The sequence below is a fragment of the Symphalangus syndactylus genome, chromosome 12 (genome assembly GCF_028878055.3).
Source record: "Symphalangus syndactylus isolate Jambi chromosome 12, NHGRI_mSymSyn1-v2.1_pri, whole genome shotgun sequence".
In the NCBI taxonomy this organism is placed as follows: domain Eukaryota; kingdom Metazoa; phylum Chordata; class Mammalia; order Primates; family Hylobatidae; genus Symphalangus; species Symphalangus syndactylus.
Genome location: NC_072441.2, coordinates 47,596,884 through 47,885,241, shown reverse-complemented (window position 1 = coordinate 47,885,241; position 288,358 = coordinate 47,596,884). Strand labels below are relative to the sequence as shown.

Genomic DNA, 288,358 nt, shown 5'->3' with positions numbered 1-288,358 from the left:
TGAAAAAATGCAGAGGGTGGAGTAGTGTGGGAGGAAACACTGAAAATATCAAATGGTTTTTTGTATCAAGAAAGTTCTGAGTGATAAATAAGAGACCAAGCCAAGAATTTCCAAGGGTATCTTTTGCTTAACTTGCAACTTTGATTGCTGGAAAGCTTACTGACCACTTTTGTTAAAATAAATTGCTTATGCCCTTTAATCAGAAAAACGTCCTGCAGAGTACTGCAGAGTAGCTTGTGCAAAGGAGGAGAGCATTCTGACTCATTTGATATTTTATTTACTTATTTCTCATTCTGATCATGGAGCTTAAATGGAGTTACAGTTTTCCCTTTAGTATTCAGGATTTCCAAAGTCTTGGCATTGATCAAGACTCTGTCTTACAGGAATTGACAGCAGGAGGCAACTCCTACTTTCACTCCTTTAAGTACTCATCTATCCATCTGAGGAGTTACCTGCTTGGTCACAGTGTCCCACTGACCATAGCAACAAGAATTTACAGTGTTTGTTAATGTATAAATCTATTCTCCAAAAGTTACACTGCAGTCTGGATTTGTATAATTGGGACATTTACATGTTGAGTTAGAATCTATCTACATTGAAGATATTTTTTTCTGGAATTTTATCTTTGACACCAAGAAATAAGGTCCCTCTGCTCTGGGTCATTTCGTGTCCTCCAAGAAGCAGTCACCAAAAAGGAATTAGACATGCATGAGATCTACTGGGGACAAAGCCCATGAAGGATACGGGGGCAAGGGAGCAGGTGTAGGTGGGAAGAGCCTTCAGACTGTGATGCAGGTCTGACCTCCGTGGAAGGAGAGAAGGGGAAGGAGAATTGTGAAGAAGGAACCTCAGACTGCAATGCAACTTGCCACAAGTCTCAGCCAGGCCAGTGGAGAGCTCCAGAGCTGAGATTATTCATCAGAGGAGTGTCATGTTAGGCATAAATGACCCAGCTGTAGTACTTCCCATTTCAATCATTGGCTTGGACCAGCCTAGGTAGACTGTGACCTTGAAGTGAATGCTTGGATATATTCAAAGATGCAGCAGCTGGAGACTGTTGGCTGCCTACCTCCTTGCACCCGGTTCTCCAGAAGGGAGATCTGAGCAACACACTTTCATGGTCACCACAGTCTAGCCTTCACCTCACAGATCCCCTTCTCCACACAAGTTCAAGGAGCAGCTCCACCATGGTTCCCATAGTCCTGTCTTCCTGAAGAGAATCTTAGAAAAATGAGGTTAGTGGGACAAACTGTAGTCCCATCTCCACAGTTAGTCTTCGAGCCAAAGTGACACTCACCCTCTCCTTCCTCTACTATCCAGGCTAAGTCTCTCTTACCCTCAACCTTTACTTCAACAGGCATTGGTGGCTCTTCTGGTGGCTAACCCTAACCCTCTTCTCCAAGGGATCTGAGCTCTTGGTGTTCATAGCCTTCCTACACCAGGACTGCTGTCTGTGACCCTTCACAGTTACAATTGAGTGAGGGATTATCAAGAGGTCCCCAAGTGGATAACCTGGGCTCATCCCTGCCCCCATTGTCTAAAAGCAGCTCCATTTCTCTTGCTGATCAGGATTAATTACTCCTGCCAAGATGGGGGCACTTCTTGCCTACTTGCCTCTGGACACAAAGGTTCCAAAGTGTGCAGGTAGAAGCTGTACCTTGTACTTCAGTGGAAGTCTTTGCTCTGTCCCCTTACTTCAAAGGAAGTAAGACAGTACTTCCTTTGGGGACCAGAACTTCGAATCCTGAAGAGTCCAAAATTACCAGAATGAGTCATTCAGAGTAATGGTGAGTGAGACTACTCCTGTTCCACCTTTTGTATTCTTCATAGAGGGGATACAGTCTCATAAAGAGGTCCTGTGTCCTGAAGGATGGCACTCCATCTGTAGGATATTGCCACCAAATTGGCACTTGAGCTGTGTGTTCAGTAGGCCATTCCAATGTTTTAATGGGCTGCTGCTACTGGTCATTGCCCAGGAATCTGTTTTGTGGTAGACAGTTTCTAATCTGGCTCCTAATAACCTTCTCTTAATGTGGAGAAACAAAAATGAAGCAATAGAATATAAATGTGTCTATCAAATAATGAAAAAAATAATAATCGTCTCTTACTAATATTGGTGTCCTTATGTAATCACCTACCCTTGAGTGTGGACTGGACCTAGTGACTTACTTCTAACAAATAGAACAAAGCAAAGGTAATGGGACATCATTTCTGAGATTAGTTACAAAATGGCTTTGGTTCCATCTTGCTTATCCTCTCTTATTCTCTTACTTGCTACTGTCATAGAAACCAGCTGCCACATAGCAAGGTATCCTATAGAGACCCATGTTCTAAGCAATTGAAGGAGGCCTCTGGCCAACAGACAGCAAGGAACCAAGTCGCTCAGTCTAACATCATGTGAGACACTGAATCCCATTAACAATCACATGAGAGAGCTTGGTTGCAGATCCTCTCCCTCAGTTGAGCCTGGAGATGTCTCCAGCTCAGCCAACATCTTGGTTGCAGCCTTGTGAAAGCCCCTGAGCTGCGGGTCCAGCCAAGCCACACCTGGATTTCTAACCCACAGGAACAGTGAGTTATGTGTTATTTCATTTTAAAGTACATTTTAAAGTAATTTGTAATGCAGCAATAGATGACTAATATATATACCCATTTTGGGCATTTTCTGTCTTCACAAAGTGGGTATTCAAGTACACTGCTTGGCAGCTCTGCCCATTAGGAAAATTTACTTTCTTTGTTGTCTTTCAAGTTCGTCTCTGATGGTAGCAGTAAGGAAGCTGCTGTCCATTTTTTACTTGCTCCCACATGCCAAGCTCATCTGTTTATAACCTAAGCTTAGGCATTTTCCTTCTGTTTAAGCTGATCATGTAGGGATCCCTGCATGGCATAGGTGCCAACTGAGGGAGAGGTGCTGGTGTAGCTGTGGTCATGAGGTCCTGGGCCACCTGCTCATGAAGTTTACTTGGCCCTCTGGTGCTGCTTGGGCTGGATACTGGATGTACCAGTTTCATCTTTTAATGGACTATTGCTGGGAATGTCTGACTGTATGATATGGCAGCGCCAAAATAACCCAACTCAAAATGGGTAGTTCTGGGTATCTAGTATCCCATGGTCACACATTCCATGTCTGCCAGGGCACAGTTACACACATCAAGAGCTATTTCTCAAAAAGTGCATAATGTTTCACTGCAGATGGCATAGCAATGCTCTACAACTTCAGGGGCCTTCATTGTGATTCTCTTCCTGGGACTTACCATCAGCTCCACTTTCCCAGCACCAACATGTCCACCATTACAGCTCTGCCAGAAGTTATGGCCCAAGCAGTAGGGCTGCTTGTACTGGACCTGTTGCAGAGCATTTTTTTCTGCTCTGGACCCCAGTAAAAGCTGGCAGCCTTCTATGACACTGGTATATGGGTGGTGCAATATTCCTAGATGTGAAATATGTTACTTCCAGAACCCAAAAGGCTCATCAGACTCTTTGCTTCCTAAAGAGTAGAGAAGGTAAGATGTAATGCTATATTTCTTGCTTTGGAGGCAATCCCAGGACACCTATGACCACTGGACCCCAAAAAGTTTATTGAAGTGGCAGATCCCTGAATATTGATAGAGTTTATTTTCCACATTCTAGAGTGTATGTATCTGACCAAGGTCTCCAGCATGCTAACCACCTCTTGTTTTTTGCCTGATCAGCATGAAGTTATCAATGTCATAGTGTTTTGAGGGAAGTCTGGATTGTGCAGCTCTCTTTTTCAGAATATTTTATGACAAATGATTAGGATAGTTAACATAGCCTGGAGCAAAACTGTAATATTGTTGTCCATCTCATTGATTTTCTCCAATTTTCATGTATGTTGATCTCAATTTTATAACTGGGGACTACGAAAATGACCTCTATCTGGATTCATGGGCCCAGTGGCCCCCCCAGTAAACGGAGCTTCAACCAGGACTCTAATTATAAGCTCATGCACTTACCTATTATTTATTCATTTGTTGACTTTATGTCTCCCCAACTAGAATATAAGCTCTTTGAGAACCATGATTTCATCAGTTTTGGTCCCTACTATACCCCCAGCACCTTTAACAATGCCTGGCACACAGTAGATGCTCAATAATTGAATGAATCTATTGCATTATTATTTTAATTTGCATTATTGCAATGATGAGTAAGATTGAATGTCTTATTCTGTAAACTGCCTTTTCCTTACCATCATCGTTATTACAAATATATTAATAGTAATAATAATAATGATATATTTTGCTCCCTCTGTTTCTGACCACAAACAATCACCATCTCAGAGCAGACAAAATGGATGGTCCTATCCTGAAAACCTGACTGTCTCAAGGTGAACTTGGCAGTGGTCTAGATTACTTACAGACTATCCATATCTCCTAACTGCTTGTATTCCTTTAGCATCCTGTTGTCAGCTATGAGACACTTACACTGCATTATAATCGCGGTTTAAACTTGTCTGTTACTTCCCCTAGATTAGATTCTTTAAAGGAAGGAACTTTGTCCTTTCATCATATATAAGCAGAACCTAGCACAATGCCTGACAAATAATGGGACGTGAATTACATGAATGCTCACAAATCAATCAATCGAATGAATCCAGTCAGGTTTAAGCAGCAACTAACAAGTTTAATTTAGGTAAAAACAGAGAAATCCTAGGGCACTCATTACTCTGTGGAATATGTGATGAAATAGCTATTTCTTTAGAAATAAACATTCCCTCAAAATAGAAAAGAGGAAAAAATACTATACTGGTTGAGAGATTTAAAAGTTATGGCACCATTAAAAAATATAACCTTCTTACATATGCATATGGATGTGCCTTCATATGCATATTATATATGTATACATGTGTGTATATACATACATACATACACAAATAGTCATTACTAAAGTTTAGTTAGGCTTAGCAGGAAGACAAATAGAAGTTAATGGCTCAGGGATTTGTCTCTCTCCACATATATCATAAGTGTGTGTGTGTATATATATAGACAGAGCAAGACCCCGTTTCTAAAAAGAAGAAGAAGAAGATAGTCATTTGATAATTTAAGAAGATCTAGTTTAATAAATATGCCAGTGTATTCATTCAACAAACATTCAACCAATACTTATTTTACTTAGGGGTCTTACTATGTCCCTGGCACTATTCTAGTCACTTGAAAGTATTAATGAAGAGAAACAGAGAGAGACAAAAACCCTTACCCATGTGGAAACATACAATAAACAATAAAAATTATGCAGTATATTAGACAGTGGTAAGTGCTGTGGAAAAAAAAAATTGAGCAGAATAAAGCGGGTTCAGTGATGCCAATGTGTGTGTGTGCTGGGGGGATGTGGCAGGAGTAGGGGAGGGTGAAAGTTCCTGGAACTGGGGAGTGGTAGGTGTAGGAGAAGGTAGAAGCTTGCAGAATAGCATGATCAGATTAAGCTTTGTTAAGAAGGTAACATTTGAACAAACTTAAAGAAGAGAAGGGACTTAGTAAAGTGGATATCTTTGAAAACAATGTATTGAATATTGTCTATGGGTCTTGCCATGTAATACAAATATTTAAATTAAACTAAGAGTTTCAAGGGCTATATTCAAAATGAATATCTGAATTAAAACAGACACACTTAATTTTAAAAATAAATGTATTAAACAGAACCATAATGAAATTTACTAGCTTTTTTGTTTATCAGAAGAAGTTTATGTTTACCATGTGAAAATAATGAAGAGAGCTACAGAAAGGGGAAAAAAGTAACAGAGCAAATATTAGCACCACCAATATGCCAAAAATATATAGTTATTTCATCTAGCAGCTTGAGCATCCAAGGTCTCTTATTATGTAGTAAAGACTGGGGTAGTTCAAAGGAATGCAATAATGCAACTATTACCTGGGAGGCATTAGCTATTAGATATGCTCAGTGTTAAGCCTTTTTCCTGGATTATTTAATATAGTGATCTCAAGTAATACTCATTTTATGAATGAGAAAACTGAGTCTTGGAAAAGTTATGTAATTTACCTGTGATCACACAGTTAGCAAGTGGCCAGGTCAGGATATGATTCCAGATTTGTTTGGCACTGGAGCCCACTATTTCATTATTTATGTTATGCTACCTCTCCACAATGTTTTATTTTTACATTCATGTATACAATGGAAGATTAAACATAGGTGAGTTAAATTTTCACTCACAACTATTATTTGGGAGGCATTGACTATTAGATATGCTCAGTGTTAAGCCTTTTTCCTGGATTATTTCATACAGTGATCTCAAATAACACTCATTTTATGAATGAGAAAACTGAGTGAGAGAAAGAAAAATGAAAATAGGATTTGACAGTCACATTGCACTTTTACCTGATCCCAGTACTTAACATAGGTCACTGAAGGATATTCATGGCCACAATCCATATGCAAGACTTGTGACACTGCAGCCTTTGGAAACCAAAACTGTAGACCACATCTTAATTGAGAACACACCAGCAATGACTTTCCAGAATTTGGGATTACTAACACACCTGTTGAGGAGCTAAGATGGCCCCATAAGGTCCCAGTTTTCTACTTTAACAGTCCATAGTATTTTGAGACTCCTTTGTAGAAAGGCAGAAAGAAAATGCTAATGAGGCAAATGTCCTATTTCTAAGCTATGGGAGTAATTTCAACTTAAGATATAGTGTTGCATAAGCCAAAGATGAGCAAAATCCTGAGGAAGGCATGGTAGCATAATAGAAAGATCCCTGGATTGAGAGCAGATCTGACTTCTTGTCCTGGTTCTACCATTAACTCATGTGACCTTGGGCAAGTAAGTCACTTCACCTCATTGAGCCTTGGTTTCCTCACATGTAAGATGTCCAAAGTTGTAAAGCTTTAAGAATGTCAATGGGTGTGCCTCCTTTAGGAGATAATGATTGGTTTTCGCAAATAGTTGATTTGTGTATGTGTCTCTGGAACGTGAAGGCAATCAGAAAGTGTGATTCAAGACACTTAGGATGGAAAACTTCAGTGCTAGAGAGGCTATGAATACTAAGAGGTAAGTTACTATGAATTTAATAAGGATGGATTAACAGGTACTCCACCTGAATGGTTTTCTTTAGAACCAGAGTTATGGGAATGAGTTGGTTCTCCCAGCCTCTCTCTGTGTTCTACACCCTGAGCCCCACCATAATGCAGGTGAAAAGAAGCAAAGGCCATAGTATGAAGGGGCTCAGTTCATGAAGGGGGAAGGAGAGAAGGGATGGAAGAGGTAAGGAGTTAGCTCTTCAGTTAGCACAGTGAGCACACTATTCAGAAAAAATTAGTCCCTATCAGGAAGCGAGACTCAGAACTCCATTCAAAGCTCTGATAACTCCCCAACATAATTTGAAGGTGAGAGAATACTGATTTGTTGAGAGGAGTTTCTGGACTAGCACGGGCCCCAGGAGTTCCTAGTCTTTTTGTAATCAGGAGGAAACCAAGGAATAAGCATGCCATAGAAGGAGCAGAATGACAGTGACCAGTGTTCATTCAATGCCTGACTTTTGAGCCTGGCTGACTCACTGCTCTGGACATGCCAGTCCATTTGCCTGTCATTTTCTATTTTCCTGCTAGCATTGCTGTAGAAAGGCCAGCTCTTCGTTTTATTCCAATCGCCTGAACCCTAAGTAGGTTTCGGTTTCCTTTAATCAAATGCAGCTTGACCAGAAAGAACACCTACATGTGCCTTGCCCTGCTGGCTCATAAAATAGGCCAGAAACAAAAGCAATGTTTTTTCCCAGTCTCCCTGCATCCACATGCTTGTTCTATGCCAAGTCTATAGCAGCTGCTAGAGTGGAGGGGCACCAGACACTCATGGATTTTTGGACTTTGGCTCCTATGAACCAAGAAACATCTCCTCACTCTTTTGATTTTGGTGCTCCCCCATTCCCTCTGGTGAAATAGCCCCCACAGCCTCTCACCTTGTAGAACCCACTAAGGTGACCAGTCACCCCCACCCTTGAAGCAGGGTGATTCAGACATTCAGCAATAGGTCTAAGGAAAAAGTCACTGGAGTCTGGGGAGCAGAAGCAGTAGCAAGGTGGGAGACCCCTGCAACTGTTAGATAAAAGCACCTTGGTAGCTTTTCAAAATTGGTAACATAGAACTGGGTAAGAACACGCTATAGAGGGATGATCAGGGCATTCCAGGCAATAACTGCTGGTTTATTTCTTAGAGTTTCTTCAGTTCTGAGTGGCTGCCCCTATTATCCACTTTCCTTCCCAAGGCATATCCCTGGAAAGGATTTGCTGGAAAAAGGATGGTCTGAGTCTGGTCTGCCCATACTCACATATTAGGCCCCACATTCCCAGGAGAAAACTGAAATTGGAGGGGTTAAAATATCCTATCCACATAGCTTCTGGAGCAGGGCCAGAGCCAAGGAGGAAGCAGGCCTATCAGGAATGCAAGGTCATGCCTGCCAGGGCAGCTTTTAGATTCAGCTCACAGGGAAGCCAGACCCGGTCAGCAATGCCAAGGCAGAAGGGGAGCCAAACTGGGCACTGAGATATCATATGGTGGGCCAGAGGTCAGAAGGCAAGTCAAGATGCTGAAGCCAGAGATGGAGCTTCAACAAAATGAGTCAGGAAGGACCTAACAGAAGTAGGGAAGGGCTGGGATGTCTGGGGAGTGGAATAGAGTTCGTTAAGATGCAGCTGGCAAACTGCCATGGCCCTTCTATGCATAATTAATACACTCCTTGCATATTCTGAAGCAAAGTCTTGAGGTATCAGTTTCTCACTGGGCTTGTAACATACGGGTCAGGGCATGCTGGGAATAGTAAAGCCTTGAGCCAAAGTGAAGGGGAGTCACCAGAGTCAGGGGCAAAGCTAGGGCAGAAGTGGCAACCCAAAGGAGGGGGTGGCAATAAGAGACCAAGATTAAACAAATGCATAGAAAATATAGCCCCATTTCACAGGTGTAAAAGTCAAAGCAACAACTAATACAGGAGATCAGCATAAGGGAATGGCCTCAGTGGCCTTGGCAAAGACCGGGGATGGGGTGAGATGGAGGATTGTGACATGCAAAGCTAAATCATCCAGGGAAGTCTATCTAGTAGAAGGTGGAGAAGAGCAAGAGATGACCAGGTGACCCAGCCCCAAGTAATAAGGCAGGCTGAGATGATGCAGAAAAAGCAGGTATCAGCTTGATGGCAGAACATAGGATGGGACTCCCCTGAGTCAACTCAAGAGCCCAAAAGAAGCAAGTGGAAGGCAGCCACAGATGGGCATCCAGGGGCATTAGGGAGAACCACTGCCCAAACACACCAAAGCATCTGTGTCTTAGGTTTCAGCCTGTGAGCCAAAGACCATTTCTAGACCCCTACTGACTAGTAGGGGACGGCTGTTGATGTTCTTCCCAAATGGAGTCTTCTCAGTCTTGGGACAGAAGGTGCAGGCTTTGGATGATTGAGCACCAACCATGAACAATGGAGATGAGATGAGAATTAACACAGAATCTAATGCAGAAAGACTCACAGAGGAACCAAAGAACTCCTGAGGCTCAATGAGAATTGTGCTAAATCATGGAAGAAAGAAATCAAGGGCTGCCATAGTCAGATGGCCATTCTACCGCCATCTCACTACAGCTACTGCCAATATGCTACTGCCACGATTGTGAATAAGTTTGTTCTTTCTGGAGATCAATTTGGCATTACGTATGAAGAGTTATAAAAATATACCCAGCCTTTGACCCAAAACTTACACTTCTAGGGATCTCAACTAGGGAAATAGGATTGATGCAACTCGGTTTTATTACAAGGATGCTCACCACTGTGTTACTTATACCCAAAGAACATTGGGAACAATACAAGCACTCAATAGTAGAGAACTTTTAACTGGCTAAAATAAGGAACTTCTAGAAAATGAACTATTAAGTGGCCACGTTAAATCATGCTCTTGAATGGCATGGGAAAATGTTTATATTATAAAAAGCTAAGTGAAAAATGACAGAACAAACCAAAGTACATAGTGGCATATACGGAATAATTTCAATTTTGTGAAAAATTTACATATATCCACACAGGAGAAAACATTGACTGAAAGGAAAAATACTGAGGTATTAATAGTCACTATCACGGATAGTGATATTATATATTATTTTAGAATTCTAACCAATTTTCTAAAATGAATCTTGTATTATTATAAGCAGAAAACATAAACATATTATGTAAAACCCAAGGGGAAATAGGGAAGGGAATGGAATTCATTACACTGAAGGGTTCTGCCTCCTCATGTGATATTTCATAATTATGCATGAGTACATGGTCTGCATGATGTCTAACATCATTAGAGCACTGCATTTTCTGCATTTTCTAATTGCAGATGAAAACCAGATGCACAAGACCCCAAACCTTTTTTTTTACTTTTAAGTTCAGGAGTACATGTGCAGGTTTGCTATATAGGTAAATTTGTGTCACAGGGGTTTGTTTTACAGATTATTTCGTCACCCAGGTATTAAGTCTACTACCTATTTATTTTTCCTGATCTTCTCCCTCCTCTCAACCTCCACCTTCCAATAGGCCCCTGTATCTGTTGTTTTCCTCTATGTGTCCATGTGTTCTCATCATTTAGCTCCCACTTATAAGTGAGAACATGCAGGATTTGATTTTCTGTTCCTATGTTACTTTGCTAAGGATAATGGCCTTCAGCTCCATCCATGTTCCTGCAAAGGACATGATCTTGTTCTTTTTTATGGCTGCATAGTATTCTTGGTGTATATGTACCACATTTTCTTTATCCAGATTACCGTTGATGGGCATTTAGGTTGATTCCATGTCTTTGCTATTGTGACTAGTGCTGCACATGAACACGTGTGCATGTGTCTTTATGGTAGAACAATTTATATTCCTCTGGGTGTATACCCAGTAATGGAATTGCCGGGTTGAATGGTAGTTCTGTTTTTAGATCTTATAGAAATTGTCTTCCACAATGGCTGAACTAATTTACACTCCCACCAACAATGCACAAGTGTTTCTTTTTCTCTGCAACCTTGCCAGCAGCTGTCATTTTTTTGACTTTTTAGTAATAGCCATTCTGACTGGTGTGAGATGGTATCTCATTGTGGTTTTGATTTGCATTTCTCTAGTGATCAGTGATGTTAAGCTTTTTTTCATATACTTATTGGCTGCATGTATATCTTTTTCTGAAATGTCTGTTCATGTTCTTTGCCCACTTTTTAAGTGGGCTATTGTTTTTTTTGTTGTAAATTTCTTAAGTTCCTTATAGATGCTGGATATTAGACCTTTGTCAGATGCATAGTTTGCAAACATTTTCTTCCATTCTGTAGGTTCTGTTTACTCTATTGATAGTCTATTTTGCTGTATAGAAGCTCTTTAGTTTAATTTCCATTTGTCAAGTTTTGCTTTTGTTGCAATAGCTTTTGTCATCTTTGTCATGAAATCTTTTCCCTCTCCTATATCTAGAATGGTATTGCCTACATTGTCTTCCAGGGTTTTCATAGTTTTGGGTTTTACATTTAAGTCTTTAATCCATCCTTAGTTGATTTTTGTATACAGTGTAAGGAAGGGGTCCAGTTTCAATCTTCTGCATATGGCTAGCCAGTTATCCCAGAACCAGTTATTTACTAGGGAGTCCTTCCTCATTGCTTGTTTTTGTCAGCTTGCTTTGTCAAAGATCAGATGGTTGTAGGTGTGTGGCCTTTTTTCTCAGCAATCTGTCTGTTCCATTGGTCTATGTGTCTGTTTTTGTAACAGTTCCATGCTGTTTTGGTTTCTGCAGCCCGGTAGCATAGTTTGAAGTTGGCTAGTGTGATGCCTCCAGCATTCTTCTTTTTGCTTAGGATTGCCTTGCTTATTCAGGCTCTTTTTATGGTTCCATATGAAGTTTAAAATAGTTTTTTCTAGTTGTGAAGAACATTATCGGTAGTTTGATAAGAATAGCATTGAATCTATAAATCGCTTTAGGCAATATGGCCTTTTTAATGATTTTGATTCTTCTTATCCATGAGCATGAGATGTTTTTCCATTTGTTTGTGTCATCTCTGATTTCTTTGAGCAGTGTTTCGTAGTTCTCCTTGTAGAGACCTTTCACCTCCCTTGTTAGCTGTATTCTTAGGTATTTTATTATTTTTGTGGCAATTGTGAATGGAATTGCGTTCCTGATTTGGTTCTCAGCTTGACTGTTGTTGGCAAATAGAAATGCTAGTAATTTTTGTATGTTGATTTTGTATCCTGAGACTGCTGAAATTGTTTATCAGCTTAAGGAGCTTTCAGGTCAAGACTATGGAGTTTTCTAGGCATAGGATCACGTCAAGACCCCAAATCTTAACCTTACTTCTAAACTACAAAATTGTCTTAATTTTGTTGAGATGTAGCTGTACTTGACCTGCACGCATAACACAGTAAAGCCAAATGAGACCAAAACTTGTGATAGTAAACACAAATAAGTGTTTATTACTTCATTATGTTCAATTATGGAGATGAAATTACATTAAATGAGATCAGTGTTATAATAACCTATGTGCCTTGATTTATAAATCATGTCCGAGCTTCTGTAGCAGGCGAACTGGAAAAGGGGAAGCAACGGAGCTGAGGTAAGAAGGTCTGGCCAAGCAATAGTAAGGGACTTTCCAAGTGTTGATGTCTAAGAGGAGAGTGTACATTCAGAATCTCTGGATAGTTTCCAAGAAGTCCAATCTGATGGAATTCAGTAGCGGAGATGGTGGTTTCATGGCCTGGTTTTTCAATGTTTCAAGAACAGAGACACATTTACCTTAGTTAATGGGGGTGCAGAATTAGGAAGGTGGCATTGCAGGGATACACAGGAGGATGTAAGGAAGTCAGGAAACACTCAACAGCTGCACAGCTATGCCTCACAGAGACCAGAACATAATTTACAAGATAAAAGCTGCTTTAGAACACAATGCAGTTTGAGTTATCTTGTGGGCCCTCAGACACCAGCATCAGCTGCCTTAATGCTCTGCCACTTTTATGATGATGCAGCTGTTGCCACTACCAGCCAACTTCCTTCATTTTTCTTTGTCTCATGGCCTCAGCTCACTAATGGCGCCTGCTATCACATGGTTTCTTTCTCTGTGTGTCTTTCCAATTTCCCTACCTACTACCAACAGCAAGTCCCTCATACCTCCACAAAGGATTCTATTTAAACTCTCCAAGACAGAAGGTCCTATTGGTGCTATTGATTATTCTTTCCTTCATTAAGTAAAGCTTCCTTGCCAGATGACTCCATAGAACACTGACAGGCCTACAGATGAGATGCTCTAGGACCAGACACCCAAATTTGATTGAATGAGCTGAGGATGGGATATAGGAGCTTGTGACCAGATTTCTTCAGAGTTGCTATGGGCATTCCAAAACTGAAAGTGTAAGAAATCCCTCTGCAATGCAGACAGTCCATCAGATTTGAGGCAGGGCCCCTCTGGGGATAAGAGTAAGGAAGGGATCTGTCTTTAGAGAAACGAAAGCTGGTTTGGTTGTCAGAATCATAGTCTCAAAAGGGAAACTGAGCCAGAAGCCCCTCAGATAGACAGGGCAAACATGGCAGAGAATGGGAAAAGGCTACCATATAATGCACACTCGAATGTCCATGGCTCACCCCAGGCATAACAGATTTTAGGCTTGTGATGACATGGCAAATCGTGGTAGACATTGGTAGATGGACTTCCTAAACACAAGCAAGTCTTGCTCAAGATTAGATCAGAACTAAGCCATTTTGAATCAACACACGGAATGCCTCTGGTCCTCTACAGAAACTCCATAGAGACTTTTGCATTATGCAGGGAGGACACTTTTCCTCTCTGAAAAATTCATTCTTCGGCCAACAGTGAGTCAGAAAATGCTTTCTGAACTTTTGACTTGGGAGCTTTGAAATTCAAACTTCCAACACAGATTTCAGTTCCATCTTGAAAGGGCATTTTAGTATTTAATTTTTTTTCTTTATCATGTGTATTAGTTTCCTGTGACTGCTTTAACAAGCTACCACAAACTTGCATCACTTAAAACAACAGAAATGGATTCTCTCGCAGTTCTGGAGGCAAGGCAGGCCGATGCTCCCTCTGTAGTCCCTAGAGACAAATCCTTGGTTGCTTCTTCCTAGCTTCTGATGGTTGCCGGCAATCCTTGGTGTTCCTCGGCTTACAGGTACATTGCTCCAATTTCTACCTCTTCCTTTATACAGCTATCTTCCTCTTGTGTCTCTGTTTTCTCTTCTTGTACGGACAACAGTCACCGGATTTAGTCCCACCCTAATCCACTATGACCTCATTAGAACTAATTACATCTGCAAAGACCCTATTTCCAAACAAGCTCACATCCTAAAGTTCTGGGAAGACATGCATTTTATGGGGACATTATTTGATCCACTATAACATGTCCAATCTTTGGTCAAATTAATACTAGAACAAAAATTCTATGCTTTTCCTAGTCTCTGTTGGATGAGGTATATTCATTACTTGTATTTCTAAAATGGATACAGGTCACAGAGATGACTGGAATTGTGAAACCTCAAATCTTTGACCAGCTGCCCATCACTGGCAGAGTTCCAAGGAATCTAGGCAAAAGGGACAGACACCTAGTAAAAGAACACTGCTTATGACTACTTGGGAATTTGGCCCTAAACCCCACTGCCTGCCCCCACCCCCCCTCGTTCTAGAGATTTGGGCTGAACCACTTGGCCTGTGTTCTACATACCTGAATGAAAGCAAGAAAATATCTTCTTGCAGACTCAGAGTCAAGACTTTATGATTTTCCATGGTGACAAGAGCTCAAAAATGACTCACTCAAATTAAAAACACCACATTGAAGAAAAACTTGATCTCTCTACAGTGGGAAGCAGCAGACACAGAGGATAAAGATGTGGGTTTTTTGAGTCAAGTCTGACATGAGTTCAGATCCCTGGTTTTGCCACTTACTAGCTGGGTGACCTTGTTCAAATGAATTAGTCTCTTTAAGTCTCAGTTTCCTCATTAGAGCAATGGAGATCATAATATCTTCCTTATAGGCGATTGTGAAGAGTAAATAAGATAATCTATGTAAGACTTTACTACATGGGAAGCGCTAGCTATAATCATTACTAAGGCCTCGAACAACTGGCCTAAACTGCCCCTATCAGGCCTGTTGTCTCCTGGACCCTTCCCTGATTACCACTGGAACTGCCTAAAGCAGAAGGCTTTCCCCTGTGGGAGCCCCCTAAGACCCTCTCTCAACAGCCCATGAGAGCTAAGGTCTCCAAAGAGGGAAGGCAAAGAACCCTGTAGTATCAGCTAGAGTTTCTAACTTACAGGTGACAGACTGGCAGCTCTCAGGCCAGATTCCATCTCTCATGATTTTTATTTGGCCTGGAAGATTTTTAAAATTTGGAATTTATTGCCCACATTAAAACATTCAGAAATGTTCCATAAAAATCCAAATTTCTGGCTTAAAAAATTGAGGGACCAGGCAATACTGAGCATAAGTTCTCCTATGACCAGAGGGCACATTTACTGTAATGTACAAATTGGCACACTTTTGAGAGTGAGAGGAGGGTCTATTAATAATTTTACCTGAACAATTAGTGTTAAGTGAAACTGTCCAGGGCAAATTAGGAAAGGTCATGTTACCCATAACCCCAGTGGTCTGGAGCTAAGTAGGAATGGATACTTCCTGCAGGAGGTCTTGTCTCTCTGTTTGTCTAGGGTTTTGAGTTTTCAGCTTCTATTTTAATACTTTGTCATATCATACCTAATACTTGGTCCTCCAACACCAGAATCCAACATCCCTGATTGGGGCTTCTATCATCATCTTCCTTCTCTAAGAAGGAAAAGGTATGGAGTGAGTTATCAAATCAGTGCATATGCTGGACTTCATTCAGGTGCTCTCAGGGGTTCTGATAAGATTTCCAATAGGGCACAGACTACCTATACAATGTTGGCAACACTCTGTCATCATCCAGTGCCTATTAACCAGTCCTTGCTGCTCTTATAGGGCATATATCATTGGGATAATATCACATGTGTCATAGATACATTGCAAGCTTTTCTTCTCCTTCTCCTTCTTCTTGAGACAGGATCTCCCTCTGTCACCCAGGTTGGAGTGCAGTGGAACAATCACAGCTCACTGCATGCTTGACCTCCCAAGCCAAACAGTCCTCCTACTTCAGCTTCCCAAGTATCTAGGACCACAGGCATGTGCCACTATGCTCAGCTAATTTTTTTTTTACTTTTGTAGAGACAGGGTCTTCCTATGTTGCCCAGGCTGGTCTCAAAATCCTGGGTTCAGGCAGTCCTCCCATTTTAGCCTCCTGAAGTGCTGAGATTACAGGCATGAGCTACTGCACCTAGCCAAGATTCTTTTTTTTGTTTTTTGAGACAAAGTCTCACTTTGTTGCCAGGCTGGAGTGCAGTGGCGCGATCTCAGCTCACTGCAACCTCCGCCTCCAGGGTTCAAGTGATTCTCCTGCCTCAGCCTCCTGGGTAGCTGAGACTACAGGCACGCATCACCACGCCCAGCTGATTTTTGCATTTTTAGTAGAGACAGGGTTTCACCATGTTGGCCAGGATAATCTCCATCTCCTGACCTCATGATTTGCCTGCCTCAGCCTCCCAAAGTGCTAGGATTACAGGTGTGAGCCACCATGCCCAGCCCAGCCAAGATTCTTGAAGTGTCTTCTGAATCATAAAAGGATTGGTTTGAGAGGATCATAAATCAATTCTTTTAAAATTCTTAATTTTCAAACAGCTTCCATCCAATGAATGAATTATGTCTTAAAAGTTTGCTTCTAAGTCTAGCATAAAAAACCTGAAAAGTATATTCCTATAGGAGCAATGTTACTTCCCTATCCCACACACAAACATACACAAAGTAAAATAAAAAGTAAACCATAGAATATATAAAGATTAGTACTGTTGGCGGGGCGCAGTGGCTCACGCCTGTAATCCCAGCACTTTGAGAGGCCGAGGCAGGTGAATCACGAGGTCAGGAGATCGAGACCATCCTGGCTAACATGGTGAAACCCCGTCTCTACTAAAAATACAATAAATTAGCCAGGCATGGTGGCGGGCACCTGTAGACCCAGCTACTTGGGAGGCTGAGGCAGGAGAATGGCATGAACCTGGAAGGCAGAGCTTGCAGTGAGCCGAGAATCGTACCACTGCACTCCAGCCTGGGAGACAGAGAGAGACTCCGTCTCAGAAAAAAAAAAAAAAGAGATTAGTACTGTTAAATCTATTTCTGGTTTTGGTTAAATTGGAACTCTGTATTTATGTAAGAGAAAGTATCTTCTAAGCAATTATTCTTAAGAAATTCTGACCCAAGTTCAGTAGAAGGGAGGTAACTTATGAAGGGGTTCTGGGGGCATTTTCCTTCTCTGCCCATTTGTATGTGCAGTGTTTATTCATGTAATATTTGTAGGGTAGATACAATCTGTGTAATAAATATCAAAGCTCTTCATTATCAAGAATATTTGATGAATACAGAAAATGTCATTCCTTGATTAAAATGGATTATTTAAAACTTACAGAGAGGAATAGAACTAACTACCTAGAGCTGGTGGGTGTATTGGAGAGAGTCCTGCTTGAGGAGACAGGTGACCTTGCTTTGAGTTCATTCTCTTCTATTAACCTGTAGTGTAATTTTGAGTAAAAGTTCACCTTCCTTTAGATACAGGTTTCTTAGTAGCTGAATAAGGATGATAACAATAATTCATATTTCACAGACTTGTTTTGAAGACTGAGTTAATGTGTGTAGCAGAGCTTTGTATACTGTGAAATGCTATAGAACCAAAAAAGAATAGAAAAGTAAGCTAATGCTTATTGAGCTCATATTATAAACCAAGCACGGTGCCACTAATTCCACGGTGATGGAATTAGTATTATTAACTAACCACCAATACCAATTGCAATGGCAGCAACAGTATCCCTAAAACTGCCACACTAACTCTTCCTCTCTTAGATACCAGGGCATCCCTTCAACTCTGAGCAGAAATGAATCAATCTCCTCCCACTGAAAATTCTTTACTTACAGAACCCTAGGCTTGTAAACATCCTGCCTTCTCATTTTAATGACAGTATTACAATGGATGTGATGCCTTATCCTGGGCCACACCCCAGAGTAGGAGTGATATTGACTCATTGTGACTTGTGAATATTAGGAAGAAATGCCCCACTTAACGACTTGGATAATGGCAATTTTCAGCCACAGTTGGACTAACATTTCTACAGGGAAGCGAAGAGGATGGTCTTGAATCCAACTAGAACCCATCGGTGCTGTTATTATTTAATTCCTGTAATTTAAATGGTGTTGCCTTATGTGTTACTCTGCTAGGACTGCCATAACACAGTATTGCAGACTGGGAGGCTTAAACAACAGAAATTCATTTTCTTACAGTTCCGGAGGCTAGAAGTCTGACATCAAGGTGTCAGCATGGTTGGTTTCTTCTGAAGACTCTCTCAACTTGTAGATAGATGGCCATCTCTCCCTGTCTTCACATGGTCTTCCCTCTGTGTGTGTTGGCGTCCTAATCACCTCTTTTTGTAAAGAGACTAGTCATTGGCTAGGGGCTGCATACACTAATGACCTCATTTTAATTGAAGTACCCCATTTGAAGCCCCTATGTCCAATATAGTCACATTCTGAGGTACTGGGTGTTAGGACTTTAACATATGAATTTGGTGGCGTGGGGCTGGCAAACACAGTTCAACCTATAACACATTGTTAGATAAATCAGTAGTCTACTTTGTTCTCAAGAAATTTTCCCTAAGCTGTGATCTTTATGTCCTTTGTCTTTTCCTCTTCCCCAAAGTCCTGTCCCCACTACCAAAAACCACCTTCAGTTTTTATAGCACTTCAAATACTGATTCATGAATACAACATTGTTATTGGCATCTGGCAGCTCCATTTCACTGACTTGTTGGTGTTCAAGAAAAGCTGTGTAAATTAAAAAGCCAGCTCTCTGTGGAACATCTTCACAGGGTCCTTCTGGAATCCACTGTCCCTTGACCCACATCCTATGCTTCTATTTTTTGACTCACTAAGCAACTCCAAGGTCTGGATAAGACCACTTGCCTGCTGGTCTACGCATTTCCTTAGATTCTGGTTTTTTAGCAGGCTTGTTTTACCTTTTAGTCATTTTTCCTGAATGGAGCTCTTTTTCGCCTCCTCTTGGTCCTTAGTCATTACCCAGGAGGAAGTTACTAGAAGTCAGATTGCCAAGCAGTATTGTCTTCATGGACTCACAGAAGAGATCTAAAGCATTTCTCACCTTGCAGCCAATTCAGGCTAACTTCTAAGCAAGGCAACTTACTGTCTTCATGCCTTGTTTGCCATTCCATCTGTTCTCCACCCTGAATCTACTAAGCTGATGGTTTCAGTGATGTTATGTAACAGGTATTTCATCAGTTTTTTGGCTAGTAGGATATATGGTTATGTCTGTGACCTCATATATTCTAGTACCATGTAGCTCCCAGATAAAATTTAATTGCATTCATGAGTATCCTAAACTAAATATGTCATCAAGAAGAATAAGGTAAAGGGTGTCAATCCATCAGTGACAATCAATATTTTTGAAGGTCTTTGAAGTAAAAGCATCTATAGACATTTCTAGATACCAATATTACAGAATTATTAATTCATAGTACTACTTTGTCTTGTATTTGCCTTCTTCTAATTTAAGCCACACATTGTCAGCTATTGAGATAATTTCAGAATAAAATCATTTAAATCTGGGTATCTAAATGGTTGGATGATAATAGTTCTTCTAATGCTATAAAATGTAATCTTATCTTGAGTGAATTTAAAAACAGGTTTCTAAACCAAATATTTTCCAACTTTTACAAGCAGTCACTTCTCAATTCTCTGGCAAGCATGCCACAGGCAGCCACCCCTATATAAATATGTAGTTAGAAAGATAAACACTCACTGAAGTCACTAAGTCACTAGTGGTAGCATTGTTTCTCAGAGAGTTTAGCAGTACTTGCTCAGTGGGTAGATAAAGAAAGATTAGTAATGTTTCCATTGTGCTCTACTCCTTCCTAAAGCCAGCCAGCCTTCTCCCTTAGAGAAAAGCCTTAATGTGTGCATGTGCGTGCGTGTGTGTGTGTGTGTGTTCCAGATGCCTGCGGACAACTTTCTACTTCAAGAGCAACCCAAGCTCCTCACTGGTTCTATGTTAAGCCATCCATTGTTTAGGGCCATTAATTTTTAGTAACAATAAGTCAGACCTCCAAAATAATAGGAGTAAATTTGTAGAACAAATTTCATATTTAAACATGTTAGTATAACTCATTTACTCATTAAACTAAGAATGATCGAGGCAAGTGCTCTCATTTAATTTCATAGATTTACAGAGATTTTAAAACATTAGTGTAGAAAGGGCCCTGGTCTTGGTTCCAGTCTAGTCAGGCCAATGACTAACTGTAAGCCCTGGGAAAGCTGGGCTGGGATTTCCTTATAAAATAAAAGAATGGATCAGGCGCGGTGGCTCACACCTGTAATCCCAGCACTTTGGGGGGCCGAGGTGGGCGGATCACAAACTCAGGAGATCAAGACCATCCTGGCTAACACAGTGAAACCCTGTCTCTACTAAACATACAAAAAATTAGCTGGGTGTGGCGGCATGCACCTGTAGTCCCAGCTACTCAGGAGGCTGAGGCAGGAGAATCATTTGAACCCAGGAGGCAGAGATTGCAGTGAGCCGAGATCACGCCACTGCACTCCAGCCTGGGCAACAGACTGAGACTCCGTCTTAAAAAAAAAAAAAAAAAAAAGGGGAATGAAGTAAATAAGCTCTAAGATCCCTTTGATTCTGAAAATTATGAAATTTTATCAGAAAAACAGATCTTATTTTGTTATCTTATAGGTATTTTGTGAGGATCGTAGAATACACAGGTTAAAGGGAGCAGTATTTGCTTTCTTATCTAGTCAGCATTTGGTGAATCGATGAAAGAAAAAAAAAATCGCAGAAAATGTTTACCCCTCTACTTTAAAGAAGGAAGGAAATAATTTAAGATTCTTTGTTTTTTTTTTTTCATTAGAGAACTTTTATTAGAATACTTACGAGGCCATGGGGATTTGTTCCCTTTCCCTTACTCTAAAACTTTGGCTGATTGGGTTGTTTAGGCTGTTTGGTGTGATCCCAACTTTTATTACTGATGTAAGTATACCCTTGGTAGCATGGGCAGGGTCAGGCTGCTGTTATCTATTAACCCGCCCCTGAATGTCAGCAGGTTTGCCTGAGGACTCCCTGGACTACTTCTGCTGCCTCTACTGCCAGGGTGATCTTGGACAAACACCCAGCCAACACTGTAACTATCCTTTATTTGCCTGTTGAAAGCAGCAGAAGTAAATGACCAGAGGCTTCACTTGTACTTCTATGATAAAATTGTGTTCCTTGGAAGAAGCATTCTTCCTTAAGTTACTAAGGCCTCTAAACTAGCAGAGCCCAGAAACCCAAGAAAGGGAACCAAGCTATAAGTAGAACTTTATAATGTAAGATTCTTGAGTTACTTATGGCTCTTTCAGATAAAGATTTGGTGAAGTCATGAAACTTGTCATATGTTAGTATATTGGTTACAAGCAGCTAAAGTAAAATCATTCTCAAACAAAGTAATATAATTCTCTCATCTGATTAAAACTCTCAAAACGTTAACAAATTAATCTTTTCAAATGATAAGTCTAATGTTTGGGTATATCTATTGTTATTTTCTTTAAGTCTTTCATTTGTTGATGAATTCCAAGTACTGTTCCAGGGGCTGGAAACACAGTGGTGAACAAAGCAGGCAGAGGCCCTTCTTTCATAGAACTTAACATGCCCATACTAGTAAGGAGACATTTAAAAAATCTGTAAATAAACCAATAAACCTATATCAAGTCAGTAGAGGGATAAGTGCAAAAATTAAAGCAGAGTAAGGAAGAAAGGGAGTATCAAAAAGGGGGATGCTGTTTTTATGGAGGAGTCAAGGAACATGCCAATAATCTGGACCATTTGAGGAGAGACCAGAAAGGAGCAAGGAAAAGGGAGCAAGGAACAAGTCACGTAGATGCACGGGAAAAGCCAATTCTAGGCAGAGGAAACAGCAAAGGCAAAAGTCCTGAGGCAAGAGGGACTTTGGGGTACCTGGGGAAGAGCAAGAAGGACAGAGACGCAGAGGTAGAATAAGAGGAGTCATTTCCTAATATCTTTTTCTAAGAGAAGTATGGTCAAACTTAAGTTCGTGTTAATGTCCATTTCTATAAAGTCCAGCAGAAATTCTTCATTGAACTTCTTGTGTGTCTCAGCTTTTCATTTATAAAATGGGTATGACAGGCCAGGCACAGTGGCTCACGCCACCATAATCCCAGCACTTTGGGGGGCCGAGACCATCCTGGCTAACACAGGTGAAACCCCGCCTCTATTAAAAATACAATAAATTATTTTTTATTATTATACAAAAAATATTTATTTTTAATCAAATAAAATAATTTATTGATTAAATAATTTTTTATTATTTATCAAGCCTCTAATAAAAATACAATAAATTAGCCGGGCGTGGTGGCGGGCACCTGTAGTCCCAGCTACTCTGGAGGCTGAGGCAGGAGAATGGCGTGAACCCGGGAGGTGGAGCTTGCAGTAAGCCAAGATCGCACCACTGCACTCCAGCCTGGGTGACAGAGCGAGACTTCGTCTCAAAAAAAAAAAAAAAAAAAAAAGCACTTCATAGTTTATTGTGAGGACTGAATAATTTATGAAACGTAAAGTATAATTAAAAGTGTATCACTAGCACAATAGGTAGCCATTTATAGTTTACTAGCATGGAGTAAAGTATAAATGTCTAGTTATTATTACTACCACCATAATCTTTTTATTCACAGTAGTATCAATAATTGCATTTTTAAGGCTAATATTATTTTTGGCACTGACCATTAATTATTAGGGGAGTTACCTTATACATGTTACTAAGATATCAGGTAGGGTTATGGTATGTGATGGCTCAAGCACAGAGGTTTATATCATCAAAGTCTTATAAGAAAGTTTAAAACACATTAAAAATTGGAGTTCGAAATGTAGTAACTTAATCTGAACATAACATGAGTATACTATCTTTATCTATATACTCAAATATTTCTTTATTTTTGTCAATCTTAGTTTCCTGTCCTTATGACAGCACAGAATTCTTGGATGTTGGTAATGTCTTTCACATTCATTTCCAGCATGAGGTCTGAATTGATTCCTTGTTTCTCAATTACACCATCATGGAATCAAGATTAATAACCTGCTTGGTGAGTTTTGTCCACCTTGGAATCTGGAGGCTTTGTACTCACTGTGGCCTCTCAGGCTCTGAGTCGTTCCTTTTACATGCCCCAGCAGTGAGGTCAAGGACAGCCGCAGTCCAGGGAGTCCAGGGACTGCCTGCCTTGGGGCCACCCGTGCAGGTTTCCATTATTTCTTCCCCTCTTCCAGGCATTATTCATCATCGTGAGGATTTAAAATTCCCTGATATATCCCCTGTGCTCAGAACAATGTCTGGCACATTAGAGGTACTCAGTAAATATTTGTGGAATCAATAAAAATACAATAGACATGATGGACAATGTGGGTCCCTCCTAAACAGACTGCTGTTGAAGTGTGGCAGAGGGGAAAAGCACCTGTCCACTCTGCTCCCCTGTGGGGCTGGTCTCCCACCTCCACCACCCACATGGAACATGCACACTTGTGATCAGTCCCTTCACCTCAGGGAACAGGGTATTTGGGATAGGCTTTGCTTTAGACATGAGGTTTTTGTGACCATCATATTTGGTTCTACTAGATACAACCAAGTTGAGTGCAGTTTGTGATTTAAAAAATAGAAAATCACACTGGAAGAATTTTTACTTCTGGACCTACCGATCATGCCCTCCACATCCCTCCAGAAAATTCTTAGTGGGGGCCCATTCTGTATTAGATACAGACCTAACTAATGTAGTGCTGTGGAACTTTCAATCTAATTAGCATAAACACTGCCAAAAACCATGGCACCAAAACCATAAGTGCCACAAGAATAGTATCCTATGTTCAATATGATGTCAAATAGGATGACTAATTTTCTTTTTTTTTTTTTTTTTGAGATGGAGTTTCACTCTTGTTGCCCAGGCTGGAGTGCAATGGCCCAATCTTAGCTCACCACAACCTCTGCCTCCCGGGTTCAAGCGATTCTCTTGCCTCTGCCTCCCAAGAGCTGGGACTACAGGCATGCGCCACCGTGCCTGGCTAATTTTTTGTATTTTTACTAGAGATGGGGTGTCTCCATGCTGGTTAGGCTGGTCTCGAACTCCTGACCTCAAGTGATCCACCCACCTCGGCCTCCCAAAGTGCTGGAATTGCAGGCGTGAGCCACCGCACCCGGTGGATGACTAATTTTCACTGGAGCGAACAGAAAGGCTTCAGAGCAGAGGCAGGATTCTCTGTCATGGAAGGAATGAAAAATATTTCAATAAGCAGAATGGATATGTGTTAATATATACTGTAATCAATACCACATCATCTGTCATACATGCTTTATTATTAATGCACTATCCAGTTATGCCTTTGATTTCTTGTTTGTGTGTCTGTTAGTCCTCGTCCTCCAAAACCATGATCATGAGCCACTTTAATGAAGAAACATTTATAGGTAAAAAACCTAGTTGGCTTATAAGGATGATTCAGGGCACATGCTGAGTCAGTGTTAGAGGATTTGGCGGAGATATTGCCCTTTATTTTTTAGTTTCTTTGCCAAACACAGCCATTTGTCCCACATAGCAGATGTTTGACATTCACTCTTTCTCAGTTAATAATCATATTTACTTATAAAAATGACCCAGGTGTGGTAGCTCACGCCTCTAATCCCAGCACTTTGGGAGGATGAGGCAGGAGGATCCCTTGAGGCCAGGAGTTTGAGACAAGCCTGGGCAACATGGCGAAGACTCCATCTCTACAAAACATAAAAATAAACAACATAGCTGGGTGTGGTGACACGAGCCTGTAGTCCCAGCTACTCAGGAGGCTGAGATGGGAGTATTCCTTCAGTCCAGGAGTTCGAGGCTTCAGTGAGCTATGACTGTGCCACTGCACTCCAGCCTGAGCACAGAGCAAGGCCCTGTTTCTCTCTAAAACAAAACAAAACCAAAAACTACCATCTTTCTTTGAGAATGTTTTCAAATATATTTCTCCTAACGAAGAAGGGTGAAGAATATGACAGATATTTAATCTTTTTGAAAAATATTTAAAGGGAAGATGCCATTAAGTGATTTTTCCAAATTCCCTTTCCATAATTTTACCCATTAATCAGCTAATATTCATGGAGTGCTTATGTGTCAGCACAGGTGACAGGAAAGGTATTCTTAGTAGAGTTGGTAAGTGTTACTAATATATATTATATATAAATGCAGTGTTTTGTTTTCCTCCAAGCATGATATGATGTGTGATCCAACATCTAGATAAATGTTTTATTTTGGTTGCGGCTTCCCCCACCGTGTTGATCAGTCCCATGACTCAAGGAGCACTTAATGGTAAGCAGGTAGCCTGGTTAGGGGACATGCAATCAACTAGCATCTACTGAGCACCTGCCATGTGTCGGGGACTGTATAATAGCTGATGTTTTGAGTAATTTATTTAGTTTGCTGAAAGTGACAATCAGTTGAAGACAGAAAAGACTGGGAGGAGTTTTAAAGTTAAGCACAAAATGTACTTTTGTTTTGAATGGGAGAAGGATGGTGGAGGAAGACGGCCGACAAAACAAGTTGAACACCTGAGTCTTGACTGGAAGGAATTCAAAGAGTCCACCTGAGAAATGTCTAATTAAACAAGGACAGAGAACCTGCTCCCTGCAGGAGGGTACAAAAAATCACTTTTCCTCTAAGTCGCTCCGCCTGCCCGGCTGCAAGTCAAAAGGGCGGCCGACGCGGCCCGCGATGTCGGGAAAACTTCAGGCCGGGCGCAGCTGACCGCCGCGATCAGCGCGCGAACCAGCGGCCGCCCCCACCTGCCGCGGTCGCCGACCCCGCCCCCGGGAGCGCGGGCCAGGCCAATGGGCTGGGCTCCAAGAGGCGGGGCAGGCGGCCGGCGCAGCCGTGGCGGTAGCTGCAAGGGCGGCGGCCGCTGTGGTGGTGGTGGTGGTGTCTGTGGCTGCGGCTGCCGCTTGGCCGGAGGTCTGCGGGCCGTGGGGGATGGGGGCGGCGAGCTCCAGCCCTAGGCGGTGGCGGCGGCCGTAGGTGTGGGGCGGCCGTCCGCGTCCGGGACGCGGGATGGAGCGCCGTGGTGAGTGTGAGGAGGTGGCGCTCGCTTCGGCCGCGGCGGTGCTGGCTCCGGGCTGGGGTCGTCCGCGCGGGCGCTGGCGAGTTGCCGTCCAGGGTCCGGCTGGGGCTGGGGGCGCGCCCGGCGAGGCAGGCGCGGACAAGCGAGACGACGCGGGTGGGCGCTGCGGGTAGGCCGCGGACCCCGGGTACGCGCTCCGAGTTGTGTGGCGCCGGCGGGCAGCCGGGGAGAAGCTGGCCGGGTGGACTTTCCTCCCCTTACAGGACCCCCCGAGCGTGTCTCAGCCCCGCTCCCTTTGCTAGCCACCAGCCCTCATCGTCTCACTGCGGAATTCAGGGGCTCCTTTACCCTTACCCCATTGGTTTTCTTCACCGGGTCTCAAGTCCGTCTTTCTCACTGGGGATGCTTTTTGGAAGTTTGGTGACGTCTTCTGAAATTTCAGTCTGACACATGCAGAGGCTGAGTAAAACAGATGTCTCATGTTCCATATTTACTTTTTCTTATTGCACTCCACCTCACCTAGACCCTGGCTATTTATTACTTTGGGGGAGGGAGATCTAAGGTTGTAAAGCACCGTCTTGCGCATTCTCACCGTGTACCCCTTCTGGAGCGTCTCTGTCGTTCCCTCCCACCCTACTCCTCCTCTTCTCTCTCCCCACTCATTACTGCCCAGTCTCGCCCTTTCATCTTTTCCCAGCCATGGCTCTAGGGCAAGTCGTGTGCTCTGCAAAATAGGAAGGGACAAGCTGGGAGATTGCAGCTACCACCTAGAGAGCGGACCCCTGTGCGTTTGTTTCCCTAGGTGTCCCAGGACCCGGTCTGTGATAGAAACCTGGTGTTCCCAGGGGGGATCTTGCCTTGGTTTAAAAAGAGCAGCCAAGGACGTTCCTCCCTTGTCTTTCAGCCCTTCTAATATGTCCGAGTTTATCTCACCTTTTGACCACCACCACCCCTCTTTAAAGACCAAGGGTGGCGTTCCACATTGTGTTTTTTGGATCTTTGACATCCTCTGTTTTCTAAAGATGGATCTTTTTTGGGCGGGGGGGTGGAGGGGTTGGCGGGGGGAAGGGGAATGTTAGGAGACGTTTTATGAAAGTTCTAAGTAGCTTTTTGTTCTACATTTACCTTTTTCTTTATTAATCTTTGGGAATTAGCTTCGCTTCCTCCTCATTCAGTTTGGGAGAGGAGATTCCCCTTTCAAGAAAAATACTTCAAAATTAGATATGGAAGTGAATATTCCGAATGAGTGAATCACAACAAAATTTTGGGAGTCTTGGAGATTAGGTCCCTTTCTGTAGTGATTTCTTTACGCAGTTTACCAGAAAGGCCTATTTCAAAATGCCTCCTTGTTACAGGAACTGTGTAAGTGAGCAACCCTGATGCTTAAGCTTCATGAGCTTTACAGTATGTATACAGTTCTTGTCTGATGATTCTGAGAAGAGTTTAAGAGTGAACTTGAAGAGAATAGAATAGGCCTGAGTAGAAAATGTTTCAGTCCCCAATTTGGCAGGAAATAGAACTTTGGCTGAGATGTAGAAAAGCGCTGCCCAAGAATGTATAGTGGTTGGTCATTACTGCTCCCCTCACCTCCTTAAAATAGAATATCTACCTCAGTTGTAAGCACCTTCACTTCCTCACATGTAAAGGCTCTTGACCTAGGAACATAGGCTTTTATAGCCACTGCTCTTGGTCCCGGGGGTTAGTATAACCACATTGAACAAAGTTCATGCCCAGAAGTCACCCTAAAGAATTTTCATTCTCGTATCACTTATTCATTCAGCATTCACTAAGAAAATTTAGTCTGATCCCATTTTGTGGTAGACAGTCCTGTAGAACCTTTGCATCTTCGGTAGCAATAGACAATATTGATGGGGCCCAAGGTATAATATCATGAGTTTCCCAAGTATGTTGAATGTCCAATGGGAAAGTAGAGGGATGCTTTATTTTTAGTGGAGCAAACGAAAGGCTTATTGAAATTTCCCCCACACCTACAGCACCACTGCATTCCTAGGCAACCGTTGAAATTCTTTTGTCATTTAAGATTAGGTTCATATTCTCTAGAATTTTATGTAAATGGAATCATACCAAAGATATACAGTGTGTGTGTGCCTGGCTTTCTTTCATTTAGCTTAATGCTTTTGAGATTCATCTATGATTTTTTCCTATGTCATGGATATTTAATGTTAAATAGTATTCCATCGTAAGGCTGTACCACAGTTTATCTGTTGATGGAGTTTGGGTTGTTTTGTTTTTGACTATCATGAAAAAAATTGCTATGCATTTGTATACAAGTTTAGGGGTGAATATATGTTTTCATTTCTTTTGGATGCATACAAAAGGAGAATTACTGGGTTGTATGTTAAATGCACGTTTCCTGTGTAAGAAACTGCCAGGCTGTTTCACAAAGTGATTGTATACCTTGTATATAGAAGCATGTATTACAGTTACAGTTACCCTACATCCTCACCAACACTTAGTATTTCAGTCTAGCTGAAATTAAAATTTCTTGTGACTATTCAGTAGCATCTCATAGAAGTTGAAATTTGCATTTCCCTGATACTAACGGTATTGAGCAATATTTCATGTGCTTATTGCCCAGTTGTGTATCTTCTTTTGTGCAGCGTATGTTCACTTCATTACTCATTATTTTATTGGATTGTTGTTTTATTTTTATTGAATTGTAAGAGTTCCTGATATATTTGGTTACAAATCCTTTGTCAGATATTTTCTCTCAATTTGTGGCTTGCATTTTATTTCAACACTGTCTCTCAAAGAGCAGAAGTTTTAAATTTTTTTGTTCAATTGTTTGTTGTTAGTGTATAGAAATAAAATTGATTATAGTGTATTAACTTTGTATTCTGTGACCTTGCTATATTCATTTATTAGATGTAGTAGCTAAATTATAGGCTTAAGATTTTTTTTAGGTACACAAACACATCATCTCTGAGTATTTTACTTCTTTCATTTTAAATGTGAATGCATTTTATTTCTTTCTCTTGTCTTACTGTAGTGACTAAGACTCTCAGTAACAATATTAATCCTGCTCTTAAGGAGAAAACCTGTAGGTTTTTTTGTAGGTGCCTTTTATCAGATTGAAGAAATTATCTTCTATTCCTACGTTGTTGACTGTTTTAATCATGAATGGCCATGGAATTTTGTCAGATGATTTTTCTGCATCTTTTGAGATGATCACATGGTTTTTTTCTAGTGAATGTTAAACTAAGCTTGCATTCCTTGGACAGACCCTTCTTGGGCATTATGTATTATCCTTTCTATATATTGTTGGATTTGACTTGCTAATACTGTGTTAAGAAATTTGTTTTGTGTGTGTGTTTTTGTTTTGGTTAATGTCTTTGTCTGGTTTTGGTTTCAGGGTAATGCTGTCCTCATAGAATGAGTTGGGAAGCATTCTTGTCTCCTCTATTTTCCAAGAGTTTGTATAGGATTATTTTATCTGGTTCAGTGAATTTAATCAGTGAAGCTCATGTAGGTGTAGTTCTCTTTGTGGGAAATTTTAAATAATGAATTCAGTTATTTAATACATGTAGTGCTATTCACGTTTTCTGTTTCTTGTGTCAGGGTTAGTAATCTGTATCTTTCAAAGAATTTTTCCATTTCATCTGAGTTGTTAAGTTTATTGGCAAAGTTGTTTGTAACATTCCCTTGTATCCTTTTATCCTTGTGTCTGTAGGGTCTGTACTGATGTTCTTTCTTCCATTCATATTAGTGATTTGTGTTTTCTCTGTTTCTTGATCAGTCTAGCTAGATATTTATCAATTTAATTGATCTTTTCAAAGAACCAGCTTTTGGTTACATTGATTTTTTTCTGTTGTCTGTTTTCTAAATCATTGATTTCGGTTCTTATCATTATTTACTTCCTTCTGCTTACTCTGGGTATAATTTGCTCTTTGTTTTCTAGCTTCTTAAAGTGGAAGCTTAAATCATTGGCTTTAGACTCTTCTCTTTTACAATAAAGCATCTAAAATTGTGTATTTATCTACGACTTTTACTTTGTAATCTCCACATTTTAAAATGGGTTTTCATTTTCATTCAGTTCAAAATATATTAAAATTTTCCTTGTGGAAATTTGACCCATTGGTTATTTTAAAGTTATATTTTATAATTTACAAATATTTGTGGATTTCCTGGCTATCTTTCTGTTATTAGTTTCGAATTTAATTTTGTTTTGATCGGAGGACATACACTGTGTGATTTCAGTCCTCTTAAGTTCATTGGGACTTCTTTTTATCCCATATATGGCCTATCTTATGAATATTCCATATACATTTGAAACGAATGCATATTCTGCTGTTTTTTTGTGGAATTTTCTGTAAATGTCTATCAGGTCAAGTTGATTGATAGTGCTATTCAAGTAGTTTATGTCCTTAATGATCCTTAATGATTTTCTGTTATTCTGTCAATTACTGAGAGAAGAATGCTGAAATCTTAACTGTCATTAGGGATTTGTCTATTTTTTCCATACATTTCTCTCAGTTTTTTTCTCATACTCTGGACCTCTATTTTTAGGTACAGATGCCTTCAGGATTGTTGTCATTATGATGAAATGACTCACTTATCATTATGAAATGTTGCTTTTTATCCTTGGTAAAATTCTTTGATACCTATATTATAGAGCTACTTTGGCTTTCTTATGATTAGTATTTGCATGGTGTGTCTTTCTCTGTTGTTTTACTTTCCATATATCTGTGTCATTATATTTCAAGTCTGTGTTTTAATAGGAAAAATGTAGTTGGGTCTTACGTTTTTACTCATTCTGAGAATCTCTGCCTTTTTATTTGGCTGTTTAGATTATTTATATTTAATGTAATTATTGGTATGATTGGGTTTAAGTCTGTTACTTTGCTGTTTGTTTTTTTATTTGTTCCATTTGTTGTTTCCTTTTTCTTCTTGTCTTGCCTTTTTTTTTTTTGATTTTTTGAAATTCTATTTATGCCCACTATTGGCTTAATTAACTTTATCTCTGGAAATTTGAGTATATATTTTAAACTTACAGTATACCTTCAAACAGTATTACACTACTTTACCTATAATGTAAGGACCTTACTGTATACTTTCATTTCCTCCTCCTTCATGCTATTGTCATACATTTTGCTTCTGTATATGTTATAAATGCCACAACATATTGTTACTACTTTGTTTTAAACATCAGCTTTTAAGAAAATTATAAAATGTGCCTGTTTTGAAGCTTTGTTGGGGTGTGGCTAGAGTATAGTTTTCACTAAAGCTAGGTTAGATGTACTATGAGGCATGCCTTGGGATCTCCCTGGGGTGTTCAGTAGGTCTCTCTACTCTGGCTGATGAAAATATGGAGTTCTTCCAGCCCTGTGGGAAACCTGGGAATTGTCCATCTATAGCTTTCTGGAAATTCTTTGCCAATCCTTGTTATGTTTTGCTGTATACATGTGCATCTTGGTGTTCAGCAAGATAATTAAGAAATTCCCTATGCAAATTTCTGGAGCTCTTTCTTTTTCTACATCCTTAGTCTCTGGTACTCTGTCCTACAGATTCTGGCGACTCCAATCTCCTGGAACTATGATCTCTGTCTCTTCAACTTGTCAAGGGTGCCATGGTCAAGAATGTGACTTTAGGCAGAAAGTTGGGGTAATTGTGGGGCTCACCTCATTTGTTTATGATCCCATCTCTCAGAGATGACAGCCCTGAGCCCAGTGCTGTGTGTAGTTCAGTGTCTGAAAACAATATATATTTTGTCCATTTTTCTAGTTGTTTACTACAGTGGAAGAGTGTGTCTGTTTTTATTTATTCCTCCATTTGATTATATATATATGTTTATTTATTATTATTATTTTTTGAGACGGAGTTTGCTCTTGTTGCCCAAGCTAGAGTGCAGTGGTGTGATCTTGGCTCACTGCAACCTCCACCTCCCAGGTTCAAGCGGTTCTACTGCCTTAGCCTCCCGAGTAGCTAGGATTACATGTGCACGCCACCACGCCCAGCTAATTTTTTGTATTTTCAGTAGAAATGGGGTTTCACCATATTAGCCAGGCTGGTCTCAAACTCCTGACCTCAGGTGATCCACCCGCCTCGGCCTCCCAAAGTGCTGGGATTACAGACGTGAGCCACCGCACCTGGCTGCATTTGATATATCTTTTAAGGATAATCTAGAGATTTTTCTTTCCATCTTTTTTCCTGCAGTTTATTTGTTGAAGAAATCATGTTTATCCTATAAAATGGCCCACAGTCCAGATTTTTCTGGGTGTATACTGTGGCATAATTTAACATGTCCCTAGGTCTTACAGTTTTTTATAAAGTGGTAGTTGGATATAGAACAGGGTGTTTCACCTTGGCACTATTGACCTTTTGGGCTAGATAATTCTTTGTTGGGGATGAGAGCAGTCCTATGCGTGTAGGAAGTTTAGCAGTATCCCTGGCCTCTGCCCACTAGATGTCAGTAGAATCCCCCTCCCCAGTTATGACAACCAAAAATGTCTCCAGATATTGTCAAATTTTTTAGACCCATGTTCTGCTATGAAAAGTAGGCTACCTAAACTACAGAATTATCTTCAGGAAGATGAAGTAAAATTAACAATACTGGTAATGTCACCACTGCAGATAGAAAGAATACTAATCTGTGCAGTCTGGTACCACAAACATTTTGAAGAGAACACATGAGGAAGATTTGGGGAATATAAAAGTTAAGGCTGCACCGAATGGCTGACTTGAACAGTATCATAGAGGATGTGAATTTCTGTTTGAGAATGAAAAAATACTAGAGGCAATAGTAATATAAATGGTAAAAACACAAGTATTTTAAAAAAATTATATGTTGCTTCCTGAAATGTTTTTCTGCAACTTGTTGAAAAACTTAAGATATTGGACTGCTACGGTAGATATACTGATGGTTTTACTCTTTTTTTCTGAACACTACAATTTTATTATAGACCAAGAATTTTGGACTTGCAGAAAGGTATTATTGCATCTATTAATGTGCTTTTCATATTTAAAGTGTATTTGTGTGATAAATTACTTCAAACAAAATCAAGTCAGGGGAGATTAATAAAATAACCCTTTTAAATTAAAAGTAAACTACCATTTTTGCAAATATTTCCAAATGTCATCATCCTCTGGATGAAGGATGGCAGATAATGTATTTTTTTAAAGGTTTAAGAGGAGGATTGAGATTGAGAGACTTCTCAAAATTTCCCTTAGACAACTTTACTTATAGTTTATTTAACCATCTAAGTAACATTCCTTGATTCCCAAATAGCCAACTATTGTGACTCTGTGTCAGATCCTATGCACAGTAGTTGGTTGTTTTGGGATGGTTTAGAGGTAGTTCTGGTTTAGGGGGTGTTAGGAATAACCCAGAGCAGCTATGAGGGACAGACTTTACTTCCTTGAGCTCCCTGAGAGTTGTCCAACCCCACTCTCCTTGGCCTTCAGAATTCTTTCTTCATCCCCCACTGATGTCCTTCAGTTTTGAGTCATCAGTGGGTGAGTGTCCATGGTGCATCGTTCTCTAGTGGGGTTTGAAGGAGTCTTTGTTTTTTTAGGTGTCTTCAGTACTGCTCGTCATATTAGTACTGTTAGGTTTGAGGCCTAATGGAAAAATTTTAAAAATTAAGTCTGAAAAATAATTGTGGAAGCAGGTAATCAAGGAGCCTTGGATTCTTATATTTATATTTTTAAGGTAACAACCTCAGAGCCTAATTGGCTTCATTTCCCCCAGAACTGTTTGCATGTGAGAAATGACCCTCTTTCCTTTCTCTATCAGTGGGTAGTCTCTATCACCTCTGTTTGTCTCTTTTATCTTCCTTATCTCTCTCCATCTCATTTTCTTTCTCTGCTTCCCCTTGTCTCTGCATATTTCTTTCTTCTTTCCTTCTTGTCTTTCTTTCTCCTTTATAGTTGTCTCTCTTTCCTTCTCACACCTCCCTTTGTCTCTCTTTCCCTGCTTTTCTCTCCTCCTTGTGAGCTCCTTCCTCTTTGTCACACCCCCACCTCCATCCATACACCCTCTCTCTCCATCAGGAACTTGTTCATGATTTTGTCAGTGATGCTTCCAGTTCAATTTTAGTCAGTAACACAATCCTCTTTATTAAGGGAAATGGTGTATAAGTGCAAAATAATATATTTTAAAATAGACTTAAGAGGGTGTTTGAGGTTTAGGGACTTCCTCAAAAATTTCCTTCCAAAAACCTTACTTATGATTGAATCGTAGTTGCACTGTTCAGCCTCCTCTTGGCCTGGGGACTCCTTTGTCCCCTCTTATTAGTTTGCTTCAGTTCAGGCATCATTGGTTTCCATGGTGAGAGTCTTTGGTGCATTTTTCTTTTTCAGCACGATTAGAAGAATTTTGGTTTTTGAGGTTTCCTATTTGTGGCAGGACCTTGGTACTATTATTTTGGGGGTTTGAGGGGAAAATCTGTAAGTTGGGTCCAAAAAATCCAGTATGGTGCCAAAGTAACCAAGGAGCTGAGTGTTCTTATTTATCTTTTCTAAGTAGCACCTGAGGAGCCAAATTTGTTGTATTTTCTTAGCATTGTTTTTCCTGTAAGGGTTCAAAGATATGTCTATGTAAAATGTCCCTCTTTCTTTGTCAGTGAGTTTTTCTCTTGCCCCACTACCCTACTTTTGGTTCTGTCATGCTCACTTCTTTTTCTGTTTGTTAAGTGGGTAGTCTCTCCTTTTATTTTTCTTCCTTATTTTCTCTTTTTGCCTTCACTTATTTCTGCCTTCCTTGGTTTTCCTCCCTTTTCCTGTGTCTGCACCTCATTTTCTTTCCACTTTTCCTCAGCACATTCTCCTGTGTCTTTTTCTGTTTCTCCCCTGTGTGGTCATTTTTCTCTCAGACCCCAGCACTACCCACAGTCTCCCTCCCTGTGTTTTTTCCTCTGTTTCTCTATGAGTTCTTTCTGAATGTTCCAGCACTGAGGTAAGTGCCATCGCTTGTTCCAGTGAGTGGTGTGATATGGGGGCTATGTGCTTTCTAGCCCTGCTTGCTATAATTATTCCATCTTTTTCAGACTTTTTTTTTTTTCTCTCATTATGAAGTGAGTTTGAAAGTGCAACTAAGAAAGGACCGGGCACAGTGGCTCATGCTTGTTAATCCCAGCACTTTGGGAGGCTGAGGCGGGTGGATCACCTGAGGTCGGGAGGTCGGGAATTCGAGACCAGCTTGGCCAACATAGCGAAACCCTGCCTCTACTAAAAATACAAAAATTAGGTGGGCGTGGTAGTGGGTGCCTATAGTCCCAGCTACTCAGATGGCTGAGGTGGGAGAATCAATTGAGCCCGGGAGGCGGAGGTTGCAGTGAGCTGAGATCACGCCATTGGACTTGTCTGGGCGACAGAGCGAGACTCTGTCTCCAAAAAAAAAAAAAAAAAAATAGAATAGAGATAGGTCTAAGTGGAAAATATTACCCTCCACAGAGGGCAGAGGGGCAGAGTAGATGGCTGGTTTTGAGGTAGTTCATTCTTCATTCAGACGTGTGGCGCCCTTTCCCAGGCCCTAATCCCTGGAAGAGGGAGGAAAACGGCGATGCACAGAAGTGCCTCATAAGAAATGTAGCTGCTCATCTGGCCATTAGCCTCATCTAGTCCTTGGGTGACTTTTCTCTGAGTCGCTCTGCCTGCCTCCTGCAAGCCAAAAGGGCGGCCAACGCAGCCCGTGATGCTAGGACAGCGTCCGGCCGGGCGCAGCTGACCGCCGCGTTCTGCGAGCGAGCTAGTTGAGGTCCGGACCTGCCGCAGCCGCCGGCCCCGCCCCCGGGAGCGCGGGCCAATGGGCTGGGCGCCAGGGGGCGGGGCGGGCGGCCAGCGCGGCCGCGGCGGTAGCTGCAGGGGCGGCGGCGGCTGTAGTGGTGGTGGTGTCTGTGGCTGTGGCTGTGGCTGTGGCTGTGGCTGCGGCTGCGGCTTGGCCGGGCGTCCGCAGGCCGTGGGGGATGGGGGCGGCGAACTCCAGCCCTCGGCGGTGGCTGCGGCCGTAGGTGTGGGGCGGGCGTCCGCGTCCGGGACGCGAGATGGAGCGCCGTGGTGAGTGTGAGGAGGTGGCGCTCGCTCCGGCCGCGGCGGTCGTGGCTCCGGGCTGGGGTCGCCCGCGCGAGCGCCCGCGAATTGCCGTCCAGGGTCCGGGAGGCCCGCGGGGCGGCCCCGAGCGGAAGCGGCAGGCTGCGCTAGGGACGGGTGCCCTCGGGCCAGGACTGGCGACCTCGGGAAGGGTCCGGCCGGGGCTAGGGGCGCGCTCGGCGAGGGAGGCGCGGACGAGCTGGGGAGGACGCCAGCGGTGGCTGGGAGCTGACGGTGACGATCGTAATTAAAGTTAGCACACAGCGCGTACAACGGGTCCGCCTGCTGTTCTGAAGGCTTTGCACATTTTAACTCTTTTAATGTTCAGAACACTCCATGATTGTTCGACTCGGTTCACACGGGGAAACAGAGGTTAAAAACCTGCCCAAGCACACAGACTAGTGGTTGGCAGCGTCAGGACCTAAACCCAGGCGCTTTTGCTCCGGAATCTGTGCTCCTGACCAGTATGGGTCTGTGTTCCTGCCTGGATTCTAGTCCCGCTCCCACCTGCCCTGACTGCAGCCCTCACTCCAGTTGGGCTCTCATTCCTGAGATATTTTAGGATTTCCGTGGTGCATTTTCTCCTGGTCTGTGTCTTTCGTTGAGAGTTTTCCTCAGTCTCAGAGGTTTGTCCCAGTTCAGTTGTGGACGTGTTTTGGGGTTTGACGGTTTTAATTAAAGAAAAATTTTTTTGGACTGGTGAGCTGGAGTTGGACGTTTCAAGGTGGAGCCCTCGTGACTGACGAGCCTCTTGTCTCTCTCTATGTTGATCTTTTTAAAACTGTTTCTCAGAGGATATTGGCCCCAGATGTTTTCGGAGGGCAGGATATTACCTGCTAATGGCAGGAGCTGAGCTCTCCTTCCCTTTTCTCCATCTGTCTCTGTGACTGTATCTCTTGTCTATAGTTTATCTTTTGTCCGTCGTTACCAACGTCGGCTGTCCATTTTGGTTGCTCCATTCTTCCCTCTTTATTTAAATTCTTGGATGCGGAACTTGCTCTTTGGCAAAGGGTAGTTTTGGCTGGTCAAAGGAGAGCACTGCCTGCCAGGAATGCTAGACATTCTGGAGGCGTGGGATGCTGGGCAGCTTCCTCTTTTTAAAGCGTGCTAGGTTCAAACTGTACAGAAACGAAGTGCATGTGTATTGCATACCTTCCTTTAAAAATTGTTTGCATAGTATTGATAAAACTCTTTCTCACATGTCCCTATTCTGTTTTTGTGGAGAGTGCTTTTTAAAACCATGAAGATTTAATCATCGTTTCAGGATGAGCTCATCTAATCTTTTTAGCATCTTAAAGTAGATTCTTGCCAAATCTGAAATTGTGCTGAAATAGCAGATTTCTGAAATATCTGGCAATTTTTCCTCAAGAAGAAATGGTAAAATGGGAAATAGTAAGTATAGATATTTGGGGCAGTTTTACACTTCAATTAGAGAGCCTAAAATGAAACTACTGCCGTAATGTGCATTTGGCAGGGGGTATGCGTGGGGAAGCGGACATTTGATTGACACAGGCTCCTGAAGTCGTGGGGGACAGGAAGTTTGTGTCTACATTTCTAATGCACACAATACTTAGATTTACAACATACAATGAAAGTGGTTTTGCACAGTAATTTTCTACTTGCTACAGAATTCTTTGAGAAGTGGATAATACATGTTTTTAATGTTGTTGGTTTGAAGTTGAAAGAGATGCACCAGAATTAGTGTGTCACAAATATTTTGCACAACAGTCTATTTGCACAGTTCAGATTTCACTTGGAAGCTTTTAGTAGGTTTCCACAGAGTCAGTTGAGTTTCTACAATTGTTTCCAGTCCTGTATTTCTTGCTCACAATCCACCAATGTATTGTAGTGAAGCCACATCTTGTTCAAAAACAATTTCCCACAATAAAGCACTGCTAGTAATAATGACTTTTCTTTATGGTTCATCTTTATGATGAACCAAGCACTCTGCTAAGTACTTTGCATGCATCATTACCTAATTAAGTTGCCAGTTGCAGTCTGTTAGTAACTACGTTTTATGTTACTGCCAACAAGAGAATATTCATTTTAGCACATGAGAAAGTAGTGTATATGATCTTAGAAAGTGTATATTGTCTCAGCTTCTCATTATCGTAGTTGATTTATGAAAGCTTGGGTTAAGTTTGTTATTTTAAACGTTTTTTCAATTGTAATGTTTCCTTTTTTACTCTGGAATATGAAAAGTAGTAATATATAACAAAATCAGCACATTAATCATTATAATGCTGGCTAGAGGTAGGGTATAATCTTTTTTTATAAGAGGAGAAGAGTTCCTCTTCTCCTTGCCATGTGTTTGATGTTATTGTTGCTGTTGTTTGTTTTTTGCAGATTTTTCAAGTCTTGTCTAAAAATGTTCCAGCAGTTTTGAAACACTTTAAAAGTTTGGGTTGCTATTTTACATGTAGTTACTTAAAGTAAATTATTTCTGCTAAAATAGGTAAATTGTTTTAATGTCTTTAATTTTTGTAACCATCTTTACCAGTGACAGTGACGAATTCTCTAATTTACTAAGTTTAAAAGCTGTCATAACTAAACAGAATGACTTTATTAAGTAAACTGCAAGAGTGATGTTTTGTTAGGCTAATAGGCATTTTGGTTAGTGATTTGTAAAAGAGCTGCCCAAACAAGACACTTTGAATTTTTGTTTTGTTTTTGTTGATGGGAAGGAAGACTTAGATATAATAATAATGCTCAAAAATTGCCCTAGATTCATTTTAGAAATGATGTACACATATAAGGATTAATGTTAGATAGGTTTGAAACTAGTTTAAATGTAGGAGTTAGATTCTCAGAAATAGTTGGAGATTGACAAAAGGACAGTGAATAAACTTTAAAAATTATAAAGTGTGGGGTCCCTAGTTTAATAATCAGGAGGAGCAATAATAGAAATCCAACTTTGATTTCAGTTTTATGTAATCTTCCTTCAGCTTCATATGCTTTTCTTTTTGAAACATACCATTTTAGGGAGTTTTTAAAAAATTTATATTTTCACTTCAAAACATTGCAACAACCCAGTTATTTTTGTTTCTATAAAAATTAATTGAAACTTTATAAGTTTATAAGCCTATCTGCAGATAGTTCTAAGTGGTTCATTCCTCATATGCCAAGCATTGTGCTGTGATCAGAGAACACATGGTTAGCAAACAGACATACATGGTCTTGATTTCCATGAGATTATAGTCTAGCTAGGAAGACATGATCTATTTGAACTGTGATATGAGCAGTGATGAAAAGTAGAGGATACTATAGAACATCTCACAGGAGATTCTACTCTGGTTTGGTGGTAGTGGTTTTGCTGGGGGATGGGGGTGGTCCAGGAACGTTTCTTTGAGGAGGTAAGCTTTGAGCTGAGATCAGAATGAGTAAACAGAGGAGAAGGAATATTCCAGGCAGATAGAATTACATATAGACAGGACCCTGAGCTGAACAGTTGGTGTTTTTCAAACTGTAGGCCCATGACCTATTACGTGTATGAAACCAAGTTGGTGAGTTGCACCCAGCATTTTTAAAAATGAAATGGGATGGAATTTTTAAAAACTCACATACATCCCGTGGAGCCTTACCCAGAAGCCGTGCCACACACAAACATAATACACTTAACATGTATACTGGCTCATTATGTAAAATTATTTCCTGGTAAGAGTCATCGTAAACAAATACTGTTGGAAGAATGAGAAGGAGGTGTGTGTGTGGCAGGAGTGTTGAGAGCCAGCAGGTGTGTCTCCATATGACATTGCACAGGTAGGTAGGAGCCAGATCTCATGTTGAGTTTTATAGAGCATGATAGCTTCTCACTTGTCCTTTGGAAGTGTTTTCAGCAGAGAAATGACATTATGAGATTTATGTTTGAAACGTTCACTCACTACATTTGTGATGAGACAAGAATGGATGCAGATAGATCGTTAGGAAAGTAGTATAGTAGCTCAGAAAAGAAATGATGGTAATTCACTAGTGTGGTAGCAGTAGAGAGAAGTGGGTTGATTAGAGAACCCTGTAGATCAGAAAGGAAAGTGAACTATGGAGTTGGGTGAGATATAGGAAGGAGTAAATGATACAATAATATATCTTACATACGACTAGAAACGGATATTACATAAAACTTTCTAGTGGGCCAGGCGTGGTGGCTCATGCTTATAATCCCAGCATTTAGGTAGGCTGAGGTAGGTGGATCACTTGAGCCTAAGAGTTTGAGACCAACCTGGGCAACAGAGTGAAACTGTGTCTCTACAAAAAAAAAATTTTTTTTTTTTTTTTAGCTAGCTAGGTGTGGTGTTGTGCCCCTGGAGTCCCAGCTACATGGGTGGCTGGGGCGGGCACATGGCCCGAGCCCAGGAGTTTGAGGCTGCAGTGAGCTATTATAATCAGACCACTGCACTCCAACCTGGGTGACAGAGCGAGACCCAGACTCAACTCCTTCCCCCTTCAAAAAAAAAAAAAAAAAACCCAAAAAACTTTATACTGTAAATTTTATAGAAGTCCTTAGTCATCTACCACTTTTAAAGTAGCCAAATATTCAAGACCAAATACTTGAGAAAAAGTGTCAATAATAAAATGTGAGTTAATTTAATTCCTCCAGTTATTTCCTTTTTGATTTCCAGAGATACAAACAAGATTAGAACTTTGAACTCTGGAAAGGTAAAATGAGGGTGAAGAAGAAAATAACTATGATTTTCTTGAGTTCCAGCTATGTGCCAGTATTAGGTGTTTTAACATATGAAGTCTTCTAATTTTGTGATCCCTTTTAATCCTCACACAAGCCTGTAAATAAATGGTACTGGTCACATATCTAGAAAATATTAGAGCCAGGATTCAAATCTAAATTTTTCTCATACCAAAAGATTACCTTTTTACTACCATCCTGAGATTATCAGAAATATTGCTCTGATGATCATACATTTATTTATTTAACCAGTCAGAGTATGTCAGATTAGTGGGTACCCTTGTAAATTGTTTTCAACAAAGAAATATCCTTGATGAGACTTGGTAACCCAGGATATGTCATGTGTGTGTGTCTGTGTATGTGTATATATATATGCATTATTAGGAAAAACTAACTGTAATTGAACTTTTATGTTCTTGACACTTCTGTATCATCGTGTCATGTAATCCCTGCAATAATCTCCTGAGATAGGTGTTGTCAGGATGTTACTCCCATTTTATAAATGAGCATACTGAAGTAAAGAGATGAATAGATCATATAGTAAGTGACAGAAGAGGATTTTAAAAACAGGTATTTCTTTTTTCAAAGCCCATGTCTCATCTTTATTTTTGAAGGTGATGTCATGGAAGGAGAATATGACCTTCTACTAAGTGATGTTTCAGAACAACTTTTACAATTAAATAAAATTCTATACCTTAGGAATCAAGAGGAAGTTATTAAGAGCATGGATTTTGGCATCAAGGCAGATACAGGTTTAAGTCCTAGTTCATTATCAGTTGAGAGCTTAGACAAATTTTTAACCTTTAAACCTCAGGTTCCCCATTTGTGAAATGTAAAGAACAGTAGTTTGCATGTCAGAGTTGTCAGAATTACTGGCATTTAATAAGTGGAAACTGCCATTATCAATAATACAGTGATTGATTATTGATTTTTGATTTTTAAAAATTTAAAAATAGGATACCAAGGTGGGCTGTGGGCTGTTTGTGAAAATCTAGTGTAATATTTCCCTGGCTGATTTAGTGTTTGTGTTTCTTTCTCTCTCCCTGCTTGTTTTTGTTTTGTTTCTTGGCCCCTTAAGGATTTCAGTTTTTCTGACTGTTACATGAAAGGATGATTGCTCACAAACAGAAAAAGACAAAGAAAAAACGTGCTTGGGCATCAGGCCAACTCTCTACTGATGTTACATCTTCTGAAATGGGGCTCAAGTCCTTAAGTTCCAACTCTATTTTTGATCCGAATTACATCAAGGAGTTGGTGAATGATATCAGGAAGTTCTCCCACATGTTACTATATTTGAAAGAAGCCATATTTTCAGGTTTGTCACTTTTCTATTAGCATTCTTACTGGATAGTTTGTAAAATTTTAAATGCTGGCCTAGCAGATAAGTTCGTACACGGTGGTAGGAACAGGGTATTCTGCTTTAGTTATTTTAGTGCTTTTTTCCCCAAATCTTTGATGGTTACAGTGTAAACTATAATCAGATAATAGTGTAGTACCTAATAGAAACTTCGGTGTGAGGGAATAAAAATACAGAAAAGAAAAATATCTTTGATTCCTGTGGTTGGGTCCATTTGACGTAGGAAAATTTGAGATCATTGGGATTTTAACCTTTTTGTTAATGGTAACACAGTGCATTGATTGGTCTTAAATAAGCAGACTAATGCTTATAATTTACATTGTTGTTACCTAAATTCACCTTTCCACATTTCAGATGAAGTTTTGGTATCTGAAATGACTGCATTTAAGATTTTTTTTTCTTTTTAACAAAAATCAGACTTAATTCTGTTTTGCCGATCTGTAACATCTTGAATTAAGGGCTAATCACAGAATTCTCTGTCTAGTTAGAAATGGTTAATAGAGCATGAGACTCTGTTCCCCTAAAGTAAGATTGTATATCTCTGGCTTATTCTTAGTACCTGTCTTTCAATGTTTAGTGCCTCTTAGGTCTAAATTTGATGGCAAGGATAATAAATAGTTACAAAAACATCTCCTATTCTTTTGTGCTAAATGGCAGTTTCATTTCCATATTCATAATGGTATGTCTAGATATAAAAATGAAGATTCTCAGTGTTATTTATATGAGACCTCTTGGGACTTTATAGAAATTTGTAAGATTTCAATAAATATTTCTATATATGTATATAGGTTAAATACTTATTTTCTGATGGACATTTTGAAAAACTAAAATTGTATCTTGTGCTTGTACTAAATTTAAGAGTTTATTTGTAATCTGTTATTTTCAGGTTGAAATGCCCAAAATGACTGGAATTGAAGCCTCAAAATTGTAGTATTTGAGTTTTCCTTAAAACAACAATCACATAATTGATTCTTTTGAGAATGTATAAATATTAGAAAAGTTGTTCATATTCCCATTCATTTTAATAGCTTGATTTTGAAGTCTGATTGTGGATGATTAAATGGCAGTAAAGTTACCTAAAGTTATTGTTGAAAGATATCCTAAATACATTAAGTATTATAATGGTAGTAAATTTACCAAAATGATAAATTTGCCATTTATTTAAAGAAGCATAGCTTTGTAATAACAATTTGTTCTTAACTAGGTTAATTTTTTAAATTTATAAACAATAAAATGTATACTTCTTGATATACAATTCATTAACTGGGTTGATTTTTAAGGTGAAATTTAAAATGATGTTTTAGTTGACAAGTCATTTACCTTGATTTAAGGTGTAAAACCTGGTTTTATTTAATGCATCAATGTAAATGCATTTTTATTAGTATAAATAAGATTTCTAGTTGGGATTTCTATTTGTTTTTAGTTATTTTCCTTAAAAGATTTATATCTCTTAAAAATCTTCATTTTACATAATGAGGCAGTACATAAGAGGAAGATGCCATATTTTTGGCATTGTTTATTACCTTTTAATTCATGTTTGTTAATTGTTAAGCTAAAAAGGCAGCTCTTAAGAATAAAAAATGTAGATATACAATTAAATCATCTTTTGGTTTAATCAGAATACCATTTTCTCTGTAATAACTTTTATCTGTTAATACGTTTATTACTAACTGAAGCACTAATGTGCAGTCACTTGACTTTTGTCTCTGATGTTTAATCATAGGTTGAGGCTAGTCTTAGATAAACAGCTTCATGATTGGTTTATGGCCACATTTTACTTTCCCCAAATAGTTAGAAATGATATATAATTGTATATGGCACTTTTCATTTTACAGAGTACTTTGTCATACAGACAAGTTTAATCACCCAGTCCCCTCAAAGGCAGGTACCTTTAGCTCCGTTTCACAGATGAGATGTATGTATAACTCATGTGATTTCATCAACATCTTACTGCTGATAAATAATGGCCAGGTTATACGTTTTGGTTAAACTGGTAGTAAAGGATGGCAGTAAAAGCTCTGAAAAGAGAATCAGAATTCAGGTTCTAGGCCTAGTTCTACTGACGAGCTTTGGAATGTGGCTTAATTCATTTACTTTTTTGTTAAGAATGAGGCACTTGTGCCAGATGCTATCAGTTTTACAAATCTGCGATTCAAAATTTGATTAGAGTTGGAGATTATACATTGTTCTGAATGTTGGCAGTTTATTCCTAAGAAGACAGCAAGTATTTGTTTTCAAATTATATGAAAACAAATTAACGAAAATTTAATGAACATTTCCCAAGTGAGAATATGAAGCTCATATTGTAATCGTCATTGAGGAACTGATTAGAAAAAATATAAATGTCTGCCAAAGAGCTCTGTACTCCCAACAGGGTTAAGATATGTATACAGTTTATCTCTGATTTTCAAATTTACAAATTAAAATAGAGAGCTTAATGTGGAAGATTAGAGGACTGAAAATATTCTATTCTTGCTGGGGTAAGTTAAGTGACAGAGTTTGGTAATTCTCTTTCCACTACTTAACCTCCAGGAGGAGGTAACCTTGTAGTCTTATACAAGTAGCAGATGTGGAATTTGAAGTTTTAGATCTCTATCCAGTGTCATTAAGGTACATTAGGAGTAATTACAAAGTAAATGTTCTATCTTATATGAAAATGCTGAAGGCACTCAGTTATGCATATGCATGTTGTGTTTAATTATAACACTGTAGATTAATATATGTGCAGTGTAAGTACCAATTCAGGTTTATGGTTTCCTCCCCATGGAATAATGTGTTCTAAATTCTAAATAACAGATTCATAAGTGCTTTTCAAGTTTATATAATAATTTTTAAAGTCTGCCATTGTGACATACCTCCCCATTTTCATGTGGGATATCACTCAAGCTCAAAATCTGGGAATGTGGAAAATGTAAAGGCTTTTTAATTGGGCTAGAAAGAATAATATAAAATATCTAATTGTTCTGCTACTCAGTGCTTAGAAATATTAACTGCCATTTAAAAATATATTTGAGGGAAAATCAATAGTCTAATAATTTCTTATAGCTTTTTCATTGTATAGTACTATTTTAAAATGGATATTTTGGTTTGTGACTATGGTGCCTTGTTTTTCTTTTTTTTTTTGGTTTGGTTTTTAAATAGGTTGGAAAGGAAGATAAAAATGTATGACCAATTTCAGATGAACTAGTCAAGTTCTCTTATTTTTAAAAGATGCTTTCTAATTTAAGAGTGTATCACCTTTATATTATATATAAAGAAAATAATGCTGACCTCGTAAGTGATAGCTTCTGATGAATTGTTTTTACAGGACTATAGTCAGAAGTGGTATGTTAACTTTCTAAAACAAATTTTATTGAACAGTTAGGTTGAATAAAAAGTTTTTATTGAACTTTTCATTAAAATGAAAAGTTTAATATCATTAAATAATATATTCTGTTATGAGAGGTTCTGCATAAATTTGCAAAGTCTTCATTGAAATCCTGTCTTGTGGATTAACTCAGTTCTTTTCCCAGGGAGAATGTACAGGAGGATGTGTAAATTTCTTTTTCAGACAAATTGCATTGTTACTTTAACCATTGATGCCTCTTACTTAACTTTACAGTGTGCCAGAAATTTTGTGAAATATTAGAAACGTTAAGCTGCTAGCCTCATATGTGTACTGCTCTGTCTTATCCTAGAAATAAATCTTTTTAGAAGTGATTTCTAATGGATATCACTTAGAAGTTAATGTGAATGTTAATAGATTATGGTTTAGTGACTGGAAGGTATGAAATGAATCTTTGAGAAATGAAGTATGAAATACAAGTAGCTCATTTATTACACCTGTACCAGTTCTTGGTGTATTAGATTCTTTTTCTGCATTTGCTTAGAATGGTTTATATCATTTAACAATGTTTATAGTAGTAACTAGCATATTCATTGGAAGTTAAAGCCTGTTAAATTGCAGATCGCAGAGTACTTGTCATTAAGCTTAATTTCTTCAACCATGTGGCAATATATCATAGTGATTAGGAGCACAAATTCTAGACCCAGGATACCTGAGGTGGAATCCTCATTCTCCCACTTGCTAGTTGTTTGTAGCCCTGGGCAAATTATTTATCTTCTTCCTTTATACTTGTTTCTGTGTCTATTAAAAGGAGATAATGGGGTTTTTGTGATGCTTAAATGAGTTTATGTATGTAAAGCTCTTAGAATAAGCATTTTCAAATGTCAGTTGATATTATTTTCATAATCCCTGGTAGCTGAATAAAGTAAGTTGCTGTTTCTCAGGCTTCACTTTTATCCTGTAACTTCAAAAGTCATTACAGCAAAAATTAGGAGTTTCCTAGTGATAAGTTCTGAAACATTTTTTCTCCTTATTTTCATTGCTTTCCCTAAAGAGGTTAAGCTGAATTAACAAGATTGATTTTCAAATTATTGTCAGGTTTTTTTTTAAATGAAAGAAAACATCATGGTTTTTTCATTTATTTACTTAGGCATTTCCATGAAGTGTTGGCAATATAAACACTGTGGGATTTTGTTAATGCATGAGAACAAAAAGTGGAGCTGGCTAATCTGTCTTCACTTGATAAGTGGAATGAAGGAGAAAATAAATGGCTCAGATGGGTTAAACAATAAATTAAAATTGAGATTACTGTATTAGAGAGTAGATAAACAAGCAAACATTGGGATACAGGAGTTTTACTATTCTAGATAACTAGTATTAAGACTTTGGTTGAATTTTATTATATTCACATCTATAATAACTTTGTAGTATAAATTAAATTTCATTACATTTACAACATGGCCACTATGGTATTTAAAAATTATCTTGTATTTAGTTATATGACTAAATTAAGTACTATAACTTGAGAGGTATAGAAATTTTTAATAAAACATATCCTGAATGACTTTCATTTTCAGATAATTCACCAATTTAGATTTTACACAGCAAATGAAATTGAAACTTAAATGTCTTTTCTTCCTTAGTCAAAACATTGTGGGATCTAGCTATAAATGTATTTGTTATTGAACATGATTGTGAGGCAAATCTGTTTTCAAAGGTAGTTTGAATGGCTTACAGAATTACTAGTAATAATTGCCATTTATGTATATTAAGACTGTAAAGTAGCTTTATTTCTACTTATTTGATATTCACAATAACCTTTTAAGGTAGGTAAAACATGTATTATCAGTTGTGTTTTTACTGAGGATGAATCTGAGATCAGAGAAGCTAAGAGTTCTGTATGTGTTCATTTCAAGGAAGTAGCTGATCAAGGGTTGGAACCCAGGTTTCTCTATCTAAATCTATTGTTTTTTACTGCATCAAGCAGCCACTTAACTTTCTTCAGTTTTGGTAAAAATGGAACTTTTTTAAACCATTTATGACACAACTAGTTGAGGGCTTGCTAATTTATGAAGTTCCAACTGAAATATTATTAGAACATGCTCATGACCTAGTAGTTTACCCTTCTGCCCAAATATATAGGAAAGTTTATGAACCTTTGTGATTAGCATTTTCTTTATTTGGTCATCATGTTCATTTCTTTTGATTTGTGGGCTTCAGAAGTGTATTCAATTTCAGGAATTGGAATTCTTTATAGTGCAATTTAAGGAGCTTCTGAAACTTCTTACTAAAATAATTCTGATGCTATTTTTTTAGTATGTTAGTTGGGGACAACTTCAACATCTGTTTATTAGGGCTACCTTGTAGGAAAAAAAGGAATTGCAAGTTCGTAGACCACTTGAGCTGCCACCAGTTATTGGAGTGTTTTGCAGTTGCAGTGATTTTTTTTTCTTTTATTTTTCTTCAAATCCAGGGACAGATTGGATATAGTGATTCTTAAGAAAAACTATAGCAGGGACTCCCAGGACCTTTTCACCCTGTTAAAAAAAATTGCTGAGGATCCCAAAGAGTTTTTATGTGAGTTGTATCTATTAGAAATTAAAACTGAGAAAATTGAAAAGCATTTAATAATTTTAGAAATATATGGATTTCTACATGTTTAATTTCCTTGACTCTGAGAAGACCACAATATTACTTTGGTTTGTGTAGGCATTTAGGCCATTAGTATTTTGTAGTTTTTGCCCAACACTAATTTTGAATATTGATGGTTGTCATTGGCACTCTGAAAATCAAGCTCTTTTGGCCTGAGATTTAATGTTTCCTAAGTCTATCAATACCTGAAGATTTTATTGTAAAACATTAGAATAGGGGATAGAAATAACTTTCTTTTCTAAGACTAACGTTCATTAGGTTTCAAAAAGAGGGCAATGTAACTCTCTGTGATGATAATCACTCCACCTTGGTTTTGGTTAAGTCAGCAGAAGTACTAGCATATACCAGCTTTATTTAGTTATGTATGTGCCAAATAAGAGATATGACTGTACAAAACTGGGGAAAAAAATAGCACATCAGGAAGGTTTTATAGGCCGGGCACGGTGGCTCACACCTGTAATCCCAGCACTTTGGGTGGATCACCTGAGGTCAGGAGTTCGAGACCAGCCTGACCAACATAGTGAAACCTTGTCTCTACTAAATGAAAAAAAAAAAAAAACAGACGGGTGTGGTGGCGGGCACCTGTAATCCCAGCTACTTGGGAGGCTGAGGCAGAATTGCTTGAACCCGGGAGGCGGAGGTTGCATTGAGCCGAGATTGCACCGTGGCACTCTAGCCCAGGTGACAGAGCAAGACTCCAACTCAAAAAGGAAAAAAAAAAAAGGAAGGTTTTATAATTTTTTTACACTTATTCAAATTATATTATTTTCCCAGAAGTTTCCTTTATTTCATTTCTACTAGATTTCATTTCAGAGCTAACCTATATAATTAACCTATTTCTACTAGTGCATAAAGTATTATGTTGGTGCAAAAGTAATTGAGGTTTTGGCTATATACATACATATATATGTAAATATATGTATGTATATATATAATTTTTTTTAGTGGCCAAATCTGCAATTACTTACTTTTGCACCAACTAAAAATAGCTGCAAACATTTATGAAGGGCCTACTGTGTTCCAGCCACTGTTTTAAGTGCTTTATGTGTTTTAATTCATCTAATCTAACAACCCTGTGAACTAGCTACCTTATCTTCTTTTTATAGGTGAGGAAACTGAGGCACAGAGGGGCTAAGTAACTCACCCAAGGTTTCTCAGCCATGGAGTTAGAATTCAAAGTCAGGCAGTCTGGTTTCAGAGACTATTCTTTTCAACCACTATACTGTATTGCCTCAACTAAGTAAACCTACCAAACTAACATTACCAGTTATAAAAAAGATAAAATAGGCCGGGCGCGGTGGCTCATGCCTGTAATCCCAGCACTTTAGGAGGCCAAGGCGGGTGGTCTCCATGGTCAGGAGATCGAGACCATCCTGGCTAACACGGTGAAACCCCGTCTCTACTAAAAATACAAACAATTAGCCGGGCATGCTGGCGGGCGCCTGTAGTCCGGCTACTCGGGAGGCTGAGGCAGGAGAATGGCATGAACCCGGGAGGTGGAGCTTGCAGTGAGCGGAGAGATCGCGCCATTGCACTCCAGCCTGGGGGACAGAACCAGACTCCATCAAAAAAAAAAAAAAAAAAAAAAGTGATACTTACTAAATTAAGACAGGTATTTAAACTGCATATTCACATTTTCCCTAAGAATTATAAAAATTGTAAATGAAGTTTTAAAATTATGTTTATGGTCCGGGCGCGGTGGCTCATGCCTGTAATCCCGGCACTTTGGGAGGCCGAGGCGGGTGGATCACGAGTTCAGGAGATCGAGACCATCCTGGCTAACACAGTGAAACCCCGTCGCTACTAAAAATACAAAAAAATTAGCTGGGCATGGTAGTGGGCGCCTGTAGTCCCAGCTGCTCGGGAGGCTGAGGCAGGAGAATGGCGTGAACCCAGGAGGTGGAGCTTGTAGTGAGCCGAGATCGCGCCACTGCACTCCAGCCTGGACGACGGAGCGAGACGCTGTCTCAAAAAACAAACAAAAAAAAAATGTTTATGGGGAAAATTTCAACAGCACATAAAATTCCTAAAATCTTTTACCTACTTGTGTTTCATTTTAAAAATAGACTTTATTTTTTAGAACAGTTTTAGATTTACAGAAAAATTGAGATAATACAAAGTTCCCATATAGTGCTATACACTGTATTAACATCTTACATCTCTTAGAGTTAGTGAGCCAGTGTTTGATAACCAGTAATAATAATGCATTATTATTAACTAGTGTCTATATTCAGATTTCCATAGATTTCCTCTAATATTCTTTTATTATCTTGCAGGATCCTATCATATTACATTTAGTTTTTTCTCCTTAGGTCTTCCTTGGCTGTAAGCTTCTCAAACTTTCCTCATTCTTATTTTAAGGAATATTGATTAGGTATTCTGTAGGATGGCGCTTGATTAGAATTTGCCTGACGTTTTTCTCCTCATTAGACCGGGGTTATGGGATATTGGGAGGAAGATTACAGATGAAAATGTTGTTTTCATCACTTTATATCAAGGATATTTACCTTGAACATGATTTGTCACTGTTGATGTTGACCTTGGTCACCTGTCTTCAGTAGTGTTTGTCAAGTTTCTCCACTGTCAAGTTACTCTTTTTGTCCTCCCTTCCATACTACACTCTTTGGAAGAAGTTAGTCTGCATAGGTCATATGTAAGAGAGTTATGTTTCACCTTCTTGAGAGCAAAGTATTTGCACACATTTTTTACAGTTCTTTTACACAAGAGATTTGTTTCTTTTCCCCTGTTTACTAATGTATTCAATCATTTATGTCAGTATAGACTCATGGACATTTGTTGTATACTTTAGGTTATAATCCAATACTACTTTATTTGTTGCTCACATCGTTCCAGCTTTGGCCATTGGAAACTTTCAGTTGGTTCCTGTGCACCTTTGACATGCCCTCCTCACTGTGGGGTGTTTTTTGTTGTTTGTTTTAGTTTTATTTTATTTTTTTAAAGTTCTTCCTTCCTTTCTGGCATTACAAGATGCTTGTTACTTATCTTGAACATTTCTGCCCCAGTCCTAGAATCAGCTGTTTCTCTAAGGAGACCTGATTACTTTCATTGGAGGATAGTATTAGAAACCAAGATCTGGATGCTAGGTGTGCTTGTTGCTACTGTCTGTCATTTCTTTTAGGCCCTCTCAGCTAACAAAGCAAAGAAATACATATATATGTATGTATATTTTTACATATAGATATTTATATAGACATACATATTTTATGTGTACATTTTCATGAATATATTTATATATACATATATACATATGTGCACATACATTTGTATGTATATATACATATGTATATATATTTAAGTATATACACGAATATTTCTATATGTAGCCATACAGAAATGTGTATAAAATATATAAATGTGTATAAAAGTATATACTTATATAAATAATATAGATGACTGCATACAGAAATATGTGTATATACATACATGGGTCATACTGAATGAGTATGACCCATCACAGTATTCAGTATCACATTGAATGAAATAATATCCTTTTGTTTTTAATAGTGCCTAGCACATAGTAAGTGCTTAATAGATATTAACTCTTATTAAACACCAATGCTGTGTAAGTTTACAGAAAGGAAGATTATATAAGAGTACTGTACTTAAAGTGGTTGTCTTGTCAGACTTTTGAGGATTACTTCAGGGGTTTTAAAGGTAGGGTGATTATACTTTCTGATTTACTTGGAATGAAGATCCTAGAATGTGTTTGTTGTGCTAGCATGACTGTGAGTAGCATCCCCCTTTCCAATGGCAAAAGTATTTTGGTTTGAATGATAAATTATATAGTCATCTTATTTAAGGGGTAATAAAACTGCATCGCTCTGACCTAGGATGATGTAAATGAGTGGAGTAGGCTGGGAGAAAATGAATGAGCACTGAGAAGAAACTCATCTATCTAAGAGAGCAGCACTGCTCTGTTCCAGCTACTGTGGCCAAGGAGGAATGTGGCCCTGAGTGTAAAAGATTTTGATTTTTCAGGAGTAGGCAAAATCTAGACTATGTGTAATGATCCCTCAATTTTTCATCATTGACAACTAATTCAGTTTTTCTAAAAAGCACAACTCATTAAAGCTATGTACATTTTATCATAGGTAAATTATATCATAATTTTTAAAATGTATCGGTTAAATGATGATCTTTATATGCCTAAGAGTTACTGGATATGTTAAAAAATATATGATAGTAAAACTATAAGGCAAGAAAAACTTACCTATAAAGTTGGCTCAAGGGAAGTCTGGAGCACATATTAAGACTGAGAAAACTGAAAAATGAAGTACTTAAATTGACCATAACTGTGAGAGCCTTTGAAATCCTTAATGAATTAAAATGACTAAGGATTTTCTGAAGGCTTTTTAAATTGTATGTAATTGCAACAGTGAAGATAGAAATGAACGTGTAGTAGGCAAAAATTGTGTAACCAGTGCTTCGACTTGAAATGTGCTTCAGATGATGTTTTGTAGTTTAGATTTGTAGAACTTTGCTCTGGAAATAAATAATTTTTTTTTTCTTTTTAAAGACTGTTTTAAAGAAGTTATTCATATACGTCTAGAGGAACTGCTCTGTGTTTTAAAGTCTATAATGAATAAACATCAGAACCTCAATTCTATTGATCTTCAAAATGCTGCAGAAATGCTCACTGCAAAAGTGAAAGGTAAGGAAGATATAGTAAAAGTGGGTTGCTGTGGGCAAAAAGGAGCCAAGTGACATATTTTGGTCTATAGTGAATATATAGCCAATTCCTCTCATTGCATTTGTGTGATGTATGTTAATAAGGAGTTATATATACTTTGATATTGAAATATTCCCACTAAGTCACACCTAAAGCTTTCTTCCTTTTAAAAACTAACTTTATTTGGCAGCAAATACTTTAAAAAGACTTAACTTTAACCAAACAACTGATGTTTAAAATTTGAGTTTTTTTATGAATGAGTGCATGCTCTTTCGAGGTGATTGGTGTACAAGAAGTCTTTGTTATGTGAGGACAAATTGATGTTGGAGAGTGGTAATCTGTAGTGACTACTTAAAAGAGGGCATCAAATGGAGAAAAAGAAGGCTTAATTGGGACCTTACTTTAAAATGTGAAAATGAAATTAAAATTGTAAAATAAGTTTATCATATATATGTATGGGTGTGTGTGTGTATCTACAGCATATATGTGCTAAAACTTAGCATAAAGAATTGGACCATTATCCTCTGATGAAATGACTTGCCACTCAAAGTTGTGAAAATTATTCTGGGTTGCAGTATATAAAAGAAGGATTGAGAGCGAAGTGAGTATTTGAGAAGAAATGAGACAGGAGGCAGGGAAATTAGGAGATTGTTAGGAATAATGGGCTAGATGAGGGTTGAAGCTGAGGGCTTAAATGAGCAGAAGCTGGGGTGTGGTAGTGGTAGAATGCGATTTGTTATATAAGAAGGAATGGATGTCAGTTTGACAGAACGACACTGGTTGAATGTTAGTGGTTATGGAGAAGTTCAGTGTTGAAGATGTGTGGACTTGGGAATTGTTGATGTATAGGTAGTGGAAAAGGATGGCATCAACTGAGTGTGCAGAGTAAGTAGAGGACTGATGTGAGATCCCAGGGACAGAGAGAAGATACAGAGGAATTGGAGAAACACCTAACAGGTAGGGAGATGGACCTGCAAGGAGGTGACGTGGAATTTTAAAAGTGCAGGGTTTTAAGAAGTGATTATCAGTGTTAAATGCCACCGATAAGGTAAATGGATTCAAAGTAATAAAACTACAGTAAGTGACCTTTAGGGAGCAGTGATGTAGCAATCAGAGACAGACAAGGTAACATCAATACTGTGATCAATTCTGTGATAGAAGTATGCCTAGGCACCATGGGAGCACAGAGTGAGGAACTCACTCTAGGCTGAATGAGGAAAGGAAGCTCTTCTTTGGGGAGAGGGATTACCGGTCCTGAGTCGCAAAGGTCAAGTAGGCATTAACTGGGCTGGGTTGGGTGGGGGTGGGGCTGTGATACAAAAACTCTGGGTGAGAAGAACATGATGAGATTGGTGAACAGGATCATATTTGGAGAGGCTAAAGGGCATGTGTCAAGGGATGAAGCAGGAAAAGAAAATAAAAACCTTGTCTACAAAATATAGTTCATATACTTAAGGAAACCACCCCTGCCAGCACTTTTTGACATAGATTTATCATGTTTGTGTGGTTTCCTTTTTTCTGTATTTCAAACACTGAAAAAAATGTAGATGATTTTTAAATAGGAAACATAGATAGCTTCTTCTGTCCTGACTTTTAAAAATGTGCTTAGTAACCAAATTTGTTTCTAAATAGATTGTTTACAAGTACCATTTAACTTTACTTAGATAGGGAAATTTGTGTCTATAGATAGTAAAATTTCCATGCTTGGAAATAGCGACCTAGTTCAATTGTTGTCAGTAGCTATTGTGTGCAGTCAGGATGTCCTGGGGAAGGAGTGCGCCTGTGTATAGTTGGTGTCCACATTCCAGAAACAAACTTGAAGAGAGTGTTCTCTCAGATACCTTGAAGATCTTTTTGTCTTTGAGGAAAAGCAATCTTCTGAATATTATTTTCCACTATTACTATCTTTACACTTGGGATTATTGTTACTGTTTTACTTTTGTGCTGGATGACATTTAAAAGGGGAAGATTATTTTGTTGTTGGGAAACTTCCTCTGTTTCAGTAGAACTCCATGAGACTAGAACACTTTAAATATTGTGTTTTCTTTGTGTTAAGTTTATATGGTTTATAATAAAACCTCTTTCCCTGCCCCAACTCTCACTTTTGAGGCCATTTAAAAATATTGATACCTCAATTGAAAAATATTCAGCAACTTGAAAAATTGAGGTCAAATCAACTTAATTAATGATTTCATTTAATAGTAATTTAGTTTTCAAAACCTGGAAAGGCAGAGGGTAAGTAGAAACCATTTTGAGTATCTGTTCAGTGCCAGCCAGTCTAAGTGCTTTAAAACCTGTAAATGTACAGTAGTAGCTATTTCAGAAAGGAAAAGTTTCTGGGACAGAAAGATGTCTGGAATATGGAGATCCTTTATATTATTTAAGGTTTCAGTTTTTTTTTTTTTTTTGAGAGATGGGGTCTCACTCTATTGCCCAGGCTGCAGTGCAGTAGCATGTTCATAGCTCACTGTAATCTTAAACTCCTGAACACAAGCAGTCCTCCCACCTCAGCATCTCAAGTAGCTGGGGCTACAGATGTGAGCTGTCACTCTCCCAGCTGATTTTTAAATTTCTAAAATTTTTCATAGGGACAGGGTCTTGCTATGTTGCCCAGGCTGATCCTGAACTCCTGGCCTCAAGCAATCCTCCCACCTTGGCCTCTAAAATGCTGGGATTACAGGCATGAGCCACCACACCTAGTCCATCACTGAGTGTTTTTTTTTTGAGATGGTGTCTCTGTCACACAGGCTGGAGTGCAGTGGCATGATCTTGGCTCACTGCAGCCTCTACTTCCTGGGTTCAAGCAATTCTCCTGCCTCCACCTCCCGACTAGCTAGGATTATAGGTACGTGCCACCACGCCCAGCTAATTTTTGTATTTTTAGTAGAGATGAGATTTTACCATATTGGCCAGGCAAGTCTCAAACACCTTGACCTCAAGTGATCTGCCTGCCTCGGCCTTCCAAAGTGCTGGGATTACAGGCATGAGCCACCGCGCCCGGCCCCATCATTTAATTTTAACTCTGACTATGTTTAAAAAACAGCAGTGACCTAGGTATATGACTTACTTTGGAGACATTAAGTATGAAATGCATTTTTTCAAATCTACCAAACAGTAGAAAAAAAAACACAGAATGACTTTAGAATCAGGGATGTGTAATCTTATTTGTATTACCACAGGTTTGAATGCATGAAGCGTGTCTGCTTCCTCTGTATAAGTAGTGAGAAATTAGAATCTTTACCCATATTTTTTATTTTAAATGTGGAGTTTATCTTTTAAAAACTTTAAAAGAAAAATCTTTAGTTTTTTTCCTATTCATTCTAGTAGTGATTTGTATTTCCTGTGTGTTCTCCTGTTTCCAAGCAGGAAATTCAGTCTGACAAAATATTTGCAATATGGTAAGAGAGATACAGCCTATTTTTAAAGGAGATAAAGGTATCTTCAGAACTCAGTAATTTATTATGTACTATTTGTTTTCATTATTTTCAGTTATTTTGGTCAATCTTATTTCTAATATAAATGAAAATAACCCTTAATTTAAGTTTTTTATGTTCTGCATTTTACCCTATATTTAAAAATTGGTAAACAAAAAAGAAAAGTCTTAATTATGCCTCCAAGATTGTAGAAGCCTTGTATTTGTTTTGAAAACTTAAATTTTATTAATAGGCAGTTCACACAGAATCCAAATGGTATAAAAGTGTATTGAATGATGAAGTTTCTGTGTTGCTTTTACCATTAGTCACTCATTCCTTTACCTAGATAAGCAACAACCTTTATTGGCCTCTTGTGTGTTTTTTCAGAGATACACATATACAAGCAAATACATGGATGTGTTCTCTTTTTTAACCTCCTTTTTGCACAGATGGTAGCGTTCTGCTCCTTGCTCATTGTCCTGAGTTACCTGCACATAAAGGGTTTCCTCATTCTTTTGTTATTATTTGTTTTTTCAAAGCTGTATGATTATCACTTATATTGATGTACTATAATTTATTTAGTCAGTTAACTACTAATAGATGTTTGGATCATTTCCAGTTTTTTTCCTATTACAAACAATGCTTCAATAAATAGTCATGCAAATTCCTAGATGAATAATTGCTGAATCAGCAAGCATGTGTGTTTATATTTTTTGATATTACCAGATGCCCTCAGTATAGGTTCTGCCCTTCTGATAGCAGTGCTGAAGAGGCTGATTTCCTGCACCTTTGCCAACAGAACTGGTTACAAAGCTCTGTTATCCAGTGTGATAGTGAAAAGTGTTGTCAGTCTAGGTTTGATTTGCATTTCCCTCACTTTGAGTACAGTTGAATATCTTTTCATTTGTTTCAATACCGTTTTTACATCCTTTTATGTTAATTGACCTTTTATCTGTTTTTCTTTTGCTGGTAGCTCTTCTTTTAGTATCGATTTGTAGAAACTCTGTATAAGTAAAATTAGCCTTTAGTCTGATTAATGTTGAAAAATTTTTTTACTTCATTTTTTGTCTTTTATTTTTGCATTAACATTTTTCAGTCTTTTTTATGGTTTCTGGGTTTTTGAGTATTAGAAAAGGCTTCTCTGCTCTGAGATTATAATAGAATTCTTGAATGTTTTTTCTTCTGATGTTTCATGGTTTCATTTTTTGAATTTAAGTCTTCAGAAACATTGTAAAGTATCTAAGTGTCTAGTAAATTTATCAGGTAATTCATCTTTTTGCCACTAATTTGAGATGTCACCTTTATCATAAATACACTACATTCTCACATGTATCTATTTATGGACCTTATTCTGTTCCATTGATTTGTTTAGTTGTATGCCCAGACCACACTGTTTTTATTATAGTTTTTATGGCATTTTAGTATCTGGTAGGGATAGCTTGTTTAGAATTTTATTTTTTCCATGAAGATTTTTGAATTGGCTGTTTGGTTCTAAAAAATATCTACTGGTTTTTTTTTTTTTTTTTTTTTGATGATTTGAGTTGAATTTATAGATTAAATTAAGGAAAATATACATATTTAGTATTTCTATCCAAGAATATAATATGTACTTTGTTTCTTGAAGTTGTCTTTTGTGTTCCTCAGAAGCAACTGAAAGTTTTCATTAGGTAGGTCTTGTAGCTTTTTTGGTTTTTTTCCCTATGTATTTTATTCTTTTCTTTTTTTTTCTTTCCTTTTCATGCTTTTCTTCCATTGCATCTTTTAATTGAATGGTTTTTGAACTGTGAGCTCTGACTCATGACATCAAGTTGGTGGATTGTGACCAGCATTTTTAAAAAATGAAAGAGAATAGAAAAGAAAAATCAGAAGCAACACTCATTATATAAAACTCAAGTGTGTGTCAGAAATTTTATAGGTGTTATATAACTATTATGTGTGTATAGAATACTCAGTCATGATGCAATATGTATTTTTTCCCAAGGTTGTGGTCAAAAACATTTGAAAGTTACTGCTCTAATAGGTTGTATGAATGAAAGCTATTCAGGTGATTTCTTGAAGAGATACTAAACGTGTCTTAGGACTTGGTATTGTTATTTAATAGGGAACCCAAGGGAGGCAATTATTTAAACCTTAAGCAACATTTTAATGAGCTTTTGAAGAACTATTTTAGAGGGGATGGAGTGGAGACAGAAACACCAGTTAGGTTGTTAAATAGTTCAGACTAGAGGTAAAACGTGGGCTTTTGAATTAAATCAATGGCAATGGGGATGGAAAGGAAGAAAAAATATTTTAGAGGCATTTTTGAAAGTGAAGCCAATGAGCTAAGGATTGTATGGAAAATAGCAGGTGGAAAGTAGGAGAAGAAATATATCAGCCTATTAGAAATGTGAATCTGGAGCTCGGAGGTTAAAACTAGACAGGTAGTTTAGGAATTTGTTCCCTCAAAGGTATGGAAGTGGATGAGATTCTGTAGGGATACTGCATATAAAGAAAGCCAAGGTTGAGAGCTTTAGAGGCTAAGTGGAGAAAGCCCTATGAAGTACAGATTGTGTACAGATATTGAACAGAGGAACAGAGCTTGTGTTTACTGAATCCAAGCACTGTACTCTGGGTGCTTCACATTTGTTTTCTCAGTCATTCCTCTCAATAATATGCTGTTTTGCTTATGAGGAAATTGAAGTTAGGTAATGTGTCCAGACTAACACACAAAGTAGTAGAGACCAGATTTGAACTCAGGGCTGGAACTCCAAAGGCTTTTATCAGTATATATTACTGTTATATCACCTCTCATTTTGCAGATATGGAAACCGAGGCATAGAGAGAAGTTTGTCCAACATACGTATTAAGTGGTAGTGTTGAAACTTGCAAAAAGGTTTAGTAGTTTGAAGACTTAGAAGAAAAAAGACATCTAATTTTGACTGATAGGTTATTGTTGACAGTGTTTTGTGTTATTATATGATAATAATAGCTAACATTTTTGAACATCTTCTATGTAACAGGCTCTGTTCTAAGTTCATTTAATCTTCGCAACAGTTCTCAAAGTGCGTAATTATCCCTATTTTATAAATGAGGAAACTGAATTACAGAGGAGTGAAGTTATGTAACATTGTAAGAGAGAGAGTTAGGATTTAACTTAGGCAGAAGTCTGACTTCGGAACCCATCCTCTTTACCAGGGGTTGGCACACAGGCTGGTGGGCCAAATCTGGCCAGCTGCCTGTTTTTGTAAATAAAGGTTTATTGGAACACAGTCTTATTCATTTATGTATCATCTATGGCCCCTTTCAACAGAATTGAGTAGTTGCAACAGACTGTATGGCCTGAAAAGTGTAAAATATTTACTACCTGGTCCTTTATAGAAAGTTTTCCAGGCCGGGCGCGGTGGCTCACGCCTGTAATCCTAGCACTTTGGCAGGCCAAGGCAGGCAGATCACGAGGTCAGGAGATCAAGACCATCCTGGCTAACACGGTGAAACCCCGTCTCTACTAAAAAATACCAAAAAAATTGGCCGGGCGTGGTGGCGGGCGCCTGTAGTCCCAGCTACTCGGGAGGCTGAGGCAGGAGAATGGCGGGAACCCAGGAGGCGGAGCTTGCAGTGAGCCAAGATTGCGCCACTGCACTCCAGCCTGGGCGACAGAGCGAGACTCTGCCTCAAAAAAAAAAGAAAAGAAAAAGTTTTCCAGCCTCTGATAACCGTTAAAGTGGGTGAAAAGCCAAATCTTGAATTTATGGTTAACTTGGGAAGGAAGGCAATATAGGCCATGGCATGACCTATTTATAGAAGTTCAGTAGTGAAGAAATGGTAAATGGATTGAATGGTAGCTTTAAGGAGAAATATGGTAAAATGAACATTTTTTTCACATAGGAAAGATTTGAGTATGTTAGTAACATAAGAAAAAATGTCAATTGAATAGGAGATAATGAAGCTGTGAGGGAGGAGTAAAGTTGGTATAGGGTTTTGGACAATGTAGGAAAGAGTAGGTATATTTATTATTGGAAAGGAGCCAAAGACTTTGCTTTGAAACACTGAGCAGGAGCAAAAAAGAGAATTATATTAGATATTAGAAATATAGGGCTGTTTTGAAGTCAGGCAAAGGCATTAGGAATAGGAATTTTCATTAGATGGCTATAACTTCGCTCAAGTAGAGATGAAGATAAGATGGTTCAAATGTTGAATTGATTCAATAATTATTCTTTTCACTACTCAACAGTTGTTACAATTATTATTTTTTAATCTCCCAGTCATGTTTAGTGTGATAAAAAAATTAGTAAGAATAATTATACAATTTTGGATAGGGTTATAAACTATTTTTTAACAGCTTAAAGTTAGGAAATACAAGTAGGATTTACATTTTTGATGGTATTATATTATAAATTACTATTTAAAGTCTACTTTACAATGTATTTTTATAAACAGCTTTATTGAGGTATGATTGTATAATAAACAATGGTGCAATTTGAAAGTTATGACATATGCATCATACTCCCGTGAAATTGTCATCATTCTACCTGTATCTCTTGGTCCCCCCTTTCACAAATCTTGATATGTTGTTTTTTCATTTTCATTCTGCAAAATCCCTTTTTTAAATTTTTTGAGATGTAGTTTCTCTCTGTCACCCAGGCTGGTGTGCAGTGGTGTGATCTCAACCCACCGCAGTCTCCTGCCTCAGCCTCCTGAGTAGGTGGGATTGATTACAGGAGTGCGTCACTACCACCAGCTAATTTTTGTACTTTTACTAGAGACGGGGTTTCGCCATGTTGGCCAGGCTGGTCTCGAACTCCTGACCTCAGGTGATCTTCCCGCCTCGGTCTCCCAAAGTGCTGGGTCAGAATACTTTTTAATTTCCTTTTTTCTTCTTTGACACCTGGGTTATTTAAAAGTGTGTTATTTAGTTTCTAAATATTTGGAGATTTTCCAGAGATCCTTCTGTTGTTTCTAATTTAATTTCATGTTATCACAAAAATATTTTGCCTCATTTGAATCCTTTTAAACTCATCAAGACTTGTTTTATGGCCCATGATGTAGTCTATCTTGGTAACAATATTCAGTGTGCATTTGAAAAGAACATGTGTTTTGCTTTGTCGGGTAGGGTGTCATATAAATGTCTTGTCAAGGTGGTAGATAGTGTTGTTCTCATCTTCCCTATGCTTACTTATTTTCCATCTACGCGTTCTGTCAGTTATTGCGAAGGGTTATTGAAATCACCAGTTATAACTGTGAATTTATGTGTTTTTTTCTGTTGCAGTTTTTCAGTATTTTAAAGCTCTGTTCATTAGGTACATAAATATATGGAATTGTTGTGTCCTTTTTTTTTGGAGACAGAGCCTTGCTCTGTCGCCCAGGCTGGAGGGCTGGAGTGCAGTGGTATGATTTCAGCTTACTGCAACCTCTGCCTCCTGGGTTCAAGTGATTCTCATGCCTCAGCCTCCCCAGTAGCTGGGATTACAAGCACGCATCACCATTGCCTGGCTAATTTTTTGTATTTTTAGTAGAGATGGGGTTTTGCCATGTTGCCCAGGCTGGGCTTGAACTTCTGAGCTCAGACAATCTGCCCACCTCGGCCTCCCAAAGTGCTGGGATTACAGGCATGAGCCACCGCGCCTGGCTGTTATGTCCTTTTGATGAATCGACTCTTTCATAAGTATAAATGACTCTTTTTATCCCTGGTAATGTCCTTTGTATAGAAATCTTTTTTTTTCTTTTAAATAAGAAACAGAGTTTTGCTCCGTCAGGCTGGAGTGCAGTGGTGCAATTATAACTAACTGCAATCTTGAACTCTTGGCCACAAGTGATCCTCCTGCCTTGGCCTCCCAAAGCCCTGGAATTACAGGCATGAGCCACCACACCCAGCCTATTTCTTATATTTTATTTGAGTATCTTTTAGTTGTTTCAGGTAGAAGTATAATCTGTTTCTCCATCGTGGTCAGAGCAGAAGTCTGAGAATATTTTTTAAATGCCCATTATTTAAGAACCATATTCGCAATGGTAACTTTTTCTTTTTGTTTGTATCAGTGATATTTAGAAGAATCTGATGAAGGTTATGGATCTTAGCCTCCCGCCTGCCAATCTACAGAGGCTTATGCATATAAAATTTTGGTTGCAATTTCATGGGATTTATAGGCTTGAAGTTTAATTCACTCCTACCTAGGAATTCTTGCTTTCCAACTCTCGTTGTATATTAGAATCACATGAGAGAGCTTGCGACAAAATATATTCTTCACCACATACCTATGAAATCTGAATCTTTGATTAGTGGGACCCAGACTTTGTTTTTATTAATAAAACTCCCCAGGTAATTCTAATGTGCAGCCAAGATGAAAGACAAGTCTGTTTTAAAGTAGAGGATGACTTCTTCAAAAGGTTTCTCTACCATCCCTTTATTGGTAAGAATATTAGGGAGGGGTCATATAGGGAACCAGTTACTCTTTATACCCGGCCCAAGTAGCACCAGTTACTTTAAAAAAATTACCAGTTCCACTTTCAGACTTTGTCTTGGTAAACCGTGTTTGGACTTTTAACAAGAGTGCATACAGAAGTTAAAATAAATCTTTTTCAGTTTTGTTTCATAATTTGCTTTAACAAAATGCAAAATATTAGAATATCTCTATTGTAAACAAAAGGCAGCTAGCTGTATGTCAATTAACATGGACCTCAGAGCCCAAGAGCCTGTTATAAGAAATAAGGCTATAAGTAAATAGGAATTCTAATTTTCCAAATCACTGGGTGTTTTTTTTTTTTAATGTGATGTGCTTTGTTACAGGTTTTATGCTGTGTCAAATATATGTATATGTGTATATCTATATGACTTTAATTATTGGTAATTCATACTAAAAAATGTACCTCATATTGCCTTCAGTGAGCTACAGTGTGTTTAACTGTTTTTTAAAATGCCAGAAAGCAGTAAGGAAGAGAAAAATAGTACAGAACACTGTTAGTAATTGAGAGGTGTGGTGTAGCATGGACTCTATGACTCCAGCACTGATGGATTTCACATTGAGTCAGTTTTTAGATGTGTCAAATTATGTAATCCATGGAGTAGTCAGTTTGGAATGCTGACTGCTTTTATGCAAACTGATTCTTTTATATGAACTTCATAATGAAGAATTTGAACATCATGTCTATTTTGTATGTTAGACTTTTCAATTTCTGAATCTTCTAATGCTTCTTGAACTAATGATGAAGTTTTAAAGGATTAAATGATTCTGTATAAATCTAGTTTAAAGTATGTTTTTCCTTATTGTAACCAACTTTTCCTTACAGCTGTGAACTTCACAGAAGTTAATGAAGAAAACAAAAACGATCTCTTCCAGGAAGTATTTTCTTCTATTGAAACTTTGGCATTTACCTTTGGAAATATGTAAGCAGATAACTGTCATTTAAAGCAACTGGTCTTAGGTGTCTTAGTGAGAGTATGTTTCATTATCCAGTAAGATACATGGGAAATGAAGTATTAAATGGTATTAAATATCACAACTTTGGAAAAACTACCTTCTGTATGGCCTTATTACTATATTCGAAGATATTTTTATAGCTATTTAGAAGCAACATCCATTTGCAAGGGACTGTGGTTTACGTGAACAGATTCCTAGGGGTTTATTTCTAAGGTTCTTATTTTTTAAAAATTATTTTAGATAACATGTTGAATGTAAACCCTGTCACAAAGAAGTGTAATGACTTGTCTTTCTTTTTTTAACCTCTCCGGATAGCCTTACAAACTTCCTTATGGGAGATGTAGGCAATGATTCATTATTGCGACTGCCTGTTTCTCGAGAAACTAAGGTAAGCTAAGTTTGTGTGAAAGCAAAGTCTTTAATGTTTTTAACCTCATATTTCAACTATTGCCTAATCTTAGGCCGGGGGTGGTGGCTCATACCTGTAATCCCAGCACTTTGGGAGGCCGAGATGGGCGGATTGTCTGAGGTCAGGAGTTTGAGACCAGCCTGGCCAACATGGTGAAACCCCGTCTCTACTAATAATACAAAAATTAGCTGGGCATGGTGATGGGCACCTGTAATCCCAGCTACTCAGGAGGCTGAGGCAGGAGAATTGCTTGAACCTGGGAGGCAGAGGTTGCAGTGAGTCGAGATCACACCACTGCACTCCAGCCTAGGTGACAGAGTGAGACTCTGTCTCCAATAAAAAAGAAAAATTGCTATGAAATAACAGAATATGAGGAATGTATGGATAATATTTCTTTAAAGGTTTATGGTAACAATGTTTTTAATTGACTAAACATTTTTGCTGAATGCAAACAAAATACATTAAAAAAACTGCATCAGGGACCTATGTTGATCATTTTCTGTTAAGGATGATCAAATCTAAAAAGGATTTCAACAGATATTTGGGACCAGGTATAGTGACTCATGCCTATAGTCCCAGCACATTAAGAGGCCAAGGTGGGAGGATCACTTGAAGCTAGGAGTTCAAGACCATCCTGGTTAACATGATTGAGACCCTGTTCCTACAAAAAATTAGCCAGGTGTAGTAGCACACACCTATAGTCCCAGCACTTTAAGAGGTCATGGTGAGAGGATCACTTGAGGACAGGAGTTCAGGACCAGCCTGGTTAACATGATTGAGGCCCTGTCCCTACAAAAAATTAGCCAGACATGGTGGCACAAGTCTGTAGTCCCAGCTACTTGAAAGGAAAGCTGAGAGGGGGGGTTCACTTGAGCCCAGGAGTTCAAGGCTGCAGTGAGCTGTTATTGTGTCATTCCTCTCTAGCCAGTGCGACTCTGTCTCTAAAAAAACACAAAAAAACAAAAACAAAAACAAATCATAAATATTTGGAAATGTGCCAGGGACTTACATTATTATAAAAACTTCAGGTCCTTCTTAAAATTATATATAAAAAAAAAAGACTCTTTAAGGCATTTGGTATATGTATTACAATATTACCAAAAATTATGACTGTTACTGAAGCCATCTATTGACAGATGAAGGAGAATGATGAAAGGTTGTAAGATGTTTAAATATTTTGCTATTATTCATGATTATTCCTAAATTTTATCTTTTCAAACTGTTGCTACTACTTCAGAAGATAACACATTTTATCTGTGTGGCAAGACACTGAACAATTTAAATTTTAGGTATGAATCATATTTTCTGTTTCTGTACCTCTATTGTGCATACATATTATACTAATTCTTAACGGGAAAAAATACTTTTTTCTTTTTTTTTCTTTTGTACTTTTTTTTTGAAGGTTTTAATTTGTTTTAGAGATTGGAATTAAAAAGCTGTGATGATATATAATCCTAATAATAAAATTACTTTGATCAACGGTTTTGAAAAATGCCCTTTAAAAATCATAGCTGCAGCCTGGGCACGGTGGCTCATACCTGTAATCTCAGTACTTTGGGAGGGCAAAGTGGGCAGATCACCTGGGGCCAGGAGTTCAAGACCAGCCTGGCCAACGTGGCGAAACCCAGTCTCCACTAAAAATACAAATATTAGCCAGGAAGGGTGATGTGCATCTGTAGTCCCCGCTACTTGGGAGGCTGAGGTACGAGAATCACTTGAACCCTGAAGGTGGAGGTTGCAGTGAGCCAAGATCGTGGCACTGCACTCCACCCTGGGTGACAGAGTGAGACTCTGTCTCAAAAATACATAAATAAATAAATATATAAAAGTTGCTCTCTCTCTCTCTATATATATATATATATATTTGCCTCATTTGAATATATATATTGCAACTATATATATATAAAATATTAAATACGTATATATTTTTTGAGAGAGAGTGAGAACTCCTTCACCTGGGCTGGAGTGCAGTGGTGTGATCTCAGCTCACTGCAACCTCCATCTTCTGATTTCAAGCACTTCTTGTGCCGCAGCCTCCCAAGTAGCTGGGACCACAGACATGTGCTACCACACCTGGCTAATTTTTGTATTTTAGTAGAGATGGGGTTTCTCCATGTTGGCCAGGCTGGCCTCGAGCTCCTGACATCAGGTGATCCGTCCACCTCAGCCTCCCAAAGTTCTGGGATTACAGGTATAAGCCACCACACCTGGCCTGTTGCAATATGTTTAATAGTGGTTACTATGTACCATGCCCTGCGCTAGGCCTACATCATCTTAATTCTTAAAACAGTCTTTTGAAAGTAGTGTTCTTATCCCTCTTTTACAGAAGGACTTGCAAAGTTAGTGAACTTAAAATATGTAGCCCAGTGTCATACAGGTAATAATAGAGCTGGACTTCAGACCCAGGTCTCCTCGATCATTTTTGCATTGAATCCCTTTATACCCTGTATTGCCCAACTTAAATCAATTAAATTGTTTAAGATCTCAAAATTTTGGTAAATGATGTTTTCCAGCACAATGCAGTAAAGTAGCACGAGCCACATGTAGTTCTTTAAATTTAATTGTGATAGTTAAATAAAATTAAAAATTCACTTCCTAGTCGCACTGGCCACTTATTAAATGTTCAAGTAGCTACATGGAGCTATTAGCTACTTTATTGGACAGTACAGATATAAAACACTTCCATTATCATAGAAAGTTTTGCGCTAAGCTATCTAATAGACTTTCAGAGACATGCTTATCATATAGTAAAATGATGAAAGATGACTGGAAGAGACAGATCTATGTGTTCTGTTTAGGTAGCAATATGTTTGCATTGCTTCTCTAACTTCTTGACTAATATTTTTGTTATCTGCAAAACTTAAAGTTTTGAATGGATTCATTAATGTTAACTAATGCTGTTAGTAACAATAGTGAGGTTGTTCATTCTTGAATCTTGGGAACTCCTGTTGTAAAAAGCTATGAAATTCTGATGAAGTGTTCTGGCACTTAAACAGACTTCGAAGGCCCTTTAAGTTTTAAATACTTGAAATTCTTTAGCAGGAATTATGTCAGAGTAACAAATTGGGGCAAAAAAATTCTGAAGCAAAGATTTGTGTTGTTCTCTAATTTTAAATTTATCTTTTTCCATGTTGTAAGTCATTTGAAAATGTTTCTGTGGAATCAGTGGACTCATCCAGTGAAAAAGGTAATGCTCAAGGTATTTATAACTTTTCACAAACTTCTTGTAGTTACTTTCTATAAATGTCCTGGATTAATCTCTTCTTGCTTAGTAACCTAGTGTATTCATTTTTAATGCAAAATGATATATAAAGTTTTACATATAAAGCTTAAGGGAAATAACCTGCTAGAATAGATAGATAATATGAGATATAGACTGATCAAGAATTGTGTAAAGCTTTTAACTTGATGAATAATAGGAATATATTTTAAGATAAAAATACATTATGGTTTGAAACCATTTTAAGTTTAAACTCTGGCCTTTTAATTGTAAATTTGTCACTTGTATTTTTTTAAAAAACCAGTTTTTATTGACTAATATCTTAGGATCTGAGGGCTTCTTTGTTTAGAGTTATGATGTGATCACATTTAAGATATACTTGCCTTGATATTTTTGTTTTCAGGAAATTTTTCCCCTTTGGAACTAGACAACGTGCTGTTAAAGAACACTGACTCTATCGAGCTGGCTTTGTCATATGCTAAAACTTGGTCAAAATATACTAAGAACATAGTTTCATGGGTTGAAAAAAAGCTTAACTTGGGTGAGTTGCCTTTTAAAGCATCTGATTTAGAGTATAATAATTAAATTGTTTCTAACTCATTTTTTATAGATTATGAGTAATAGAATTCCAAATTAGTACCTGTTTCATTATAATGAATAAAACCATTATCCAGAAAAGACTCTTTTTACACTAGATGTAATTATTGAATATTTGCTGTGGACCAACTACTAGACCTAGGGACACAAAGACAAATAGAATACTGTCTCTGCCTTCAAAGAAGTCATACTCTAGTGGGTAAAAAGAAATGCAGTCAGATAATATGGTCAGGAGATAATAGCAACAGTAGATGTATGAGTAGAAAGCAATGGAAGCAGAGAAGAAACATTTTAATAGCTAATATTTCCCCAGTGTTTTACAGTTGTCAAAATGTTTTCATAGTCATTATCTTATTTACTTCTTATAAAAACTCTGAGAAGTAGGCAAGACAAGAATTGTTTTTCCTATTTTACAGCTGAGAGAGATAAGACAGGAGATTTCCTAAGGTCATATAGCAGATTTGCTTAAAGTCATATAGCATAACTGGAAAAATATAGAATCTACCCAAAGCCTGTGCTCTTTCTACTATATTATTTGCTTATAATAGAGAATGCTAATCAGAATCACCTGAATAGTCTTGTAGAGGGTCAGTACACAAGCCTAGGTCCTATCCTTCAGAGAGGTGAAATGGAGGCAAATACATTCCGAAAGAGTTTCCCAGTTGATTCTGATGAGCACTCACGATTAAGAAATGCTGCATTAAGAGCTGTACATGGTGGCTTACGCCTGTAATCCCAGCTATTCCTGCGGCTGAGCTGAAAGATCACTTGAGCCTGGGAGTTCGAGACCAGCCTGGGCAACATAGTGAGACCATGTCTCTTTTAAAAAAAAAAAAAAAAAGAAGAAGAAGAAAGAGGTATTGCTGTATTATATCTTGATACACACTAGTATTTGTGATCACTTCTTAATTGTGGAATTACTACAAGTAATTTTAGAGTATATAGGGGGAAAAATAAATTGATTTTACCTTCTCATACCCTCTTTGAATTTTTCAGAATTGGAGTCCACTAGAAATATGGTCAAGTTGGCAGAGGCAACTAGAACTAACATTGGAATTCAGGTAAGTGTTCTGTGAACGTCGGGGGTTCTATAATAAGAAACTACTCATGAACTCCCAATAATTTGCAAAATCAGAATATTTCAGTTAATATGGGAAAGCACTTAAATGCTGATCTTTTTATTGACAAAATTATTTTAAGTTTAGATGGATGTCCATTACGGAAAAAATCTAGGAAATATACTTTTTTTTTCATCTTAAGACAGGGTCTCACTCTAACCCAGGCTGGAATGCAGTGGCGTGATCTCGGCTCACTGCAACCTGTCTCCCCAGGTTCAAGCGATCCTCCCACCACAGCCTCCTGATGACCTGGGACTATAGGTGCCCACCATACCCTGGCTAATTTTTGCATGTTTTTGTAGAGATGGGGTTTCACCATGTTGCCTAGGCTGGTCTCAAACTCCTGAGCTCAAGTAATCCACCCACCTTGGCCTCCCAGAGTGTTGGGATTACAGGCATGAGTCACTATTCTCAGCCAGAAATTTACAATTTTATACAAATACTGATTGTCTTGATAGCTACTACTTTTGCTAACCAGTTTTATGATTAATTATAATTAATTTTCTTCTATATTTTTCTCATAGTCATGTTTATGACTAGTTATTTTTCTGGGGGCAAAGGTCTAAACTTAGTTTCCCTTTTTGAAGAAGGGTAGTGATGTGTTTGGAATTCTAGTGCCATTTCTATTGTAAAATTTACTTTTCAATTTTAAATTTTAGGAGTTCATGCCACTGCAGTCTCTGTTTACTAATGCTCTTCTTAATGATATAGAGAGCAGTCACCTTTTACAACAAACAATTGCAGCTCTCCAGGCTAACAAATTTGTGCAGGTAAAGATTAATTTATATGTATAATACATTTTTTTTTAAAACAATGGCATGCCATTAGAAAATTGCTTTTTTCTTTTTCCATTTTAAATACCCTTCACAGCCTCTACTTGGGAGGAAAAATGAAATGGAAAAACAAAGGAAAGAAATAAAAGAACTTTGGAAACAGGAGCAAAATAAAATGGTTAGTATTAAAATGGAGTTTCATGTACCTATTTGTGAACATTTAAAATAATCTGCAGTATATACTGACCTTCCTTGCTCTCATTTTTCTTAAATATATCTTAACTATCTTGCTGAATATGCTAAAGACACTTGTTCGTAGGATTTCTTTCATATTCTGTGTTTAATACTCTTTTCGGTGTAGCTTGAAGCAGAGAATGCTCTCAAAAAGGCAAAATTATTATGCATGCAACGTCAAGATGAATATGAGAAAGCAAAGTCTTCCATGTTTCGTGCAGAAGAGGAGCATCTGTCTTCAAGTGGCGGATTAGCAAAAAATCTCAACAAGCAACTAGAAAAAAAGCGAAGATTGGAAGAGGAGGCTCTCCAAAAAGTAACAATCTTTTTCTTTTTTATTTGCAAGTTGAATTAGCAGTAATCTGCCAGGAGTTTGATGTCAAAGTTCTGCGTCTGCCAAGACTGCCTAGAAAGGCGTGTTAAAACATGGCTAAGCCCATCCCCCAGAGTTTCTCATTCAGTAGGTCAACAGAGGGGCCGAGGCAGGTTACATTTTTTAACAGGCTCTCAGGTCGTGCTGATGCTGTTGGTGAGGATCCACATTTTGAGAACCACTATGCCGAGACCTGAATTTTGGAGTTTGTGAAAGAGTGTCTTAGAGAAGGCAGTAGTTTAATATATATTTTACTTGACAAGAAATTTCACCTTTTAGGCAAATGTGTGTGTATATGTGTACTAATTCAGGCACCTGATAGCAAAGATAGGCAAAAGCTTTGTATTATTGATGAAATGTAATTTTACGAACAAATTCTGTAAGATTATATGGAATATAGTAAATATAAATATAAAATTGCTATTTCAAATAGAAGCAAATATTTTATAGACAAGCAGTGTACTAATTATAAATTGTACATGGCTGTCCATTAAAATCAAGTGCCTTTGAATCACTGACCAGAACAGATTAACTCTAGAAGTATTATTTTGAAAACAGAATATTTCAGAATTTTCAGTTATTTCAACTTAGCTTTACTATAGTAAATATTTGTTTAAAATATAAATTCTAGTGTTTTTTTTTTTCTGTGATATTTGTGAAGGTAGAAGAAGCAAATGAACTTTACAAAGTTTGTGTGACAAATGTTGAAGAAAGAAGAAATGATCTAGAAAATACCAAAAGAGAAATTTTAACACAACTCCGGACACTTGTTTTCCAGTGTGATCTTACCCTTAAAGCTGTAAGTAATTTTTCTTCAATATTTTGAAGGCAAGAAGAAAAGACCATCAGGCAAGGCTTGGTGGCTCACACCTGTAATCCCAGCACTTTGGGAGGCTGAGGTGGGAGGATCACTTGAGCCCAAAAGTTTGAGGTTACAGTGAGCTATGATTATGATTACCCAGTCTAGAGTGGGTGATCAAGAAAGAGAGAAGGAAGGAAAGAAGGGAGGGAGGAAGGAAAGGAGGGATGGAAAACAAAGAAAGAGAAGTCTCTGTATCTGCAGAAGGGGAAGGTATGCCTGATAAGTTACAATTCTTATGGGATCTAGATTCTGAGATTAATGAAATGTGTTGAGTTTGCAAATTGATTTTCAGTTTTTCATAGTGATATACAGTTGAATTTCTTTTGATCTGCCTTTCCCCATGTTCTCTGGATTGATGATTTGTTTGGTTAAAATTGAAAGCTGAGTTTAAAATTGCCTCTAAGCCACCAGTTTTCTTGGCTTTGCTGACATAATTGATTTGACCCTTGAAACTTCTGCCAGTGCTCTGAGATATATTCTTTAGAATTGGAGTAAATTAAATATTAAAATTGAACCAAATTATTTGTTTGGAGACAAAGCATTCTGCCCTGAAGTATTTTTATTTACTCTTTAAAATGTTTTTCGTAAAATTAATCACATGCAAAACCTTTTTTTCATGTATAGTCCACAAGTTTTAACAGTTACAGATTTGTTTAAGTACCACCACAATCAGGATTCAGAACAATACTATCACTTAAAAATGATTCCTTCATGCTACTTATTTTGTAGTCCAACTCTGTGCCCACTCCTAACCCTTGGCAAGTACTGATCTGTTCTTATTAGTTTGGTCTTTTCCAGATTGTCATATAAATGAAATCATATAGTATATAACTTTTTGACTGGTTTATTTTACTCAGCATAATGCCTTTGAGATTCATCAGTGTTATGCATGTATCAATAGTTTGTTTCTTTTTATTGCAGAATTCCATTGTATGACTGTGCTACAGTATTTATCCATTCACTAGTTGGACATTTGTGTTGTTACCAGTTTGGGGTGATTATGAGTAGAGCTACAGAATATTTTCTTACACATTCTTGTTGAACATAAGTTTTCTTGTTTCTCAAGTCAATACCAGGAGTGGGATTACTGGTTGGTGTGCTAAATGTGTAGTTACCTTTATAAGAAACTGCCAAACTGTTTTCCAGAGTGGCTATAATATTTTTCATTCTAACCAGCAGTATATGAGAGTTTTAGTTGTTCTGTGTCCTTGACATGTATCAGTCATTGTTTTTAAATGTTAGCTGTTCCAATAGTTGTGTTATCTAATTGTGGTTTTAATTTGTGTTTCTAAAAATGATTAACAATATTAAGCATCTTTTCAAAGGCTTATTGACAATCTATGTTTTAGCTATTTTAAAAATTGAGTTGTTTATTTTCTTATTGTTGAGCTTGCATATATTTTCTCTCATTCTGGAGCTTCTCTTTTTATTCTTTTAGCAGTGTCTTTTGGGGAGCAAGAGGTTTTAATTTTGTTGGAATCCGATTTATCAGTTTTTTCTTTTATGGGTCATGCTTTTGGTTATATCTAAGAGTGCTTCACCTAACCCAAGATCATAAAGATTTATCCTATGATTTCTACTAAAATTTCAATAGTTTTACGTATAGATATATGATCCATTTGAGGTTAATTTTTGTGTAAGGTTTAAGGTACAGATTGAGGTTCATTTTTAGCTTATGCATGTTATAATAAAATTATACCCACAGGATTTTACTTTATCGGAGTGACACAAAGAGACAAAGAGGTCAGTGCCATTGAAAGAAAAACTTAGGATTTAAATTTCCCAAGAGAAGGGGACACGTCATTCCACACAGGGCCACAAGGCAAATACCAGGTTTGGCAAGCATAAGCAGGGATGAAAGAAAGCTGAGTAGAGTTTTTATTCGGGTTTCCTCAGGAAAGGCAAGGTAAACTGTTTAGGATTGGCTAGTATGAATTTCCATGGACTTTGGAGCGTAGGGATGGTCTCTAGTTGTTTGGTACCTGGCCCCGGGGTGATTTAGGACAGAGAAAATAATTGGCTTTGTGTGTAAGAGTTAGAGAAGGAGGTGGCTGGATCTATAGACTTGAGACTTGTTGCTTTGCACATGAAAGCTGTGATCCTAGCTGTGCCCTTGGCTATCTTTAGGAATTAGCTAGCCCAGGGAGAGTCAGCCTCTCACTGGCCAGCATGCTTTTTAAGATGTCGAAACTGCATAAAATAGAGAAAATAAAAGACATGTTAAATGCAGATATCCACTTGTCTTGATACCATTTGTTGAAAATACTATGCCATTTTCATTAAATTGCCTCTGCATCTTGGTAAAAATCAGTTGGCCATATTTGTAGCTATCTACTTCTGTATTTTCTGTTTTGTTGCACTGAAGTACTTGCTGTCTTTTTTTTTTTTTTTAATACTTCAAGTTCTAGGATACATGTGCACAACGTGCAGGTTTGTCACATAGGTATACATGTGCCATGTTGGTTTGCTGCACCCATCAACTCATCATTTACATTAGGTATTTCTCCTGATGCTATCCTTCCCCCAGTGCCCAGCGCCCCGACAGGCCCCAGTGTGTGATGTTCCCCGCCCTGTGTCCAAGTGATCTCGTTGTTCAGTTCCCATCTATGATTGAGAGCATGCAGTGTTTGATTCTCGCTGTCCTTTTTATAAAGCCCCAGTGTCTTGGTTATTTTTGCTTTACAGCAAGTCTTAAAATCAGGTGCATAGTGTGGGTCTTCCAGCTTTATTCTTTTATAGAATTGTTTGAGTATTTAAGGTCCTTTGACCTTCCATAAAAATGTTAGAATCAGCTTGTCCATATCTCCAAAAAACTCTTGCCAACATTTTGGTTGGAATTGATATTAAATTTTAGATCCGACTGGGGAGCATTGACTATATATGTAGCATCTTAGCAATATAAAGTTGCCAACACATGAACATATTATGTCTCTCCAACTACTTAGGTCTTTTATTAAAAAAAAAATCAGCATTTTGTAGTTTTCAACATACCTTTAATAAGTTGTGTTAGATTTAATCCTATATATGTGTGTGTTTATTTGGGGGGGGTATTGTGAATGGTCTATATGTACACATAAGTGCATATGTATAGATTTCCTTTATTTAAAATTCCCATCGTTATTTGGTTTGGGGGGTTTTTTGTTTGTTTTTGTTTTTTGAGACAGGGTTTTACTCTATCACTCAGGCTAGAGTGCAGTGGCGTGATCATAGCTCACTGCAGCCTCACCCTCCTGGGCTCAAGCAATCCTCAGCCTCCCAGGTAGCTAAGACTACACGTGCATGCCACCATGCCCAGCTAATTTTTGTATTTTTTGTAGAGACTGGGTTTTGCCATGTTTGCCCAGCCTGGTGTCGAATTCCTGGGCTCAAGGAATCCACCCACCTTGGCTGCCCAGAGTGCTGGGATTACAGGCGTGAGCCACCGTGGCTGTCTGTTTTAATTGTTAATACTTAGAAATATACTCGATATTTTGTATGTTGGTTTTATATTTTGCAGCCTTGCTAAACTCACTTACTTGTTTTGGGAGCTTTTTGTAAATCCTTTGGGATTCCGTACATAGAAAATTATGTTACCTGCAAATAGGGACAGTTTTATATCTTCCTTTCCAATCTGTATTCCTTTTATTTCTTTTTCTTATTGTCCTAACTAAGGCTTCTAGTACACTGTTAAATAGGGGTGGTGAGAGAAGACATCCTGGCCTAATTGTCCATCTTAAGGGAAAAGCACTCAGTCTTACATCATACAATATGGTGATAGCTGTAGGTTCTTTGAAGATGCCTTTTATCTGGTTAAGAAATTTCTTTTTTCTAGTTTGCTGAGAGTTTTATCATGAATAAAGGTTAGATTTTATCAAATGTTTTTCTGCATTATTTATTACATGTAGTTTTGTTTTAGCCTGTAAATATAGTGGATTACGTTAATATATGAGTGTGGACCTAGCTTTGCATCCCTGGAATAAGCCCCTCTTCGTCATGAGGAATTGTTTTCTTTTATATATTGCTGGATTCAGTTTGCTACTTTGTTGAGTATTTTTTCTTTTTCTCTCAGTGAAAGATTGATATGTCTAAAAAAACTGTTTTTGTTTGGTTTTGAAAGTGTCAGGGTGATTCTGGCTTCATAAAATGAATTGGGAAGTGCTTCCTCCTATTTTGTTTTCTGGAAAAGACTGTTTCAAATTTGTGTTATTTCTTCTTTAAAAGTTTGATGACATTCCTCCGGTGAAAGTATCTAGGCTTGGGATTTTCTCTTTTGGAAGATTTTTTTTTACTACATATTCAGTGTATTTTCATATAGGCCTATTCAAGTTAATTATTTCTTGTTAGGTGATTTTTGGTAGCTTGCGGCTTTCATGGAATTGGTCCTTTTTATCTAGGTTGTTGAATTTATGTGCATAGTGTGTCTTGTAGTATTCTCTTACCTTTTAATATCTCAGTGGGCTGTAGTAATAACCTCTCTTTCATCCCCGATACTGGTAATTTGCATCTTTTTTCTCTTTCTCTCTCTTTGGTCAATCTGGCAAGAGGTTTATAAGTCTTATTATCTTTTTAAAAAAGAAATAGCACTTAGTTTCATCAGTTTTTCTTTTTCTTCGTTTTACTGATTTCTGCATTTTATTCTTTATTTCTACTTTCTTTGGGTTTATTTTGCTTTTTTAAAAAAGTTTCTTAAAGCACAAGCTTATGTTGTTTATTGAGACCTTCCTGTGCTTTTCTGATACATTTAATTCTTTAAATTTTCCACTTTAAGCATTGCTTATGTATATCCCACAAATTTTGAAATTTGTATTTTCATTTATATTCATTTCAAAATATTTTCTAATTTCCCTTGAGACTTCATATTTGATCTGTGGATAATGTAGAAGTCTGTTGTTTAATTTCCAAGTATTTGAGGATTTTCTGGATATCTTCCTGATACTGATTTTTAGTTTAATTATATTATGGTGGGAGAAATACTGGTTATGATTACATTTCTCTTAAATTTGTTATGTAGGTATTTTATGACCCAGGATGTGAGTCATGAACAAGCAGAAATCAATAAAAAGAAATCAATAAAATTTAAAAAGAAAAATAGGGAAAAATCAAAACTAAAAGCTGTTTCTTTGAAAAGATCAGTGATGAATTTTCCATGTGTACACTTGAAAAGCATGTGTGTTCTGTTGACTGGAGTGTTTTATAAATATCAATTGGTTCCTGTTGTTTTAAGATGTAATTTGTTTCTTCTGTATTCTTGATGATTTACCTTTTGCTACTTTTATCAATTACTGAGAAAGGAGTTTTGAAGTCTCCAACATATTGTGTGTTTTTAGTTCTATCAGTTTTTGTTTTATGTATTTTGAAGCTCCATTGCTTACACAGTAACAATTATTATATGATCTTGGTATATTGATCCTTTTATCCCTAGAAATGTGTCTCTTTTTATACTGATAAATTCCCTTGCTTTTTATTCTACTTTATGTAATATTGATATGTTATTCCAGTTTTCTTTCGATTGAGTGTAGCATGTCTTTTATCATTCTTTTAATTTTATCATATTTAAAGTGAGTTTCTTATATAGCTTATAGAGAGCATATACTTCTATCTTGATTTTTTTTTTAAATCTATTTTGGCACTATCTTATAAGTGGAGTGTTTAGACCATTTATATTTAAGGTAAATATATGTTCAGATTTAGTTTTATCATTTTATTTCTTTTTTGTTTATGCCTTATGATATTTTCCTTAATCTATTTCCCTTTTGCTGCCTTCTTTTGGATGGATTGATAATTTTCTAGACATATATTTTAATTTGTCTACTGGGTTTTTTATTATGTATCTTCATATACCTTTTTTAAAAAATTGGTTGCACACATCTGTGTTATTAAGAAGCTGTAGTAGCTCAGGTTATATTCCTAACTTCTAAATGTTTTCTGAAGAAAACATTGTGAAGGAAAAAATAGTGTGGATACTCATAACACCTCCCCTGGCACCACTGTCATAAATTGAATATTGCTTGCAATGTCTTGGATTCACTGTCAATTGAATATTGGGTTGCCTGGCCCATGGGTCCAATCACCAGAATGGTTTTTTTCCCCTTTGTTCTTATAAAATGAGAAAAAAGTTTAATAAATGAGCCAAAACTGAGATTTTGTTTGGTAGAACTCTTTCCCTTCCCTTCTCTTGTTCTAATGACTACAGTGTCTTTTTCAAGAGAATATAGCAGTTACAAACCACTCCTGGCCAGCTTCCAGTTAGGAAATTGAATTTTTATCTTTTTATATAACCCGAGAAAATCTCCCTCTAATTATCATTTAGAAACTTGCATTGCCTTGATAACCACAATGGTTGCATGTAGACTTCTATTATTACTTTTTACTTTTGTCTGCATTTACTCTCAGTGAAGCTAAATGTAAAACTACATCGCTTGACCAGTGAAAAAATGTGTTTGGTTGTTTATGTCATATAGAGTCAACCAGTTAAGCAGCATGTATCAAAACATAATGGTTTTTGAGATCATTTAACATTGTAAATTCTCATTAGAACCTCACAATCTTGGTTGAATCTTTGGTTTTTATCTGTTTAAGACTTGATTGAACTGAGTTGCTATGGACTGTTTATCACCCCCTGCAAAATTAGCATGTTGAGTTCCTAATCCCCAGTGTGATGATGTGATGATATTTGAAGGGTGGGGCCTTTGGGAGGTGACTAGGTGGAGCCCTCATAACCCTTCCCCTTCTATCATGTGAGGACACAGAGAGAAAAGAACAGTCTACGCATCAGGAATTGAGGCCCACACCAGACCCTGAATCTGATAGTGCCTTGGTCTTGATCTCTCAATCTCTACAACTGTGAGAAATAGATCTTTGTTAAGTCACTCTGTCTATGGTATTTTTGTTGTAGCAGCCTGATGTGACTAAGAACATACAGATGTAGTAGTACATATATGGATTCTGTCATATATGAAAATGGATATTGTGTCATTAAGATACAAAATAAGCATTCTGGTAAAAAAAATTATCTCTTTCATGGAACAGAAATGGAAGTTCTAAGATTACTAGTTACCTGAAAAAGTAGTAATGAACTGTGAAAAACTGTTGAAGAAGCCGAGCATTTAATGTGGCTTCCAGAGTTATATGAAAATGCTAGATGCATTAAAACATGTACTAGGACAATTCGGCCTAAAATAGATTATTCTATAAATAGCCAAGTTTACAAAAATGGTTGCACACTTATCTATATTTATACATACACTTAATTTTTTTACAGTCTACTTAGAACTAGTTTTTTACCACTTCAAGTGGAACACAGAAGCATCACCACCATAGAAGTTCCTTTACCTAATCTGGGTTGTATTTGATATATGTAAATTACATCCATATACGTTGAAAACCTCACCAGACTCTCATAATTTTTGCTTTTAAAAGTCATGCATATTATAAAGAGGTTAAGAGGAAAAAGGTAGTCTATTATTTACTATTTCTATTCATTCTTCTTGTATTCTAGTGGTTCCATCTTTCCTCTGGTAACACTTTGTCTACAGAACTTCCTTTACCACTATTTTATAGCAGGTCTGCTGGTAATAGATTCACTTGGTTGTGTTTCATATGAGAATGTCTTTATTTCATCTTCATTTCTGAAGGACACTTTCACTGGATATAGAATTCTAAATACAGAAATCAGTTCTTTCACTGCTTTAAAAATATTGTTCCACTGCCTTATGGCATCCATAGTTTCTCATGAGATACCAGTAATCATTTGAATTATCATTCCCCAATTGTGGCATGTGTTTTTCTTTGGCTGTTTTTGTGAGATTTTTTTTGTCTTTGGTTTTTATCTGTTTAAGACGTATCTAGACTTGGTTTTTGCTGTTTTTCCTGTTTTGGATTGGTTGAACTTCTTGAATCTACAAGTTTGACTCTTGAAAAATTTGAGAAGTTTTCAACTATTGTTTCTTCAATTTTTTTTTTTTTTGGTAGTATTCTTTTTCCTCTTTCTCTGACACACAGTGACTCAAACACTAGAGCTTTTGTTAATTTTCCGCAGTTCTGGAGGTCCTCTATTTTTTCCCCAAAGCTTTTTCCTCTTGATTGTTTATAGTGTTCTGTTGATCTGTCTTCAAGTTCACAGTCTCTTTTCCTTTGGTTATCCCCATTCTCCCATACAGTTCGTCCAGTAAATTTTTTGTTCTGGATATTTTATTTTTCATCAATAAGTTTTCCTTTTGTTTCTTTATGTCTTACATTTCTTTGCTGAGACTTCTTCTGTTTTTCCATGTTTCAAGATTGTTTGCTCTACTTTTTTGAAACCTTTGTAATAGTTGTTTTAGACTTTTCATCTGATCATCCCAAATCTGAGCCATATCAGGGTTGGTGTCTTTTTATTGTCTTTTGTCTTGCAAGTTGTTGAGATTTTCCCGGTTCTTTGTATGACAAGTAATTTTGAATGATATCTTAGACATTTTCACTTTTACTTTATTGACTCTGGGTCCTGTTTGTAACCTATGTTGAACATTAATTTTTTATTTCAATTTTAGCATCCATTTGATACAGTTAGGTTCATTTTCCAGCTTCTGCATGACTCCGTTCCCAATCTTCTGTCTGGGGGCTTAGGTCTGCCTATTCTGCTCTTCTCCAGGGCCAAATGTGGGGAGGATAAAGAGAAAAAAGTAACAGAAATTTCAGACCCCTCTCACTCTAGGCTACAGTTCATCTGGTCATAAACGAGGATTTCCATCAGAGTTTTGGCATCTCTGCAGCTGCTACTACCATCATTCCTGCTCCCACAGGATTGTGTCTTAGGGATTTGGACTTGCTTGGGGTCTGGGGCAGGAGAGAAAATAAATATACAAAAGAAACCAGGGAGTTTTCTGCTACTGTTTTAGTTACATCTCCCATCACCCCTCCCCGCTTTTGTTCCTTGGGCCAGAAAGGACCTCTCTTGGAGCTCCTTCTGTCTGCACTCAGTTTATACTTTGGGAATTGGAGAATTGGGTAGGAGCTGAGCATGGGCTGGAAAAGAGGGCAGGGGTAGACCTATCACTGGATTGGTCATACCTTGAATTGTAGTTTATTTCCATTTACTTTTCAGAGTCTTGATTTGTGCATTCTGTTCAGATTTTTAGGTGAATTCAGTGGGAGACAGGGGAGTTAGCTTACTGCATCTGAACCAGAAAACTTCCTTAAAATGTTTTTGAGTATTTAAAATTGTATCTCATTTATTTTCCAAATTTTGATTAATTAATATATTATTTACTTAAAGAATCATGAAAGGATTTAAAAGAATTATAAAATCTGGCTGGGCGCGGTGGTTCACGCCTGTAATCCCAGCACTTTGGGAGGCCGAGGCGGGTGGATCACGAGGTCAGGAGATCGAGACCACGGTGAAACCCCGTCTCTACTAAAAATACAAAAAATTAGCCGGGCATGGTGGCAGGCGCCTGTAGTCCCAGCTACTCCGGAGGCTGAGGCAGGAGAATGGCATGAACCCGGGAGGCGGAGCTTGCAGTGAGCCGAGATCGCGCCACTGCACTCCAGCCTGGGCAACAGAGCGAGACTGTCAGAAAAAAAAAAAAAAAAAAAAAAAAGAATTATAAAATCCAGGATTTGAAATTACCTTAGAAGTCATTTAGGCCATTTACCTTTGACAAATTCTCTTCACCTCAAACAATAGCTAATGATAGCTAAGATTGACTGTGTACCTGCCAGTGTATTAAGCTCATGGTCTACATTAATTCATTTAATTCTCACAAAGATCCTATCAAGTTTGTAGCTCCATTTTACTGGTGAGAAAATTAAAGTTTAGAAAGCCTTCTCAAGACGCGGTCCTTTGACCAGTCATATTGCCATTACTTTGAGAGCCTATGAGGAATGCAGAATCTTGGATTTCAACACAGATCCTTAGAACCATAATCTGCATTTGGACAAGATCCCCAAGGTGATTCATTTGCACATTAACTTTTTCAATGCACTGGTTTAAATAAGTTATAAATAACTTGATGAAGGTCACCTAGCATGCAAGTTACCTTTAGGATCAAGAGATTAAGCAGTTTACCTTTAGCTGGAGAATGCTCTAATATACCAGTTGCTAGAATTAAACTGTACCTTATGCAGTTTGAATTTTCTTTGTTTCTTGAAGGAGTTAGGGCACAAATAAGCTATTTATTCTGTTATCTGTACTTTTCAAATACTATGTATGCAGAGTCAAGTATCCTTAGGGAAATGCCTGTCTACGTTGAAAAGGACTTAGAGGCTAATTATCCTATCATCTGGTATTTCAAGAGAGATGAAGAGGAAACATGGCAGTCTTTGAAATGACATTAAGCTAATCAAAATTTAGCATTTATTCAGATTGCTTCCCTTAAATACCTTCCCCACAAAGAAGCCAGAGTGTCATTTTAAAGAATAAATCAGATCGTGTTATAGCTTTGTGTAAAATGCTCCACCAGCTTCCTGTTGCACTTAAATTCAGACACCTTGCCATAGTTTAGACAACGACTTCTTTTTTTAGCTTTATCTTATATCAGAGCTCCAGCTCTTTCCATATGCTTCAACCATATTGACCTTTCATCTGTTTCTTGAGCATGACAAGCTCTTTCCCATTCACATTTGCACTACCTCCTCCTTTCGTTTGGATTGATCTCCATGAAGCTTTTCGTACGTCGGCCCACAGTTCAAATGTTACCTCCTCAGAGAGGTATGCCTTCCCTAATTTACTATGTTGGAAATACCTTTCACAAACACGTACCTGGTCATACTGCATATTTTGACATTCTTATGTAGTATTTATAGCATTTTTCAGTACCAGAAAGTATTTTATTTACATAATTTGTTGCTTCTCTCGCATACCACCCTCAGGAGAACGTAAAGGTCCATGGGGGTCAGTATCTCATCGGTTTGCTGTAATATACCCAAAGCCTAGGTTTTTGTGAACATCAGATTAGTGTATTCATGTAAGACTCTGAGAATGGGTATGACATATTGTACACACTTGTCAGCTGCTGCTATTGTTGTTAGTACAAGTGATGATAGTGATAATATATTTAGGCATTTGTGAAACTCAATGAAATAATGTATTTGAATAGATTCAAGGTAATATCTAAGAACTGAGTACTGTAGTTAAGCATTTCTATTTTTATAGGATTGAAAAACTGAAAACAGCCTAAATAACAGTTCTTTGATTGGAAGTGTTTTCCCCATGTTTTTCTCTGAAGAGTTTAGGCAGTTGTGATCAGACCATCAGGATATAGAGATGAGGATCCTCAGAAACACATCCATCTCCTAAAATTATGATCCAGTTGGGGCATGGAGTTTTGAAGTTACTTTTGAACTTTTCAGCTAAAAGCCAGTTTTGCTGGAAATGATTGCTCCTAGATATTAGATTCAAACTACTTTTCTCCCTAATCTAGACATTATGCAAAATCAGGCATCATAGTATGTTCAGAGTGATATTAAGTGTTGTATGCTTCACTGTATGGCATTTTTATTGGTGCAGTCATTGAAATAAATGTATGTTTGTATAGCATTCTGTATGTCATGAGTTACTCTGCCTTTTGTCTCTGTGTCCATAGGTAACAGTTAACCTCTTCCACATGCAGCATCTTCAGGCTGCTTCCCTTGCAGACAGTTTACAGTCTCTCTGTGATAGTGCCAAACTCTATGACCCAGGCCAAGAGTACAGTGAATTTGTCAAGGCCACAAATTCAACTGAAGAAGAAAAAGTTGATGGGTGAGAATTAATGTACAGGCAAAATTATTTCAAAATATAAAACACTTAATTGTTAAGCTTCTGTCTAGTACAAGGAGGTGTCTTTTCTAACAGACAAAATTAACTTAAAAAATTTCTGAGTTCTTTAAATATTGTTTTATGGTATCGAAGTAGATATATTTAAAGAATAGATGTAATTCACTAACAGCCTTTCCATTTTGACACAGACTTCTTTTATTTAAGAATTAAAAATCCTTTGGGAATGGCATATGATGGCCATACATGTTTTGAAGGTCCACAAAATTTAACCTATGTTTTTCACAGAGGTCATGCTAGAAAAGTTTAGCCATGACATGAATTATTAACTATGCTTTTGCTACTCACTTCCCATGTTTTCAGAGTAATAAGCACAAATAATTAAAAAGTATTTACATCTCCTGTAAGAAGCTGAACAATGTAGTATGGTTTGTTTTTAATATTTAGTTTAATTCTTCTGTGATTGTTAAATTAATAGATTTTTCTAAACATAGAATGAAATAGATTGATTATCAGTTATTCTTTGGAGTGTTGAGTTTTGTTTTTTGTCATTGTTGTTGTTTCAGAAATGTAAATAAACATTTAAATAGTTCCCAAACTTCAGGATTTGGACCTGCCAACTCTTTAGAGGATGTTGTACGCCTTCCTGACAGTTCTAATAAAATTGAAGAGGACAGATGTTCTAACAGTGCAGATATAACAGGTAGTTTTCCACACTAAAGAGAGTGCTAATTTATAAAAGGTCAGATTGTTCGAATGTGATTGTTAAATTAATTGGTGCTCTGGAATTTAAAAATCAGGCCTTAGATTGTAAATTTATGAGATCTTATTCACAGTTGTTACCATGGTGACTGTCTTAACGTTGATAACTGGTTATTGTTAAAGAAATTTGAATTGTCTCACTTGATAGAATGTCAGTATTTTACCTTATGAAATCCACCTGTAGCCAAGTTTTGACTTTATTCTTTTTATTAAAGGTCCTTCCTTTATAAGATCATGGACATTTGGGATGTTTAGTGACTCTGAGAGTACTGGAGGGAGCAGCGAATCTAGATCTCTGGATTCAGAATCTATAAGTCCAGGTACATCTATATTTAAATATAGAAGTCTAGCGATGAAAACTCATTGAAAGATCAGTCCTTTTTTAGGTATTTTTTAACTACCTTGTTTTTATAGTGAACTTTCACACATAATAGAGAGGAAAGTGTACAGTTTAAAAAATAGTTTTTAAAAACCCCTCATATATTCGCCACCCAGCCTAAGAAATAGATCATTATCAGTATATTCGAAGCCCCCTGTGTACACCTCCTTGGTAACATTGCCCTATCTCCCACCAAGATAAACCATTATCCTGAAGTGTTTTAAAAACATTCCCTAGCTATTTTAAATGTTTCTAGTACCTATATCTGGTGAAGTTTTGCTCTCTTCTGAATGTTATACAAATTGAATTATGCTATTGTGACTTCATGCATGTATTTTTTTTTAAGATCTATGTGAATGTAGGTAGCCATCTTTATTTTCACTGCTGTATATTCTGTGAATATAACTATCATCTTTTGGACTGTTTGGTACTTAATTGCTATAGTAAACAATGTCATTTTGCTATTTCTGTGCCTGCAACTACTTATTCTTGTTAATTTTTTACAAATGTGCTTTAAGATACTTTAATATAGATTATCTCATGATTCCCCAGAGAGAAATAGAGTAAGCGATTTGAATTCTCCCTTAGTGGCTTCTAAGAGAGTAACTTGCCTAGGTTATACAGCTAGCAGGAGAAGAAGGTAGCAATTGAACCCATGAGATTCTTATATCCAACATTCTTTCTTTACACCTCTACCAAAGACTGCTTCAGGCCCGTTCTTTCTGGCAACGTTTCATTCTTCTAGGATCTTAATAGATTATAGGATTTAAGCCATCTCAGATTCCAAGGCCTTTTTCTTCTTTTACATATTGCAGAAGTGTTACTCATTTAGATAAATCTCTTATATTTAAAGTTAGGAAACTATTTTCATGCAGCACTGGGTCTGTAGGCTGATTATCACCTGCCACTTTGCTGCCTTCTTTAAAACTAGCACTGTTCAAGGAAAGTTCTGGAAGTGTGAGCCTGATATTGAGCTGAATATTTGTAATTAGCTTTGTAACAACAAACTGGTTCTAGGTAGCTCCAGAAATTATGACCCAATCTAGAGCAAGCCCCAAATTATTTAGGATCGCATAAGACTTCATGTGGTAAAGGCAAAATTATAGAAACCACATCACCTGATAAATGGGTGAAAACCTGGGAATGCCTTGCCTGGGAAAAAGGAAGATTGGAGACCTGTCAGCTGTCCTCAAATACTGGAAGTGAAAAGGGATTAAAGTTAGAGTGCTTGTTTCCTCCATTTGGGAAAAATATGACCAAGGCTGAGATTTATAGGGAGGCAGATTTCTGTTCAGTAATATAAGAAATGCATTTTACAATTAGAATAGTTATAAAATGGAGCAATACAACCTTGTGATTTATCAGTCATTGGGGGCACATTCAAAGTGAAAACTAGATAGCTACCTTTAAGCATATTGTGAAGAAAAATCCTTTGTTGAAGAGGATGTTCTTTAAAATCATTTGTAAAGGCTTTTCTAACTCGGAATTTGAAACTTTTAAGGCCTTATGTTAAGGTGAATTCTTCCACTTAGATATAGGCCTGTGCAGAGGGAGTAAATAAACCTCATTCCCAGTTGAGCTGCTTCCAAGCATGCTTTGATACATATGGCAGTGTCCTTTGTTGACATAGCTTGTATCCTGTGGTCTCAGCTCCCTGCCAGTATCACTGGGCTGTTGTTCCTGGTTCCCAGTCGGCAGTCTTGCCAGTAACATAAATGTGATGTTACTGTTGGGTTGTTATATTCAAAGATTTTTGTATATTGTAGAAAGCTTTTAGTTTAATTGTATACATTTATAACTTAATTCAGCAAACATTTAATGACAACTTTACTGTTGTGCCAGCTACTCTGTCACATATTAGGTATTATACATGAATGGAAAATATCAGCTATACTTGTGGAGTTTACAGTCTCTAATACTTACCATCAGAAGTTGGCAGTAAAGTGTTATTGGACTACGTGAGCCTCAGTTTTAAATTTGTTTGGGAAAGTCAGACTTGGTTAAATTTCTTTTTGTTCCCAGGAATGAGTATCAAAATTCCAGGTTACCCAGAGTATGAGAATAGAAGCAAAGTTTTACATTGAAGCTAATTAAATAGTATGACATCTGTTATTTCAAAAGTGTTGTCATTTCCTGTTTCAAAGATTCTACAATGAATGGTCAGGTAATTGTATCCACAATTTTCTTCTAGGAGACTTTCATCGAAAACTTCCACGAACACCATCCAGTGGAACTATGTCCTCTGCAGATGATCTAGATGAAAGAGAGCCACCTTCCCCTTCAGAAACTGGTATTGTATTTACCTGAATTAAGTCCCACTAAACCAGCTCAATCAGTAGCACTGCATGATATTAGATAAATAGTATAATTTTAAAGAATCAATACTTTGTTGTGTATTAAACAAAAAAAATTCACCATGACTTAAATATATCCCAACAATTATGTATAAGTGTGGGTTGATAATGTATTAATCAAATGTTACAAATACAAATATAAGAATAGGCAGCAAAACTACTGGATGTAAAGTGTATTGGCATGGTGCTAAAATAACAGGCTAGATATTGTGCATTTTCATAAACCTAATACTGTGACTTAGTGTTAAAAGGATTGTGGTGCATAAGAAATTTTAAAAAGCTCCTTCAAAAGAAACAATGCAAGAAAACTAAGTAAGTGTACTTCTTGAGGACAAGGAAGTTGTGGATGTTGAAGGATAAAGTTAAATCAGTTACCTTAACGACTTGAATTAGATTCATATAAATTCATTTTGTGTTTAATGCCTACAGATACCTGGTTTGGCGTCAATTTCCTAAATTAATGGAATATGTGACCTCCAGTATAATATTAATATGTAACTAGCTAACATTAACTATAATTTTATAGTGAATTAAGAATAGCTTTATCTGTAATGCAGATAATGCTCACACTCTAACCTCATACAGCTATTTTTCTTTGTTTAGAGGGGTTTTTTCTAATGCCACCTATGAACACACTTCCCAGCTCTATGAAAGAGCATATTAATAACAGTGTAAATATGCTGATTCTGAAAACGTTATGTCATGTTATTATTCATAGCAGTGACTTGGTGACGATTTTTACTCATAGCTAAAATGCTTGATAAATGTGCCTTTTAAGAGATCTATAAATTGGACCTATAAATTGGATGCTAAGCAGCTATTTTGGTATTAGAGATTCAGAGCTTCTTATAATATATGAATGATTACAGGGTTTAAAGATTATTCAAAATATGATATCACATGGTATAATTTTTCTATAATTTTACAATTTTTATAAACTATTTCTCTTGCAAGGACCCAATTCCCTTGGAACATTTAAGAAAACATTGATGTCAAAGGCAGCTCTCACACACAAGTTTCGCAAATTGAGATCCCCCACGAAATGTAGGGATTGTGAAGGCATTGTAGTGTTCCAAGGTGTTGAATGTGAAGAGGTAAGATCTTTGTGGAATTGTGTTGATCCTTTTATGCTTTTTGTTTTATACTTTTTTGTTTTTAATTTTACTTTTTAGGATCTTTTGCAAATATATGTTTAATAAATTGTACTACAGTATGCCTTCTATAATTTTATATTTTGTTTTGTTGTTAAATCTGTTTCAAATAGCGCAAGTAATACCTCTTAAACTCATTTTTGCTGTTTTATCTTCCACCTGCAGTTTGGCCAGTTGTGAATAGTTTTAAAGTTAACTAGTTTCAAACTGTCATTTTCTTGTAGTGTCTCCTTGTTTGTCATCGAAAGTGTTTGGAAAATTTAGTCATTATTTGTGGTCATCAGAAACTTCCAGGAAAAATACACTTATTTGGAGCAGAATTCACACAAGTTGCAAAAAAGGAACCAGATGGTATCCCTTTTATACTCAAAATATGTGCCTCAGAGATTGAAAATAGAGCTTTGTGTCTACAGGTACGTTATAACTCTTAAAATTTTAAAAAGGATAAATGCCTGTGTAACCTATTCTAATGAAAAGGAGACTTTAAAGAACATAATGCTCAGGGGTTTTGTTTTGTTTTGTTTCTGAGACAGGGTCTCACTCTGTTGCCCAGGCTGGAGTACAGTGGCATGATCACTGCTCACTGCAGCCTTGACCTCCCAGGCTCAAGCAACCCACGCTCTTCAGCCTCCTAAGTAGCTGGAACCACAGGCACGTGCTACCACGCCTGGCTAATTTAAAAAAAAATTTTTTTTTCTGTAGAGATGTGGTCTCCTGGTTGCCCAGGCTGGTCTTGAACTCTAGGCTCAGGTGATCTTCCCGCCTCCACCTCCCAGGCACCTGGCCAATGCACAGTCTTTTTCAGTCTGAATCTTTTTCAGATTTCTATAGGAAATGTTACCTCATTTGGCCTTGAATAGTTTTTTTCTAAAATAATAATAATAAAATTTGAAATAGAGTGAAAAGATTGAAAATCAAATATATGTAGATAGCTGCATTTAGCCATTTGTACTGAAGAAGAATTTTGCAAAATTTTTTTCTTTTCTATTGAAGGGAATTTATCGTGTGTCTGGAAACAAAATAAAAACTGAAAAACTGTGTCAAGCTTTGGAAAATGGAATGCACTTGGTAGACATTTCAGAATTTAGTTCACATGATATCTGTGACGTCTTGAAATTATACCTTCGTCAGGTAAAATTTTTACCCTTGAAACCCACCATTAAATTAAAAACAGCAAAAATATGATTTGTATTTTGCTGATAACATTTGCTACACGTGTTTTTTCATTGGCATAGACGGTATGGACATCTTGCTAATTGTTAGTGCATAGGTCAAAGAGTATATGAAATACATGTACACTTTAAAGAAAAATAAAAACAAACTCATCTCCCATCACCCACCTTAAGAAAATAGAATATTACTCTACCTTATAAAAAAAACTCCCATGTTCTACTTCCAAGTTACATCCCCCTAACTCCACCAAGGAGGTCTTTAATAATCATAACTGTCTCTCTTCTCTTAATAGTTTTAATACTTGCTATTTATTCCTAAACAATGTATTGTTAAGCTTTGGAAAATTGACTTGAAAGCATAAATCTAGCTGTGTAAGGAAATCCCAGTATCCACACAGTTATATGAAGTAAATAAAACAGTGTCTGGATCGTAGGCTGGCTTTGCCTTCATTGATATTTTAAAATAGCCATTGTGATAGGTTAGTGGCCAAGATGATGAATGTGTCCTGGGAACACGTAATGTACTACATTTGGAACATCTGGAAGGACTGTCCTATAAGCTGGGTACTGCACATTCTAGTAGGAATATGGGAGTAGACTGCTCTCTCTTTTTTTTTTCTCGCTGTTAAACCTGTAGTTTGCAGGAGTAGGTCCAAAGACCTACTCAGTGGGATGAAATAAATGGCTCTAGTAGCATCAAGCAGCAGCTCATGGAGGAACTGCAAGAACTTAATCAGCACATTGTCATGAGACAAGTACAAAAAAAGACCTGAGCCAAGCTTAGCTGCTATTCTGTCCTCGGGTGAAAATGAAGAGATAATGTCAGAGAGAATAGCGATTATAGTCCTCAACATATCAATCTCTGCAGTTCTGTTGCTTCCAACTGGATCCTTTTTTTAAAAAAAATATTTTTTAAATTGACATATGATAATTGTACACATTTATAGAGTACACAGTGATGTTTTGATATATATAATGCATAATGATCAGATCAGGGTAATTAGCCCATCCATCATCTCAAACATCATTTCTTTGTGTTGGAACATTCAACACCCTCCTTTTAGTTATTTTGAAAGTATGCAATATATTATTGTTAACTACAATCATCTTACAGTGGTATAAAACACCAGAACTTACTCCTCCTTATCTAGCTGTAATTTTGTACTGGATTTTTAAAAATATGGTAACTAGCTGCCATCCTGGGATATATCTTTTCCACCTTCTCCTCTTTTATGAGGAAATGCCTGTCATGTCTTCCCTTTTTTGTTTTGTTTTGTTTTGTTTTGTTTTATTCTCCTGTTTTGGTCATGCCCCTACTTGAGCAAGGTAGAATAGGAGTAAATATTTAAAACCTTGTTTATCCATGAATGTCTTTATATTCTACTCTCTTGAATGGAAATGTCATAATGTTGATAGTATGGATGGTTCTAATATTCTGGGCTGAAAATTATTTTTCTTCAGAAATTCAAAGGTGTTTTTTTGTTCTCTTTGAAGCCTGAAATCCTTCTCATTTCTAACTCCTTATATGTGGCCTATGATTTTGTCTCTGAAAGCTTGTAGAATCTTTTTTTCCCGTTATCCTAAAATTTTATAAGTATGTGTTTTGATGTGGGTATGTTTTATCCACTATTCAGGGCACTCCATGAGCACTGCCAGTCCTGGTTAGTCCTTTGGAACTTCCCATTTTGCTGCTCATTTCCTCCCCTTTATTTTCTGTTTGCTTTCCATCTGGAACTCTTATTTGGATACTTGACAACCTGGACAGGTTCTGTACTTCCCTTATCTCTTCTCTATCATTCATTTCTTTTTTTTGTTTGTTTTCTTATAACACTTTCTAAGAGATTTCCTCAGCTTTATCTTTCTTCCTTGCTATTAACTATTTCATTCCTGGTATCACATTTCAATTTCCCAGAATTGTAGTTTTTGTTCTTTTTGCAGCTTTCTTCCTTTTTTAATGACTGCCGTATCTGAGGATATTTAGTTGTTTTTTTTTTTTAAGATTCTTTTCTTGGCTTATTCTCTAGCCTTGTCCAATAGAAATATAATGTGAGCCACATATACAATATTACATTTTCTAGTAGCCACATAAACAGGTGAAATTAGTTTAATATTTTACTTAAACTGAAAATATCATTTGAACATTTAATCAGTATTTTTAAATTATTAATGAAATAATTTTACCTTATTTTGTTACTGAGTCTTTAAAATCTGCTATGTTTTGTTCATTTAAAGTACATCTCAGTTTAGACCAGCCACATTTCCAGGGCTCAGTAGCCACATGTGGCTTGTGGCCACCATATTAATCGCACAGTCCTAGACCTTTATGTTTTTTTTTTCTACTCATTTTGATTTCTGTCTCCATGATTGTCTGCTTAAAATGAAAGAGTTGAAAATTGAATCTCTTTCGAGGCTTTTGAACGCATGAAGTCTTCGAAGACTTTGAGCTTTATTGTAGGGTGATCTAGGTGGGCTGTTTGGGAAACGCTTGATGTCTCTATCTCTGTAGGTTTCTGTTCTTGGGGTAGTCTGATACTCCAGAGAAGGGTCTTTCCTTGCCTAGAGTGTGGTACCAGTCCTGTAAGAGCCAAGTAGGCTAAGAAGGCCTCAGGATCTCTACATTTAGAATGGCATGTGTAGTCACTAAATCCCCGTTTTCAGATAGTTGCCCATCTGTCCTTTGTGTTTGACATTGCCCATCCAGAGACTCTCTGCTTTATACTGCCCGGAGAAGAAACCTTGAGACTTCTCGGGAAGAGGCTGCTCAGAAGCGTGAAGTGGCAACAGGGATCTATAGATCTAAGCCTTCTCAGATAGCCCACGCTCCAGCAGAATCAGAAGACCTAGTGCTGACAGTCCCTGAGTCTCCTTAGGATTCTGTCAGTCATGTTGGTTCACAGTTTGAGATTTCAGCTTTCTCAGAGCTGCTAAGTCAGTACTTGTTCATTTGCTCCTCATCTCTTCAGCTTATGAAGTAATGTTTTTGTCTCCTCTCCTATTCTCGCAGTCCTGTGGTCTTACTGTATTTTAGTGGGATTGCAGGAAAAGAAATTGGGTATAATTGTTGGATCTACCATGTTAGCCCAGGAAACTACTGGTATATCTTTAATCACATTTTACAGGACTCTCAGCTGAAAAATGGAGGCCAAATACCTTTGAATGACTATAAATCTCATAGTGAATCATCCTTTATCTCTTCTAGCCAGGCAAGGAGAGGAAATGAATAGGGTCCAATACTATCAGCTCTCATTCTGTCTCAGGAATATTATGTGACCAAGACTTTCATGTGGGAAACCATGTTCCATTCTTAAAACAATGTTAGAGAGTAGCCTTCATGCTACTCGTTTATTGTGTAGGAAATCTGCAGCTCCAAGAGGTTAAGTGACTTCCTTCAGATCCCAGAGTGGTGTAGGTAGAAATTGATCTCAAGGCTGCCCCTCTCTAGGACCAGCAGAGGAAACCAGAGAAAGGGGCACCTACCTCCTAACTCAATAAAATAGGACCTCAGGTAGTAGTCAGAGGTACCCTGTGTTTCATCACAGAGCAAGTAGAAACATTGAAATTCTTTATGACACTGGGCAGATCAAAATGGCATGCCCTTTGTTAGTTTGAGAAGGTATTTTTTCTTTTGACCTATTTATGGCAATTCAAGGTGTATTAAAAAATTAGATAAATAAAATGTTGACAGTGTCTTCTTGCTGTTTCTCTCATATCAAGAAAATTCAGTTTATTCACCTTTTTAACTAATTTGACTTATTTTGTGCATTATCCTGGGTTTTATTTCAATAAAAGAGTTGAAGATCATACTAACTTTGGGGGAGTCGTGAATGTAATTGCTATAGGATATATATCAGACTTGTAAAATTCCATCATGCAGCTTTAGGTTTAGTTTTACTGATTATCAGTTAAGTCATTTTTAATACAGATACAATTTATGATGATGATTCTAGGTTTACTTTATAGACCACATCTGTAGCAAACATTTGCGTTACTAAATGTGGATTGACTTTAAATCTTAATGTAAAGGGACATGCCAAATCACTCTGTAACTGTTAGTAATAGTTGATTATTAACAGAAAAAAATAGAATGCTCACCCCAATGTAATTTTATTTCTTTAGCTCCCAGAACCATTTATTTTATTTCGATTGTACAAGGAATTTATAGACCTTGCAAAAGAGATCCAACATGTAAATGAAGAACAAGAGACAAAAAAGGATAGTCTTGAAGACAAAAAATGGCCAAATATGTGTATAGAAATAAACCGAATTCTTCTAAAAAGCAAAGACCTTCTAAGACAATTGCCAGCATCAAATTTTAACAGTCTTCATTTCCTTATAGTACATCTAAAACGGTAAGAATTTTATATAACTAGAACATTTATTAATGGGCAATTGATTTGTTTTTTGCTTTTAATTGTAGTAAAATCCACATAACAAAATTTACCTTCTTAGCCATTTTTTTTTTTTTTTTTTTTGTGAGATGGAGTCTCGCTCTGTTGCCCAGGCTGGAGTGCAGTGGCACGATCTCGGCTCACTGCAACCTCGCCTCCTGGGTTCAAGTGATTCTTCTGCCTCAGCCTCCTGAGTAGCTGGGAGTACAGGTGCATGCCACCATGCCCAGCTAATTTTTGTATTTTTAGTAGAGACGGGGTTTCAACATATTGGCCAGACTGGTCTCGAACTCCTGACCTCATGATCCGCCCGCCTCAGCTCCCAAAGTGCTGGGATTACAGGCATGAGCCACCGTGCCTGGCACTTCTTAGCCATTCTTAAGTGTTAAGTGTGTTCATATTGTTGCAGTGTTACTTTTAAAATGAACATTTCATTTCCAATCTGTGTAAGGGAAAGGGAGACATTGAAGATACATGTACATGCAGCCAACATAGTTCCCTCAGATGTCTCCTGTGTGCCAGGCTCTGGCTGGCTAAACAAGGATGAAAACATAGGGTTTCAGCCATCTGTTGATCTCAATCAGCTGTGGGGACAGATCTGCAGACAAACAGAGTACAGCATCATTGTTCTAACAGCTATGTACAGCATGCAGAGGAAGATTGTGTGATGGAGGCATAAATCCGAGGAGATAGCCCTTGAATCAGACTTACAGAACGAAGTAGTATCTTGGTGGGCAAAATTACACAGAAGAGCATTCCAGGCACAAAGTCACAGACATGGAGACACGAGCGCATTGTGCATCTGAGAAATATAAGTGAATTGGTTAGGCTGCAATACAGCAAGCAGTAGCAGAAACTGAGCCAGGCAGAGGCCAGATAAAGTCTTGCATGCCTGGCAGGTGTGCTGACCATCTTACTTCGGTACCCACTGAAGAATTTTGAGCTAGCAATTTGACAGGCTCAGATTTGCCTTTTAGATATTTCTGGCAGCAATATGGAAACTAGATTGGAGAGGAGGCCTTTATTACAATTCAGATCTCCTTGAATAATCATAGAAATAAAAGGTGGTAAGAGCTTGAAGTGAGGCCAGAGGAGTGGGGATGGTGTTGGAACTGAGATCTTCAGAAGGGAGAATCATCTAGACTTGAAGACTGGAGATGGGTAGTGAGAGAACTGACAATGATGTTTAGGTTCCCAGTATAAGGACTTGGGAGGATATACCATATACTGAGATGGGAGCAGTTTTTAGGGGTATTTTTTCTTTCTGCTGGTAAAACTGTAGTAGTTCCTTCTACTTACTTGAAATTTATTCCAATACTGTGAAACTGTGAAACTCTGTTTGGCATGTGGTCAATATTTTAATCAAATAAATATAATCTTTTCCTAGACTTTTTCCCCCTAGTATTTTTGTGCAGCTCATTTTCCCTCCACCCTCTCTATTCCATAGTAAACTACAGTCAAGGAACTCTAATAGGCAAATCTCATACAACTTTGTGTGTTCTGCTTTGCAGGGTAGTAGATCATGCAGAAGAAAACAAGATGAACTCCAAAAACTTGGGGGTGATATTTGGACCAAGTCTCATTAGGCCAAGGCCCACAACTGCTCCCATCACCATCTCCTCCCTTGCAGAGTATTCAAATCAAGCACGCTTGGTAGAGTTCCTCATTACTTACTCACAGAAGATCTTCGATGGGTCCCTACAACCACAAGATGTTATGTGTGGCATGGGTGTTGTTTCACCTCAGGTTGATCAAGGCTGTTTTCCAAAGCCTCTGTTATCACCAGAAGAAAAAGACATTGAACGTTCCATGAAGTCACTATTTTTTTCTTCAAAGGAAGTGAGTTTGACCTTTATGGAATTATATTAGAACTTTGTAATATTTATGTTAATAAGTTAAAAATCTTTGAACTGTTTATTTTGAGGTTATGTTTTACTTCTTCCATTTTAAAAATTATCTTGCATCAACAGGATATCCATACTTCAGAGAGTGAAAGCAAAATTTTTGAACGAGCTACATCATTTGAGGAATCAGAACGCAAGCAAAATGTGTTAGAAAAATGTGATGCATGTCTCAGTGGTGAGTGGCCATGTAAAAAAAAAATATGTTTGCTGACTTAAAACTTTGCCAGTAGAACCATGATTAAAACCAAGGTGAGGGGCGACGAGGGAAGCCAGAGAATGAAGCTTTATTAGTTAACAAATCTTGGCTAGCCTTTGAGAAAGTTGCTTTTTAGTGTATCTTGCATTTAAATGAATGTCATTCTTCGTAAAAGTCTTTCTTATAATAAGACATCTTGGAGTTTATAATGTTTTTCGTGTTCCTTCTGAATTTTGTTTTTGTTTTTCCATTTTGCCATCAGCTAGAATCAAGGTAGAAATGTGTTGAGCAACGTGATATTCATTAGTATCTTCCGGTTCCATAGTTCAGTGCATTGAACTAACTGCTCATACGGAGTCAAACTAGACTTCTGAAATTCAAAAACTTTAGAGTCCTACTTTTTTTTTTTACATGCTTTTTACCTGTGACCTACATTTAACCCATTAAACGCAGAGATGTGTATGTCTTTTTTATTTCCTTGGCTACGGTCATTTTATTCACTTACTTTCTCTTTATAATATTAGTTGCTGTCATTGCTAGTTGTTAAGCTGGTGGAAAAGCTTCCATTTGTATTGTCATTTCTACATCGTTATAGCTAAATTCCAGTTTTTTACATTGCAGCCATATATGTTTAATTTAATGTGTAATCAAGTTATCAGTGATCATAGGGTCTAAAAAAGGAAAGGAGGGCCGGGCATGGTGGCTCATGCCTGTAATCCCAGCACTTTGGGAGGCTGAGGCGGGCAGATCACCTGAGGTCAGGAGTTTGAGACCAGCTTGGCCAACATGGTGAAACCCCGTCTACTAAAAGTACAAAAAATTAGCCAGGCGTGGTGGTGGGCGCCTGTAATCCCAGCTACTCGGGAGGCTGAGGCAGGAGAATCGCTTGAAGCCGAGAGGCAGAGGTTGCAGTGAGCCGAGAGTGTGCCATTGCACTCCAGCCTGGGTGACAAGTGAAACTGCGTCTCAAAAAAAGAAAAAAAAAAGAAAGGAACTAACATTCACCAGTTACCTGCCTGTTCTGTGCTAAGCACTGTGCTTATTTGTTTGATTCTATTTGATCTTCATAATAGTTCTGTGCTATAAAGTAAATAGCATTATCCTCATTCAGCCGATAACTAACCATCTGAAAGAGACTAAGTAATGCCAATACATTTGAACCCAGTTCTGATTACTAAACCTAACCTTTTTCACTACCCCATGAAGCTCTTAGGAACAGTTATAATAATAAATGTCACTTTCCAGTGTTTATTACATACAAGATAATTTTAAGCACTTTTCCTAGTAGATCATTTAGATCACACAGCAACATAGATACACACAGGAGTCTTATTTCACAGATGAAGACACATAGGACAGTGAGATTGCCTAGCCCAGTGCAAAAGTGGCAGGCAGGGCTGAGCCAGGACCCAGGCAACTGTGCTTCAGAGTCTGTGCTCTTCTCCATTATGCTCTAAGTTTTTCCCTCAGAAATTTAAGAATATATGTTGGTGCTTAGAGTCCAATTGCAAGGAACCAGTTCCCTTAGAATGCTCTATAAATGTGTGGAGGACCTGGGAAAGCAAATCGAAAGAGACTTGGGCCAGGTGTGGTGGCTCGCACCTGTAATCCTGGCACTTTGGGAGGCCGGGGTGTGCGGATCTTGAAGCCAGGAGTTCAGGACCACCCTGGCCAACATGGTGAAACCCTGTCTCTATTAAAAATACAAAAATTATCTGGGCATGGTGGCAGGCACCTGTAATCTCAGCTACTCAGGAGGGTGAGGCAAGAGAATCACCTGAACCCAGGAGGCAGAGGTTGCAGTGAGCCAAGATAATGCCACTGCACTCCAGCCTGGGTGACAGAGTGAGACTCTGTCTCAAAAAACAAAAACAAAACAAAACAAAAAAAGAGGCTTGGAACCCAGGGAAGAGAGGCCAGCAGTCCCAGGTGTGGAAGAAGGTCAGATGAGACGACGACCAAAAAGTGACTCTGGTGGGCACCTGTCTGCAAACCACTGCCTAAGAGATGTGGGTGAAGGACTGGGTGGCAGAGAAAGGATTGCATGCCGTGCTTGGGGCTGGCGGTAGCTCAAAGTCAGGATGGTGTCAAGGCACGGAGTTGATGGATGTGTTTCGGCAGTGAACAGCAAAGCAGGAGAGTGGAGGGCTAGAACATTCCTGGAATTGGAATTTTTTAGGATAGATGCAGGAACTGAAGCTTCTAAGTGAGGAAACATGGACTGTGGGTTCAGACTATAGAAGAAAGAAAATCTGGGATGGGGAAAATGGCACTTTTTAACTCAAAAGCATTCAGCCTTCATTTGACAGAATGGATGTTATGCTTCATTAGTTGATCAGATATGGAGAGCATCTAAGGCATCTAATATGATATGCTGTCACTGGGTTGAGTGTAACTGAAAAGCAGATTGAGTGAGTTGGCAAAATCCTCGGGATTCAGGGCACAGTTACATCTGGTTGGTGTGTAAATTAGTGTCACTTTTCTGAGGTTAATTTTCCAATGTCTGCCTATTGAAACTGTGATAGTCTTTTGACCCAGAAAGTACTTGTTCATGCACAGCACTTAAAAGGAAGTTACTCAGCAAGTGTTTTTTTTTTGTATTTTGTAGCTGTTCATACTGATTTAAATGAGTAAAAAATTTGAACTTTTAAATTCAATATATGCCTTTAATACTGTGCAAATGTTTAACTCCTCCACATAGATAACTGAAAATATTATTTTGGAAAAAGTATTGTAAAACTCATATTGTCTTGATAGAGTGTTCATCTCTAACTCATTCAGACTCTCTTATTAACCATGTGCCACGAACTTAAATAGATTTATTTCATTTTCAGACAAAGCACAGTTGCTTCTAGACCAAGAGATTGAATCAGTATTCCAAAAGATAGAAGATGGTAAAACCCCTAAGCTGCTTTCTCTGAAATCTGATAGGTCAACAAACAATGTGGAGAGGCATACTCCAAGGACCAAGATTAGACCTGTAAGTTTGCCTGTAGATAGACTACTTCTTGCAAGTCCTTCTAATGAGAGAAATGGCAGAAATATGGGAAATATAAATTTAGAAAAGTTTTGCAAGAATCCTGCCTTTGAAGGAGTTAATAGAAAAGACACTGCTACTACTGTTTGTTCCAAATTTAATGGCTTTGACCAGCAAACTCTACAGAAAATTCAGGACAAACAGTATGAACAAAACAGCCTAACTGCCAAGACTACAGTGATCATGCCCAGTGCACTCCAGGAAAAAGGAGTGACAACAAGCCTCCAGATTAGTGGGGACCATTCTGTCAATGCCACTCAAACCAGTAAGCCATATGCAGAGCCAGTCAGGTCAGTGAGAGAGGCATCTAAGAGACGGTCGTCGGATTCCTACCCTCTCGCTCCTGTCAGAGCACCCAGAACACTGCAGCCTCAACATTGGACAACATTTTATAAACCACATGCTCCCACCATCAGTATCAGAGGGAATGAGGAGAAACCAGCTTCACCCTCAGCAGCAGTGCCTCCTGGCACAGCTCATGATCCCCAGGGTCTCATGGTGAAGTCAATGCCAGACCCAGACAAAGCATCAGCTTGTCCTGGGCAAGCAACTGGTCAACCTAAAGAAGACTCTGAGGAGCTTGGTTTGCCTGATGGGAATCCAACGTGTCAGAGACCAAGGCTAAAACGAATGCAACAGTTTGAAGACCTCGAAGATGAAATTCCACAATTTGTGTAGGGTTGTCAAATTTCAGGGTTTTTTTGTTGTTGTTGTTGTGTTATTTTGTGGTATTGTGCTTGTTTTGTGAAAGAATGTTTTGACAGGGCCCCTTTGTATAGGACTGCCAAATCATGGGTTTTGCCTTTTGTTGTTGTATTATCCTCTGTTGGTAATACTGAATGGTAGAATGTTTTGATAGGGTCACATTTGTGCCTCACTGGAATTATCTTTAAATTCTGTATTTTTGAAGTTGTGAATAAGATAGGTGGATTCATATTTTTTAAAGTACAGTTGACTTTCCCTACCAAATGGTCCATTTGAATGCATCCCTAATATATGATATAGTTCTCAACTAATAGGTGCAATTTGGGAAAATCAGGTTTATTTTTTGGAGTGAAACTATTATAAGTGCTTATTTATAAAAGGAATGTTTCTGAATGCAAGTGCCTAAAAAGATCTTTGTTGGTGTGAATATGTTTTTTCACACAATTTTATAGTGCATCTTTTACCATTTGTGCTTTTTTAAGATACATATGTAAGCTCTTATTTTTCAATTGGCAATTCACTTAATTTTTAAATGTTTACATAATGGCCAGAAGGCTTGCAAATCTGTATTTAATTGCATTTTAATTAATTGCCAGTTTTTACACGTGATAGTCAATTGTGCAAAGAAAATGCACTTAAACCTGTTTCTAAATTACATATTCAGTTTTATTGTATTTGGCTTTAGATGGTTTTAATACATTTGATAGTTTTTCACCCCTTGGCTTTATTTTATATAAACTTTTGTTTTTCAGCAGTTCTGAACTTTTTAGTATTTTATAAATGGTCCAAAAAATGCCTGTTTCAGAACTTTTTAAATTCAGTGCATTTCCTCTTGATTTGTCTGGGTTAAAACCATTCCTTTTGTATGAAATGTTTTGACTTATGAATCATTTTATGTACTTGTTCTACCTGGATTGTCAACAACTGAAAGTATATATTCCATCCAAATCAAGCTAAAATTTATTTAAGTTGATTCTGAGAGTACAGGTCAGTAAGCCTCATTATTTGGAATTTGAGAGAAGGTATAGGTGATCGGATCTGTTTCATTTATAAAATGTCCAGTTTTTAGGACTAGTACATTCCTGTTATTTTCTGGGTTTTATCATTTTGTCTAAAATAGGATATAAAAGGGACAAAAAGTAAGTAGACTTTTTATGTGTGAATTATATTTCTACTAAATGTTTTTGTATGACTGTGTTATACTTGATAATATATATATATCAACTTGTTAAATTATTTCACATTCTCGTGGCTTCTTTTCAATTGTTGCCTATTACAGTACGAGAGCTTAAGGTTATTAACCATTGGCTTAGAAGTCAACACCTGGGATCATACATCCCTTGACTACAATGTGGAATGAATTTTATGGAAACTTGTTTTATAGTTCTATGTGACGTCAAGGTCTAGGGAGCAATAACCAGCCCTTTTTTTTCTGAAGCCGTGTTTTTAGTCCTCATTGTACAAAATATAAAATAATCATATTGCTATGAATACCTAAAAAGAAAATTAGAGCCCATGTGTATTGAGCCTTCTCTGTGTGCCAGGAACTTTGCCAAGTTGCTACATAAATTATTTTATTTCAAGTTCACAGCAACCTATAATGGGGGGGTAAGCATGTTATTATTTCTGTGTTACAGATAAGGAAACTAAGGCTTAGTTAAATGACTTGCTTCAATGTTCCACAGGTGTAACAGGTGGAGTCAAATCTCAAACATAGGGCTGTCAGATTTTGATGGTTAGTGCTGTTAATGACTGTGATTACTAAATAATATCTGGTAGTTTTTAACAATAGAAAATGCAACTTTAAAAATGTTTTATTATGGTGAAATACACATAACATTTACCATTTTTAAGTATATTGTTTGAACCATTTTTAAGCATATAGTTCAGTGGCATTAAGTATATTCACATTGTTTTGCAACCATGAGCACCTATTCATCTCCAAAACATTATCATCATCCTATACTAAAACTTAGAAAATGTACTTTTAAACTTCTTCAGTTTTCTTTTAATATATGGAGCCCACGCAAAGGTTATATTATGTAATAAACTCATTTCTCTGTTTTCCCTCACAGCTCAAAAATGAGAATTTCACTTTTGGGTCCTTTCTGCCTTTAGGGCTCCCTGGCACTTCGTCCAGCTTAGAGCCTTAAGCCTCTAGATGCTTTCTAGTTTCCTGGGGCCCTAAGGCAAGTATCTCTTGAGAAGAGGTTGCTATTTCTAGAGTATCCACAGTGTGCACTCTGTTGTGCTATCTAATAATGTGGTGCAAATCATTTATCCAGAAGTTGTTTTTTGCGACATGGAAAGATACGTGAGCAAAAGGAGAGGGCAACAGTGGGAGCCCTGTTAGTGCTGCCAGAACACGAGGAAGCCTTGTGGGAGGCGTATTGTCCAAGACGATGCATATTGTCCAAACGACTCAGAAGAAGTCGTTTCTGAAGGGTTGATCATAACTTCCCTAGCCATGTTTTACCTACAGAGAACTTAATTAGAATTTATGAGTACAGTATGTTAAATTACTTTTAGTGTACCTTAGGCACTGTATTTGTTTTGATACAGAGACAAAGACTATATGATCCCTGAGACTTGCTGCCTAGTGAACTCATAAGCAGATAGAATTGTACCTCAGTTATTTGGGTGATTTAAAGATGGTACTATGGCTACACTATTCCCAGCTATCATTGTGTTACTTACAGTATTTATACAACTGGAAACATCTCTCTAAATGATAACCATTGTATATTGTTAAATAACTTATAGTCAGTGGAATTCTATGGGTTTTTCTTTCCTACAGGCAGGAAATTATGGTGATGTGTTGATATGATTATATATAGAGACTATTCAGTTAACATCTAGGAGTTAGCAAAGTTGCTACATTCACAATCAGTATGTAAGTCAGTTGTATTCCTGGATATCAGCAACTAACAGAAATGGAAGTTTTTAGAAAGTTCTCTTCAATATCATTAAAAAATACAAAATACTCTACCTAAGAATAAGTCTAACAAAAGGTGTACAAGATCTTCATGGAGAAAATGTTAGACCATGTCAGGAAGCATTTAAGGAGATCTTAAATAAATGTAGTACTCCATAATGTACACGAATTAGAAGACTCAGTCGTATAGAGATGTTCATTTACATTTGGAGATTCAATGTAATCCCAGCCAAAATATTTTTTGCATTATTACCTCTATCTACTGTGTATTTCCTTAAGACAAGGGCATTCCTACATAACCATAGTACAACCATCAAACTTAGGAGATTGACATTGACATCATGATATCTAATCCATAGACCACATTCAATCTGCTGATTCTGATTGCCTCAGTAATGTTCCTGTGTTTCAGCATCCCAATCCATGACCACATGGTGCATTTAGTTGTCCTATCTCTTGTTTCATTCAGTCCAGAACAGCTTTTCAGACTTGTCTTTGACCTTGACACTTGAGGAGGATTGGCCAGTTTGTAGAAAGTTCATCAGTTTTGGTTTATCATTAGATAAGACCCATAAGGTTTAGGATAGACATTTTTGTCCAATACTACAGAAATAATGCTCTATACTGAAATGTGTCATGCCAGGATGCACTCAATGTCAATTTGTCTTATACCTGATGGTATTAATTTTGGTCACTTGGTTCAGATAGTATATACCAGGTTTCTCCATTGTAAAATTAGAATTAGAAAGTACTTTGTGAAGAGATTCTTAAAGATTGTAAATGTACTGTTTCTCATCGAATTGTCACGGGCTACTTTGAGTCTATTGACAATTCTTGACTGAACCAATTACTATTTTCGTTGTCAAATGGTGAATTCGTGGCTTCTGCCTTGGTTGGCATCCTACTACTATAAGGAAGAGCTCTTCTCTATTCCTTCATTCACTTAAATCAGTATAGACTCATGAATGCCTACTTTATTCAGTGACAGTGTATTACTGTCACTTATTTTCATGCTGAAATTTTCCCCGATTTGGTTTTTGGGAGTCTCTTCAAGCTGGCTTCTGTGTTCCTTAGAGATGCCTCATTGCTTTTTCGCCTCATTTTTTTACGAGCTCATCTTACACTTTTTCCTATTCCCTACCCCAAGTCTAGAATTAGCCATTTTTTCCAAGGAGCCCTGGTTTCTTTAAATGGGGAATGGTATATGGAAATGAAGACCTGAGAAAGGCTCACTGCCCTATTGGTGAACAGCTCAAAGAAAAACGTGTGTCTACACACATTCAAGAATAGTCACCTACTTCTATATGTATTTATATACATACGTATTGAAAACTTTGAGTTCACATTGACACCTTCAATTCAATCCTTTGGGATTAATCTAGTCTCCCTTTCCATCTTTGTAACTTCCTTCTCTCATAGAAACCTGACTCCCATAATCCTAAATAATTTGTTCATTCTTCCTCCCTCCCCCAACCTCTTGACAATGTCAGCTGCTGTCTCATCACACCTAGTCCCAAATATGCCAAATAAATCCCCAGTCATAGCAGCACTGGTCCTGACCACACCAATCCCTAACATCCTCCCCAGCCTGGAGCCTGGACCATGCAGCTGAATCTTTGACCCCAGTGATGTTAGTCCTGAGCACACCATTGGAATCCTAGGCTCCTGTCATCTGGCTGGAAGAGAGACAAATTTACAACCTTTTGATAATGAGCAATTATTGAATACTTACTGAATTTATCAGAGAAAGTTTAAAAATGTACGATTATACATATTTACCAGGAATGTTTAAACATAGACATTTATGAAATTTATAGAAAATACTGAATTATGGTTCTCACTTTTTGGTCTTGGCTGTAACACAATTTTTAAATATTAGTACTTCCTACAATAACTGTATCATGCTATTTTTAAGTGTCCTCACACTCAACCAATCTACTCTGCATACATAAAATAAGCATGCAGTTCAGAAAACATATTAAACGACTAATTGGCTGTGCTTCTGAGTTACAAGTTTTATTTGAGTTCATCTTTAGCTTTAAACAATTAACAAGAAGCTGTACATGACACGAAAACCTGTCTCAGATTTCTGGATGCAGTCATGCCCATTCGTTACAGGATATTGTAAGTCTTCCTTTTACAGTGTTGACAGAATTGGAAACGAGATGAATAGTGACCATTACCAATAAGGCATTGCTCATTGATAAGTGAATACAGCACTGAAATTTAAAAATCAGGCCGGGCGTAGTGGTTCATGCCTGTAATCCCAGCACTTTAGGAGGCCAAGGCGGGTGGATCACGAGGTCAGGAGTTCAAGACCAGCCTGACCAACATGGTGAAACCCCATCTCTACTAAAAATACAAAAATTAGCCAGGCATAGTGGTGCGTGCCTGTAATCCCAGCTACTCAGGAGGCTGAAGCAGGAGAATTGCTTGAACTTGGGAGGCGGAGGTTGCAGTGAGCTGAGATCACGCCACTGCACTGTCTCAAAAAAAAAAAATTAAAAATCAGGATGACTATAACACCGCCTGACTGTAAGAATGGCAAGATCTTATTTACAGTTGTAGACACAGACCTGACATACAATAGTTGGCGTCTGCCAAATTCTCTGTAGATCATTTTATACCAGAAATTCGCTTTTTGAGATCTACTGCCAGCAAAATCAAAAATTTTCTGTATCAATTATTTTAATCAAAGTTGTAAGAGTTCATCTAGTAGTTGCCAAAAAAATCAGTAGAATGTGTTGTGATTCAACACAGGAGACTAGGACGGTGAACCAAGGTCTACGTATTCTCCATCTCCAAGTATAGATACATAAGTCTCATGATTAAGATTCAATGAGAGTTTTAAATGACTTTTTTGTTTTAAAACTGGGTCATAAATGCAGCAGTGTGTACACATACATGTATCACTTAAAGAATGATTATAAAACGAATTCCCATTTGCCCCTAACACCCTTATCAGGATGTTAAGGAACCACCAGGATGCCCCTTCGTGATCACATGCCTGTCTCTTCTCACAGCAGGTGTAACCACTATCTTGAATTTTATGTTAATCTTTCCTTGGCTTTAAAACAAAAAAAGCTACCTATACAATTGTAACTATAGTTTATTTTCCTTTCTTAAAAAAACTAAAGTATTTTACTGGATATTTATACTACAATGTATTAATCCCACTGTTGATGCGCATTTAGGTTGCTTTCAGGTTTTCTTCCTACTATGGACAATGTTACATTGAAAACAATCTATTTTTCCCTTCATTCACTTCTTTTGCTTGTTTTTTGTTTTTTGTTCTTGACACGAAGTCTTGCTGTGTCACCCAGGCTGGAGTGCAGTAGCACGATCTCGCCTGACTGCAACCTCTGCCTTCCTGGTTCAAGCGATTCTCTTTCCTCAGCCTCCCGAGTACCTGGGATTACAGGTGCACGCAACCACACCCACTAATTTTTGTATTTTTAGTAGAGACAAGGTTTCACATATTGGCCAGGTTGGTCTCAAACTACTCACTTCGAGTGCTCTGCCTGCCTCGGCCTCCCAAAGTGCTGGGATTACAGGTGTGAGTCATGGCACCTGGCCCTCCATGCACTTTTTTTAAAAAACAACAACAACAAATATGCGTTGTGATGATCATCTTATTTAATCTTTACTTAGGCAGGTGTGATGGTTAATACTGTCAACTTGATTAGACTGAAGGTTACAAAGTATTGATCCTGGGTGTGTCTGTGAGGGTGTTGCCAAAGGAGATTAGCATTTGAGTCAGTGGGCTGGGGAAAGGCAGACCCACCCTTAATCTGAATGGACACCATCTAATCAGCTGCCAGCGAATATAAAGCAGGCAGAAAAATGAAAAAGAGAGACTGGCCTAGCCTCCAAGCCTACATCTTTGTCCCATGCTGGATGCTTCCTGCCCTTGAAAATTGGACTCCAGGTTCTTCAGTTTTGGGACTTGGACTGGCTCTCCTTCCTCCTCAGCTTGCAGACATCCTATTTCGGGACCTTGTGATTGTGTAAGTTAATACTTAATAAACTCTCCTTGTGTGTGTGTGTGTGTGTGTGTGTGTCCTATTCTGTCCCTCTAGAGAACCCTGACTAATACAGATTTTGGTATTGGGAGTGGTTCTAGAGGAACAGAATATTAAGGATGGAGTTATTTCACTGGTTTGGGGTTTCTGGAGTTGGCTGCTTAATATGATTAGACCCCAAAATGCTAAGGACTCTGCTTCTAATAGTATGGAGAACACTGATAGTCCTTGGTGTGAACTGTTTAGAGAGTTATGCAAAATAAATGCATCCGACCCTCGTGATTCATTACTCGTGAGAGTCAAGGAGTTCAGTGACTCTATGCATAATACCTTTCACCATATGTGGAGAACCAAGGAACATAATGAAGCTGGTTGGTTGTTCCTATGTTCAGTGGACAAAGTGATGAAAGAAAATTACGAACTCAGGGATTCTGTCTCCCAGCTTCAGAAATAGATACTGAGCCTCAAATCTGCTAAGTTTGCCCTGACTGAGAATCTTATCTCCTGAAGAGAAAGAGCTGAAATTGTGGAAAAACAAACACAAGCTCTTATCATGTGAGTGGCTGACTTGTAACAAAAGATGCATGCACTAGGTGTTTACTGTTAAAGTGAGGGCATTTACTGGAAAAGAATAGGACCCTGAAACTTGGAATGGGGACATGTAGGACTGCCAGATCCCCCTGATGAAACCAGGGACACTGAGTTGTGGAATAGATTTGTAAGGGCAGCACCTGCATCTTTGAAGAGCCCTGTAATTGCTGTAATTGCTCTTCTCTGTATGTCAGATCTAATGATGGGAACTCCTGTCGCTCAACTACAAAATTTAAATACAATGGGAATAATTGGATCCCGAGGTGGTGGGGACCAAGTGGTGACACTCAACCATCAAAGGCAAGGTGGGCATAGTTACCATAATGGATAGCAGAGGCAAAGTGGCAATCAGAATAGTCTGACGCATCTAGAGCTCTGGCCTTGGCTAATTAATCATGGTGTTCCTAGAAATGAAATGGATAGGAAGCCTACTGCATTCCTACTTAATTTATACAAGCAGAAAATTTCTAGGTTGAATGGACAAAAGACTAATTTGAATTATAAAAACAGAATCAGGGCCCCTCAATAAATTTCCAGACTTGAGCCAGCTTACAGACCCAGAACCCCTTGAATGAAGGAGAGGCCAGATCCCCTTGAGGAAGGACACCACTACATTACTGACAATTTATGCAGTGAATCTTTCTCCCATCCTTCCCCAAAGAGATCTCTGGCCTCTTACCAGGGTAACTGTGCATTGGGGAAAAGGAAATGATCAGACACTTCGGGGACTACTGGACACTGGCTCAGAGCTGACATTGATTCCAGGGGACCCAAAACGTCATGTGGTCCTCCAGTTAAAGTAGGGTCTTATGGATATCAGGTGGAGTTTTAGCTCAGGTCCGACTTACAGTGGGTCCAGTGGGTCCCCAGACTCATCCTGTGGTCATTTCCCCAGTGCCAGAATGCACAATTGGCGTAGACATTCTTAGCAACTGGCAGAACCCCCACGTTGGCTCCCTGACTGGTAGGATGAGGGATATTATGGCGGGAAAGGCCAAATGTAAGCCACTACAGCTGCCTCTACCTAGAAAAATAGTAAATCAAAAACAATATTGCAACCCTGGAGGGATTGCAGAGATTAGTGCTGCCATCAAGAACTTGAAAGATGTAGGGGTGGTGATTCCCACCAAATCCCTGTTCAACTTTCTCATTTGGCCTGTGCAGAAGACAGATGGATCTTGGAGAATGACAGTGGATTATTGTAAGCTTAACCAAGTGGTGACTCCAATTGCAGTTGCTGTACCAGATGTGGTTTGATTGCTTGAGGAAATTAACACATCTCCTGGTACCTGGTATGCAGCCATTGACTTGGCAAATGCCTTTTTCTCCATTCCTGTCCATAAGGCCCACCAGAAGCAATTTGCCTTCAGCTGGCAAGGCTGGCAATATACCTCTACTGTCTTACCTCAGGGGTATATCAACTTTCCGGCTTTGTGTCATAATCTTATTCACAGAGACCTTGATTGCTTTTCACTTCCACAAGATATCACCTGGCCCATTACATTGATGACATTATGCTGATTGGATCCAGTGAACAAGAAGTAGCAAACACACTGGATTTATTGGCAGGACATTTGTGTGCCAGAGAATGGGAAATAAATCTGACTAAAATTCAGGGAACTTCTACCTCAGTAAAATTTCTAGGGGTCCAGTGGTGTGGGGCCTGTTGAGATATTCCTTCTAAGGTGAAGGATAACTTGCTGCATTTGGCCCCTCCTACAACCAAGAAAAAGGCGCAATGCCTAGTGGGCCGATTTGGATTTTAGAGGCAACACATTCCTCATTTGGGTATATTACTCTGGCCCATTTATCGAGTGACCTGAAAGGCTGCCAGTTTTTAGTGGGGTCCAGAACAGAAGAAGGTTCTGCAACAGGTCCAGGCTGCTGTGGAAGCTGCTCTCCCACTTGGGCCATATGACCCAGCAGATCCAGTGGTGCTTGAGGTGTCAGTGGCAGATAGGGATGCTTCTTGGAGCCTTTGGCAGGCCCCCATAGGTGAATCACAGCGGAGGCCTCTAGGATTTTGGAGCAAGGCCCTGCCGTCTTCTGAAGATAACTACTCTCCATTTGAGAGACAACTCTTGGCCTGTTACTGGGCTTTGGTGGAAACTGAATATTTGACTATGGGTCATCAAGTTACTAGATTAACATTTGAGTCAGTGGAAGAAGCATGATTGGAAAATTGGTGACATATTTGAGGAAGAGGTATGTGGATGGACCTCTCTGGCCAAAAACCGTGAAGATATTTGTATCCCATGTGAGTGCTCACCAATGGGTGACCTCAGCAAAGGCGGATTTTAATAATCAAGGGGATAGAATGACCTGTTCTGTGGATACCACTCAGTCTCTTTCCCCAGCCACCCCTCTCATCGCCCAACAGACCCATGAACAAAGTGGCCATGGTGGCAGGGATGGAGGTTACGCATGGGCTCAGCAACATGGACTTCCACTCACCAAGGCTGACCTGGCTACACCACTACTGAGTGCCCAATTTGCCAGCAGCAGAGACCAACACTGAGCCCTCGATGATCAGCCCCATTCCTTGGGGTGATCAGCAAGCTACCTGGTGGCAGGTTGATTATATTGGACCTCTTCCATCATGGAAAGGGAAGAGGTTTGTCCTCACTGGAATAGACACCTACTCCAGATATGGGTTTACCTATCCTGCATGCAGTACTCTGCCAAGACAACTATCTGTGAACTCATGGAATGCCTTACTCACTATCGTGGTATTCCACACAGCATTGCCTCTGACCAAGGCACTCACTTTACAGCTAAAGAAGTGTGGCAGTGGGCTCGTGCTCCTGGAATTCACTGATCTTATCATGTTCCCCATCATCCTGAAGTAGCTGGATTGATAGAATGACAGAATGGCCTTTTGAAGTCACAATTAAAATGCCAACTAGGTGACAATACTTTGCAGGGCTGGGGCAAAGTTCTCCAGAAGGCCATGTATGCTCTGAATCGGTATCCAATATATGGTACTCTTTCTCCCAAAGCCAAGATTCACGAGTCCAGGAATCAAGGGGTGGAAGTGGAAGTGGCACCACTCACCATCACCCCTAGTGACCCACTAGCAAAATTCTTGCTTCCTCTTCCCGCGACATTACGTTCTGCTGGCCTAGAGGTCTTAGTTCCAGAGGGAGGAATGCTGCCACCAGGAGACACAACAACAATTCCATTAAACTGGAAGTTAAGATTGCCACCTGGACACTTTGGGTTCCTCCTACCTTTAAGTCAACAGGCTAAGGAGTTACAGTGTTGGCTGGGGTGATTGACCTGGACTATCAAGATGAAATCAGTCGGCTACTCCACAACAGAAGTAAGGAAGAGTCTGCATGGAGCACAGGAGATCCATTAGGGCGTCCATTAGTATTACCATGCTCTGTGATTAAGGTCAACAGGAAACTACAGCAGCCCAATCCAGGCAGGACTACAAATGGCTCAGACCCCTCAGGAATGACGGTTTGGGTCACTCCACCAGGAAAAAAACACGACCTGCTGAGGTGCTTGCTGAAAGCAAAGGGAATACAGAATGGGTAGTAGAAAAAGATAGTCATCAGCTACGACCATATGACCAGCTGTAGAAGGGAGGCTGTAATTGTCATGAGTATTTCCTCCTTCTTTTGCTAAAAACATGTTTGTGAATGTATACACTTGTACTAAGAAAATATCTTTATTTTGGCCAGGTGCGGTGGCTCACACCTATAATCCCAGCACTTTGGGAAGCTGAGGCGGGCAGATCACCAGGTCAGGAGATCAAGACCATCCTGGCTAACACGGTGAAACCCCATCTCTACTGAAAATACAAAAAAATTAGCCAAGCATGGTGGCGGGCTCCTGTTGTCCCAGCTACTCGGGAGGCTGAGGCAGGAGATGGCATGAACCCGGAAGGCGGAGCTTGCAGTGAGCCGAGATCACGCCACTGCACTCCAGCCTGGGCAACAGAGCGAGACTCCGTCTCAAAAACAAACAAAAAAACAAAAAAAAACCTTTTCCTTTATCATGTGACATAAGATTTATTGACTTCATATCAGCATTTAAGCATTGTTAACTTTATGTAATAGTATTTGGGTTAGGGATTGGTGCATTTCCGGTTGTACGAAGGATAGTTGTATTATGTGAAGTATAATTATGACCTTGTTATTGTCTTTATTTGAAGATTATGTATGATCTCAGAAGAGGTGTATGGGTTCAAGTTGACAAGCAGCAGACTTGTGATGGTTAATACTGAATGTCAACTTGATTGGATTGAAGGATATAAAGTATTGATCCTGTGTGTGTCTGTGAGGGTGTTGCCAAAGGAGATTAACATTTGAGTCAGTGGGCTGGGAAAGGCAGACCCACCCTTAATCTGAGTGGACACCATCTAATCAGCTGCCAGCGAATATAAAGCAGGCAGAAAAATGTGAAAAGGAGAGATTGGCCTAGCCTCCCAGCCTACATCTTTGTCCTGTGCTGGATGCTTCCTGCCCTCGAACATCAGACTCCAAGTTCTTCAGTTTTGAGACTCGGATTGGCTCTCCTTGCTCCTCAGCTTGCAGACATCCTATTGTGGGACCTTGTGATTGCGTAAGTTAATACTTAATAAACTCCCCTAATATCCTATTAGTTCTGTCCCTCTAGAGAACCCCGACTAATACAGCAGGTATTCTTAACTGCCTTTTTCAGACAAGCAAATAGACTTCAAAGAGGTTAAATAACTTACTATAGGTCATATACCTAATAAGAAAGGCTGATAAGACTTCAACTCAGGTGTCTTTATTATAAATTCTGTATCATTTCTGAGTTCCTTCATCTTCATTTTTAGGCCAGAGCTGCTATAAATCATATACTTTCAGATTGTATTTTTTCATTCTAGTTGCAAGGAAATTGAAGTTAAGGGTTATCACATCCCAACTCCAATGACATTTTCAGTGTGTAAGTATAAAAGTTTATTCATTTAATTAAAACCTTTGTGTCTAAAATTGCTGAAGTTCTGGGTTGCAGTGAGTTTTGTAGGTTAAATTTTGTTAATGAGAGAACAACACAGCAGATGACAGAATTAACAAGTCCACCCCTCCACCCTCTGTCCCAGAAGAATAGTTTAGAAAACAGTGCTGTGATGGAGAGCTGTTGAAGACATAAGCATATGGAATAGAGCTTGAAGGAGATCACTTAGCTTCTACTCATAATCAGGAAAAGGGTCAGCAATCCAGGTGAGAAACAGGTCCTTCATTAAGCCACCCTCTGTGGGGATGATGACCTAAATTCCATTTTATTTTTAGAAATGCAATTGACAGGGATTAGTGACTCACTGTGAATGTGGAGTTGGGAAGGGTAGAGAAAGGGATGCTTATCATGGAAACCTGAGGACAAATAGCATAAGTGAAAACAAGGATTCCCGGCGTCCTTGCTCCTTTGGACAGAAGGAGGTAAAGGTTGGCAGGTTTCATCTTAGTATTCTAGAAGGAAGCCATTTATGATTAGGACTGTTTTTAGACACATTATCTTCTGATTTGGTGAATTCCCTCAAAACTGGGAAGCGTTAAGTCAAAAACTAAGTAACCATCTACCAGGATTATTATTAGGTAATTGAAATTGAGATAGGTGGTCTGTACAATCTTTCAAGTTCTGAGCCTGAGTCTATGCCTTTGAATTTAAAATGAAAGAGATGTTTCTAATTGCTGAAAATCTAAAATCACTGCATTAAGCAATTGCAGTATTTTTTATGTCACTGTTAGGAATGTCAGCAAGGAAGCATTTAAACCCCATTACGTAGGAGACCTCTCTAGAGTGCTGGGGGGAAAAAGAATTCTATTTAGAGTAAAAATGTCCTTCAGAAATTAAGGTGAAATACAGATGTTTTCAGACAGAAAGGAGAATTAGTTACCAGCAGCCTTACATTAATTGAAATTCTGATGGGAGGTCATTAGATAGAAGGAAAATAATCCCAGATGGAAATACAGAAATGAAGAAAAGGATGAATGCAAAATTAGCTGGGCGTGATGGTGCATGCCTGTAATCCCAGCTACTTGGGAGGCTGAGGCAGGAGAATCGCTTGAACCCAGGAGGTGGAGGTTGCGGTGAGCCAAGATCATGCCATTGCACTCCAGCCTGGGCAACAAGAGCAAAACTCAAAAAAAAAAAAAAAAAAAAAAAACAGAAAGAAAGAAAGAAAAGGATGAAGACCTCTAGAAAAGGTAAATATAATGAACATCAACTGTCACAAAACAATACTAATATTGAGAAGTGTAAAATTTATGCAGAATTAAAATACATGACAGCCATAATGGAAAAGGCAAAAAGCTGGAGTTAAAGTATTATAAAGATCTAGCACTATCAAGAAAGTGGTAAAAGCAATAATTTGTATTAAATTTATCAAGATGTGTTTTGTAACATCAAAAAGAAGTTAGAAGAGGGGAAAATAGAATACTGAGGTAATTCAAAGAAAGGCAAGATTGAAGAAAAAAAGGTAAATGAAACAGTGAGTTAAACAGAGAGTAAATAGTAGGATGGTAGATATAAGCCTGCTTAAATCAGTAATCACATTAAATGAAAATTGACCAAACATTCTGAGTATTAACCTATTGTTGTTGGACTAGGAAAAAAACAAAATCTATCTACATCCTGTCTGAAGAGACACGCCTTAAATAAAGGTGCACAGGAAGTGCAAGGACTGAAAAGGATACACCTTGCAACCAATGAAAAAACTGGTATAGCCATACTAATGTCAGATAACACAGATTTTAAGTCAAGGAGGATTACTGGAGATAAAGAGAGATATTCCATAATGATAAAGAAGTCAATCCACGAAGAAGATTTCGAAATTCAAAATAAGATCATTTCAAAATATATAAGGCAAAAATAGACGGCTAAAAGGAAAAATAGACAAATCCACAATCATAAGGGTTACTTTAACACACCTCTGAACAGACAAAAATAAAAAACAAAAAATAAAAATCAAGACCACAGTTAACAAACTTAACCTAATTGACATACAGAGAATACTGTCAACCATGACAAAATTCATGTCTCATTTAAGCTCATATTTAAATTTTACCAAAATTGACAATAAGCAGGCCATACAGAAAGCCTCAAAACATTTCAGAGGGTTGAAATTATTCAAAATATGCTCTCTGACCTTAGGGAAATTATGCTAGAAATCAGTAACAAAAGATAACTAGAAAATCCTCAACTGCCTGGAGATTAAACAGAACACACTTATAAATGATCTGTGGATCAAAGAAGAAATAACAGACACTAGAAAATATTTCAAACTGAACAGTAGTGAAGACGTGCCATATCAAAAATTGGCTGCAGCTAAAGCAATGCCTGGAGAGAGATTCTTAGCCTTCACTACATGTCTTGGAAGGTTGAAAGGTTAAAATCAATTAAACTTTATCTTAAGAAGCAAGAAGAGGCTGGGCGCAGTGGCTCACGCCTGTAATACCAACACTTTGGGAGGCCGAGGTGGATGGATCAGCTGACGTCAGGAATTCGAGACCAGCCTGGCCAACATGGTGAAACCTGGAAACCGGTGAAACCTGGAAACCAGTAAAACAAAACAAAATTAAAGAAAAATAATAAAGCTAAGGACTGACTCTTTGAAAAGGTTAAGAAAATTGATAAACCCCCAGTAAAACTAATCAATCAAAGAAGAGGAAAAATAACATCAGGAATGAAAAAATATTACTAGAGACTCTACAAACATTGAAAAATATGATGATATAATGAACAACTTAACACCAATTTGAAAATTTGAATAAGAACAAAATTAAGGACAAAATAAACTGACAAAAAATCTGGAGAGTCCCCATCTACTAGTGGAAATTGAATCAGTTATTTAAGACATTTCCACAAGGAAAATGTAAAGCCTCACCAGTGAATCCTTTCAAACATTTAAGGAACACATTACCCCAATCTTATGCAAATTCTTCCAGTAAATAAAAAAAGAGAATACTTCCAAACTCTATAAGTTCATCCCCACCTTGATGCTAAAACCTGACAAAGACATCACAATATACAGAAAAGCAACTGTCAGTATATTAAAAGAACTGTATATTACTACCAAGTGAGGTGACATTTTTGTGTGTGCAAAAGTGGTTTAACATTTGAAAAATCAGTCAACATAATTTACCACATTAATTTTCTTGAAAGGAGAAAAGTATGGCTATCTCAATAAATAAATGCAAATTTTAAAAAAGATTTTATAAAATTCAACGGCTATGTATGATTTTAAAAAATACTGTTAGCAAACTATAGATATGACTTCCCTAACCTGATAGAGAAACACTCTTCAGGAGACTATTTAGTGGTAAAATATTTAAAGGTTTGGCCCTGAGATTGGGAATCACACAAGAATACCTACAATTACAACTTCTATTCAACATTGTACTAGAGATTCTAGCCATAAAATAAGGCAAGAAAAAGAAATGAAAGGCATAAAGATTGGAAAAGAAGAAACAAAATAGTCATTGGTTGCAAATGATATAATTATTACATGGAAAATTTAAAAGCATTTACAACCTATTAGAATTCGAATTGGAGGTGAATTTAGGAAAAAAAACTGCTTAAAATTCAGTATTCACAAGTCACTTATATATTAACACCAAACAGGAAATGGAATTTATGAAATGATATTATTTAAAATAATATCAAAACATCAAATACTTAGGAAATTTAAGGAGAGATACGTAGAGATATACATCTGAAATACACAAAATATTTTTGGCATAAATTAACCAAATAGAAGAATATATCATTTGTGTAGACTGAAACGTTCAGTATTATAAAGATGGCAGTTCTCTCCCAAGTTGATATATACATTCAACCCAGTCTTATTTATTCCTGTTAAGTATTTTACAAATGTGCTTTGAGGCACTTTGATATAGTCTGTCTCATGATCCTCAGAAAGGCAGAGTAGGTGTTTTGAACTCTCTTTTAGTGGCTTCAAAGACTTGCCATATAGCTAGTAGGAGGAGGTAGCACCTGAACGATATCTCTTTGTTGTAAGTTACTTGTTACTTTGACATTCTTTCTTTTTCACTTCTTCTTTTTATTATTATTATTATTTTGAGACAAAGCCTCACTCTGTCGCCCAGGCTGGAGTGCAGTGGTGTGATCTCAGCTCACTGCAACCTCCGCCTCCCGGGTTCAAGCGATTCTCATGCTTCAGCCTCCCGAGTAGGGTTACAGACACGCACCACCATGTTTGGCTAATTTTTGTATTTTTAGTAGAGACAGGGTTTCACCATGTTGGCCAGGCTGGTCTGAAACTCCTGACCTCAGGTGATCCACCCACCTCGGCCTCCCAAAGTGCTGGGATTACAGGCATGAGCCACTGAGCCCAGCCTCTTTTTCACTTTATACCACAGACTATTCCAGTCCTATTCTACCTGGCTACATCCCTTCCTCATAGGATCCTTCCTCAAAGGGTCCCAAAGATCCTTTGGGGAATACACTGTCAGATTTAACTCACCTCAAAATTCAAGTCTTTAAAAAAAAAAAACTATGCATGCTCCATATTATGGAAATTTATTCATTTAAATAAATGCCTTGAATTTAAAGTTAGAAAAAATTTTCCACCCAGCACTGTGATTGTCAGACTTTGTTGCCTCCTTCAAAACTAGCACCATTCAAGGGACACCCTGGAGATGTGAGACTAAATATTTAACTGAATATTTGTAATTAGCTTTGTAACAACAAAGTGGTTCTAGCTAGCTCCAGAAATTAATGCCTAATCTAGAGAAAGCTCTACATTATTTTGGGATCCTGTAAGACTTCATGTGATAAAGACAAAAATTTTCTAGCATGAGGGAGTTGAGTGGGTTGTGTAAGTTACACATTCTTTTGGTTATCCTTTGAATAGGTCTTTTCTTTCCTCACCTCTTGCCTCTCTTTTAAGTTACGTTTGATGCTGAAGAGGGTTTTTTTTTTTTAAAGCTCATAAACTCATTTGGGCTAAGCTTTTATCAGATAAGGCTCCTCATAAAATAATGTGTCCAGCACTGTTCAGAGCTTCCCCAATGTTACCAGGCTCCCTTGGAATTACATTGAAGTTGTCATTGGTCAGATTACATTTGAAGTATAACGTGTAATAATTAAATGTGTAATTTAAGAAGAATGTAGACATAAACCAGTTGGCAGTGATGATGGAGCACTGAGAACTCGTTCAAGAAATGTTGAGGAACTATAATTAACAAAATTTTAGTGAACTATTGTGAATATAGAATTGGGAAAGGTGAGGCTGGAGTTGGACAAGGTAGGGAAGGGCCAGAATCTGTAAATCAAATCACATGATGAATAGGTGAAGACTGCAGGTGCCTCTCCTGGAAAAGAGGAAAATTGGGGACACGACAGCTGTCCTCAAATACTGCAAGCAAATAGGGATTAAAATTAGATTATTTATTTGCTCCTTTGGGAAAAAATACGATCAAAAGCTAAGATTAATAGAGAGGCACATTTCTGCTTTATATAAAGAACTAATTTTACAATTAGAATAGTTCAAAATGGAACACATGACCTTGTGATCTATCAGTCATTAGGGACACACTCAAAGCAAAAACTACGTGACCGCTGTCTTAGTCTGTTCTTGCTGCTATAACAAAATACCGCAGCCTGGATGACTTACAGCGACAGAAATTTGTGTATCACAGTTCTGGAGGCTGAGAAGTCCAAGATCAAGGCACCAGCAGATTGGGTGTTTGGCAAGGGCTTGTTCTCTGCTTCCAAGATGGCACCTTGCTGTTGTGTCCTCACATGGCAGAAGGGTGAATGCTATGTCCTCACATGGTCAAAGGCAGAAGGACAAAAGGGGCTGATTGCTGTGTGAAGCCTCTTCTATAAGGGCATTAATGTCATTCGTGGGGATGATGATGCCCTCATGACCTAATCACCTTCTAAAGGCCCCACCTCTTAATACTACTGCATTGGCAATTAACTTTCAACGTATGAATTTTGGAGAGACACATTCAGACCATAGAAACCACCTTTAAGCATATTGTGAAGAAAAATCTTTTTGGGGAAAGGAAGTAAATAAACCTCATTCCCAGCTGGGCTGCATTCAAACATGCTTTGACACACAAGTGTCCTTTGCTGAAATAGCTTATATCCTGTGACCTCAACTCCCTGCCAGGATCACTGGGCTGTTGTTGTTCTTGGCTTCCAGTCTCCTGTCTTACTAGAAACATAAATATGATATTGCTATTGGGTTGTTATATTCAAAGATTTTTGTGTCTTACATAAAGTTATCGGTTGCACTGTATACATTTATTTATAACTTAATTCAACAAACATTTAATGACAACTTACTATGTGCCATCACTATACCAGATAATAGACACAAAATAGCAATTAAAAAACACTCCCTGTCCTTGTAGAGCATAGAACATAATACTATCAGAAGCTGGCAGTTAGTGAGTGAGTCCTCTCAGAGAGTTATATTACCAGATTTATTTGGAAAAGTCAGATTTGGTTAAATAACATTTTTTTCCAAGAAAGAATAGCAGAATTTCCCTGTATAAAAAGTCCAAGAATAGAAGCCAATTTTAAATTAAAGCTAAAATAGTCTGACTTATATTATTCTGAAAATGTTGTCAATCCCCATTTCCAAAATAATACAATGAATAATCAGAAGAGCTGTATCCATGATTTTCTTTTAGGAGACTTTAATACAAAACTACGTGAACTTCATCTAAAATATGTCTTCTGCTGCTGATCTAGATCTGAGCTGTCCAATACAGCTGCCAGGAGCCACAGGTGACTATTTATGTTAAATGAATTAACATCATATACAATTTAAAGTTTAGTTCCTCAGTTGCACTAGTGATATTCCAAGCACTCCATAGCCACATGTGGCTGGTGGCTTCCATATTTGACAGTGCAGCCACAGAACATTTCCATCATGGCAGGAAGTTCTGTTGGGCAGCACTGATTGAAAGAGGGGCCATCACATCCAGAAGCTGGTCCTATAGCTGGGGAGCAACAACAAAAAGTATTTGATAAAGTTTAATGCCCATTCGTGATTTAAAAAAAAAAAATCTTAGCAGTTTGTGAACAGAAGGGGATGTCCTTAAACCAGAAGGTGACTTTCTCACTGAACCACTTGAGTCAGAGCATCTCATGATATCTTAGGAAGATAGTGTAATTTAGAAAATGGCCACTTTGCTGTGTATATACCAAAGGCATCATAATGACTTAAAAATATCCCAACAGTTGTGTACAAATATCGGTTGACAATGTATGAACTAAATGTTACAAATATAAGTATAAGAATAACCAGCCGGGCACGGTGGCTCACACCTGTAATCCCAGTACTTTGGGAGGCTGAGGCGGGTGGATCACGTGAGGTCAGGAGTTCGAGACCAGCCCGACCAACATGGTGAAACCCCATTTCTAGTAAAATACAAAAAATTAGCTGGACACGGGAGACTGAGGCAGGAGAATCACTTGAACCTGGGAGGCAGAGCTTGCAGTGAGCTGACATCACACCACTGCACTCCAGCCTGGCGACAGAGCAAGACTCCGTCTCAAAAAAAAAAAAAAAAAGAATAACCAGCAAAACTAATTTATCTGATGTATATTGGCATAGTCCTAAAAGAACAGACTATAAATTCTGCCATGAAGCAAAGCCAAGGAAAAGACGTGTTGTAGAAAGTTAAAATTCTTTTGAACTTCTGGTTCAACAGTTAAGTATATTGGTCTAAGTGCTCAAAAGGGGCTGAATTAGACTTCTGAAATTCGGGAGACTTGACAGTGGCCTGCCTTCAGCTCATCATGTGCACATATGTGTATGCGTGTTTTTTAATTTATTAACTGTAGCCATTTTATTCACTGGTTTTTTCTATATGGTAATTTTTCTAGTTGTAGGAATTCTTAGGTGCTGGTGAAAAAGGCTCCACTGCCACTGCAGTTCTCCATACTAGTAGAGCTAAATTCCAATTTACATTTCAAAACAGAGCCCTGTATGTTATCTTTGATCTACAATCTAGTATCAATAATCACAAGGTCTAAAAATAATGGCAACTAAAAATCAGTCACTTCCTACTTGCTCTATGCTGGACATTGTGCAAGCTGCTTCATTCCATTTTTCTTATTTACTTTGTATAATAACTCTGGTATCTAAAATAGTATTAGCCCCATTCAACACATAGTCCAACAAGCTGAGCTTAGTTGCCCAAATAATATGCCCTAATCATGCCCAATTGTTCAATCAGGATTGAACCCAGTCTGATTTCTATATCTGTACTTATTTCGCTGTCCCATGATCCAGGGCTCCTGATTAGGAATCATAATAATAAATATCATTTTCTAGTGTTTATTATCTAAGCATTTTTCTCAGTAGGTCATTTAGATCACACAGATACACACAGGAGTCTCTTTTCACAGATGAAGACACATGGGGCAGTGAGATTGCCTAGCCCAGTGCAGAAGTGGCAGGCAGGGCTGAGCCAGGACCCAGGCAACTGTGCTTCAGAGTCTGTGCTCTTCTCCATTATGCTCTAAGTTTTTCCCTCAGAAATTTAAGAATATACGTTGGTGTTTATAGTCCAACTGCAAGGAACTGGGTCACTTAGAATGGTCTACAAATGTATGGAGGACCTGTGAAAGCAAATCGAAATAACCTTGGAACCCAGGGAAGAGAGGCCAGCAGTCCCAGGTGTGGAAGAAGGTTAGGCGAGACAATGACCGAAAAGTGACCCTGGTGGGCCCTGGTGCTCAGGGCCGGCTGCAGCTCAAAGTCAGGACAGTGTCAAGGCATGGAATTGCTGGATGTTTTTCAGCAGTGAACAGGAAGGCAGGAGAGTGGAGGACTGGAACATTGCTGGGATTGGAATTTTTTAGGATAGACACAGCAAAAAATCATAGAGTTTGAGGAACCAAGGGTTCTGAGTGAGAAAACATGGACCATGGGTTCAGACTAGAGAACAAAGAAAATCTGGGAGCAGGCCGGGTATGGTTGGCTCACGCCTGTAATCCCAACACTTTTGGAGGCCGAGGTGGGAGGATCATCTGAGGTGGGGAGTTCGAGACCAGCCTGGCCAACATGGAGAAACCCTGTCTCTACTAAAAATACAAAATTAGCCAGGCGTGGTGGCACACACCTGTAATCCCAACTACTCGGGAGGCTGAGGCAGGAGAATCACTTGAACCCGGGAGGCGGAGTTTGTGGTGAGCTGAGATCGCGCCATTGCACTTCAGCCTAGGCAACAAGAGTAAAACTCTGTCTCAAAAAAAAAGAAAATCTGGGAGCAGATGGGAAAAAAATGGCATTTTAAAACTTAAAAGCATTCAGCCTCCATTTGACAGAATGGATGTTATGCTTTATTAGTTGATCAGATACGGAGAGCATCTAAGCCATCTAATATGATATGCTCTCACTGGGTTGAGTGTAACTCAAAAGCAAATTGAGTTGGCAAAATCCTTGGGATTCAGGGCACACTTACATTTTGTTGGCGTGTAAATTAGTGTCACTTTTCTCAGGTTAATTTTCCAGTGTCTGCCTACTGAAATCTTGACAGTCCTTTGACTCAGCTACTTCACTTCTTTGAATTTATCTTATGGAAATGCTAAAGTTTTCATAAACAGATTAAACACTAACTGTGTTTGAAGTTATTAAGCTAATTTAAATACACACAACCATATATATATATATATATATATACACAAAGTGTACTCTTTTATATATATATACACACACACACACACACACACATATATATATATACACACAAAGTGTACTCTTTTTTCCTCATGTCACATGGGCAATGTGCTGATGTTGTAACAAGGTTTGAGGGAGGCACATTTTACACATGAGTGTGAAACCCCAATCATCACACTTATGAACTACAAAAGGTCCTCAAAGTGTACTTTTAATGTAACTTCAGAGATCTGTACCTCTGTCAAAAAGTCAACAGGTTTTTTTTCTGCTAAGCAGAAAAGAAGTATTCACTAATGCCTATGTATCTTTTAGACTGAGAATAATTTGTTTAAAAAATTATATAACCTGGCCAGGCACGGTGGCTCACACCTGTAATCCCAGCACTTTGGGAGGCCAAGGCGGGCGGATCACGAGGTCAGGAGATCAAGACCATCCTGGCTAACACAGTGAAACCGCATCTTTACTAAAAACACACACACACACAAAATTATCCGGGCTTGCTGGTGGGCACCTGTAGTCCCAACTACTCAGGAGGCTGAGGCAGGAGAATGGCGTGAACCTGGGAGGCGGAGCTTGCAGTGAGCCAAGATCACGGCACTGCACTCCAGCCTGGGCAACAGAGCGAGACTCCATCTCAAAAAAAAAAAAGAAAAAAAATTATATAATCTATGATTTGAAAGTGATTTCATCTGTCCAATCAGTCAGGCTTTCTTTTTAAGTGTCACGCAAATTTGGTTTTGGTACATAAAGTGACAACCGTTTCTTTATTTCTTTTGTTTTTTTGTTTTGTTTTTTTTTCAGATGACATTATATTCCTATTCGAAGACCAAGAGCTCAAAACATCATTCCTCCCCCAAATGAAAAAATGTCTGGGAAAAGTTCCTAATCTACTTCTCTGAAACCCAACTGGGAACTAGCCCAGTTCGAGTTCTATACTCGAAAGGCAAATGTAAAGACTAAACCTGTAAGTTTGCCTGTATGTAGATGACTTCTTACAAGACCTCCTAATGAGAGTAATGGCAGAAATAGGGGAAATGAAAATTAAGACAAGTTTTGCAAGTGTTATTCCAAAGAATCCAGAATATTTCCATTTTGCCCATGGTGAAACTATCCAAGGAAGGTTAAGTAATTTGGACTGGTCAGGATGTGAACCCAGGCCAGTCTGACTTCTAAGCCTGTGATTTTTCTGTTATCCCATGACATGGTGTACACTACAAGAAATGCTAATCTTAATAACACAGCTACCTGTATTGAGAACTCATTAGGTCAGGTACTGTTCTAAGCACTTTGCTTGTATCTCTCACTCAGCAAATTTTAATGAGCTCTTTATTGATTTACAAGATTATGCATCTATGAACTCAGTCACACTGGCTATTAATTAAATTCCCTTCAAGTTTGGTTTGTAAAAAATTAATTGACATTTCATTCTTTTTTCAGAAGACACCAGGTTTTTAGCCTTGGATCAAGATGTCTCAAAAAAAAATTCAGTAAAAATCTAGATCTTGCTCAGCTCCAAATTCTTGAACTGCTTTCAGAGTACTGAGATCATTGTAGCCCAAACATGCAATGGCATTTTATAAGCCCTTGAACTCTGAGGACTAAGCTCTGACTTTTTTTTTAATCTTGTCCAAATTCCTATCTAAGGGGTCTGGGGAGTCATGCCCTACAAACCATAAATTCTCATCAGATGGGTTTTATTTAACCCTATATATCATGACTTACTTGCCAACCTGACTCTGGCATAACATTATGAGACAAGGAAGAAAATCAAAATATTTTACCCCAAAACATGTTTATTTGCCATATCTTGAAATGGCCCTGCAAAGCTGTCTTTTGTGGGGGAAAATTTGCCTCTGTAAAGAATCTCTATTAACATAGCTAGATCTTTTTCTTCCAGGCCCTCCCAAACCTAAGGAGATTAACTAAAAGTCTAGCACTTCTTAAAGGTCTGAATAGGGAACATTTCATCTATTATCTCTAAGGGCAGCCACTATAAGACTTCAAAAGAACCTTGGTCTCCACAATCTTTTATCTTAACCTGAACCTTTCTCTTCTATCAATCCCAGGTCTTTAGACAAACTCAACCAATTGTCAATCAGAAAATGTTTAAATTCACCTGTAGCCTGGAGGCCCCTGCTTTGAGTTGTCCCACCTTTCTAGACCAAACCAATGTATTTCTTAAATGTATTTGATTGATGTCTCATACCTCCCTAAAATGTATAAAACCAAGCTGCGTCCCCAACTACCTTGGGCACATGTTCTAAGGACCTCCTGAGGGCTGTGTCATGGGCCGTGGTCACTCATATTTGGCTCAAAATAAATCTCTTTGAATATTTTGCAGAGTTTGACTCTTTTTGTTGACAGCTCCTCTGAGCCATATGCACATCATTACATTTTGTGTTTTGGAATTTATAAATACTAAATGCTAATTAAAAATTTTTTAAGTTCTATTGATTTTCTGCTCCCATAAAATGATCTATTTGAATCTATCTTCAGTAAAGTACAGTTGTCAAGCTGCTCGATGGAATCAGCAAGAAACAGCTTCACTTCCTATAGTGGAACCAAGTGCTTAAGTAGAAAAAGTGTTTCTGACTATCATCGTTAAAAAAAAATCTCTCCAATATAAATTATAGGGTGGTAAAAAGAGCTGACAGGTTTTGTGTTTTTTTTTAACAGTTGTCCTCTGTTAAACATAAGCTTTTATTTTTAATGACAATTAACAGCTTCATTTTCCAATATTTTCTGTAGTACCCAAAACCTACCATCTATATTTATATATTTTTATACTAGAATTGTCATTTTTACCAGTTTTTACTAGTGATCATCAACTGGATTGCACAAAGAAGATGTATTTAAGGCTCTTTGTGAATTGTGTGGTTTAGTTAAAATCTCAGAATATGTTGGTAGTTTGTCTTTCAGGACTTGGGCTTTGACATATGTAAATTATAAATTTCCAGTCAAATTCAGTGCTAACAACTTGAGTATTTTATGTAACAGTGAAAGAAATTCAGAACTGAATTGAAGATTAAAAAAGTATAGTGTACATTCAACAAAACAGAAACATTGGAAGAGAGATGAACTACTGTTGTTTTAAAACTATTAAACCATATTCCAAATAATATGACTTCCTAGGACCTCACAATTTAAAGACCAGCTTAACTGTATTTATTTTTTTATAAAAAGAACACCATATAAAACTGTCAACAACTGAAAATATGGACATAAAAATAAATACAATAGTTTTGAGCTTTTTCACAGTTACAGAAAACATTTAAAAATTATCAAATATTTATAACATATCAATTACATATAACACACATAAGTATATAAATATATAACTAAGTATCTTCATTTGTGGATAGTGTACAAATTGTTAAATAGTACAGAAACCAGATTTACTTTAGCTTGTTTCTGAATAGTTCAGTAAGTCATGTTATTTGGAGTATGATATATGGTTTAGAGCAGGGGTCAGCAAACTATGGCCCATGGGCCGAATAAGGCCTGCCACCTGTTTTTGTAAAGTTGTAAATAAAACTAAAAACTTGAAAAGAATCACTGATAGGATGATTTTTACCTAGGATGATTTTTGACTAAGAACACAACCATGCTCATTCATCTACACATTGTCTATGATTGATTGCTTTCCTGCTACATTAGAGTTGAGGAGTTGGGACATCTTTACTCTCTGTCTCTTTAAAGAAAAAAGTTTGCTGATCCTTGGATTTGATGAATGAGTCATACTGTGAGATAAATATTTCACTTACTATTTTATGTACAGGAATTCCCACTCCTGGGTTTTCACTAATACGTCTAAAACATAATATAAGGTGGGCCAAAATAGCCTAACTGTCCACATTAGTACATGCATATGCATTTTATATTCATTTGTACTAAGTGTTGCTTTGTATGACCATGTCACAGCTATTATTCTATTCATATATATAAGGTTTGCAACGCTACTTCAGGGACTCATGGCTCCTAAGAAATCGTGGCCTTTTAGACTTTATTCGAGTCTGTGAGCCATATGCTTGGTTCTCAACATTCTGTGCCATACTTCCCTCGGCTGTGAGATGAAATATATGTTATGGGAAGTTGTATTAGAGTTCTAAATGGCATTAAGAACTAGAGGGATATGAATAGCTGCCCTCTTTGCCCTGAGATCTTGTTTTTAGTCCTCACAATGTGAAATATAAAAAGAATCCTATTAGCTTATAGAACCCTAAAGAGAAAATCACGGTGACTAACATTTACTGAGCTTCTGTGGTGCTGTGCACTCTACCTACATTCTCTCATTTTGTCTGCACAACAAGCTTAAGAAACAGGTTGGTGTATTATCCCTGCTTTACAAAAGAGAAAACTAAGGCTTAATTAAGACCCTTGTCCAAGATCACACAACTGGTAATTGACAGAGCCAGAACTCACACATAGAATTGTCCAATTACAAAGTCAGGGCTCTTAATCACTATCTTACTATTAAATAATAGGTGCTAGTATTTATGTACTTTAAAATACCTTCACATGAGGTGATGGATATGTTAATTAGTTTTCTTTAATTATTCCACATGGTATTCATAAATTATAGCATCACTTTGCACTCATAAACATATACAATTATACATTATAATTTATAGATATTGTTGATTTACAATTTAAAAAAAAAAACCTTCACATGTCTTTTAACATAAGACCATCGAGCCAGAGAATATTATGAAATTATCTGGTAAACTGATGTCTCTGCCTCCCCTTACTGGCAGAGCTCAGTGGGAGCCTCACCCCTTGCTGCCATTCCTTCCTTCTTGCCGAATCGCCCTTTCCTCTTCCCCAATACCCCCAGCCTGCATACCCAGGCGAGTCACAAATCCTGCCTTTGAGGTTTCTCTGGCATCTCGTCCTCTGTATAAACCTCAGCCTGCAGACACTTCTCAGTTTCTGAAGCCCAATAAACAAGAATAGATGCTGCTGTCCTACTGTGGAAATCACTAATCGGGAAGGTGACTTACTGCAAACAGGCAGAGAGAGATGGGGCTGATGGAAAAGGGCAATCGCATAGAGTTCTAGGGGCCTGCCGACTGCCAGGAGTCTTCCTGATGGGGGTGCTCGGGGCGTCTGTGAGAGACAGTGTCTGAGGGCTTGGAGATCTCTTCCAGGTAATCTGGCTTTATGACTTGAAGACCCAATTAAAAAGACCTAAGGCATTGGAAAATGTTTCAAACGGGGCACATTTGGGCAATGAATATTTATGGATACAGGGATGCATACGGTATGTTTGCTGTGGTGAATTTTCAGTAGAGAAATCCCAAAAGCAAATGAAATAAGATCCTCCGTTTTTTAGTTTATTTACTTGAGAAATTGGTACTTCGACTTTCTTAGGCCCAGCTGACCTCATGCCACTTACATTTGTAAACTCTGCAATTTTTTTCAGGAATGCAAGGATGGTCCCATAACATAAAATCTATAAATGTAATTTTATCTGAGGATGGAATGCATTACAGCCTAAAAAGTTTGCATCATCCTTAATGGGCAAACAACACTGGCAGCATCCTGATAGAGAGAAACGTGACAAGAATGCCCGCCGCTCCTACAATTTACTATATAACACTGTATTCGAAATATCAGCCAATACAATTAAACAAGTGAAAGAATGTAGAGGCAAAAAACTTGGAAAGGAATAAACATAAAAACCCAAAGAGAATCACTGACAAACTACAAACAATTAGAGCACTCAGGAAAATGTGGTGTACACATAGGGTCCCAAGTTGACGAGTAGCACCCAGCAGCCATGTTGAAACAGTCTCCCTGGCCCTCCTCTTGATAATTGTCTCTGGTGAGGACTAACCACACAATTAACTGGTTTAGATTTTCTGATTTTCAAATGATATGTTTATCCTCCCAACTCTGAATATTCTCTTCAAGACCATGTCCTCAGATTATCCAACAGAATCTTCCTGAACCAATATAAAGAATATAGTAAGCTACTTAAGCATTTTTCCTAAGCAGCATATTAAAAAAAAAAAACTCGATGGAATTTTTGACATGTTTATTATCTGAAAGCCACCAGCTGTACTTGGTTTGTCCCCTCTCCTGTGACAGTGCTGGTCCTACCTGAGACTTTTCAACTTGTGTGAATTTGGTCTTCCAAGCATTATCAAAGGAAAAGCAACTTTCCAGGGAAGGGTGGTTGTAGTAATCATCGTGCCTGTGTCTCTTGCAATTAAACTTAAAATCAGATGGTGCTGACCCACTTAGAAACAAGGATTAAAGAAATCTGCTTAGAATTGAATTGAGTCCACCACAGCAACTTGCCAAGAGAAATGCATTCCACAGAATGCCCTTCAGAGAACCTCTCATTAGCCAGACTGCAAACCTTTGATTTCTTTTCATTTAATATATGACTGCCTGGAATTCATTTAAACATGGATGTGATACATGTTCATATGTATGTTCACAGCATATTAGTTTAGTCTTTTATTTTTCCTGGACAACATACACAGTCTTATGTAGGACTTAGTCATCTATAGCTCTAACCTAAATTTTAAAAATTGTATATTTTTAATAAAAAGTATATATATTCTAGATAATTTCTTTAAATTTGTATATAGTTTCAAATATATCAGAATTTTGAAAAAGTAAAGCATTGCTTCTTAAACTGGAACCTTTTGCTGGGCCTTTAATTTAGTATTACAAAAAAATGAATAGCAGAATCTGTTACTTCTCCTACCAACTAGACACAGTAGAATCTGCCCAGAAATGTCTCCTTGCTTTCCCTAATCTCTGTCAAGTTCGTATTTATTCTTCTGTCTATACATTTGTTTCTATGTCATATTTGATGTTATCTATCACTAATGTGTTTTCTTTAAAATGTGTTCTTACTACATGTCCTATTGTGGATGGATTTATATCAGTATATCTCCCATAGACTGAAACTTCTCGGAAGGGGAAGGCGCTTTGTAGAATTTAACACAGTGGTTTTTAATTTTGGTTCTGCATTAAGGTCACCTGGAGAGATTATTTTATAAATTCAGTTGCCCGGATGCTGCTCCTGAAGGTTGCAGTTCAGTGGGTGTGTGGTAAGGCCCATACTTTAGTATTCTCACACACACTTGATCTTAGCCAAAAGGCCGAGAAGCGATAGTATTCTCAAAAAGCTTCACACGTAGTTCTGACACACAGCTAAAAGTTGAGAGGCACTCTTTTTTTTTTGAGACGGAGTCTCGCTCTCTCGCCCAGGCTGGAGTGCAGTGGCGCAATCTCGGCTCACTGCAAGCTCCGCCTCCCGGGTTCACGCCATTCTCCTGCCTCAGCCTCTCCGAGTAGCTGGGACTACAGGCGCCCGCCATCACGCCCGGCTAATTTTTTGTATTTTTTAGTAGAGACGGGGTTTCACTGTGTTGGCCAGGATGGCCTCGATCTCCTGACCTCGTGATCCGCCCGCCTCGGCCTCCCAAAGTGCTGGCATTACAAGCGTGAGCCACCGCGCCCGGCCGAGAGGCACTCTTTTAATACCATGCTTAATTCTATCCGTAAGTACTCAGCATAATTGCCTGGCACATAGACAACCCTCAAAAACTGTTTACATAATGGTAAACTGGTTTGAGATGAAGCTTTATGAGATGTCTTCCTTCACTGGAGCAGCCTCGACAGAGTCATTGCATCAGGTAAGTCCAAAGAGACTACGTAAATGCTGGCAAAGCCACAGCTGCACTTGCTTGAGTTGTGTCATTTGAGCCCACCAAATTATTGACTTAACCCAGACAGGCCCAGCCTATTTTGTAATTTAAAAATATATGTGTATATATTTTGTAAGGAGATGCTGGTTACTAACAATCTAAGATTGCGGAAAGAATATGCCTTTGTTGTCATAAAACATTCTTTGTATTTATGAAGTCTTTTTCCTTGAGTTAAAAATGGATAAATAACTGTGCAGTCAAATGAGAGCGTCACATAAAAGATTTCAGAGCTGTTACATGATTCAATAAGTGAAAATTCCCCCACATGTTTGGTTTTGGTGTGTTATGCTTGGTGATGTAATAGAAGCCAGTGTTTTATTTTCTTCGTGTAAACCAATCCCACTTTCCCTCCAGCAGTGATTGGTTTGTAGTGATCCTGAAGCTGTGAGAATTAACTGGACTTGGACAAGAGAGCCTGAAAGCAAACCCTGGCACTTACTCCAGTGGAAAACTGCCATGTCTTTCTGATCTCCTCTGGAGTGCTTCTCAAATACTACGTGCGTGCATCAGAGCCACCTGGAAACCTTGCTAAACATTCAGATTCCTGAGCCTCACTCCCAGAGGTTCCCATTGAGTAGTTCAGCCATGGAGCCTGGGAATCTGTATGTTTAATGGCCACTCCAGGTTGATGCAGGAGATGTGACACCCGCAGAAAGATTGCTCTGGGGTGCACTTTGTTTTTTCTTACTTCCAGTAGCTGAAGGAAATTGATGCAAGGCCTTAACAACCTAGGCCATCATGGGAGTTTACTTGCACTAGACATGTCTTAGACTATTTTATTTAAAGGAGTTTTTTTAACAAATGTACTTGAACCCTAAAGAATCTTATATGCCCCTTGGAGACATTTATCGCTGGCTGAAATTCAGTCTTGGAGCCAATGTTTTCAAATCCAATTAATTAAACTGTTTTACCAAAGCTGTTGGGAATGTTTTCACAAATCTTACCCTTTAATCTGAATGAAAATAGAATACAGACTTCACTAAAACAACTTCACATATAATTTGCAATCTAATCAAGAGAGATTAATATTAAGTAATCTGACAACATCCTCTACAGTGGGGAGCAGCTGGTAAGCAATGTTGTGAAAGTGCCCAACTAAAGGCAATCCAGGCTGTGAGCCTCTGTGGGACAAGAGGAGGGAGGCAGAAGGCAGACAGCCACTTCCAGCGCCCCTGCACCTGTGAGTTTCCCTGCTCCAAGGAAAGGAACCAGTGAGGAGGACCCGAAGCTAGTGGCTTCCCCTTCTGTCTGCCTTTAACTTTTCTGGTCTTTCCCCTCTTCACTCCTTCCTCTCCATTTTTTCTTTTCCTTACTTCTTCTCAGAAGTGTGAGTGAAGTCTGAGCCCCAGGTCCCCGTGAAGCTGCTTCACCTTTTACAAAGATGGCTGGTGATGCATTTCACCTGCAGGCTCCAGTCCAAAAGGCCCATCTTCAGGGTTGAAAGAGCCTAGCAGTTTGCAAAACCAACCTGATCTTATCCTTTCTTTGGATGCTCACAGTGGTAATTAAAGTCTTTTGTGGTAATTTCTGAAACAAGGAGAAAATAGGAAATTAGTGCTCTTGGAACTGAATTGGAATCCCAGACTAGCTGCCAATATGTGGATGAATCACCAAAAGGTCTGGGAGCTATTTGCCTTTTATCAGCACAGAGGGAGGTTAGAATGGAAATCAGTGAAAAACAAATGACTCAGTTTTCCTTTTTAACAAATGCTGAATTACAGCTGCCTGTTTTCCCTGTTTTAAATAAAAGGGATATAAAACCACAACTGCCCAGTGGCAGTCTAGAATGAAGAACTAACAACTGCTTCCTGCATTGGTATCCATGGAAAATGGGATGCTTCCCTACTCATACATGCACTGGGCAACTTTTTGCAGAAGCTGATGACATTATGTACCAGGAAGGGGAGATATAAGTCAAAGGAAGATTCAACCATGTATTTCCTGCTTTGTCAAAGACTCACATGGTGGGAAAGAATGGAAAAGCCTGTGTTTCCGCCCCAACTTTTCTATTGGCATGCTACATGATTTTGGCAGGTCATCCAGCCTTTTTGAGGGTGTTTCCTAATCTGTGAAATGAGAATAATACCTGCATCACAGGACAGTTGTGAAGGACAAGCGAACTCGTGCACCCGAGTTAATGCCTTCACATTTTAAGTCTATACAAATGTAAAGTTATCTTTGCTGCTGTGAAGGTATTTGGAGGGGTGGCAACAGTTACTCAATCACAGAAACGAGGCAAGTGAGAGGAGAGGAAACTTTTCTTGCATTTATAGAGGAGATAATAAGTATTTGAGTGGACATACTGGTTATCACAGATTTTTTTTGTTTTTTCTGAGACAGAGTCTTGCTCTGTTGCTCAGGCTGGAGTGCAGTGGTGCAATCTCAGCTCACTGCAACCTCCGCCTCCCGGGTTCAAGTGATTCTCCTGCGTCAGCCTCCCAAGTAGCTGGGATTACAGGTGCCTGCCACCACGCCTGGCTAATTTTTGTATTTTTTAGCAGAGACGGGGTTTCACCATATTGGTCAGGCTGGTCTCGAACTCCTGACCTTGTGATCCACCTGCCTTGGCCTCCCAAAGTGCTGGGATTACAGGCGTGAGCCACCATGCCCAGCATCACAGATATATTTTTATATGTAAGAAGATGGACCTCCATTTTAAAAGTTCAATCATGTCATCAATGATTTCAAGACATGAAGTAGTAAATGCATCAACAGTCAACATTTCTTATCAAAGTAATAATACCACCATTTAACACTTCCCTTAGACTGAGCACTGTGATAAGTGCTTCCTTTCATATAATGTCATTTAATCACAGCCCTCTGATGTAGGGGTTCTCAACAACCACTATTAACAACTCTATGCAAGAGATATTATTATTCTCACTTTACATAAAATAAAAATGGAATTTTTAAAAGCTTTCCCCATTTTGTATACCTCATAAGCAGTAGAATAGGGTTCAAAACATAGGTGTAGGGCCTGGTGGAGTGGTTCACATCTGTAATCCAAGCACTTTGGGAGGCCAAGGCAGGAGGATCGCTTAAGTTCAGAGGCCAGCCTGGGCAACATAGTGAGACTTAGGTGCAGTGGCATGTGCCTGTAGCCTTGGCTGAGATGGGAGGATCACGTGAGCCCAGGAGGTCAGGGGTACTGTGAGCCATGATCGTACCACTGCACTCCAGCCTGCGTGACAGAGTAAGATCTTGTCTCAAAAATAAATAAATAAATACCAGGTGTGTCTGACTCTAAAGCTTATGTTCTTAACCACTGTATTAGTCTGTTCTCACGCTGCTAATAAAGACATACCCGAGACTGGGTAATTTATAAAGGAAAAGTTTTAATGGACTCACAGTTCCACATAGCTGGGGAGGCCTCACAATCATGGTGGAAGGCACAGGAGAAGCAAAAGCACATCTTACATGGTGGCAAGCAAGAGAAGTACCAAAGCAAAAGCAGAAAAAGCCCCTTATAAAACAATCAGATCTCATAAAAACTCACTATCATGAGAACAGCATGAGGGTAACCACTCCTATGATTAAATTACCTCCCGCTGGGTCCCTCCCACAACACATGGGGATTGTGGGAACTACAGTTCAAGATGAGATTTGGGTGGAGACACAGCCAAACCATATTGACCACCAAAATCTTTTATTTATTTATTTATTTTTTTTTATTTTTTTAATTATACTTTAAGTTTTAGGGTACATGTGCACAACTTGCAGGTTTGTTACATATGTATACATGTGCTGTGTTGCTGTGCTGCACCCATTAACTCATCATCCAACATTAGGTATATCTCCTAATGCTATCCCTCCCCGCTCCCCCCACCCGACGACAGGCCCCGGTGTGTGATGTTCCCCTTCCTGTGTCCGTGTGTTCTTATTGTTCAATTCCCACCTATGAGGGAGAACACATGGTGTTTGGTTTTTTGTCCTTGCAATGGTTTGCTGAGAATGATGGTTTCCAGCTTCATCCATGTCCCTACAAAGGATATGAACTCATCATTTTTTATGGCTGTGTAGTATTCCATGCTGTATATGTGCCACATTTTCTTAATCTAGTCTATCATTGTTGGACATTTGGGCTGGTTCCAAGTCTTTGCTATTGTGAATAGTGCCGCAATAAACATACGTGTGCATGTGTCTTTAAAGCAGCATGTTTTATAGTCCTTTGGGTATATACCCAGTAACGGGATGGCTGGGTCAAATGGTATTTCTAGTTCTAGATCCCTGAGGAATTGCCACACTGACTTCCACAATGGTTGAACTAGTTTACAGTCCCACCAACAGTGTAAAAGCGCTCCTATTTCTCCACATCCTCTCCAGGACCTGTTGTTTCCTGACTTTTTAATGATGGCCATTCTAACTGGTGTGAGATGGTATCTCATTGCGGTTTTGACTTGCATTTCTCTGATGGCCAGTGATGATGAGCATTTTTTCATGTGTCTGTTGGCTGCACATGAAGTGTCTGTTCATATCCTTTGCCCACTTTTTGATGGGGTTGTTTGTTTTTTTCTTGTAAATTTGTTTGAGTTCTTTGTAGATTCTGGATATTAGCCCTTTGTCAGAAGAGTAGAATGCAAAAATTTTCTCCCATTCTGTAGGTTGCATGTTCACTCTGATGGTAGTTTCCTTGGCTGTGCAGAAGCTCTTTAGTTTAATTAGATCCCATTTGTCAATTTTGGCTTTTGTTGCCATTGCTTTTGGTGTTTTAGTCGTGAAGTCTTTGCCCATGCCTATGTCCTGAATGGTATTGCCTAGATTTTCTTCTAGGGTTTTTATGGTTTTAGGTCTAACATTTAAGTCTTTAATCCATTTTAATTAATTTTTGTATAAGGTGTACGGAAGGGATCCAGTTTCAGCTTTCTATATATGGCTAGCCAGTTTTCCCAGCACCATGTATTAAATAGGGAATTGTTTCCCCATTTCTTCTTTTTGCCAGGTTTGTCAAAGATCAGATAGTTGTAGACATGTGGCATTATTTCTGAGGGCTCTGTTCTGTTCCATTGGTCTATATCTCTGCTTTGGTACCAGTACCATGCTGTTTTGGTCACTGTAGCCTTGTAGTATAGTTTGAAGTCAGGTAGCAAGATGCCTCCAGCTTTGTTCTTTTGGCTTAGGATTGACTTGGCAATGCGGGCTCTTTTTTGGTTCCATATGAACTTTAAAGTAGTTTTTTCCAATTCTGTGAAGAAAGTCATTAGTAACTTGATGGGGATGGCATTGAATCTATAAATTACCTTGGGCAGTATGGCCATTTTCATGATATTGATTCTTCCAACCCATGAGCATGGAATGTTCTTCCATTTGTTAGTATCCTCTTTTATTTCATTGAGCAGTGGTTTGTAGTTCTCCTTGAAGAGGTCCTTCACATCCCTTGTAAGTTGGATTCCTAGGTATTTTGTTCTCTTTGAAGCAATTGAGAATGGGAGTTCACTCATGATTTGGCTCTCTGTTTGTCTGTTATTGGTATATAAGAATGCTTGTGATTTTTGCACATTGATTTTGTATCCTGAGACTTTGTTGAAGTTGCCTATCAGCTTAAGGAGATTTTGGGCTGAGACGATGGGGTTTTCTAGAAACACAATCATGTCATCTGCAAACAGGGACAATTTGACTTCCTCTTTTCCTAATTGAATACTCTTTATTTCCTTCTCCTGCCTAATTGCCCTGGCCAGAACTTCCAACACTATGTTGAATAGGAGTGGTGAGAGAGGGCATCCCTGTCTTGTGCCAGTTTTCAAAGGGAATGCTTCCAGGTTTTGCCCATTCAGTATGATATTGGCTGTGGGTTTGTCATAGATAGCTCTTATTATTTTGAGATATGTCCCATCAATACCTAATTTATTGAGAGTTTTTAGCATGAAGAGTTGTTGAATTTTGTCAAAGGCCTTTTCTACATCTATTGAGATAATCATGTGGTTTTTGTCGTTGATTCTGTTTATATGCTGGATTACGTTTATTGATTTGTATATGTTGAACCAGCCTTGCATCCCAGGGATGAAGCCCACTTGATCATGGTGGATAAGCTTTTTGGTGTGCTGCTGGATTCGGTTTCCCAGTATTTTATTGAGGATTTTTGCATCGATGTTCATCAGGGGTATTGGTCTAAAATTCTCTTTTTTGGTTGTGTCTCTGCCTGGCTTTGGTATCAGGATGATGCTGGCCTTATAAAATGAGTTAGGGAGGATTCCCTCTTTTTCTATTGATTGGAATAGTTTCAGAAGGAATGGTACCAGCTCCTCCTTGTACCTCGGGTAGAATTCGGCTGTGAATCCATCTGGTCCTGGACTTTTTTTGGTTAGTAAGCTATTAATTATTGCCTCAATTTCAGAGCCTGTTATTGGTCTATTCAGGGATTCAACTTCTTCCTGGTTTAGTCTTGGGAGGGTGTATGTGTCGAGGAATTTATCCATTTCTTCTAGATTTTCTAGTTTATTTGCGTAGAGGTGTTTTTAGTATTCTCTGATGGTAGTTTGTATTTCTGTGGGATCGGTGGTGATATCCCCTTTATCATTTTTCTCCCCTTTATCATTTTTTATTGCGTCTATTTGATTCTTCTTTCTTTTCTTCCTTATTAGTCTTACAAGTGGTCAATCAATTTTGTTGATCTTTTCAAAAAACCAGCTCCTGGGTTCATTGATTTTTTTGAAGGGTTTTTTGTGTCTCTATTTCCTTCAGTTCTGCTCTGATCTTAGTTATTTCTTGCCTTCTGCTAGCTTTTGAATGTGTTTGCTCTTGCTTCCCTAGTTCTTTTAATTGTGATGTTAGGGTGTCAATTTTAGATATTTCCCGCTTTCTCTTGTGGGCATTTAGTGCTATAAATTTCCCTCTACACACTGCTTTGAACATGTCCCAGAGATTCTGGTATGTTGTGTCTTTGTTCTCGTTGGTTTTAAAGAACATCTTTATTTCTGCCTTCATTTTGTTATGTACCCAGTAGTCATTCAGGAGCAGGTTGTTCAGTTTCCATGTAGTTGAGCAGTTTTGAGTGAGTTTCTTAATCCTGAGTTCTAGTTTGATTGCAGTGTGGTTTGAGAGACAGTTTGTTATAATTTCTGTTCTTTTACATTTGCTGAGGAGTGCTTTACTTCCAACTATGTGGTCAATTTTGGAGTAGGTGTGGTGTGGTGCTGAAAAGAATGTAGATTCCATTGATTTGGGATGGAAAGTTCTATAGATGTCTATTAGGTCCGCTTGGTGCAGAGGTGAGTTCAATTCCTGGATATCCTTTTTAACTTTCTGTCTCTATCTGTCTAATGTTGACAGTGGGGTGTTAAAGTCTTCCATTATTATTGTGTGGGAGTCTAAGTCTCTTTGTAGGTCTCTAAAGACTTGCTTTATGAATCTATGTGCTCCTGCATTGGATGCATTTATATTTAGGATAGCTAGCTCTTCTTGTTGAATTGATCCCTTTGCCATTATGTAATGGCCTTCCTTGTCTCTTTTGATCTTTATTGGTTTAAAATCTGTTTTATCAGAGACTAGGATTGCAATCTCTGCTTTTTGTTTTGTTTTGTTTTCCATTTGCTTGTTAGATCTTCCTCCATCCCTTTATTTTGAGCCTATGTGTGTCTCTGCACATGAGATGGGTCTCCTGACTACAGCACACTGATGGGTCTTGACTCTTTATCCAAGTTGCTAGTCTGTGTCTTTTAATTGGAGCATTTAGCCCATTTACATTTAAGGTTAATATTGTTATGTGTGAATTTGATCCTGTCATTATGATATTAGCTGGTTATTTTGCCCATTAGTTGATGCAGTTTCTTCATAGCATCGATGGTCTTTACAATTTGGCATGTTTTTGCAGTGGCTGGTACCGGTTGTTCCTTTCCATGTTTAGTGCATCCTTCAGGAGCTCTTTTAGGGAAGGCCTGGTGGTGACAGAATCTCTCAGCATTTGCTTGTCTGTAAAGTATTTTATTTCTCCTTCACTTATGAAGCTTAGTTTGGCTGGATAGGAAATTCTGGGTTGAAAATTATTTTGTTTAGGAATGTTGAATATTGGCCCCCACTCTCTTCTGGCTTATAGAGTTTCTGCCGAGAGATCTGCTTTTAGTCTGATGGACTTCCCTTTGTGGGTAACCCAACCTTTCTCTCTGGCTGCCCTTAACATTTTTTCCTTCATTTCAACTTTGGTGAATCTGACAATTATGTGTCTTGGAGTTGCTCTTCTCGAGGAGTATCTTTGTGGTGTTCTCTGTATTTCCTGAATTTGAATGTTGGCCTGCCTTGCTAGATTGGCAAAGTTCTCCTGGATAATATCCTGCAGAGTGTTTTCCGACTTGGTTCCATTCTCCCTGTCATTTTCAGGTATACCAATCAGACATAGATTTGGTCTTTTCACATAGTCCCATATTTCTTGGAGGCTTTGTTCATTTCTTTTTATTCTTTTTTCTCTAAACTTCTCTTCTTGCTTCATTTCGTTCATTTGATCTTCCATCACTGATACCCTTTCTTCCAGTTGATCAAATTGGCTACTGGGGCTTGTGCATTCGTCACGTAGTTCTCATGCCATGGTTTTCAGCTCCATCAGGTCCTTTAAGGACTTCTCTGCATTGATTATTCTAGTTAGCCATTCATCTAATTTTTTTTCAAGGTTTTTAACTTCTTTGCCATGGGTTCAAACTTCCTCCTTTAGCTCGGAGTAGTTTGATCATCTGAAGCCTTCTTCTCTCAACTCGTCAAAGTTATTCTCCATCTAGCTTTGTGTTGTTGCTGGTGAGGAGCTGCATTCCTTTGGAGAAGGAGAGGTGCTCTGATTTTTAGAGTTTCCAGTTTTTCTGCTCTATTTTTTCCCCATCTTTGTGGTTTTATCTACCTTTGGTCTTTGATGATGGTGACGAACAGATGGGGTTTTGGTGTGGATGTCCTTTCTGTTTGTTAGTTTTCCTTCTAACAGTCAGGACCCTCAGCTGCAGGTCTGTTGGAGTTTGCTGGAGGTCCACTCCAGACCCTGTTTGCCTGGGTATCAGCAGGGGAGGCTGCAGAACAGCAGATCTTGGTGAACTGCAAAAGCTGCTGCCTGATTGTTCCTCTGGAAGTTTTGTCTCAGAGGAATACCCAGCCATGTGAGGTGTCAGTCTGCCCCTACTGGGGGGTACCTCCCAGTTAGGCTACTTGGAGGTCAGGGACCCACTTGAGGAGGCAGTCTGTCCATTCTCAGGTCTCCAGCTGAGTGCTGGGAGAACCACTACTCTCTTCAAAGCTGTCAGACAGGGACATTTAAGTCTGCAGAGGTTTCTGCTGCCTTTTGTTTGCCTATGCCCTGTCCCCAGAGGTACAGTCTACAGGGGCAGGCAGGCCTCCTTGAGCAGTTGGAGCTTCCTGGCCACTTTGTTTACCTACTCAAGCCTCAGCAATGGCGGGCCCCCCTCCCCCAGCCTCACTGCCACCTTGCAATTTGATCTCAGACTGCTGTGCTAGCAATGAGTGAGGCTCTGTGGGCATAGGACCCTCTGAACCAGGCACGGGATATAATCTCCTGGTATGCCGTTTGCTAAGACCTTCGGAAGAGCACAGTATTAGGGTGGGAGTGACCCAATTTTCCAGGTGCCATCTGTCACCCCTTTCTTTGACTAGGAACGGGAATTCCCTGACCCCTTGCACTTCCCAGGTGAGGTGATGCCTCGCCTTGCTTCAGCTCACGCTTAGTGTGCTGCACCCACTGTCCTGCACCCACTGTCCGACATTCCCCAGTGAGATGAACCTGGTACCTCAGTCGGAAATGCAGAAATCACCCGTCTTCTGCGTCGGTCATGCTGGGAGCTGTAGACTGGAGCTGTTCCTATTCGGCCATCTTGGCTCCACCCTAGTCCAACCCAAAATCTTAAAGAGAATGGAAGCCATGCTATCTCTAATTGGAACAGAAGTCCAGTCTCTGTGACAAGTTGACCTACCCTGTTACTGACTAGCTACATGTCTCTGGGTAAGTTAATTCTGAGCCTTAATCTCTCCTGAGCTGGGGGGACATAATGTTTTCTAGGCCACCTTATAGGTAATTGTGAGAATCAAGTGAGGTGGTACATATGAAAGTATTTTTGGATACCATAGAAAGAAAGGGCTTGATTAAGAGTTTCTTTGACCAGAAAGGGATTGGGGGAAATTTTGGTAAGTAGTATAGGAAAAGAAAAATAATCATTACTGTCCTATCTGTAATAGTCTTTTCATTATATAGTTGATCATCTAAAGAAGTGTCTTCTAAAGTATGGCCTGCCTATTGTTGCTGCACAAGATGATATTAAAAGGTATATGAGAAATATATTTTAATAGCTTTGTGCTCTTTCTAGAAGTTTAGTAAACCTATTATATCCCAGATTATTGTTTAGGGTTCAGCTAAGTATAAAAAGTGAGTGAAGGCTGGGCACAGTGGCTCATGCCTGTAATCCCAGCACTTTGGGAGACCAAGGTGAGCAGATCACCTGAGGTCGGGAGTTTGAGACCAGCCTGACCAACATGGAGAAACCCCATCTCTACTAAAAATGCAAAATTAGCCGGGCATGGTGGTGCATGCCTGTAATCCCAGCTACTCGGGTGGCATATGCCTGTAATCCCAGCTACTCGGGAGGTTGAGGCAGGAGAATTGTTTGAACCCAGGAGGCAGAGGTTGCGGTGAGCCGAGATTGTGCCATTGCACTCCAGCCTGGGCAACAAGAGTGAAATTCCATCTCAAAAAAAAAAAAAAAAGGGAGTTAAGCCACTTGCAGTGGCTGACATCTGTAATCCCAGCACTTTGGAAGGCCAAGGCAGAAGGATTGCCTGAGCCCAGGAGTTCAAGACCAGCCTGGGCAACATGGTTTTTTTTTAAGTGAGTCAATTGAAAATCAATTAAATATAATAAAGTACAGGTGTTCCATGGATATGGCAAACATAGTAAAAGTGGAAGGCAAATGATTCTAGAAAGCACTGACAAAAGCCTGCTGTGTTTGAAAACAAAGGCCTATCTCAGAGGCGTTTGTGAAGGCTATCTCTGATTGATCTCATTATGTCTTCAACAACAGTAATAATAGTCATAAATAAAGAGGTCTGTTGACATTCTCCCCAAAGCTTGCCCTACGCCCCCACCCCCTACTCTGGTTGAATGCACCAACCCCATAAGGAAGGCAATGGGGGCCAAAGAGTTGTTTTACTTTTATTTATTTATTTATTTATTTGAGACAGAGCCTCACTCTGTTGGCCAGGCTGGAGTGCAGTGGCACAGTCTTGGCTCACTGCAATCTCCGTCTCCCGGGCTCAAGCAACTCTGCTGCCTCAGCCTCCCAAGTAGCTGGGATTACAGGCATATGCCACCATGCCTGGCTAATTTTTGTATTCTTAGTAGAGATGGGGATTCACCACTTTGGCCAGGCTGGTCTCAAACTCCTGACCTCAAGTAATCCGCCCGCCTCAGCCTCCCAAAATGCTGGGATTACAGGTGTGAGCCACCGTTCCTGGCCCCAAAGCGTTGTTTTATTCCTACCCTAAGAAATACAGTTTTTCATCCCGTATGACTTACAGGATACAAACCATGGCTGCATCTTCTATACGGGGCACGAGTCTCTACTCTGAAAAGTGAGAATTTCTGAAAAGTCTTGATCCAACATCTTTCAGAGGGAAAGCCTAAGTGCTCTGGAAAAGATTTGTAACAGCCTTGCTGGGATTAGCTCCTCAGCTCAGGCCCAAGGGTCTGCCATTCCCTAGCTGCAACTTGGCTGCCAAAGGTTGAAAGCCAGCTATAACCATTTTACAGAAAGGTTTGTTTTGTCTTTGATGACAGGGCTTTCGCTTAAGACAGCCTCTCCAGGCATTGTTGAGAAACCAGTGTTGACCTGATGTGACCTCTAGAAAAGCAATATAGCCTTCTATGTTATGGGACTTCTATGGCCATGTCTAAACTTTCCCTGAATCTAATCTAGCAGCTTAAACAGCAGTCAAAAGAAAGATAAAGACGCATCACTGATGAAGAAAAAAGGCCTTTCATGTGTTTACTTGAGGTGCTCCTGGTTTAATGCAGACGTTTTCTGTCACCATTTTAATAGCAGCATCCAGACTTTTAAACCTCTCTAAGGTCACGTAGCTAGGTGGCAAATATGAGATCGCAACCCAGTTTTGTCTAGTTCCAAAGACCATGGTATTCCACAATATCACAATACTCACATTCGAATCTTTATCAATGAAGTGATATCGAGGATCAGCACTTTAAAAATAATCTACTTTCATAAAAGAATAAAGAGGATCAAAGTTTTTGCTTTGCCTGCAGGGACACAAGCCACTTGCATACCATTCATGGGGGATCCTGGGATGATTGCTGGGGGTCCACTCGGGCCCCGTTGCTTCCATGGCTATCCTTGTGATTGCTAAAATGACCCTGCAGCATCCCCCTGGGGTGGAGCCAGAAACGAGATGGCAGGAATGAAGGCTGACACATGAGGCAGAGCTAAGGATATGGACCTCTTCTCCATTGCCCTTTCCAGCTCCAACATGTGTGAAGAGAGGAGGACACAGAGGACTGGGGATGGTGTGAGCCAGGGAGGAGGGAGGCAATGTGCAGCTGTCTGAAGAGAGGTTTCTCACTCAAGAGAGGTTTCTCTCCCTTTGACACATTTAGTTGAAGGAATCTGACAACAAACCACAGCTTTCTTTGTCAGGCTGAGTAGGCAAGAGCCATGTGAAATATTTTCCCACGCTGCTTCCACCTCCTCACAAAATGCTGCCTAAGTAGTTTCCATTTTCCTTCTGTTTTCCCCACGCTCCGGGTCAAACAGTAACTGAAAAACCGACGTCATTTTCGGCCATTGTTTGATTTTGCCGTTTAGTGGATAAGTTGGAAAAGTGCTTCTCCTGATGATTTGTTTGTTGCAAGATTGTACCAGGAGGCAAGCTGTGTACCTGTTATTGAAAGTTATTCAGGCACATGCAAGTTCTAGGTCTGTGGAGATTTCACTTCCCAACCTCCTGATCACAGATTCCTGCGGGCAGGGGCCAAGTGTTCCTTCAAAGGAAGGCAGCATAAGGAAGCACACACTTCCATACAGTCACTCGAGTTACTATCATTCATCTTATTCATAGTAAATGCATCACTACAAAGGCATGTGCTGAGTTAATCTGGATCCCTAATTCTAAAAAATTATTATTGGCATTAAAACGCCTCTTTCCCTATGTTTTGTTGTTGTTGTTGTTGTTGTTATTTTGAGACAGAGTCTCGCTTGTCGCCCAGGCTGGAGTGCAGTGGCTCGATCTCGGCTCACTGCAAGCTCCGCCTCCCGGGTTCACCATTCTCCTGCCTCAGCCTTCTGAGTAGCTGGGACTACAGGTGCCCGCCACCACGCCCGGCTAATTTTTTGTATTTTTAGTAGAGATGGAGTTTCACTGTGTTAGCCAGGATGGTCTCGATCTCCTGACCTAGTGATCCACCCACCTCGGCCTCCCAAAGTGCTGGGATTACAGGTGTGAGCCACCATGCCCGGCATCCCTGTTTTTTAAGTTTGTCACTGGGTTGGGTTGCTTGCTTCTGGCCATAGCCTTTTGGAATGTCCAACTCTCGATACACAACCACAGACGAGCTCAGGATGCCCTGAGATTCAGAGTGACAGATCTGGCCCTGAGAATGAAGCTTCTCAGGTGTTATCATACTCTGTACCCAGCTGGCAATTCACTGCAGCTCATGTGATAACAGCCCAGACTCACAGTCTGCTATGCAACACTCCTTGGCATCCTCCTAAAACTCTGTTATCTGGCAAGTACTTTGCACTTAATGCCCAGAAAATGTAAAATCTCTGGACTCCTGTGGGTTTTCTGGGTGTCAAATCAGCAAAACTCTAAACAGCTTTGGAAGTAAGTGTATTAGATGTGCTTGGAATAACAACCTGCCTCTCATTTTTGATAACAACTTGATTTAGCTTTTTTTTTTATTTGAGACAGAGTCTCGCTCTGACACCCAGACTGGAGTGCAGTGGCTCAATCTTGGTTCACTGCAAGCTCCGCCTCCCGGGTTCACGCCACTCTCCTGCCTCAGCCTCGCGAGTAGCTGGGACTACAGGTGCCCGCCACCACGCCCGGCTAATTTTTTTTTTGTATTTTTAGTAGAGACAGGGTTTCACCATGTTAGTCAGGATGGTCTCGATCTCCTGACCTCATGATCTGCCCACCTCGGCCTCCCAAAGTGCTGGGATTACAGGCGTGAGCCACCGCACCCGGCCCGATTTAGCTTTATTCTGCCAAAGCAGAGCCCATCGCGCTGGGGTATATGGACTCCACCCCACCCCCGTGCCTCCCTGGACTCCACGAAGACTTCCCAAAGTGCCTGGCCAGGTAGTTTATATGAATACATTCCCCGATCTTTAGTTTCCATATGTGTAGTCACCCCAAACTGATCTGCCTTCAACAGAGCTTGGGGTGCCAGAAGAAGCCCCAAAGCAGCTGAAGATTGAGAAGAAAGTTCGTTTCACTGCAGGACGCAAACTTGACCTTGCTTTTCCTGGGGCCAGGAGACCCCTGAATGGATTCAGCTGTCCTAGGCCAGAAGAAACCATACCTGGGAAAACAATTTCCAGAAAGCATTGTTATTGGTGCTAATTATTGGGTTAAACCGTCAAGCTGAACTGAATAACAATACTCTTTATCTGTCATTTGCCAATGAATTGAATATAATGGTGAGTGTATGTGTCTGGGTGAGAAGGGAAGGGGGAGTTGTCTATGAATCATTTGTCCCCCTAAGATCTCTACACGCTGTCTATAAGTTATTCTTCCATTTTAGATGACTAACTAAACTGCACTTCGCTTTAAAAATGATCAAAGGAGAGCAAAGTTAAGATAAGGCAATGAATCTGCACATAAGATTTCTCATTATCTGACTTAATCTCCTTATTGACCTCCTATGCACATTTAAGTTAGAAGTCATGAGGATGAGCTTCCTCAATTCTCAGCCTCCACTCCCTCAGTGAATTGTACTTACTTCCTGGCCTCCTTTCCTGCAGTGTCTGTGGAATGCAAGGTGCCCCTTCCCCTGCCCAGGGCTAATCCCACCTCCTCCACTTCCTCGGGAGCCCCATCAACCATCCCCCAGTAACTTTAGCATCTCTCTTTCAACCAGCTGTCTCTCACACATTAATGTGGTTCAATCTCTCTTGTCTTCAGGGAAAAGACCTCCTGGACCCAGTGTTCTCGTTCCCTCCAGCTGCTGTGGCCATCACTCTTCCCTTTACAGTCTGGCCACTGGAAAGAGTAGCTCCCGTCTTGCTCTTCAACCCTCTGCTGTCTGGTTTCTGCCTCCCATTAAAACTGTTCTTTCAGAAGTCAGTTGTCAAATCCAATGGGCAGCTTTCAGTCTTTATCCTTCTAGGCCTTTCTTGAGCCATTTAGTACTGCAGACTGATCCTTCCTCCTGAAACATCCTCTTTCTGTGGCTCCCAGGGCACCCCTCTTTCCAGACTTTTCTCCATCATCGCTAGCTCATCCTGCTCAGCCTCCCTCACTGGGTTCTCTTCCTTCACCTGCTTAAAAATAAATACATAAATAACAGACTATGATTGAAGTATACATACAGAGAAGTGCACAAATCGTAAGTTCAAGGGTTGATCATTTTCACAAACAGAACACTCCACGTAACTAGCACTCAGATCAAAAGATGATGTGTTTCCAGCACGCTTAGAAATGCCCTTGTGTCCGTTCCAGCCACCAGATGCCCCGAAGAGTAACTACCATCTTGACTTCAAGCATTAGAGATGAGTTTTGCCTGTGCTTGAACTTTGTAAATGTAGGCTATGAATGCTCTGCCAGGCTTCTTTTGTTCAGCATTATGTATGGGGGAATTATATTTTTGTAGATGTAGTTTATTCATGCTCACTGTGGTGAGAGATTTTGCTGAGAGAATATACCATAATTCATTTATCCATTCTCCCGTGACAGATATTTCCAAGTTTTGCTATTAGAAGGGATGTTGTGATGAACACTTGTGTACCTGCCTTTTAAACAATCAGTTCCCTAGATTTCCATCTTAGACCTTTCCCCTTACATAGTCTCCTGGAATATTTGGAATATTTGGGGGAACTCTGGAATATTTGGAGGAGCTGATGGACAAAGATTGTTTAGACATAAAAGCAGTAACTCTCTTTTCATTCCCAAGAAAAACTCATGAAAATGTTCAAGTGAGTATTGTTTTTGCAAATAGTACTATTTTCATAAGTTAAACTTCAATATCTACATGTTAATCCAATAGTAACAACAACCTGAAGTCCAAAATTATTACAGGCAAAGTGAAATTAGTACCAGCTGGTGTGCAAGATTTTTATAGGGGAAATTCAATTAGTAAAACAAAATTTATTTCTCAGCTGATAGGCCCAATGATTCCACAATACCTCTGAGTCCTTTAGTTCTATTAGTTTGGTCATTAATTTCTGCTCCACAATAATTAGAGATGAGAGGACCTCTTTTACCGTGTAAATTTTCCTAGCAATGAAAGGTAGAAAATCGGGCATGCCATTCTTGCTACAATGACCAGCCAAATCAAAGCAATATGCAATAGCTCCAAGCCACATGGCTTACTAATAAGACCATGTCAAATAAGAGAACAGTCAAGATTGATTAATAAGTAAAATTGAGCTGTAGGCATTTTAGGTAAAAGTAAAGTTCTGGAATTACATTTGCATCAAGTTTGTAAAGTTTTTTTAAGTGTTTTGTTATTCAGTAATTCAGAAATTATTTTCATTTTGGTATAATCAGAAAAAAGTATGAATTTAAATTTACTGATATAGTTAGTAAGCTACAGTAATAGATATTAATCTTATTCTGTCTTGAGGAGGTAGGGGGAAATGCCTTACCCCAAATCCTACAATTTTAAGTTTTTTCTCCTCCAAAGATATTTTAAAATATGGGACTTTTGGAGATATTTTTTCTGGAGAAATTCCTCTTCTCTGTGCCAAATGGTTTTGAATATCCATCACTTCTCTCTGATGGTAAACTATGTGATATTGCTTCTATTTTTGAAAACAAAGGAAAAATATTTTTACAGTTTCACTTTGAGGCGCTTTAGAAAGAATTCTGGTAATGCTGAGTGAATGATAAATAAATTTTAAACAAAAGGCCGATTCAGAATTGGAAACAAATATTTCACTTGATTCATTGGCCATAAAAGGATTTGGAGAATCAGTTGATATCATTTTAATGTTTTTATAACCTATGAAAGCACTTCCGTTCCAGCTAGTAATGTGCAATGGTTGATGTATTTTGAACTTGCCACACATCTTCCTACTTGGCTTGACACTGCTTAGCAAGTTTCGAAAACTTGTGAGCCTTTTCTTAAGAGATGCAGGAATTGCTAATATTGGGTATTTTGGATTTCTTTTACTTTCTTAGAAGATACTCAGGACAGTACATCTCTTCTCCTTTAAATTTTGCTGCAACTCCATTGGATTATGTTAGCATTTATAATACTTTTTTACTATTATTGCAATCATGGACCTACCCAGGAATTTTATTCGGATACTATGGAAGCCAAATTTGAACTAATTTAGGCAAAAAGAGGTTTTATTGAAAGGATTGGAGTGTCTTACTGCTAATCTGCCTGAAGAGGAGGGGAACAGCTGTGTCCCAAGGATAGCTAGAACCAGGGACTCAGCTACAATTGGGACCCATGCTCTCTACCTCGGCCTCTCTGTGCATTCCCTTCATTCTCTGTTACTGCAGATCAGATTTCTCCTAGGGGTGGGGAACACAGCCTCAGGTCCTCTGCTAGCCTATGTGGCATTTTTATGCAAATTAGAAAAGGTGCTCCTCTGGGTGGATGCAGCCTCGTGGTTACATAGTTTGGTGAGTGGAAGACGCCTTTGTGAAAGGAAAAATGTACCTCCTTTGCTAGGAGGCAGCCGTGTACCAGGGTCCCAGGCTTGTTTAGCAAAAAACAAGTGAAATCCAGTTCCCAGTCTTTGCTTAGGCCCCCACGTACACAAACTGAACCTAGTGACCCCTAGTGACCCAGCATGGCCTCTAATTTCTCATCACTTCTGTACTTCTGTAATGATTAACCCAAGCTTCTCACAGATCTATGCCCCAAATTTCTGTGAATAGGCCCTGATTGGCCCAGCTAAGATCATGTGATCACACATGACCAATCCACTTTGGCATTAACAAGCCTACTACAGACTCTTCCCTTGGCGTTGGAGTCACTCCTAGAAAAGAGCAAATCTTTGTGAGCCAGGCAGCCAACCTGCTGGCAGCTTCCACTCAGCCTTGGAGTTTTTTCTATGTGTAACTTTCATAAACTGAGACTTATTTATTTATTGCACTATCATCTCATGAAATATTATTGTGTAAGCTGAGGAAACATGTTATTCATGATGATTGGAGTTTCAAGTTTTAATTGTACAATGATTTAGTTTTGAGTTTGGTAGAAATAAATTCAAATTTAAAAATCAGATATTTTTCATCTTACATTATGATGTCCCAAAACTGCCTTTATGCTTGTGACACAGATTCATAATGTCTTCTCATTCCACCTATAATCACTGTTTGAAATAAACGTATGTCTAATGATATATTTAGGGACATTCTATTTTCTTCAGCTTGTTGCAAGTGAATTGATGGTGATCTTTGGTATTGGTTTCATTATCAAATTTATCTCCACTCCAAAATTACAGTAATTTCAAAGTAATTTTGTCTATATATTTTTCCATAGCTTTTCTTCCAAATAGAAACTTTAAAAAGTTATAAATTACTTCTCTCCACTACTGAATTTTTGTTTGCAGAATAACTGATGTAAGTAGCAGAATGCCTCTTCCTAGTTCAACCCTCAGGAATAGAAGCGAGAAGATCTTTAAAACTTCACCATTTTCCTTGACTTGTTTATAATTCTGAATGTAAATGTGAATTGATATGGTCTATGGCTTAACATCACAACTCTCAATCTATGTCCAGGGTCCTAGCTCAAAACTACTGCCAGGAACACACTAATTTCATATTTACCCTGATCAATGTGTGTTAATGGTGATAACTATGAGAATGAAATGTACAGTTATCAGTATAATTCTTGACTCACTAGGTATATCTTCAGAAATGTATGGGAAAACTAAACACAGCTTTTAGTTTGACATAATTTTTAAACAACTGGAGTTACCTTGGGAGAAAAATCCTACCAAATAACTATAATATTGAAAGAGTAAAAAAGAGTTAAATGTCCTTAACATCATTAATCATTTGGGACATGCAAATCAAAACCACAGTGAAATACCATCTGACACCTATTAGGATGGCGATGATAAGAAGAAAAACAGAGCATAACAAGTGTTGGCCAGGATGTGGAGAAGTTGGAACCATTGTACACTGCTGATTGGAATGTACACTGGTGCAGCTGCTAAGGGAAATAGTATGGTAGTTCTTCAAAAAATAAACAGTTATACCATTCGATTCAGCAGTTTCACTCCTAGGTATATACCCCAAAGAATTGAAAGCAGAATCTCAAATATTTGTACACCTATGTTCATAGCAGCATTACTCACAATAGTCGAAAGGTGGAAACACCCCAAATGACCCTGGATAGATGAATGGACAAACAAAATACGGTCTATACCGACAATAGGATATTAATTGGCCTTAAAAAGGAAAGAAATTCTGGCCGGGCACAGTGGCTCACACCTGTAATACCAGCACTTTGGGAGGCCGAGGCAGGCAGATCACCTGAGGTCAGGAGTTTGAGACCAGCCTGACCAACATGGAGAAACCTCGTATCTACTTAAAATACAAAAAAAAAAAAAAAATTAGCCAGGCATGGTGGCGCATGCCTGTAATCCCAGGTACTCGGTAGGCTGAGGCAGGAGAATCGCTTGAACCCAGGAAGCGGAGGTTGCAGTGAGCTGAGATTCCACCATCACACTCCAGCCTGGGCAACAAGAGCGAAACTGCATCTCAAAACAAAGCAACAACAACAAAAAAATTCTGACACATCTGCTATGATCTAAATTATGTGTTCCTCTAAAATTCATAAATTGAAATCCTAACCCCCAAGGTGATGGTATTAGGAGGTGAGGCTTTGAGGAGGTGATTAGGTCATGAGGGTACCACCCTTGTGAATGGGATTAGTGCCCTTATAAAAAGAAGCCCAAGAGAGACCCCTTTTCCCTTCCACTGGATGAGGTCACACCAAGAAGGTACCATCTACATGTCAGGAAATAGGCCCTCACCAGACACCAGATCTATTGGCACCTTGATCTTGGACTTCCCAGCCTGCAAAGCTGTGAGAAATAAGTTTCTGTTGTTTATAAACCACCCAGTTTATGGTATTTTGTTATAGCAGCTCAAACAGATTAAGATGGCTTGCTACAACATAGATGAACTTTAAAGATTATGCTTTTCTATGATTCCACTTAGATGAGGTACCTAGAGTAGTCAAGTTCATTGAGACAGAAAATAGAGCGGTTGGCAGGGGCTAGGGGGAGGGAACACTGGGGAGTTAGTGTTTAATGGGTACAGAGTTTCAGTTTTGCAAAATGAAAAAGTTCTGAAGATGGATGGTGCTGATGGCTGCATAGCAATATGAATGTATTAACACTACTCAATTGTACACTTAAAATAAGGTTCAAACGATACATTTTATTTCATGTATGTGTCAATCTCAACAAACTGATTTGTTCAGGCAAGAAAACTGGTTAGATGGGAATAATACTATTAGAGCATCAGCAATTGAATATTAACAAAATGCTCATAGTTTAACTTTCTCCTTTCTAGCTCAATGAAGAATGGACCATTTTGAAACTATGACAGAACATTATTTATATAGCTGATGTCTTTGGGAATTGGAAGAGGCATATTCCTTCACCAGCTGTGGCTCCCCTTCAGCAACCTCATATACTCTCCAAGCTTCTCTTTCCTGGGTCACCTGTTTAATCACTCCCAGGACTTAATCTTCCACCTATATGTTGACCACTCACAAATCTATGTCTCCATCTCACAAGCTTATTCTTGACTCCAGACCCAAGTATTCAACTGACTGCTGAATATGTGTGGTCAGATGTCATAGAACTTCAGCTTCAGTGTATCAAATGCAAACCCCTGTTCTCCCCCACTGCCTTCTCCTCCCCACTGGCCTTCCTCTGGCATTCCCTCCTCAGTTATGAGCACCACCATCTCACTAGCCAGCCAGTCAAGCCCCAAATTCCATCTAGCTGACTTCTGCCTCTTCCTCACCACCCTCTTCGAGTAACTCATCCAGCACTGCTGTGTCTCCTTCCTTCCTATCCCTCCAGTCGCTCCCCTTCTCTCCATCATGGCTGTCACTGCATGGTTCAGGCTCTCTAGCTCCCCCCAAGCCACCCCCACATTGCTGCCAAGGTGAACTGACTACTCTTGGCAGCCACTGGATTAAAATCTTTCATCACCTTCTGCATGATAAAACCCATATCCTTTAGCATGTAACAAGGTCTTAATGATTCTGCCAGAGCTTGCTTGGGGGTGGCCTGCAGTTGTGGGCCACTCCAGTCACTTCACAGGTCCTCAGTAAATCTCAGTTGAATCAGTCATCATCATCATCGTCATCAATTTTTCAGTCTGGTTCCTGTCTCCTTTTCCAGCATCCTCCATTCATAGCTTTCACTCCAGCCATGCTTCACTGTGGTTTTCCTGGGCAAGGTAAATTATTCCTCCCTGTCTTTGCAGAGTTTAAATGACGCACTTGTTCAAGTACCCACCGTTGTCACGTGGGACCCTGAGCAAAGTACTTAATCTCACTAAGCTTTCACGTTCCTCATCTGTAAAACAGCAAATATGGACCTCACAAAATTGTAGTGAGGCTAAAGTGAAATAACATATGCAAAAGCAGTTTATAAATCATAAACTTACTATAAAATGTTATTTTGTAATTCTGCAAGCTTGTCTTAAATGCCATCACCTCCAAGGAGCCTTTTTGCCATCGTAAGCAGAAACCATCTCTCTCTTCTTGGAAGCCCCACCATGCACAGCCTGTGGGCCCTCATCACACTCCTTGAGTTATTTGAGTTCAAGTCCCGTGTTTACAACCAGACTGCAAACTCTATGAAGTCAGCATCCATTCCTCTCTGTGGTTCTGCCTCCGCCCCATCCAGGTCTCAAGGGTCTAGAGTCTTTCAAAGAGAACACATTCTGAGATTTGAGGAGGCAGAGACAAAAAGTTCCATGGCGAAGTGCCAGGGAGGCTTCTGTTTGGGGTGTCTCTTGGGATCACAGATCCCTCACCTGGTGATGAGTCAACCCAGCACCACCCCATTGTAGGGTTGGAATGACAGTAATGGGCCCATCTGCTGCCTCTCCTCATGCCCGCACCCCAGTCAGACATTGCAAGTCAATCACGGCTCTGTCCTGCTGAGCCTGGAGTGTTCCAGTGCCTTTTCCATCACAGCACCAGGCAGCCACTACTAGTTGATCAATTTCAGCACAAGAGATAAACATCATTACCCTCCGCTAAGCTCAGAGATAACCCAACTAGCTGACCATAATGACTTCAGTCATTACGGAGCAAGATAAAAGACTAAAAGAGGGAGGGATCACTTCAGATCTGCCAAGTGAGTTGATTGGACTTAAAGGGCCAGTCAAACCCTGGCTGCCGGCTCATGGCAGGCTCTTGCCGAGGACAAATGCCCAGCCTATATTTATGCAAAGAGATTTTCTTCCAAACTTAAGGTCAAAGATACCTGAAGACATCCCCCTCAGGAACCCCTCTCATGGAGGAGAGTGCCTGAGGGTCTTGGTTTCCCATTGCATCCCCCACCTCAATTTCCCTGGTGCCCAGCCACTTGTGTCTTTAGGGTGCTCTTTCTCTCCCTAAAAGGGAGCCAACACAGTGTCAGCCTCCTCTCCCCAACAAACGGCTTATGTGTAATTAAAAGGGATTATGCTTTGAAGGGGAAAAGTAGCCTTTAATCACCAGGAGAAGGACACAGTGACCGGAGCCAGAGGCGCTCTTAGCGGCGTTTATGTCCTTTGCTGTCTAGGGGGCCTCAGCTCTGACCAATCTGGTCTTCGTGTGGTCATTAGCATGGGCTTCGTGAGACAGATACAGCTTTTGCTCTGGAAGAACTGGACCCTGCGGAAAAGGCAAAAGGTAACAGTTACTGTCTGTGGTTTAAAAATGAGGTGTGGAGCAAATAAACAGGTTGGAAGTGTGGGGTGGAGTGGTGGGGTAGGATGGTGGGGCAGGGTAGGGGGTTGTGAGCAGTCAGAGGGCTTGTCGCCGATTAGCACTGAAGCAGTGTTTAGCTGGCTGGCCTTTCTGTAGGCCCCTCTGACAGTGCCCTTCCCTGGAAGATGTGTTTCTCTGTCCTCAGCCACATGAAAATCTTTTGCCCACTGTGCCCGTCAATCCATTGCCTGCCCGCCCCTCCCCCACCCCCTGTTTTACACCTGCCTGTCCAGTCTACCTCTCTCTAGGGCATCCACACTGAGCAGTGGGAAGAACTTTAAGCCCTGAAGAGCAGGCCAAAGGCAAGCAAGAACCGTCTCGAACAGCTTCCCAGCTTAGTGAGGCCTTATTTCATTGATTCTCTGAGGCACATTGTTTTTTCACGTTAACATTTCTGAAATTGGGATGCAGCTCATGATCAAGTCACAGTTTAACTGGACACATTTTTTTTTCTTTCTTAGTGGTGCAGAAAAATAACAGTGCATCTTACAATTGACTGCGTCCTAGATTCTGTGAGATGCAATACGTGTTAACCATCACGCACATTTCCTGAACTCTTTCAGTGAGCAGACACCAGGCTGGGTTAGACTGGAGCCCTAAAAGCACGACACAGATTCCACCCTGGACTGGCTTCTGTGCTGCCTGGGAAAACCCAAAGTATGTTTTGAGACCAAGAGCAACATAAAGTAGCATAGGCGGAATATTCCATGAGAAGTGCGGGCAAAAGGTGCCGGAGATCAGAGAACACCAAGACTGTACGTGTAAATGACAACTGGCTTTGTGCATTTTTTCTGGGAAAGGATAAGGAGTGACTATAAAACTATATAAAAAACTATATAAAACTGTAAAGAAAGAATGCACTTTGCTACAGCCTTGCAGAGTCATGCAAATGCTAGTGACTAAAGGAGCTGAAAGAGGAAGGAGGGGATAAGGGGTGGGGGCTGGGTGGGGGTGAGATTAGGACCACGGGAGCTGCAAGCCACTGGAGAGATCAGGAAGAAAGGGAGGGAGACCTGCTTTAGGCAAGAAGAGAACAGTATTTGTTCCAAATCTTGGTTCAGAATAAGTTCATGTAGGTGATGGGGCCAACTGGGACAGGTGAAGGCCTATGGATGAGTGTCTCAGTGAGGGTCTCCTTAGAGTTTAATATGAAAAGGTGTTAGCTAAGTACAGAGCTGGTACCTGAGAGGGTAAAAGAAAACTCTAAGGTATCATGGAGGTAGCAATTGCAGGACACAGCTCCCACCCCTAGGGCTGAGAGAACCAAGGGAAGAGACAGGAATTATTAAGACTTGGAAACATAGATGAGAGGTTTGTGGAGCTGACATTAGGACTTGGGAGGAAGGCAAGCATTGAGGCTGCTGCTGGATTCCTGAGCCTGATCTCGGGTCCAGACCCCTGAGGAGAAAGCCCTGGCAGGTTGGTGCATGTGGAGCCGAGGGACAATAGCTTAACAACCAGCATAAAAGAGAGCAGCACGGGACACGCTTCAGCCATGCGTATGGATGGCTCCAAAACCTGTGTGTGGCTGGCCCAGGACGCAGGGAGGCTGCAGGGGGAAGAGGCAAGTTAGACCTGGCTTGTCTGGGAAGCACCACTGTCCTCAGGCCACTTTCCTCTGTCAAGGCTGGTGCTGAAGTTATCTGTTGTCCCCAGGGGCCAAGTATTAAGAGTAATCAGAAACTCAGTCCTTTCTTCCAGGAGCTTCCCTTCTTGCATGAAAATCCTGATAAAACTGGAAAAAAAAAAACTCCATTAAATTTATTCATGTATTCATTCTTTCCTTCTATCAAAAAATAATCTCCAGGCACTGTGCTAGGTTCGTGGGTATACAATGGCAACAGGACCTCCCAGCCCCTGCCTATGTGAGGCATCTGTGGACTGTGGAGGAAAATCCAATATGCCATTTTTCTCTCTTTCCCATAAGAAATTACAACTCTCAGTTCATTTTATTCTCACTGTGCTCTTTGTGACCTTCAAAGGGGGGGGTCACATGATAACTGAGGACTATAGCTCCTGGCCTAAAATGAGCCCATTCCTGTGGCGCTCATGCCGCTGTGACAGAGAATAACCCTGTTCTCAGAATGCTCTGGTGTCCTCCCTCTCAATCTGGCCTTTCCCTGGCATGGGTGGGCAACTCCTGCTCAGGGACTCTGCCTTCTCCACAGTGTGCTCCCAGGGAGACGGAGCCACTCAGGCTGAGGGCCTTGGCCAGGGCACCTCCCAGGGCTGGGTCTGGTCTGGGCTGGCGTTCACTGGATGCCATCCTGATGGCCTGGAAATTGAGATTTCTGTCTGGCATGCCTGCCAATGGCTCCCCACCTGCTACCACATTCCAGGAGCTTCCAGGATGTCTGGGTAAGACAGAGGCACCCCCCACAGATTCAGTAGCTCTGAGAGGGATCTGTGGCTCCTTCCTAAACTTTTGATTCTTCTGGAAACTTCTGCCTCAAGAAGATGGTCCCTCTAAGAAAAGTACAACCACCCAGCCCATAATTCAGCTCCCAGGTTTTCCCTCAAACTTCCATGCCCCCTGTAAGCAGAGCAAGAGTAAAACCAGACACCACATTTCCTCATTCCTCAGCTCCCAATCCCTAAGGGCATAAGATGAAAATCTTCAGATCTCTGCTTTCCTCCCTCTTTTTTTCTTCTCTGTTAACATTCATCAAGTGTTACTAAGTGTCTGGCACTGTACTAAGTGCATCACCTCCCTGAACTCTCCCAACAGTTCCACAAGAGAGGCCTCTCTGTGATCCCACCGGTACTGATGAGGTCACTGAGGCTCCAGAGAAGGATTAGTAACTGGCGGGGTTGGACCTGGGATTCACACCCATGCTGCGTGAACCGGTACAGGCAGGTATGGCCGTTACGCCACACTGACCCCCCATGGATCGAGATCTATCCGATAGTCTGGTCACTGATATCACTAAGATAGAGTGACCATATAATTTATCATCCAATCAGGGCAGTTTTGAAAGTGAAAGGGAGCACTATTAATAATTGCACTGGGACAATTGCACTGGACCTGGCAAACTGGGATGTGTGTTTGCCCTGTACCAAGGTGAGCTAGACACAGCCACTGCCTTCATGGAGTTCAGAGCCAGGCAGGAGCGGCTACCACGTATAATTACTGTGCAGCACAACGTGGGGACCGTGGAGTAGAAGGAAACACGGGTGGGAGGTGAGGAGGAGGTCTGGGAGCTCAGAGGAGGCACCGGGGCTGGAGAGGGTGAGAGAAGACTTCCCAAGGAGTTCATCCTGATAACGTGCATTCCCAATGACGAGAGCTGTCTCCACTGCACAAGACAAATATACATCTGCCCGTGTTGGCTGTGGACCTGGCGCCGCATCAGGGAGGGTTTATGAAGATCACTAGGTGGGTCTCTTGGTGTCATCCCTTCATCCCAGCTTCTGGGTTAGGACGGATATCTGGGGGAGGCCTGAGGACTCATGAAAGTGGGGCGCTGATCATTTTTTGGACACCACACCTCTGAGCACCTGGGACAGCTGTGGCCTTTGTCCTGGGCCCAGCATCAGGCCGAGAATGTGGCAAGTACAGAGAGGCTGGGCACCGACTCCAGTGTACCCAGGCTCTGGGTCATGTTTGTCCAGGCTAAGAATTCTGTCCTGGTTCTCGGTGCAGAAGGAAGAATCATGGGGCTCATTTTAGGCTTCAGCTGCCTTCTGTTAAATTGAAAACAGAGCAGGAAGGAAGAAAATTTAACAGGCTCAGTTCTAAAACAACAAGCTCATGTGCCCTTGCCAGAAACCCCTCCTCCCCATGTCGATTGAATGGTAAAGAGAGGAGGGGAGGTGAGAGGAAGAGAGAGAGAGAAAGGAAAGAAGAAAAGAAAGAAAGAGAAAGAAAAAGGAAGGAAGGAAGAAAGGAGGGAGGGAAGGGGAAAAGAAAAGAAAAGAAAAAGAAAGAAGGAAATACCAGTTTGGGAAAAAAGAATTTTCCACCAGCCCTTCTGAGCCTTGGCTGGGCTTAATTAAAGTTACAGACATGTGTAAAGGGCAGGGTAGGGGGAGTCTGAGCTGCTGAGAAAACATGTTTTTAATTATACTGTGGAATTTCTCCCTGGGGTATGCCTGTGTGCAGTTAAGCGTCAAGGACAGGGATGCCGCTCTGGGGCGGGGGTGCTGAGCATGATTTTGGAAGCCGGCAGAAGAGGCTATTGTGAAAACCAGACCTGTCAGGCTAGGAAAAGAATGGCTGGTGGTCTTTGGCCAGGGAGTGACATGTGAAATGCAGCACCCGCCCCCAACCCCCGCCAAAAACAAACAAACACACTCTCACAGAGTTAAAACAACAGTGACCTCTCAACAAATATTTTTCAAAGATTACCAACCAACCATTACCTAGAGCAGCGGTTCTCAGCCTTGGCTGCACGTTGGAACTACCTGAGAAGTGTTGAAAAGAAGAACCCTGATGTCCCGTGCCCCAAGATTCTGATGTAGTTGATCTGGGGCATGACCTGAGACCCCGGCATGTTTTCAGCGTGCAGCCACATGAGAAGTGCTGACCTAATCAACAGGGGTGATGATTTGAGGGGCGGGGACTATAGGCAGAAAACAGCAGCCTAATTCAAGGATGAGAAGAGGGCACAGGTGAGGTAGGAACAGTCCTAGGGCCAGACAAAGAAGGAAGGAAGAAAGGAGCTGCTGATCCCTCCCCTATTCCTGAGAGGAGGCCTTTAAGTCACAGTGCCTTGTGGAGACCAAATTCTTCAAAAACACAAGAATGAGTGAGTGAGGGAGTGGGTGGATGCCAGGAGGTGGATCAAGCCTTGCAAGGGAGGATGACAATGCACTAGCTTGGTTTGGAAATTTTACCCCTGGGACAGGCAGGCCAAGCTGGCTGGTCCCCTCCCTGGTGCACAGCCCTCCCTCTTTATATATGGAGCAGGGGATGGTGTGTGGCTGGTCTCTTAGGAAGCACCATGGTTCCAAGCCAGCAACTGGGCAGTTCTGAATCCAAAAAGGAGGGAGATGAACGTAAGTGGAGGGCAGGCCTACAAGGTTGCAGATGATCTTAATTCCATCTCCTTACTCTTCTGCCTTTGCAACATCCCTGTGATCTTGCGACAACCCTGTAAGGCAATAACAAATGGCTCGTGTTTATTGAGTGTTACCTCATGCCATATCGTGCTTTCGTGTTTAACACAGTTGTCTCATTTCACCCTCACAACTGCTCTGGGAGGTAGGTCCTGGTATCACATCCATTTCACAGATGAGACCGTGTGGCATGGAAGAGTTGAGTGGGTTGCCCAAGGTCACATAGCTAAGATGGAACAGGCTGGATAGGAATCCCAGTAACTTGACCTCAGAGTAACCTTCTCTTAACCCTAAGTGTACACTGTAGGAAAAATGAGCAGTCCCATTTCAGAGAGGAGAAAACTGAGACTGAGGTTAAGCAAGCCCCAAAGTGATTGTTAACCCAGATCTTCCCACTAACTCCCAAATCAGCATCAGTGTTTAACATACCAAACCACTCCCAGATAGATGTTGCCACGTGGAAGACAGCCGATCTACTTGGTAGAAAGCCAATATTGCAAGCAGTTGTCTAAAGGAGTCAAATGTGTTGGATTTGAACTGGGTGTCTCATTTCTTTGGTGAAGACACTGGGAACAACTTCCAGGTTTCATCAATTGCTTCTATCACTCAACGTTGCTATCTTGCCGAACTTGTTCCCCAGCCTTACCCACTGATGGAATGATCCAGAATGGAAGACAAGACACAAATGTACATGACCCTGGGGGAGGCTGTTTCTTAAATCTACAGACTGTTGGTGACCTGAGCCCCATGTCACCAAAGGCTTTTCTGGAGAAGCCTCCTAGACCAGTCTTGACAAATGCTCACTCATTCCATGGGTATTTATTGGGCACCTATTATGAGTTCTGCCCCATGTGGGGTGCTAGAATCACAGTAGTGACAAGGACAGATGAGGTTCCTGTCCTCAGGAAGCTTATTGCCCTTGAGGACTTCACTTACTTGGAGGAGTGATGACCCTGAAGTGCGGTGTGTGTTAAGAAGGGGAAGTCCTGTAATCCCAGCACTTTGGGAGGCTGAGGCGGGCGGATCACCAGGTCAGGAGATCGAGACCATCCTGGCTAACACGGTGAAACCCCGTCTCTACTAAAAATACAAAAAAATTAGCCGGGCATGGTGGTGGGCACCTGTAGTCCCAGCTACTCAGGAGGCTGAGGCAGGAGAATGGCGTGAACCTGGGAGGTGGAGCTTGCAGTGAGCCGAGATCGTGCCACTGCACTCCAGCCTGGGCGACAGAGTGAGACTCCTTCTCAAAAAGAAAAAAAAGTGCCTCACGGAGGGTCTATTCTTTTCTTCCCATATTGTGTGCGTGTGTGCGTGCTTCCTCCAACACATCTTCCCTATGCATATTTTGAGTAAAACATCTTGTAAGAAGTTACAGCTACATAATCACCACCTGCCCCTAAATAGTTTTTGCTTTTTCTTTCTTCAATGTACGATCATTTTCCCCCATCAATTTATTTTTTAGTTTCTTATAATCTGGTTGCCAGTAGGCTGTTTTTTAAAAAGTAGAACATGGTTTGTTCTTACTAGCAGGAAAGGAGCATTTATTGAGCCTCTGCTACGGTGTCTTTTATTTTGCTGAGAGCCTATTTACATTTCTCTGAGAGGAAAACAACAAAGGGTTACATGAAAGACCATGTGAATAGCCCCTAGCTGATCTATTAAACTTGCTATTCCCCCGGCCAGCTGCTTCAGATCTCCTTCAGATCTTATGTGTTTCCTTCCTAAGGTCCCTGGAGTAAGGGTTGCATAGAACTATTCTACTCTCCAATTCATGTGTCCCTCTCCCTCTTCATCTCCATAATTCCACATCTGCAACCCCCACCCCTGTGTGCAATGCCACAGGGTGTGGACTGCCACAGCCACTGGATCTGCTTTTGGAGTCAAGAGTCCTTAAGCTTCAAATGGAACCAAAATTTAAATACCAACTTTCAACCATATGTTGACATCAGCGGCCTCTTCCAATGTAAAAACCCATGGCAGTGTGCCCTGCTTTGTTTCTTTAAGCAATAGAAACTTGAAGGAAACATGTTGGTAGGCCAGAATTTTGTTGGCTTTGCTATGGATCACAGTCATTTTTTTGCTCATTCATTCATTCATTCATTAAATGACCACATTTGCAAGGGCAAGGTAATGGGGAGGGCCAGAAAGGACACTGGCCCCAGAAACAGGAGGCTGGATTTTGGTTCTGATGCTGCCACTGCTGATGTGACACTGCACAGGTCACCTGCCTCCTCTGAGCCTCTTTCCGTATCCACAGGGTGAGTGGTTACAGAGAAATCTTTACTACCTGTTAGATCAGCATTACCGGGGAGCTTGTTAGAAATGCAAGTTCTGGTGGGGCCATACTGAACCTAAATCTGCATTCATGTGCCTAGTGACAGCTAAAATGCACTGAAGCAGAGGATCTTATGATCCTTTATGAAAGTCTCATGCTAATGCAGTTTTCTAAAATAGAAGCAGAGTGGAACCCAGATGGACACAAAATCTGGTTGATATAATAAAACAAGGTAGAGGGTGTATGGTGGGGAAGTGGTAAAAGAAGGAAACTGTTCAGGCAAATATACCACAACCAAAGTCCTACTGCACACGTGGGCTCTGAGGAGGGGTGTGTCTGCTCTGGTTACGTTTTCTATAATCTCTTAGCACCACTGAACTTTCTCTTTTTGTTTTGTTTTTCCAGATTCGCTTTGTGGTGGAACTCGTGTGGCCTTTATCTTTATTTCTGGTCTTGATCTGGTTAAGGAATGCCAACCCGCTCTACAGCCAACATGAATGTAAGCATAGCAGGGTAGCTTGGGCAAGCCCTGAAGAGACATTGGTCTGGGCCTTTTGTCTAGAAAGATCTTAGGGTGGGGGTGTGGGGATCAGATCTGTTTATCATCATTTCATGTCTATGATGCATGTAACAGATTTATCAATGTTACACAAATTATAATTTTAAAAAAATGTTTAGAGACAGGGTCTCATTCTGTTGCCTAGGCTGGAGTACGGTGTTGGGACCATGGCACACTGCAGCTTCTATCTCTTGGGCTCAAGTGATCCTCCTGCCTCGGCTTCCAAAGTGCTGGGATTATAGGCATGAGCCACTGCTCCCAGCTAATTTTTTTGTTTTTTTGTAGAGACAGAGTCACTACATTGCCCGGGCTCGTCTTGAACTCCTGGCCTCAAGTGATCTTTCCACCTCAGCGTTCTAAAGCGCTGGGATTACAGGCATGGGCCGCCTTGTCCAGCCCAAATTTTCATGTTTTAATCCTACACATTCTAAGCAAATACTTGTGTGTAGTTACTAAGGGTCTGTGCACTTATTTTTGTTTGCTTTGTTTTTGCTAGTTTTTGTTTTTTATACCTAAACTCTCTCGTTTTAAAGAGAACAGATTTGTAGATGAGTTCTCTAAAATATTTCAGAAATCTACATAGAGGATATGTTATACATGGTGCCAGAGAAAAATGAGGACAAGAGATGCTATACAATTGTACTGAAGACAAATTTTGTTTCTTGGACCCCTGAGCTGTCTGCAGACCTGAAAGGAACCTAGTGAGAGCCTCTGTTACACTCTGCCCCTGTGGGAAAGCCTTCACCTGGTTTCTGGCCCTCTGTGCAGCTAATGTGGAAGCCTCAAGCGTTATGCAAAGCTGCCCAGTCCTCTGTTCTTGATCTTCACCCTCTCGTTCATGAGTTTCAGGCCCCAGTTCTGAATCAGCCTCCTGTCCATCAGACTCTTCCTTCTTTACCTCTCCCCGAGGAGCCCATATCCTGCAGCCCTACTGCATGCTTGGGGGTAGGTGCTTAGTTCACCATGGCTGAAGGAATAGACGAGCCTCTGCTCAAGCAGCAGCAGCAACTGCGTGGAGGCTTCTTGAACTAACACTCCTATGCCCCTCTCGGCACAAAATGATGTGTCCCCCCTTGCTTCCCCTTCACAGTTCCACCCATGCCTATTACAACATCCGTCTGTCTCCCCACTACACTGGGAGCTTGAGAGAAGAGGCCATGTCTCTAGCACTCAGCACAGGGACTGGCACACATGAGATGCTCCTGCTTCTTAAATGCTGAGAATGAAGGAGGACATCAGAGGGGCCCGGGCCCCTTCCCAAAAAGGCCAACTCCTAGGTCTGCATCCTGCTTGGTCTCCATGACTAATCCCGTCTTGTTCTCGTTTTCTATTTTAAAGGCCATTTTCCCAACAAGGCGATGCCCTCAGCAGGAATGCTGCCGTGGCTCCAGGGGATCTTCTGCAATGTGAACAATCCCTGTTTTCAAAGCCCCACCCCAGGAGAATCTCCTGGAATTGTGTCAAACTATAACAACTCCATGTAAGTGTTGAGATCCCTACCATGCGGGGGAGGAAGTTGCACACCCCTTCACGTGCTGAAATGCACACGTGCGTGCATGGAGCATGGAGCACTGAAAGAGTGTTCTTGTGGCTTGCTGAGCCCCTAACCTCTTAGGAGCTGAGCATGTTTCCTCTCTGGAACATTCTGTTAACTGTCAGGGCACCTGGGGAGAAATCTCCAACCTAAGGCCACATGCACAAAATTTCTTGGTCCTTATATCCCCAGAATGTGATCTGGAGTCTGATGGCAGCCCGCTGCAGAGATGTGTCCACTGCCTTCTGGTCATTGACCTGCTTGGGTGGAGTGAATCATTGTAGGAGAAAAACTCAGTTCCCTCACCCTGATCAACCTGGACAGATCTCTCTTCCTTTAAAAGCTTTCTTGGACATCTAAGAGCTAGGAAAAATGTCAGGGAGCATTGAGAAGGTAAATGAAGTCAGGTTTACAAAGTGAAGTTTACTTCTTGGGAGAAAAATACAATTTCCAAATCCTCTGTTGTAATTGCCATTGGCCCCCTGGAGTGGTGAGATCTTGGAATATGGCTCGGGTGCAGTGGCTCTTCACTGTGGGCCTGCAGGCTATTCTGAAAAGCTGATGAAAACCAATGACCCCTCTCCCAAGAAAAATGGCCACATACCAAACATTACACTGTACATCTGATTTCAGGGAATTGTAGATGCCAGGTTAGTAGCCTCAGGTCTAGGATCAAAATTCAAGTCGAATCCCACAGGAAGAGGGTCTGCCTTCGGAATTCCCTTTCAGAGCATTGGGAGAACATCATGGGAACATGTCCTAGAGACAGAGGCCTAGGGTGTGGACAGGGCCATCCCTCACCCGCTGTGCTGACCTTAAGCAGCACCTTGTGCAGCCTATACCTGAAGGCCACCAACAAGGGCCTGTTGGGGAGCTGGCTTTACCCTACCTGTATAAACACCAGGCTAGGTGAAAACTGAGATACCTGGTTACTTTAGTTTTTTCCTTGGAGGAGCTCAGTATGATTCTTCCAGGAGAAGCCTGGTTTTAGACTAAAAAGAAAAAAAGTTTGATAGGTCAACCTAATGATTAGAGGTGGCCTTCCCCTCTGTGAACAAACTATGGCTGCATGTGCCCTACAATGGCAGAGTTGAGTAGTTGTGACAGAGACTGTATGATCTGTAAGCCTGTAATTTTTATGTTTGCTGACCCCCCGGATTACAGGATAATAGAAGAGGAAACATCTGTCTTCCTAGCAAAGTCAAGGAAGTGGCATTTAGCAGGGCTCATATTGCTGCAAGCACTGCCTTGCAGTTTTAGTTTACAACTGCACTTTCAGCTTAAGAAACACCTGCCCATCCAGAGAGATCATGTGGGGTCACATGGTGGGATCAGGGAGGCCTGGAGACAGCTCAGTGGAGGCTGCATGGAGCTTTGGTGGGAACGGCGCTGGCAGTGTCTATAGATGTTATTGGGGAAAACTGAGGGGTGGGAGTTGGAGAAGGGGGATCCAGACTCTAGCTGTACTTGGCATTTGAACCCGGAAAGTTGGGTTTCATGTTTCGCACACACATTATGAGTGAAATATTGGCTTATTCAAGGTTATTTTGCTTGCAAGACACGGAAACCCATTCAAGCAATCTGAAACCCCAGAAGGAAATCTATGATTTGGATACTAGACATTCTCACAGAGCCAAGGGCAGCAAGGCAGGGCTCAGGAGGGGCATGCCAAGACCTGGAGAGCTGTCAGGAGCTGCTTCCTCAACTCTCTTCCATCGGGGCCTACGAGGCCTGGCCTCTGTGTTACTCCATTCACCTCTCTCCATGGACCAGTCTCCCCTGCTCCTCAATGCCTGGGTTGCCATTGTTCGTGCAATTCACAGCACCTCGGCCTGGGCAATCAGAAGCTCATCTCTAAACACCATCCAAATTCCTGGGAACAAATTGGGTTGACCCAGCTTTATTCTCCCTCTCCCATCAGCCTTGGCAGAGGCCTGCATGTGCGTGCGTGCCTGTGTGTGTGTGCAGGGAGGTCCATGTGGATGAAGCATGGCTCTCAGAGCCTACCTGCGTGAATGGGTGGAAGGACAGATCTCAGAGAATCGGGTAAAAACTGGATAAAACCTCCAGTGATATCCACCAGTGTCACCCTGTTTAAAGCTTCTCTGGGCAAGAGACACACAGAGCATGGGACTAGAGGCGACCAGGCCCTGCCAAAACTGGGAGACTGAACAGATCGTTCACCATCCCTGTCAGTTAGCCTATATGTACAAGGAAGTAAAATTATCTCTTTCTTCTGCCTTGGCAGTATTGTAAGGATACTCAATGTAGTAGCTTGGTCAGTCACATAGTATCTTTAAAAATAGCATGAGATGGCTGAGCGCGATGGCTCATGCCTGTAATCCCAGCACTTTGGGAGGCCGAGGCGGGTGGATCGCGAGGTCAGGAGATCAAGACCATTCTGGCTAACACAATGAAGCCCTGTCTCTACTAAAAATACAAAAAATTAGCCGGACGTGGTGGCGGGCGCCTGTAGTCCCAGCTACTCGGGAGGCTGAGGCAGGAGAATAGCGTGAACCTGAGGGGCAGAGCTTGCAGTGAGCTGAGATCGCGCCACTGCACTCCAGCCTGGGCGACAGAGCGAGATCAAAAATATATATATATATAGCATGAGATATTATTACTATTATAAAAATAACAGCTATTTCCTTATTAATGAGGCTTTGTCCTTACAGCTTGGCAAGGGTATATAGAGATTTTCAAGAACTCCTCATGAATGCACCAGAGAGCCAGCACCTTGGCCGTATTTGGACAGAGCTACGCATCTTGTCCCAATTCATGGACACCCTCCGGACTCACCCGGAGAGAATTGCAGGTAAGCGAGACTGCAGTGCTCTCAAGCATCACTTGCCTCATCTATGGAGAGACTGAAGATATAGAAAAGAACAGGGAGATTTGGTGAGAAATATACTAGCGGAGGCAGGAAGGGATGGGGTCTAGAGGCGGCTTGAGCATCACCTTGGTGAAGATGCCTCTTCCTCCACAGAAGCCTGGAAGGTAGGAAGCTGGGAAGGAAGGCAGGAAAGGTCTCGTCCACGTTAAGTCTAGAGACAGAAAGAATGCTAAGACAGATGGCACTATGGGAAGTATGAGGCTAGGTCAAGGGCTGGGGGGGGAGAGGAGTTTACAGAGTTTCGTAAAGATATGGAGCAACTCTCACAGAATTCTAGAACAAGAGCTAACCAGGAACATGAAGCAAGGCCAACTATCATTAAGGAGCCAGTGAGGTCAGAGATCATGTGTTATCATGACATAAATATGCATAATTGTACTATTTCTCCCAGTAATATTTAGCACCCAGGCCCTGAGGCAAAGCAAGTGGAGAGTGGGTGATGCAGGGCTAGGGGTGTGTAGGGAGGCACCACAGAAGGTCAACAGGCAGGGGGCTGAAAGCAGGGACTGGACTACATGCATCAAGTCCAGGCTGCATGAGGAAGGATGAGAAGGCAGATGAGTACTGAAATGGACTGGGGGAAATGAAGAGGCAAGGGAACAGAAGTCTCAGTGGGTGCCATGACCCTGTTTAAGTGATTGAGAAAATGAACAAGATGAAAGGGTTAATGGCTGTGGTCAGAAAGTGAAATATGTGAATTCAGGATTTCGAAGGCAGGGTGGGTGATGACTGGCCCCCAGATGTGGCCATGGTGAAGGGAGCAAAGGTGCAGGTGCATGGTGAGGGGAAGGAGGAAATGGGAGGTGAGGATGTTGGCACCACATGGACACCATGGTTGTGAAGGAAGATGGCAGGAGCTGGGCACCAGGGAGGGAGCCACCTGGAGTCAGGAAGAGTGAAGAGGAAGGATGAAGGGGCTCCCTCTCCTGTGTCTCTCCTCGCAGAAGAACAAGAGACAATCCAAGAGTAACAACACCAGTGTGCCTTTACAAAGCGTGAGTGGGTGTTGTGTGCTGTCACGTGTGTAGTGGGCTCCTCTGTGGATGGCTAGAGGGACTGGACATGGCCACTGGATCCCACTCGCTGGAGCAGAGGAAATGAGTGGTCGTGAGGAAGTAAAGCCCCCCGAAATCTGCAGCTTTGTGTGTGGAGCGTGCCCTCTGAGAAAAGGCTGCTCTGGGGGAGATTGCCCAGGAAACGGGGCTCAGCTGTTAGGGGCTGAGACTCCGCTGTGTGACTTCTGGCTGTGATGGGTGCTGCAAGGAAAATCCGGTAGAGTTAGGGGCTTCTGGGAGATGTATGCTCCTACGATTAGGGGGTTGACTCTAAGGATGACCTTAGAGGTTGACAGGGATGAGGAAGGGGTCACCAAGGGGTCTACCAGGGAAATGGGAGAGGCTGTATCGATAGAACAGCTTCTGCTGCAGGTTCCAAACAAGAAATGTGGGAGAATGGTTGAAATCAGCCCCGGAGGCACCTTCCCGTGCGTGCGTGCAGCTCCTTCAACATTCAGCTGACTTTCGGTGCCTCCTGGGAGCCAGGCACTGGGCTAGTCTCTGGGGGTGGAGAGATGAGTTAGGCAAATGCCAGCCCTCAGAGGGCTCGCAGGGCAGAAGGTGAGAGATGAGTGAGCAGAAAATGACCACAGCGCGTGTGGGGCCCGGTGGAGGGAAGTAGCGGATTCAGGAGCACAGGAGAGTCAACAGGGGAAACTTCTCCGAGGAGAATCTGATCCTCCTCCCACACGGCCACCTTCTGAAGCCTTCTCTCCCCACCCGAATGAGAAAGGACAGGCGTATGACCAGATCGGTGCATCAAGATTCTCAATTACGTTCTCATTGTTTCAAACTAGTAAAGCATAGACTTTATGTAGTCACTTCTACAAACCGCATTACAAACACTCCATTCTTTGCTGCCCTGGGTAGAAAAGTTTATTTTAGTGAGCCCAAGTTTGAAGAACCTTATATGGTGTGAGTACACTTACCATTTTAATAGTAAGAAACCCCCCTTCCCCTATGCACCAACCAGAAGCTGTTTTTTTCCTAATTTAAACAAACAGATGCAGACGTGGGCTGTCCAGCTCCTGGCGGGATGACATACCTCATGCATCCAGTGGGTTTGATGATGAGGCAGACATTTCACTTACGTGTCTGATCATCAGATTGAGTCCTGCTGGGAGGAAGTGTGAAGGAAGTAATTTCAAACCACAGTTTCTCCGTGGCTTTTACAATGTGGATATGAGAACCAAAATCACTACTTAACCCCAGAGCAGGACTGATTTTGAATTGGTATGCAGACGGTTCCTTCTGCAGGCTTCGGGCTGTGAGAAGTCCCTAACAGAGCAAATCTGGGGACAAGGGCTCAGGACAGGCTGGCCACGGCCCTCTGGGAATGGGGGCTCTGCAAGATCCCTGGCCTTAGAGGCTGTGAGAGGGAACAGGGGTCCATCCCCAAGTAAGGGACACGGTCTTTGAGGAAATCCCAGGCCAGGGCCTGAAGGGCACTGTCAGGAACACAGGCTGTTTCAGGCTGTCGAGATCCACCGGGGCGCTGCCCACTGTGAGCACGGACTCCTCAGGCCAACGTTGCAGAAGAGCCCACCTTTGAAAGCGAGCGGGTGGGGGTGGCGGGGCTGGTGCTGGTGCGTGCTTCTGCGCAGCCACCTGGGAAGGTATGCCGCTGGTTGATCCACCCAGAGGTTTTCTTTCATGGCAAACCGGTGGTACTGCATTCTCAGCAGGGAGGATTAATGGTAAAAGAGCAGGCATGGAGCCCCCTTCCCTCTCCCTCGAAGCAAGCTCTGTGGTCTCTCAATCATCTTTAAAACACCTTCTTCCCGGGAGCCTCCTACATTCTCCTGGCTTCCCTCCTACCCCCACCCTCAGCTCCTGGGGCCTCAGCAGCCCCACCCCCAAGCCTTTAATCTTCCCAGGGAAGGGAACAAGAAGAACCACATTTTAAACGAAATTTATTTTTCTTTCCTCAGGCTCCCAGTTCACATTTCTCCCTCAGGAGTCTAGGGAAGCTTCTGTCTGGTATCGGCCTCGTCTTCACCTGGGCCCCCGCCCTCCTCAGGTGTACCAGCAGCCAGCACACTCCCTCTTCCCCCCACAGCCACGGCAGCCCTGTCTCCTGGGTGGTCTGGTGTGCCAAGCCTGGGCAACATCACTCCCAGCTTTTCTTGTTTTGCCCCTTCTCCCCAGCAAGATATTTGTATGTGAGGTCAGGTGAGTGAGTTAAAGAATAACGAAGAGATAAACAGTCAAATGGAGTCCCGACTGTCAGGTCAAGACAACAATTATTTACTGAATGCCTCATGTCACTCAACAGACATTTATTGAGACTCTGATTGGATGTCAGTCTTTAATGCTGGGTGTCAGAGAGAGGTGACTTCAAGGGCTTGCATCTGTGCACCCAGCATTGCTAGGTACAATGAGGAGCATAATAAAAGCAGGAGCCGTAGCCCCCAACTCTCAAGAGATCTCCCGTGTGTGTGTCTGCATATGCTTGCATGTGCATGCGTGTGTGCATGTGTGTGTGTGTGTGCGTGTGTTGGGGATGGTGTTGGTGGAGTGAGAGTGTACAAGGCTGTGTATGAAGGGGTAATTGGGAAAAGAACAATGGAGCTGGCACCCAGGGACAGGAGGAAAAGCAGGAGAGCTGGGTTTGGAAGACAGCCGGATTTATGTTTTTGAAGAGGGAAGACTAGAATAGAAGGGAACAGCCCCTCTCAGAGCCCTCCTCCTCCCTTGGGGCCCTGTGTCCAGCTTTCCCCAAAGTCCTCGGATCTTTCCTATGCAAAGGGGAGTGACAGTGGGCACAACTCTCAGGGCACCCATTACTGTGAGAGAAGCCACTGTGCCACTGTGTGGTCGAACTTCAGGACCGGCTTCCCCTGCCCTAGCTGCACGGACAGGCCTGTGGGGTTGGCGCAAGACCCTTCCAGAGGAAACTAGCTGCAACATAAATCCGGATATGGTGCTGTTCAGGGAAGGGCACAACCTAGGGATGAGAAGGGTGGCTGTCCAGCACACAGGGGCAGGCCTCTAAGCCACTTGGGGAGGGGAGAATTTGGAGAGGGAGAGGATGGGATGCTGTGGAATTGGGACCAGGAAAGAATGGGGACATGTGATGGTTAAAGTTAGTTAGAGAACTGGGAGATAAACAGTCACCCATGCCCCTGAAGAACTCGGGGTGAAGAGATTGGCATTTTCATGCACCCCAGTGCTTTCCCTTTATGTTGAAGTCCCTTCGTAGACATCCAGGCCCATAAGGCTCTTCTCTGGCCAGAGCCTCATGAACTATAGCACTAGCGGGGCTGAGGCCGAGCATTGGCCCTGGAAACCGGCCGAGGAGGAAGGTGCTTGTGTGAATCTCCCAGGAGGGGTAAGAATGATATTAATTCGATCATAACAAGCATTTATCAGTGCTGTTTTGAGGCCTGGGAGCTAAGCACTTCACATTCCTTACCCCGCGTCAACAATCCTATGAAGTAGATGTGGAAAGTGCAGACACGGGGACAGGCTCAATCACTTGCCCCAAGGTCACCTTAACTGTTAGGTGTTCTTTATGCCTCCTTATAAAGAAACCCTGCTTCCCACAGGTGTTGAGAGGAGCTGGAGGGAGCGTGACTAGAGCTCATCACGCAAGCCCAGGCATGTGCCTGGCTCTCCTCTTTCTACATGGAGCTTTTCCTGCCCTTAACGGCCCCAACTCATTTCTCTTAGTCCATGTCAGTGCCCTGAGCATCTCAGCCCAAGCTGGGATGCTAGAAACACCCAGAGGGGTCCTCTACCCTGTGACAGCTGCAGTGTGGGAAGAGCACGTGTCTCCTCCAATCCTAGACCGGAGTTTCTCAGCCTCAGCATTACTGACACTTGGGGCCAGATAACCCTTTGTGTGGGGGAGGGAGGAGTATCCTGGGCCTTGCAGGATGTTTAGCAGCATCCCTGGCCTCTACCCACCAGCACCTCCCTGGTTGTGACACCCAGAAATGTCTTTAGATCTTGCCAAATATTCCCAGGAGGATGAAATTCCCGTTTCAGCTCCCCAGCCCCACCTCAATGAGAAGCACTGTCCTAGACAAACCCAACAAAGCATCTGACACCCCCATCCAGCCCTGGCTAACTTTTTCTACCTTCTTACTAAATTGGGCCCAGCTGCTTCAGCAGTCAAAGTTGTGACTGTGTTGGGGGCAGCCCACTGGCAAGAGCCTCACCTCTAGCGGCTCCCAGAGACCCCAAGAACAGAGCCTTCCTCTGAGAGTTGAGTTAGAAGTGTTTCCAATCGACTCTGGCTGTTTTCCTTTTTTTGACCCATTTCCCCTTCAACACCCTGTTCTTTCTCTTATTCATATGTAGGAAGAGGAATACGAATAAGGGATATCTTGAAAGACGAAGAAACACTGACACTATTTCTCATTAAAAACATCGGCCTGTCTGACTCAGTGGTCTACCTTCTGATCAACTCTCAAGTCCGTCCGGAGCAGGTAGGTGGATGTCACTGGCCGGTGGTCCCTGGAGGGGAGGGGGAAGCACCCAGCCTGAGAAAGGCAAGAAATATGTTGGCTTTTTTCTTCTTTCTTCCTTGTGTTCACATTCAGAATCCATCACTTAATGCCTTGTATTTAGAAAAAAACTAGGAGATCACTTGAGATCGTGATCATTTTCAACATAGGATTCGAAGCTGCACACATCCTGGTGACCTTAAAACATCTCAGGTTTTTATAACTGGAAGGAACCTTGGAGATCATGGGGCATAACCTCCTCTTTATAGATGAGGAAACAGAAGTCTATTCATTTATTACTCAAATATTTAGGGACAGTTGTAAGTACTAGAACACAGTGTGAACCAGACAGGCAAAACCTCAGGCCAGGGAACTTCCATTCCAGTGGGGCCACAGGCGATGCTCAGGTAAGCAGAGACTCCGCTGTGTGACTTCTGGCTGTGATGGGTGCTGCAAGGAAAATCCGGTAGAGTCGGGGGTTAGAGAGGGACGGAGGGGCAGGTTTAAGGGGGATGCTCAGGAAGGCCTTCTGAGGAGGTGGTATTTGAGCAGAGTTGTCTGTCAGCCACACAGTAAGTGAGAGGGGAGTTCCGGGCTGGGAAGCTGCCAGCGCAGTGCTGGCAAGTGCTGGGGTGGCGTCCCGAGGCTACAGAACCTGAGATGCTGCAGAAGAGCCCACCTCTGCTTTCCTGGACCACTTCCTTCTCAGCACCAGGCAAACTCCTTCTTCTATCCCCTGGCACATTTCTAACCTGTGTATACGCCCCCAAGTTATCTAACCCCTTTAAATAATCTCCTCTATTTATGCAGAGCATTCTTACCACTAACTCATGACTTGCACATCCCTTAGCTCCCTTACTCTTCACAACAATCCTGAGATGGGTCAAACAGAGAAGAAGGCTTGGGCGTCTGGTGATGGGGTGATTTGTGCACAGTTACAGGGCTAGAAATTGTCAGGGCCAGATGGAATCCAGGTCCTCTCAATCCTAATCCAGTGTTTCTTACTTCAGTCCAGTGGCTCTCAAAGCCAGAGACCAGCAGCATCAGCAATGCCTGGGAGCTTGTTAGGAATGCAAATTATCAGGCGAACTGGGTCCAAAGCCCTGGGATAAGGCCTAGCAATCTGTGCTTCACAAGCCCTCCAGGTGATTCTGCAGGCTCAGGTGTGAGAACTGCAGCTGTCCTCTGGGCCTTCTGGGCTCCCCGCCCAGCTTCTTCAGTGTGACGAACACAGCGAGAATGCAAGATCTGCAGCAGCTGATATCCCAGACACCCTCCCGACTCCCTCCTGGCTGGGTCTGATCCTCCTCCAGACTCCAGGAGAGAACGAGACATAAACAGAACCTCAGAGCCTGTGTCAACCCTGAGATCAAGGTCTGCACAGGGTGCTGTCTGAGTCCAGAGGAGTGAGGGACCCCACCCCACCTGGTCAGCACCAGCTCCTGGAAGCAGGTTCTCACACTGCACAATGAAGGAGCTCATACCTGCTTTTCTGGCTTCTCAGACCCTGAGGTTTTCACCGAAACTAGACAAGGGGAACCCAGGGTCAGCCTGGAGGCAGGGTGAGCTTGGCGCCTGCAGTGCCCAGGCCCTGGGTGGTGCGGCTCCGGCCAGGCCCTGTTTAGCTTCCTCTCCCACCCCCACAGAGGGGGTGCTGTCGGCACCGATTGCTCATTTTCCCCTTTGCTTTCTCTTCAGCTCGTAAAACTCAAGTCCTGACAATGCCTGTGATGACTTCCAGTTGGTAATAAAAGGGAGATGAAGATAAGGACAGGAATTTCAGGGAAATTTCTTTCCAGTTCCTTACTAATGTGACATTTGGATCTCTAGCGCTGTGCTTCTGGCATCGGTGCCGAGGCCTTTCATGTGGGAGAATGGAGGCCGGGGTCACCAGGTTGTGCCTTTATTTCGTGTTGTTGGCTCTGATGAGCTGATGCTCCGCTGATTAGCAAATGCTGAGCCATCTGCACTTCGCAGAGGCACGTTCCAGCCGACCTGGCCCTCCCTGCCCACTTCCCAGGATGCTTTGCCTCCTGGGCTCACCTGTCCTCTAGCTCCTGATCTGTATCTCCACCTCCAACCAGCTCCGGGGCTCCTTATCAGCACTGTTCCCAAAACTGTCCATCACTACGGCAACGTTCTCTCTGGGTGCTGGCCAACATGGGAGCTCGCCTCTGTTGTCGCTCACGCTCATTGAACATGGATTTGTGTCCTTACCATCAGGACTGGATACCCCTCCTGGTCCTTTCTGCCTGGGGTCTGAGCACAGCTCAGAAAGAACCTCACCATCCCCTCTCTCCATCTAGGGAATTAGAAGATGACAGGGACACAGTTCTCTGGCTCACCCCCAGCCCAGTAAACTCCTGGACATGCTTCAAGGCCCAGCTCTGATGTTGCCTCCTCAGTGAAATAATTTATAAACCCACCCTTCTTTGTCCTGCCTTCTCCCTCTTCCCTATCACTGGAGAGTTAACAGGTGATGGTTAAGCTCTGGGTTCAAATCTCACAAGGCCACACACTTAGCTATGTAACTTCAGGCAAGTTAATTAACCACTCTGTGCCTCTCATTTCCTCAATTGTAAAATGGAAATAGTAAAAGTGCCTACCACCGTGGCAGTTGAAGTTAAAAGAAATAATATATGTGAACACTTGGAAGGGTGCCTGACACATAGTAAACACTCAGTAAATACTAGCTGCTTTTAGTAGCTATTCTTAACACGCCCTCTTCAATGCTCCGGTTTCACTATGTTTTATGGGTCCCTGAGATTGAAAGTGTCCACACCGACTCATGGTCAGCTGTGACCTGTGCCTCGTGTGGGGACCAGGCTGCCATGTGTAGTCTGGACAGTGTAGGAGGTGGCAGAGCTCAGGCCTGTTCTGCCCTCCAGCCCAGAGAGCCGTGTCATTAGATGTCATGGGAGACTGTGGTGCCCCGGGAATCTCATGAATTTGCCCACGGTACTCAGGGTCTGTCCACTGCTATGGGAGTCCAGGACTCCAGGAGCCAGTTAAGGTGCTGGGTGGCATGGGTACCTGGCCAAGGTCCAGGTCTCTCCCCTGCCACCTGATCCTCGAGAGGCCATCACGAGGGTTGTACTTCAAGAACCACTATCCTTGAGCTCCCTAGGAGCTGCAGAATGTGTGCTATGCAGGGCTTAGGGTCTCCAGACAAAATAGATGCGGGGTGTCTAGTTAAATTCAAATTTCAGATAAACGACAAATAATTTTTTCAAATAATTGTGTTCTATTTGGACCCAATTTGGGACATATTTGTACTAAAAATTATTCATTTATCTGAAATTCAAATTCAACTGGGCATCTGGTACTTTTGTTTGCTAAATCCAAGAGCAAATTTGTTCTAGCTACTCCTCAACCCCACCTTCAGAGAGGAAGCCTTGATGGTACTGTAACATCATGCTGTAAGAAGGGGATCCCTTGAATTGTAAATGGCACTCTGATAAGGTGAGGGATGGGGATCGTATTGGTTTCCTGTTGCTGCTGTAATAAATTACCACAAACTTAGTGGCTTCAAACACAGATGCATTATCTTACGGTTCTGGAGGTCACAAGTCTGAAAGTTAGGGCATCAGCAGGACTGCATTCCTTATTGCGGAGTTCTAGAGAAAAATCCATTTTCCTGCCTCCTTCAGCCTCCGGAGACGCTCTACATTCTTTGGCTAGTGGTCTCCTTCCATCTCCAAGGCCAGTGGGGGCTTATCAAGTCTTTCTCACATCACACAACTCTGTTTCTTCTGCCTCCCTCTTCTACATTTAAGGGACCCTTGTGATTACACAGGGGCCCACCTAGAAAAGCCAAAATAATCTCCTTATTTTAAAATCAGCTAATCAGTGGCTTTAATCCCATCTGCGATCTTAATTCCTGTTGCCGTGTAACATAAGGTATTCCCAGGTTCCGTGGGTTAGGACGTGGGTGTCTTTCCTACCACGGGGCAGTTTCTAGTGTTGCCTCTTCTCCCTGCAGTTTGCTCACGGAGTCCCGGACCTGGCGCTGAAGGACATCGCCTGCAGCGAGGCCCTCCTGGAGCGCTTCATCATCTTCAGCCAGCGACGCGGGGCACAGACTGTGCGCTATGCCTTGTGCTCCCTCTCCCAGGGCACCCTACAGTGGATAGAAGACACTCTGTATGCCAACGTGGACTTCTTCAAGCTCTTCCATGTGGTAAGGGAGGGGTTTGGCTGCTCGCCCATTGCAAGGTGATTCCTGGGGCAGCAGAGCCTCACGAATGGACCTTGGGGAGGGCGTGAGCCTGGTGTTCCGGACAATCCTTGCGAAAGCTCCAGGCTCCCAGGCTCAAAAAATCACAACTGATAGTATTTCTAGAACAGTGGCCTAGGGACCCAGAAGTCACTATGAGGTTCACCATTAGGTATGTGGCTGTGGCATGTTTGTGTCCACTCTAAATGTGGGGATAATCCCCTTTACCTCCTCTAGCAGAGTGGTAAAGGAAGGAGGAGGCCTGGTTTGACTCCCTGACCTGCTATTTCGTAGCCAGGTGATCGTGGTAAGATATTGAACCTTTTCTCATCCCAGTACTCATCTATAAAACAAATATAATACTTTATAGAGTGGTAGGAATTATACAAGAAAAAGTATATGCAAAACGTTTCATAAATTTTAATAAATGAAGGCCCCATGCTTCTTCCTCTGGAACTGGTCTCAACCTCCATGGCTGGTGTTTCTAGTGAGAAAAACTGACAGAGAAAGTTTCATAGTCTCAAAAATTTGGAAAGCCCTGATCTACCTCAACTCTTTGTTCTAGAACTGCATCCCAGACAGACTGCTTGGGATCTGAAAATATCTCCTCCTTTGCTAGAAGGATAAGATGAGAAGGAACTAGATAAAGGAGGTGTAGAGCAGAGGTTTTCACACTGCAAAGTGCATAAAAACCATCAGAGGGCCGGGCGCAGTGGCTCACGCCTGTAATCCCAACACTTTGGGAGGCTGAGGCGGGCGGATCATGAGGTCAGGAGATAGAGACCATCCTGGCTAACACGGTGAAACCTCGACTCTACTAAAAAATACAAAAAAAATAATTAGCCAGGCGTGGTGGCGGGCGCCTGTAATCCCAGCTACTGAGGAGGCTGAGGGTGGAGAATAGCGTGAACCCGGGAGGCGGAGCTTGCAGTGAGCCAAGATTGCACCAGTGCACTCCAGCCTGGGTGACAGAGCAAGACTCTGTCTCAATAAAAACAAACAAACAAACGAAAAACAAAAACTATCAGAGAAGTTGGTAAGTTCTAAATCCCCACCCCCAATCACTCTGATTCAGAAGAACCAGGCCGGGCCCAGAATCTATCCTGTTACGTTAGGCGATTCTGATGAAGACCGTGGTAGGCCACACTTTCAGAAACACTCAAAATTAGAATCCTTCAGAGAAGGTGGCATATATAATATTTCTAGCATGGAATTATGTTTTTTTCTTTTGCCTACATTTTAATTTCTAGAACTGTGTTGTAGGGAATGTCAGTCACTAAGAACTTGATTGAGGAACCGTGTTTTGTCTGTTTTATGACTGCTCTCTCAAGTCCCAGGAAACTCACTTTCAGCTTGTCTTAAAAAGCAAGCTGAAGGCTTTTAAAAATGAAGCAACATAAAATAAGACACCGCAGTTTCTGGCACAGTCCACGCTTAATCCCTTTCAATGTGTGACTTTTTGTGGAAAGTTACTCTACAATTTTCCCAGCTCGTCAGGGTGGGGCCCCAGAGTGAGTATGAAGGGTCAGAGGCTAGGGATGCTACCATCAGTGAGAGCCCAGGACCCCAGAAAAGGTCTCCTGGCTCACCACACTGTAGGAAGACTAAAAAGCAATGTAGTCCAAATGTCTCTCTCCAAAGCTTCAAAAAGAACCTGATTTTAGACACACTCCTTGACTTGTTTTCAGAATCAGACAGAAGACTGAGGTGACAAAGCTCCCTTATTCCAGGCAGCTGAATACCAGCACAGCCAGGAGTCCAGTGCTGGTGTCTGCAGAGCCGCCAGAGGCTCCCTCTCAGGTGTCCAGGGCCCGCATGCTTTGCAGAACGGGCAGAATGAACAATGTCTGTGCACCTGGGCTTTGCAGGCAGGGCCCGGGTACCCAGGTTCGTGCAATCCTCTCGTCACCGTGAAGGGAGCAGCATCATTCTTCCCTTCTTGAAGCATCTTGGCCACCAGTATAGGTAAATTTACCTCCCAGGACATGCCCATTGATTCTGGGATGTCAATGCCAGAGACAGTAGGGTAAATGGGCACCTGGGTAAAACTTTCCATCAGAGACTAGAACCAAAACTCAGGACACGGGCTTCCAAATATTTCCTTATCAGACAAGAAAGACCAGAAAGTCTTTCCCTACACCTTCACATGCTGCCTTGGCAAATGCTAGCATTCAGAAACCCTGGGCTACCTTGACCTGTCGCCCTTGCAGACCTCAGCTGGGTCCTGGGGGCTTGCTTTCTCCGTTTCTGTGTACAGGCACTCAAACCTGCATCAGGCACCTGTGAAGGGCCGGGCGTTGTGCTGAGGCCAAGGCTCCAAATGTGAACCTTCCACCCTCACTGCACTCACAGCCAGACCAGAGACAAGCAAACAGGACATTTCACAGCAGTGCAGCCTAGAAAGGGCCAACACCAGCAGCATTTGTCCCCCCGAGCAGCAGTTTTTAGAAGCTTCCCCAGTGATTCAATGTGTCCTACAAATGCCTGGCCCCCACTCCCGGAGATTCTGAGTCAGCTGGCCTAGGGTGCAGCCTTGACTTCACTGTGTTAAAAAGCTTCCCAGATAAGTCCAATGTCCAGCCAAGATTGAGAATCACTGACCCAGAGTTTGATTTACCACCTCAGTCTGTATAGACCATGCATGATAATAGTACCCCACACACCTCTGAGGGTCCACAGAACCTTCATTTGATCACCCATGAGACCACCGTGGTGTGGAGATGCTTTCTCTCTCCTGTTCTCTTAACAAAGCTGGTGAGCGACAGAGCCTGCAGTGGACCGGGAGACTGCCCAGAGGAGAAAGCCCTGCGGGAGCCGGCCTCAGTTAACCTCAGAGCACCACCCCTACCTGCTCTCCTCTCACTCCTGCATCCATCTCGGTGGGGAAAGATCCAACCGAAGCAGGACACATCTAGTCTTCTGGTGCCTTTAAAATGTGCTTTTCCATTTGACAAATGGATTACACTAAAAACAAAAATTTACAAAGAAAAAAAAAGCCTGAAAAATTGCAGGCATTAAAATGGGACTTTGCCTTTATTGCTCCTGGGCCCATCCTATTTGGGTTTTTAGAAAAACAAGCCTGAGGCAGGCCCAGAAAGGCTCAGGGCAGACCCTCCGACCCTCTGGAAGGAGCATCAGGCAGGCAGGGGCTGCTCTGGGGCCGGAGAAGGGGCCCCGCCGGGACGCGGCTGTTATTGCAGCTGGTTGGCGCTCAGCCATGCTTAGCTGCAGTGCGGGAATGCTGGGCCTTCTGTTCTGGGCTGTTTCTCATACGCACGTAGGCCAGTGTATAAATAAGGTTTTATTAAATGCCACATGAGTTCTCATTAACAAAGAAAGAGGGAAAATCTCAGTAAACCACTGTGACGGCACCTGCCCACTTTGAGTCAGGAGCTGGGGGTGTGGGTGCAACCTCTGAGACATGGGAACCTGTGGAGCCCAGAGAATCGGAGCGGGGGCGCTGGAGTTAGCATCGACTGAGACCAGCTGTGTTTTCTCTCGGTTCCTTGGAGATCAGAAGTGAGTGTTGTCATCTTCAAACAATCCAAAGGCAGTACCCATGGGCTTACTACATCCCTCCCACACCATCCCACCCATCCCAGCTCGTACACTCACACACTCACTTGCACACTATCGCACACGCTCACTTGCGTGCTCACACACAGATTGGTGACCTAGGTGGACTGGGAGAGAAATAAGAGCCAAATGACTGGATTTTCTCCAAAGAAATTTATTAATAGCCCCTCTTGGTTTCACCTGAAGGAGCTTGTCTTCACCTGCGGCCTTTGCAGGCTTAACACCCCCAGCTTGAAACCCAGAAGCTCAGACCTGGGCCCAAGGTATTATTAGTGCCAACACTACCTGAAATGTTTCGCACCTCATAAAAAATGGTGTGTCAGTTTCGGGTGAGAGGTTGGGAGGCTTCCCATCTGATTTGGCCCAAGGCATGCATGCCCCTCCTCCTCCTTCCCTTCCTCCTCCCCCTCTTCCCCCTACCATCCTTCCTGTTTTCTCTCCAACTCTGGTGCACAGCTTTGAAATCTTGCTGAGAAGCAAATCTGTCCTTCTGCTTTGAATGTTTATTTGTGGAAGTTCGGCAGGGGAACCGAGGACCTGCCGTGCTGCTGGGAAGTCTGAGTCTCCCTCCCTTCCCCCTCCTAAGTGCTTGTTGATAGAGAAAAGTCAGCCTCCTCGGCATTTGGGTTCACGGTTTTCCTTTGAAAAGGCTTCCAGTGTGGCATGATTCAGCTTTCTTTTCTGTCCCCCAACCACTGCTCTGTTGCCATTTTTACTTTTCTGATTGCATTTTATCCGTGTCTCTGACTGCGGGGTGGCTGGACATCCAGTTCCAGGAAGAAAAGGGCCCAATCTTGGGGTTCTGAGTACATGCGCCTATCAATGCCCTGTTTCATTCTTGGCTCTGGCTCCCTGAATTCCTGAGTCACTGGGGAGAAGCGTGGGGGGACCACCCCCTGCACAGTGAGAGTTGCCACAGTTGCTGCTCTCCTGGGTCATTCGTTGCAGATTGTTAAATTTCAACTACGCATTTCAATTTTCGGATGGATATTGCTGCCTCAAGTATCTGGGAAAGCCCCCACATCTACAGGATTTTACAGTGAGGTCCCACTAATGATGTTATGACTTCCTCTTTCTTTCCAATTTCTCCCACTTCTCCGTGAGGGTTTTGGGAAGGGGAGAAGAGAAAGGAGTGATGCCCGAGTGCCAGTACCGGGGAACAGCAGGGCTGTTGGGAGGAAACAAAACTAAGTCAGGAAGGTTTTTGTTGTTGTTTTTGGGGGGTTTTATGAAAATATTCAAGCCACAGCAAGTATATTTGATTTATAGCGTTAGTATTTTTTCTGCCTGCATCTACAAAAATCTTTACCTATTACAATCAAAATATCCTCTGGGTGAACGGATTTCAACAAAGAAGAAATAAAAATGAAATAGAAGAGAGGCCCCTTCATGCACATTGAGCCTACTGGCTCAATTGTCACTTGCCTGCCTTGATGTCTCTTCAGCTCCAGGCAGGCAGTAGGCCAGGGCTTATTTTCATGACAGATCAGATGTTGCTTTTATGGATTTACAAAGAAAGAAATACTGAGAGGTCAAAACTGAAGTCACTTAAGACAAGAGCAGGCCCCTGGGAAGGCTGCCATTGAGGATAATGAGTCCCGGGGTCCTGGCCTTTGTTCAGTAAATACGCACTAGGCGCCTACAATGTGTGCACCAATGTGTGAGGCGTCAGGTTCTCTCCAGGGTCAGTTGGTTTTAAGAAGGGTTTTGGCTTCCGTTAAGTTTTATCTCTATAGAACAGTAGCTCTTAACCTTTCTTATGGGTTAGGATTACCTTCGAGAATCTGACTACAGCTCTAGACCTGTTCCCTAAAGAAAACTAAGTTCACAGGGACATCCAGGATGGGGCTCATGGAGCAGCTGAAGCCAGACCCCAGGTTAATAGCCTTTACATTAAAATGTTTTTCTACCTACCACTAATATGCATCCTTTACTAAGAGCTCTCAATATACACAGATTCTTCCTTAACTCTGTTTATGAAGTATTTAGCATCCTCCCTGTGCCCTTCAGCATCCTCCCTGCCCCCTTCAGCATCCTCCCTGCCCCTGAGCACAGGATCCAATGGCGTGAGGACCACAGGCCTGGGCAGCTGCTGGGGCATACAGGCATCTCTTGGTGACTGAGAGACTGGGCCCTGGCTCTATGTTGGCTCCTAACTTGCTGCCATTTAAAGGAAATCTTAGCCTTCCATCTGTAAAATCGAGAAAATAAGACTTGTCCTACATAACTCATAGAATAGTAATGAAATTCACATTAGAGAAAAGATGGAAAAACACTTTGAACAAAAAGCATTTTGCTCTTATGAAAGCATAGCCTCTTTTGAGAGGCACTTTGCTCCCCATTTCTCCTTCTTCAGACCCCCCAGACTAGGAGAAGGTCTGTCTCATGGAGTGACCTTTTGGCTGCCTCTAGATTCCAAGCTCAGTTTTGCTTTCATTAACCACAGATACTGGGACGGACAGAAAAAGACCTAGTTTCTGTTGAGCCAGAGTCCCAAAACTTGTCTGTTCACATACCCGAGAGCCCACCCTCGAGTTGAGACACTCAGTTCCCTCTCATTCTGGGAGACTGCGTGTCTCTGTGACCTCCTGGTAGAGACCGTTTGGCATGTCCCCCAACCCCCCAGTGATTGAGTCTGAATTCTCCACTGATGACGCATTTCCTAGCACTCAGGGTGTCCCCTCCTGGTTGCCCCCTCACCACTGAAGCCCGCTTCCTCCCTTTTCATTTGATGCTTCACAACTGTCAGGTTGCAAGAAACATGCTTCAAATCCACATTCTCCCAGTTGCCTAGCAACAACTTCCCTCCCGGATAAATGTGGGTTTCCTGTAGCTCAGCCCAGGACTGAACACAGCAGCACACACTTCTGTCCACTGCTTCAACTGCCTTTCACCTCTGGTCTGCATGCCTTCAAGACTGCAGCTCATCCCTCCCTTCAGAACCTTCCATGGCCTGCAGAGGCCACGTCTGCCCCAAAAAGACACGCTTAACCTGAGGCTACTTATTTCCCCTTGCATTAGGTATATCCTCAGCTTAGAAATTAATACTGTTTCCAGATTGTCTTCTTTGAATCACAGAAAGTAAAGCAACAAAACATTCAATGCTTAAGACATTTCGTATGCAGTTGGGTGACATACTATGCAAACAAGACTTTTTAGGAGGTGATAAACGTGTCTCTTCTACTTTAAGAAAAAAATATTACACAATCCCAAAGGAGAGACATGGTTTTGATCCCAAATAACCCAAGCAGAGGCCTCTTAGGGCCGGAATCATCTTGGCTGCTGCCTAGGACCTTATATCAATTTCTTAAGCACAGGATCAAGGCCTAAAGGCCCCTTAGACTGACCTCAGTTAATAGAGGCAGATCCCTTCACAGCCTTACCTTCTTTAGAGGTCTAGTCTGACCTTGAACTTGGGCTGGCAGTGCTTAGTCAGTTGTGATGTGTGACATGGAAGAGTTATTTGTTACTTGGAAAACTAAGGGAACTTATTTGACACAGGAAATGTGTGTGTGTGTGTGTGTGTGTATGTGATGATGTTTGCCATTTTGATCTGTGACCTTTTTTTCCAGAAATAGTTTCACAGTTCCATTCCAACTAAACTTACCGTCTCTTCTGGTTCTTTGACAGAAACAATTCATGTGAATTTGAGTAGATAATAGGGGAGGGGGAACCAAAAGAAGAGGAGAGCCCTGGGAAAGTTATTTTATAATTTATGGCAACCTCAGTCAGGCAACTGTGAACAGGTACATATGGAGGGCTCCCTCGGGACCAGGCAATATTCAGAGATGTAAGGTGTGAGGACCGGACCCTCATCATTTACCATTCCCACTAAAAAGAGCTGGGAAGGAAATTGTAGCTGTAGCACCAGGCACATAGCTGGAACTTAGTAAGTATTTGGTGAAGGAATATTATTAAGTTATTAACAAGATGGAAAAAAGAGTATTAACCACACAAAAATGCATCTCAAGCTATTGTTTCTCTGTTCTCTTTCCCCCAAATTCCTGGTCTTGCTCTTATCTGGCTGTCTCTCTCGTCACTTTCTTGCTGACTCTCCTCACGTTCCTTTCTCCACCTGGAATTCCCAGGCCCTCCCCTTTTACTCACAGACACTGTCCTCACTCTCACAGTCATCAGTTTGTCTCTTTACAAGCCTCAGCTCATGTGTCATTTCCCCGTCCCGAGGTGAAACTGACTGCTCCCTCCCCGTAAGTCACCATGATGCCTGCTAGATATATCCCTCATGGAACCTAAAACCTCAATAGACACGGTCTCTTTCCCACTCTGTTATAGTTTATTTACTCATTAATTACCACGACACGTATTATTGAGCACCTACTGTGTACCATGCCCAGAAGATAAAAGACAAACAAAATAAAACCTATTCCTATGTTTAATGAGTTTACAGTCTAGTGGAGAGATAGATACGTTAAAAAATAACAGCAAACCAAAATAAAAGTGATAAATAAATGCACTGAGAAAGACAGGAATAGCTAGAAGGGGCACCTAACCCATGGGGAAGGAAAGCTGGAAGAGCATGGTGATGGGGGAAGAAGGTTTTCTGGAGAAGGTGAGGTAGTTTGAAATGAGTTGACTCTGGCCAGTAGGGGTAGAGTGAGAATGGGGTGAGATGGGGTGGGTTGGTCATTTTGATCCATTAGTCCTCAAAGTGATTGGACTAGTGGCTAAGGACTGCAGGCTTTACAGAAGCCTACAAAACTATTTGAGATTTGAATTTTTTTTTTTTTTTTTTGAGACGGAGTCTCGCTCTTTCACCCAGGCTGGATTGCAGTGGCGCGATCTTGGCTCACTGCAAGCTCCGCCTCCCGAGTTCACGCCATTCTCCTGCCTCAGCCTCCCGCGTAGCTGGGACTACAGGCGCCCGCCAGCACGCCCGGCTAATTTTTTGTATTTTTAGTAGAGATGGGGTTTCACCGTGTTAGCCAGGATGGTCTCGATCTCCTGACCTCGTGATCCGCCCCCCTCGGCCTCCCAAAGTGCTGGGATTACAGGCTTGAGCCACCGCGCCCGGCCCATTGAAACTGGTTTTTTTTCAATTGGCTCCAAAAGAAAATGAAAAAACTTTAGAATTATAATGAATGAATATTAAATGAATATTTAAGGAAGGTAATTTTATTCAACTTCGTTGTTAAATTTAGTTATAGCAGGTCCTTGAGTTTCATTCAACACTGTTTTATCATACCATTGGTGAGAGAAAACAAAACTGATTCCTGGCCAGGGCCACTGTCAGCGTGGGGTTTGCACATCTTTCCCATGTCTGTTTGGGTTAGCTCCAGGTACTCCTGTTCCCCCCACATCCCCAAGATGTGCCCATTAGCGGAAATGGTGTGTCTGCATGATCCCAACGTGAGTAAGTGTGGGTGTGGGAGTGAGTGCCCCTGCCATGGGAGGGCATCCTGTCTAGGTTAGATTCCTACCTTGTGCCCTGAGCTGCTGGGATGGAATCCAGCCACCCACAACTCTGAACTGAAATAATTGGGTAAATAGTTACTTATTTTTTAATTAAACTTTAAAAATGTATGTATAGTTCACATTTATTTCAATATTTAATATTAGAAGTATTTTAGTCTTTATTTTGAAGTTTGGTGATTTATCGTAACCAGAAACAAGCTATAGAAACTTAATTTTGGGCCAAGTGCAGTGGCTCACGCCTGTAATCCCAGCATTTTGGGAGGCTGAGGCAGACGCATCTCTTGAGGTCAAGAGTTCAAGATCAGCCTGGCCCACATGGTAAAACCCTGTCTCTACTAAAAAATACAAAATTTAGCCAGATGTGGCGGGCACCTGTAGTCCCAGCTACTTGGGTGGCTGAAGCAGGAGAATCACTTGAATCCAGGAGGCGGAGCAGTGAGCAGAGATCATGCCACTGCACTCCCGCCTAGGCGACAGTGTGAGACCCCGTCTCAAAAAAAAAAAAAAAAGAAAAGAAAAAGAAAAGAAAGAAACAATTCTGGTTTATATCAATTAGCCTGTGGTAAAATTGGTTTCATTATAGCCATTTCACTTAGTTGAAGTTTCCAATAACCTGTGGATGAATTAAGTGAGAATTTACTATATTCATAAAATGTTAAATTCCAAAGCCTGTTTGCAGTTCAGGTTTTTCCACTTTACAAACACTTCTAAGTAGTCACAATGATTGCTTAAAATTCATACCAGATAAATCATTAAATAAGTTGTTCAAAGTCAAATAATTTCAAAAGTAAAAATTAGGAGCTTTTAGAAAACTATACCTACATAGACCTAGACCTATAGATAGAGAGAGATCTGAATAGATATGGACACAGATGCTTTCCAAAGTGTTCATGTGATGTGTGGTGGAGTTTCAAGACCAGAGTGTGCCTGGGGCCTGCAGAAGTAAAGGAGAGGGGATGGAGAGAAGATTGTCCACATGGCCATGGGCAATCTCCCACCCACACTCGAGTGAGGAAGACAGAAAACAAATTCAGAAAGAAGAGGAAATAATCAAAACTGATAGGAGCTTGTGACTGATTTACTTATGCCCAGCCTCCCTGCAGACATGAGCATGGCTGTTCCTTAGTTTGTGCCTCTGGGCTCCTACCCCCTCTTAGATGCCTTCCTATTATCCAGCACCTGGTTGCTTTTTCTCTGCATAGCTTCTTTGGATTCCAGTCTTTGATGCCAGCTTCCTCCTAAAGTAGCCTTTCAGATGTCCCTTGGTTACCCTCTGCTATCTAAGGGCTCATCCTACCCCACACTCATTCCCAGCACCAATTTCTGGATCTCCAGGCTGGAGATTTAGACAATGGGATGGGAAGAACCAATGATGACTCCCAGACAGAAAGTGGTGCCAGCAACAGAAAGGGCACACAGGCACAGAAGTTGGTTTGGGGTAAGACGATGTGGTCAGTTCAGGACACGTTGGATCTAGGCAGATGCCCAGCAGACAGTTGGATATGTAAGTCTGAAGCTCTGGGGAGAGGTCTGGGTTGGAGGTACAGATTTAGAAGTCATCAACAAAAAGGTAGCAGATTAAATGATAAAGGAAATGAGCAGAGTGAGAGGAGCAAGGGAGGCCCTTGGGAACCTCAGCACTTCAGGGGAAGGTAGACACACAGTCACTGGTGGGAAAGGCAGAGAAGTAGCAAAGCAAACCAGGCAAAAGCAGTGTCACAGACGACCAGGGAGGAAAAGGACATGATCAAAATGTTGAGAAAAGCAGAGAGGTCTGAAAATACAAGAAGCAAAAATGTCCACTAGACTTAAAAACCAGGAGAAAACTGAGGGGTTCTTGATAAAGCATCTTAGTAGGATGGTGAGGGTGGAAGCCAGGGAAGTGTTGGTGAGGAAGTGAAGTCATTGATTATGGACTATGCTTAAAAGAATGTGGGAATGAAGGGTGGAGGAGAGAAGTTAGACTGTAGCTAGGGAGGCATAAGGGATCAGAGGTAGATTCTTTCTCTCCTGTGGGAGAATCTTGCACATACACACAGCATGACAACAGTGATGGGAGGGCTGGCAAAGCCTCAGGGAGACTCTCGAAGGTAAACCCCATGAAGGGAGGACTTTGTTTCATTAATTGCCGTGTGTCCCCAGCACCTGCCACAATAGCAGACACTCAATACATATTTGTCAAATGTGGGATTTTATCATTTAGAAACTGCACCTGGCTGTGAGTAACAAAAGTCAGAGAAACAGTAGGTTTCATTTTTCTCCCCAGGCAGAGTCTGGTGCTGGGTCCTCCAAGAGGGGTTTGGGGCACCACAGGTTTCCTCAAGACCCCCAGGCTGCTCTGTGTTTCCCTCCTTCATCCCCAGCATATGCTCATCAACTGGTGACCTCAAAACACCTGTGCTGCCTCCTCCAGCCCATCCATGTTGCAGGCAGGGGCCAGGCAAAGGGCAGAGGGGCCTACTTCAAAAGACCATTTCCAGAAACCCCAGCCTATGACTTCTCCTGGTGTCTTTTCGGTTACCATTGTGCCATAGGCTTACCTTGTATACATGGGAGGCTGGGCCAGGCATTGTCACTTTTAGCAAAATTGCATAGATAAGCATCAATCTTTGTCACTGTGACAAAGCCTAGTCACTCAGTGCCAGGCAAGGTTAATGGAATGGGTTGGTGTGTGCATTATTCTTGTGGTCTTTCTTATGCTTCATGTTATACGTTTATTAGGACTCTTAGGCAACAGGGTGATAAAAATGCAGAGGAGATGCATGCTATGATCTGAATGTTTGCATCCTCCCCAAAATTCATATGTTGAAATCCTCGTCCCCAAGATGATGGCATTAGGAGGTGGGACCTTTGGGAGGCGATTAGGTCATGACTGGGATTAGTGCCCTTGTAAAACCCCAGAAAGCCAGCTTGCTGCTTCCACCATATGAAGACACAGAGAGAAGATGCCATCTACAAATCAGGAAATGAGCCCGCACCATGCAATAAACCTGCTAGAGCCTTGATCTCAGACTTCCCAGCCGCCAGAACTGTGGGAAATAGATTTCTGTTGTTTACCCAGCTTATGGTATTTTGTTGTAGCAGCCAGAATGAACTAAGACAGTGATGATCTCATATTCTTGGAGGGAACCCTTAGACTTTAGGGAAAGCAAAGCCACCATTTGGGGCAGGGTGTTCTCCAAGCGCTGCCATATATGCTGATGTGGTTAAACTGCAAACTATGGTAAAAATGTGGAGGTCTGTGGAACTGTCAATCAGGAAAAAGATATAAAAAGAAGTTAAAGGCCTGGTGCTTCTGGAAGGATATGCGCCAAATTGTTAACATTGATTACCCTTGGGTAGAGATGTGGGGAAGTTTGCAGAGACAGCTTTGCCTTGTACTTTATATAAGTAAACAGCTACTACTTTGTTGTCTTAAAAAAGAAAAAAAGCCTATGTGCTGTTCGTGTGACTCAGAACTACCTAGGCAATACAATTAATTGAATTAGTAAAATTGAGTGATTATGAATTTTCAGGAAGTCATTAATTTACCACTCCTTTATTACATCCGCTTCTAACAGGACCTCAATATAGGGGAATTTGACTTCAAGATAAAAAGACCAAATTTATTTACCCTTTTTAAAAAAGACGACTTAAAAGCAGACTTGTCTTACAGAACCTTCCTTAGTTGGACATTGATGAGTGTACAGAAAATGCAATGGATAAAAAGCTTGGTGATACAAAGATAAAAAGTGGTGTCCTGTCCTTAATGAACATAACATTTTATGGAGTATCAGGTGTATAAACAATTATAATCAATCTGCTTGTTATTCTGATAAGATCATTTACTCACGCATCAAATATTGAGTGCCCACCACATGCCCAGCATGCCTAGAAATCATCCAGGTATGATTTCTATCTACATGGAGCATAGAGTCTTACAAGGGAGACAGATGACAAGTAAACACCAGAATAATTACCAACGGTGAAGAGCGCAAGGAAGGAAACAGAACTCTGAAAGAAAGCATGGCTGGGCAGGGGTGAGCAAGAGGCATAGAAAAAGGGGCATCTAAATCTACTTGTGGGGAAGCTGTCTTTCACATAGGTCATCATGTTAGGAATGAGACTTGAGGGATGAGTAGAAGTTTGCCAGGCAAAGAAGGAATGCGGGGGAATAGCAGAGCTAGGGACAGGAGACAGCTGACATGTGAGCGGAGATAAAAAGAAGTCCACTGTGGCAGCAGAGAAGCAGGAGAGAAGGCAAGTGAGGGAGCCAGGCACCAGCTCACAGAGGCCATGTGTGTCATAACGTAGTAATGACCTTCTCTTCTGGAGACAGTAGGGAGCCATGGAAGATTTTTGAGCAGGGAAAGTGACATGACTGTATTGGCCTGTTGGGTAACTCAGACCACAATGCATTGGAAGGGAGGGAGCTAGAGGCAAGGGGACTGGCAAGAAGGCCAGTCCTTTTTCTATGCCTATTTTGATAAAATATTCTAGAAGGGAAGTGAACAAAGGCAGTCCTAGAGGGGAAGAACAAAACAGATAGGATACTTCCTTAGTATTTGCTCATTCGACAATTTATTTTTGCATACACACTAAAATCTTTTCTTCTTATTAAAATGTTTTATGATAGGAAAAAAGTATGAAAGCAGAGTGAATAATATAATGAGCTCCCATGGATCTATCACCCAGCTTCAACTATTATCAATATTTGGCTGTTCTTGTTTTAACTGTTCTCCACTTTTTTTTCCTAAGGATTTTTGAAGCAAATCACAGACAATATATCATATCACCATATGTACTTCCCTATGTATCTCTAACATGTAAGAACTTATTTGTTTTAACAAAATCACAATGCTATGATCATACCCAACAAAATTTATCATAATGTCTTAATAATACCTAATACCCATTTCATGTCCACTTTCCCCCAATTGTTACAGCTGGTTTGTTCAGATCAGAATCAAAATCCACATGTGGCCATTTTGCTGATATGTCTCTCAGGTCTCTTTTCATCTCTAATAATCTCAGGGGAGACAGGAGGGAGGATGGGCAGGACTTGGTGCAAACTTGCTTATTGACACACAGTTTTGCCTACTTGCTTCCTCCCTTCCCACCCACTCTTCTCAGCCCCACCCTTGTATGGAAAAAACAGGAATTGAAGTGCTTTGCCCAGCACCTAGTGAAGCTATTTCCAAGGAGTTTGAAGAGTACTCCCGGCAAGACCAATGCCTCGGTCCAGTGCTCAGGTCAAAGAGGGGAGACGCTTCTCAGTGATGTAGTGTCAAAAGCAGCTTAGCTGTTCTTTCCTCTGGAAAATTCTACCCATCTGCTTTGTAGCTCTCATACCTAACAACGCCTTTTATTTCACAATTAGAAAATAAGCCTGAAATATGAATGCTGCCTGAGTTACCTACATTTATTCTAGAGTTTCAGGGTCAAAAAGAATATAAGGACCTCTGCATCTACAGCCGAGAGGAGAGGGGCAAAAACACACAGCTAGAAATGAGAACCTGGCTGGTCAAAGCCTAACTCCACCTGTTTGTCAGCGTTGATGCAAGTTAGATCAGCCCGATGATCGTTTAGGAGAACTGTGCTGGCAGATACAAAGCCGAGGCTTTTGGTCCCCAGATACTTGGATGAGAATTACAAGTCCAGCTCGTTAAAAGGCGCATGCCCAGTGCTCACTTCACACCTACTCAGGAAGCACGCTTGAGTTTGAAAACCACTGTCTTTACACTTAGAACTCAGTCCTACATGACTCCTCTGGGATCAGTGATTCCATCAGTTTTGAAACATGAAGAATGAAGTCAAACAGGACGTGATCTTGGTTTCCAGAAAACCAGATGTTCACATCAGGCTCTGGAGCTTGGAGGCAGCACACCTGGGGGCTTCCACATCCCCTGCCGAGGTGGCAAAAGCAGGAGCAGTGCTGAGTTCGCATGGGCTGGGGTTTCCTGAACACTGCTGGCAACTGGAGAATCTGCCAGGGAACTTCTCAGACTCCTACCAGCAGCTGCTTTGAAATCAAGGTGATGTAGCTGGTCAAATCCTCCATGAGAGAGCAGTGTTGAATGGAGGAAGAGACACAACCTGTCTGAAAATGGCACAAAGGAAGAAAGATGTAAACAATGACGAGAAGACTGCAGTGTCTACAAAGCTCTGAGGTGAACAGATGGGCACCCCAGGCTTGCAGCACTTCCTTCACTCTCTGCCAGCTGTGCTGTTTTCCTTCCTCCAGGAATCTTGTTTGGTGTGGCTAAAACAGCAATTAGAATCACTTTGAAATAGTGATAGTATTTAATATAACTATGAAACTATCTGTGATTGACAAGGGCAGCAGGGAGACTTGGAATGAACGCCTTTATTTTGTCAATTAAATAAAAGAGTTTTTTTGTTTCTAAAAGTAATCTTGCAGAAAAGGTCCTGCGATCAGAAAGAAGGTGGGGGGAGTTTTCAAGCATATAGGAGATCAGATAATGCCTATGTGTGTATATACCTGCAAACATATATATATTTAAAAAATTGTTTTACTGTCAATTACAGCTTCCCACACTCCTAGACAGCCGTTCTCAAGGTATCAATCTGAGATCTTGGGGAGGAATAATATCTGATATGTCACCAAGAATTCAAGAGGTGAGTAGCCCGATGGTAGTAATTATAATGTCATTATGTCTTTTCACCATTTACCCCACTTATGTCAAATAATTTAATTGTATTTCAAACCTGTTCAAGGAAAAGTACATTTGATCTTTCCATCTAGCGATTTCAAAGCACCTGTTCACATCCCAAATTATCTGTGCTCTTCAGTAAGAGGCAGAAAGAAAGGAACCACCCTTCTGATTTCACATCAAAAAAGAAATGCCGCTGGCAATAAGCAACTTACCTGGTGTGGCATAAATCATCAGAAGACTTACAGTTGAATCTAAGTCTTTTCAGTACTGAGGTGGTTCATCATTCTGTTATAGTCTTAAAATTCACATAAATATATACTGCCAATAATAATAGCATACACCTTAATAGCTTACAGGCATTCTTCTTCTAAGTGTTTTACCTATGTTGGCTTATTTCATCATAAAGAAAACAATCGACTTTTGTGTTGTTTTGTAAAAAGATGTGCACATTTTAATTAACATCTGATTGCACAAGTCTCCTCCCATATAGAAATGGATTCTTCCACGCAATAGATGAGAGGTGCTGGGGATATGATGATGAACAAGCAGATTTGGTCATGGCCCTGTGGGAAAGAGAGATGGGAAAAAAGCAATTCTCTTCAAGTGTGATGAGTGTTACAAAAGGGAGGGAAAAGTTGAAACAGGTTTTTTTCCAAACTTTTCTCCCTTCATTATTCGCAGCTGACTTGGGCTCCACCAACCTGGAAAACTGCATGGTTGGAATCTGTCTTTATAAAACTCATCTCAACCTGGGCTGAGTATGCACACTGATGTGTGGGAAAGTTAGAGAAGAGCCCATTGTGCTAATGCTCACCTGCTACAGTGGGAGTCTCTGTTAAACAGTCTTTTCTTCATAGCATTAAAAAAGTTTATATCAGTACAATAAGGTTGAAACTGATAGAGAATGTAAAAACAATCCCCAAAGTATATCAACACTCTTAGTTCTGAGTAGAAGTTCCAGAAGGCGTCTTGACTGTCTAGATAGCAAGTCTAATCATTTGTGAACTAAGTTAAAGCAGAAGGCCCAGTTTATATTAATTGATATTATACCATTTGACCCGAGAACAGCCCCTTCATCTCTGAGTGCTTTGACTAAATGAGCAACATAATAATAGTAATAACCCCTTACAAGATTGTCATAAGACTTACTGTTGTTGAAGCAATTTGAGATTTTGACTTTATTGAAGCATAGACGGTGATTATAGGCATGACTCACTGTGGATTCTCCCTCGGCTCATCAGTTTCAGAGGGCAAGTGTTGGCATGTGGACAAAGAGAGGGATGACAAGTAAACATGGCTTATTGCAATGGGGAACTATTTTCAGTCTCACTGATTGAATCCTAATGGTTTTATAAATTCCCCAGTACCACTGAAAACAAAGCAATTAATAAGGTGTGTTTTAGGAATAAAAGCAGCCTTATTTTAATTTTGTATTTTCCCCTAAAGCAAAGCCAAATGGCATTACGGGAGCCAAGCTACTGGCAACTCCACCAGCCTTCTCCTGAGTTCTCGGCATTACAGATCTACCCTCAAAGGATGAGGCCAGCAAGCACCACAGGGTGCCCACATGGAGAAGAGAAGGCCATCAGCCTCCTCTTAGCTGGCACAGAATTGAAAAAGTGTTTTTCCAGGAATGGATACTTCATCTGTTCTATATTTGCTAGAATTTTAAAACTCACACACAGACACACACACACGTGCACACACACACGCACACACACACGAGAAAACCACAAACCACACATTTCAAGGAAATGGAAGAATTCATTGGTAAAATTAAGCTAATAAGATTATTTTCCAAATATAAGAAACTAAATTTTAGACTATTTAGCCAAAGAAATTTGCTCTGATCTTGCATTTCTACAACAGAACCATTCCCCAGTCATTTTATTTCCCTCCTTTTCTCCCCAGTATCCCCATCTTGGTGAGACAACAGAACCCAAGAACTAGCTTAACGGTAAAATATTTTCTGCATTTGCCCAAGGACACATTCCCAACAAATTCAAATAAAGGAGACTGGAAGAAGAGAGGCTATACTACAGTGCTCTAGGGGTCACTCTGTGATTTTTTTCTTCTTGTTGTTTTGAGACGGAGTCTCGCTCAGTCGCCCAGGTTGGAGTGCAGCGGCGCGATGTCTACTCACTGTAAGCTCCGCCCCGCCAGGTTCACACCATTCTCCTGCCTCAGCCTCCCGAATAGCTGGGAGTACATGTACCCGCCACCACATCCGGCTAATTTTTTTGTATTTTTAATAGAGACGGCGTTTCACCGTGTTCGCCAGGATGGTCTCAATCTCCTGACCTCGTGATCGGCCCGCCTCGGCCTCCCAAAGTGCAAGGATTACAGGCGTGAGCCACTGCGCCCGGCCACTCTGTGATTTTCTTTAAGGCTCATCCTAGTATTCTCCTAGTCCCTAAGTAGATGGCAGTAGGTTTTGTTTTTTGTTTTTCGCAGCTGGATTAAGGATTGCTGAGAATATGGATGTTTTCTTTTAGATGTGGAAGTCAAACCCAAACTTTGGAGCATTGGCCTCACAGTAGATTATGACTCTGGCTGCCTTAAAATAACCTGAAGCCTTTGCCTTGCCCTAGTTTATCCGTCGGCCGAGTATGCAGGACTTGCTGTGGGTGACCAGGCCCATCATGCAGAATGGTGGTCCAGAGACCTTTACAAAGCTGATGGGCATCCTGTCTGACCTCCTGTGTGGCTACCCCGAGGGAGGTGGCTCTCGGGTGCTCTCCTTCAACTGGTATGAAGACAATAACTATAAGGCCTTTCTGGGGATTGACTCCACAAGGAAGGATCCTATCTATTCTTATGACAGAAGAACAAGTAAGTTTTCTGGGTCCTGCTTATAAATTGGCCTCTCGTGTTGGTTAAGTTGATGGTTTAACACTTCCAGGTGAAACCAAACCTGGGGTTGCATCTATCTTGTCTTGTTGAGTGGCCTTAGGCAAAGAGAATTCTCCCAGAAACTCCACTTCCCCTTGCAGAAAGGGGGCGTTGCTTATAAGCAATTCTGGACATGAACCACAGAAAGAACTGAGGCCCGCTTGGAAAGGGAACAGAGGGGCCATGTCCCGCTGATGTAATTGAACTAGGGCTAAGTTCAAGAGGAAGAGAATGATCTACAAGGAAGCAACCCAGAGTTCCAGGCAAAGCTCAGGTGGGAAGGGCCCTGGCAAGTAAACACGGCTGTAGGATGCTTTTACAAACACAATACCGTGAAAATCTATGTGTGTAGTAGTGAATTACATTCCAAATGGCAAATTCCTGGCAAATCATCTTCCCCACCTTTCACTATTTTTTTTTTTTTTTTTTTTTTTGGTCTTCTATGGGGTAAAGGAGGATGGGGTGGGGAAGAAATGTAACTGGCTGCCCCTCTAGTTAAAAACTGAAAAGAGGCAGCAAGGGACATGCCAAAAGTAGTTGGACTCTAAGATAGCTACACACAACAAAGCAGCTAAGCAGCTAATTGAAGGGAAATTACTGAGGCTCAAGCTGAGATTCCAAGCGGGGGCCTTGTTTGGCCTCTCAGTCCCTTTCATCTGAGAAAGGCCTCAGTTCCTAGCAGTAATCAGAGACAGGCTTCTCAGCCTCCTTCTCCTAAAGCAGAAGAAACCACAGGGCAAGTCGCATCCTTTGTTTCTCTGATGAGGCCATTACTGAGAGGCACTGTGGCATTCTGCTACTAATGATGAACTTGTTATTGGTGGGGTACAGCCTATTAATTTAGGTTATTCGTCAAATCCTCCAGCATGGAGTTGAATGAGACATGTGATGTGGATACACTAATGACTATGTTGAGTTACAAGCAATGGGGAGTTTCTGTAAAATCTATCCCTTCTCTCCTGGCAGCATCCTTTTGTAATGCATTGATCCAGAGCCTGGAGTCAAATCCTTTAACCAAAATCGCTTGGAGGGCGGCAAAGCCTTTGCTGATGGGAAAAATCCTGTACACTCCTGATTCACCTGCAGCACGAAGGATACTGAAGAATGTAAGATCCCAGCTGGGCTTGCCCTGTGTACCCTGGACCTCCCAGAAGTGTGTGTGTGTGTGTGTGTGTGTGTGTGTGTGGTGTGCCTTCCTGGTAGCATATCTCGTGTTTGTTTTTTGCTAAGTGGACTCTTGCGTTTCCTCCCCCATCCACAGTCATAACTGGAATGCTTTGCTTCGGTGCCCCTGCCTGGGCCCTCCCCTCTCTACTGCAGCCTACAATGAGGTTTTCTTTCCCATTGCTTGAATTATATCCCTCATGGAAGGGTTCACAATTCTCTGAATCCTGGCTACTCAGAACAGATAAAGACAGAGAGGAAGGGAGGAAGAGTATTTTCTCCCAGGGGGTCCAAATCTAGCTTTAACGAGGGAGGTTCCGAGAAAATAATATCATCAATATTACATGGACTTCTGAGATACTAAGAAATTAGATTCTGTCAGCCCAGGAGGTTGGGAGATGGTGAATTGTTCTGGGAAATAGCAATAGACTGAGAAAATAAAAACACTTCCTTGAAAAGCCTTTCCCTAACACTAAGTGACAGGGGCAGAAAAGACACAACAAAAAGTTCTCTCTCACTTTTCTCTCTATTCGTGTCTCTGTCTCGATCTCTGTCTGGTTTTAGGCCAACTCAACTTTTGAAGAACTGGAGCGCGTTAGGAAGTTGGTCAAAGCCTGGGAAGAAGTAGGGCCCCAAATCTGGTACTTCTTTGACAACAGCACACAGATGAACATGATCAGAGTAAGGAGGGGTTGGAGGATGGGGAGGGGAGGGGAGGAGGAAGGGGTGGGGGCAGGAAAGTTGCACTTGTTTCCTTTTCCCAGGAAAGAGTTCATCACTGTTGGAGTTAGATCAAAATACAACAAGCAGGCCCCAAAGGCCCTCATTCCAAGCAGTCACCAAGTGGGGTCACTGACTTTGGATGAGAAATATGTTTCTTGAATTCTGGGAGAAGTCTAAAAGCTGCCACAAGACCAATGGCTTCCTGGAGTTTCCCACTTTTATGAATTCACTCAAGGGCCTCAAATTCAAAGAGGCATCTCCCCAAGGGGCCAGCTCTGTAACTCCAAAGATGGTTGAGTGTGTTTGTCTGGTCTCATTTTCAGCTTTGCAAAACCAAGACAAGAGTTCTATATAGCAGGGATACTCAAAAGAAAACAAAAATACCCATAAGCAAAAGAAAGCTTTTTATACACCATTTTCAATGCCCCCCATCTGGCCCCTCCTTTGCCCCTACACATCTTCCCTCTATCTAGAGACCCATGGACTGGGGGAAATGGGATATAGATAGTTATGCTTCATAGTGGAACAAGCTCACTAGCTCTTTAGGGAGACTTAGAGTCTCTATCCTCAATCACTAAAAATTAGAAATGGCTGAAGAACAAGACCAAAGATCCTGTGGAATTTCTAAGCAGTGACTGTATTTCTTCTTCCCAAGGATACCCTGGAGAACCCAACAGTAAAAGACTTTTTGAATAGGCAGCTTGGTGAAGAAGGTATTACTGCTGAAGCCATCCTAAACTTCCTCTACAAGGGCCCTCGGGAGAGCCAGACTGACGACATGGCCAACTTCGACTGGAGGGACATATTTAACATCACTGATCGCACTCTCCGCCTGGTCAATCAATACCTGGAGGTAAGGGGCTGCAAGCCTTGAAGATAGCCCCGTGAGTGGGGCCAGAGCTCCCTTAGCAAGTCAAGTGGTCTTGAATTTAAGCTTTCATTTTCCCCACTGAAGAAACAAGAATCCCTACATCCCCTGTACAGTTCTGATTCTCTAACAGCTTATCCATACTTAAAACTTATCTATGCTGAAAACGGTTTCCTCTTCACATCTCCTACTTCTCATGCTGGGCTCCTCCTCCTGTAGCCCCCTTTAAGCATCTGTGTCTGTCCTCAACCCTCTCCTGTCTGCCATTGCTTGAGTGGCCATCTATGGCCAGTGTCCCCTCAACCCCACGGTCCCATTGCTTGCTGGACACTCCTGCCCCCAAGTTCTACAAGCACATCAGCCTCAACATGTCCCCTCCAAAAACTGTATGTTCTCCTTGCCCATAAAACATATCCTTCTCCTGTATTTCCTATCCTAATTAACATCATCATCATTTGCCCAAATTCTCAAGCGAGGGATTTCAGGGTCATCCCTAATTTTCCTTCTTCACCCTCCACACAGTAGCTGTCACTTACTGAGTGTTACTTTATGCCAAGTACTGTGCCAACTGCTTTTACACACATATGCTTCATTTAATTCTCACAGCTCCATGAGGTTTGCACCATTATCATTGCCAATTTGCAGATGAGAAGCCAGGGCTTAAAGAGGTTAAATAAGATCCCATGCATGACCATTAAGAGGAGCGAACAGGATCCAGCTCTGGGGGCACCTGAGTTCAGAGCCTGCCCTTCTGATTTCTCTTACCAAGCTTTGTCTCCTCTCCCTCCTAAATGTCTCTCAACTCTGCCTCTTGCATTCCAGGCTCTCTGAGGACTAGAGGCCTTGTCATCTCTGCACCAGCCCATTCCAAGGGCTTCCTTCCTGGACTCCAGGGTCCAGCCTCTGTTGGCCCAGGCGTTTCTCTACACCGGCACCAGAGTTATGTTCCGCACACCTGCTTACGTTGCTCTCTCATTTAAAATCTTAATGACTCGACCCCCAAATAACACAGGTCCCTTCGAAATCTGTCCTACCCCACCTTCCCACACCCGCAACTCTGCTACCTGGCCCTTTCACGCCTACCGGCATTCCCATTCCATGACCTCTTGGGATTCTACCTTTTGCAAATGCTGTTTTCATTGCCCATTTATTAGAGCGCTTTTGGTCACAAGCTTTTTGCTTAACCAAAAAGAAAGCATTTATTGGTGGACATAAATAATGAAGTTCAGGGGGATCCAAGAGTTGGAAGCCACCATGAGACTCCTGTGTCCTTCCACCTCACTTTTCTACTCGCCTCTGCTCAGCTTCGTCTCTGGCCAGGCCCTCTCCTCTGCTGATGCCCTAGCTGCTTACAGCCCTTAGCAGTCATCTATACACCAAAAATCCCTTTCCCATAGCAGAAGCAATGCTCCTAGAGAGTTTCCCTGTTGGTCTGGCTCCTGTACCCACCCCTGTGTACTCTGATTGGGAGGCCTGGCTCAGCTGCCCACCATGGGGCCATTTCTATGAGCAGGATTACTATGAAGTAGAGGAAGATGTTTCCCCAAAAGAAGAAACACAAGGTAGAAAAGTGTATGTCCACCAACGCCTGAAATGACTGTCCCTTTCCTCATCTGCTGAGCTTCTACTTATTCATTCTTTGAGACTCAGCACTCAGCTCTTAAATGTCACTTCTGCTTTGACGGAGGTTTAGTCATTCACTCCTCTGCTTCCTGGCCCTCTCTTCACACCTCTCTCAGACCCCTCTCCCAGATAGATTAGAGTTGGCTGTTGACATGTCCATCTCTGGCTGGGCAGCTAAACTGGAGTTATTTAGAATCAGGGAGCACATGTCAGTCATTTTCAAATTCTCAGCCTCATACTCTCAGTAAATGACTCCATCTAAGGGCGGATCACTCTTGCCCATGGGCCAGGTCTGGGTCTGTGTCATCTAAAACTGTTGGAAGGTAGGGGCTTCTGTGAGCAATAGGAGAGGGAATAAACTCAAGGGCCCTTGGGAGCATGCCCTCTTGTCTCAGACTTGTGAGTCCTGAGGATAACAAACTAGTGAGGAAAAGCCTCACTCTGTCTGTCACCTGGTGCTCTTGAGGACTTTCTGTTGCCCTGGTGCCACCACAATTTTCCAGAGTGTGTGACCCTCTCTCTCCAAACTCTGGAAGTGGCAACAGAGGCTCCCCAGTGGCCTTTCAGAAGGTGCCAGTCATGACAGCAGCACCAAACGGCAGGCAACTACTAAGCAATCACCAACTTGTCTGAAGACAAGAATGACCTTGAATGCATTTTATAAAACAGGATATATTTTTTTTAATTTTAAAATTTTCTTTCTTTATTTTACCTTAAGTTCTGGGATACAAGTGCAGAACGTGTAGGTTTGTTACATAGGTATATGTGTGCCATGGTGGTTTGCTGCACTTGTCAACGCATCATCTAGGTTTTAAGCCCCACATGCATTAGCTATTTGTCCTAACGCTCTCCCTCGCCTCGCCCCCTACCCCACCCCAACAGGCCCCGGTGTATGATGTTCCCCTCCTTGTGTCCATGTGTCCTCGTTGTTCAGCTTCCACTTACAAGTGAGAACATGTGGTGTTTGGTTTTCTGTTGCTGTGTTAGTTTGCTAAGAATGATGGCTTCCAGCTTCTTCCATGTCCCTGCAAAGGACATGATCTCATTCCTTTTTATGGCTGCATAGTATTCTATGGTGTATATGTACCACATTTTCCTTATCCAGCCTATCACTGATGAGCATTTGGATTGGTTCCATGTCTTTGCTATTGTAAACATACACGTGCATGTATTTTTATAGTAGAATGATTTATATTCCTTTGGTTATATACCCAGTAATGGGATTGCTGGGTCAAATTGTATTTCTGGTTCTAGATCCTTGAGGAATCACACTGTCTTCCACAATGGTTGAACTAATTTACATTCCCACCAACAGTGTAAAAGCTCCTATTTCTCCACAGCCTCACCAGCATCTATTGTTTCTTGACTTTTTAATAATCACCATTCTGACTGGCATGAGATGATATCTCAATGTGGTTTTGATTTGCATTTCTCTAATGATCAGTGATGATGAGCTTTTTTCATGTGTTTGTTGGCCACATAAATGTCTTCTTTTGAGAAGTCTCTGTTCATATCTTTCACCCATTTTTTGATAGAGTTGTTTTTTTTTCTTGTAAATTGGTTAAGTTCCTTATAGATTCTGGATATTAGCCCTTTGTCAGATGGGTAGATTACAAAAATTTTCTCTCATTCTGCAGGTTGCCTGTTCACGCTAATGATAGTTTCTTTTGCTGTGCAGAAGCTCTTTAGCCTAATTAGATCCATTTGTCAATTTTGGCTTTTGTTGCAATTGCTTTTGGTGTTTTAGTCATGAAGTCTTTGCCCATGCCTATGTCCTGAGTGGTATTGCCTAGGTTTTCTTCTAGTTTTTATGATTTTAGATTTTACATTTAAGTCTTTAATCCATCTTGAGTTAATTTTTGTATAAGGTGTAAGGAAGGGGCCCAGTTTCAGTTTTCTGCATACAGCTAGCCAGTTTTCCCAACACCATTTATTAAATAGAGAATCCTTCCCCCATTGCTTGTGTGTGTCAGGTTTGTCAAAGATCAGATGGTTGTAGATGTGTGGTGTTATTTCTGAAGCCTCCGTTCTGTTTCATTGGTCTATATGTCTGTTTACAAAACAGATTCTTAAGCATCAACCCAGATGGACTGGCTCAGAATTTACAGGGAAGAGTCCAGGTTATCTGCATGTTTACAGACCTATTAGATTTGTGGGACCTGGAGTTCCCTTCTACAGTTACTCAATTAACATCTCCCTCCTCTCATGATGCCTCTACCTGCTAAGCCCTTATTCCCAGCCAGGCCCACCACCATCCACCCACTGCTGTTATAACATAAGCAGGACCTGTGCGAGGGGGTGTGGACGGAGGAGAGAGGCTCTAATGCTTCATTTGTGCACCATGGAGTTCAGTGGTTCTCACAATGTTTTTGTGAAGTACTATAAAGAATACTCCTTGTCTACTTGACATTTGTATCATGACACAAATGTCTTGTTTTCCAGAAGGATTATTTTTTCCATGCAGCTTGTGCCTAATGCAGCCCCAGGCACCCAACAGATACTTAAAATATATTAATTGCTTAAGTGGTTAAGAATTCAGTCTCTGGACCCACACTGCCTGGGTTCAAATTCCTATTATCTGTGCCCAGTTTCCAAATCTATAAAATAGGAATATTAATAGTACTTACCTAATAGGCTCATTATGAGAATTAAATGAGCTAATTCATGCAAAGCACTGACTTATAGTAAGCACTTAATAAATATTAGCTTTTTAACAAAATATAAGCCAAAAAACACTGCTTAGGAGAGGAAATGATGTTAGTGTCTCCTGTAAATAGGCCCAGCCTCCAAGCTGGTGCTCCTCTAGGAATCACAAAGCTGCAAATCACATCCTCCCTGGCCGCCAGGACTTACGAGGGCCTCTGAGCAGAGGGTATGATGGGGGCAGAAGCCCAGCAGCTGTGATGATGTGGTTTCTGATCTTCCTGCCCTTGGGGTGGGGGAGGAGGAAAGCAAGGGAGCAATGAACAGAAAGGAGAAGACAGCAGGGAGGAAATGTGTGAGGAAGAAACACATCACTGCGACTTGTCCTGGATTTTTCTGCTTCTGTTCTCGTGTTTTGGGAAGTCTGGAGGAGACTTGAAAATCATTCACGTCCCCACCCTGAGGATGGCTTAGTAGCAGAGAGGCCATGAAAACTCTTTGCTGATGGCTCTGAAGGTCTCTCCAGGGCAGGAAAGCAAGGATGTTGCTTCACCGGGCTGCTGAAGGCCTGTCTGGGGGTTCTGAGCAGAGAGTACAGGCTCCTCCCAGGAGGGCAGCCTAAGCACCATGCTGGCATTTCTGTGGACCATGGTCTGCTGTCTCAGACCCCCTCCACAATACAGGCTGCAATCTCATTCACCCCATAAATACATTCTGTCTTTCCTCTGATCCCCTCCCCTTAACAGGGGGAAATAAATGGAAGCCAGACGGCCCAGTTAGAAGGCAGGCAGTGGAGTGGGAAAATAGATGATGGTGGTTTGGAGAGCCTCACGTCACGCATGGGGAGACATTCATTCCCATGGGCCTTCCGATCACCCATTTCTCCAAATCTAAGGACACAGGACAAATGAGTCCTCATACAGGCAAATATCTTAAACTGGCGTGTGTATTCATTTATAGTTCTAATTTATATGTGTCTTTATTCACATATATTTTGCTTCTGGAGAAAAACACAATTAGAAAAATTAATACATTATTCTTCTCATTGCCCTTCAGTTAAAACAAACATACACACCCCTCCCCTTTGGATTTTTTGTTTAGCAAAATGTTAGGCCTGGCACAGATGAAATACTATTCAGAGTTCTATTCAGAGTTCACAGTGTATTTTCATTTCATAATATATTTGATTTTCAGGTCTTGAATTTCACATCAGGAAGCTGAATTCAGCCAGATTTTAATACAAAAATACCTCCGATCAAGGCATAAAATTGTACTTTAACCAGTAACCACTGTATTTCTCTAAGCTGTGAAAAAACATGCATTCATTAACTGCTTTTTGCTCTGCTGTCAACACAGTCAATACATGTGCATAACTCCTTATTGTCTACATGGTGATTATCTTGCTGATGAATTCTCAAAGGCCAGAGTTTTGGCCTATTTTTTCTCTGTACCTTGCATGTTCCTGGCCACATGCCACCACCACCCAAACAGAATGTATTCAGGGAACGTATTTTTCAGGATAACCTAAGAAAAAATAGGATTAAGAAGATAAAGCTACTGATCATGTAATGTACTTTAGAGTCAGATGTATAAATATTTGTGAATTATCTGTCCTATTGCTTTCTTCTATTAATTCACTGACTCTAGATGTGCATTGGAAGGCTAGGGAGAAATCAGGGGATCGTGAGAAAGAGCACAAAAGTCTACATCACACAAACAATATTATTTCAAGAGCCACGAACTAGATCCTAAGCAACTCATAGGCAATGACCTCATTTCATACCTCTAGTTTCTAAGAAACATATAACTGGCCTGAGGAAGGAAAATGTGGGCAAGGGGTAGACTGGGGTCATGGGTGGGGGTCCAAATAGTAATCAATGGAGCTCATAGGGTGGACTGATATTGAAGCTGCTATGAGCCAGCCACATGCTGGGCACTTTTACATGTCATCTCATGCAATACTCCCAATTACCTGCCTAGTAAGCATAACTGTCATTTTATAGAATCAAAAACAGAGACTCAAAGAGGTTGACAGTCTAACGTAACACAACAGCTAAATGGGGGATCTCGAATTCTAATCCAGAGCTGCCTGGCTCTGATGAGAAAGCTCTTTCTGCTATCATATGCAGCCCATGTTAATAGGGGGCTCAGTAAGTATTCTCTGGATAAATTATATGATGAATCCAATGAAGACAGACATTATTTTGTAATATGCAGCATAATAGGCACTATTATGATTGGATTTTTCTGCTTGAAAGTAGCTAGATTAGAGTAGGAAACCAAAAAGATGTGAATTCATTCAGTCATTCATGCATTTGCATGAATTGAGCTACCTACATTTGAATAAATGCTGTTAATCCCTGATTCCTTGGAAGCTCACATGGGAGAGATAAGCGTGTCATTAAATAATGCCATAATGGTGGTGTCTCAGAGGACTAGCAGAACATAATTCAATCTGATAGAGTAGAAACAGATTGCACAAATCCAATTCAAAACATCATAAATCCTCTAAGCACTGTCAATTCTTTCTCCAAATTATCTCTGAAATTCTTCCTTCTTCCCCATTTATGGCCTCCATTTACAGAAGCCTGTACTGTCTCTCTTAGCTGGTTGCCAGGCCGCCAGTCTCTTGCTGTTCAGCTCTCAACTGCTTCCAGCAAGATCTTTCTAAAACCCCAGGCTTGCCATGACTTAGCGCCCACAGCTCCACAGTGACTCCTCACTGCTGTTAAGGTAAAGGCCTTCCCAGTCTAGCTCCTCATGCTTCTTCCATGTTCTATGGGACTGCCCCAGGCTTCCCACCTGGTATCACTGAGCCTTTCCATTCTTCCCCCACTCGACTGCCTGGTCAACACCCACACCCACGCTTCAGGACTCAGGTCCTATGTTTCAGGCCTTCTTCTATGCACCATTCCCTTTCCTGTAGCCCTTGATCATGATTTGTTTATACGCCTCCGCACCTTCATGGCCCTGAACCCCTCAAGGGCTGAAACTGCCTTACTTTTCTTTTTGACTTCCCAACTTATCTTAGTGGAGCTGTAGTCACATAGAGTAGACACTCATAAATGCTGCTCTGGGCTGTAAAGCTTGAATTTTCCAGCTAAGCAAGGAAGAAAGATAATTTCAGGCAGGAGGAAGAGCATAAGCAAAGTGCAGAGGTGTGAAGCTCAAGAGAAGTGGATGGGCTGGGCAGAGGTGTGGCTGCAGCATCAGGGGAGAAGAAGTAGTGCCTGAAGTCGGCTGGCATGGCTTGCAAAAGCTTCATCCTATAGGTGAAAGGACACCATCTCTTGCACCAATAGGCTCTGTGATTGGAGGCAACTTTGCTGTTTCACTGCCAGAAAACTGAGGATGATAACCCAAACTGCAGTTCAAGAGGCATTCACTGGTGTGGCTGAAATGGGTGTTTGTGGCCAGAATGTGGTCTGATTGGTCAGTGCCCAGCTCTGTTGATTATCAAATGTTTTGAATATAGTAGCACCCATGTGCCCAAGTTGTTGGGATGATTCAACAAGAAACTTTGAGAGCTCAAGCGCCCTGCAGTTGTCAGCCAGGTGATTCTCTTCCTTTGGACCCAGTTAGACGCAGGCATTACCTAGTGGCTTTGCCCCAGTATGAATCTTTGTGCTCCAACTTGATCTTTTTATTTGTTTCATTATTGTATTTAATTTGTTTATTTTAGAGACAGACATTTTTTAACAGCTGTGCATTTCCTGTCCCTTTGTTTTCCAGTCGTCATGTGTTTCCTTACTCTCTGTGGGTGAACGTTTCAGATGTCTGTTTGTGGTGCCCAGAGTGCAAGATAAAATTTATTGCAGTGCCTTCGGCCTCTAACTCACCATTCCAACCAACTCAGATAGCCCAAGGCTATTTTATCCAATGGATTTTTCCATGTAGTGGGAAATAAATCTTGAAAGTTACTGTTTAGATTTGCCAGGAAACTCATTCTGGGATGTTTGCCCACATCCACTGGCATTTCTCAAAAGGAACCCCAGGTGTCTACCTTGACACCAGCAGGGCCACTTGAGCCCTCCATTGGCATTCATTGCCCGCTTTGTTCTCAGCCTGAGTTTAGGAGTTACAGATGTGAGAGGCGGAATTATCCAGCCAAAATCTCTAAGGGGGCAGTGGCTCCCTTACCCTATAAGACCTCACTCCTAGCACGTCCTGGATGTATTCGTCAAAATATGTCCTCTTATGCCACGTCAGCACAGGGTTGCTCCCCACTTTGATCATCAAGTTTAAACAAAAAGAAAGATTTTCTTGCTTTCTCTGCCTCTACTGGACATCATTTCCCACCTAACAGATAATTTAATGTATCTGTTACTGAATGTGTTTGAATTAGAGACAGAGAGGTCACAGTGGAAGAAGGAAGCCTGCTGCTACTGCAGCTTGTCCTCCCAAGGAGGTGTTTGATTTAGCTGTGTAAACAAATGACTGCATTCTCCAGAGGTCCTGAACACAGCTGCCTGCGCTGGAGAGGGCTCAAACCTCTTCCGCCAGGGTGAACTCTGCTTCCTAGTGAGTGCCAGCAAAACAACCAACAAAGAGCGGTAGGACTTGTGTGGACTTCAAATGGTGGTGGTCCTGCCACTTGGGCTCAACCACAGCAGTTAGGAAACTAAAGGGGAGGAGGAAAGCCCTTTTCTTACTTTATTGTCATTGGCTGTCATAGGGCATTACAATGGTTCTCTTTGAGATTCTGAGCTCTGGCTATAACATTTGCCCAGAATCTGCCTCTGAGGCCTTAAGACACTGTGTTTTTATTCAGCGAAGATGCCCTTTGATTTCTTTCCCCACTAATGGTGCTAGGTTTGAGCACCTTACAGTGGCCCCTTACACTGGCCAGTTCTTGTCTACCTACATTCTTCCCTAACATTCATGATTGCATAGTTACTCTTAGTGTAGAAGCAGACAGCTTTTACACATAGAATCCATGGCTGTAGCCTCATAGAACCTACTATATTCTAACTTACAGGCTAATCAGACCAAATATATCAAATCAAAAACCTCTGCTGAGAGTTTATTCATTCATCTCTGGCTCCCAAACATACTTATGTACACACGTGCACTAATATACATGTCCATTAGCCAAGATTTTGACTTCAGGGATCAAAGCAAGTACCAATAGGGAATGAGGTCACTTGCTGCAAGGCAGGTGGCTTCCCCATGAGAATGCAAGGCTACCTCATGACTCATACTTCAGAGGGTGACCCAGGAACTTCTGATTCATGTCCAAAGCAGCTTCTACAATTGGTCTACCTTGACCTTGGGAAGCTGTGGGGAGGATGACATTCGGGATTAGCTTTATAAGGCCTTCCTGTGGGCAGAGTTGTCTGACTTTCACCTAATGATCAACAAGCAGCTAGCGAGCATCAGTGGGTGAGGACCCACCCCCTCTCACCTCCCCTACTGCCCAGCTGGGACATGGGCTTTGGCATCTGTCCATAGCATTGTTCTAACCAGATGAGGTGTTATAGATCAGCTCAGGATGGGATATGTTCCCAGACATATTATTTAAAGAAAATAGCTCCCTTCCTCCCCTGAGAAATAGCTGTCATGGCTACAAGGTAACCTGGCTGGGGCTTAAAAGTCTGTTGACTTTCAGGAAATTTTGCAAAACGGTCATAAAAATGGTATTTTCCAGGTCCTCACTATTTGTGAGACAGTTTGGTATACCATAGTGGTTAAAAACACAGGCTCTCTCCAGAGGAGGTTTGCTTTGCTCAGTCGTGCCTCCTAAGTGAACTTGGACCTCATAAGGTTGTTGTGAGAATGAAATGGGTGAATATGAGTAAAGTCCTTGGACCAGTTTTGTAGTCCATAGAAACTAGCCTTTGCTAGTTGCCAAGAATAAAAGCAGTAAGCATCTGCTTTTATTCCTACAGGGAGGCACTTGTAAGCCCTTCACAAACACTCTCTCATGTGATCCTTAGAACAAACCTATGAGATAGGGCATATCTCAATTTCGTAGGTAGGGAAACAGAAGCCACACAGTTAGGAAATGGCAACAGGTCTGTTAGACTCTTAAACACTATGCTACACCAATTTGCAAGACAAGGAAGACAAAGCACCTTTGAAAATGGGTCAGATGTTTTAGGGTAAATGAACATTTGAGAATCTTTTAAGTTTCCCCCCCCTCCCAGAGATTTTCAAGGTATCAATCTAGGGGGGTGCATCAGGAAACATGACTATGAATCAGCTGCCTGATAAACCAGCCAGGATGGAGCCCACGTCATCACAGGAGTCAGCAATGCCACTGAAAACATCAGCTGCTTATTCCCGTATAGATTTCCCCTTAAGACATGAAAGGGGAGTTCAAAGAGAATGGGCCAGATAGCTCTGAGAGTCATATTACTAAAATATACTTATTTTTACTAGCTTTTTTGTTTTAAGAGTTATATTGTCATTAGCACCGTAGCAAAAATTCACGTTTTATTAATTTCTCCTAGTTTATCATGTGATTCTAGAGTAGGATGCAGAGTTATATTCAAAACACACAAATCAACTCAACTCAGGAAACATATATCAAGGCCCTATCATGACAAAATGCTATTCTAGAGACCACGGTGAACAAGCCATGGCCCCAGCCTCAAGGAATTTACTATCTTTGGAACTGTGCTGGCCAATACAGTAACCAGCAGCCACGCAGGGCTATTTAAATTTAAATTAATTAAAAGTAAAAACACAATGCCTTGGATGCATTAGCCACATTTTAAGTGTTCAATAGATATTTGTGGCTCCTGCCTGCCATATTGGACAGGGCAGATATAGAACAATTCCATCACTGCAGAAAGTTCTACTGAACAGTGCTGCTCTGGGGCAGAAGATCTTCTTGTTCAGGGATGTTACACCCCCGCTTGTGGCTAGAGTGTGGCTTATCCTCAGAGCAATGATAGGGGAACAGTGGCACTCTGCAGGCTCAGCACTGAAGACATGGATGCAGGCTCTGCTTCTGACCTAGATTGACCTTGGGCAAGGCCCTTTGCTCCTCAGATCCCAATTTGTTCACCAGCCAAGTAAGAACATCAGACCACAAGCCCTCTAGGGCTCTGTCCAAATGCCCCATGACTGAGTGAACTGGTAGAACATTCTATGTGTGTGTCACAACATGAAGAGCAAAGACTTTCACCTCCCCAAATAATTTTGTTTTTCATTTTAGGAATTAAATTTCAGATTCACTCTAATTGCCAATACTAAAATTCTCTATATGCAGTTCTAAACTTGACAAACCAATAAAAAAAGATTATTTTACTACTTATCTTTGTAGAACATTGAGGTCTCCCTAAAGCAAATCTAAATGCATATTTTTAAAATGTATTCTAGCAGTTCAGTTCAGAAGCCCCCTGGCCCAAGCATCACACTGTCAATCCTTTGTCCTCAAGCAGCGTGGTTGGGTGGGTTAAGTACTGACAAACACTGGGTGCCAGGCCCATGGTCAGGGACTGTGCTAACAGTCTACATATTAGATCCCACCTACCCCCACCCTCAACAGACCCAAACTATTTATCAAATAGCAAACCTTACATTATTTCTGTCCAGAAGAAACAAATGTTTATTGAGAACTTTTACGGTGTGACCTGTTTAAGTCCTACATCTCATTTAAGGACTGGTCAATGTTAGGTTGGGCAATGGCTGTTTGTGAGAGAATCACTGCCTAAAGAAAATTCTCCATTTCCTTTAGCTCTATGGTGGGTGACTACACATACTGGTATTTCTTAAAGAAATATCAATTCCATTTCCTTTTAACATAATTATTAATATCTCATTAGTATGGTGTCACTGAAGCCTGGGCCCAAAGAAATACTAATTCCATTTCCTTTTAAGATAATTATTAATATCTCACCAGCGTGGTGTCACTTAAGCCTGGGCTCTTTAGAATTTTTCATATACCTGTGTTCCTCAGCCCATATCAGCTGGGACACTAATAGTTTTCTTCCTTTCTATCTAGAAGACCGAGAACATTACATGGGACCCACCCCCAGGGCATGGAGGCTGAGGTGGGACAGTTAATTCAGGAGGCCCAAGAAGTGTGGGTGTGCAGCCCCTTGTTCAAACACAGCCTCTGAATCGCCAGAGGCTTCTGGTGCGTGCTCTGAGGCGCAGGTGGGACTCGGGAGTGAGGAGTTTTGGCGAATGAGTTGGGATTGCCTGCTTCTTCCCAGTGCAGTGGAGCTTGGTTCTGTCGTCAGGTCCTTACGCCCTGTCTGCCTTTCTTTATTTCTGGGGTAGTAGTCGTGGAATCAAATGACCTGGGGTTTGATACCTACTCTACCATGCTGGGGGAGTCACTCAGCCTCCTTGAACCTAAGTTCCTGGGCTGCCAAGTGAGGATAAGTAGTAATTGCTGATCCGCCTACTTGACAAGACAGTAGTGAGGGTGCTGAGTGCCAGGCTATGGATCCAGCCTTTTCCACGGTTCCTGGTGTGGCAGGAAGAACTCTGGGCCTGCAGGTGAAATTGGGGAGGGAGTCCCAGCTCTGCCGCTGTCTCTCTGTGTGACCTCAGGCAGGTCTCCTCAAAAAAATAAGATACTTTATAAAACTCAGTTTCCTCTTCAGTAAAATGAGGATTCCAGGTAACTCACAGATAGTTTATGGGGATGAGTCTGTTCCTTAAAGCCTGCATTACATCAATAGCCCAATCTTCCTGCTTGCTTTCCCCCTTCTCCACTACCAGTGATCATAGCCTGCTCCCATGGGTGATATCCCTGCTCAAAACCCTACATTAGCTCCTATGGCTGTTTAAGGCCTGCCCAGAACTCCCCTGGTCTTAGCACTGAAAGCACGTGTCCGGGGAAGCCCTGCATTGGTCGTTCACACTACTGAGTCCCGCAGGGCAAACCGTCTGGTCCCATCTTGCTTTCTAGTGCTGCTGTCACACTCACCTCCCTTCACTACACTCCCTTCTGTGCCTTGCAATTACCTAGGGAGCTTTTTACAAGATATGGATGCCTGGCCCTGCCACTAGAGATTCTGATTTAATTGCTTGGGGTAGGGCCTGGCATAGGTATCTTTTAAAGCTCCCCAGTGGTTCTAAAGCACAGCCACAGATGGGAACGACTGATCTATTCTTATAGGTCCCCAGATACCTCATGTGCTGTTCCCTGTGCCTGAGCTGACCTTTCCCCCACTTTCCTCTCTTCAGCTAATTCCTGCTTATCCTCCTACTCAGGAGGCTCTTCCTCCAGGCAGCCTTCCCTGATTCCTCCAGGAAGACTTAGCTGCGTCCCTCCGCTGGGCTTCCCCAATACACTGGGCTTGCTTTCATTAGAACCTGATCCTTCCACATTATGGTTGTTGGTTTACTCCAATCCTCTCCCTCATTAGCTCTCAACTTTCTTTCAGGAAGAGATGTTTATCTTTCCTTCTTGTATTCCTAGAGTGGACCAGGCTCTGGCACATTGCAGACTCTCAGTATGCATTCAGGGAACAACTTAATCAAGACAAGACCATCTGACCTCTTGTGAGTTACATGCTAAGAAAGAAATGTCGACACCAATAGCCCTCACAATGATAGGAACAAGAGGTTAAAGAAAAGGAAATAGATGCAAATAATAATATAAGTGCTTTAACAAATCTATACAAGAGGACAACCATCATATTCAAATTTTCAAACTTTCTTAGTTCTGCTCTTTTGTTGGTAATGGGTTTTTTTCCTCTTCCAGGGGAAGAAAAGAAGCATATTACAGAAATTCCTCCTCCCCCAGCATTACTTGTCACAGAACTGTAATTGGACGTGATTTCCCTAAGTTATTTTGGCTGTCTGTTATTTTCTCTCTTCCTCCTTGCTCTTCCCTCAGCTGGCCATCCTGTGTGTTTGGAGAGAGCCAGAAAGGTTCAATGCTAGGAATGTTTCTCTCTCTCTTTAAAGCTCTTTAATCGTCAGGCTTTCTGATCTTCAAAGCAGGCTGTAGCCAGTGTGACCCCACTCCCTCACCTCCCCATGCTGGGGAGTAAAAGCCTGGAGTATTTTTGTCATTTTGAAGACTTGCATATTTGGACAGCCTTGGACATCTGGAAAGTGTGGTCCTCACTAGCTCTGCAGGGATAAGAGCACGTCAGCATATCCAAGCTCTCTGGCGCCCCTACATCTGGACATGTTGAAAAATTAACACCAGACTCTGGAGTTAAGCAAACATTAAGTTTATAGGCCTCCTTGCATTTGACTATTTCCTGGGGCAGCAGCCCTTATCCTGTGCCTTTCTGTGTGTAGAGTTGAGTCTTTGCAGTTGATCCTCCTCAAACTCTCTCAACTTTGTGACTCTCTGCAGTGCTTGGTCCTGGATAAGTTTGAAAGCTACAATGATGAAACTCAGCTCACCCAACGTGCCCTGTCTCTACTGGAGGAAAACAGGTTCTGGGCCGGAGTGGTGTTCCCTGACATGTATCCCTGGACCAGCTCTCTACCACCCCACGTGAAGTATAAGATCCGAATGGACATAGACGTGGTGGAGAAAACCAATAAGATTAAAGACAGGTGATGTTTCAGGAAGGGCTTGCTGCGTTTCTCCAAAGTCAGTGGGAAATTACATTTGGTAGAGAGAAAGGGATTGAGACTGGACTCAGCCTATAAATCAATAAAATTAAGTTAAATAAGAAAATATATTTTATAAAGCTCAACAAAGAGTCCTTGAATGAAAGCAATTACAGAGTCACATGGTGGCTAATATTCAAAACTGAGATTTAAACTGAGGACTAGGAAATAGAATTGGATCCTTTTGAAGCGTTCAGGAGAAAGATTTTAAGAGAATGAGTTCTGAGTCACCCTGTGGTCGGGAGGTGTGAGTGAGCTGTCCAAGCCCGTTCGCATCCTTTGTCCCTCTGTGTCTTCTCAGGTATTGGGATTCTGGTCCCAGAGCTGATCCCGTGGAAGATTTCCGGTACATCTGGGGCGGGTTTGCCTATCTGCAGGACATGGTTGAACAGGGGATCACAAGGAGCCAGGTGCAGGCGGAGGCTCCAGTTGGAATCTACCTCCAGCAGATGCCCTACCCCTGCTTCGTGGACGATTCGTGAGTCTGAAGTTCGCGACCCTCCTCCATGACACACTAATGGGGGTGCTGGAGTGGGCTGGGGCGGGCTGGGGGTGCTCTCAAGGCTTCCATGTCTTTGGAGAGAGCCCCAGGGACCAGAGCCAAATTGGAGATCGTGGAGCTCTGACTGATGAATCTGCTTCTCCCAAGCTCCAGCAGGCACAGATGAGTCAGTACAGTGGTGGGAAAGGGAAGAGAGTTGGTGTTGTAGCTGGAAAAGGGAAGGGGAAAATTAAAGCAAAGAAAGTGAGGCTGGGGGAGGGGATAAGTTCCCCACTATGTAGTATGTTTGGTACGTGGAAGGGTTCTGGTCAGAATGTTTGCCCAATGATTGCCACATCAGCATTCATTTTGGACTCTGTATGGCCAGTAGGTCTGGTTCCTGGGAGCCCTGCAATAATGCAGCCCCTTCCCTAACTAACATTTCCATGATGTATGCTCAATGACAAGGCAGAGGAATGTGTTGGATGAGCTCAGGCCCCGCCTCCCTGGACACCCCCATCCCAGGCCTGTGTATCTGTTGACCAGGAACAAGCAAAGCAAGCAGCCTACTGTTTGACTGAACATGGATTTGGGGGGTGGTAGAGAAAGGGCCGGGGTGGAGGGTTGGGAGGGCTCATTTGTCATTACAGATGGGGTCAGACACACTACCAAAACAGCAGCAGAGACCTACAATTGAGTTCACCTAAAACTTAGTGTGGACACAGGAAACCCTCTTTTAATAACTGTCCAATGGGTTTTCCAGCCTCAGCTCTACAGAAAACTTGAGATAACAGTGGCCAGTCTGCAGTTAGTTTGGGTTCGGACAATAGGCAGAGCTGGGAAATGGAGCCAGGGGCAAAAGCCCAGGTCCACTTTAGGATCAGAATGGGAGTGGCTGGTAGGGAAGTGAGGTGGGTGTGAGGAAGCAATAGGGAGCTGGGTCATTTGGTGTGGGAGAGTCCTCTGGTGGCTAGTCCCGGAAGTGCATGCTTTACGAACATACGCTTCTCTCCCTAGGGCCACCTTGAGTGAAACTCTCCCATGCTGGAATTGGGCCCTTCCAGTGACAACACGCAACAGTTTTCAATAGATAATAATCCCAAGGGCTTTACTAGCACAAGAAACACAGGGAAAACATGTGTAAAGTTCACAAGAAAGTCATTCCAGTATATCAAATCTACTGTTTGCCAGGTGGATATACCACGGTCTACTCCACCTGTGCATGGCTGGTGGTGGAGCCAGTGGCTGTTGGATAACTGATTTATTGATGGATCATTTGCCTTCTGAAAGTGCCAAACTGATTAGTTATTTTGTGTGTCTTTTTGTGTAACTAGGGTTTGACCTTCCAGGGCAGGCTGTGCTGGGGCGGCTGACCCCTTGGGGAGCCAAGTTATCGCTCTTACCACCACCACTTGCCCTTGTCAGTGCTCCACCCTCTTGGGTTTCAGTGTCAGCATGTAGCTATCTATGCAGATCCCATCCACATCATCAAGTCTGCAGTCTTTTCCTTGCAAGGCCTTACAGGGAAGATCTTTGACATAGAGGATATACTTTTATTGACACATTTTACTTGCAGAGCATTCACCTGGGCTAACCAGAAAGCCAGCACTCTGCTATAAACAAAAAATAATGCTTCAGGGCTAACATGGAATGTATTAAAAGATTCCTCCAGCCCATTGAATGTCCAGCAGAGGTTTTCCTGTTTTCCTTTCCCTCCATCTGGGCTTTGTTCTCAACACATTCATTCAACAAACATTTATTCTGCCTCTACCAGGTACAGAGCACTCTACTATTCTGCTTCTCTCCTTTTGCTTTAGTTTCATGATCATCCTGAACCGCTGTTTCCCTATCTTCATGGTGCTGGCATGGATCTACTCTGTCTCCATGACTGTGAAGAGCATCGTCTTGGAGAAGGAGTTGAGACTGAAGGAGACCTTGAAAAATCAGGGTGTCTCCAATGCAGTGATTTGGTGTACCTGGTTCCTGGACAGCTTCTCCATCATGTCAATGAGCATCTTCCTCCTGACGATATTCATCATGGTAAGCCAAATGGAGAAGGCCCAGAAAATCTTGAATACTTGGGTTCCTCTCCCCTTTCCTCCTGTTCGTGTGCCTGGATTAGTCATCTGGCCACCAAGGAGAGCGTGACATCTAGCTTCCCAGCCCTTCCTTTTAGCCAAGCTGGAAGACACTCCGAGAGACGGAATCTCCTGAAGGAGCCACTGCATCACAGCATCCTCCCATCTCGCATTGCCTGCCCAGGGGTCCATGGTCCACATAGACTTTCCAGTCCCATTCCGTGACCATCTGGAGAAGCTGCTATTAGCAGAGCCCTGCACAGGGTAATAGTGTAATTAAAGTGGTCTTCTCTTTCCAACACAGAAGAAATCAGTTCAGGGAGTGTTTTTCTAGGCTTACGATTTTAACTACTGGCTAGAGTTGAATTTTTACAATTTTAACTACTGGCTACAGCCAGTTTAACTACTGGCTAGCAGTAGGGGAGGAGATCTGGATTATTTACTTATCACCATCATGGTCACCTCCTACATGGCTTCACCAAAAAACATTCTGCTGCCTGAAAAATCTCCAAGACCTCTCTCTCTTTTAAAGGATGGAATTTGGAGTCCATCCTTCCTCAGTGATAAGGAGTTTTTATAGCCACAGGCAGCATCTATTGGTCTGTCCTCTGCAAACTTGCAACTCCTCTGAGAGCTAGACTTGGAAATGAAACGTTATTTTGCAATACGCTGCTATCCTTCATTTTTAGCTCCTCCACCGTAGATGATTGTTTGTACTTGTTAAATGATAAGGATATAAATTTAGGTCATTTTTTATATTTTATTGGATGGAATTCGGTATAATTTTTAGACTTCAGGCTTTGCAGGCTCCTGAGACGGACTGATTGAGCTTGTTCTTCTTCTTCCCCATCATGATAGGAAGTGCTGTACCACACTAGGCAGTGTGTGTAGTGACCACAGACTGGCTGAGTGTCTCCCATCCCATGCTGGCCCATATCTGGTACCCACCTGATCCACAAATGTTCCATCAGATCCTGTTCAAACAACACATCTCCAGTTAAGCCAAATCTTGCCCTGTCTCCTTACAGTAAAATGTACTAAATCTGAAGGTTTTGTCTTTTTAGTGTTGCTCCGTGATCAGTGATCTGTGGCCTTGGTTATGCCCTGTGCTAGAGTCCTAGCACAACAAACTAAGGTAGAGGTCATTCTGCTCAAACAACCTAACCCCACCTCGATGTGGCTTTACATTTGCAAAGGGTACCAAAGTTCTAAGACATGAGGGGAGGAGCTGAGCCCCTTGTCCCCATCTAGGCTTCTCTTGTTCTTTCCCGTTCCTCAGTCTGCTCCTTTTCCCAGTACCAACATGTTTGTGTCCTCAGAATTAAAGGAGTAAAAATGTGTAAACATCTGACTAGCAACAGCCATGAGATTTTGCCTGCCTTGTTGATAAGCAGCATTGAGATCTGCCCTCCTAAGAATGGGCCATTAGGTCTTCAAAGCTTTTACGATGTGAGGTAAAGAACGTTCACCAAGAGTTTCATGCACAAAAGGGTTTCTCTTTGTGGGAACTAGAACACTGTTCCAGTGATGACGGAAACAGAGCTTTCCACACCAAAACAGGGTTTTCCTTTGAATGACTCTCCCACCTTTCCCTTGTCTCTTCCTCCCCACCTCAACAACACAGGAAAGACGCTGGAAGCAGGGACAATGGGAAGGTCCCTTTGTTATTCGAGCTATTAGAAACAAAAAGAAAAGTGGCCATCTGAGGAAACCACAGCTGGTGAAACTGTAGGGTCACAGAGTGAATTACACCTCTGGCTTAAGTCAGCGAAAAGTCCTAGAAGTTTGTGGTCCTAGAAGTCCTAAAAGTTTATGGGACTTTGTTTTGAGCAAGGATAAGAAATTGATTTCAGGCCGGGCATGGTGGCTCACGCCTGTAATCCCAACACTTTGGGAGACAGAGGCGGGCGGATCACTTCAGGTCAGGAGTTCCAGAGCAGTCTGGCCAACATGGCGAAACTCCGCCTCTCCTAAAAATATAAAAATTAACCAGGTGTGGTGGCACATGCCTGTAGTCCCGGGTATTCAGGAGGCTGAGCCAGGAGAATCTCTTGAACCCAGGAGGTGGAAGTCTCAGTGAGCTGATACCATATGACTGCACTCTAGCCTGGGCAACAGAGCAAGACTCTGTCTAAAAAATAAATAAATAAAAAAGAAATTGATTTCATTCTTCTGAGAACTGCGACAACTACCTTAAAGTGATTCCATCCAAAAGCCACATGTTCAGCCATGGACTTACTTTTATGGAGCTGCGTGTGGGTGACACACAAAATCAGGAGCTCTGAGTCCTAATTTAGACTTTTATTTAGATTTCCTCAAATTTGGGTTCCAGTTAAGCATGGGTCTCTTCTGTGCCCCGCCCCCCCTTGCCATTTGTTTTATCTGTTTTTCAGTCTGTTCTGTCAGTACCCACAGGCAGGAGAGCAGAAAGGAGAAATGGCAGCCACAGCAGACAAATGGCACGTTCGTTGCACTCAGCTCTTGCATGCCCATCACAGATACTACTCTTTGGTCTCTCTTTTCTATGAGAGGAAGCCAGGGCTCCAGGGAACTACTGCCAATTGATCAGAACTCATTTAGGATGTGGACCTATTTGTTCCTTTATGTTCCTGGGAAGAGCACAGGATGAATTCTATGTACTCATTTACGAGTTCAGAGAGTAAAGTGCCTCATAGGATGCCTCCAGCAAAGGATAACCAAGAAGGTCTAATACATTTGACAATCTCAGTTTATCCTATCGTGTAATTGGATAGCAGTTCCCCTAGCAAAAGTTGCTAGTTTGGTCCTATTTTCTACATAGCCAAAGTGGTTGATTCATTGGTTAATGTGAAAGTTACTGAGTACTGCCAGCAGGTTCTAGGAAATGTATTTGTGTGATATTCATGGATGGGGAAGATCAATCCACTTCCAAGTGATTTGGATTAATTACTAGTATTTTCACCTGTATGGGTAGCAAATCTCAGAAAATCAAGTACAGATGATGGCATCGGACAGGCCAGGCCCCAGGCAAAATGTTGAAGCTCCTCTGGAGTTCCCTCCCATCTCCCTCTTTTGTTTTCCGTATACCTGGTTTATCCAGGGCCCTGGAGATGCTCCAAGACCCCCTACTCAGGTCTTCCTCCCTTGCCCCAGCCATATTTCTCCACATTACCACTCTTCTCACCGAGGATTTGCTTACTTAACACATAATAAATACTATTAAAAGAGAAACTTAGGCACATTAAAATGTTAAAGAGTTGATTCCAGCAAACAGTGATTCACAGGAGGCTCCAGATCACAAGTGGTTCAGGGCACCACTGAGGGGTAGGGAAGCAAAACAAAGAAAAACAAAGCAAATATTTGATTGGTTCAAGTGGAAAGTCCCTGATTAGAGGTTAGTGGGCAGTTTGTGATTAGTTAAGTTTCTCTGAGTTGGGTTTTGGTTTGCTGATGCAGGAACACAGAATGCTGGGGCGGTTTCAGCCTAATGGTCTCCCAATTAATTTTTTTAACATTACTGATGACTGATAGGAGTCTAATGTGTTATTCCTCCAAGGGAAAATGGCATTCCTAGGATTAAAGGAACTCAGCACATGGAGTGTGCATTGTAGAAATTTAGACACTAACAACAGGCTGGTGGGAGAGAGCCTTTTAGGGCAGAGTGAGAAGGCATCCAGCAAAGGGTGGGAGTTACTGACGCATGGCCTCTTGGTTTCAGCATGGAAGAATCCTACATTACAGCGACCCATTCATCCTCTTCCTGTTCTTGTTGGCTTTCTCCACTGCCACCATCATGCTGTGCTTTCTGCTCAGCACCTTCTTCTCCAAGGCCAGCCTGGCAGCAGCCTGTAGTGGTGTCATCTATTTCACCCTCTACCTGCCACACATCCTGTGCTTCGCCTGGCAGGACCGCATGACCGCTGAGCTGAAGAAGGCTGTGGTGAGGCCCTTGGGCTGGCCCTTGTCCTATAACACGTTTCCTCGGAAGGGTCTGTAGCAGTCCTGGAGGCCCAGCCTGCCCTCTGAGGGGGTCCACTTTGCCTTTGACCTAAGGTTAAAAAGTTCATGTGAGGCTAAAAGGTACAGGGGCAAAAGTGGGAGCAGTCCTCACCCTGAGCGATGCAACAGTGACTCCTCACCACACCTGCTTGATTCATCTGCCCTGGAAAGTCATTAAAAAACCAGTTCAACTCATGGGTCCCTTTGTTTACTCACAAGAGAGAGCCAGCAGCCCATTTCACTAGTTTTCCTTTCCTACTCTTTGAGAAGAATCAGAAGGGAGGGAGCTCGCCACTTTACTATCTGTCTAAAGAGATGTTTCCATTAATTAAAAGTTTTTGTTTTGCTTCAAAAAAACTTGAATTGGAGTATTTCCACAAGTATCTTTAACATGTTCTACCAGCGCTTGCAGAAAGAAGTGCAGAAATGAGACTATCCACAGAGTCAGGCTTGCTGGCCAGGAGAGGACTCCCGAAGCTGACTTCTGATGGCCTGAGAAACTTCCTAGTTCACAATTCCCAGGCCCAGACAAAGAGCACTGTCTTCTCTCTAATTGTTTTCAAATGGGCCATTTCCACCCTCTAATCAGCCTCTGGCCCTGGAGGGTGCAGTTCCCCTTGTCCTCCGGAGTCTCCCTTTCTCTGTGCTGTAGAGTCAAGAAGCGATGACCACCTGCCCTCACTGGGGAAAGACAGAAAGTCTGACTCGTTCTCACGACTCACACTTATTAGGCTCCAGAGGTGACAGGGCATCTGCCTTTCATTTCTTAGGTTAAGTAAGAAATCAATTGCTGCCATTTACAGCACCCAATTTTCTAAAATGATCACAATGGATTAGTGGCAAGAAATCCTTATGACTCATGGGTGGGCAGAGTTGGGCTATTTTGGTAATCCTTGAGTAGGCAGATGGCCTCTGAGGTCATCTTCTTGGGTACGTAGGTCACTAGGAAGCTATAGGTCTAGCAACTGTGGATTAGGGCTGGGCTGAGAATTGTTTCATGTTTTTTGTGACTGTATAGCTAGAGACTCTCTTGTTTGCAGAGAGACCCTCTGAACTCCCCCTAGCCGTCTAGGGAAAGACTGCCTTCACCCCTCCTGAGGTGACCTTACACTAAGAGACAATGGGGACCCCCTTTTGGCCCTCCCCTCTACCTTGAGGGCATCTGGGTGCTGTTGCATTGCATAAAAGGCACTGCTCATTTTCTGTGCCCTCTCTGCCTCACTGCAGAGCCTATTGTCTCCGGTGGCATTTGGATTTGGCACTGAGTACCTGGTTCGCTTTGAAGAGCAAGGCCTGGGGCTGCAGTGGAGCAACATCGGGAACAGTCCCACGGAAGAGGACGAATTCAGCTTCCTGCTGTCCATGCAGATGATGCTCCTTGATGCTGCTGTCTACGGCTTCCTCGCTTGGTACCTTGACCAGGTGTTTCCAGGTAAGCATCCTCCTCTGTACGGTAAAGGTAATTGAGTTCTTCAGATCCCCAGCCCTCTCCATTCATCTAGTTTAAATTTCATTGCTTCTAAGCTCTTTGTCAGAACAGCATTTGAAGTTTAAATCTAGAAGTCAAAAATCCACCAGCAAATCCTACTGGCTCTACTTGAGAAACAAATCCAGAATCTGATTTCTTGTCACCACCTCCACCACAACCTTCCCAATCCCAGTCTCTTCCTTCCACTACCACCTCCCATCAGTCCATTCTGCACACTGTATTCAGGGAGATCCTTTCAGAATCAAGGTCATATGGTGTCAGCCTTCTCTGTCAAATGCCTCCACGGGCTTTTCCTCTCGTTCAGAGTAAAACCAAGTGTCTCAACCCTGACCTCCAAGATGCTTCATTATCTGGCCTCCAGCTCTTTCTCATCTTACGATTTTCCCTTCTCCTCCGTGTTCCTCTGCTCCAGCCACGTCGGCCTCCTTACTGACTGTTTAATACACCGAGTGCATTTCCTCTTCAGGGCCTTTCCACCTGCTGTTCTCATGCCAGAAGCATGTTTCTCTCCCCCCACCCCACAACCCGCCCCTCGTATCTGCAGTCTTGCTTCCTTACTTTGTTAAGGTGTCTGTTCAAATGTCATATTATCACAGGGATCTTTCCAGACTGAAGAGATCTACATATCTATGGCTCTGTAAACAACATTCCTTCAGGGTTCCTGTCCCCTCACCCTCCTTTATTTTGGGGAACATTCTTCACCATCTGATATGATGATGTATCTTATGCAGGTATTTACTGACTCTCTGCCCTTAGTAGAATATGAGCCCAGAGAGCATGCATGTGGTCTATTTTGTTAACTGTGACAGTCCCAGTGCCCAGAATAGTGCCTGACCTTTGGTGGGCACTGAATAAATATCTAATTAATCTGTAGTATGGAAAATCAGCTTCTGAAAATTGGCTGTTTGCCCGATCATGTATTTACTTGGTAGAAAATCAAATTTTCCTTCAAATTAGCATTTTCTGGTAACTAGAGCTGCCCCATCTTCATCTGAGTGGTCTCCAAGTCAGCCGATAGCCTTGTGCTGTGGCAGCCATGCCTGGCTCTTGGTGCTGTAGCCAAGAGCAGGCAGAGGACGTTGAGGCTGGTCCAGTCCGTGGGGAGGGACAAACTCACAGCTCTCAGATCATCTCAGGGCAGCCTTTGTTGGCAGAAATAGGTAGGCAGCCACCCTGAATAGGAAGAAGGCCTCTAGACTGGGTCAGGAGGCCTGGGTTTGCATCCTCGTGGCATAGGTGCATTCGTTTACTAGGGCTGCCATAACAAAATACCACTAACTGGGCGGCTTAGACAACAGCCGTTTATATCTCACAGCTCTGAAGGTTGGAAGTCCAAAATCAAGGTGCCGGCAGGGCCATGCTGCCTCTGAAACCTGTAGGTGCTTGGGCACTCCTTGACTTGTAGATGCGTCCTGCTGATCCTTCATCTGCACATGGCATTCTGCCTGTCTTACATGGCCATCTTATAAGGACACCAGCTGGATTGGATTAGGGGCCTACCTTGCTCCCATGTGACCTCATCTCAACTAATCACGTCTGCAATGACCCTGTTCCTAAACAAGGCCACATTATGAGGTACCTGGGGTTAGCACTCTGGTATCTTTTTTCTTGATACCACTTCTGACACCAAATGTGTGTTTTGGTTTTTTGTTGTTGTTGTTTTGGCACCAACCAATTCTCCTATGTTAATGGGTTGTCCAAGAATTCAATTGAATTCTGACACTATCCAGAATTCACGCAGACTCCATGGGTTCAGTCCCACAAGGCTTCCCCCTCTTCAGATGCCAGCTGGAAATGTGGTGCCCGGGCTACCCACACTTTTGCCAAAGTCCTGTACTTACAATCACAGCTTTAAAATGAAGGATGCAGCTCAGGAACCACCACATGGAAGACAGGCACGGTATGGGGTCGGGGGCAGAGCTTCTATGCTCTCTCCAGACACACCACTCTCCAAGCACCTCAAAGTGTTCAGCAACCCAGAAGCTCCCCAAGTCTTGTTGTTCAAGAGTTTTTATAACCCTATCTTCAGCTCCATACTCCCCCACTGGAGGTCGAGGATTGGGACTGAAAGTTCCATTCTTCTCATGTGTGGTCTTTCTGGTGACCAGTCCCCAGAAACTGCAGCTATCTTGGGGCTCTACCCTGAGTCACATCATTAGCGTAAACTCAGATGTGGTGGAGGAAGGGGCTCATTATGAATAAAAAAAAAGACACTCCTTTCTGCCAGGAAATTCCAAAGGTTTTAGGAGATCTGTGCCCTGCACAGGAGCTGGGGACAAAGACCAAGTATACTTTGTATTATGCCAGAGACCCCAACATGTCTTTTTGGAGAGAGACCAAATTCAACCCGTGACGGTGACTTTGAACAAGACATTTGAATTAGTCTGTTTTTTCTATCCTACTAGATTGTTGGAAACAGATATAATAGATGAAAATTAGTTAATTAAAATTGAAATTTGTGCATAATTCGAAAGTTTTATTTTAGCCAAGCTAAAGCTTTCATTTATTCAACAGCTATTTACTGAGCAGCACCTGTGCATGAGGCTCAGCAGGGCCAGGTTCTGGGAATAGAGTGGTGGAGATAAAGATCCAGACCCGCCCAGAGGAATAGACATTCCAGTGGCAGCAAAGGCCATGAAACATATGGCAACTCTTAAAAAAAGCCGAGATCATGATTTTACAAAATCAACATTTTGTAGGGAGCAGAACTTTCAAAGAGAACTGGACTAGAAATTTGGGAGTCTTTTTCTTGGAACCCTGGTGGATCCAGTAGAATGAGGGGTGGGGGTGTAGGGTTAAAAACAGTGACATTAGAACTGGATTACCTGTGTTGGAATTCCTACATTTCTGTTTATCTGTGACGGGAGGCAGATGGCTCAAGTTCAGTGTACCTCTGTTTCCTTTCTCACAAGAATAATATTACTACCTATCTCCTGGGGTTGTTTTGAGGTTTAAATTATTTAACACATGAAAAGCACTCACAGCACTGCCTGCCACAGAAAGAATATCCAGTATATCTTAGTGATGATCACTATTATTATTATCTGACTCCTGGAAAAGGACTTGATTTAATTCTCTCATGAAACATTTTCTTGGAAAACTGATGTCAACCAAGATTATTGGTCTTGCTGTTGCTTATAACACCCCAAAAACATGACTGTCTGGATAAAAATATGTTGGAAGGGGTAGTCTTTCTGGGAGCCTGAGAATAGCCATGTAATAATAACTACAAATATCTATAGTTACAATGTGAGGTTCAGGTAGATAAACTCTAGATCTTATAGAACTGCGGTTAGGTAGGATAGGGAGACTCCTTCGACCTTCTCTGTTTATTTGTCTCTATTTTTAGGAGACTATGGAACCCCACTTCCTTGGTACTTTCTTCTACAAGAGTCGTATTGGCTTGGCGGTGAAGGTGAGTCCTTTAAAACACAAATCTTAATGTTTGAAATCAGCTCCATGGGCTCTGTGCAAGATGTATATGGGTCACAGAGGCAGCCCTCTATGTAAATGGTGTGACTCCTGATGAGTCAGCTGCCTCCTGGGGCTCTGCCCCTTGATGGGCATTGCAGCGTCTGGGAGCCCACCTTTCACGAGTCACTGGGCCCTATGTGATCATGAATGGCTGGTCATGGATGAAGCCCTGTGTCCTGTACACCTTGTCCAGTAGACTAAATTGCCCTATTTAAAAAAGGCCAAGCCACTTCAGGGTTCAAAGAACTTTTGCAGCTTCTCAGTATAAAGCAGAAATCCAGGGAATCATGAAGGAACCTTTGCATTCATCTCCCATTGCCTTCCTCATGCCTTTTTATTCTTCTCTGCCTTTTCAAAATACAAATTAGTTTATTCTCCCAGGATGAAGACTTCTCCTGGGGCTGAGGCAGAGCTGTTGGTCTTCAAGGCAATACCTCAGATTCTCCTGGTGTTGATCTTTCTTAGGGGTGGGGAAGAAGGTTGAAAGGGCATTTGCCCACAACACATCTTAGGTAAAAGGCACCTTTACTACTGAACCAAACAGGAGGCCTAGCTAGAGAAAGTTCTAGAAGCAGGGAAAAGTACAGATTCTTTTGTGAGGTCTGAGAAAGCAAAGAAATTCCAGCATGTAAGCGGGGGCTCCCCTAGAGCTGAAGTACTCTCCCATCTGTTTGTTGCTCACCTACCTGTTCTTTACTTTGTATTATTGGGCCTGGGCCAGGACTTACCCTGTAAAGCACTGAGACCAATGTTTGCTTTCTCTGGGGGATTAGTCTAGGGCCTTTAAAAGGCTTGGCCAGGTTTTTTTTTTCTTTTGTTTTTTTGCTTTTGTTTTCACTGGGTCAAACAAACAACACTTTAACAGCTCAGGATTTTTTCATTGTGTTGACTTGTCTACCTATAAACTTGTTAATTTTTTACTATAATAAAATTATCATATAATAAATGAAAAATTTCAACACAGGGGTGTATTCCTAGAATGTTTTAATGTCAATGAGTATCAGGGCTTGTGGGCATTTTTTTTTTTTTTCTCTACAATCCCAACAGATACTCTGCCTCTTAAGAAAAAAAGAAATCATGGCCGGGCACGGTGGCTCACGCCTGTAATCCCAGCACTTTGGGAGGCCGAGATGGGTGGGTCACCTGAGATCAGCAGTCCGAGACCAGACTGACTGACATGGGGAAACCCCGTCTCTACTAAAAATACAAAATTAGCCGGGCACAGTGGCGCATGCCTGTAATCCCAGCTACCCAGGAGGCTGAGGCAGGAGAATCACTTGAATCTGGGAGGCAGAGGTTGCAGTGAGCCGAGATCTTGCCATTGCCCTCCAGTATGGGCAACAAGAGCAAAACTCCGCCTCAAAAAAAAAAAAAAAAGAAAAAGAAAACAAAAAAAAGAAATCATAAGGAAAATATGCTCCTTCAAAAGTGAATCACAAATATGTTTGCCAACGGAAGGCAAATATTTTTCACCTGTCTCATAGGCTGGACTGAAATGGATTTCTAAAACTCTCTAAAACCAGAAAAGAGCTGAGTATCTCCACCCAACCTCCCTCCTTTCACAGATGAAAAAATAAAAAATGGAGCCCAGGAGACATCCAGTATCTTCCCCTATTGGTCACTTGGGACAAAATCTGGAACTTGCACATATATTGCCTGGCAGGAAACTCATTCCAGTGATTACACTCTTTAGGAGGATGTTTCCTCTTGCTATTTCATTACCTATTTGTGCAGTTTGATAGCTAGTAAAGTGATCAAAGGAACTGTGGGGCATAGATTCAAAAGTCCTTCAGGAAGCAGAAATAGAAGAACAGTACTAGAGGCAGCAGGTCCCTGACCACCGGGCCCACTACCTGCTGCTCCAGCACACATCCTGCACGTTTTCAGAGGGCGGGGACAGAGGGGCCCTGGGTGGCTGTTGCATTGAGAAATCTCACCCTGCTCCTGTATGTGCACTTGAGGCCGAGAGCCCTTGGATGCCTGGTGGCAGTGGTTTCCTCCTGCCCCTGCCTTCCTCTCTGGCAGACTGACTGGCCCTTCTGCTTCTCTTCCCCTTCCAGGATGTCCTGATGTCTTTTTAAAGCAAATGCCAAGTTTGCCAAAAAGTGTGTGTGTGTGTGTATGTGTGTGCAATGCGTGTGTTTATACCACACTTCATAATTTGTCCAGGCTTGTATTAATACCATCACCAGGCTCAACCCTGGTGTTAATTCCAAAATACTTAAATGCCCATCTAGGTGAATTTCTCAGGTAAACCATTTATTCAAGCTGTAGTTTAAGCTGGCTGCCCCTCATAGCACTTTGAATAGACTTTGTTTTTGTTTTTGTTTTTGTTTTTGTTTTTTGAGACAGAGTCTCACTCTGTCGCCCAGGCTGGAGTGCAGTGGCACTATCTCGGCTCACTGCAACCTCCACCTCCCAGGTTCAAGCGATTCTCCTACCTCAGCCTCCTGAGTAGCTGGGATTACAGGTGAGCACCACCACACCTGACTAATTTTTGTATTTTTAGTAGATATGGGGTTTCACCATGTTGGTCAGACTGGTTTCGAACTCCTGACCTCATGATCTGCCTGCCTTGGCCTCCCAAAGTGCTGGGATTACAGGCATGAGCCACCACGTCTGGCCGCTGAATAGACTTTTACTCAAGGTTTGCCATGACTTTCACATGTTTTGGATTGGAGTAAAATGTGCCAGTGGTGGGCTAAAGAAAATTAACTCATTTCAAATTCAAACCTGGTTTTCTTAATTTTTTAAAAATCACAATTTCTGAAACTGTGGGCTCCTCCTGGCACATTGAGAGGAGGAGGTGAAACTCTTCAAGTCTGAAGCTCCTGTTACAAATCTTCCTCTGGGACTGGCAAAGATTGTGTGATCAGGCTTGAGTACCTCACAGCCCTACAGCAGGTCAGAGGCTGGCCAGGAAACTCATTTGCTCCCTGTGCCTCTCCCTCCTTTCCTGCCTTTGCTGGTTCTCGGCTCCCGGTGGTAGAGTAACACTGGCTTCCGATTGGTGCAGGGTGTTCAACCAGAGAAGAAAGAGCCCTGGAAAAGACCGAGCCCCTAACAGAGGAAACGGAGGATCCGGAGCACCCAGAAGGAATACACGGTAAAACCCCAGTAAAGAATGCACAGCAGAGGCGAGGAAAAGGCTCTAAGCACTGCAGAGGGCCAGAGCAAAACATCTCACGGCAAGGGTGGGAAGAAGCCCAGGAAACTGACTCTCTATGCTGACAAGTGTTAAACCAGATCCCTTCTCAGAGGTCCATCTGCATGTGTGTGGAATGAATGGTTCAGCCCAGACATTAGCGCATATTTCCTGGAGAAAGCAAATACCAACCATGTAGTGTGCCTGTGCCCTTGTTAGGCAAATCCCAAGTGAGTTGCACAAATGTGCTGACTTCCGAGGATTTAGCAAGAACAATAACTTTGGTCACTGGGACTTAAAGCGGATATGAGCTATAAGGAAAGACAAAAATAAATGCTTCTGTGTCCAGGGGGAAAGAGACTCCAGGGGAGCTGACTACACTTCACTTAAGGCTTACAAATCTAGAAGGCCATTCATTGAAACCATCAGAAGCCTTTCCTGACAGTGGAAGTTACCTAATAATCCCTAAACTGATGACTCAGGTTTATAAGTTTTGTTTTCCTGGCTGTTGCTGCCCTCATCTTCTCTCTTAAACTAATTCTGTGTTTCTCCCAAGGCTTTTCATTCCCTAAGCATATGCATTTCTCTGTGGCTAAAATGCTCTGGGTTTAGACAGGCAGCACAGCCCCTGGGCTCTGCCTGACAGGGCAGGAGAGCATCTGGCCTTTATCCCTCCAGCCCACCCCAAGGGCCATTTCACAAAACTAAAGCCAGAAACCTGCAGCCCCTCCCAGAGTTAGACTGCAGTACAGCGTGCCTCTGGGAAAACCCTTCTCCCACAGTGGAAAGTCTAGGCTGAAATCAGGAGGCTGGGGACTGGTTCCACCTCAGTTGCAGGCAAGGCCAGGAGGCACAGATAGAAGAAACAGTGGACTTTTTCCCCCTAGGGAAACAAATGCTTAGAGCTACAGTATTAAGAAGACAAATTAAGCTGTGCCATATAGGGTGAAATGAAGCAGGGAGAGACGGGAGGTCAGGGAGAAGTGAGAGCATTCGGTGAGGGTCTGCACTGGAGGGGGCATGAGAGGAGGAAGGAGGGGAGTGGGGTTTGAGGGTTGGTGATGAGGAAGCGTGGACTGCCCTACCCACCTAATTGGAAAACTCTGGGAGTTCTGAGGAGCAAGAAGCCTTACTCAAAGTCAACTCAAAGATTCAAGCCAAGGTGACTAAGAGAATGGCGGTTCAGAAAAGGTCATGGGAGAATCTGAAGGCAGATGTTGTTTTGGGAAGATGAAGAACCTAAGCCGCTTCCAGAAATTCATGAGGAAATGCCCTGTGGACTGTTGGCAATGAGGGCCTAGGACCAAGGTTGAGCTTGGGGCCAACTCTCCCTATAGACAGTGAGTGCATTCTGACAAGCATGGGCTCTGGGTTCAAATCCCAACTCTGCCACTCATGCCTATGTGTCCTTAATAGGACGCTTGATGTCTCTGTGTCTAAGGTTTCCTGGACTATGGAAATGAGCCTAATAAATGTCTACCCCTTAGGACCGTTATCAGAGTATATTGAGGTAATTTGTGTAAAGCAGTCGAAGCAGTGCCTGGCATATAGGAGGTGCTGTATAAATGTTTGATGCTAGTATTACTATTATTATTCTGGAGTCTTCCTTACAACGGTGATAGCTGAAGCCACAGGGGCAGGCGATGTTACAGGTAGAATACAAGGGCCTGGAGAAAGAGCCCTGGGGCCAGGTAATTAGGCATTATGTTTACATCATGTTCGTTTTTTTTCCTCCAAGACTCCTTCTTTGAACGTGAGCATCCAGGGTGGGTTCCTGGGGTATGCGTGAAGAATCTGGTAAAGATTTTTGAGCCCTATGGCCGGCCAGCTGTGGACCGTCTGAACATCACCTTCTACGAGAACCAGATCACCGCATTCCTCGGCCACAATGGAGCTGGGAAAACCACCACCTTGTGAGTCTTCCAGCAGAGAAGCTGGCTGCCATGCTAGCCTGTCATTTCCTGGCTTAGTCTTTCCCTATCAGTGGCTGTCTACTCTTTCCCACAAATTTTAGTGACAAATATTTGCCGCCCCAAGAATGTGTAAAAGCTTTCTGCAGTATTCAAAGCTCACTCATATGTATTCTCTTGAGGGGGAGGTAGAATACGTTTATTGCCCCTTTTGTGTGCCGGGGAAGTGGACATTCATTCAGAGAGTTGAAGTGACTTTCCTGAAGCCGAGTTGTCATGGCTCAGGGGGGGCAAAAGTCAGGCACCACAGTTGCCTCTTGTTTCTCACACCTTGAGTCTTTCCCCCCATCCCAACAGTCCACGGTGGTGATCAAGTCATGGCCGCTGTCATCACGTGCATGGAAGCTATAGAGTCCTCCTATTTCCTTTCTCTTTTCTTTCTTCTTTTTTTTTTTTTTTTTTTTTGAGACAGTGTCTCACTCCGTTACCCATGCTGGAGGGCAGTGGTGCGATCTTGGCTCACTGCAACCTCCGCCTCCCAGAATCAAGCGATTCTCCCACCTCAGCCTCCCAAGTAGGTGGGACTACAGGTGCATACCACCACGCCCAGCTAATTTTTGTATTTTGGTTTTTTTTTTTTTTAGTAGAGACAGGGTTTTACCATGTTGGCCAGGCTGGTCTCGAACTCCTGACCTCAGGTGATCTGCCCACTTCAGCTTCCCAAAGTGCTGGGATTACAGGCATGAGCCACCGCACCAGGCGGAGTCCTGCTATTTTCAAGGAACATTCCTTTTCCTACCAATCATTAGGCAGGCTTCAACATCAGCTGATGAGGGTTAGTGGTAGTTCTGGAGAAAGTAAAAAAAAAAATCAGTCTCTAGAGGGGCTTGTGGAGTAACCGCCTGGTAACAGAAGGTCAGGGCAGGGAAGGCGAAGGGCTCTGCGTGGATCTCTCAGCTCCGCAGGCGCCCCACTCTCCTCCAAGGGACCCGAGCGCCATCTGCTGAGAGGAGAACACAGTCCGCCATGGTTTCCCAAGGAGCAGCAGACACGGACCTCGCAGGGGGCAGCGAACCCACGTGACACAGTCTTCAAGTCCTTTGGAGAGCCCCAGGAAGGAACAACAGCGTGTACACCCTGTGATGGAATGTTCTCTAGGGCGGTTCAGTGTGAATGGAATGTGGGGACGGTGCCATTCTAATTGGTTCTGTTTCCCTCTAGTGGTCGATCCGCGGAGATTTCGGCTTCTCCATCAGGACAAGTTCAGATAGCACGAGATGGTATCAGAACTCAGGGACAGAGCTGGGTGTGGCGGCCCTGCATCCATCTGCTTTCTCTCCATGCTAACTGATATGGTCAGAGAGCTGGAAGCAAATTCCAGGACCTCAGGGCTCCGCAAAGGCAAACACATGACTTCATCGGCTGCTGACATGCAACTTCCCCCGGGGGTTAAAACAATGTTTAATACTAACAGTAATAATATTTTTGAGTTTTACTTTATGCTGGCTCTGTTGTAATGTTGTAAGTGTATTAACTCATTTAAGCCTTACAACAACTTAAGGACATGGGAGTCATAGTTCCCATTAAAAAAAAAAAAAAAATGCCCACCATTGCTCTCAGGCTTTTTATGTTTTGGATCCAAAGCTAATATTGGTGGTGGTAATTGCCATGCCTGGCTTCGATCAATTAATCAGCAAATGCCTAGGACTGCTTAGGGTTCTGGCTTTCATCAAGACCTTACCCGGGCTTTATGATGATGACACCTGGCTTTTCAATAGCCATGACTGCTCATCCAGGAGGCAAAGCCTTGAGTCATGCACCAAACACCTTTTATTGATCCTCTCCAACACCGGGCTCCGTGATGGCTGAGCTGGGGACACCTGTAAATGCATGTGAACATTTTGAGGCTGGAAATCCCAAAGGCCTTCAGCACTGGCCTGGGAGCACCAGGAAATAAGTAGAAGCAGAGAAGGATGGCAGAGGTGGCCCTCTGCATTAGGGCCTGGATGTACACGCTGGTGCTAAGGGGGCCCCACAGCTAATGGCGGTTTGAGTTTGACTGACAGCTCCAGGCAGGAATCCCAGTGAGAATTCTCACTGAACCTGGTGTGGGGGTGGCTCTCCTAAGGCATGTTGCTAAAAGCCATCTCTTCTGCCACTGACTCCTGTGTTCTGCAGGTCCATCCTGACAGGTCTGTTGCCACCAACCTCTGGGACTGTGCTCGTTGGGGGAAGGGACATTGAAACCAGCCTGGATGCAGTCCGGCAGAGCCTTGGCATGTGTCCACAGCACAACATCCTGTTCCACCAGTAAGCGACACAGGAACTGAGACCTCACCATCCCCTCTCCTCACCTCTTCCCCCAGCACACTTTTCTAGAGCTCAGCTCAGGGGTGCCAGGCCTGGGCACAGGCAGAGATACAGACTCTTATTTGGTTTCCCCCACGTTTAAAGTCCTTTGTCCTACTTGCAGTTAGAATTGTCCCTGAGAATATGGGACTCTGCCTCTGCTGCTCAGAACTGAGGGCTCCACCCTCAGAAGGGTGAGGCTGCCTTTGCTCTGACAGAGCAGCTGATCGATCCCCGAGCCCCTTGTGCAGCCCTGAAGTACTTCCTCTCTGGGACCAAAGACAGGAGGACCCTTGTTCCTTTTTCCTGTTTAAGCCACGGCCTGAAAGGCTAACTTTTCAGGGGGCTTTTCAGTTACTTTTTTCCCGAATAAGATATCTTTTATTTCTTATCTAAGAAGCCATGCATAGTCATTGTGAAAGAAAAAAAAAGGAAGGGAGGAAGGAAGGGAGGGAGGAAGGGAGTGAGGGAGGGAAGAAGGAAGGAAGGGAGGAAGGAAGGAAAGGAAGGAAGGAAGGGAGGAAGGAAGGGAGGGAGGGAGGGAAGAAGGAAGGAAGGGAGAGAGGGAGGGAAGAAGGAAGAAAGGGAGGAAGGAAGGGAGGGAGGGAAGAAGGAAGGAAGGAAGGGAAGGAGGGAAGAAGGAAGGGAGGGAGGGAAGAAGGAAGGAAAGGAGGGAGGGAAGAAAGGAAGGAAGGAAGGGAGGGAGGGAGGGAGGGGAGAAGGGAGGGAAGGGGAGGGAGGAAAAGGGAAGGGGAAGGAGGAAGGAGAGGGAAGGAGGGAGGAAGGAAATGTAGGTAAACAAAAACTTGAAAATAAAAGCTAACTGTAATTTCACTACTCAGAGATAACCGCTGTTAACACATTGGTATATGATTTTTTAGAACTTTCTCTTATACATGTATAGATAGATAAACACATATACTTCAAGATCATAAAGAATAGTAAAACTATGCATACAATTTTATAACCTGACATTTTTTTCAATAAAAAGGATTGCTTTTTTAAACATAAGATATCATGAACATCTTTCATGTCATTACATATTCTTCTATAAAATAATATTTAACGTTTACAGACTATTCCATTGTATGAATGAACTATGTAAGCCATCCTCTTATTAGATATTTAAGCAGGGCCTGCTATTTTTGTATTGTATCATAAACACCACCACAGTGAGCATCTTGATTGCCAAATCAAGAATACTTGTCCTCAATTCTTTCCGTAAGATCGGCTGCTAGAAGTGGAAGTGCTGAGCCATTGTTTTCTCGTTGTCCCATCCTCCTAGCCTCACGGTGGCTGAGCACATGCTGTTCTATGCCCAGCTGAAAGGAAAGTCCCGGGAGGAGGCCCAGCTGGAGATGGAAGCCATGTTGGAGGACACAGGCCTCCACCACAAGCGGAATGAAGAGGCTCAGGACCTATCAGGTGCTCGGAGTTGGATGGAGACAGGGCCACAGATGGCAAATCCATGGCTCCCCAGTGCACCCAGGAGGTGGGGGAGGCTTGGAGCAGGAGAGCTTCTAAGGGTGGGAACACCTCTGTGAAGTTACCCCAAAAATCTAAGAGCAGCCCCCAGATCATTTTCCCTGCAGAGCACTGTCTCACAGCAGCCTGGGTTTTATTTGTCCTGAGGTTGATGTGTTTGAACAGTCTTCAAAGGGTCTGATCCGAGGAGGCAAGGGTTGCCCTTTCTCCATTTACAAAGCCTGAACAGAATTAGGGCTTTGAATGCTATAAACATCTAAGAGGCAGCATCAAACCACTGCTGGGTTAAGGTACCCCCACAATGCCACTGGCCCTGGGCCTTTCTCTTCCTCATCCTCCACAGCCGCTTAACTCTCCCGTCCTTCTTGTGCCTCCAGGTGGCATGCAGAGAAAGCTGTCGGTCGCCGTTGCCTTTGTGGGAGATGCCAAGGTGGTGATTCTGGACGAACCCACCTCTGGGGTGGACCCTTACTCAAGACGCTCGATCTGGGATCTGCTCCTGAAGTACCGCTCAGGTAACAGCCACTGCGCAGTCTCCTGGGCTCTCACTGCAGCCCTAGCTGTGGTCCCCACTCTCTCACCTGGCATTTTGTAGCTGAGTACAGGAACCACAATGACTACACTCAGAAGGGGCTTTATCAGTGACTTGGTAAATCTAAGTTCCAGCTAAAGCCTCCTGAGGTTTTTACAAATATAAACAGAGAATCATTGATGAGGCAACCTACTTCCCAAAATATTTTAGAAAATTCTCTTGACCTGCAGCCCTTCTGTCTGGAATAATGGGTGCTACTCTAGGTAAATGTCCTCTCTGACCACGGGGACCCAGGTCACCTGCAAACACACCTAGAAGCTCCATAGCTGTCAGATGACCACTCAGGACCAGTGTGAGGGTGACCTGCTGGGCATTCAGTGCCCCAGAGGATGGCCGCAGATGGAAGTGGCTCCTCTGACATGGCACCTCTGTCATGGCACCTCTCAGACAAGGGGCTCAGATCGGAAGAGACAGCAGGCAGAGCTGAGTGCCCATGGAGGTAACAGCACGGTTCAACCCCGTGGTCGAGCCAGAGCTTTCCCCCTTGCTGTACTCACACAGCATTGCCCCGTGCCTTTCCCTGAGGGTTTGTCATCCTGGAGTCGTCATTGCTGTTTTCTTTGTTTCTTTTTCTTTTTTTTTTTTTTTCTGAGACAGAATCTTCTCGCTCTGTCGCCCAGGCTGGAGTGGAGTGCAGTGGCACAATCTCCGCTCACTGCAAGCTCTGCCTCCCGGGTTCACGCCATTCTCCTGCCTCAGCCTCCTGAGTAGCTGGGACTACAGGCACCCACCACCACGCCCAGCTAATTGTTTTTGTATTTTTAGTGGAGACGGGGTTTCACCATGTTAGCCAGGATGGTCTCGATCTTCTGACCTCAGGTGATCCACCTGCCTCGGCCTCCCAAAGTGTTGGGATTACAGGCGTGAGCCACCGCGCCTGGCCTGCTGTTTTCTTTTAATGACATCTCCAGTTAGTGAGAGTATGCACGTGTGTGTTCTTTATGAAGATTATAAATCCAGAGTTTAATGATCCAGAAAATGTACGTATGAAACTCACTAGATACCATAATACATGAGCCCCTAATATAGAGATTATTTGAATCTCTATCCTATGCTGGATATACAGAGACACTGTGTGTGGCAATGCTTTATAGTATGTAGGATGCTATGAAATGTTAGTTATTATTGTCCTAATATCCTGGAATTTGCTGCTGAATTAGTTCCCTTGGGTTTTTTTTAGTTAACTCCTGATTTTTGCAACTATATAGCCAGGAAATTGCTGTACACCCTTTACCAACCACGCCCAACCCAGGGCAGGCCTGGTGATTGCCCTGGCCCCTACCTTGCAGGCAGAACCATCATCATGTCCACTCACCACATGGACGAGGCCGATCTCCTTGGGGACCGCATTGCCATCATTGCCCAGGGAAGGCTCTACTGTTCAGGCACCCCGCTCTTCCTGAAGAACTGCTTTGGCACGGGCTTGTACTTAACCTTGGTGCGCAAGATGAAAAACATCCAGAGCCAAAGGAAAGACAGTGAGGTAGGTGTCTGCCCAGGGAAGGACCCTGGCCTGGGTGAGAAGGAGCACACAGCACAGGGCTGCCACTCCAGACATGGCTACTCACACAGGCTCTCGCCATCAGAATCAGTGTGTTTGTTCTGGAACCATTTGCAGAAGATTTCGATGAACACATTCTGAAGCCTCCTCCTACAGAGATGCTTTAGCCAAAATGAAACAACTAGCTTTAAATAGTCTGCAAGTATTACATGCCAGATTACACACCAGTTTGGTGCAGTTTGGTGCAACATAGAAGTGAGTGTCTTATACTGTAAGGTTAGGCTGTTTTAAGAGCAATTGGTTAAGCTTCGTGCTGTCTTCATGTCAACATTCATATTCCCTAATTAAATCTGAATTTCAGTGGTAAGTGAAAACTAAGAAGAGGCCTCCTTGGGTGCTATAACATAAAAATGATGAAGCCAAAAAATACCAACCAGCAGAGACCACTTCAGCACATCAGGAGACCCAGTTTTATGTCTGTGCTGCGAAGTGGACAAACTGTGTCATCCTAGGCAAATTATTTAATTCCTCCTTTTTTTTATTATTATTTTTTTCTTCTTCACATGGAAAATGAAGCTAATGACCTCTGCTTCTGCTTCTTAGGGATGTGAAGATAAATGAGATAAAGTATTATAAATGTGCTCTGGGCTTCTTAAGAACAGCCATTGCTCACATTCAAATGGTCACGATTATGATATGGCAGCATTATTTATGCCTCTGGTTTAAGTGTCTGGCTGCTGCTGGGGTTTCCTGTGTCCACCCATGGGGAGGGAGGCACAGAATGTCTCCCACAGGCAGAACCTACAGCTGCCACATAATTGATGACAAGCCAAAGGGACCCTTGGAGGTTCTGCTTCTCTCTATGTGTGACTCACACACTCTCTAGGATAAAATCAAGCGACTACACCCAAAAAATGCTCGGATGAATTAACAGATTAAACAGTGAAGAAAAAAATGTGTTGACTACACTTGGCAGTGAGAAATAAATAAAGCAGGCAGTAACAGCAGCCGGCATCAGGGAGAGGCTGTCATTGAAGGGATGTGCATCTTGTCAGTCATCCCGTCCATCTGTTGCAGGGGACCTGCAGCTGCTCGTCTAAGGGTTTCTCCACCACGTGTCCAGCCCACGTCAATGACCTAACTCCAGAACAAGTCCTGGATGGTAAGGACTGGACGGGCCATACTTGGGTTCCTGTCTGGCAGCCATCTCCCAATATTGCTGGGTGTGTCCTGTTGTGATGCATTTTAATGGGAGCAAAGAGAACACTGTGTACTTCTCAAGGTCACACAGTTGTTCTTTTGCTTTGAGCTTCTTTCCCCTCTTCCTTCTTCCTTCATCCCCAAAGGGATTTTAAAAGTCATGCACCTAAAGGCCCTTTCCCTTCAATGAGGAATACACTCTGTGTTCTTACCCGTAGTAAGCCTTCATTCCTGGGGTCCCCCTGCCCTGGCTCCAGGCCACATTCCTTAGTGTCTGGGGAGAGCTTCTTCTACATGTGTGCCATGGCGCCCTCTAGTGGAAGCATGGTGACGCACGGCTCTTCCAGCGAACTTGTGGAGTCAGAGATTGCATGTGTGGATGGCAAGTCTGGAAATAGCATACACCCCTGTTACACTCCTGATTCTCCCCTCAGCTTCCCAATTTCCCAGTGATTCTCCCTTTAGTTAGGATGCACTGAAGCTCTCAGGGCTGCCACCATCTCCAGGGAGCTGCAGTGGAGAGGCTATCCCCTCTCTATGTGAGAGAATATGTGAGAAGCATATTCCCACACAGGAGCAAAACTAAACTTGCGTACTGATGCAGGTTAATGAATGGGGAAAGTATCTGCTTATCAAAGAAAAAGCATATTTTTCTATTTGGCACAAACTTTTTCTAAATGTTAAGAATTTACTAACAAATCTGGTGAAGCAAGAGAACTGGGCAATATTTGTGTTGTCCGATCATTACAACTGGAGGGAACATGCCCAGAGAGGCATCATCACTGTTCATGCACCTGCCCTCACTTTACACTGAGAGACCCTGTGATGAACAGAAAACATCTTTTTAGGATGACATTTCTGGGTCTTTCTCCTAGCCTGCCTTGCTGTGGGTATCTATCTCCCTGCTCTCTGAACCTTGGTCAAGAAGTTTATATTTGTTTTAAATCGATACTAATATGTTAAGTTACTGTGATTTGCCAAAATCAGGTTGGAAACAGGGCCTGCGTGGCTGAATGATTCTTTTTTTTTTAATTACTTTATTTCTAAATAAAGGTTTTCTTTGTATAGAATCGGGATGCTGTGAATGGTGGGAAATGCAGTAAATAGTTATGCCCCAAATAAGAAAGGGAAAATCATTTGAATCCCCAGTTAGCTCCTTGAAAGTCTTTTCACTCGAACACACCCACATCCCACACACACACTCACAGACCTCCCTCCCAGATGCCCAAAGCCCTGCTGACCTACAGAGCTACTTCTGGAAAGGCTGACACATGCCTAAGACACAATTCCTGGGAATCCAGCAGCTTTGGGTTCAATTTCCTTCCTAAAAGAACAATGAATATGACCCCTGGAGAGCTATTAGGCAGAGCTGCTTCCTTAACGTAAAGGACTCTCCGGCCTCTGTATGAAGCCATCCCAGAGCTAAAGACAATCAAGTCCAACTTGCAGATTTGACATAAAGCAAGACTTCCAGTCCAGCTAGGCAGAAGGATTTTGGTTGAAAACCATGAAATCCCTTCATATGGATCATTTTTTAAACAACGGAAAAAGAGAAGAACCTACTGGGTGTCCCCAACTCTGAGAGCTGCTTTCTGAAGAGTCGTGTTTTGAGTCCCGGAATCCCTCTCCCTTTGACTTTCCTCTCAAGACAATGTGTGAGAGAACTCTCTCTTCAAGTACATGCAAGTGAGGTGTTGACAGTTAGATTTTTAATTTTAAAGTAATACACACTTGTACATAAAATTCAATTCTGACTGTATACATGTGTCAGATAAACAGTTGATACCTGACACTTGTTCACAGTCCATGATACACACCCCATATCCTACTCTCTCCCCCAGCCTCTCTCCATGGCTTCTCAACCCCCCTCTGCATTTCCTGTGAGCTAAGGATTCAGTTTTGTTTGTGGAGGCAGGTGCAATCCCAAGAGAAACTGTGCAATCTTCTGAGAAGTTAGAGTAGGCATGGATGTGTGATTTAGGGAAGGCACTTCTCACTCAGCTTGGTCACCGGTTCCAGGTTTGTGTCTTGGGCAAGTCCCCCGTAGCTGGGGACAGACCAGAAAAATGAAAACAACTTTGACTTAGCCCTCAAGTTTTCAGTGAATGAGAATGAAAAACAACCATGAGTAAGAGATTTCTTACCGAGATGATGTAAAGGATAACAATAGCAGCCAGCACTCACCTATGTGCCAGGTATTTCTCTAACTGTTTTGTGTAGTTTAACTCATCCAGTCCTCAAAAACAACAATGAAGTGGATACCAGTATTTTCCCCTTTTCACAGATGAGGAAACTCGAGTGTGACCCACCCAACGTAACATAGCTTGAGGGGACAGAGCATTTGGTTGAACAGAGGAGGAACTGGCACAGGAAAGTTGCATGACCCCCCCCACCAACCTCCGCCCCCACGTTGCACAGCTAGCTAGTTGGGAGGACTTTGCTTCCATTTCCCTCTGCCTCTCAATGATGATCTCAGAGCCAACTAAGCTAAAAACAGACTTGATGGAGCATCAGTCCTCTGAAAGAGTCACAGCCGAGATACAAAATACCTCTTCCTCAAAGGGGAAGTGGAGAGAAGTAGGAAACCTGGGTAACCTCACAATCTTCCAGGTTCTGGAAAACAGAGCTGGCATCAGTCTTTTTTCTTGTCCTAGGGGATGTAAGTGAGCTGATGGATGTAGTTCTCCACCATGTTCCAGAGGCAAAGCTGGTGGAGTGCATTGGTCAAGAACTTATCTTCCTTCTTCCAAATAAGAATTTCAAGCACAGAGCATACGCCAGCCTTTTCAGAGAGCTGGAGGAGACGCTGGCTGACCTTGGTCTCAGCAGTTTTGGAATTTCTGACACTCCCCTGGAAGAGGTAAAGTAGAGATTCCAGCTGGTTTCTGTCAAGTGCCAGAAGTGGTGGTTCTTTGAAAAAGTCTAACATTAGAGCAAAGTTTTGTAAAAGCAAAAAGCCATCGTTTCCCACCCAAGCATAGCAACTATCTTCATTTTTGGCATACTTCCCCCTGTCTCTGCATGCCTACAAATTTTATGTACTTGTGGTTACTGTGTGCTTACGTTTTTGTATCTATAGAAGATGATGTTCTTAGATAGAGTCATAATGTATTTTCTTCCCATTATGAAGCAATACCCAACAAAACGGAGCTTGGGTTAGATTTTTCTGAGAATAAGAATGACTAAACAAAATTCTCTCTCTTTTACTTCTTGACAGATTTTTCTGAAGGTCACGGAGGATTCTGATTCAGGACCTCTGTTTGCGGGTATGGTGCTGGAGCCTGTGGCTTGTTCCCTTCCTCGCCTCCCTCCCAAGTTCTATCTCGAAAGTCTAAGGGGCTGGGCGCAGTGGCTCATGTCTGTAATCCCAGCAATTTGGGAGGTCGAGGCAGATGGATCACCTGAGTTCGAGACCAGCCTGGCCAACATGGTGAAACCCCGTCTCTACTAAAAAAAAAACACAAAAATTAGCGAGGCGTGGTGGTGCGCACCTGTAATTCCAGCTACTTGGGAGGCTGAGGCAGGAGAATCACTTGAACCTGGGAGGCAGAGGTTGCAGTGAGCAGAGATTATGCCACTGCACTGCAGCCTGAGCAACAAGAGCAAAATCCATCTCAAAAAAAAAAAAAAAAAAAAAAAACAGTCTAAGGAAAAAGTCATGAAACAACAAAGCAGGCAAATACTCCTCCATAGTATCTGACTGCCCAGTAGTAGGCATTTTGCATCCTAGATGGCTTTGAGTGATAAAGGAATAACAGACTGAGTTAGGTCTGGATGGGGACACTTTGGGTAAATGAGGATTCTTATGGAGGTCAGGTTGGTAGGTTCATCCCTCAGCTCCTCATGCTGTATCCCCAGTCTCTTGTTCCCGCCACATCATCATCCTCATCTGCTCCTGTCATCTCCACCAGGCCTCTGATCCATCGCTGTCTGCGTGAGTGACAGCTGGCAGAGTCCTTAGCGTTTATCAGACACAACTCAGATGGCAGTCTCCTGGCCCCTTTGAGATCAACATAAAATCATTTTGAACCCTTATTTAGTGGTCTGTGGGCTTTGAAAACATGGGGACCAAAATTCCTGGGGATTCTAGAAGTCTCTCTTCTACATGTGTCAGCCTGGGCACCAACTAGCTCCTTCCATGAACTTTTATTAAACCCACAGCCACACAAAGCATCTGTGAGTGTAGAGAGTTTAAAGCAGAGGGTGGAGGTCGGGAGATAGATGTGTGGAAGGGTTACCTGCCACGCAAACAGAAACCACTTCTGATAGAACACGAGGCATCCACCCACACTGTAAAATCCTCCCCTGGTACAGGCAAAGTTTTGCAGCGATTCTCCTTTGCTGCCCCTGGGTTCCTAACACCTCCTAAACCACCAGTTACCTCCTTCTTCCCAGTGTGGCATATTTCAGTGTTTTCCTGTTGGAGTGTTTCCTTTCTATGGGGATTCTGGAATCAGCTCTTAAGATAACTTGGTTTTCATCTTTCTTCATAAGTGATCCCAAACATCTATCTACTATGCCTAGAACTACCAATGGACACATAAACCAGCCCAGATATGCTTCAGCCCATCCTAGTATGTCACGTGGTGGCCAAAAGATGTAGTCGTCCTGGCAGAGTGGGGGTGGGGCAGGAAGCAGTCCTCTCCAGGGGACAGCAGCAATTCACCACAGAACCCAAGTTTCTTTCAAGCTCTGCTGACACAGAAATTGAATAATCTCAGCTCGCCCAATGTCAAAGACTCATATTAACCAAGACCAGAATGAAAATATGCTAATTTATATCAGAAGCTTTGCTGGATTCAAGAGTTAGGGCCTTTTACCTGTGCAGAATATTCTTTCTTGATAAATAGGCCCTCTCAGGCGAATAAATTACACATCAGAGGACTGTTTAGTCAGCATAGCCGTAGAACAGGATATTCCAAAGATACAGTCAAGGGGAGTGGGTAAGAGTGTAGCCTCTGGAGTGAGGCCGACCAGACATCAAACCTGAGCTTCATAATTTGCAAACTAACTGGCTTTGGGTAAGTACTTAGCCTCTTTGTACCTGTTTCCCCATCTGTAAAATGGAGATAATAATAGCATCTACCTGTAGCGTTGTTGAGAGAATTAAGTGAGTTAATGCTTGCCAAGTTATAACACAGTATACGATCACTGATTAAGACTTAGCAACTCTAAACTAAATGTTTACAAACCATCTCTTACCTCAAAGCACTTAACATCCATTGTCTTATTTGATTTCACTATCATCTCATGAAGCAGGCAGGGCAGGGGTCTGCCCCATCTGGGGGAACTGAGCTCACAGAAGTTGGAGGATTTGCCTAAAGTCACCCAGGCCACTGGGACTCACTCTCTGATCTTAGCTCTGAAATCTAGGATGCTCCATGCCACACTCAGCCACTTTTCAGATGGCTAAGTACATTTGTTCTGAGTTAGCTCAGTCTTAGAGGATGACATTTTCTGATCCTGTCTCCAGTGTTTAAATGAACCTGTAGCTGTGCATTGGGGTCACACATTGCGTGGCATGGTGAGGGTCTGTGGCTGACTGCCACGGTTACTACTTGAGACGATCATTACAGCAGTTACTACTGTTACTGCCTGAGAACATCATTACAAGACTGAACGAAGGGATGAACACGGAAACGATAACAAAAAAACCAAAGTAACTATTTTAAGGAAAGGCTAACATCGCGAAGAAGAAGAGAGAAGATAAGAAGAAAACGGCTCCCTGCTTCTAATGAGTAAAGGCAGCCCCTTAAGCTTCTGCAGCCCTTCATTATTTATCAGGTAACAGGAGCAAGGAGCAGGAGGTAATGATTGGGTCAGCTGCTTAATTGATGCACAGGTTCATGTTGTTACTAACAGATTTCAATTATGCCTAATCATAAGAAACATTTGTGCAGCCTCCAACAAGGGTCAATGCCACTTCTGAAGGGGTGGCTTATAGTGAGTAACTAGAAAGCAGCAGATAGCCAGGGAGAAACTGGCGATTCTGAACAGGCCTGGACCCCTTAGCTCTGGCCAGGTCAGTGGGCTCCAGTCAGGATGGAGCCTTCAGGGAGAGATCAAAGCTCAGAAGTTTGAGATGATATCAGCCAGCAAAGAGGAGGGGCAGCAGGGATCCTCCCAGAGGGAGGGCCAGCCATGGCAGACATCAAATCTGAGCCCAGATTAGGAGAAGGAGCCTGCAGAACTGGGAATCTGGCACCAAGAACCTGCAGAACCTCGCCCCTCTGAGTGGAGGTGCCAGGGCTGGGGCTGCCACCTGGCCTTCGCATCCCAGGCCTGGCACGTCATAGGTAAATGTAGCTGATGACTGAGCTGACCCAATTCCTTTACAACTGTCCTTGTCCTGAAGGACTTGAGGAGAGTTAAGAAAGCAGCTGGGGACCAACCAACAGTCCTCTAGGCTCTCCATGGCCAGCAATAGTTGTTTGGCAAATGAGCATTAATCAGTGACTATAAACTATAGCTTCAACATAACCGACCACTTGCGGTGGTTTCTAGAGCATGCTCCCATGTGTTATCTCATTTAAATTTCCAAACAATCCTGTGAAATGTTCTTTTTTCTTCTTCTTCTTCTTTTTTTGAGATAGAGTTTCGCTCTGTCACCAAGGCTGGAGTACAGCGGCTCGATCATAGCTCACTGCAGCCTTGAACTTCTGGGCTCAAAGGGTCCTCTCACCTCAGCCTCCCAAGTAGCTGGGACTACAGGTGCACGCCACCGTGCCTGGCTAATTTCTTTTGTAGTTGTTTGTACAGACAGGGTCTCCCTGTGTTCTACAGGCTGATTTGAAACTCGTGGGCTCAAGCGATCCTCCTAGCTTGGCCTCCCAAAGTGCTGGGATTACAGGCATGAGCCACCATGCCTTCATTTTACAGATGAGAAGTCTGAGAAAACTCAGATTTAGGCAGGTTGAGTCACTTCCCCAGATTTATGTATCTTGTAAGAATCCATATTCAAACCTCAGTCCCCTAACTCTTAGTTCATTACTTTTTCTACCACTTCTCAGTATCCGCTAAGAATTCAGAAAGAACCACATCGACTCTGATTTTTCATTTAAGTACAACGGTAATAGGTGAATGTATTTTGTTGTTTAAAAATTCATATAATACACAAAAGGCTAAAGTCTCGCTTCCCACTTCCTCTCCCCTTTCTACCCAACTCTGCCTCCCCAGGGAGAGCTTCTGCTGACAGCCGGTGGGCATTCTTTCAGAGTTTTGCAATTATGTGTGTGTGTGTGTACAAGATGTCAGTTTTTCTTTGTGTAGGATACATGAATTTTAAACATAAATGTGAGTGTATTGCACGTATCGACCAGCACCTTAGTTTTTTTGTTTGTTTGTTTTGTGCTGTTTGAGAAGGAGTCTTGCTCTGTCACCCAGGCTGGAGTGCAGTCGTGCAATCTCGGCTCATGCAACCTCCGCCTCCTGGGTTCAGGTGATTCTCCTGCCTCAGCCTCCCGAGTAGCTGGGATTACAGGTGGCTGCCACCATGCCTGGCTAATTTTTGTATTTTTGTAGAGAGGGGGTTTCACTATGTAGGTCAAGCTGGTCTCAAACTCCTGGCCTCAAATGATCCACCCACCTCAGCCTCCCAAAGTGCTGGGATTACAGGCGTGAGTCACTGCACCCAGCCAGTTTTGTTTTTTTTTTATTAACCAAGTTACATATTTTAAACTTCTCCATTTCAGTGCTTTTAGAGCTATTTTGTTCTCTGTAATGTGAATAGAGAATTTTAAGGCAATTTCAGGTGAATCTATACAATTTCTCGGTATAAGTAATTTACACTGCAAATTGATTTTTATAAAGAGGATTAAGCTACCAGCCTGGGATTTCATTGCTGACTTAAATGAAGAGAAAAACCAATGCTGTAAGGGAAAAAAAATGGCATTAGAGATCCAGACCTTATAGGCGTTTTCCAAATTATTAATTCAATCTCTCAAAACAGGTGGCGCTCAGCAGAAAAGAGAAAACGTCAACCCTCGACACCCCTGCTTGGGTCCCAGAGAGAAGGCTGGACAGACACCCCAGGACTCCAATGTCTGCTCCCCAGGGGCTCCGGCTGCTCACCCAGAGGGCCAGCCTCCCCCAGAGCCAGAGTGTCCAGGCCCGCAGCTCAACACAGGGACACAGCTGGTCCTCCAGCATGTGCAGGCGCTGCTGGTCAAGAGATTCCAACACACCATCCGCAGCCACAAGGACTTCCTGGCGCAGGTACTGTTGTCGGTCGGTGTTTAGCTGAGCTCAGTGGCTCCTCTCCCAGCCTTCCCCTCCTCTCCTGAGTGATCCTTTATACACGGGTTATAACTCAGCGAGGAGCACCCTCTTTAGATTCTGCTGGTTTTGTTTCCTGCTTTCCAAACTCTTATTTTGATTCTTGGTAACATGAATCTTCTTTGTAAGTTGGACCTCCCTTAGCAAAGAAAATAGAATAATAGTGAAAATGTTAATATTGTTTTTATTTTTACAGTGAGGGATAAAGTCATGCTTTCATTTATTTTTGCAGTGACCCTACATATCAAAGTCATTGCCCTCTTTTTTCTTTTAATGTTTTTTAATTTAGAAAAAGAAGCCCTGTTTCAAAGAACAGTGAGTCACATGACTTGCTCTTTGAACTGCCCTTCGACGTCTGGCTGAACACTGGGTTGCATTCAGATTCTTCAGTGGCCACCAGAACATTCTGTTTTCTTCTGCACATCTTACCTTTGCACACCCTGCCTATTATGTTCCCCCAGAAGCCCGACCCTCTCCACCAGGGGCTGATTGGGAGGCTGCAGGATAAATGTTTAAAAGAATGAAGATGTGTGTGCACGCGCACGTGTGACGTCTCCATGCCACAGTCATGTTTATTCCATGTCTGTCCTCCCACAGATCGTGCTTCCGGCCACATTTGTGTTTTTGGCTCTGATGCTTTCTATCGTTATCCCTCCTTTTGGCGAATACCCCGCTTTGACCCTTCACCCCTGGATATACGGGCAGCAGTACACCTTCTTCAGGTGCGTGGACTTGGGGTCACCATTCTCCACCGTGGATTTGGGGCACCTGGGTCACACGCTGCTTAGAAGGGCCCTGACCTTCCCACTTCACTGGGACCTTCACCAATGAGAGAGGGGAGGGGTCTTTGGGCTGCCTGCAGAAAGGAACTTAATGTATCTGCCACTGCTTGGAAAGGCGATCCTAGTGGACAGGCGGGACTGCTTGGGAAGGACAAGTAGGGAAAGGAATGCAAAGCTTGGGTGAGTGGGTTGAAGCGCCATCTTTTTGAGGCACAGGTGACATGCCATCAGACCACCACGAGTGTTCGGGCAGTCTACCACACTCCCAGGAGAGCTAGTGCCATCCCAAGGCAGCATTCAGTGCCTCCAATATATTCCTGGCACACAGCAGCTATCCAGCAAAGGCTCTGAGTTGCATGTTGTTGGCATGAGTCTGCTCTATCCCAGTCACATGTCTCATTCTATCTAGCATGGATGAGCCGGGCAGTGAGCAGCTCACAGTACTTGCAGATGTCCTCCTGAATAAGCCAGGCTTTGGCAACCGCTGCCTGAAGGAAGGGTGGCTTCCGTAAGTCCCTATGTGCCCCTGTCCTAACAAGACTAGCTCCCCTGGGAGGACCTGACGGTGAGTTCAAGATGGCAGGCGTTGGGGAGGCCCCACTCAGTCCTGCTCTGCTGGTCACTTCCATATCTGACCAGCACTCCCCCCACCTCTCCTTCCACGCTTGTGTGCAGGGACATTCACTACCTCCTAGGAAGCCCCCACACCACTGGACAGCTCTATATTTCTCAGCGTAGAAGTTCTATGTTGAGTTGACAGATGATTCCCCATAACTTATTTGAAAGGCCTCTGAGCAGGGAGGGAGGGAAATAGGGTTATGCTATTGTGTGATTGGGCCTTGAATGGCATGAGTGACATAGTGGCCAGTACTTTGTGATTGTCGTGAGTCTGGAGAAGGGAGTTAGCAAAGGCTGTTGACATCCACCAGGAATCCTAAAAGTTCAATATAATTTTAACTTTTCTCACTCAGTCTTTTTCAAAGCTGTCAGTAAGGACCAAAACAGACTAGTTTCAAAAAATTCTTCTTTTGGTTGCTGTGTCTCTCAACAGCTAGAGCTGCTAGGAATAAAAAGGGAGACAAAAGGATCCACAAGCGAGAGATTCCCCAGCCCCACACCTAGTCAGTCACGAAAGCCTAGTTTTGATATTGCTTGAGCGGAAACCAGCCTCCAAGAGGATAAGAAGAAAGGGCCTGGGTCTAAAGAGGAGGAGGAAAGGGTTGGGCACAATTTCTTATGCCTAGGGATTTGTCATCAACTTCGGGGCTGATTGTGGAATATTTTCTTGTCTTCCATGAGGGAGTACCCTTGTGGCAACTCAACACCCTGGAAGACTCCTTCTGTGTCTCCAAACATCACCCAGCTGTTCCAGAAGCAGAAATGGACACAGGCCAACCCTTCGCCATCCTGCAGGTGTAGCACCAGGGAGAAGCTCACCATGCTGCCAGAGTGCCCTGAGGGCGCTGGGGGCCTCCCACCCCCCCAGGTACCTGACCCCCAGACAACGGGGCCCCGGGTCTGCCTGCCACGTGGGGACTAGGGGGAGTCCCTGGTATCTCCTGAGTCTCTCACAAACTAACATTTCAAACTGGTAGTTGAGTAGGGGAACTAAACCAAAATCCCTGCACCCTCTGGGAGGGGCTCCCCGCAGGGCGCTGTGGCTGCCAACTGGAGGAAGCCACTCACCAAAAGCTCCATTTTCCACCAGATACTTCCTATTTGATCTAGTAGAAAAAATGTGTTTAAGCACTAAAAAAAATTAAACAAGTCATATGTTCCCATTATAGAAAAATTAGAAAACACAGGTAAGTCAGAAGGAAAAAAATCATCACTTGGATATAACCACAGATAATGTTTGGTTTGCAGCCACCCAAACAGATTATATTCCAAATATTGTTTTGAAATCTGATTTACTGCATAATTTACTATGAATGTGCATCCATGTCAATAAATAGACATCTGCATCATTTTTAATATCTGTATATTATCCCATTGTTTGAATTTCCTTTTTTTTTTTTTTTTTTGAGACAGAGTCTCGCTCTGTCACCTAGGTTGGAGTGCAGCGGTGCAATCTCGGCTCACTGCAACCTCTGCCTCCCAGGTTCAATTCTTGTGCCTCAGCCCGCCCTCCCCCGCTCCCCCCCACCCCGAGTAGCTGGGATTACAGGCATGCATCATCATGCCCGGCTAATTTTCTTGGTAGTTTTAGTACAGACAGGGTTTTACCATGTTGGCCAGGCTGGTGTTGAACTCCTGGCCTCAAGTGATCTACCCGCCTCTGCCTCCCAGGGTGCTAGGATTACAAGCGTGAGCCACTGCGCCTGGCCTAAAGTTACTTTAAATTAACTGATCTCCCATTATTGACCACATAGGTTTTTTAGTTTTCATCATTATAAGCAATGCTATGATGTACATTCAAATGCAAATGTGTTTACACACTGATTAACAGTCTTAATTAAGAAGCTCTCCATGTGCTGGGTCTCTAACATCTGCAGGTATGTACACAAATACATGCACAGCCAGCATCCATCTTTGGCAGGGACATTAATGATCTTGGCTCTGAGCAGCACCCTGTCCTGGGAGTTCTCAAGTCCAGAACAGATTACAGTGAGCATCTCCTGGGGGATTTAGAGACACCGAAGAAGGCTGTGTCCCTGGTTGATAATGGGCCTCCCAGCTGACTTGCCAGGGCTGGGCCTTAGACGGCCCTGTCCAGTGATTTGTCAATGAATAAACAGTTCCCAAAGAGGCTATGCAGTTCAGTGGGAAAGCACAGGTATGGGACACGGAGAGCCCCAGGTGGGCTACTTGACCTCTCTGAACCTTAATTTTATCACCTGTGAATTGGGAATAACTGCTTATTTCATAATATTATTATGAGGATTTAATGAAATCATGTGGGCAAGGAATTATTTAGAATTAGATTCAACTCAAGTGATGACAACCCCAAACTAACAGCAGATAAAACAAGACACAACTTGTTTCCCACTCATCTAAAAGTCTATGTGGGTGGTGCGTGATGTTCTATTCTGTTTCTCCTCCACACTAAACAGGTCTCAGCCTCATCAGCCAATATGTCAGGAGCTGCCTTCCAGGCAGCGGAATGGAAGAAGGATGACGCAAAACAGAGGGCAGAGTGTGCACATGTGCTATGTTTAGGGAAGGTTTTCTGAAGTTCCCACATAGCACTTCCACTTACAAACCCAACAGAAAAGGCTATGGCTAAGGCAGCAGGGAGGAGCAAATAATGGGAGCAACTAGATTTTGCCACAGCACCTATCACAGTCTGGTTTATAAATGGTTCTATGCCAAGAACACCCAATCCCTGCTCTTTTTTATATTCTAAAGCATGTATCTTTATATTTCTCAAGCAATATTTTCTCTCTTTGAATCACAGCTCATCCGCTGCATCATAGGGATCCTAAAAGAAGGACCCGAGGAGCTTGTCTCAGTCCTCTGTGCCCCAAGAGGAAGCTTTGCTTGTTTGCTTTGCTGTCAATGCTGAGGGCTCCTGTGGCTGCCTCCACTCAAAACCCTCCAGCATCAGGACATCAAGGCTGTGATACTGTACCCTGAGCTCTTGGCCAGGGCGAGGGAGGGGAGGCCAAGCCTACCTACATGGTGTTTCATTTCCTAAATGAACGCTTACTTCCACACTGTCTGTCCAGCTTAGAAACTTATTTTCAGTAGTGTGGGTCCTTGGTCCCTGGACAAAATGTAGCAGCCAAAGTCCTGGAAAAAGGCAAGCCAGTTCCTGCCATTTTCTTTCACTTCTGCATTTCCTCACTATTATACATGCCTTCCTTGGAGCGAAACTGAATGCCACGCATATGCACAGGAGCTGCGCACTCTCTCTCTCTCTCACTCTTTTTCTCTCTTTCTTTCTCAATCTCTCTGTCTCTATCTCTTACTCTTTATCTCTCAATCTCTCTCACTCTTTCTCTCTTACTCTTTCTCTCAATCTCTCTCTCATTCTCTCTCAATCTTTCTCTCTCTCTCTCTCTTTCTCACACACACACACTCACAAACCCACACTCTTATTCACATCTGCTCACCCTAGCCACTCAAACACAATCCCTCATTCGGCCTGGAATATGTCCAGAGGGCGTGGGCCTGATTCAGAGACAATCAGTTGTTCTCATCTGGGAAATGGGGCAATGTAGTCATCTCTAGGGACCCTCCCTGCTCTAACATTCTTTGAATGTGGTGGGTCCTGAGGTGGAAGCACTCTGTCCCTGACTTCTAGTATATGTGGAGATAGGGTTACACAAATATTTTATTGGGCAGAACTTTTATAAAACAATTTATCATAAGCTATCCCAGCCAGCAGCAATTGTTCCAACCTGGATTCCACCAGGGTAGCTTGGCAGGTCTTCTGAGTGCCATTTTCAGCTTGAGAAGCAGGTGACTGAGTGAAAAGAGCAGGGAGGAGACAGAGGCAGATTCAGTTCCTAGGCCCTGGGCCACCCACCCGCAAGTTTGCAGCCCGGTCAGTGCAAGTCAGCTAACTGTTCTGAACCTCAGTTTCTCTGTCTGTAAATTAAGCTAAAAATTCTTCTTTCAAAGACTGTCAGGATGAAGTGAGATCATGTATGTAGGGCATTTAACATAGTGCCCGACACACAGAGAGCATTCGGTAGGTGCCAGCTCTCCTCCTGGCAGGAGAGAGAGAAACAAGATGAAAAGAGTGAATTAAAGAAGAGGAAAGTCAAATGGGAAAACAGGGGAGGAGATAGAAAGTGTATAAAAAGGAAAGAATGGTGCTCAATAGCGGTGGTGTAATGCCACCAAAATCCCCTCAACTACTTCTGGGCAGCACCCTTGGCAGAGTGAATGCTTTTACCCAAGGGTCATGACTAACGTGTGAAGTTGGCTAATGTGAGGATGTAAGCGCAGTGTGTTCCCAGATTTGCAGTAATATTGCCACCTGGCGGACAAACCCATGCACCTTTGAATTTTCCAAAAATCTTTCGATGAACTAGCTTCCAGTCCTAGATATATTTTGAAAGTGATTTGTAAATTGTAAGGCACTATTCAAATTATTTCATTAATGTCACAAATCAACTGTGTCATCTGTATGCCACGCACTATTCTGGGTGCTGGGGACACAACAGCTCACAAATCAGGCAAAGTCCCTGCTCTCACGGGGGATGACGGATACAAATACGTAAACAGATCCATCAGGAGGAAATTCTCAGGGGATGAGAGCTGTGAAGATAACACAACAGTATATGACAATACAGAGTGACTGGAAACAGGAACATTTCTCCAAGGAATAAAATTTGGACTGAGAGCGAGCCATGAGAGGGTCTATGGGTAGAGTTCCCAGGCAGAGTGAACAGCCAAGCCCAAAGCTGTGCCAGGAGAGAGAGGTGCTCGCTGAGAGACAGGGAGGGGAGTGCGGCAGGTGAGCTCAGAGAGGGGCAGGGCCGCGCACATCGGCCACATGGGCCTTGGTAGTGAGTCGAGATTTGATCCCAGGGTTTATTGGAGTGGATAAGTAAGCAAGGTGACTGAGGTGCTCGGGTTTACATTTTTATAGCTCAAGCTGGCTGCTGGGTGGAAAACGGAAGTTGGCAGACCAAGGACAGAATCAGGCAGACCAGTCTGGAAGTTTCTCCTTTTTTTTTTTTTATTATTATACTTTAGGTTTTAGGGTACATGTGCACAATGTGCAGGTTTGTTACATATGTATCCATGTGCCATGTTGGTTTGCTGCACCCATTAACTCGTCATTTAGCATTAGGTGTATCTCCTAATGCTGTCCCTCCCCCCTCTAGTCTGGAAGTTTCTCTAGTGGTCTAGGTGGTGGCTTGGGTAGCGTGGCAGTATTGGAGATGGAGAAACGCAGATGGATTGGAGATTTATTTTGGAGTGATGCCATTCTGTCTTGTCAATGGATTGGCGAAAAAAGAGGCATCAAAGATGAGTTACACATCATTGAAGTGAGAACTAGGGAGATGCCAGTACTTTATTTAGTATTTTCTCAGCAGCTGAATCCATAAATAATTTTTGGAAGGGAACAAGCAGTTTCACAAACTGCCTGGAAGTTCTCAAGTTCCAAGGTAATTAACGTGGGTGTCTTATTGCCCCAGAGAACACAGCGCAGCACGGAAATTCTACAAGACCTGACGGACAGGAACATCTCCGACTTCTTGGTAAAAACGTATCCTGCTCTTATAAGAAGCAGGTAAGAAGAAACCCTTTTATGCTTTTTATCCTGGCTCCCTGTAGAAGATATTGACTAGGGACAGAAGATAATTTTCTCTCACAATTTATCTATGATCAGGGCAGTAGATTTCTTTCTTTTTTATCTAATTTGAGGGCCCCATTCAACATAAAAAGCAATTGAGGCACATACAAGTAAAATGTAACTTAAGATTAATTCTTTTTTGTTTGTTTGTTTGTTTTTACATTTAGGGCAAGCAGTCTTAAATTTTAACCCATGTATTATTAGAAGTTATATCAGAAGACCATAGAAGTTTTTCAAAAATGCAGCCACGTATTTTAACTAGTTAGAGAGTAAAAATTTGGAGGGAGGTGGAGGAGTGTAGGGGAAAAGGTAGAGGAAAAAGAGGAAAAAAGTGGCAAAAAAGAGAAAGGAAAAAGATAGGGTGGGAAAGAGGCAGCGGGCTAGTGTCTGAGTCCAGCACATGCCAGGGCGAGCCAGATCAACTGCAGCTGTCATATTCTAACTGTGAGTTATCATCTGTGATCACTGCCCTTTGAGATGCCAATGAACTTTTCAAGAAATATCTAGTTCTCTTGGCTCTCCAGCTGTTCTTATCAGCCCCATCCAGGATGGAACAGCTTTGGCAGCCCGTATCAGAACAAGCAGCTTGACAGGGGCATGCCATGCCAGGAGAGAGGATCCTAAGGAAGTGTGGTCCAGTCCACACAGGCTCTGGGGCTTTAAGATAAAACCTTCTGTCTAACTTTAGTAGGACTTTCTGTTGCTCCACCTGCCAGAGCCCTGAACGAGGGATAAATTGACTTAATTAACTAGAACACACTGCAGATGGTGAAAGCATTTAGCAAAACAAAGAACGCCATCCAAGCCCCAAAATAAAAGCAGAATAAATAGAATGCAATAAACAGCAACCATCCCAAACTGAGTTCTCAGCAGCAAATCTGCAGTCTGAAATTTTGGATTTTGTGCGTGTGTGCTTAAAGGTTGATGACAATGACAGTTTATGGGATTGAGCTCTGGGGTCCAGAGCTGGCATCTGTTCATTTCCCATTTTGTCATTTTACCCTTGATTGCCTGAATGTCAGTGCCTTAACTTTGGGCTGTGGAGTGAGTCGGAACTCCCCCAAGGTGTGTAGGTGGTTGTTAGAGTCTCATTTGTGCGGAGTGGAAGACAGGAGGGCTGCAGCCTTCATTCCACACTGACATGGTCGTTGCTGTGTGTTCCGGGTCCAGATCAGGCATATTGACCTGACGTATGACCTGACAACAGGACCACTCAGAAAGTCCAGCATGTGGGATATGATTTGGAGAGCCAGTGGGGGAAAACATAGGTGCTTTCTCTGCACATGTATTCAGGCAATGTCCCAGGGCTGGGCGGCTTCCGCATTGCTTGGATATCAGAAAATGCAAAAATGCCCCTGAAGACTGAGACTTCAGTCTTCAAAATGAATGTTTGGGAAAGAAAGTTAACAGCACTGCTGTACTTGTGGTATTCATTGCATTATTTTATTTTGGCTTTCAGCTTAAAGAGCAAATTCTGGGTCAATGAACAGAGGTAAGAAACTATTTTTATCAGAATTAAAATCTCAGATTGATTCATTGTTGAAATAATTGCACACTTTTAAAAGGCACACTTCACAGCCATGAGGAGGGGCTGTTCTGTATGTGCTCAGGAAGTCACAAGGCACGTCCTGAAGAACATGTGGCTAGGGACATGCCAGACTCAGAAGACACTCAGTGGTGTCTCTTCTTGGAGGACATAAGTGGGGGTGGCATTCCCTGATGAGGCGTTTCAGAGCATTCTCACCCAAAAAAAGCTTCTAAAACCTCCAAGTATATAACAGTTTCTAATACTCCAACAAGAGGGCCTTGTAGCCTAAACCCGGGACACTCCTTGGCCCATTCCTTTTGAGCTTCAGGGAGTGTGGGCCAGTCCCAGACTTACCCCATTCCTGAGGCATCCTGGAGGTTGAAATGTTTCCAGAGGTTTGGAGCCTCATCAAGGGGGACTCTAGGAGCCTGCTGCCTCCCAGCCTCCCTCGGGAACTGCACCTCCAGAACAGGTGCGGGGCTGACATGGATGTGCTTTCCTGGGCAGATTCTAGACCGTACACATGAAACTTGGCTTTCAGGATTGCTCTCCAGAGGGACGTGTGGGGACTCAGCTGAGACAGAAAGTAGGAGTGAGGCAGTGATTCAAGGCCCTGAGAAAGAGCTCCTCCTCTGCTTGGTATAACCAGCTAATTCATTCTGTTCTGTTGACTTTGGCTTCTGCCCTGCCTTTGAAGGGTTTGAGGCCAGCGAGTGATGCACTCAGACTGGTGTTTCCGCACAGTCACTTCAGACTTCCAGGGCAGTATGGGAGGTGGCTGCCAGGGCCAGTGAAGAAGCACAGCACAAGTCCAGGCAGGAGAGGCTAAGGGCCTCCCTGAACAGGGGTGAGGCGCAGAAGCCCCGAGAGGTAGGGATGACAGGATGAAGATGGGTCCTGTGCTGCTAGAAGTACCTGCAAAGCACAGAGGTGGCACAGAAAAGGAGTCCTTGGCTGGGGTGGGAGGAGATGACATGTGACATGTGAAAGAGGACCTGGAGTTGGCTTGATGCTCCCAAAAGGGAAAGGTGCCGAGGGGAGCCAGCAGCCCTGCAAAGGGAGAGACACGCAGGCAGTCCGGGCCACGAGGAGCTTTGGAAGTGACTCGATATGTCCAGAATAGGCCACTCCAGGGAAGGGCTGAGGAAGGATGAAGTTGGAGAGGGGCACAGACCAGATGCAGAAGGGCCTCAGAGGCCAGGATGAGGGTCTGGACTCCTTCCTGGAGGCAGCAGCAGTGGGAAAAGAGTTAAAAGCTGGTTTGGAAAGTGGAGCCATGTTGCTCGCTGGTCCAGGCAATTCCCCCGAAAGTCCATGTTTCCCTACAAAACCCGAGAGAGCTACTAGTAGGCGTGAAGTTCGTGGCCCTGGTCTGAGGATTTCCTGTTTCCTCGTCAGGTATGGAGGAATTTCCATCGGAGGAAAGCTCCCAGCCATCCCCATCACGGGGGAAGCACTTGTTGGGTTTTTAAGCGACCTTGGCCGGATCATGAATGTGAGCGGGGTATGTAAACAGACTGGAGATTTGAGTAGGATGTTTGACTTGCTTAATTACCATGAATGAGAAACTCTCATACTGATAACAGGAAAAAAAAATGAAAACCCTCTTGTTTGTTTGTTTACGTGGTTTTTAGGGCCCTATCACTAGAGAGGCCTCTAAAGAAATACCTGATTTCCTTAAACATCTAGAAACTGAAGACAACATTAAGGTACTTGACCTGTGTATAATCTGCTCTGGAGCTAAAAATTTACCTGAGCTGGTTATTTTATTTTTACTTTCCCACCTTCATTAAATTCCATCCCTCCTCCTGCTGAAATCTAGCAAGGAATGTCTTCCAGCTACCAAACCCTTCCTGCTTCTCAAATTTCCTTTCCTTCACTGATTTCTGCTTTAACTAGCTGTTAGTGCAACGTCTCGGATGTCCTCTCCACCCTCCAGGTGTGGTTTAATAACAAAGGCTGGCATGCCTTGGTCAGCTTTCTCAATGTGGCCCACAACGCCGTCTTACGGGCCAGCCTGCCTAAGGACAAGAGCCCCGAGGATTATGGAATCACCGTCATTAGCCAACCCCTGAACCTGACCAAGGAGCAGCTCTCAGAGATTACAGTGTAAGCCGCCACAGCCCCAGCCTCACCACTTTCTTGTCACCTTCTCCACTCTTTGAACATCCCGAGAGAATTCTCACCACCGTGAAGTGCTGGTGTGGATGGTAATGCTGTTTAGTCAGGCACATGTAAACATCCGACTTTCAACTAAGTGCCTCACACTTCACGTACCAGCCCTCTTGGTCATTCTTTCTCCCCAACATTTATGTGGAAAGTAAGTTTACATTTGGTTCCGTTCCCTTTTGGCTCTTGATAGCAAGTTGCTCCTGGAGCTTATACAATTATTATCTTTGCTATGTGCAAAGCAGCTGCCAGGAACTGGCGAAGTTCAGTAAACCTTTCAGCTCCCTCGGAGTAATTATCTTAGATTCCAGGGATTTCCTCAGAAGAGCATACTTTGGAGATGTCGACAGAGCTTTGCTACCCTCAAGCTGAGGCCCTTCTTGCACAGTTTCAGCCAGTGCAGACAGTGGTCTTGTGCGTTTTGTGGTGTGTTCACTCTATTTGAGGCCTACGTGGAGGAGGCGTTGGTAGGAGCGCCTTTGTTAGTGCAAACTTCAGCGACGTGTGGGGTCCTGATTTTACTATCCTAGCACAGGCTGAGTGCCAGTGAACATGCCCAGGGTCATCCACTAAAACCTGGGCCTTGGCTCCTTGGTGTCTTCCTCTGGACATCCTAGGGCCCTAGACGGTCCTCTATTAATTCTCACTCAGCCATACTTTCGTGTGTCTCCTTCCAGTCATTTGTTCTAAGCTTACTACGTGTGTGGATGATATGATCTGTAGCTTTATCAAGGCACTGACTACCACAGAGGATGCTTTTGTGGAAATTAGTAAAAGTGCTCTTTTCTGTAGGTGGACACTGTCCCATGCCAGGGGTTATGGCTTGTACATAAAGTCCAGGCTGGCTTTAGCCCCAACTTACCCCTCAGCCAGATGCCTTCTGTTTGGCTGAGGAAAGGATAAATAGAGCCAAGTCCCTGTACAACTTGCCTGCCCTCCTTTCACTTAAATTTACATTATGAACATTTCCGTGTGTTATGATGTAGTTCTTGAAAATGTGATTTCACAAGATGATTAACAAAAGATAAATCTCACAGACCATATGTCTGTCAACATAGAAAATTCAAGAGACTCTGTAGACAGATTGTTAGAGCTAATAAGAGCATTGCAGTACATAAGATTAATATAAACATCTATTTCTATACACCATAAAAATAGAGAATATAATAAAAAGAAAGGTTGTCTAGAAATATTCACATGAAACAGAAAGGCAACCCACAAATACCCATTTAACCTTGGTCCATATGGATTAAGACAGTTTAGGGGAGTGACGGCTTCAAGGTAGAGAAGGGGAACCTGGAGGCCACCCCTAGGCAGGTGTAAGGCCTTCCCAAAGCCTGACTTTGTATCTTCTCCTCCTTCTGCTCCTCCCTCTTCATCGGCCTCTCCCTGTGTCTCTGGCCCTGCTGCAGGCTGACCACTTCAGTGGATGCTGTGGTTGCCATCTGCATAATTTTCTCCATGTCCTTCGTCCCAGCCAGCTTTGTCCTTTATTTGATCCAGGAGAGGGTGAACAAATCCAAGCACCTCCAGTTTATCAGTGGAGTGAGCCCCATCACCTACTGGGTGACCAACTTCCTCTGGGATATCGTAAGTGTCAGTTTATAGCACCTCCCTCCCCTCCGTGGGCCCAAGGTGGAGCTTGTGTGTGCTCTGAAGGACCAGACTGAGTAGGGAGGGTGTTCTCACAGTGCCAGGGCTGCTGAAAGGCACTGCGCCAAGGGCCTTGTGTATCTGCTGTCCCTTGACATCTTCTTAGAAAGGCAGAGAACTAGGAGCCCAAAGCTATGAAAGGCTGTAGGGTGCAGCTTAACAACTGGTGGGTGGGGGCTCTCTGTGTCCTGCACCGAGGGAGCCTCTGACCCATCAAATAATTGCTGCACTGCAGGCATGAGTCTGGCCTTCCTGCAATCAGTCTGGCGCTGAGAAGGTAATATGAAGGGATCTTTCACCCCAAATTGCCTTCTCAAATCCTGCCCCACCTTCAAAAAGGTAAGGGTAAAACTTCCCCTGTGATAGGGTTACCAGATAAATATAGGACACCCAGTATTTAATTTCAGATGATGAATAATTTTTAGTATAAGCATACTCTACTTCAAATATTGCACAGGACATATTTACACTAAAAAAACAAAAACAAAAAAAACCTGGTTGTTTATCTGAAACTCAAATTTCACTAGGCATCTTAGGTTTTTATTTGCCAAATCCAGCAACCCCAGCCAGTGGCCAAAGTAATAAGACCTTCACTTATTAGATTAACCACCGCTACAGGGAAAAATGAAGAAAAAATATTTATCAAATCAATAGCACACTACTGCCTTCCTTACAACCAAGGTTGGTGGGGGTAGGGAGGGGTCAGGATAGGGTACCTTATTACAGGCTGCAGGGCCAAAGGAATTGGTAGTAAAGGCCTAGTTATGATGTAGCAGGATCATTATGACATCAACCCCAGTCTATTCTAGGTGTCTTGAGTAGTGACATCTCAACATTTTAAGACCAACATGAGCCTCCACTGCATGTGATGATAAGATATACCAACTGATGGAGACCAACACCAAATGACTTTCTCTTCCATGGCTTTTAAAAATGTTGGTGAATATTAGAATTCCTGAAGATATAATATCTGTCTTACTCAGCTTAGTAAGCAGCTATCACTTAACAATACAAAACCAGAAATTATCAGTAGCAACTAAATTATTTCCTCTCTCTTCTGCCACATGAGGAAACACTCATAAATGCATGGGGAGGAGGTCAGAACCTGAAAGCCTCTCTTTGGATAAGAGCATCAATTGCAGGTGCCACATTGGCCCTGTGATTCTAACATAAAAGGAGCTAGGCCCACCGGCACTGAAAAGTTACTTAGAAAAGTGCTGAGGCTTTTAATTTTACTTTTATAAAAGATGAGAAATAGAATTTACACACGTGGGCCAGCCCCACGTGTGTGTGTATGCGCACGCTTACAGGGATCTCTGAGCCTATGGAGAGAGATGTAGCTAGGATAGCGTGGACATCTGAGGTGGGAGGTGATACTAGCTGGCAGTCCATACTAGCTGGTAGTCCAACGAAGCGGTAGAAGATGGCAGGCACCATGTTAGCAGGCTTTCTGATGCTCCAGAATTTGAAAGCTGGCCTGGAATCTCACCTCTGTGATCTATCATTTTGGAACTTAGTACCGCCATTAGCCAGTGGCAAAAAAGTTGAATGAAGGAACAAACAATTATTGCTTATGTCATTCACTTAGCACATATATAATGTTTTAAATGCTTATATGTGTCATCTATTTTTCTTTAAAATTTTAAAACAGTTACAGACTTATGGAAAAGTTGCAAGTACAGTTCAAACCTTTTTTTCTGAGTCATTTGAAAGTAACTTCTCAACAAGATGCCCCTTCTCATTTATTTCTCTCTTCCTGTCTCTCTCTCGCACACCCCTCAGCACCTCCAATGTGTACTTCCTACAAACGAGGACACGCCCCTACAACCACAACACAAACTGTCAACATGAGGAAACCAGCACTGATGTGTCATCACCACCTAATCCTCACACTCCACTCCTGTTTCACCCATTGCCCCAGTGATGTCATTCAGAGAAAAGGATCTAGCTCAGAATCATGCGTGACATTTGATTGTGCTGTTTCTTTAGTCTCGTTCAGCCTGGAAGAGTTCCACAGTCTTTCGTTAACACTCATGGTCTTGACACTGTTGAGGATTGCAGGCTGGTTATTTTGCAGAATGTCCCTTGGTCTGAGCTTGTCTGAGGTTTCCTCTTGCCCAGGTTGAGGGTGTGCATCTTGGCAGCAGTATCACTGAACAGATGCTGTGTTCTCACTGCATCCTATCAGGTAGCTTCTGATTTCAATTTGTTCTGTTACTGATGATGTTCAATTCAGTCACTTAAGAAGGTGTCTGCTGAGCTTCTTCACTGTAAAATTACTCTTTTCCCCTTTATAATAAATACAAATTTCGGGTAGAGGCACTTCAAAGATATATAAATATCCTATTCATTATACAACTTTCCATTTATTCATCCATTTACTTGTCTCTGTATGCAGTCATGGTTCGTGTGTTAATCAATGGACTATGATCCGAGACTATCACTATTTATTTTGATATTCACATTATCCCCAGTGTGGTCAGTGGGGGGCCATTGAAGCTGGCTTCTGTATCGTCTTGACTTGGGTCCTCATCCCCCGGGAGCTCCTCCATGCTCAATGGCACAGCAAGATATTCCAGGCTCATCCTTCCATTATCCCCACTCCTACCCTCTCCCCAAGAAGCCCCGGTTCCTGCCAGTGGGAAGTGGCCCTCAGAAACCAAGATCTGAGTGCTAGATATGTTCATTGCCTCTGGAGCACCATTGGTCCCAGGCCTTCTCAGTGATAGAACCGGGGAAGATATGGATGTACACACACAGGTATGCACACACCTCTATCTATAGTTCTCTATCTACCTATACATTGAACACTATGAGCTCACCAAAGCCAACTCCACAGGGCTCGTTCTAGTTTTTTGTCTTTCCTCATCTGTAACTCCCTTCTCCAACAGTGAGACACTGGCTTCTCTCACTCCCAACTCATTTATCTACCGGACCTATACACCTGAACGTCAACAGTGCCCAACTCTGCCACCATCCCCTCCCTATGCGGACGCCATCCTCTCCCTGCTCCAGCTGCCTCTGCTGCGTGCAGGTCCTCCTCGTTCTGCTCTGGGTCTGATACCCCGCACCAGATCAGCCTCCTGTAAAGATATCTTTCTCATCCCGTTGAGGCCTCCACACCCCACACCAGGTCGCCCTCTGAGGAAGCCCGTCTCTGGTTCTTGCCCTGCTCCTGACCACTGTGGCTTCTCCCCTAACCCCACTGTTGCTGTCCCCTTTCTGTGCCCAGTATAATGGCTGTAGGACTAAATTGTTTAAAAAGGGTATCATTATTTATTTGAGCTTTGTGAAGCCAAGAACTAGGCTTTAAGTTTTTCTGAATTCTGAAGACATGCTTAGAAAGAAGAATCAACAAAACTTTATGACCAATTAGAGAGAGTGAGAGACCAGGCAGGATTTTGTAATTGATCCTTTCAAAAGATACAAACTGAAGGTTCCCTTGGCAGGGAGGTAGGGCACGGGGTGGGGTAGGAGGACTAGTGACAGCTTAACATATGTTTCCCAACCAAGAACTGTTTAAAAAGCAAGTCAAATCAGAATCCCAGACCCTACGAGCTGGAGGAGCCTGGCCCCACCCCTCATTTTGCAGAGCCAGAAGCAGGTCTGAGAGGTTAAGTGACTTGCTCTCCTCTTCTCTTTCCGAGATGAATTATGCCGTGAGCGCCGGGTTGGTGGTGGGCATCTTCATCGGGTTTCAGAAGAAAGCCTACACTTCTCCAGAAAACCTTCCTGCCCTTGTGGCACTGCTCCTGCTATATGGGTAAGCCGTTTGGGCCGTTAGCTAATCCCTTTGAAGAGAAGCCTGGTGGTGGGGGTGGGGGATCATCTCCTGACAGAAAACCTGGGCTGTCCTGTGGTGGTAGCACCCACAAGTTTAGCTTCCGGCCCCAGGTAGGGTCTGAGGCTGATAACCAGGGATCTGTCTGGCTTCTGTTTCTGACTCCACCGACAGAGGTATCTCTGAGGCCTCGTCCTGTCAGCGACAATGAGAGAAGTCCCGTATGATCTGAATCTTCTGCTCAAACTGAGGCCTTGACCAAAGCCTGGGGGTCAGCCATTCCCCAGCTCCTCACCCAGCTCTGACTCTCACTCATCTGTGGCCAGTCTGTCCACCTCAGCATCCCCATGTGAACTGGCCAAGAGTTACCGCACACAGTAGAAGACTCTGGCCAAAAAACTCCTCCTGAGTCAGGGACAGAGGATGACACAGGGGTTACATCAGCAGAGTTACAGGGCCCAGCATGCAACTTTCTTTCCCACGTGTGTAAATTTGAATGAGTAACTCATGCATCTGGGCCTCAGTTTCCTCATCTGTAAAATGAAAATGGTGATCCTGGTCCTTCCTCTGTGGGCCAGCAGAGCCTTACCAGAGCATCGGTCTCCACATATTGCTCTTGGAAATAGAGAATGTGGGAACCAACCTGACTATAAGCTGTGAAGATGAGCTCACTGGGCTCATCTGAGATGACCTCAGCCGGGCTTTGCTGACCCAGGCGAGAGTGGGAGGTGTTGCAGGTTGGAGAACCCTCCTATGAATTGTACAGAGCTTTGTCGTTTACAGAGTACATACACAGCTAGCAGCCCATTTGCTCCTCACAAAACCCCATGAAGTGGTCAGGGCAGGCATCTTTATCTCCATTTAAAGTTGAGGCACAGAGACCAACAAATGGAGTATCTTTCTGGTCCCCTGGGACGCTGGCCAGGTGTAAGGGGAGTGCATTATATCTAGACGTATTGTAGGTGGAATGGAATGTGGGACTCCATCACTCTGAGTTGTCTCATTTCACACAGATGGGCGGTCATTCCCATGATGTACCCAGCATCCTTCCTGTTTGATGTCCCCAGCACAGCCTATGTGGCTTTATCTTGTGCTAATCTGTTCATTGGCATCAACAGCAGTGCTATTACCTTCATCTTGGACTTATTTGAGACTAATCGGGTGAGCATAACTTTCTTGGCTTTTTTGTTTGATTAGTAGGATAGTAGAGTATGTGTTGGTCAAGCAGAGCCAGGGGCAAGCATCGTACATGTAGCAGCTGAATGCAGATGAGTGCCACTTTCTTCCTCCCTACCCCCGACCCTCCCTCCCTTCCTTCTTTCCTTCCTTCCTTCCTCCTATCCTTCCTTCCTCCCATCCTTCCTTCCTCCCATCCTTCCTTCCTCTTTCCTTCTTCTCCTCCCTCCTTCCCCCGTCCCTCCTTCCTTCCTTTTTCATTCCTTCCTTCCTTCCTTCCTCCCTCCTTCCCTTCCGTCCTCTCTCCCTTTTTCTTTTCATCCTCCCTCCATCCTCCCTTCCTTCTTCCTTCTTTCCTTCCTATAAGCTCCTTTTTCATTTCTGTGCTCTGAATGAAATGGTTTTCTGTGTTTATTCTGCAAGCAAAACTTTATTCTTGCAATAAACTTTAAGCTTTGCTCACTCTTTCACAAAGGTTTCCTCAGGGACTTTGGGTGATGGGTTTTACACACACGCACAATACATTTCGGTGATTTCAAAATCTAAAAGTAACAAAAAGGCATACAATGAAAAAATCTCCTTCCTACCCCTGTTTCCCACTCACCCAGTTCCCTTCTCCAGAGGCAAACTCTTATTTGAGTTTCCTGTGTGCTCTGGAGACACATCAGCAGATCCCTATACGTTCTTTCTCCCACTTTCTTGTGGAAATTGTAACACTCTGACATATACTATTCCTTGGGCAAGTTAATCTTGAGGAAGAGACTGAGGATTCTCCATGCTGAATGCCTCACTTTTATGAGCTGCCAAGCCCATTTGTCCCTTCCACCTGACCTCCTTCTGTCCAGAGACAGATGGCCAAACTGAATCATAAAAAGAGGGGGAAAAAAAGAAGGCAGTCGCTGCAGGGCTGTCTTTACCCCACACTCCACACTCCCAGTCCCCACCGCTGTGTCTGAGTCCTGGCTGTGGCTGTCCTTGGAACATTTGCCTCCCCACGTGCCTGTGTCCCCAGGCGCCTCAACCTTCCCTCTCCTCATTAGCTCTTCCCAGTTCAGAGGGTGGGACCGGCCAGCACATCTGCACTGCTGCCCTGCCGCACCCACCTCCACCTGCCTCTGGGCCCCGCTGGGAAACACAGGACAAATCTGTGCAGAGGCCCCACCATGAACTGCCCAGACCCATGGCCCCCTGAGACTGACTCTTTCCAGATCTTGTTAGGGTTTTGTGGACGTTAGGCAAGTAATGAAGCCTCATCTGTCCCATGAATGATAAGAAATTCAGCATGTCAGAGTCAGACTCTGGAAAGAGGGAGGATAAGAACACAGCCCCAGCAGATGGCCAGAGCACCCAGGTGACTGAAAATGCTGCTTTGCGGAGCTGTGTTTGTCACAGGCTCACAGCCCACAAAGTGTGAAGAGTGTTCCTTCAGAATAATTAAATAGCCAGCTTAAAGCAACTCAGAACATTTTCCCCTCTGAGGCTGCACCCATTTAGCCAACACTTGCTAAGCACCTGCCTTCAAAAAGCTGGCATTTTCATGTAAATTATCAGATACACAACTGCTGTGGAAACCCCCAGTATCCCACAGGAGGCTCCCCAGCTCCCAGCAGCTGCCGCCCCCGTGCGGTCAGGAGGTCTTTACCAGCTGAACAGCACGTGCTGGGTGTGTGCTGATATAAACAAGCCTGGCCCACTCGTCCTGCCCTCCAGAGGCTCCTGTTCCAGTTGGAAAGGGACCTGCCCACGAAGTTTGCAATGATATAAGCCACAGTGTATGATCCTCCATAATACAGCGTGTGACAGAGCATCAGAGGAGTGAGGCAGATAACGCACTGCAGGCCAGAGGCAGCGGGAAGAGCCAGGCTGCAGGGGCTGGGGGAGCCGTGGTGGAGGAAGTTCAATTTCAGCCTGTAGATTTCTATTAGCCCATTTAATAAATAATGAAGTGCCTACTCTGAGCTAATCAATGTACAGGTATTTAGGAAGGACACAAAAATAATTAGGACGCAGTGCCCACCCTCCAGGGGCCCACTGATTAGTAGAGAAAGCAGGCAGATTTTAAAAAAATTAATCATGAGAATGTGATAAGTGCTGGGAGAGAGGAATGGATACTTTCTCATGGGAATCTTGGAAGGCTTGTAAGAGAAGGCACTCTCTGAGCCAGCTGTCTAAAAAAGAACAGGAATCTTTCAGAAAGCAGAAGGGAAAAGAGCATTCTTTCCTGCTTGGAGCAATAGGTAACATTCTGCACATGCCCAGGCCTAGAGGCCAAAGAGCACAGTGATTCCAGAAAGAGTGGGCAGACAGGGTAGGCAGGGAATGATGAGGTAATGAGGGCACAGGTGTGGAGGCTGGAGAGGGAGGAGGTTGTGGGACAGGGAGGAGCCAGATGGAATGGACAGCTGTGGCCCAGCCAGGAGCTATGCTGGCCTCGTAACCCTCGGTGTCCCTTCTATTTTCTCAAGGGAGGCTCTGCCCAACATGCCAAGTCCGACCACTTGAAAACAAGTCCCTGGCTTAACACAGACCCCAGAGAGAGTCTCCAGCCCTCCTCTCCCTAGACAATGGTAGTTGCCCCGTGAGGGGCTGAAAAGCAGAGCTGGAGATGGCTCAGGGCCTGCTGTCCCCCTGCAGCTGCTGTTAACAAATGAATTGAGGGCTCCTGTTGTTTCAAAGTGAGTCTGCAGGGAGAGCTCCCGAAGTGGACAGCAGGAGGGCTGCAGCTTCTCTGCACATTCCTGCTGTCATCCCCAGAGTCACCTAGGGGAGGGGTAAGGGCAGTAATGCAGGTTCCTCACAGTTAGCCTCGGTGCCCACATGGTACTGAGCATAGTAAATGTTTAGAAGATGCTGCCTGGCTAGACAAAGGGGCAGCTCCCGCCCACTAGAAACTTGCAGGGAGCCCCAGTCCTTGATTGGTCATTAATTGATTAGCTCCTTGGCCTGGCCTTGAGGCACTGCTTGTAAGTACTTCATGACCTCCATGGCAAACCCATTATGCTCTGCTGGACAAATCCCTCCAGGGGCCAGTCTGGCTGCAAGGACTCTCGGTCTGCAGGCCTTCCCCTGTGCTGTCCTGTGAGAGCATCCGGGCCCCACCTGCTGAAGAGAGGGGTGGGTGGGCTTTGCCCGTTTCCAACAGTCCTACTTCTCTGTTTCAGACGCTGCTGAGGTTCAACGCTGTGCTGAGGAAGCTGCTCATTATCTTCCCCCACTTCTGCCTGGGCCGGGGCCTCATTGACCTTGCACTGAGCCAGGCTGTGACAGATGTCTATGCCCGGTTTGGTGGGTGGTAGCCAAGGCCCGTGGAGCATGGGCCCTGGGTCCAAAGCTGGGAGGGCTACCGGGGGGCTCCTGCATCAGACCGTGGCAGGGGCTAGTGCTGGGAGGGGACCTTGTTAGGCTGGAAGTGTCCTGCCAGCTAGAGGGGATTAGGGTGCCTCTGTTTCCATGGCTGGGGAGCACAGGAGGGATGGAGGGCAGCCCAGAGGAGGCGGGTGTTTGGCTCTTGCTCAGTTCCCACATAAGGCTTGGTCTAGTGGGCCTTGTGCTGTGGCCAGGTCTGTGGGGTGAGCTGGGGCGGCTGAAGTGGACTCAATTCCTGTTGATGCCCAGGTGAGGAGCACTCTGCAAATCCATTCCACTGGGACCTGATTGGGAAGAACCTGTTTGCCATGGTGGCGGAAGGGGTAGTGTACTTCCTCCTGACACTCCTGGTCCAGCGCCACTTCTTCCTCTCCCAATGGTACGTCCATGCCACACCCTGGGGCCAGTGGGCAGCTCAGGGCATCCACAACTGGACCTTATACCCACACGGTCATCTCTTTCCTCAGGAGCCCCACTCCACGGTGTTTTTTTTTACATTCTCAAAGCCTGGCTTTTCTCCAATAATACAAGTAGAGAATTGGGTTAAAATAGGCATATTCAAATATGTGAAGAGCATCCACTTTAAAATATTTAAAATGCAGTGCTATTAATTTCAATTGCTGATATTTAATCCTTCTCATTTAATTACCAAATGTGTATTTTGATTAGATGATAGTATTGCAAATAACAATGGTTACGGAATATCCAAAGTACTAGGAAATAGACTAATGTATTTATGAGAGAAGAGCCACAGCAGGCCCCTTTGCTAATTAGAGATTTGGGAGCATGGGAGTAACATGGGAGCCATGTGGAGGGGTGCGGGCAGTGATCACGACCTCCCGCTCCTGGAGGAAGGTGGGTAGCTGCCCACCCTGACTTTTGACCAGGGCTTCTCAAATGCCAGGTTAGCTGGCAATTGCCATTCTTCCACAGGCTCTTCCTGAAGCTGGGTGGGCCCCTGCCTTACTCCCCTCTGCAATCCAGGCCTACCTTTATTGTCCTTACGCAGGGGCCTGAATTGCCAAGCAGCAGCCTTTCCTAGCAAGCTTTCCCCAATAGTGTTTTGTTTCTTAACTTTTCCTCCTCTCAGGCTGAGTGTGGTCACCTGCAAATAGATTCCAAGGACTTGGTTTTATGTTTTGATCCACAGGGAATTGATTTATTGGAAATGAATCTGCCTTTCTACTCACAGGACTGTGAGAGGTGAATGAGATCACAGGTGTCAACACACTCCTAATGAAACAGGATACACAAGCAGTTCTAGTTATGGGAGACAGTGTCAGGAATTGTTGTCCTTGGCACCCTCAGCCCTTGCAGACCCTTTCTGCAGCCTTGGCCATACCTTTTAGAGGCCTTTGTGTGGGAGAGAGCGGGTCGGGAGGTTGACTACCCAAATTGACTCATTAGCTTCAAACTCTGATGTCAACACATTTGAATGAGTCCTGCCTGCCTTAGGGCCTAAAGAGGACCAGAGAAGTACACCATAGTCCCTGGCTTCCAGAAGGTCAGGGAGGGTTTCAAAGAAGAGGCTGTGTCTTTAAGAATGGGAAAGATTCCATTTGGTGGGGCAGGTGGAGGAGAACATTGAGGGACTGGAAACACATGAGGAGGCTGGGAGACGGGAATGACCAATAGGACTGGGAACCAGGGGGAGATGCCAATTGCTGACAGAGGAGTTAGTGCAAGAGGTAAGTGAGAAGGGTAGGTGGGGCTGGATTGCAGGGCGGTAACTACAGCTGCAGAGGGAGGGCTTCAACCTACAGCTGATGGGGAACCACAGAAGGTTTTGAGGCATGAGGTGGCCTGATGACAACTCTGTTTTGGAAAGGTGGAGTTGGCAGGGCAGACTGGAGGAAGTGGGGGGCTCGGAGGTTAGTAACTACCCCTTACTGAGTGCTTGCTGTAGAGGCAGCGTTTTAGTCCTGACGGTGCTCCCAGGCCCTAAGTCTTTACTCTGTGCCAGGCACTGTGCGGAGTTCGTCTTCAGCACAATCCTATGAGACAGGTATTGTTACCCCCTCCTCCTCACATGGTTGAAGTAGGCAAGGTTCAGAGAGGTCCAATGCCCAAGATCACACATGAGGAGGCCGGGACTGGAACCCAAGGCTGACTCTGGACATGAGCACTTGACCTCTCTACCTAACGCCTAATGCCTCTCCTACTGGGAGCCCTTTTTAGAATTTAAGTCTTAAAGGATGGAAGCCCAGAAGGAAGCAGAAGCAAGGAAATGGAAGAGAGGTCCAATGGAAAGGACAGTGCCAAGGACACTGTACAGCCAGCCCAATCCTGACCCATTTTCTTCATCTAGGATTGCTCAGCCCCCTAAGGAGCCCATTGTTGATGAAGACGATGATGTGGCTGAAGAAAGACAAAGAATTATTACTGGTGGAAATAAAACTGACATCTTAAGGCTACATGAACTAACCAAGGTAAGGGAATGGGTATGAGTTTGGAGGTGCTGGTTAGATCCACAGTTGGCGTGATGTTGCCATTTTCCTTCTATAGAACAATTGATATGCTTATGCAAGCAATTTGGTTTCCTAGTTTTATGTGGGGTCATCCTCTCTGTGTTAAAACTTGTCTTCCAAGAACATCTAATTCCAATGTGTGTTCCCTGCTATTCATCTCGGGCACTGACTCAGGGCCTCAGTGAGAATCACTCCAGCTGAGCATCACTCCCTTTTCTGTGTTCCATTTCTGCAGAGCATGGGTCAGCTTCAAGATGTCTCAGTACTCACTACACCTCTGTGCCTGCCCATGTCAATATGTAACCTCCTAGTGCTGGTAGTTTTCTCCTAAACCATCCTTTGCTCTTTGTTCCCTCTTCTCCTCCTTGCTCTAACTCTGTCTCAGTTCTCAGTCTGATTTCTTCGTATCTTGCAGATTTATCCAGGCACCTCCAGCCCGGCAGTGGACAGGCTGTGTGTCGGAGTTCGCCCTGGAGAGGTGAGTACTCTGCAGACCACATGTGAAAGGCTTCCGAATATCAGCTCTTGTGCCTGCCTCTCCTCCCCATAAGGCAGAGCTATTCAATAGGAACATAATGCCATAATGCAAGTCACATATGTAATTTTAAATCTTCCACTAGCCACATGAGAAAAGTAAAAAGAAAATAGGTAAAATTAATTTCACTAGTATTTTTTATTTTACTCAATATATCCAAAATATTATTTCAACATGTAATTAATAGAAAACCTTATTAATGAAATATTTGACAATTTTTTGTTGTTTTTAAGTCTTTGAATCTTTACACTCAGGGCCCATGTCAACTGGGACTTAGATATGTTTCAAGTTCTCAGTAGCCACACATGGCTCGTGGCCTCTGATGGCAGCCCAGGTCTAAAATGCCTCCCTCAGCTCACATACTTACCCTGGGGCCTGACATTTTAGACCTTCTGGGTCTCTAGGGCCAGGCTAGCTATGTGTTTTCTCCTAGTGCTTTGGCCTCCTGGGAGTGAATGGTGCCGGCAAAACAACCACATTCAAGATGCTCACTGGGGACACCACAGTGACCTCAGGGGATGCCACCGTAGCAGGCAAGAGGTGAGTATCCTGCTCCTCCTGTCTCAGGGAGTCTCTCACAGGTCCTGTGAGAAGAATAGGAAGGGTGATCATCAGACCCTATACTAGGGTGGCTCTGAGGCCCTGAAAGATCTGTACAGAGAAGGAGGCCTCCCAGAGAGCATGGCCCAAAAAGCCCAACACATAGACCCCCTGGAAAATGGAACTGAATTGTGATGGTTAAGAGATTCCTCTGTTGGGATGGATTCTTGGAAAGACCTGGGAAGCACTAAGTGTGTGGTTCTTAATCTTTTAGAGGTCATGGAACATTTTAAGCATCTGATGAATATTTGTAGCCTATTCCTGTAAAAATGCACCATTGCTTCCCATTACCTCCCTCCACACATTTTTGCAAAAGTTTCAGGGAATTTACCGAGCCCCAGGTCACATTTATGATCCTGCAGGAGCTCTTGAATCCCAGGTTAAGAACCCCTGTGATGAATGAAGCATCCTTCCTCCGGGCTGAGTTTCTAGATAGGGGCTCATGCATGGGCCCTTGGGGTAGCCTAACCTGCATTGCCTATTTGTAGGCTGATCCTTGGCTTTGCTAGACCAAGGAGCATGGAGGGAAAACTGGCATGTGCCCTTGGATTCTGGAGGGTGACTGCAGCTGCCTGTAATAAAATGTGTTTAAACAGACTGGTCCCCTATGGGCAGGACAGAGAGGATGAGCTCTCACTTGTCTGCCTCTTTCCTGGCTGCAGGAAAAGCTTGAACAGTAAAACTTCAGCACACACAATAGAGGTGCCCAGAGGAAGTCTCTGCCCTGGTTTATAAGTGGAGTTAGGTGCTGCTGACATCTGTCCAGCATCTGCTTGACTGGGGCCTCTTTCTCTCCCCTGAAAGCCATCCTCAGCATGGCCCAATGTCCAGTGGGCATGAAGAGTCCTGAGCATGCTTCACTGGCTCAGACAGGATGAATTTGGTTCTTTGGCCTCCATAGCCAGCCCTACTGGGTTTACAGAAAAGGGACAGGCAGGGGTGAAGCCAGGTCATGGCTGAGTCTATCTCAACAGATCCAGCTTCACCTGCAAGTGACCATGCAGGTGACTTCCTGATTGTGACAAAAGGAGTCATGGCAGGGTGGAGGAGGGGAAAGATATCATAGAATTTTCCATGAGCACATTTATGAGACATCAAGTTACAACTGTGTCCAAGTGAGGGTCTGACGTCCAGAAGGTAAAACTGAGCTGGATGCTAGAAAGAAACTATAGGTTTAAGACACAGAATTGGGATTATCTGGTAGGGTAGCTCCCGCTAATTTGGAAATGTACCCTATTTGCTTCCCTGAGTAGTTTTAATTGGCCCAGCCATGCCTTTGGTGGCTTTTGTCATTGTGGGGAACTGCAATGGTCTCTCTCTGTACCATCCATCCTTTATTCATAGACTCTAAGCTATAAGAAGAAAAGGATGACATTAGACTAAATGCCTATGTATAGTTTATTTTCCATCTTGGCAATATATTTTTTTAGTGAGGGCGAATATATTAGCCAAAGGGAGTTGGTGGAACTCAACTCACTCTACCCCTGCTCCCTGTAGGCCTCTCGCTGTGGGTAGTCATCTGACTGGCTCCTCTTTCATTGCTATCTTTGCCAATAAATACAGATAGAGAAGTTTACTTCCATTGGGACACATCCATCTTTTCTAGTTACTTCCCAAATGTCTGAAAATTATTGAAAAATCATGAATCATTTTCTTAAACCTGATCTTCCCTCTGTTTTTACACTCACATTTGAGGTGATCTGATCCAAAATGAAAGCTGACTTTTGGCGTAACAGGGATTCAATTAATCCTAGACATGGAAACGTGGAAGAATCTGACAGGATTCAGTTTCTAACCAAGGGGCCCCTGTTTTGATTCCCAAATATCCCATGCATTTCTGATGCCAAATAGGAGAAGAGAAGAAGCAACTTCCTTTTCCCATTGGCAGAAGCTTCTCCAGCCCTAGCTCTATGGTCATCCCTCCTTGAAGGATACTCAGTAATTGCTTTTTTTCTTGCAGTATTTTAACGAATATTTCTGAAGTCCATCAAAATATGGGCTACTGTCCTCAGTTTGATGCAATTGATGAGCTGCTCACAGGACGAGAACATCTTTACCTTTATGCCCGGCTTCGAGGTGTACCAGCAGAGGAAATCGAAAAGGTGAAAAATGGTTTGTTGTGGCCACATTGGAGTCTGGTTAATTACAAGCCTGTTTCATGAGAGTACATTCTCTTGGAGATGAGAAACTGAAGCGTGCTATTCATTCATTCATTCATTCCAACAAATGTTTACTATGTGTCTACTGTGTGCCAAGTACTGTTCTAGAAGCCAGAGGTGTAGCAGTGAACAAGACAGACAAAAAAAAATCCCCACTCTCATATCTAACAAAATGATGTATGCATTTATCTTTTGACTCAGCAATCACACTTCTAAGAGTTTATCCTGAAGATGCATCTCCCACAGTACAAAATGAATATGTATAAGGTGATCCATTGCATTTGTAATTGCAAAATGCTGGAAGTTACCTAAATGTTTAGTCATTGTAGATTGGCTGAATAATTTATGGTACAGACACACAATAAAGTCTTATGCAACTATAAAAAAGAAAAAGAAAAATCTCAGTAAACTGATATGGAGATATTTCCAGTAAATACTGTTAAATGAAAAAAAGCAAAGTGGAAAACAGAACATATAGAATGCTACTTTGTATGTAAGAAAGAAGGAAAAACAAGAAAGTAAACTTATGTCTGCTTACCTTTGCAAATAGAACATAGAAAGGATAAACCAGAAAACAATGAATTTGGTGATCAACAAGAAGAAAATTGGAAGAAAGAAAAATGGGAGGAAATAATACTTCTGGGGATATATTTTTGTATAGTTTTAATTTTTGGAAGCATGTTAATGTTCCACATATTCAAAAAAAATCAGTAAGAATGGGAAGTAGGCAAAAATGAAAACAAAAAGAAAACCTAACACTGACAGCAAACTAAATAAACTAACCTAATTTTATTTCAAATAAATATCATAATCTTGCAAAAGGGGGATAGAGCTAATACAAACAACTGCTGAACACAGTGTTTGACTCTATATCCTCATTCTTGGGCAGGGTGGAGTGGGGGGGAAGAACTACAAACAATTTCTGAGTTCTTTTTAGTTTGTTTTTTATAGTGGTATAGGCAAAGTGATTCTGAAAATTTTAGATGTGTTACAGGATTAAATAAATTAATAAGTGTTTTGATGTTATTGGGACCCAGAATTCTCACTGTGGAAGAAAGGACTTACAAATATTGAAAAGGGAAAAGCAAGAAAGAACTGTGAGGTCATGGACTGGAACTGGAGATAGCACTGGGAATTCAGGAATATTTATATGCTTGTGTTTGTGGATGCATGCAGATGTGTTCATGTTTCATGCACATAGGCATGTATATATATACATATATTTGCATGTGTGTATCTGTCTTCTGAAAGGCTCAAGAAACAAAAACACCCCAGTAGCCATGAGCACACTGAGTGCTCAGACTTTTAATAACATTCCCCACTAAAAGTAACCCTGATTCCTCCAGTAAATGATAAATTCCAGGGCTGGAATGGCATAGGTATAAAATGAACCTGGAATATCTTATGCCAGAAAGTAAGGAAGTGCTTTTAAAAAAAAAATAACGGGCTGGGCATGGTGGCTCACACCTGTAATCGCAGCACTTTGGGAGGCCAAGGTAGGAAGATCGCTTGAGCCCAGGAGTTCCAGATTAGCCTGTGCAACATAGGGAGATCCTGTCTCTACAAAAAATTAGCAAACAAATTAGCTGGGCCTGGTGGTGCATGCCTATAGTCCTATCTACTCAGGTGGCTGAGGTGGGAGGAATGCTTGAGCCTGGGAGGTTGAGGCTGCAGTGAGCTGTGATCAAGTCACTGCTCTCCAGCCTGGGAAACAGAGCAAGACTCTGTCTCTTAAAATAATAATAATATAATTTTAAAGAAATGAAAGTATCTCTGTACAGATTGCTTATTGGTTACAAGAGAGAAACATAGTAATTTTACAATGGAGAAATTAGATAGCACCTTAACTGGGTGATAAAAATTAACATCTACAATGGAGAAATTAGGCAGCACCTTAACTGAGTGATCAAAATTAAGCATAAGGGGCAGATGGACATCTCATGCCCCGAGATGTGATACCCTGTGAAGGACACAATTTCACTTATGTAGAATCCAGATTGGAGATATGTAAACTGAATCTTATCATGAGGAAACATCTGACAATCTCCAAAGAAGGAATATTCCTTAAAAAAAAAAAAAAGGAGACTGTATTCTTCAAAAATAAAAGTCATAAAAGACAAAGAAAGAGCTATGGAAATATCTCTGATTGCAGGAGGCTAAATAGGCATAATGACTGAATAACAGACAATAGACTACATCTTGTGCAGAAGAGAAAAAAAATGATAGAAGGATATTATTGGACCAACTGACAAAACTGAACTATGAACAGTAGATTAGGTAAATGTATCATAACATTAAGTTTACTGACATTGATAATGTACTGTGGTTATGTAAGAGAAGATCTCTATTCTTAGGAAATATGCCCTGAAGTATTTAGGAGTGAAGGGCTGTGATGAGTAACTTACCCTCAAATGGGTCACAAAAAATTGTATGTGTGTGAGAGAGAAGGGTTTATTAGTTAATAATTCCATGAACTATTTTTATTCTTATATGTTCGTATGAGTTTGAAACTATTTCCAAATAAAAAGTTAAAAATGGAGCTTACATTCTAGTGGGAGGGATAGACGATCTATAGATAAATAGATAAAATATCCAGCACATTAGAGAGTGAAAAGTCCTCAGGGAAAAGTAATGCAGGGAAGAACTGTTGGGGCAGGGTTTGCACTTTGAGGTAGGGTGGCCCAGGGAGAGCCTGCAGAGGAGAGAACATGAATGAAGAACTAGAGGTGAGAGAAGGAGCCATGTGCACACCTAGGGAGGAACATTCCAGGCACGGGGGACTAGTACAGAAGGCAGAAGCATGATGAGCTTGCCTCCAGTGGCTTCCCTAGATCTCCTCCTGCGCATGTGCACACACACCTGGTGTCTCTGTCATCGTTCCCTCACAGCACTGTCACGATCTGCCAGTATTCTGTTTATTTTGACTGTCACCTCCCCACAGTCTGAGGACAGCAGCAATGGCTGTGTTCACATTGTTCTCCAGTGCCTGGTTCGGTGCCCGGCGTATGGTCAGTGCTCCATAAGTATGTGTCGGATGCACAAGGCTTTGGGTGTAACCCTCTTGAGGGGTGGGATCAACAGGTCTGGGACTCACCGTCTTCTCAAACAGACCCTTCCTCCTCCACTCCTAGCCATGGTCCAGGACGCTGGGCGAGACCCACTGTCTTGCTGTTTGTAAGGCTGAAGTCCATTTCTCAGGGGGTTATACCCAACAGATGCTGAGCTGATCAGGCCACTCTGGGATCCAAGACACAGAGTGAAGGAGCCCCTGTCTGGCACCTGAAGCACGTGCCAGAGGACAGGAGCCAGCAGGAGCCTGTTTCAGCCTAGCTGGGGCTTTCATTCTGGAGGCATGAGATCTGGTAGCCCAAGGCTTTGAACTGGGGGAGGTTTGGGGTGTTTGCTTGTCTTCTCCAAATGGCATTTCTTTCTCTTCCCTAGGTTGCAAACTGGAGTATTAAGAGCCTGGGCCTGACTGCCTACGCCGACTGCCTGGCTGGCACGTACAGTGGGGGCAACAAGCGGAAACTGTCCACAGCCATCGCGCTCATTGGCTGCCCACCGCTGGTGCTGCTGGTAACTGAGGGCTTGGGCCGCACCAAGGGCTTAAACCAAGTGCTGTGTCTCTTGGGTTGGGGAAATAGGTTCTGGGTCGGCAGATTTAGAAACTGCAGTAATTTGGCTTTAGTCTGGACTGTTTCCTGTGTTGCTCATTTTGAGCGATCAGCCCAGTGTTTGGTTCACACAGCTCTGGAGAAAAACAAGTCATGGCACAGCCTTGACTTGGGACTGCACACATCCTGCGTTCCCAGGATGTCTCCTGTGGGGCCATCGGCTCACAGCCAGGAAGTCCAGCCCGCTCTGCAGCCTGTCAGTGTCTGGTCCCCATACAGGAGCACTGAGCTGGGTCAAAGGCTCCTGAGCCAGGCCAGGCCTGAGGCCATGCCCATGCAGCCCAGGGATCATGAGGGCACAGGGCACAGGACATAGCGGGAACCAAGGAAGTGACCCGAGTGACCTCCCTGCCTCCTGACAAATGTATTTGCAGGATTTTCTTTTTTTGAGGAGAATTCTGTCATTGCCTTAATCCACTTTAATCCCCTCGTGGGCTGAAATGGGCCCAGGGTGGACACCATGCTTCTTTACTCTCGGATCCACCTCCTGTCTTCCGTACCCTACACCAGGGTACCCCTGTCTTGCTCAAGTGAGGGGAGTGACTGTGTGCGCCTTCTGTCAGCTCATCCTCCACAAGGGAGCCAGCCCAGGGGGAAGCAGTAATCAGAAGGGCCAGCTCCCAGCCTGTGCCCCCAACCTTCTTTCCACCCCCCAGGACGAGCCCACCACAGGGATGGACCCCCAGGCACGCCGCATGCTGTGGAACGTCATCGTGAGCATCATCAGAGAAGGGAGGGCTGTGGTCCTCACATCCCACAGGCAAGAGATTCCCAGGCCTGGGGAAGGTGGGTGGGAATCCTCCCCTGCTCACCTCCTCTCTCCTGCCCCACAGCATGGAAGAATGTGAAGCGCTGTGTACCCGGCTGGCCATCATGGTAAATGGCGCCTTTCGATGTATGGGCACCATTCAGCATCTCAAGTCCAAGTAAGCAGATGGTGGGGCGTGCCCCTTGTTGCCTTCTGTGGATCCAACTGGATCCTGTGTTCTCCATTGACACTTGGAAGAGTCCTGCTGCCCCGTCATCCCCTGGGGCAGAGGCAGGTGGTGGCTGGGCCTCATTCTCCAGCAGCAGATGGAGAAGGCCGTTATGCTAATAAGAAACTCCTCTATATTGGCCTAATTTCCTGTGGTCGAAGACTCGCCCCAGTATCTGGATGGGGCGTCTGATCAGGATGCATGCAGAGCCTGGCTGGGATGAGGGAGGGCCACTACCACTGCCTCAGTATTCCACCACTTACCCCAACAGATCCAGGACCTGTGGCCTATTTACTAAGAGTCCACTCCAATGTGGGAGTGGTTAGGAGACCAACTGGCTTGAGGACCCGTTTTTGTTTTTAGAGTATTGTATGCTTTTGAATTTGAAAAAAGACCATATGTTATACAACAGACCAACCAATGCCAGTAATCTTGAATAGGATTATCCTTATCCTGTACCCACACATTGTAAACTATTGTAGATAATTCCTTATTGTTAAGAGTTTGCATGCCAAACCTAACAGTTTAAGATTATCAGCATATTGCCATGCTCATTCACATTCTGATATGCTTTATAACCTAGAAAAGAGCAGAGTTACAATTACTCATTTATTTAACACTTATTAAGAGCTCAGAATATAAGTCACTAAGCTGGTTGGTGGGAGGAAGAGCACATAACCCACCTTATCTATGCTGAAGTGCATAATCCTGATGCACCCACGGGAGGGTGTTACACAGAAGATGTCATCCTTTCATATGTGTCAGAGCAGATAAATGATTGAGAGAAAGGTCTAATAGATTAGCTGCTTGTGGCAAGTGGACATTTGACCCATGATTTATTGAGCAACTACAGCTTGTACACTGCATAGATATCTATAGAAATAGCAGCATGTCAGGTCACCAGACCTGTGTCAGCAACTTCCTGTGTCCAACTGCTGGAGAGAGGGAAGTTCTCCTATTCCTTTCCCTCTGACTCCTCAACATCTCCATGATAGAGGAGGTGAGAGGGGAGTGTTCCCTGTGTGGAAGGACGGTGAGTTTTCTGGAGCTGAAAGGTGAACAGCTTTTCTCCTCTGCATCTTACTGCAGAGGAGAACAGCCCTAGACTGTGGAGGGAGCTTTGGAGTCAGTTATGACTGACACAGGATACTAGGGCATAGGGTACTGACACCCGCTAGCCGTGCACACACTCTGGTGGACCATCCCTCATCCAAGTCAGGGTAACCAGCCATCCTGCTGAGGGAGAAAGAAAGCACCAATGGCCTGGGCCCTAGCAGCTCCATTTGCTTCGGGAAGCTTCCTCAGGGAAGTGCTGCCTTCCCGAGCCTTTGCTCCCACCTGGCCCATCAGCCCTTACCACCACTCAGTATGCACTGGTCCACGTGTCTTTATGGGCAGTCTTGGGATCCCCACACTGGGCTAAAACTACCTTTGACAGCCGGGTGCAGTGACTCACACCTGTAATCCTATCACTTTGGGAAGCTGAGGCAGGAGGATCACTTGAGGTCAGGAGTTCAAGACCGGCCTGGCCAACACGGTGAAACCCTGTCTCTACTAAAAATACAAAAATTAAACGGGCGGAGGGTGGAGCCAAGATGGCCGAATAGGAACAGCTCCCGTCTCCAGCTCCCAGCCCCAGCGACACAGAAGACGGGTGATTTCTGCAATTCTGCTTGAGGTACCGTTTCATCCCACTAGGGAGTGCCTAACAGTGGGTGCAGGACAGTCGGTGAAGGGCACTGTGCGCGAGCCGAAGCAGGGCGAGGCATTGCCTCACTCGGGAAGCGCAAGGGGTCAGGGAGTTCCCTTTCCTAGTCAAAGAAAGGGGAAACAGACGGCACCTGGAATATCGGGTCAGTCCCATCCTAATACTGCGCTTTTCCAACGGGCCTGGAAAACGGCACACTAGGAGATTGTGTCCCGCACCTGGCTCGGAGGGTCCTATGCCCACAGAGTCTCGCTGATTGCTAGCACAGCAGTCTGAGATCACGCTGCAAGGCGGCAGCGAGGCTGGGGGAGGGGCGCCCGCCATTGCCCAGGCTTGCTTAGGTAAACAAAGCAGCCAGGAAGCTCGAACTGGGTGGAACCCACCACAGCTCAAGGAGGCCTGCCTGCCTCTGTAGGCTCCACCTCTGGGGGCAGGGCACAGACAACCAAAAACTCAGCCAGAACCTCCACAGCCTTAAATGTCCCTGTCTGACTGACAGCTTTGAAGAGAGTAGTGGTTCTCCCAGCATGCAGCTGGAGATCTGAGAACGGACAGACTGCCTCCTAAAGTGGGTCCCTCACCCCTGAGCAGCCTAACTGTGAGGCACCTCATTCAACTGGGTACTCCTCTGAGACAAAACTTTCAGAGGAACTATCAGACAGCTGAATTTGTGGTCTCACGAAAATCCGCTGCTCTGCAGCCACCGCTGCTGACACCCAGCCAAACAGGGTCTGGAGTGGACCTCTAGTAAACTCCAACAGACCTGCAGCTGAGGGTCCTGTCTGGTAGAAGGAAAACTAACAAACAGAAAGGACATCCACACCAAAAACCCATCTGTACAGCACCATCATCAAAGACAAAAAGTAGATAAAACCACAAAGATGGGGAAAAAACAGAGCACAAAAACTGGAAACTCTAAAAAACAGAGCACCTCTCGTCCTCCAAAAGAATGCAGTTCCTCACCAGCAACGGAACAAAGCTGGATGGAGGATGACTTTGATGAGTTGAGAGAAGAAGGCTTCAGACGATCAAACTACTCTGAGCTACGAGAGGAAATTCAAAACAATAGCAAAGAAGTTAAAAACTTTGAAAAAAAATTAGAAGAATGGATAACTAGAATAACCAATGGAGAGAAGGGCTTCAAGGAGCTGATGGAGCTGAAAGCCAAGTTTCGAGAACTACGCGAAGATTGCAGAAGCCTCAGTAGCAGATGCGATCAACTGGAAGAAAGGGTATCGCTGATGGAAGATGAAATGAATGAAATGAAGAGAGAAGGGAAGTTTAGAGAAAAAAGAATAAAAAGAAATGAACAAAGCCTCCAAGAAATTTGGGACTATGTGAAAAGACCAAACCTACGTCTGATTGGTGTACCTGAAAATGATGGGGAGAATGGAACCAAGTTGGAAAACACTCTGCAAGATATTATCCAGGAGAACTTCCCCAATCTAGCAAGGCAGGCCAACATTCAGATTCAGGAAATACAGAGAACGCCACAAAGATACTCCTCGAGAAGGGCAACTCCAAGACACATAATTGTCAGATTCACCAAAGTTGAAATGAAGGAAAAAATGTTAAGGGCAGCCAGAGAGAAAGGTCGGGTTACCCACAAAGGGAAGCCCATCAGACTAACAGCTGATCTCTCAGCAGAAACTCTACAAGCCAGAAGAGAGTGGGGGCCGATATTCACCATTCCTAAAGAGAAGAATTTTCAACCCAGAATCTCCTATCCCGCCAAATTAAGCTTCATAAGTGAAGGAGAAATAAAATACTTTACAGACAAGCAAACGCTGAGTGATTTTGTTACCACCAGGCCTGCCCTAAAAGAGCTCCTGAAGGAAGCACTAAACATGGAAAGGAACAACCGGTACCAGCCACTGCAAAAACATGCCAAATTGTAAAGACCATCGAGGCTAGGAAGAAACTATAGCAACTAACGAGCAAAATAACCAACTAACATCATAATGACAGGATCAGATTCACACATAACAATATTAACGTTAAATGTAAATGGGCTAAATGCTCCAATCAAAAGACACAGACTGGCAAACTGGATAAGGAGTCAGGACCCATCAGTGTGCTGTATTCAGGAAACCCATCTCACGTGCAGAGACACACATAGACTCAAAATAAAGGGATGGAGGAAGATCTATCAAGCAACTGGAAATCAAAAAAAGGCAGGGGTTGCAATCCTAGTCTCTGATAAAATAGACTTTAAACCAACAAAGATCAAAAGAGACAAAGAAGGCCATTACATAATGGTAAAGGGATCAATTCAACAAGAAGAGCTAACTATCCTAAATATATATGCACCCAACACAGGAGCACCCAGATTCATAAAGCAAGTCCTCAGTGACCTACAAAGGGACTTAAACTCCCACACAATAATAATGGGAGATTTTAACACCCCACTGTCAGCATTAGACAGATCAACGAGACAGAAAGTTAACAAGGATATCCAGGAATTGAACTCAGCTCTACATAAAGTGGACCTAATAGACATCTACAGAACTCTCCACCCCAAGTCAACAGAATATACATTTTTTTCAGCACCACACCACACCTATTCCAAAATTGACCACATAGTTGGAAGTAAAGCTCTCCTCAGCAAATGTAAAAGAACAGAAATTATAACAAACTGTCTCTCAGACCACAGTGCAATCAAACTAGAACTCAGGATTAAGAAACTCACTCAAAACCGCTCAACTACATGGAAACTGAACAACCTGCTCCTGAATGACTATTGGGTACATAATGAAATGAAGGCAGAAATAAAGATGTTCTTTGAAACCAACGAGAACAAAGACACAACATACCAGAATCTCTGGGACACGTTCAAAGCAGTGTGTAGAGGGAAATTTGTAGCACTAAATGCCCACAAGAGAAAGCAGGAAAGATCCAAAATTGACACCCTAACATCACAATTAAAAGAACTAGAAAAGCAAGAGCAAACACATTCAAAAGCTAGCAGAAGGCTAGAAATAACTAAAATCAGAGCAGAACTGAAGGAAATAGAGACACAAAAAACCCTTCAAAAAATTAATGAATCCAGGAGCTGGTTTTTTTGAAAAGATCAACAAAATTGATGGACCGCTAGCAAGACTAATAAAGAAGAAAAGAGAGAAGAATCAAATAGATGCAATAAAAAATGAAAAAGGGGATATCACCACCGATCCCACAGAAATACAATCTACCATCAGAGAATACTACAAACACCTCTATGCAAATAAACTAGAAAATCTAGAAGAAATGGATAAATTCCTGGACAAATACACCCTCCCAAGACTAAACCAGGAAGAAGTTGAATCTCTGAATAGACCAATAACAGGTTCTGAAATTGTGGCAATAATCAATAGCTTACCAACCAAAAAGAGTCCAGGACCTGATGGATTCACAGCTGAATTCTACCAGAGGTACAAGGAGGAACTGGTACCATTCCTTCTGAAACTATTCCAATCGATAGAAAAAGAGGGAATCCTCCCTAACACATTTTACGAAGCCAGCATCATCCTGATACCAAAACCTGGCAGAGACTTAACCAAAAAAGAGAATTTCAGACCAATATCCTTGATGAACATTGATGCAAAAATCCTCAATAAAATACTGGCAAACCGAATCCAGCAGCACATCAAAAAGCTTATCCACCATGATCAAGTGGGCTGCATCCCTGGGATGCAAGGCTGGTTCAACATATGCAAATCAATAAATGTAATCCAGCATATAAACAGAACCAAAGACAAAAACCACATGATTATCTCAATAGATGCAGAAAAGGCCTTTGACAAAATTCAACAACCCTTCATGCTAAAAACTCTCAATAAATTAGGTATCGATGGGACGTATCTCAAAATAATAAGAGCTATCTACAACAAACCCACAGCCAATATCATACTGAATGGGCAAAAACTGGAAGCATTCCCTCTGAAAACTGGCACAAGACAGGGATGCCCTCTCTCACCGCTCCTATTCAACATAGTGCTGGAAGTTCTGGCCAGAGCAATCAGGCAGGAGAAGGAAATAAAGGGTATTCAGTTAGGAAAAGAGGAAGTCAAATTGTCCCTGTTTGCAGATGACATGATTGTATATCTAGAAAACCCCATTGTCTCAGCCCAAAATCTCCTTAAGCTGATTAGCAACTTCAGCAAAGTCTCAGGATACAAAATTAATGTACAAAAATCACAAGCATTCTTGTACACCAATAACAGACAAACAGAGAGCCAAATCATGAGTGAACTCCCATTCACAATTGCTTCAAAGAGAATAAAATACCTAGGAATCCAACTTACAAGGGATGTGAAGGACCTCTTCAAGGAGAACTACAAACCACTGCTCAATGAAATAAAAGAGGATACAAACAAATGGAAGAACATTCCATGCTCATGGGTTGGAAGAATCAATATCGTGAAAATGGCCATACTGCCCAAGGTAATTTATAGATTCAATGCCATCCCCATCAAGCTACCAATGACTTTCTTCACAGAATTGGAAAAAACTACTTTCAAGTTCATATGGAACCAAAAAAGAGCCCGCATCGCCAAGTCAATCCTAAGCCAAAAGAACAAAGCTGGAGGCATCACGCTACCTGACTTTAAACTATACTACAAGGCTACAGTAACCAAAACAGCATGGTACTGGTACCACAACAGAGACATAGATCAATGGAACAGAACAGAGCCCTCAGAAATGATGCCGCATAGCTACAACTATCTGATCTTTGACAAACCTGACAAAAACAAGAAATGGGGAAAGGATTCCCTATTTAATAAATGGTGCTGGGAAAACTGGCTAGCCATATGTAGAAAGCTGCAACTGGATCCCTTCCTTACACCTTATACAAAAATTAATTCAAGATGGATTAAAGACTTATATGTTAGACCTAAAACCATTAAAATCCTACAAGAAAACCTAGGCAATACCATTCAGGACGTAGGCGTGGGCAAGGACTTCATGTCTAAAACACCAAAAGCAATGGCAACAAAAGCCAAAATCGACAAATGGGATCTCATTAAACTAAAGAGCTTCTGCACAGCAAAAGAAACTATCATCAGAGTGAACAGGCAACCTACACAATGGGAGAAAATTTTTGCAACCTACTCATCTGACGAAGGGCTAATATCCAGAATCTACAATGAACTCAAACAAATTTACAAGAAAAAAACAAACAACCCCATCAAAAAGTGGGCAGAGGACATGAACAGACACTTCTCAAAAGAAGACATTTATGCAGCCAAAAAACACATGAAGAAATGCTCCTCATCACTGGCCATCAGAGAAATGCAAATCAAAACCACAGTGAGATACCATCTCACACCAGTTAGAATGGCCATCATTAAAAAATCAGGAAACAACAGGTGCTGGAGAGGATGTGGAGAAATAGGAACACTTTTACACTGTTGGTGGGACTGTAAACGAGTTCAACCATTGTGGAAGTCAGTGTGGCGATTCCTCAGGGATCTCGAACTAGAAATACCATTTGACCCAGCCATCCCATTACTGGGTATATACCCAAAGGACTATAAATCATGCTGCTATAAAGACACATGCACACGTATGTTTATTGTGGCACTATTCACAATAGCAAAGAGTTGGAACCAACCCAAATGTCCAACAACGATAGACTGGATTAAGAAAATGTGGCACATATACACCATGGAATACTATGCAGCCATAAAAAATGATGAGTTCGTGTCCTTTGTAGGGACGTGGATGAAACTGGAAAACATCATTCTCAGTAAACTATCGCAAGGACAAAAAACCAAACACCGCATGTTCTCACTCATAGGTGGGAATTGAACAATGAGAACTCATGGACACAGGAAGGGGAACATCACACTCCGGGGACTGTTGTGGGGTGGGGGGAGGGGGGAGGGACAGCATTAGGAGATACACCTAATGCTAAATGACGAGTTAATGGGTGCAGGAAATCAACATGGCACATGGATACATATGTAACAAACCTGCACATTGTGCACATGTACCCTAAAACCCTAAAGTATAATAAAAAAAAAAAAAAAAGAAAGAAAAAAAAAATTAAATGGGCATGGTGGTGTGTGCCTGTAATCCCACCTACTCAGGAAACTGAGGCACAAGAATCACTTGAACTTAGGAGGCGGAGGTTGCAGTGAATCGAGATCACACCACTGCACTCCAGCCTGGGCGAAAGGGCAAGACTCTGTCTCAAAAAATAAAATAGGCCGGGCTTGGTGGCTCATGCCTGTAATCCCAGCACTTTGGGAGGCCGAGGCAGGCGGATCACTTGAGTTCAGGAGTTTTAAGACCAGCCTGGCCAACATGGTGAAACCCTGTCTCTACTAAAAATACAAAAAAAAAAAAAATTAGCAGAGTGTGGTGGCGGGTGCCTGTAATCTCAGCTACTCAGGAGACTGAGGCAGGAGAATTGCTTGAACCCAGGAGACAGAGGTTGCAGTGAGCCAAGATCACGCCACTGTACTCCAGCCTGGGCAACAGTGAGACTCTGTCTCAAAAAAATAAATTAATTAATTAATTAAATTAAATTAAATTAAATTAAACTACCTTCGACTTCAGCAAGTATGATTGTCCCACGTTACCATGCAGACGTTTGACCTCCAAAAACTGGTATCAAATGATTTCTCCAGGGACTACCATGGTTTTTCTCTCCTAGTTTTCGGTATGTACATAGGTCTATGGTATGGGCCTTTAATCCCCAGTGTTTCTTTTTTTGTTGTTCTTGTTTGGGTTTGTTTCTTGTTTTTCGGTTTTTCTGAGACAGGGTCTCACTCTGTCACCCAGGCTGGAGTGCAGTGGCATGATCGTGGCTCACTGTAGCCTTGACCTCCTATGCTCAAGTGATCCTCCCACCTCAGCCTCCCAAGTAGCTGGGACCACAAGCATGTGCCACCATGACCTGCTAATTTCCATAGAGACAAGGTCTTACTTGTTGCCCAGGCTTATCTTACACTCCTGAGCTCAAGTGATCCTCCCACCTCTACCTCCCAAATTGCTGGGATTACAGGTGTGAGCCACCAAGCTGGGCTTAACCCCCGAAATTTCTGATGCGTCTACTCCTTATTTTGGGATTACCTTAGGCCCAACCACTAACAGAGGCCTGTCCTGCACTGTGTGCATCCCCTAGATTTGGAGATGGCTATATCGTCACAATGAAGATCAAATCCCCGAAGGACGACCTGCTTCCTGACCTGAACCCTGTGGAGCAGTTCTTCCAGGGGAACTTCCCAGGCAGCGTGCAGAGGGAGAGGCACTACAACATGCTCCAGTTCCAGGTCTCCTCCTCCTCCCTGGCGAGGATCTTCCAGCTCCTCCTCTCCCACAAGGACAGCCTGCTCATCGAGGAGTACTCAGTCACACAAACCACACTGGACCAGGCAAGTTGGCTCCGGGGCACCGAGAGCTGAGCAAAGACTGGCCCAGAACACCCAGTGTGGGTTGGAATTGCCATAAGAGGGAGGCATAACATTCCCGATTTTTAACAAACTCTTGCCCTCTGTTTATTGGGGTAAAAGGTGGTATATCAGAAATTGTTTTCTAACAATATTTTTTAGTCATCAGGAAACTTCATTGATTCTTTTTTCACATTTTCCTTCCCCGTGATGCTATGGTGTGTTATTTCATTCTTGCTCATTTGTGGTGGTGGTTTTTCCTTCAAATCAGCTTTATTGATGTGTAATTAACATACGATGAAACACAGGTTCTTTGGGAGGCCAAGGCAGGAGGATCACTTGAGCGCAGGGGTTTAAGACGGGCCCATGCAACGAAGTGAGACCTTGTCTCTACAAAAAAAAAAAAAAAAATCAGAAAATTAGCCAGGCATGGTGGTGCATGCCTGTGATCCCATCTACATGGGAGGTTGAGGCAGGAAGATTGCTGGAGCCCAGGAGGTCAAGGCTGCAATGAGCTGTGTTCATACCACTGCACTCTAGTCTGGGTGACAGCAAGCCCCTGTCTCAAAAAAGCAAAACAAAACAAAAACACCTATTTTATTTTATTTTATTTTTATTTTTTTTTGAGACGGAGTCTCGCTCTTTCACCCAGGCTGGAGTGCAGTGGCGCGATCTCGGCTCACTGCAAGCTCCGCCTCCCGGGTTCACGCCATTCTCCTGCCTCAGCCTCTCTGAGTAGCTGGGACTACAGGCGTCCGCCACCACGCCCAGCTAATTTTTTTGTATTTTTAGTAGAGATGGGGTTTCACCGTGGTCTCGATCTCCTGACCTCGTGATCCGCCCGCCTCGGCCTCCCAAAGTGCTGGGATTACAAGCGTGAGCCACCGCGCCCGGCCTAAAAACACCTATTTTAAATGTACAGTTTAGTGAGTTTTGATAAACGTGCATTCCATGTGTGGTTTTTTAAGATGTAATCACATTTTTTATTGTGGTAAAATATAATAACATAAAATTGACCATGCCAACCATGTTTAAGTGCACAGTGCAGTGGTATTAAGTACATTTACATTGTCGTGCAACCATTACCACCATCCCCGATAGAACTCTTTCATCTTGCTTCAGTGAAAATCTGTGCCCATTAAACACTAACTCGCCACTTACTGCCCCCCTTGCCCTTGGCAACTACTGTTCTACTTTCTGTCTCTAAGGCTCTGACTACTATAGATACCTCATATAAGTGGAATCATACAGTGTTTGTCCTTTTGTGTCTGGCTTATTATGTGAGGACTTAGCATAATGTCCTCAAGGTTCATCCGTGTTGAATCACGTGCCGGAATTTCCTTCCTTTTCCAAGCCGAATAATATTCGTTTGTACGTATATGTGCTACATTTTGTTCATCCATCTACTCATTCATTGATAGACATTTGGGTTGTTTCTGGGTTTTGTGTTTTTTTATATGTTTGTTTTAAAATAAACATCTTTAAAAACAGTTCAGTAAAGCAATGGAAACAGGGAAGTCTCCATTTAAGCCCTGAGGAGCTGGCTCACCCGCACCTTCTCATCAGCATTAAGCAGGGGGAGGCATGAGCAGCAGCCACCTCACACTCAACGAGGAGCCGAACAGGGATCAATTATCTTTTTTTTTTTTTTTTTAGTTATTAGGATGCTGCTAGCTGAGAATCTGCCTTGCCTTGATTACCCCAATGTCTGGTGCCCAAGTCCCTTGAGTCCTCCAGCAGGAACTCCTGTGGCATCACTCAGGAGTCTAGTCTAAGGAGCTAGCTCTGACCAGGGCAGTGGTGGCCAGGCTTCCTGGGTGGGCCAGCCTCCCCCGGGTAGGACACGAGCCACACCAGCAGGGCTGTATGTGAACTGTGGAAAATAGAGAGCAGAGTGGGTAGGTGGGTGTAGGGTGCTGTTTTCCTGGAAATATCTACCTAATCTTGCTCTTCTCTTACCTCCAGGTGTTTGTAAATTTTGCTAAACAGCAGACTGAGATTCACGACCTCCCTTTGCACCCTCGAGCTGCTGGAGCCAGTCGACAAGCCCAGGTACCCCTGCTGCTGATGCTGTCCGCAGCTTGAGGCAGCTCCTCAGCTCACAGCCCAGCTGGTTCATTGGGCTTGAGTTGCTCCAAGGTTCAGATATGCCTCCTACAGAGAGCCCCACCCATACCATGGTCCCTACCAAGTCCGCACCACATCCTCATCACATCTTTGCTAAGTCCCTGCCGCTGTGTGTTCTGTGCTGAAGAACTTTTCATTCAGTAGCTGTAGGGGTTCCTGTTGTAATCAGGAAACCATCTGGATAGTATGGGAGAGCATTTTTGAAAGAACTTTCCCATGTTTTTTGCTTACAGCAAAACTTGGATTTGGGGAATAAGGAGCAGAGAAGGTAATAGAGAATATTAGAATGTTTTGGGTGCTTGACATCTATGTCTGGACATGTGTTTGAGTTTCAAAGGAAGGGACTTAACTGGCACATTGTTTCAGTGTCAGACACATTTGGTTAGATCAAGGAATAGCATCTGTTGTAGGAAGAGGGCTCTTTTTTCTTTATAAAAATATCAAGAAGATGGAGAAAGAAGCAATAGGCAGTATGTCTCCTGGCTTGTGATAACCCTTGGAATAGGTGCTTGTAGGTTCCTGCCCTGGCACAGTGCCTCATGTAAGGAGCACACCATCCAAGAAGGAGAGAGCTGGAGCAAGTACCGGAGGAGGCACCGGCATCCCAAAGCCTTGGCTTAAGCCTGGGATTGTAGAGGGATGAATTAGCCACTCTCTTCTGACTTACCTGGAGAGTAAATCAAATCAAATCAAGAAGCAATGATATGCAAAAAAACTTATTTCCCCGTAAAGTTTTTATTCTGCCCAGTTTCTGGATTGCAAGAAAAACCAAATACAGCTAATGATTGAAACACTGCTGTCCAAAGCAGTGCTTGTGATGAATTTTTTCCCTTCCTCTTGACCAGCAGAGACCTAATGGCTACTTGGCAAAACTGACTTTGTCTTCCCAACCCTTACCTGCCAGAGGGCCCAGAAATGCCTAAGTAAAGGCTCCTTTAGTTAGAGAAAGTTTGCTTTTACTGAGATCTTCCAGCCACTGATTCCCATTTATAGATCTGGTGATTGCTGTTGACATCAGTTGAAAATTATTTTTAAAAACCACTTGCAGTTGCAAATCCTTTTTATAACTCTGTAACTCACAATATAGAATTGGGTAGCAAAATTGTTTCCCAGAATTACCAGTGGTCTCCCCACCCCTGCCTGGCATGTTCCCTCTTAAAGGACTAATCCCACCACATCACCTCTGGGCCAGGCAGATCATCAGGGGTGCTGATGTTCTATGATCTACAGCAGTTAATTCCAAACTTTTATCCCTTATTGGATGTGATCATTTTTCTATTGTGTTTTTTACATTTTTGTTCACAAAGATTAGAAAACCTGCAACACACTTATTGGCATATTTTTCTGATAATTTTCATCCAAAACCTAATTCTGACTTTACAACATACTATCTTTACAAAGGTTTGCAAAAATTCTTTCATATAGCATTGTATATGTCTGTCATGAAATAAATAGTAATTATATTATTGTTTATGTTATACCACTTCAAAATAATTTCCTTTAAAGTATCCTTCGAACAAGAAAAAGGTAATTTCTCTCAAGAAGTTCTAGAGAGAATTTACAACTTGCTCCTAAGCAAAAGTGAGAACTTCAGGAAGCTCATCCAGCCATTGGCTTTACAACTCCAAATTGTGAGCCAGGACCACACAGATATTTATCTAGAAATCAGCGTTTGCTTACCAAGAACATTTTTACTCTCCAAAGGACTCCATCCTGGAAAACGTGTTTTGGGATAAGGTCTTATGCAATCTTATACTCTGTTATTAAAACCAGTGAGGGTCAAGGTGTGAATAGATTAAGTAGGTGACAGATGATCAGACAACTTAGAAACATCCTAAATAGGTTAATAATTGTGTGACCATTGCATGTGCATTCCCAAATTAGGAACAACTCAAATCAATTTCTAATCCTTATTCTTACACTGTTCCAGTTCCCCCATATAACTCGTATCTTTGTGTTAGTTTCAGAAGTTTCTGAAGTACCCTCAGCCTTGATGGGAATCCTCACACCACCTCAAATCCTGTTCTCAGCCCTAAGTACTGGGTTAGTCATCCTCTTAAGAGGATGTGTGATTTTAAATCGGATAATGGGATAAACCACATTTCGTCTAGACTGGTCAGGCCTTTGTCCAGTCCCATCCTCGCCCACACTACCCCAGCCCCACAGTGGGCATTGGTTCAGGAATTCAACCCACACTTTATAACTGGAGACAGTGTCTCTCCAGTTAAAAAGGTCACCTTGGTGTCGGCTTCTCAAGGAACATGGGCGTCTTTATTAATCAAAGCCAAGCTTCGATCTGGAACCGAATATCCTGCACTCCAGCTCTCATCTCTCCCCTCCCCCAGTCACATTTTCATGCTTCCCAGAGCCACCCCTACAGGAAGTGGTCAAAGGAATTCTGTACCTCAGGGCTGACCTAAATTAGGATTTCTTGGCTTTTAAGATAATGGTAACTTTCTTAAACTAAAAAAGCCCCAGAAGACCCCATAAGAGCCCTTGGAAACAGCACCATGGGTGTAGCTTCCCTCCAGGATGTAAGCATGTATGCACACGTCTCATATGTGTGAGTCTTTGTGACAAATGCCTGGATCTTAGAACCAGGGAGACCTGATTCATAGATTTCACAGAGAAGGAGAGAAAGATGGCCCATAACCTGGGTGATGTGACAGAATCACAGTGCCCTCAGCTGAGCGCCCTTCAGAGATTGATTGACAGCTGTTTAGCTTTTGAAATCTAAAAGCAGTCACACCATCTGAGAAAACCAAGATGACGTGAGTCCATGTGATCTCCTTCCACAGGACTGATCTTTCACACCTCTCATTCCTGCAGCCAGAAAGGAACTCTGGGCAGCTGGAGGCGCAGGAGCTCGTGCCCATATGGTCATCCAAAGGGACTGGCCAGCATAAATGACCCCACTGCAGCAGAAAACAAACACACGAAGAGCGTGCAGCGAATTCAGAAAGAGGCTCTTTCAGGAGGAAACCGAAACTGACTTGCTCACCTGGAACACCTGATGGTGAAACCAAACAAACACAAAATCCTTCTTCTCCAGACCACAGAACTAGAAACCTCAGGCCATCCCACTAGCAGCTTTGGCCTCCATATTGCTCTCATTTCAGGCAGAGCTGCTTTTCTGTGTGTTTGTCTGTGTGTCTGCGTGTGTGTGATTTTCATGGAAAAATAAAATGCAAATGCACTCCTCACAAACTATCCTAATTCACAGTCTCGCTGGTGTGCACCATCTAGTATAGTTTTAGAAATTCTTTAGGTGGGTGCATAGCTGCTTGTCAGTCCCATGCACTTCGGTGAATGTTACTGCCTCAGGACTGCTTGTACTGGCAAGATTCTGCAACACTAGGTTGGAAGTGAATGGACTAGTCTTAATGTTCCATGTCAAGTCTTTGTAGAGTTTGAAGAAAATACCCAACTAGTAATGCCTGTAAACATTATCCATTGTCAGCTGGGTATTACTGACTTTAACTTTCATGTCGGTTTGCCCAGCTTATTTGAGTGTTTACCTCACAGGTTTAATTAGGACGGGAGACAAAGAGGCATGGACAGGTGAGAGTTGGTCCTTGGTTGGACGTGAGACCCGACAGGACTTTGTAACCATTTGAAGAGGTCAGGACCTCATTCACATGCTGCTGTGCCTTTTCCACAGTGCTACCATGTGCATCTTCTGCAGTGGTGTTAGAAGGGAATGAAGGCCAGGCGCGGTGGCTCACGCCTGTAATCCCAGCACTTTGGGAGGCTAATGCGGGCAGATCAAAAGATCAGAA

At 42.4% G+C, this 288,358-nt stretch overlaps 2 protein-coding genes and 1 non-coding gene across 9 annotated transcripts; 2 read left to right on the top strand and 1 right to left on the bottom strand.

Moving 5' to 3' along the window:
- Window positions 1–25,981: 25,981 nt before the first annotated feature.
- On the top strand, window positions 25,982–100,340 carry ARHGAP29 (Rho GTPase activating protein 29). 6 transcript variants are annotated; one of them, XM_063625542.1, is made up of 23 exons: window positions 25,982–26,207; window positions 42,008–42,244; window positions 52,801–52,935; window positions 63,627–63,723; window positions 64,073–64,145; window positions 67,305–67,353; window positions 67,790–67,927; window positions 68,980–69,044; window positions 69,761–69,871; window positions 69,972–70,052; window positions 70,236–70,424; window positions 71,143–71,280; window positions 82,884–83,041; window positions 83,623–83,759; window positions 84,034–84,138; window positions 86,389–86,487; window positions 87,506–87,645; window positions 87,927–88,115; window positions 88,696–88,833; window positions 92,991–93,223; window positions 94,774–95,101; window positions 95,233–95,341; window positions 98,197–100,340. In XM_063625542.1, the coding sequence occupies exons 2-23, from the start codon at window positions 42,040–42,042 to the stop codon at window positions 99,075–99,077; spliced, it is 3,798 nt and encodes a 1,265-aa protein (XP_063481612.1). In that variant the 5' UTR covers window positions 25,982–26,207; window positions 42,008–42,039; the 3' UTR covers window positions 99,078–100,340. The 6 variants fall into 6 exon arrangements, with proteins under 6 accessions (XP_063481612.1, XP_063481610.1, XP_063481615.1 ...); XM_063625540.1 differs by having other exon boundaries at window positions 67,305–67,365; XM_063625544.1 differs by lacking the exon at window positions 25,982–26,207 and adding an exon at window positions 36,043–36,218 and having other exon boundaries at window positions 82,911–83,041.
- A 21,046-nt stretch (window positions 100,341–121,386) lies between these two features.
- On the bottom strand, window positions 121,387–121,490 carry LOC134735038 (small nucleolar RNA U13). The gene has a single exon (XR_010117899.1). It is a non-coding gene; the product is annotated as a small nucleolar RNA U13 (small nucleolar RNA).
- Window positions 121,491–151,889: 30,399 nt separating this feature from the next.
- On the top strand, window positions 151,890–287,786 carry ABCA4 (ATP binding cassette subfamily A member 4). 2 transcript variants are annotated; one of them, XM_063625538.1, is made up of 50 exons: window positions 151,890–152,058; window positions 159,875–159,968; window positions 161,367–161,508; window positions 164,238–164,377; window positions 169,816–169,943; window positions 173,944–174,141; window positions 189,715–189,804; window positions 192,434–192,674; window positions 193,701–193,840; window positions 194,463–194,579; window positions 195,277–195,474; window positions 210,029–210,234; window positions 210,593–210,769; window positions 212,590–212,812; window positions 216,548–216,769; window positions 218,056–218,260; window positions 221,667–221,732; window positions 224,808–224,897; window positions 226,675–226,849; window positions 229,025–229,156; window positions 230,481–230,620; window positions 231,058–231,195; window positions 232,562–232,755; window positions 233,851–233,935; window positions 236,628–236,833; window positions 237,191–237,239; window positions 241,922–242,187; window positions 242,845–242,969; window positions 243,439–243,537; window positions 244,329–244,515; window positions 249,125–249,219; window positions 250,742–250,774; window positions 252,209–252,314; window positions 252,445–252,519; window positions 252,750–252,919; window positions 254,392–254,569; window positions 258,280–258,395; window positions 259,427–259,574; window positions 262,751–262,874; window positions 263,205–263,334; window positions 265,264–265,384; window positions 265,839–265,901; window positions 266,392–266,498; window positions 268,519–268,660; window positions 272,159–272,293; window positions 273,048–273,151; window positions 273,225–273,317; window positions 282,188–282,437; window positions 284,418–284,504; window positions 287,378–287,786. In XM_063625538.1, exons 1-50 carry the CDS (start codon window positions 151,993–151,995, stop codon window positions 287,381–287,383), a joined length of 6,822 nt encoding a protein of 2,273 aa, XP_063481608.1. In that variant the 5' UTR covers window positions 151,890–151,992; the 3' UTR covers window positions 287,384–287,786. The 2 variants fall into 2 exon arrangements, with proteins under 2 accessions (XP_063481608.1, XP_063481609.1); XM_063625539.1 differs by lacking the exon at window positions 216,548–216,769.
- The last annotated feature ends 572 nt before the right edge of the window (window positions 287,787–288,358 follow it).

Coding starts and splice junctions, on each gene's coding strand:
- ARHGAP29 (XM_063625540.1), top strand. CDS start 42,040: ATGATTGCTCACAAACAGAAAAAGACAAAGAAAAAACGTGCTTGGGCA. Junction 70,425..71,142: donor AAGAGGAGGCTCTCCAAAAA/GTAACAATCTTT, acceptor ATATTTGTGAAG/GTAGAAGAAGCAAATGAACT. Junction 83,042..83,622: donor GAAGAAGAAAAAGTTGATGG/GTGAGAATTAAT, acceptor TTGTTGTTTCAG/AAATGTAAATAAACATTTAA.
- ABCA4 (XM_063625538.1), top strand. CDS start 151,993: ATGGGCTTCGTGAGACAGATACAGCTTTTGCTCTGGAAGAACTGGACC. Junction 265,385..265,838: donor GGCTACATGAACTAACCAAG/GTAAGGGAATGG, acceptor CGTATCTTGCAG/ATTTATCCAGGCACCTCCAG. Junction 272,294..273,047: donor GCCCACCGCTGGTGCTGCTG/GTAACTGAGGGC, acceptor TCCACCCCCCAG/GACGAGCCCACCACAGGGAT.